A 252,737-nucleotide genomic window follows, 5' to 3' on the forward strand; every position below is an offset into this window, starting at 1 on the left:
TGTTCCTGGGAACTGGGAAAATTGGGAAGAATTATCTTAAATTTAGTAATCTACAGAGACACGGAACAAACAGACATATGATGCAAATGCAGTGAAGGAGAGTCTCGAAGGCTTTTTCACCTGTATAGGCAACGTACCTGCAGAAATTCGTATTGGTGTTGCTTCTAACTCTCCAGTAATGTGGGTCTTTACCAAATGCAATGCTCTTTGCTTATCTTATGTTACTTAACCGTTCTGCATCCAATTCAACTTCTAACAACAGCAGTGTTTAAAGACATTTTTACTTAGTTCCTTATAAAATCAATTCCTCCCTCAATTCAATTTGAGTAACTGCAGTGTCCTGCATCTGCACAAGCCAATATAGTTCAGTAGCAGCAGTTGCAGGTCTTTGTTTTTAAATCTACTTTTAAAAGCAACTCTGTTTTTACAAGTATGGCCAAAAGCTTCATAGATAAATTAGTTTTCTTCAGCCAATTATTCGCATTAATAATGTAAAAATACACAGCCATTCCATATTTTTAATAGTTGAGTCCTATTTTGGGTTGAAGAAAATGTTCGGTCTTTAGTCAGACTTGGTCACTTTTATAAGAAAGAAGTGAGACAAGAAGGAGAAGTTTTCCCATTCCTTCAATCATGCAAATATTACATCTGCCATTAGACAGTTGAAGACCTGCTGGTCTATCTGCCTTAGACCAGCAGGTAATAAAACCAATAACTTTTCTATTTCTATAAAAGAACAAAAAGAGTTAATGCAGGCCAACACTTTTCTTATCAAAGGTATCGTCTAGTTCATATGGAAAAATGATACAAAACTTTGTGTAGGAAATCACTATTGTATTCATGTATTCATTTTTAGATGTCTTTGTCCAGGCAAAGACATCTAAAAATAAAAAGTTTAAAAAAGACTGAAATAAAATAGGGTTGTATCTGTACAGATGTTTCTAAGAAGTGTTGGAATGTATAACATTTTGCCTTGAAACTCCAGTGTGCTTTCAGGTTCATAAAGCGGCTGCTGTGACAAAACGTTCTATCTTATTTTTACAAGCACAGTTAGATAACCTTAATAGACGTGGCAATTTATAAGTCAGTAAGTTTGAGCTTAAACGTGTAAAAGACCAAATAGGTTTCAACAGTGACAATGCTAGCAGCTGGAATATTTTACATTCAAGTTCTTTGTGGGTCTTCTACTGCCCTTATCAAATTTTCTTTAACTATTTATTCGTTCGCCTCTTTGACAATGTGCTGGAGTTCTGAGAATTGCCAGCAGACAGTGAATACAAGGAAAACAGATGAGACAGGGAGAAACTCTGAAGTGAAAACAGAGTGGGATTTTGAGCTACGACTTAGAAAGTAAGTAAGGAAAAAAATGGATGAGAAGAAAAAGATTCAAGTAGGCTATGAAAGAAATGGGAGAAGGAAAAAAAAAGGAAGTGCATGTGGAATGGCACAGCTTAAGAAATGATGTAAATGTATTTGCAATTCTGTATGTAGTGCTCCACGTTCTGACATTGGAGAGGGCATTTTAAAATGAAATAAAATGAGCAATACTAATACTGTGCTCCTATGGATTTCATATAGCAGATGAGTCCAATAACGCCACCATTTAGATTGTACTCCGTGCCTCTAAATTGCACCAATTTAGGCCTTTTTCTGTAAGCTGCAACATATTTTTGGCCACATAGTTAATAATAAAAAAACCTTCTTGGAAATATATTCTTTTATAGTTGGAAGGCATCACTCACTAACTTCGTCTCAGTTCAGTCCGTCAAATCATATCCCGTTAAATAAAAAAATATTGAATCTAAGTGCATTGTGGTTGTCTGTGATACATGAGACTCATGTATCTCTACTGCATCATATCATTGGCAGTTTTTCAAGATACGTATAATGACAATAATAAAGCAGATATCTGGTTGGCTACAGGCTCAACTGATAACTGATTGAACCAACACAACATGAAGACGTTATTCTTTGATGTTGTCTCTTCTTTTAGTGAAGTGAAAACATTTTGCACCACTCTTGTTGGATAGTTTCAGCGGAGAAGAATAATAGAATACTTTCTATAGCTGAAGGAAAAAGTTATTTGACCTTGATAGTTCAGTGCAGAATTAAGAGGACGGTTTCTAGGGCTGCAAAGTGGACGGATAAGGAGAAGGAAAGATGCAAATGCAAATGGAGCCAATCTCCTGCGACATATGGTACTGTATGGAGAAGGAGCTTCTTCAGAGCCGACCTTATCTGCAAAGTGCTCCTCCTTGGCTTGATTGAATAGCTAATCTCCTGTTCTGACAGCATGACAAGACTGAAAGTACATAAAGACACCGAGCCCAAGGAGATGGAGGGATCTGGTCGACCTGGGAACACTTGCAGGGCATTCAGCCTCAGGATACACGCAAGCAGCCAGCGAGAAGGAAAAGGAGATGAGGAGTCGGCTTATTAGTACTCAAAGAAATTAAATTATTGAAACAAATTGACAAAAGGCAAATGAAAACACATTTGAAATGCAATGTGGTTTCATATAGACTTAGTTTATTTTTAAAGATAAAATATAAGTTAATAATCATGATTGCTGGAGTCATTTGTCTGACACGTTTTCCCAAGGAGAATCACCTACAGTGTGTCTGAACTCTTTCTTACCCACCAGTGCCCGCCACTGATTTTCTCATTTAGACCTCCACAAGTAATTAGAGTTCATTATGAACATTCCTGACGCAATTATTTAGCTAATGAAATCTAATTAAAAACCCGCAGTCAGCGTCCCCCATTGTTTTTGCTCCTGTGAAACAGTGCTTCCAGCATTAATAGCGAGACCTTTAAACCACTTGAGGTGGGACTGAAAATAAAATTTAAAAAAACACTGTTACAATTAATAATTTCTGTTAATTTATTTATTTTTATTACAGATTCAGGCACAGGGAAGGATAATCCTGCTTCTTGGGGGTCTTTGTTGTGCATTTTGTTATGTTTTCCTGTTCCAGTGCACCTAAATAAAAAATGAAACAAAAAGAAAGTAGATTTCTCTCCACAGGCTGTCACCAGTTCTGCATGAGCCTCCTAATGACTAGTTACTCTGATGCAGAAGCATATGTAGGACAGCGGCCCAGGAGGACCAGAGCTGCTCACCACTGGTAGGACATGTGCGTTTTAGCAAAGCTGTTCTAAAACTCCAGAAGACAAGCTTCAAGTTTTGGCAGTCAGCACAAATGTCACAAATTCTTCATTTAATTTTTGAGGCTATCAATTTTTATTCATATATCATATTCAACACTCAAAGTGCAATTGCTTGTCATCAAGAACAGCATAGACAGCTGCCCAATAGAGCAGGCAAAGTTAAAATATACCTGATAGAACCAAAATCTAGATTAATCCTCAGGTTTTCACACCTCTGAGGAACGAGCAGGAGTCCTGTACCTCTTGTGCAAATGATATAACAGGTCACATATGTATTTAAAATGTTGACCTTGGAAAGCTGTGATTGTTAACAAAATTTGAAATTTACTAATCCCATTGGTTCTTGTGATGAGTCTTGCTGCAAACATTTGAGCCATTTGAAAACAATTGTAATTTCTGCTAAGACAGGAAACCATTGCAATAACCCAAATGAGAAGAAATAACAGCTTGCATCTACCGCCTCCAATTATTTGCTATAGTTTTTCTTACACAGTGTGTCCTTCATTTTGAAACACTTCTCAAGTGAAAGAACCAGTTTAGGACCAGTTGTTTCATGTAATTGCTTAGGGAAATGAAACAACACAACAGCTGAATCTAAATGGCTGATTTGTTGCCTGATATTTGAAGTCACACAGTTTGAAGCAACATTCAAGCACTTTTATGGGGGTAAAAGGGAGTACTAGAAAAAATCTCAGCTGGACAAATGAAATACAATGATTTCTCAAATACAATTGCAGCCAAACTGGAAAACAAATTGTAACATCAACAAAAGATACAAGCAAGGCTTTAGAACAGAATTACAACACCTTGTGATGACAATTAAATAGAACAAAGATTTTATTTTTTTTTCCAACATTGCAACATGCCAAATTAATCTCAAACAAGCAGGAAAGTTGGAAATGACTGTGACCAAAAGAGAAATAATTAAAAAAAAAAAGATAAATATGCAGGTTACAGTGGACTGCAGCATACTATAACGAGTATAAATATCATTGCCCCATTGTCACTGAACAGAATCTTTAAGAAGAATTGCTGGGGTGAGAGTCACAATGGAAGGAGGAGCCTGTCTTGTAGCTAATGGGTTGCCTGTTTGAACCTCAGCTCTGTATGTTTCAGGTGTGTCCTTTGCAATACACGTTACCGACATTACTTGCTAGTGGTAGTCACAGGTTCTTGTGACGCTGGCGCATAGCTTCCTCACTTCTGTGTCCTAGAGTGTCCCAGGGCAGCTGTGGCTACAAGAACCACCATTGAATTTCCATTTTAGGTTTTTAAAAGAAAAAGACAAAAAAAAAATAAAATATTTACAAAAACTAAATTGAAATGTTCTTTGATGTTGATTTGTGAAAAATGAAATTACAGACTTTTCAACATAGTTACATAAAAAGAGATCTGAAAAGAAAGTATTATTGAGTGATACTATTAGCATCACTCTGTCAATGCAATTACTGCATGTAAAAAAACCCCAGCTAAACTTGAACATTTTTGTTGTATTTCATTCAAAACCATTTAGGTGGTTCTTTGTAATTTGTAGTTATTAAGGATGCATGCAAGTTCTAAAGAGTCTTTGAAACTCCAGAGCAAACACTAGAAAAAGATTTTCAGAGCCAAGGGTATATAGATCATCTTTCAAATGACAAAACAGTTAAATAAGACCAGACTAGATGAATATCGAGGACTAGCTATGTTTACTATATAGCCCAAAGGAGAAATCGCTTCAAAGCATGACAAACCCAATTGTGATTCTCTCTGAGGATTTATGGGCCAACATATATCAAATGTACAAATTATCACAGCTTTCACAGAAGTATTCCCTCATGGGTTTGAATCCAAACATTTTTTTATTGGAAAAACACTGGTATATTGGAACCAGAGGCAATCAAGTGGTGTATCTACCATGGGGGACTTGTATAAAATGGGCAGTATAAGTCATGTGAAGATTCAAAGAGTCAATCAAAACTAGAGGGGAAACAACACTTCTGAAATTATTTCCAAATCATAAACCGTGTGAAAGAGTGAATCCAGATTTACTCAGAGAATATTTTCTTAGACTACCTGATACTACTACAAGAACATTTCACAACTTTCCATTTTTCATAAATTACCAAACTTTTAAGTGGTGATGACTCCACAAACACTAAACTGCAGTGACAGTTTTCTGTATTTTTAGAATTTAACTGAAGGTAAGTAACTTAGCAATCAAATTACTTAATTCTTCAGTACAGCTGACAGCCAACTCCATATGAGGTGGTTACATTTGAGGTGGTTACATTTGAGGTGGTTACATTTGTTAATAATCAGAACAAAGAGGAAGTATGCATGATAGAAACAGAATTGATCTTAAAACAAATATAAAAAGCCAATGGACTCTACAAAAAAGGATTTTGCCCTGACCTGGTTTCACATGAAGATTAAAGTTTCTGTCTGAAAGATAAGCTGTAAATAATTCAAAAAAGGACCAGATTGTGCAACATTTTTAATAAGGGATTGGGGTCAACAATATAAAAATGTGGATGTTACCTCTAACAAGGACAGTAAGTGACTAAATCAAATTGACTCACCAATAAAATGTAAAATTTAAGTGAAAAATACTTTTTTAAGGACATTTTCCATGCTTTTGAGATTGCTTTAAATATTGAACTTTTGAGATTCAAACAAATGAACCAAAAACTAGACGGGGTGACCCACATGCACATAACAATGCATGAGAACAATTTCATCCGAGGCTTTAGCTATTTCTCTTCCAGGTTCCTTATCGCTCTTCAAGAGATAAGAAACCTTGTGCTGCCGCATGTTTATTACCTCTGATTTGAGCTTATTTACATTCAAAAAAGGAAGCCGTACAAAACACACTGATCTGTGCAAATCTTTGTCTAGTCAAAGATTTGCACAGATCTTTGACTAGACAAAAATTATAAAATGAGTAACAATTCCCTGAAAGCCACATTAAAAGATCATTAAAAATAGTTCTAATAAACTGTTTGATGATGATATATAAGGTAAAGATGTTTCAATCATTTTCTTCTATACTGATTAAAAAAGAAACAAAACAAAAAAAAAAGCCTTTGACAATGAAGGTTTAAGGAAAAGTTGAAAAAATGCTTTTCATGACAGTGTAGTAAAGCAGCTTTTACTAGCTCTGGAAGAGCTTTAGTTTTAAGATTCCAGTGAGTGAATAATTATAGGCTCCTTCTGGGTTATTGCTTCCTTTGGAAATACAAAGCAAAGCTGTGCAACCTAAAACTGCTGCAAGGCTTGTAAATGATCAACTGAGTTCATGCAGATGATCTTTTCAGAAAGGTTCTTTGAAAAGATTTCAAAGATTCAGTTGCTGAACAGCAAAACAATTTAATGATAACAAATGTGGAAGATGTTATTTTATAAATTAACAAACTGTTATTTTCTCATCAAAATATACCTGGAGTGTTGCTTTGATTCTTCCGTGCATCTTTGAGAAATACATGCACGACTTTCCTGTGGGAACCATTCATGCTTGCATCTGAATGCTTGCTCTCACAAAGCACCTCCTATTTCCACAAAGCTCCTCAAGGTGTCAAATTGTGACATATGCGACATTTTTACCTTAACTGTAGGTAAGATACTTAGCTGAGGTATAAAATTGCACTATGTGCATGAAAAAAATACATATTACCACCCCTTTAAGGTTTTCTCAGAAGACATTTAAGTCTGCCCTTCTACAAGCAATAAAAGCCCACCATCCTCTCTATATTTATGTAAATGTCTTTTGATTAAATGCAACTCTCGCTGATTGTAGCCTGCCTTCAAGAAATAGTCCTTGACTGTTATTCTACTTCCATTAGTAAATGGCACAGTTAACAAGGCTGCCACCCCAGTCAAAAATGTCACATGAGACGTGTTCAGTAACGATAAATACCTGTCTTTGGTTCAGAAGTAATTGCGAAAGCTTGTCGATGATGGACTTTTCCCTGTTAAATAATAAACTCAACGTTTTGACAGATGTCCAGTTGGTTTCAAAGAAAATGTGCCCCTGCTGTATTGTGAAGCATGTGAAGTTTGATCCTATAGAGAGAATAGCGTGCATATATAAGAACCATTGATTTTTTTTAGATGGTCGCAGTCGATCAATAACTTGGTCATTTTTAATTAGGTGATGCATTCATAAAAGACATCAAATGACAGCTATCATAGGTCTTCAATGTTTAAGCAAATTGCTCTGTTGTAAGAATGCAAAAGTTAAGATCACTATAAACCTTAAATGTGACATATTTGTTTTACAATTGAGATTAAAAGAAACATACACAAACATTAAGGAATTATGTGTTCAGATGTTTTGTATATTACTGCGTACGTACCTTCTTATCTTTTGCTTATGGTACCAAAAACAATAACTTGTGTTATTCGGACTTGCCTCCTATTGTTATTATTTGCAAAGATTTTTTGACAATCTCTCGGCAACAATAAAAGTCTGTGGCTTATTTGACTGCTTGTCATCATTACGAATACAATAGGACGGTAGCATAATTTTACATTATACTATGTGACTCAGGGGGAACATGCCAAGCATAGACGGTTTTGTTTCGAAGCACTTTTAAAACAACACACCTTTATGGAAGATTTGAAACAAATACAAAAAGTACAAGCTGCTATCACATAAGTCTATGAAATAAATCTACTTCTTTAATTAAGTTCATCTGATAATGTTAACTGCAGGAATGAAATCTTGTAAAACCAAGATTGTGATGCATCACTATTAAGAGGTGTAAACCTTTAACAATTCATTCTCAACTAAATTTGTTGATAACCCAAATTTAAGATTTTTACAAAAAAAAAAAAGTTTGATTATTTCTTTATTGGAATAAAGTACCAACATTGCTCAAGTATCGGTTGTCATCTTACAAGCAGATTCATAATCTGTGCACATGTAAATTAATTGAGTCCCTCTGCTGCCCTAAATGTCAAAGCAGCAAATCTGTTGTTGTTGTTATTTCCTCTCTAGCAACACAGACATTGCTTTTCTGCCTCAATCATGTTTTTCTTTCTTCCGTTTTTTTTCTTCTTTAAAATAAGAGCCTTCGTCTGAATCCTCATCTCACTCCAGGCTCAAGTAAAAGACTTTGCAACCCTGCCGTCAATTTCAGTCACATCTCTTGAACTACACATGCCCGTTTAATGGAAAAGGGGCCTGCTGTCTAATGAATAAACTGACAGTAGAGATAGAGATAGGGGGTACATTTGATAATGAAGCACTGCATTAGACAGCTACAGGCATGGTGCACTTTAAAACAAGTGAAAGGAGTGTGAGAATCGGGGGGCAGAGGAGTGTAAAATGGAACATGACAAGACTGTTGGATCGCTTCTGATTCTCTCCAGCTGAGCTGTAGCTTGATCGCAGCACTGGGACTAATTTCCTGGCTGTTTTCAGGGAGTCTGCCTTTGTAGGCGGGCAGAGGTTTAAATGGAATAACTTTAACACATTTCCCGCCAGTCTCCAAGCTTGAGGATTGGGAATTTCACAATTTGACTAATTGCATTACTTAGAGGTGTATAATTGATGGACAACACAATAGCAAGAATACTATTTCTCCCCTCCCCAATCTTCAAATGAATTTCTGTAAAAAAAAAAAAAAGGCTTAGATTATGTTCCAGACAGCCAAGCAATATGGATGCAATACACTTAAATAAATACTTGTGTATCTACTCATCCATCTGGCCTAGCTATTCCACAGATGATGCCTTTTGCTGTCTAGTGACTCTAGACCAGCAATTAAAAAAAATAAATAAAAAAAAAAAAATATATATATATATATATATATATATATATATATATATATATATATATATATATATATATATATATATATATTAGTTTTTGTGATATTTCTAAAGGCTGCCAGCTCTCACTGAGCTTTGAGATGAGAGATGCTTCCCTTAAGCCTACAGGGAACTCTAAGACATTCACTAATGGATTATAATGAGTTTAATTTGCTCTAGGAAGAGTGATAAGGCTGTAAGAGCACTGAGCCATGTCTTAAACCCACATTTCAGCCATATTTAATACATGGTAAGAAAAGGAGAAGGAAAAAAGGCTTTAGACTGAAGTTAAAAAGGCCGGAAGAAATGACAAACACGAGCACATTATGAAAATCCGCTTGTGCTTTTCCTCTACCTGAAATATGTATTATCTGTGGTTGCACATCAATGCTGAGTGGGAGTCTTTTTTAGGTGCTGAATAGTTCATTTCTGAGAAGATGAATGAAGCTGGTCGTATCTTTGGATGAGTACAAACTTACTTTTTTGCAACCCTGAGGCTGTGCCGGGGCTTATTCACTACTTCAGGGTGGGATTCCAGATCTGCTGCAGACACAGATACACATAAAAATCATTACGTTAAATCATGTTTTTCACAAAGAAAAATTTTACAAGTTCAGAGAAAAATGTTCTATAAAAAGAGCTGTTAACAGACGAGTAAGTAAATCTGAATGGTATTAATTTGAAAATTATAGTTTGAAGACAGTTCCCTTGTTTAATCTTTAATCTTTAATCTTTATTAAGGACAGTGCACATTAATGAACAATCAATACTACTGTATAGACTGTAAATGAGCCAGATTCTAGCATAATTGCTAATTTCCATCTGTAGTCCTAGACAAGGAGACCCAAACAACAGAAAGACATTATAAACATACAATCAAGAATTAACAAACATTTAACAAACATTAAAAAATATTCACAATAAACACAGTAAAAAGTTAGTTAAATTGATGACATGTCTGGGAAGTTTTAATAAACTGTTTCAGGTGTTTTTTTAAAATGCTATAGGTGGAAAACTCTCTGATCCCAGCCAGCACAATGTTCCAGAAGTGACTCCCTCTGACTGACAGAACTGTTTGCCCAAATGTTGTTTTTCTGTAAGGAATCTCCACAATTAAGATAATTGTTAGGTAACCATGTACAATGCCTTGAAAAAGCATACATACCCCATAACAACATAGTTTGATGGATTTTTTTTTTTTAAATTTACTTTGAAAAACCAGTACTAGCTGTAGAATATTGTTAAGTACAAAAAACGGGATACATTTTCAATATTTTAGTAAAGATAATTGAGAAAAACAGCATGATTAGGTTCTAAAATACTGTTTTATCAGATGAGAACCACCTGCTAACTCACTAAAACATGTCCTCCCATCTAAGCTAATCACCATTATTGAATAAAAGCTACACCAAGTCCCATTTGCAGTTTGCTGCAACCTAAGTAGGGGACACAGCAAACTTGTGGAAGAAGGTGTTCTGGTCTAAAGAGACCAAAAATGAAAGATTTGGGTCCACATAGAAAATGCTATGTATGGCAGAAAAATAACACTGCACAGCACCCTGAAAATAACACCCAGATACCACCTCTCATGTTGGTATCATCAGGCTGAAGGAACAAAAAGTTATGTCAAAAAGGTTTTGTTAGGGCAATACTATTGTTTTTTTTATGTTGCACCTTGTCACTGACATGTCCAGTGGGATGAAGAAAAGCCTCTTTGAACTCAACTCTCAGATTTGCACTCTATTCATTTTAATCAGTCCTCTATCTTCAAGACTCATGTAATCAGAAGACACCGCCTCCTTTAACATTTTGACTAAAATGTATGCCTGTTGCTTCTACATTAGCACAATTTTGTACTAATGAGTTTTTTTTTACTTCGAAAATTGCTCTGTCAAATGTAACCATGATAAAACATAATTTAAGGAGAATTTAATCACCTCCGCCCACCTATGAAAACCTACAATGCGATAATTTTAAACGTTAACAGAGTCAGCAATCTGGTGGATTCATTTTGCTGATGTTATATGTGATATGTAGTTTACTCGAATGAACACATAAATGGCTGTCACTCCGCAGGATGTGTGTGTTTGTGTGAAGCCAGCTGGTTTCGAATGGCACTTTTGAGAGCTTTCATCATCAGGCTGTAATGGGGCCGAGCAAGTATGAGCTGTTATCTCTGCAGCTTCATGGGCTGTAATCCCTTTTCAATATTCTGTTTGGGTTGCGGAGCATGAGTAAATGTGGCAAACATGTAGAATGGTGAAAAACACCATTGTTTTACAGCAAAGATGTACAGCCGGTTCGTCGTTGTAGCTGCTAATTGAAGCATAAAATCAATAGAAGAAAATTACTTTATGGAGATAATTTTGCATTTTATCAGCAACTGATGAAGAAATATGCAGGTTAGATGTCGATATAACCTTGCAACCTAAACCACCCATTCTCTCAAAGGCACAATTATTTTCTTATTAAGTTTTATATTTACATGCACAGTCACACCTACAAACAAAACAGACACCCTAGCGCTGTCAACTTTGAAGTAGGCAAACACAATGTGCTTTTCTGGTATAATTAATATACCAATTAGGAAGAAAGAAAACTGGCTTCCCAAAGGCAGCTTTGCCCAGGCTCTGCTAATTAAATCAGGGAAACATGAGTGATATGAGTCCTGATCACATCTGACAGCCAGTTTCTCCATGCCAACAGCTGGAAAAGGTAGGTCCACTACAAGTGGATAGACGCAGGTAAACATGCAAAAGCAGGTACGACATGCAAAAGCAGGTACGACATGAACGTCTTGCAACGTTCTGGAAATCTAAATTCCATAGAAATAAAGAAATATGTAAAAATTCAAAAATATGTTGAATATAATAATAACATCCTCTAGGCAACATCTGAGCAGGAGCTGGAGGCTCACAGGAGATTTTTTTCTGTCTTCGATGTTTTATTTTGTGAATGCTTTTTAGTAAAACATGAAAAACAACCATACCATGAATGCATAAAACTCTCACCATCTACTCTGAAACTCTGCAAACTTTATATTCAATGCTATAATGAGCTGTTTGGGGTGGGGTGGGGGGGGGGTTAATTTCATAAACATTTGTGTCTGTTGGACAATTGTTTTTAGATGTTTATTTCCATCGACAATATTTTGTTTGTCTGTTCATTTTGAAAGACGGAACTAATGAACACAATTATTGACAAATCAGCAACAAGTCTACTCTCAGAAATAAAATGGAGCTTAGGCGTAAATTCAAGCTGGGAGACAGAACACAGCTGATCTACATCACAGCTGATCCTCTTCAATCACGTCACACCCTGCTGCAGCCAATCAGGATCGGCGCCCTCGCGCGTCCCAGCCAATCAACGTCAAGCGGTCCATTCAAGAAGACGAGCTTCCGGGGATCTGCCCGCTCGTCAGCTGTGCTTCGTCTTTGGTTTGCAGAGCACCGTAGATGTCCTTCCCTTCTTTCACCGCTCAGGTCCAGGAATCATCCCTTGGCCGCCGGCTGCACTTCGTTAATCTTCCAGTGGCTCCTCACAGATCCTACTGCCGCTCCTAGCCTTCCTTCGGCCTCCATCGGCGGCGTCGAAGCGGGACATCTTCCCTTTTCATGTCGTGGTCACATTCCGTCATCCGCCTGGTTCCCTGCTCCGGCTCACGATCGTTCAATTGCTGCGGCTCTCTGACGCTGCCCCGCAGTCGTGCGCAGGTTGTCCCCAAGACCTGCTTTGGTTCCTCCTGCTGTTTCTGCTGTCTCATCATGAACTGGCTCCATTACCTGGACGGTCTCCTCCTGTTCGTCGCCGGGCGTACGCTGCCTCCGGACCACTGCGCTCACTCCGTGTCTTGGCTCCCAGCCGGCTCTTCAGTCTCATCATACCATAACATCTCCCGCCCATCGAGGGCGTTGCCAGGTAAGACGTACCCGCTCCTGTCCGTTCATCAGCCGTTCGCTCAGCTCTCAGTCAGTGCACCAGCACTTCAATGCATGTTCATGTCGCCCCTGGGCGGGTCAATCTGTACGTCTCAGGGACAACCGAACGCTTAGTGCAGTCAGCGAGCTGGGTTCACCTCATCTCAGCCTAATCGGCTCTCAATTCAGCATTTCGTTCCGGCATTCCCCGCCCGGCCCCGAAGCCCTCGCCTCAGTTGCTGGCTTAGATCGCTTCATTCCGCCAGGAGCCCAGTCGCTCCTCGGCACACCCTGCCCTCTAATCCCAGAGGCCCTCAGGCTGTCTGCCACAGCTTCAGCTTATTTAAACAGGACGTGATTCTTTAAAGTCACGGACGAGTCCGGGTGTTAAGTCTGGTTCGATAAGGGTTTGTTTCTTTGTTGCTTCTTTATATTTAGGGGTTGTGCTGTCTGAGTATCTCGTTTAGCTCCCGTAATTCTGCCTATTTTTCATTTAAATACGCGTAGTTGGTCGATCTATTGTGCGGCTCTAGCTGGCCACCAGAGAGCGGCGCTTAAGGCAATACATGTTTTCTAAGGCGTCGGGTACGCATCTGCTATTCTACTTCCCGAATTCAGCGCGAACCGGTTTGTCTTAAACTCAAGTTGCCAACAACCTCTGGCGTTAAGAGCCCACGCTCATCGCTAAACAAGCATTTAGCATAATCGCCTAGTCCGAAAATTAATATAAGTCTCACCAGTATTTCAGTAGTTTTTGTATATTCGTGCAATTCGAATGTATTATGGGAATTTAAGTCTCAAGCTCATGATAACGCAGTTCATGGCTTTCTCATGGTCTCCTGCTACCATCTGCTGGACAAATTTAGAAGTGACGATCATGTCAATCAATTTATACCTTTCATTCATTTCCTCTTCTGCGTTCCCCGTAGAACTCGCTCAGCCTATGAAAGAAGCCAGGTCTTTGCTGCCTGTCACTACTCACGGCCATTACTCTCCCTGAGCTGATCCATCCTTCTTAGAACCAACGCTCGACTAAATGACACTATATCCCTTCCTGTGTTCAGCACGTAATGGCACAAAATCGCGTTTTGCCCTTCTACTACTTCCTCGTTTACGTCGTCCGGCAATCAGTCACCAAGTCCTGCTCAGTTATGAATCCGTCTCCCTTACTCCTCCAGCTCTCTCAGATACTTTAAGACGTCCAGTTCTCACCTTCATCACTCACCGTCTCGATGATTGTTGATCCAAACTTGTCACGTCCAGTTCTGCCTGTCGGAATTATTTTCTGTGTAGCGCTTCAGCGATCTAGCACATCATCTAGTCTCTCCTCGATCCTTAGTCAAGGTATCTCCGTTACAAAGGGTCGTCTTTCACCAAGCGCCCCATCATCCGCTTCCTTCCTAGCATCGTTCGAATTTCTTAGTCCGTTCCCAATCCTTCCCTGACCACTACAACCTCCTCATAAGCTTCCCAAACGAAAGGCACTACTATCTTTTCTGCACCCTCAGCCGGTTCAGCATAACCATTGTCCAAGTGTTCCTACAGCTTCTCTCTATCGCTCGGCCATCGGCCATCCCCAGCCTTCCATTTCATGTCGGACTGAACTTCAGCTGTGCGTGAAGCTCAGCGTTCTTATCCGCTACGTGAGTATCTTTCAAATGCCTGGCGATGGAGCACTGACAGTCTTTAACACATTCTTACCTAGAATCCGGCAGACCAGCGGCCTTCGGCCTTTAGTTAGCGCTGATGTAGCCGACTTGAACTCTGCGTTGTGTAATAAAAGGGACCAGCAGACGAGGACTCGGGATGTCTAGCAGGTTTATTCTGTTTTAAAACAAAAATAAATCAGTGCAGCAATCTGGGCTCCGACTTTCCCACATACAGCACACACCTCTCCCCAGCGCAGTTCGGCGCGAACTCACACAGAATTCCATCAGAGGTTCACTAACATTGTTTAACATCTAAACAATCAAAACAAAACAAACAAATCACCTGCCCAACAGTCGCCACTCCCACAGTTCAAATTGAATCAATAAAAAGATATATATGAAAACATATTAATTACATTACTCTAACATCCAGATAACACTTTGAAGAAACTCACATACCTGTTTTAAAACAAAAATAAATCAGTGCAGCAATCTGGGCTCCGACTTTCCCACATACAGCACACACCTTAAACGATCAAAAAAACAAAATTAACCAGGTTGCCTTGGTAAACTCAACAAATGTCGGAATGGTGGGAATCAGACACCCAATACAGTACTGCACCAACATATATAAATATATAATTAGCAAACATACTTTTCTTAGAATATCTGGAATGTTTTCATAAACAAACTGATGACGGCTCTGTGCACTCACCTCTCCCCAGCGCAGTTCGGCGCGAACTGAGGAGAGTAGCGCGAACACGCAGGATGTGACGCAAAAACAGGAAACAAGAAAATAAACAGGAAACAAGAAAATAAAAGCTTCTTTACCAAAATAAAATTACAACTCAAATCCAAGAAAAACAAATATACATAGATAATGAAAATGGATTTGGGATGAAATATAAACAATTTTTTTGCATACTTGCTACATCCACCCCCCTATATTTCACCAAAATCCAAGTCAGTCTAAATTTCACAATCCTTACACATGAATAAACTGACAAATTTGATAAAATTTTAGCACAGGGTTGCCATAACCAAGTATAGCATTCAGCTTGAGAGCCACCTACAAAACAGGTTACGAAGGAACATATGGTTGATCAGGCCTATGCCCTTCTCAGATCAATATGATGCCATTTACACCATACAATTCTGTGCCAGCTTTAACATAATCACAATACCAGATGTATATTTGAGGAAAACCATACTCCACTACAGTTACAATGCTGAACTGTCCATAAACAGGACTCGAAACAAATAAATTCACTCAAAACCATGTAAGAATGGACTGGGACTTTTGGCTCACAGAGTTTGCCAAATCCCTAAAATCAAAAGGTCTTTGAACCATAGACTCAATGAGTCTGTTCACCCTTTTGCTGACCCGACCCACCCGAGTCCTAACAACTTGGTCAGCATTCTCTGGAAGATGACACATGTCCATGGTAGCATCTGAATTCACAGGAAGAGCATCTGTGTCTGTAGAATGAACTTGACTCACTGTGTGCAACTCTTCTCCTGTCACATGACTATCAGCATGTTCATCTGAGGGTTCCATTACACTGTGAGGCATCACAAGACTCTGGTTGGGTGAGTCTGGTCTGACACCTCTCGATCCAGAGCAACCTTGCCCTCACAGTTTGTCAATTTACTCATCTCCCATTCATTATCTCCGACATCCAATCTCCTGCCTTCCAAAGCATCAAAGGAGTCCAACAGGCCCTGTGCATCCTCTGGGCTGTCAACAGCCATCTCATCCTGAGCTGTTCCCACAGGTAAGAAACTGATGTCCAATATCAGATTCCTGTGCACAATCTTTTTGTTACCTTGCTTGTCTTCCAACTTGTATGTGTGAGTTTGGAGATTTCTGTCAACAACTGTGTAAACTTTAGCATTCCACTTGTCGGATAGCTTTTTCTTCCCTCTTTCACCCTTGTTTGCTAGCAATACCCTAGCTCCTATATTCAAATGGGTACCTTTCACTTTTCTGTTGTACCCTTCTGCCTGTTTATCTTGTTCTTCCACAGCATGTGCTTGAGCGATCTTAGCTGCCTCATACAGATGTGACATGAGAGTTTTGGCATAAGTTTTATAATCAGTAGTCACTGGATCACATAACACTTGCTTGAAGATCACATCCACCGGGAGCCTTGGAACGCGACCAAACATGAGTTGGAATGGAGCAAATCCTGTAGTCTCATGAACAGTTGCATTATATGCAAAAGTCAGGGTTTGTATTTGTTCAGGCCATTTGTTCTTCTCTCTGAGTGGCAGTGATCTGAGCATGCTGCCAAGCGTGCGGTTGAACCTCTCGGTGCCCCCGTTCCCCATGGGGTGGTACGCAGTGGTGTGAGACTTCGATACTCCTGCCAGTCGAAGGAGTTCAGCAATGAGCTCACTTTCAAAGTTTGCTCCCTGATCAGAATGGATCCGTTCAGGAAATCCATACACACAAAATACATGGTCCCACAACTTTTTAGCAACCTGCTTCGCTGTCTGATTGGTGCATGGAAATGCATGAGCTAGCTTTGTGAAGTGATCGGTCAGGACAAGCACATCCACTGAGTTTTGCTTTTTATCCTCTGCGCTCCAGAAGTCTAAACACACCAACTCCATTGGGGCAAAGGTTCTTATACTTTTAAGAGGGGCTCGAGCACAAGGTTCTGGTGTTTTGGCAAGAATGCACCTCTGGCAACACTTGACATACTCTTTCACATCAGCATCCATCTTCGGCCAAAAAAATCTTTGTCTCGCCAGGTGAAGTGTCCGTGCCTGTCCTTGATGTCCAGCCATGTCATGGACGCCTTGCAAGGCTCTGTCCTTGAGGCTTTCAGGAAGAACAAACTGATGTCTCTTCTGTTTGCTGATGGGATCTCGAGTGACTCTATAGAGGATTCCATTCTGAATCTTGAGCCTCTCCCACTGTTTAATGATCACCATAGCTCCTATGCCAAACCCTGCTCTTTCACGTCTGGATGGACGCCTCTCTCGAATAATGAATGGCAAGGTCTTGGAACATCAGGATCGAGCTTTTGGGCATGTTGTAATTCATTCAAAGTGAACATAGGGAGAGAATCTTGTCCTGGTGTGCCCAAATCTTGGACAGACTGGATGAGCGCTACTGCGCGGGTCTCAGCAACCAAATCCCACTGGTCATGCATCTCCAGAACAGCCTTGACTGCATCACACTGGTAAAGTTGCGAACTACAATGAAGTTCTGGACTGACACAAGATAGTTCCTTCACTTTTGGTTCTGGACCTTTAGGTGAAAAGCATCTTGGATCCCATCTTGGCTAATACTATCAGCTTCCATAAGGAGACGAGAATAGCCCTCAGTGATGATCCTATGGCTGACAGTTGTTGCAAATGGATCCCTACTGAGAGCGTCAGCCACTGTGTTCTTGGACCCAGGTATGTGTTTCAGATCAAAAGAGAAGGGTGCCAGCTTTGCAACCCAACGCTGCTCACAAGCATCAAGCTTTGGCTTTGTCATGATGTAAGTGAGCGGGTTGTTATCAGTCCATACAGTGAATGTTTGACCTCTTAACCAATGACTGAACTTCTCACATATACTCCATTTCAAAGCCAAAAACTCAAGCCTGTGAGCTGGGTATTTCTTTGAGAATTACTCAACGTCTTGCTGGCAAATGCGATGGGGCGAGCCTTCTCTTCTCCAGCTGGTACTTGAGACAAGACAGCTCCAAGTCCATCCAGTGAAGCATCAATAGACAAAATCAGAGGCTGTGAGAAATCTGGGTGTGCAAGAATGACACAATTCAACAGCTTTTCTTTAAGACTAAAAAAAGCTGTTTCACATTCCTGTGTCCAGTCAGATGGTCTCAGTTTTCTGTAAGAACCTGCATTAGTTGTTGTTTTGGTTTTGCCCTTCCTCTTCTGTCCAGCGGTTAGAGCAAACAGTGGCTTGGCAACAGACGAACAGCTCGGAATGAAATGTTGGTAATAAAATACCATCCCAAGAAAGGACTTGATCCTCTTGACTGAAGGCGTGCATCCATCATCCTCCATCAAGTCAACGTTTGTCATTTTCGTAATGACTTCAACCTTTCCAGGGTCGACAGACACTCCATGGCCGTCTATGATGTGCCCCAGAAACTTCACTGATGATCTCATAAAGTGACATTTCTTGGGGCTCAGCTTGAGGTTGTACAGACGAAGGCGTTGGAACACAACCTCTAACCTCTCCAGAGACTCTTTTTCGCTCGAAGCAAATACAAGGAGATCGTCCAGGTAGCACAACAAACTGCTAAAGTTCAAATCCCCAAATATGCTGAGCATCATCCTCATGAAAGAGGCAGGACTGTTACACAGGCCTTGGGGCATTCTATTATATTCGTACAACCCCATTGGAGTTGTGAATGCCGTGTATTTCTTGTCCTCCTCCGCCATAGGAATGTTGTAAAATCCTGATGTCAAATCCATCGTGCTGAAGTAAGTATTGCCTCCAGCGCGGCTAAGCAGTCAGACTGATGCGGAAGTGGGTGTGCATCTTTGAATGTCCTTGCATTTAACCACCTGAAGTCTGTGCATATCCTCAGACTGCCATCCTTCTTCCAGACCAGCACAAGAGGAGAAGCATATTCACTCACTGATTTCTTTATGATCTCCTGTTTCCTCCATGTCAGATAAAACCTGACGCAGCTTGTGATAATGAGCTGGTGGGATACGGCGATATGGAAGACGAAATGGTCTATCATCAACAAGTCGGATACGATGTACAAAGCCTTCTGCCTTGCCACAATCCAGAGCATGCTTAGAAAAAACATCATTATATTTTTCAAGCAGCTCGACCAACTTTGTTTTCCCTGCCTCATCAGTGTGGCATAAGCCAATGTCGAGGTCACCGAGCCCAACCTGTTGCAGTCGCAGCTTCAGATCTGCGGGCCTCTCTTTGACATGTACCTTCTCTGGAGCAGCGGTTTCAACCTGGTTGATGCCTTGAAAGGTTTCAAAATCTTCAACCGCCAGGCAAGGGGACACATCTGCCAACTTGCAGTTTCTTTTCAACGTGGTGGGCTTGTCTGACAGGTTAGCGACTTTTAAAGGAACCCACCTATCTACCCATAAAGGAGTGATAATGCGAGCAACCATGATGTTGCGCGGCATTGACTTAGATGAGGTTGGTTCAGTAATTACAGTACTCCCTGGGGACATGGGGACATTATATGGTAGCTTACCCCACACCAGATGTTCAGTCCTTGCCAGTAGAGTAACAGACTGTTGTAATTTGACTGTGCCGATCTTCTCTGGAAATTCTTCACCTCTCCACCGAGAAGTACTTGCCATCATGTCGAGAAACTGCTCACATTCTGGGAGAAGACTGGGGCTGGACACTAGACGCCAATAGTCATCTGTGATCTTCAGCTGATGCATGAGAAATCTTATGACATTTGTGCCAATGATTAAATCGTCCCTTTGGCCTGGCACTACTAACACAGGGACAACACATGTCTCGCCATACAGTTTCATTTCCACTTCATACATACAGCGGGGTTTGCTGAGCGACCCACCACCAATGAGAACTATTTCTTGAGAGAGGGGAACAGGTTCTGAAAGTGAGTCCTGATTCAGCATCATTTGTTCCACCTTCTCACTCAATGACTGTGAGGGATGCTTGACTGGAACCAGAGTCAAGCATCCCCTTTAACTGAAACTTGTTATTTAAAGTCACAGGTGTATAAAACAGTTCATCAAATGGCTCGACTTGTTGTGTGTTTTGAGCTATTACCCTAGCACCAACTGGTGCTGCTGCACATGCCTTTTCATATTGCTGTTCAATGTCATTATTATTATTGAGGGTTTTTTCTTTTGAGCCCACACCACCCCTCATCCCATGCAGGCCAACTAGTTTAAATGCTGGGGGTCTTGAGACTGAAGGCCATGCTCACCTCTGGTAGATAAGCGGTTTGGACAGTCTCGCTTAATATGATTTGGTTCAAAGCATGCTAAACACAAATGTTTCTGTTTGCAGTGTGAGATGGTAGAATGATCTCGAGACTGACAAACCCTGCATGCTTTGTGGTGCACTTGGCTGGGTGAATTCTGTTTGCCTGCAACCTGACTGTTCTGTGAAAGTGCACGTTCAAAGAGACTGACTAAAGTTTTCATGCAACCGTCGTTGCAATGTGACGGGGCTGCGGCACCAGTCTCTCGGTGTGATGGATTGTCTCTTAAGTGGCTGGGTGGTGGTGATAATTGCTCAGGAACAGGAGCTTGAGCATGGGCAGTAGCTAGTTTAGGATATCTTGACCTGGAAAATGTCTGCTCTCTGGTTTCAATTTGGTAACGATCAACGTGTTCCTGAATTTCACCAGCCGTCCATTTGTCTGGTGCCTTGAACTTCAAGATGGCAGCAAGCGCTGGGTCTGGACAATGTTTCACAAACATCATAGTTGCTTCTTGGCAAGGGTTATCCAGATGCCGTCCTAATCTCTTTAAACCCTCTTCCGCTGCATCAACTGCCTTGTTCAAGCGTACCCAGTAATCTAGGGGTGTTTCTCTTGCTAGTGGCACAGTGTTATAAAAGTCGGCCATAGGCATACATGAAAGGGCACATCACTGAAATGTTGTCTAAGGATGCTGTAGACAATATCTGGTTTTTCCTGAGGCTTTAGTGAAGGGCTGCTTCGCAGTGTAATTCTCACAATGTCCTTAGCTTTTCCCATCAACTTAGAGAGAATCTCAGTGTACTGTTCGTTAGTGGGTGTGCCTCGTTTTCTGAAGTAGATTTTCATTAATTCTTCCCACTCGCCAACAGTGTATTTGTCAGAACCATCTCCCCTGAAAGTGGGGGGTTCTTTGACATCTGGCTGTAGTACTAACTTTGCCCCAGTCAAGTTGAGGTAAGTGGGTTCACTCTGTGATTGGCCCACACTGCTCTGAGATTGCAGACCCTTCACACTCCCTTCCCCACATTCACCCTTAAGACGGTCCATAATGGACTTTCCAACTTGTTGTGCAATGCTTGTAATAAGGTCACTTAATGGTGGATCAGCACTAACTGAATCGTCCGGAACTGCACCATCATACTCAACGCTAGAAGATACATTCTCAACTACACGCGTAGAACAAAAGGCTGGAGAGCCTGCATCATTACTGTTTCGAACTGGGTAAAAGGCGAAGCCTCAATCATTCTCCCTCTCCCCACAGAGAAGTTAACATGACTCAATGAACATTTATCCTCGTCTGCCTTATTTTTAACATAAGTCATTTTCTTTTCTTTTTTTTTTTTTTTAAATTTTCTTTTATTTTCTTTTTTCTTTTTTTTTTTTTTTTTTTTTTTACAATCGTTTACATAAATGCAAATATTTAAAATGTATATATATATTTTGTTGTTGTTGGTGGAGCAAAACACTATTCAACATCCAACTCTGTTATACTATTCAGTTTGTATAGATGTCTTAATGTAACAAGCAACCTCTGGTGACCAGCTGACGTTGATCCACTCTTCACGAACCACGTGATGAACTTGTCCGAAGCAGTGTGGATCCGGGTCACGGCACCACTGTAGCCGACTTGAACTCTGCGTTGTGTAATAAAAGGGACCAGCAGACGAGGACTCGGGATGTCTAGCAGGTTTATTCTGTTTTAAAACAAAAATAAATCAGTGCAGCAATCTGGGCTCCGACTTTCCCACATACAGCACACACCTTAAACGATCAAAAAAACAAAATTAACCAGGTTGCCTTGGTAAACTCAACAAATGTCGGAATGGTGGGAATCAGACACCCAATACAGTACTGCACCAACATAAAACAGTACAAAAACAATATATAAGATATATTAAATTAGCAAACATACTTTTCTTAGAATATCTGGAATGTTTTCATAAACAAACTGATGACGGCTCTGTGCACTCACCTCTCCCCAGCGCAGTTCGGCGCGAACTGAGGAGAGTAGCGCGAACACGCAGGATGTGACGCAAAAACAGGAAACAAGAAAATAAACAGGAAACAAGAAAATAAAAGCTTCTTTACCAAAATAAAATTACAACTCAAAATCCAAGAAAAACAAATATACATAGATAATGAAAATGGATTTGGGATGAAATATAAACAATTTTTTTGCATACTTGCTACACTGACACATCATTCACAGCTCAAAACGCGGCTTCCGCCCCTCGGCGGGCCCCCGCCGACGACGCGGCTCGCGCCCCTCGGAGGGCCCCCTCCAGCCCCTCCAGCCCCTCGGAGGGCCCCCTCCAACAACGCGGCTCGCGCCCCTCGGAGGGCCCCCGCAACAGCAGCGTGGTATTAAAAAAAAAAAAAAAAAAAAAAAAAAAAAAAGTATATTTTTCTACTTAAGTATTTCGAAGTACAGGGCATTTCAGATACTTTAAGACTTTTAACCAAGTAACATTTCAGTCAGTGACTCCGACTCTACAAAGTCACATTTTGGAGAGGTTCCTATTCTTTCACCAGAGTGTAGTACTTGTACAACATCGCCCCGCAATATCGCTGCACCTCATATTGCAGACAACAGGTCAGCTAGGTCGACCAAGCCCTCTTGCCTAAGCTTCGCCGTACCAACCACCTGCTCGGTGATCCTCAGCCAGGCGCTGTTAATTCTACCTCATACTCTGTCACCATGTCCAACGTCCTCGCCTTCATCACCCACTGTCAACCTTCGTCAGTCAAATCCCCTATATTCTCAGTCGTTCGCAGGAATCAATCTTCACGCAAAACTTTCGCAACCAAGCACAGCACCCAGTCTCCTTTCGAACCCAGCCGCGAAACTTCTACTCTTTGACCTCTAAGCATTCCACCAGGTATCCCAACCGCTGAAGCCTATCACTCTCCCTCTACCCATAAAGCTCATCACCGTGCTCCGAGCTTGTACTTTCTCCAACTACGTTAAAGCGCTCCTCTCCTGCGCTCCTCTCCAAGCATCCTATGGTTTCCTCAGGTCGGGCGAGTTCGCCTCAGCTTCTCCAGTCTTCAACCCTCCAAAAGATTTATCAATCTCCGATATCAAGTTTTTCCCCGACCATTGCACCCTCCTAATCACGCACTCCAAAATTAAAGGTCTTCGTACTTTTTCTATCGCACGCATAGACGGCCATCTTGCCCCTTCCGTGCCACACTCAAATTCGTGTGCAAAAGGCATCAAATCTATCAGGAAGCTAAACCCCAGTTTATAGCTCCCGTAGGCTTCCCCACGACCGCAGATTCGTTTATCCGCCACCTCCGCCCTATTTTACGAGAAGGCGGCCTTCTCCCCGATCATTATTCAGGAAATCCATTTAGAATAGGCGCTGCTACGTCCGCCCCAGCACAAGGCGTCCCCATCGCTTCCCTCCTCCAGCTTGGCCGCTGGTCATCTTCACTTCCTACATCAGACCCAATCTCGCAACTGTGCTCGAAGCCCAACGCTCCATGTCATCAGGTGAGCAGTCAGCATGACGATGTAGTTTTTTTTTTTGGGCCATTTTTAACCATTAAATTTCAAGGGGAACCGGCCAGACCAGAGATCCTCAGCCTTCAGCCCGGCAGCAACCGGTCCCCCCTCCGCTCCTCATAGCACATCATGCTCATCAGGCCTGTATACGTCTGTCAGTCCCTTGTGGCCCCCGCCAACGATGCGGCTCGTGCCTAGCTGCCCCCGCCAACGATGCGGCTCGTGCCTAGTGGCCCCCGCCAACGATGCGGCTCGTGCCTAGTGGCCCCCGCCAACGATGCGGCTCGCGCCTAACAAGTCTATCAGACTGCAGGCCCCCGCCAACGATGCGGCTCGCGCCTAGTGGCCCCCGCCAACGATGCGGCTCGCGCCTAGTGGCCCCCGCCAACGATGCGGCTCGCGCCTAGTGGCCCCCGCCAACGATGCGGCTCGCGCCTAGTGGCCCCCGCCAACGATGCGGCTCGCGCCTAACAAGTCTATCAGACTGCAGGCCCCCGCCAACGATGCGGCTCGCGCCTAGTGGCCCCCGCCAACGATGCGGCTCGCGCCTAGTGGCCCCCGCCAACGATGCGGCTCGCGCCTAGTGGCCCCCGCCAACGATGCGGCTCGTGCCTAGTGGCCCCCGCCAACGATGCGGCTCGCGCCTAACAAGTCTATCAGACTGCAGGCCCCCGCCAACGATGCGGCTCGCGCCTAGTGGCCCCCGCCAACGATGCGGCTCGCGCCTAGTGGCCCCCGCCAACGATGCGGCTCGCGCCTAGTGGCCCCCGCCAACGATGCGGCTCGCGCCTAGTGGCCCCCGCCAATGATGCGGTTCGTGCCTAGTGGCCCCGCCAACGATGCAGCTCGTGCCTAACAAGTCTATCAGACTGCAGGCCCCGCTTCAGAGCCTGCATACAGTCCGTCGGACTGCAGGCAGCTAGGCCTCGGCCGGCACCCTCTTTTTGGGGGGTAAGACTAGTGAGCTTCGCCGGACTCAGCATCTCCCCCCGGCGATCTACGCTCACTAGTCTTCCGCCGGTTCGAGCGCCAAAGATTTGTTCATTAAAATCCTCTAACTGCTTATTTTTCTCTGTGTGAGTTGATCCAGATTGAAATGGAGCTTAGGCGTAAATTCAAGCTGGGAGACAGAACACAGCTGATCTACATCACAGCTGATCCTCTTCAATCACGTCACACCCTGCTGCAGCCAATCAGGATCGGCGCCCTCGCGCGTCCCAGCCAATCAACGTCAAGCGGTCCATTCAAGAAGACGAGCTTCCGGGGATCTGCCCGCTCGTCAGCTGTGCTTCGCCCACCTCCTCCCCATCTCCACCTTCAGCCCGATGACCATTCTCCAGGCGCCCTACGCGCTCCTCCATCCAAGGCTCTGCTCCATCATCAGTATTCGGACCGGGGGGTAAGACTAGTGAGCTTCGCCGGACTCAGCATCTCCCCCCCGGCGATCTACGCTCACTAGTCTTCCGCCGATTCGAGCGCCAAAGATTTGTTCATTAAAATCCTCTAACTGCTTATTTTTCTCTGTGTGAGTTGATCCAGATTGAAATAACATCTCAGTCTGGGCTGGGTGGCCTGAGGTCAAGTTAAGCCAAGATTTAGAAACTGATAAGTGCAACTTATAATTTTTTTCAGTAATGTTAAAGAAAAAAAAAAAAAGAAAAAAATTAAATCAATATGGAGTTGCTGCTCAAACACTGAGTTAAAAAGAAAAAAAAAAAATCAATCACCTTGAAGTCCCAAATGTTGCTATATAAGCAACTGGCATTCTGATTAGATAGAACAAAACTTGATGTTTCAAAAATATGCTGGTTCATGTGTATAAACCAACTTAGATAGAAACGGCATTGTTTAACATTCACATTTAAACCATGGGACAATAGTCCATTCAAATAGAAAAGGCTAAATTACATATCAGTCCTAAGTGTGTGGTGCAGCTTTTATTAAGTCAGAAATTTTAGTAAGTAGAAGTGGTGCTACTTTGGTGCTAAGTTTTTTTATTTATTTATTTACCAATAAAAAAAAAAAGTAACGAGTACAAACACTATAAATAAAAAAAATAGCATTAAGTAAATGTGCTACCTCTTCTGAAACTGAGTTTATTATAACTTTGATTGGTTTGTAAAAGAAAAAGTTATGATTTGCTGCTGTAAATGCCAAGGCTTTCCTTTTTATCATAGCAATTTGAGGTTATTTTAAAGCAATCAGCAGTTCATTTAGAAAAAATCGTGGACAAAAGCCAAACTTTAATGCTTGTAGATGATTGTTCAATTTTGCATACCTCATTACCTTAAAAGCTAAATTTTTCCTCAAGTTTAGAAAATGCAGTGGCTCTAGGCCACTAATTGATACTAATGATTTGGTGTACTTGTTATCTTCTGCCTTACAATTTAGTCTGATTTAAATGTTTGTATTTTAAAATCGTAAAATTAAAGCAACCAAAAAACACTGCTTTTGAGTACTGCATTTGGGGAAAGAGAGAAAGAAAGTATGCATCTGGGTACTGGAATGACATTATCATCAATAAAATGGTTTTGAATTATATTGACATATTTTGAGGAAAAATGTCATAACATGAACTATGAAGTGACTTGATGAAGATGTCTTATTTGCTCTCATGGGTTTTCTACACAGATGTTTTCATTGTATGTTTAACCTGATACTTAACTTCATTAGCAGCTGGATGTTTATGTTGCCACATAAACATCAGAACATGTATTTTTTTAAATTTTATTTCTCAAAAGGTTTGACTCTTAATTAGATGTCACAACATAAGTGAATGTTTGTGAAAACACAAGAAGGAGTGACATTTCCAGAAAAAAGACTTCCTGATTAAAATGTTTCTTCTGCCAAATGAATATACATATTTTTTCTTCAGCTAACATAAGATGTTATAAAATGGTAGAACATATTGACTGGTTGAACAAATGATTGTGGGCTTTGCTGCAGGACTTTGGAGATGTCAAGGGAACCGAAGGCTGGAATAAACTAAGAAGTAACGACACAAGCGGCTGACCGAAGCGCATTTTAATAAACTGAGATGCTAATAAAACATTGCAGGCAATGTCATTGTTATGGTGAGGTGGAAGAGTAACTCCACCTGGTGTTACTCATTATTATTTACAAGGTAGCTTTTTCACTGCAGCACAGCTGGTTGCTACACCGAGTTAGAAAAGTGGCAGTTTACCTGAAGTACTGAAGCCCATGAGTTATAAATATCTAGTAATAACAAAAGTATAATGTTATGTTGTCGGTGTTTCACAAGGCTGTTCAAACAACTAAAAACCCTGGACTTATTGAGGACATTTTTTTTATGAGTATGAAGCTTTATTCAAGCTTGACCCATGTCTGTTGCAATGCTCTACAGGAATAATGATTTCAACTTCAAAGTCACCAAAGAGGAAAGCGTTTCAGAGTTGATATTCAGCATTTGCTTCAGATGATGCACCTGACATAATTTTTCCACAAACCGAAACTACAAAGGGGCTTTTTGAACTGGCTATTTATTAACATGTTTTTGGGGCCTTCTAGTGTGTTTTATTGTCCATTTAGAAATGAAGCAAAGGTGACTAAAATGCAAGACATAAACTCAGTAGAAAGAATAATAATAATAATAATAATAATAATAATAATAATAATAATAATAATAATATAATAATAATAATAACAAAAACAAGCTTCTGTGGATTTACTACATAATTAATTCTTTGAAATGAAAGGATGAAGAAATGTTCAATTCAAAACAGGAAGGCAGATTGTCCTCTGAAAGACTGCTAAGGGAACCAGACTAATAAGCTGACAAAATGACAGACAGATGGGCAGCAGGAAAAATAGGGTGGGGTGGAAATCCTGAAAGCATTACAGAGGAATTTAAAACTGAACATGGAAGATGAGGTGAGAAAACATAATTTGATAGAAATAATGTCTATAAGTAGTAATTATAACAGGGACTTATTTGTGACACTGAAAAGCTTTTTTTGTATCAATTTATTTTTGATTTAAGTTTAGAAAATCTTTAATGAGAAGTATTTCATTAGTCTTTTCAAATGAATGTGCTGCATGACAAAATAATAGAAGATGTGAGTGTTGCTGCCAACCTAATATCTGACAGTTTAATGTGCAACGTAACCTGCAACTAAAGACAAAAAAAAGGTGAGTCTTTGTGCTTTTGTTTGTCTTTCAGTGTACAAAATGACATATCATTTTGAAATATTACCCTCTTTGTTATTTTAATCAGCAGTCTTTTCTCAAATACCTAGAAAATGTTTGAAGCCATTTGGATAATTGACTGAATTTGACTGGATTATTCAATTAACTAGGAGCAATTTGGAATATATCTAATTAACTTGGAGTATGTCCGTATGTTGAATTGCCTTTTTTTTTTCCATAAAGTTCTTTGAAATTACATTTGGTGTGAATGGCATTTACTCTACAAATAAGCCAAACCAAATTGAACTATTATGTTCGTGTTTTTATTTGGTCAGATTAAAACAATAGCAGAAAGGTTGGTTTTCATAAAGAAAAAAAAAAAAAAAAAAACAGGAGAACATGACGCAACTCCTCCCACATCGGACAGCCGTCCACTTTTTTGATCGTTGGATTGAATCTGGTTGACCCAGTTTGAATGGAAGTGCAAACTCTGCTGCAAGATTGATTCTCAGGACCCAAATCTTGGAAATATTTCAGCCTGAAGAAGAAGTCAGTCACACAGATTCAGCTGGGACTGATCACACTAATGGATGAATATTTGTTTTGCAAAGCAAGTTATGTTAAGTTGTTTATTTCCAGTCTTTGAAGTTTGCTGTGCTTTTCTGCTCTTTCAAACACAAGGACCTCCCTGGCGACCACATCTTGGGTAAAATAGATCTCCTCGGCTGTTATGTTTGAAAGTGACCCTCATGGGTTGAGAGGAACTGTGCTGTCCTCTGTGTCAAGATGTTGCTCTCAAGCAGAGAGGAGGTTGAGAAGGGAGCCATGTATCCATTAGGACGCCATGAACAACTGATGCTGAAGTATACTCTTTCCTCTCCTGTGCTGAGTGGCTGCTGGTGTGAATGTTTGTTACATTAGAAACCTTAAATATCCCTGTTACATTTTCTATCCTTACAACATGTCAGTCTCGCTCGGAAGGTATAAATCCAGCTTTAGGTGACGTTAAATTCATTAATGAAATGTCATTTGATTTTGATAGCCTGTCACATACAGTAGGTTCAGGAATGGACTTTAAAGGAAGAGTTGCACCAAATGCTACTGACATGTTTTTTGCTTGGGGTAAAAAGAAACATAAAAAAAAAAAAAAATGACATACTTGAACTCAAGTATTCCTCTTTAGAGTATAGTAACAATGTGGCTAACACAATGTTACCTCTAATCTGACCTCAGGGTCATGGTTTCTACCCGATAAGCAAGTGCCTTTACATTCATACCTACTGTCGAGAGCATAATTCATGCTGAAACAATTATTTCACTTTGACGGACAAGGCTTGCAGAAAAAAAAAAAAAGTATTTCATTAGCTGGCTGAAAAAAAAAAAAAAAAAAAAAATCTAATACATACATACCCTTCATAATCACAGATGTTAAGTTCTAATTAGGGGCAACTATAATTATTACAAATTGTTTACATGTCCTGAATTTACTTTTAATTAACGGCAGACCCAAGTAGTTATTCAATTGCATGTTTCTTATATTGCACTATTAATTTGTCATGCAATTGGATGCTTTTATGTTTTATTATTGGTTTATGAGACTCCGAAAATCACAAGATAACTGGAAAACATTTTCCAAAATGTCTGAACAAATGTGGGTTTTGAACTGTGCTGCAGAAATAAAGTTGATGGAGTGACTGATTGAGAAGTGAAATAAAACCTAGCAAAGTTAAAAGTAAAGTATGAGGATGAATCAAATTTATATTGCCCGATCCTTTAAAGATGACTGTTATGTATTGAGTTCATACCATAATGCTGTATAGTCATTGATGACTGTACAGCTCCAAGTTAATTAAATATATTTCAAATTGGTCCTAGTTAATTGAATAATCCAGTCAAATTCAGTCAATTATCCAAATGGCTTATCTCACAGATAAAAAGATTGATCAGTGAGATAAAGTTTATTTTTTGACGACACTTGTTTGCAGACATTAGTTAGCTTTTGGCAGAAACAAAAAGAATAATCTTTTTTTTTTGTTGTTGTTCAACAACATGACCTTCTGGACCAAAATTGAGCTTTAGCTCAAGGTTATAACAACGCTTGTTTTTTTTTCTGTTTGAAATTTCTAATTACAAGCATGGTCAGCCTTTACAGTTGCAAAGAAGGATCTATTTGAGTTTGCTTACACAAACTGCACTTCCAGGATTCTCTAAAGCGAGATTCCACTTTGATAAATTTGATTATTCACGAGTACAATAGCTCACAGGTAACAATTCTTCTCTGCAGAACTGACCTTTGTGGAAACAGAGCTTGAAGTTTCAAAACAAAATGAAAAAAAAAAAACATTACTGTCGGTTGCTGGATAAATCAACTATTGTTGAATGATTTCTAAAGAAAATTATTTGGTAAAACTGAACAATTTTTAGAGCTTTACTTAATTTTAATCTTTTGTATTTGTTCCTCCTCTTATGATTTTAAAATTATTTATAATGCAGACACAGGTGAAATCATTCAGCAGAATGCGCCAGAAATGTGTGCAGTACAATGAGTCTTGTAGAACCCAATGTCCATATGAGAAATGAAATGGCAAAGAAAAATGCAAAACTAAGTGCTAACCTATTATACAAATGGAGTTAGGCATCAAAATTTATGCTGAAATATCAGGAGCTGTTCTATTTTTTTTTTCTGCAAGGCAAGTGGGCTCAGTATTATTATTTTTTTTTCTGAAGAGAATAATTCATTCAAGTTGAAGAGTTTACAGCTTAGGCAACTTTCTCCTGGAAACACATGAAATCATCGAAATGTTTCTTGCCTTCACTCTACATTTCCGGCCCAAGCTTTTTCCAAACATGAAAATGCTAACATTTATCAATATTAATATGCACATTAAGCAATGTGACTGCGTGATCAAAGTCTGTTACTAAATGAATGTTTGGGAAATTCTTGAATCGGGTCACAGTTAAGGTCACCGTAAATATAACCTCATGTGTACATTTTGGTACGATAAGACAATGTAATCTAGCCAGGTGGACCATGGAGGTTCAACTCAAGTGAATTGTGACCTTTACAAGTTGAGATTTATGATGACAAATAGCATAATGTTGTTATGTTTGCCATTTTCATTCTGGTCTCCTTCAAACTCCATTTTCATTTCTGTTGCTTGCTACTTGCCTGGCATTCTTGGTAACAGCACCATTAGTACCAATGCATTTCCTTTACTTGCTCTGACATACACTTTAGAAAAACAACAACTCCACAAAAGTGTTGTGCCTCAGGTAACCACTTCCACTTGCTTTCGTTCTCTCGCCAGAGAAAGACAACTCAACTGTGTCAGGTCTAAGATCTTCCTGTCCTTGGTATTGTTTTTCTGAAGGATGATGGTGGGAGAAAAGTTTTTTTTCTTCTTCTTCTTTGCTTACACCCCCTTACAGCTACCTTTGCTCCCATCCGTCATGCTCACATACCTTCCAACACCTTTGTTGGATCTGCCCTGAGTTTGAATTTGAAATAAGTCTGAGCCTGGAGAGAGGCTCAGGCTATAATGTGTCCATAATTTGGAAAGCTTGCCTCTCGGAGAGTGCTCTAGCATACAGATGAAAAAATTCATTACCTCAGTGTAATAAACTACACTGTGGATGGTTTTTACTTCTTTAGGAAAATATACTTTTATCCTTTTTTTTCTTTTTTATAAAATCATTTAACACAAGCAAGAGTGAAATTGTGGGTAACACTTTATTTGAGGTGTTGTGAATAAGACTGTCATGATACCATCATGAACATGGCGTAGCACATGTCATGAACATGAGGACGTCTTCATGAATATTTGACAAAAGTATTCATAAATGTCAGAAATTTGTTATGAAAGTATTACTAATTTAAATTTTAAAATTATGTAGCTTTATGTTATTAAAGCTAAAGTACATCTTGTTTAAGGCAACGAGTACTAATGTCCTACACATTTCAACATACATGCACATATTTTGCAATTTTCCCCTAGTGTCATTTTATTTATTTGGTTTTTTCAGTCTAAAAAAGCCTAAAAAAAAAAAACAGCATTGGTTTTTCTCCCAGCCAGTATAAAAACATGTAGTTGGTATTTACAGTTTAAGCCCTGTCTTGTTTGTGTATGCCGAGTATTTTCTGGGAAAGTATATTGTATTTGATACACTGGAAACCATCATGAGCCCTTACACAGAGGCAAGCAATATAGTGTCTCACTGGCAGAACACCCACATTAGGTTACTTTAGTTACATTCTGCTAATGGGATGAACAACACGATCATGGAGAAGCATCAAGTTCACAGAATTACTGCTGACAGCATCCTGTGAGGGCTTTGGGTGGTACCTGCGAGAAAATAAATAAATAAATAACGCTCTAAAGTTCTTCGACAAAATGAGATCAGGAGAGAGAGAGAAAAAGAAAGGTGCTGAAAAGCAGCCAAGACAGGGCACAATAAGTATAGAAAGTCTTAAAAGTTTAAGTAGTTAAACATATTTTCCTAATGAAGAAATAGTTAATAACTACTGGAAGCATTGGATATAAAAATGGATCTGTTCAGCGTTCCATCAAAACAATTCTGTCCTATTGCAGAACGATTTTGCTTCCCTCCTCAAACGCTTTGCTTTTATTTTTCAAAGGTTCTCCATGAGGCTGCTTTTTACCTGTCGCCATTGTCCCAACTGTTACTGAAATGATCGGTTTTCTCTTGAAATTGCACTGAGAAAATCACACCAACTTAAAATTTTTTGGGAATGATTAGTTTGACCAATATGGCTTCCCATTGGATATTATTTCTTTGACTGCCTACTGCAGTAGTGGGTGAAAAAGAATTCAGATCTGTCAGGTCTTTTGTGTCAAAAAATATTGTTCAAATTTATTGTTCAGGAACAGCAGCTGATTGTTCACATTTCCAGTTATCTGAGGTAAATAAATGTGTGAAAATCAGAAAACGAAAAAGGAGAAAGTGGGTTCAGTGCAAAGAACGACATTGCATTAAATACTGTATTTATTTTGTTCTGCTTTTGAAATGGGAAATTATTCAAAGCACATGAGATAATTTCCACTAATAATTTAAGATGTCATACTACAATACAAATCCAAAAGTGCAGTCATTGAAATTCCGATAAACAAAATGATGTACCGAGTATCGAGACAAAGCTTGGAGTAGTGAGTGTAAAATCTCAAAATTTACCATGGTTCTTTCATGTTTTGTAGCTGCGATAGGCTAAAGTACAAGCAGGTTGGAGGCTTTAATAAGCTTTAGGAAGAATTTAATATATATGTAAAAAAAACAAAAAAATAAACAGAAATGTATAGTTTTTCTCCGAATGTGCTATAAACATTGGCACTATTACACTGGAGAAAGTGGAACAAAAGAACTCAGGAATGAAAGGCAAACAAGGAGCGCAAATATTGAGGCAACTGTGGAGAACGATGTTGAAACCAGGTGAGATTAATCATGGGGAATGTGGAACAGCCATACATTTGAGTTCCAATGAGAGGGAGAAAAGCTTATAACTTATTGCAAGTGCAGTCTAAATTTCTGCAATAAGTATTCAAATATTTAGAGACTTTATGATAAAAAAAAAGCTGTATTCCTGTGCAGCAAGAAAATGAGTAGGGGCAAAAAGCGTAGAAATAAAGAAGACAGTTGTGACAGACCACCTTGACGAGTGTGAGTTGTGTGTTGAAGAGGGAAGGGAAAAAAGAACCTCAGCTGACGTTTGAGACAGTTTAGGTGTGGGAAGTGTGGTTGATGAGGTGCCATGGGCCCAAATTCATGTCATATCACACAGCTCGATGTCCATCTAAACACCTTCAGACTGTGACCTTTACTTTCATGGTGCCTTTCTGGAGAAAGACTGAATAGAGTGCTCAGACAACTTGGATTGAAAAACAAGAATCGTTTTTAACGTATTCAGCTAAGGCCACGACAAATATTGCGCTTGCTGTTTGAAACGCTGTGGCACACAGTACGTAGGTATCCACACACTTGAACAGAAGGCGCTCAAAGGCTTTAACAAGGTAGCACGGTGTGCTAGTGCAGAACATCACACCTCCGTCTTTACCCAACTGAACTGAGCCAGGGAAATGAAATCAGCAGGCTGGGATGTGGGCTGTCTGTAATCAGGTTTCACCACCCTTCCCCATTGACTGCTGGGTCAAGATCATATAAGTGTGCTGCTGTGTCTGCCCTCCGTCCTGCCTCCCACTTGCCCCTTCCTCTCCCTTTCAGTTTTCTCCAGTTTGCCACTGGGCTGTCATGGCTTAAACGGACCGACGAAGGCTTTTAATTCAGTTTTGGCATCAATTAGGGGTGGAATAGGAGGCATTTCTACCTCTGTGAATGTTCAAACAACTAAAGCCAATATTACTTTGTGATAATTGCATCGTGACATTAACGATGCCTTTACATCATGCATCCATGATGGCTCTTTGAAAAGCACGCAGAGTGACATTTACAATGAGTGGGTGATATTCCCTGACAGAGGCTATTGTATTTTATTCTTATAGGAATCACCCAAAGCTTTTATTGGATAAAGCACTTGCCAACAATAAAAACAATTTTAGGCTATGTGTGAAGATATATACCTATTGAGGTGCTGCGTGTTTGCAGAACTGGACAGAGCACATGGTATGACATGGAGTCAGAATGTAATGAGCCTTGATGAAACTTAATAGCAGTATTGTGAGATTGGGAGCGCTCCATTTCACTGTGATGGAAGAGGCTGTCTCTTAAAGATCCATTTGTGTCTTACCAAGGTCAGCATTTTGCCTTTAATGAGAGTAATCTCATGGCGGTGCAGTAAATACTGAAGCTGCCATCTGTACTCAAATATACATGAACATTAATATTGGAGCTGTGACACAGAATGGACACAAACAAATGGGGAGCATGCAGCATTGTGATTCTCTGTTTTTATGTAAAGACTCCTGACTTCCAAATAAAATGACAATCAACCTTTAGTTCACAGTGAGTCATTTTAAATCAGATGGAAGCTCTTTCTGTTTCGGATTTCATCTTTACAGAATTTGAGAAAACCTTTACGAATAACTGCATTTTAAGCTAATGATGAAAAAAAAAAAATAATAAAATAAAAAAGCATGAACAGCCAAGATATGAAGGACAATTATGAACTTTCACAAGTCTAGCTCATGTTTGAGTGTAAATTTCAGATGCAAATATACATCTTTAGTCACCCCATCTTTCAGGAGGGAGAAAGATTCAGCTGAATCTAAAAACAAAAGAATGAAAGGATTAAAAAAGAGAACAAAAAAAGTATGAATGCATGAACGGAATATCAGAAATAATTAAGAAACTAAAACGAAAAGACCTAAACAATGACACTGAGCAAAGAAATTCAGTTTTATGGCAAATTAAAACTTTAAAAAAAAGCATCAGAAGTGAGAAAAATAACAAAAAAAAGTATTTGGCAAATAAAAGAAGTAAATATTATTTTAATATTCTTAACTAACCTATAAAAAGAGGACACATTTAGTCTGATTTAAGGTCAGCAAGACTGCCACTGTATACAGTGTCAAGTCTTTTTTCTTTTAACTGTATTTAAAAATATTTACTGTATAAATGCATAAAAAGTACATTACAACTGAGTCATATTCACACATTTTAGTTAATTCAGTTCATCTATTTATTTATTTTATTCTCCTGGGTGTCTTTACCGTTACCAGAAGGGAGTAGTGCATCATCCCAAAGAGGCTCGGTGACATTAGTGGCTGTTATGTCAGTGATGCTGGAACATAATTTCAACATTTTATGTGCAACAACCACAAAATGGACATAAATCACAGTCTTCTGTGAGACGTCGTTGATTTATTCCATCTTGGAGTCTCTCAGACAAAGAATAATCAGCTTAGTCAAACAACCCTATATTTTCCGGAGAGAACTTTAATGATTCTTCACTTGTGAAAAATCAATCCACCGCAGACAGGAAAGCTGGATTTCATCTAATGATCTAACATGAATTTAGAAAAGATTACCTGCATATTTCATAAAAATAGTCCAATGTGTAAAAAATGTTTCCTCACTTCATAAGTAAGTACATTAACAAAGAGAAATGAAGAAGTATGTATTTATTTTTTCATTTTTTTTTTTGCATTTAGAAATGCCTAAGTGTAAATGTGAACAAGTCTTCCTGTGGGAGTTTTAACTTATTTACAGATTCAGAATGGGTGGATTCTAAGCTTTCTGATCAAGGAAAGAGTAATAATGACAAACAAAGAAAAAATAAAACAGCTTCCAAAAGTTTTGGAAAAGTTCAAATGCTATGAATAGCACATTGGTTTTTATTCAGTGATTTTGCCCTCACCCAGATGCTATATTAGTTACTGTTTAGTACTGGCAGAATTGACCTGGGAGGCAAAGAAGCACATTTGCCACCAGTGGGATGTCCTTGAATGAAGGTGATAAACCAAAAACGTTTTCCAGTGGAACACTCAGTAGCCAACAGCTTATTTTGTGTTTTTGCTGTGCATGTATTTAAAATTATGTTAGAAGAAAACAACAGAAGAAAGAATATTAGTGGTGCAATCGCTTTTAAGAGCAGTGTGTGTGAAATTAGGCAAGCTATTGTTCTATCTCCAAACTAAATACGTTTTTATGCTTGTTGGATAAGCATATCATGTGATGTACGTACATGCAGACAATGAAGGTGTGGCCTGAGGAGATCGACATACCATACGGATGCTTGCATAATTCTTAGACAGCTTCTATTCTTCTGGGAAATTAGCCAAAAACAAAAATAAAAAGATTCAAAGAAATCCCTGAGTCATAAAATGTTTTGTTGCAGAAAAAGAAGAAAAATAAAGTGTTGCATAAAATCAAGTGAGAAAAAGACTCTAACTACCAAATATTTCAGAATAGCCACTCACGGAGCTCACAGGAACCCATTATGCACCAGTGCCGTCATTTTCTGGAGCTGCAACCTAAGTGGAATAAGCAGAAATATGAGGTGTTTGGTCTTCAGAGGAGAGGCAATACTAAGAAAAGACTGAAACATGACCACTGAACGACAAGGTATACAAGTTAAAACCTGGCAGGAAATAATGGCATATTTCCCTTCGTCCTCTGACCTAAGCTTTGTTGGAAGCTTGTGGGACCATCTTAAATGAGAGATTAAAAGCAGAAAAAAAAAAACAACAACAAAACAACAGCACACTTGTTCGGACAGCTTCTGGTAGGCGGTGGCTGCTGCTGCACCAAATGTTGACCCTCAGCAGATGAAGAAACTGGTGGACTCAGAAAATGTGAGGCTTGTGATTGTCATTTAAAAAAAAAATGCGACTGACTTGACTACCGCTTTTTTGATGTCTAAAATTTTGCCTGCAATGGTTTTTTTTTGTTTGTTTTTGGGGGTTCGCTTTCACTTCCACAAACCAAAAAAAACAAGCAACATTTGATTGAGTTGCATGACTCCACACAAACAATTAACCTATAATTTAACCCCCAAAAGATATTTTAATTAAAAAAAAAAATCCCAAACATCACATTTACTTTCATAAATATTCAAGGTTTATTACACTCTGAATTAGCTGAGAGCACTATGGTTATTCAAAAAGAACCCCAATCCTCGAAAATACTACTTCCCTGATCAATTTACACACATTGGACTCTGAAAACGCAATAGTTTAAGTCATAGGTGAGAAGATACAGGTGTGTAAAACTGAATTAAAGCTATGTTTTAGAACACCATACCAAAACTGCTGCAAAGCCACTTAAAAAAAAAAAAAAAAAAAAAAAAAAAACATCAGTTCTCACTCCTCCCTGACTGCTTTCCTGTCACCTCAAGCGCCATCAGGACCTGCTGTGACAAACTGACACACGAGGCGTCTGCAAGCTGTCTTCAAGCCAGACAGCTATGTCATCTTATCCTGATCTGGCACAGCATTCCGGAAAGCAGAGGATTAAACCTACTGTTAACTTCTTGTGCAGAAAACACCCTCAACAACCTCGCCGCACGATGATCCAGATTTTGACAGCTAACGTTTGCTTACATAGAGGTATAGTTTCCACAGCATCGGTGACGTTGCCAGATCGTTACTGGCTTGCCTGGCTAATGAACCTCAACACAACAAGGGAGCATTATCACCGAGATTATAGCTGCCTACATGATAAATGACAAAGCACAACTATAGGTCGATGCAATTACATTTTATTGATCCGATAATGAGCCAAATAATACTTTGCAGAGGCCATACCAAAGATTGAATTAAGTTGCACAGTCAATCATCCTTTGGATCTATTCATTTTCATAAAACTGCGGCTGATATATTTGGGCCAACCCAGTGGTGTCTTACAAAAAAAAAAAAAAAAAAAAAAAAAGGAACATGATTTTAAATAGAAAATCAAAGTGCATATGGAAACTTAATTGCTTTACCGCTTTCTGGTTCTTTGATGTCTCAGCTTCTCCACAGACTGTGAAAACCTCCCCAGCGACTGCCACAGACCACTGCACAGTACCATAATATTACAGCTGCCACAACTCGCCTCTCTGCTAAAATTTTAAAACTCTTCTCAGCATCACCCAATAAGGCAAATCTCTCGGCTCTTCGCGTCGCTATATTATTCAACGGCTTAATATCCGCCAGTGTGTTTTTGATATTAAGGACATTCTTGATTGCATGAATAAAATATGAATTAAATGAGGAATCGTAAAATAATTAAAATCTAATGAGGTTCCCACATACAATCCTTGATTCTCTACTGTTTTGTGACAACTACTTCACATTGTGAGAACTCTGCTGGGAGTCGTCCAAAAATGTTATTCCTTAACTAACTATAACTTAAGACATGGCTTGTGTGGGAGGACGTTCCCCAGAGGGATCGAGGCCATGGTCAGTCACTTCTTTGCTTCTCTCCTTTATGCTTCCTACCTTCCTTAGATGGCCTCCACAGATATTATAATATTTTTAAAACACAACATTAACTTAAAGAAATGACCTCAGCCTTTTACTTCCCCTTTCATTTGCGGTGATTTCTCCAGGTTGGCTACGTCTCGTTCTCAGGAGTGTTTGAACATTTCTTCTGAGTTATGATTAGACTACGATTTTTGCAGTATCACCTGGATTTGAATATCTTATACATCTTGTTTTTATCTTTATTGTAGTAAGTGTAAAAAAGAAAGCATATTTTGTATCTGGTCATAGCCTCATTCCACCAGCTCATGTTAGTTTGTATCTATCTCTGTGTCTAGTTCAGTTCGCTCTGTGTTATTTATTCACCTTCTCTCAGTCTCCCTGTTTTTCTCTCCCTCTGGCTGTTCCACATTCCCCTGATTAAGCTCACCCAGATCCTTGGTGCACAAGGTTTTCTGGTTTTCATTACTCATTACTGCTTCCTTGCCTTACACTGCCCATGCTTCATGTCCCCGTTCTTCGAATTCTAAGTCTGTATTTTCTCCAGTTTGGATCTGCTGTTAAATCTGTTTTACTGCACTATGTGGCTCCCAAGCTACTGTCAACTCCCACACTCCTGCCAGCAATTTGGTCCGACTTCAACCCCGCAGCACATGACGAAATGACCTTGTGACGCCCCTGGTGTTGAAGTCTCTACCTTCTCTTTTGCACTGGAGAGAAAGTGACACATTTAGAGATGAGCATCAGCACCAAGTTTCTCACACTTCAGTTTTTTTTAGTCACTCTAACTCAACGCCTTAGCTTAATTCTGCTAATCAGTGTGCGCTTTTTTTTTCTTCTCCAGTGTGTTTCTCCCAGTCCCATGTTTATAATACAAAATACTTATTGCTTGAGGTGAAATTTTTTCAAGTAAATATTTTAATTACTTGGATTTTCTGTCATGAAATGGCCTTTAAAGCCACTTTTGCTGAAATCATAGCAGGTCTATCAACTATCCAATACACACAGAAAGTAAAACAAACAACAAAACTTGTGCAGGTCAGGCAACATGACACTTGTTTGTCAACGTAATTATGAACATTACCAATGATTTGGTGATAACAAGAGGTTCATTTTTACAACAAAAAGTAAGACAATAGATCTAAACCAGAATCACACTGCAATTACAGACAACATGCATTTCTAAACACTTGGAATCATCTTACACCGTTTTACCAACTTGTTTTGGTAAAAACAAGCACAGTTGACATTTAAATACAGAAGCTCATTTAAGACTTGACACCACGCCGTGTCTCAAAGCTTCTTCGCTTTGCTCAAAAACTGCATTTCACTTTTAAAATAACTGACACGTCCTAAGTACGGTGTTCTGGCTACATATTATAGAACAGTATGACAACTTTGTATGATTATTATTTTATGTAATTGCATTGCAGTTCTGTTTAACCTCAGGGACAATGTTATCAGCAAAGCATGAGCATCCCAAACAATGCTGGTGGGTCTGAAAATCTTTCAAGCTGGCAATAGTCATCTGAAAACCTCGACCCAGGCTTTTCAAAGTGTGAGAGAGTTAACTTCCCTCAGAGAGCAGCTAGACAGCTGTGCTTCATCTGCCTTGTCACTTACGGTGCCAAAACTAAGAAAAAATTTTTGCTGTGACTGAAATTTATGTAGCCTTTTGTGAAAAAAAAAAAAAAAGAAAATAAAAAGACAAAAAAGGAAACTAAGTAAGAAAGAAATATAAACTCCTGGATCTCTATAGAGAATGCTGTGACAGTAGAAAATATTCAGGTCAAGCCAAGGAAAAATATCAACTCAAAATAATAGTCATAGTTTATGTTTTTCGTCTCACTCTGCAGCTTTAAGTCTCTGAATTGGTAAAATTGATGATAGTTTTACCAAATATGTTGAAATCAGCTTTTTATAAATGTACCTACACTTGATGACAATAATGATAATATTAATAACAAGAAGAAGAATGAAATAAATCTTGCAAGCTCAAAAGCTGTCTACGAACAGAAGATGAAGTAAGTGTGATTTCATCTTTTTACTCCTGGATCAGATGAATGTCTGAAATTAAATTAAAGAACTTTCTGCATGGATCACTTGCAAAAAAATAAATAAATAAATAAAATCACTGTTATTGCTGCCTGTGATTTATTTACAAGATGATGATGAGCTCCCTTTCATTTAGGGCTTTTGATCATTCAAACTTTTCAACCAAAAAGACGTTAAAGCAAAGTTTAATCTCGTTAGAAAAACCTTTGACAGATTTTTTAAAGCATTCCTTTTTTATCTTAATGAAACCTCCAAGCCTTTAAAAGTGATACAGTGTGCTGTGGTGCTGCCTTAGTAAAACAATTTTTATTAATGTAGAACATCAGACTGTCTGGGATGTGACAAGAAGAGAAGAAAAAGGAGCGACACACACAACCATACTATGTGAGGCTTTAATCACATCCATCAGCACCCTTAGGGCTAACGATGCATCGGAATGTATCTATGTCTATATGTATAATGTAGTCAAAAGCACATTTTTAGATGGCATTCCGCCATCTTTGGGGGATTAATCAAAGACCCAAACACAGACAACCATTGAGTTGAGAAGTTCGGTAAAGTGAAAGAAAGTTCCACAAAACTTGGAAGGAACTTGGCGTACAAGCTGAGCTACAAGGAACCACAGAGTAGAGAACAGGAGAATCCAGTAAGAGATGACTGAGAATAAGAGGCTGAAATACTGAGGAGCTTGATTACCTGACAATACCTGACAATTACTCTCACAGCTACAACAGGTTGCAGCTGTGAGAGGAGGTTGACCAAGTAGGGTGAGTGAAGAAGACGAATGAACATGAGGAGCTGAGGAGGAAATTAAAAACACACAAAGGGAGAAGGCTTAAACCAATCCAAGGAAATCCACAAATAAAGTACAATAATAAACTCAAATGCACAAAGAATAAAAATGTCAGGATAAATATGAATACCCTCATGAATCTTAAGTCCAAGCATAATCTGAGAATGTTGCAATGATGACCTGAGTGATTTAAAAAACAAAAAAAATCTAGCAAAATCTGCATAGCAAAAGCTAGGCTACACCTACTTCTGGATTTTTTGTGCACATACAAAGAAAACAGATTTTTGAAAGGAAGTAGGAGAGTATCTAGTGCAGCTTTATTATTTGTTTTGTTTTTTGTAAGATTTGTTTTTCCACCGTCACAATTTTGAATCCCATGGAGGATTTGTGGCCCAGGTGTTTGTTCAGTGTTTTTCTATTCTCTCTGTTGCTAAAGTCATATGCCAATAAAAAAATAAATAACTTGGGACACTGGGAGAGCAAAATCCTCCTTTTCATCTGTCGTTCAGTCCCTTGACTTTGCAACCCTAAGGATTCTTTGGTTTGTATTGTGCATTTTCCCTCCTACTCCCTCTTATACAAGTACACATCCACCCATTTCTCAACCCCACTTTAAAGGACTTTTGTTGTTTTCAAAACCCTGCTGAAACCGGAGAGCTGGAATAATTTATGTTCCAACTGGGATGTATTTGGGTGTAACACTTCCTCAGGCTGCTCGCCATCCAACAGCCCACCTTTGAGTTCCAAAGAGTTTCCCCAGCATTAGTCCAGAGAGCGAGAGAACAGCAAGTCCAATTCCAGATAAACTTTTCTTTGTGGTGCTGCAGTTTCTGATGAAGTTGTGTTGTTTTTCTCAAAACTACTTTTTTAAAGTGCTCCAAAAGCAATGAGAAGGGATTTCATTTGCTTAGCCACCTGCGACAAATTCATCTTTATTAATTAATTACTTGTCAGACTTTGGTCTTATTTAGCTAAGTGGGAAAGAAGACAAAAATAAAATAAAATAAAAATAAAAAATAAAAACTGTTAAGTAGTTCTCATCTTAAAATGGTCTGTGCCATATTCAGCTCAGTCTACTCCATTTCCCCCCCTCATCGAATCGCTTTTGTGCAATAGATCAGGGGAGTCATTATGAAAAGTCACTTCTGACTGAATAATTAATTTTTAGCACATTTCCTCAGATTTTATCAGTGTTCTGAAAAATAAGTGGATGTGATGCATTTCAAATGTGGCTGACCAAGCCAATCAATTAATGAAATCTCCCAGTTTCATTGATGAAAAAGTTAATCCTTGTACATGCTTGGCAGCAGTTTGGTCCCCCAGAAGAGAATATTATATTATTCCCACTGACCAATTGCAGAACTTTGCAACATTTTTTTTTTTTATTCGAAAGAGATTTGTTTCAGTTTGTAGTTTGCAAATGTATTTATTTTGCTCATATATCATCAAAACTTTCAAAGAAAAAGTCTGGAATTTCATCTAAGTACTTTTTTTTTTTAAAAATATGTTTGTATTTTCAGATTTAATTTTCTGCCCCACTGTCTAGCGGCTGTTTCCGTCCATCTAAACATTTATCTTTGCATTCATGCAGAATGAAAATCAGATTTTCTAATGTGTAAACAGAAAATTTGACTATCAAGTTATGTCCAGAATCTGTGGGGTCTGCATATATGTTAGTTGTTCATTTTTTTTGGCCTTCAGACATCAACAGCTCCTTCATCCATGTCTGGTTTTTGCCTATCCCTAACTCTCGATACACCTGTGTGGAAAAGTGACATTTTGACATGGCAAATGTTGCCATGTCAAAATAAAATGTCATGGAAACATTTTCCTGTCAAGCCTGGAAAGATTCCACATTGCCAACATTGGCCTGTGTTGCTTGCAAAGCAGTTTGGTGAACCTTTTAGTGTAGAGCAGAAAAAGCAAGCATTTGAAGACATGCTAAAGAAACAGGAAACTGAAGAGCAGAGAAATGTTAATTCAGGTTATAAAACTTGCTGGATGTAGAATAATTGCATATACAGAATAACTTTTTGGCCTGCATATATCAATGCTTCTAGATGCCTGTGATCAAGAAAGGGATTGTAAAAGTTTAATATGTCTTATTATTTTTTGTGTACAGGTTGGGTTCAGACCACAACTGCCAAAATAAGGAAGAAAAACAACATAACATTTTTGTTAAATTAACAAATTGGCCTAATTTGATCATCACAACTTTACTTTTATCCTCCCACCTCACAAATAAAAGTCACTCAGTGGGACAAAAACAGTGCTGGGAAAGTTTCTTGTCTGCAGTTGAGTTGATGTGTGGGTTGACCAATCAAATGTTGTGTTTGTTTTCTTCAGTGAGACGCATACATGATTTAAATTTGCAAAATAGATAAACAAAAATAAACAACTTAATTAGAGGTATTCATATAACTCAGATTTGATTCAACTACAAATATGTGCACCAATGAGGTGGATATATTCCCTCTGTTAATGACAGTGAGTTGCAGTCGCAGCACAGAGTTTGACAGTAAATATGAGCTGATTTTCCTTTCAGATAATCTAAGATACATTTTGCAGATAAAATATAAGAAAAAGTTTAGTTTCACAGCAAATATGTTGTTGCTGACTGACTTGCGAAGCGCGGTTTTGGGTTACTTTACTCTTTAGCACCTATTCAGCACCTGTCAGAGGCCCTGTCACCATGTAACAGCGCAGACAAAAGTCAGTACTGCAGCGTCACAAACATCACACCTGCCATTTTATTGCAGGACAAAGATTTACCACAAAGCTCAACAGTTTTTTTTTTCTTTTTTTGTTGTTATTTTCATGGAAAAATATATATATATCTGGGAAAGGCCTCTGGTCTCCAAATTTTTCTTTGGTTTGTATCCATGTATTTGCTATGTACAAAAAGAGAAGAAAAGATTTTTTTAATATAAAAATCTCCATCAAAAAGCAATAGAAGAATGATGAAACACTAAAATTTACAGGCATCACCAATATACCGTCTTCTCCAGGTATGATGCATTCGGAGAAAAATAAAGAATGCTCAAACGGTTTGATGATCGTTTTCTCAAAGGGGGAAAAAACAAAAACATTTTTATAGATAAATGGTGTGGGCTGTCAGCCCACTTTGAGTAGATAGTTTTGACAAGAAAAAAAAAAGGCTTTGATTGTTTGCAGCAGAAAACATTACAAACAATGTAACAAAGTCCTGTGGGTTTCTCCACTCTCAGACAAAACGAGGTTTGCTTTGCCATGGAGCTTTTAAATCTCCGATCCATAAACAGATTTATAACCTGGAACAAAATGATTACTGGGAACTTAAAATGCCATATTAAATTATTTTAATGGAAGTGAACTGTCAAGTAATTTTTTTCCCCCAAATTATGACTAAAAAAGTGCCTCCATGTGAATGGAGGTGAACTGAAAAGCCACCCTTTCCTCTCTTGTTGCGCGGGTCATGCTGCAGTCTTACTAATAATACAAGGAAACAAATATGTTTGGAAATGCAGCTGACAGATTACGTAGACGTGAAATCCATAGGTGGGGAGCAGCTGGAGTCTTCAGGAAAGCTCAAAGTCCCCTGACAATCACAAGCCCTCAGAGAGGTTTGGAACAATTTCAGAAAATAATATATTTTTAGTAGATTTTGTTTCCTTCGGTTTGTGTTGCTATCTTAAAGAAAAGTGTTCTCGGCAGATCAAACTGTTGTCTACAGAAGAACACAAGCTTGTCCAATCAATCCTCAGAGAGAAGTGATTGGATATGAACTACAGGTATTTCAAAAAAGAGAACTGTATCTCCAATCAGAAGTATTATGTCTTTTCTAGCTTTGATTGTGTTTCAACCACTCTGATGTCCTCATAAACTGGAGACTAACTTATTTATTTATTTTATTTTTTTGTGAACTATTGCTGTTTAATCTTTACCACTACAATTTTTAGCCCAATGAAGCTCACAATTTTCCAGTTGTGGAAAAGTATGGAGCCCCTTAAAGGACGTGGAGGATTGTTTTTTTTTTTTACGTTCTCTTGCAATAATGTACTGATCAGTTCATGCAGCATAATTGAATACTGTAAGCCTTTCTTACGGTGGCCATCACATCTTATGCCTTTAAATATGGTTTCCGTAAGGCTTTTCCATGTATGTTAATATCTCGTTGTGAAATATGTGAAGCTTTACATCTTTTTCTTCAGGATAGAAATGCACCACAACCTATGATATGAACAGAAACTTTCTGTAAATAGGATTTTCAATCACTTTTTCAAAGCACCAGAGTTAACGAAAGAGCATTGAGGCTCTTTAAATGTCTATCTATTTGACATTTGAAATTGACATTTGTGACTGTATACAAAATAGACCAACAAGTATCGCAGTGAGCATATTGAAAGGAAATGTAAGAGAGTTCACTAATGTGCCATCCCTCGCTAATTTCCCATTGTCAATACTTCCAAGAAATAGCTTTTAGCAAACAAGTGATTTGTGGTGTGTTCATAATAGCAGATGAAGCACAATCCAAGAGAGATATTCTCGAGTTAAGAAATCCTTAGTCATACAACAGGCCTTAATGGTGGACGTGAATCATGCAGCCAGGTGGGGGCTGAACATTTGTAGCAAAGCAAAGAGGTGGCAGATGTTTGGTGGTCTGCCAGAGGAGGCTGGGCGCTCTGCCTGTGGCGGCTGATTGACACCAGAGTATAATGGTGAACCCGCCTGTCTTGAGAATCCCTGCTGTGGGATTGATGGAGGTCGGATTGAAGGAGCTGCATTATTCTGGTACGGCAGACCCGGATTTATTTAGTTTTTATTTTTTGGAAAATATTGTTGATCTAGGACCAATTTTAAAGTAAATGGCCAAAGGTGCATTTCCTTCCAATGACGGTACAGTTATAACAAAAGCAAAAATGCCAAGCCACAATGAAATCTGACTTCCCAGTGCAGTGAAGTTTTCAAAAAGCTTGTGCAGAAAAGTGTTTCTCTAGAGGTCAGAGAGGCTACTGGTGGTGGATGGCTAGCGAGATGGCAAAGTGCAGGCTGTTCCAGAGTGGTTTCCTGGCTTTAGCAAACAATATGCAGGGAGAACAGCTTTTGATAGAGTCCATTGTGCATTTTAAAGCAATTTCCTACAGTGGAACATCTTTTTTTTTTTTTTTACAAGAAAACCAGTTTGATGGTGAAAGCATTCCTGCTGTGACTAGTTCAGCGTTCTGAATTTGAGTCAGAATATGACTGATTATCCAGGAACTATTAAGGACATGTGCACAGATGCTGAAACAAGCATTGACGAGAGTAACATTCATCCGCAGGATTTAAACGATTATGAATCTATTCATTTTCATAATTGATGTTGTTGATTTGATGGATTTCTACTCATATTTGCCACTTGTACAGACCATATTTGGCTGTTATTGCCTCAATTATCTGAGACATCAGCAGATCAGATATAAAGCTGGCATGCAAATCGAATGTCCTATTCATCAAACGCTCTGGAAAATGCAAAACTAAGCAGAGGACACCATTTTGTGACTAGTGCAGAACTAAATCAGGTGCTGGGTTTAGTTACATCAAACAGCTACATGCACTGAAATAAATACACAATATTTAATTTAAATTAGCTCAGTCAGGGCATCCAGAAAGTTGGATTGAGACTTCTAGGCTACTTCTCACGTAAGACACAAACATAATGATCTTAAATTAAATATGTAGAAAGAGAAAATCTGTTTTTAAATTACCAGCCAGACACAGTTCATTTTGTTTAAACAAAATTATCCCTCAGTGAAAATCTCTCGTTGTCGCCGTCACACAGCCACATTGGAAACTTACCTGCTGGCATAATTCAAGGACTATGTGTAGATCTAAATGGGTTAAATCTATGAATTAACCCACTTGGCATTCACTAGCTGTCTCAAATTCAATTTTCTCTCTCTCATACTCTTCGACAGAGTAGGTAAATTTAATCTCATGGATATAAATAGTAATTTCTCTCTGACAAAATAAGTCAGGCATACATACTCACACACACACACACACACACACACACACACACACACACACACACACACACCCCCCCCACACACACACACACACACACACACACACACACAAGCTAAACTGATAAAGGTGACACATCTTTATACATGTTTTAATTTATTAATTATTACAGCAGTTGTTAAACAAAGAGCATGAAGCCGATTCTTAAATTCCCCACATACATAATAGTGTCTTTATAATTTTGTCCTAATTTGATATTATTAAATATTGTTTAGATTTTGATTTTCAGTAGATGCCTGAACAGGAACAAGTTTTATGATTTCTCTCTTAAGTCATGTGGACTCGAATGAGAAAAGAAAAGTAAGTTTTTTGTTTGTTGGTTTTTTTTTTATTATTTGATATCTTCCATGCTCTCTCTAAATTATTAATCAGGCTGTATGTGGTAAAACCTCTGGCTCTGCTTTATGATAATTTTGGCAGAAGCCAACAAGAAAATAAATATAAGTATTTATATATATACATAAGTCTGATCACATCACTTAGACATATAAAGAAACATTTGGTGGTCATGCTTAAGAAGTCCTTGTCACTACAGTAAGAGTGAATAATTCAAAATCCCAGTTAAAGGAAGCAACAAGAAGGAAAGCTACCCTGCCTTTAAAATACCTACACTCATCCTAACTTTTGACTATGTACATACTTTTTATCCTTTATATTTGCTTTGTTGGTCAAATAAAATTAAGCACCATCGTTGAAGAAGCTCTGAAACAATGTCAGATTGTAAAACAGTTTCATCTAATACAATGCATCGTGTATTTTGTGCATATTAAATGTTTTGTTTTGTACTCCTTTCTATAAATTATGTTGCTCATGAATAATTTGTAAAAGCGTCAAAAAAAGGGTGAAACATCCAAGGGGCTGAATAGTTATCATAGGCACTGTGAGTGCAGTTTTTCAATAAGGAATCTGACAAAGATACTGTAGAACAATTCCACAAATGTTCTCCTACCTGTTCTTGTCAGGTACAGACGGACTCTCAGCAGGACCGGTACCCATCAGTTCATCTGTCCCCTAAATGGCACAGATGCGCTTTGATCAAAAGGCTTGACAGATGGGAATTCCCTAGGAACATTTGAGGCGATGTGAAGTGGATTTATTTATTTTTGGTTGTTATTAATTTATATCAAATTAAGAAGGGCTTAACAATGTGAAGAATTTAATAAATGTAATAATATTATCTTAGTGTAGTTTTTATTTGCACTCTTCAAATGACATTGTGTGGCAAATTTTAATGCAGCAGTCACGTGTTTTGCAAAGCTTACAGTCCTTTGTCACAGAGAAAGAAACAGCAGCTCTTGCAGGTTCTTCAAAATGCTCAAACATAAGCATCATTATATTCTCAAAATTGGAAGTAAAAGGTCTTGCCTTCCAAAAGTATTTATATCCTTGAATACTAGAGTCTTTGATGTGTTTTACAACAAATCTATGTTATCAAGACATGGTCGTCCACAAAAATTGGCTGAGTCACTTTGTAGGGAGAGAATTAATCAGAGAAACAATGAAAGGAAGCCATAAAATCTCAACAGGAGTTTCGTTTGAAGAGTCTGTGGATGCAACACCTTACGGTTAGGTACTGATCAGCCCTGGCCTTTATGGAAGAGGGGCAGGAGGAAAATAATTGTTTAAACAATGCCATAAGAAGTCCAACTTAAACTTTGTCTCTCACCACATAGAGGAGATGAAAAGAGATGGTGCTAAATACAGAGCAATGAAAAGCCTGGAAGCTTTAGATCCTGCAGTAAAACTTGATACCGGGTTGCAGGGTCACCTTCCAGGAAGACGAAATACACCTTAAACCAGAGCTACATTATTACATGAACATATTTAGGTAATTGGAATTTCTAAAATAATTTTAAGTTAAAAAAAATAATAAAAATGTGATGCTCTTCCAAAATATTATTTCCTCTTTACTTGTTATGTGTTGATTGTTGGGCTTTCATATTTTCTTCAGGTCACCCAAAATGCTTTTGATGCGAAACCCTTCAATGGAATTAGTGGAACATTTGAAATGTGATTTATTTGTGTATCCATTTCTCCTTCTTCTGTTCAGGGTCATAGGTTTATTATTATTTTTTATTTTTTCACCTATATTTTGAGTTAACTTTAAATGTAGCTCTGTTTTTAATTCTCTGCAAATTCACATGTAAACATAAACCTTAAACTTTTGGTCAAACACTGTTTATTTTTGTGGAATTACAACATTTGAGCACCATGATAATTAGATGTTGGCACATGCGAAGTTTACGCAGCTTCTTTTAAATCTTTTACAACACTTTTTTGTTGTTCCTCTCGGCATAAGGAGGAAGAAAGCGTCCGCTCGATTCTCGCCTGCTGCTGTGACAGTCGTGTGACACTATCTTCATCAAAAAAATACTTTTTACGTCGAGCCTGTGACCCACTTCTTCTGTGAATGTATTTTTATCAGGCAATTAAAGCTGATTTGTGGTGTTATTCTGCTCACAACATGTATACCAAAGCTGGAGTTGTGTCTACACATGGTAACCCAATTATTACTCAATAAAGAATTTAAACAAACGCCTATTTCTTATCTGTAATACACAGCAGCTAAAAATTGAATAATATCCATTATAAAATAAATTTGCTCCAACTGTTTGTACTGAACACACATGCCTCAATCTCCGAATCACTTGGAACAATTAAAAAATACATATTTACCTACAACCTGCCCAGTTCAAATGAAAATCAAAGAAATGTATAATTTGTTGGGGCCCTGGTCTTGGAAGGAGTCTTGCAGTCTCTCTCTCGTCATGCAGATTTGAGTCTGGCAACACACCCAGAAAGTTGGCTGCCTGGGAACCCTGCACTTCCTCCATCCCATCCATTCATTTTCTTACACCTTTGTCCCCCGTGGGGTCGGGAGGTGCTGGTGCGTATCTCCAGCTAACGTTCCAGGCGAGAGGCAGGGTCAACCTGGACAGGTCGCCAGTCTGTCTCTGGGCCCCTGCACTTCTTGTGAAAGCCTATTTGACCAGCAGTTTAACGCCAGACCAATCAGCAGCTGATGAGACAAACCTGAACCTTAAAAACAGCTTCAGCCTGATTGTACAGCTGGGCCTTTGTTGCAGCTGTCTTTGCTTTTGACTTTGTGTGTTAGTTGTGCTGTAGCTTGAACAACCTGTGACATTGTTATACATTTCTATTATCTGAACCAGTAGTGAGTTGTAGTTTGGGTGGAACTTCTCCCTTGTGTTTTGTTCATCACTTCTCTAGTAGTGGTTGTATTTGGCCCACTTTGCAGAGAAAGCTTTGTCTGGTTTCTGTTGTTTGTCGATTTCCTGTCATCAATTCTTGGTTTCTGTGAAGGAATTATTTATTTTTTTGTAATAAACCTTTTTAATTTCTTGCAAGTTTTAATGTTGAGTTGGATTGCAATAGAAATGCAAAAAAAAAAAAAAACTGGCCACAATAAGCTGGTTGCAAAAGTGCAAACATCCTTAATCTAAGGGTGTTATCAGACCTGATAGTACAGTAGACATTGTTTGACTGGAGACCATAAAATGACTGTGTTTATACACCCTGTAAAGCAAAATAAATCAATTTAGAGGACATGTTTTCCATTTTTCGAGATATCTTATCACTTTGCTTTTTGTGCCACGGGTCACAAATAGCTAAGTTACCCCTTAGCTATCTGTCAGATTAATCTTCAAACTCTACCTATTGCAAAGCTACAATTTGTTTTGTATTTAATACACGTTGACAAAAATATCAGTTCCAACTGGAGAAAAGTAACTACCTACATCTTTACTCCCAGAGAGTACTGCATACTTTTGATTTTTTTGTTTTCACTCGGTATTACAGCAGTTCATTTGGTTCTACTAAAGGTCAGTCTTCCTGACTAGTTTCTGTTTCCCATTCTCCACAGGAAAAACAAAAAAAAGTGAAAAGTAAAAAACATATCTTGTAGGTCCAGTCCAAACAGATCAGTGCACCTTTGAAGCATTAGGCATTATTTAATTCAAGCAGGTTTTTAAAAAACTAAAACAAAATAAAAAAATATATATATACATATTCTTTTTGTTTCAAGAGAAGCCATTTTAAAGATCTCCCTTAAGCCTGCAGCAGGATTTATTTTTTCTCACATCATCGCTTTATCAACTAAACCGATGCCAGACACCCTGGCTTGTTTTTTGGAGCAAGTCCCTCATGTTGATCATGCAAACCTAAATCAAAGCTTCTGAGAACAACACCTGAACAGCACAATGGATTGAGCCTCAACTGCAACAAATGACAGGGAGCAAAAAAAAAAAAAAAAAAAAAGATAAAGCTGTATCAGATTGCCAGCACACAAGATCCACACCCTGCTGGTGAAGCTCTAATTCTGCTGTTACTGCTGCAAAAGCCATTATTCAGGGAATGATAAGACTGCAAGAAAAGTTGATATAGTGGTGTTCTCCGGCAAACAGGGATATGAACTGGGTAAGCCCGGAAGTCTCATTTCACCTTTTGGAACAGGAGCTGATAATATATATTGTTTATATAAAGAAATACAGATAGAATAGATCCGGCAGAGCTGCTTCCTTCTGTTCTCTTACCCCGTGTGAAGGATTGTCTTACAATCTCCTTGTTTTTCCTATCGTCTAATTAGGAAGAGTGAGCAAACACTATGGCTAGTTCAGTCCATAACAATTCAAATCCAAAGGGGAGAACAAGTTTTTCTTTTAAAGAATTTTACAGACGTTATATTTAATCTCTATGCAAAGGATTAAGTAAAGTCTAAGGATTATCCTCACCCTGATTAATTCAAGTAAATCTAATATCAGGATCTCACGATAGGCACACCAGCTCCATAAATCCGGTAACCATAAGCGCCGACATCACCTTTTCAAGGCATGTACGCAAAAGCCTGCCAAGACTCTGCACCATCTACAACAGAGACATGTTAGTCTTTTTGAAAAACAACTTTGCTATTAACATAAAACTGTTGTCACTGGGATTTTGGTATTGTTTGATGACAAAAAAAAAAAAAAAACTTGATAAGAACACCATCCTTGTTGAGTCAGGTCCAAGCAAGGAATAACGTTGAAGAAATTCAAAGGGAAAACATGGAAAACCTTTTAAATAAAATTTCTGAGGTTCATTAAAAACTGGGGTTTGTCAGGACTTCATCACATCGCAAGGATCTAAAATATCAAACTAAGAAATAGACACTAAAAACTGCTACTAACGTTGCTGTAAATAGTTTTTCTTATCTTGTAATTAGTGCTATCTGTTATTGGGAAATCATGTGATTGATATAAAAATTTTCTAAAATATTGGTAACATCTCAAAATCTTTTAAACTTGGTGATTAAAATCTATATCACTTATAAGCATAAAGCATAGAGAAAATTCATAATATATTACTGGACTGCCAAGCTTTAAAGGCCAGCATCTCAAACACTCAGACATAACCAATATTGCAATCCAGCTGTTGTTTGTGGTTGTGACATTGCTGACACTGTAATTGAAATGACAACTATGACTTAATATACTGTGCAGCTCAACTTGCCTTAAATGTTAACATTTTCAAAACTCTGAGACATGCAGTCTAAATCCTCAAGAAATTAAAAGCCATTCATAGGAACATCAGGTCTTGTCTCTTCTAGCTTTTAGTGTGTCTGTACTAAGATGAAAGCTGGACTTGTGCTTCAGGATTGGGCAATTTTTTTAACATTGCTTAAAAAACGTTTTCCTTCATTTTTGTGGCAAGGCAAAAGCGGAAATTATTGCAAAAACATATGTTAACTTATTTTTCTTTATTGCGTAGCATTTTCTCTTGTTCTAATTTTGAAGAGTTGCTGAGAGAAAGAGGCACCTGTATCACATCATCATCCACCTGTGTATCCATCCAATTTATTTTGATGTGTCATTTTGAAAGAGTTGGAACGGGAAGCTATAGCTTGCAAAAGGATCTGCTATGGATGAAAATAAAGCATCTTTTCATCCGTCTGAAGAGGCACAGCAGTTGCTGTTTAACCACAAGCGGATCTAAAACACATGAAATTACCAAAAAGCACATTGGTCATCGCTTCATCCCTGCACTCGTGGCATTTGCAGTAATTCATCTGGGATGACTTTTAGTGCTTGATTTGATTGCTTTCTGGATTAGTTCTGTCTGCGATTTCAGTTGCTAGCAGCGTTTGTCCCTTCGTTATCTGTTTCCTTGAACAGATCTGCGCAGATTGGACTCAGCCTTAATCTGAGAAGTCCAAATTGCTAAGGCAGCTGCTGTCCAACCAAGAGGTTGGCACCCGCATTGTGCTGTAATGACCATGACAGCTGGCATGGCACGGACTTGCGTTGCAGGGTTGAAGACTGGCGCTGCCATTTTGTAGCACCACTCTGGGTGGCGAAGTTTTAGTTAAATCTCTCCTTATGCTCATTCTGTTTTTCTCACACAGAGATTGAAAGCCACAGTTTTATTAATAATATTTACTTAGAAATTCTTTCTAAATCTATGCGACAAGCATGGGATAAAATACAACATGATTCTCTTTTTGTGTTTCCCCATCACAGACTCCCTCTTGGGGTTTGCTGCAGCAGATGCTCATGTGGCTAAAATCTGGATGGATTACATGATCTAACAGATGCTTCTTCTGTTTCTACAGTCTTTGCCAAATGAAACAGAATACAAATTCACATGAGTGCACATACTCAACAGCATTTATATAGCCAAAAAGTTTTAAAAACTTCTGTGTTCAGAAGAAGATGTTCATAACACTGTTCAGGAAATTTATGCTATTATTTAAGGAGATTGGATATTCATAAACTTTGTATAATTCTCTCTGAGAGCAAATTGCTAAATCATTCCACCAAGCCATCATTAGAGCCCTCTGTTGATACAACTTCTTTTTTTTTTTTTTTTTTTTTTTTTTTTTTTAGTGTCACATCCAGCCAAATGTGGCAAAAACACAACATTCATCCTGAACTTTATTATGAGAAGTCTCTATGTGTGTCCATTGTTTCCATACATTCCAATATAATTTCACAGTGTGTGTTCATTGTAAAACAATATAGTTAAGGTTTGCGTAAACTTTTTCCCAACAAGCCTTAGCTGCCGTTTCCCTTTATACCTTTTTGCCTTATTGTTACTCCCTTCAACCATTTTTGATAATTACTGGCCACTGCAAACTGGGAACACTCTATTAGTCTATAAGAGCTGCAGTTTTGGAGATGCGCTAGACATCACAATTTGGCCTCTATTAAACTCTTTCAAGCTTAGCCTTTTTTTCTGAGGATGAAATGTTCACTCTCTGGCTAACGTATCCCCCCATTAAAAGATGAGAAAAGGCAGTGATCTCTCAGTGATCATATAGTTATGCATAGTTACTGTAGATGAGAGAAATTATATTATCTCTTGTTTGTCTTGTAATCAAGCTTGACTGATGCTTGCTCTATGATGTTCGATATTAGCATAACAAACAATAAATTAAACTTTCTAGTTGCAATAATATATGTCATTCATGATGATATGGAAGAGATTACTGTAGATTTCTTTCTTTGGTGTAAAACACATAATTTAATTAGAAAAATAGCGATGTTTAATAATCTAAAATTATATAAAAAGTATATATTTCCCTATGCTCTCCAAGTCTCAAAACAATTAACTTGGAGACCATTGCATAAGTCATGAGTCTGTGCACACAAAATGCTATTTGTGTGGCTGGTCTACAATATACCATTGTTTGGGGGAAGTCATTTGCAACAGATGGCTGGGTGTAATTCCACACGGCAGGAATGAGAGTGGCAAAAATACAATGCAGAAGCAGATACAAGGAAACTAAAGTGATGCTTGTAGCTGTGACACTTGTGTGCAGACTTGAATTTATGGTACGTGTCTGTGTCTCCAGTACATGAAATTAATTGGAACAGGAAGTTGTTTAGTTTGGCAGTAATTTAGATATTCAGGTGTCATGGTTGGTTGAGGATAGAATGTAATTGCGCACATGTATAGTTCCAGCTCCCACAGTGCAAGTACATTTCCAACATGTAATCATGTCCAGCATGCAACCTGTAAATGGCCTGGGCTAAATTTGGCTTCAAGGATCGTGTTTCTTGTTGGAGCCAAAAATGACCATATTTGTCCAGGAGGATGGAAGTAGAGACATGATTACAGGCTGTCCAGTTTTATGCGCATAGCCTCCAGAAATTTCACTTCGATGAACAGTAAAAATGACAATCAACATATCAACAAGTAATATATTGAAATCAGATCTCTATTCCTGCATACTCTTTGTAGCATCCTGGTCAGAAGGATGCCAGCTGACCAAACATCTAGTGCTAGTAAACATCAAGCTTTATTCATTAATATTGCCATTGGAGGTTGTCAAAAACAAAGCCACAGAAGTTGCTTAATTACATGTTAAGCGTGAATTTGTGTGAGAAGCAAATAATCCAAGTTGCTTAATACAAACTTTGATTTTTACATAAATGATTAATTATTTTTTGGTGAATACTTTCATCTTCTTGGTGTTGGATCTTGTTTCTTTCTCAGCTCCAATGTCAGAACAGCCGTGTATCTGGAAATTGTCTTGCACTTTATGCTTCTTTCTGCTGACAGGATAAATGAAGATGTTGATTTAACTTTCCAGTTGGATTCAACCCCTGCCCACACTGCCAACAGTACTAATATGTGCTTTAATGACCAATATATTAATATGCTTGACTGGCCAGTACTAGCCTAGCCTAAACCCCATGGAAAATCCATAGACTATTGCAAGTCTACCAGTTGTTTGACATTTCATATATTGATGTATTAATACACATGTATTATTGGTTACTATTTCCTTATTAAACTTATATCGCAAGTCAAATCAGATGTGATTCATAATTGATTAAGGACATTGTGTTACAGTGGTTCATTTTGCTCGTCACACAATTCAACATCCCCAAAACAAACACAAACACTAATCAGATAGATGAAAAGATTCTGTGTTTCACCCAGTAAGGTACTTAACCATGGCTCTTTGTTAATAATCTGTTGTATTGTTGAGTCAAATTATTGCATATAAGGAAAAAACAAAGATGTGGTCGATGCAGTACAAAGAAGGCTAGAAAAATAGGGAAGTAAGAAAAACAGACAAGATTTCATTGAGGTATAGCAACCTCAATGAGGACATAGATTTGTTTGAACAACTGTTTGAGTCTCAGTCTGCTTTGAAACTCAAACAGTTGTTTGAGTCTCAGACACTTACACTAGTAAATGTCTGTTTGCTTTCAGTATTTTGCAATATGTTTTTGTTGGACATATGACATATGTTCAGTGTGTGTCAAAGGGACAAAAAAACAAACACAACAAAAGTGTGTCATGATTCCCAACTTTTTTTGTCCTGTAAAGTCCTGTCTGGTTTTTCATCACAATGTGGTTTCTTGAAAGCCAATTGTCCAAAAATGCTGATTGTATTAAAGCTACACCATCAAAGATGCAGCTGTGGGCCCACTTTCTGAATAATGAGTCATCCTTCAGTGAGCTATGGGGCAATGAAAGACTGATGCTATTGCTAAGTCACTGAATGATTCCAGGAGAGACATTTCATGAATTCCAACCCACTTAAAGCAGATGTGGAATGAAAATTGTTTATTTTTACTGTATCTTGGTAATGAGACATTTTCTCGTTTTTTGAGAATGGGTTTTTGTGACGCTGACCCATGACTTCCCCAAGTTAAATTGCTATTGATGTTTAGCCCTCCTCCACCACTTTCTACAGTAAAACACTAAATGCATCTCCCACCACTTGCTCACTAAGCGCACATAATTGATTTCCTTTGTCAGCCCGTCATGTTTAATTGTCTGATTTAAGAACTATTAATCTCCTGCTTGCTTGCAGCAGCTACACTTACTTCAAATGTAATTAACTAAACACACTGTTACTGTATGAAAATCATTAACATGTGGCAGAGGATTTTCTGTTTTTGGTTCGCACTTAGTCTTTGAGATGCTGATGGTGCTGTTGTGTAACCATACAGCAGGCTAACAGGAAAAGTTGGAGGACTAGCAACGAGTGGAATGATAGACATCAAACTGACTATTAGAAAAATAGGAGTTTAGCAAGTCGTTCAAACCAATAGGCCTGTCAACCATTTGTGATTGTGATCAGCAAATGATAAACTGCCTTTCCTTATCTCTTCTTTGTCCCAGATCATAACACCAGTTTGCAGATGACACCATAGTCATTTGGTCTGATCCAGGACATTGCACCTGGAACTTAACCTAATCAAGCCAGTGGAGATTACAGTTGGACTTCCAGAGAACCCTCCACGCAACAACACTGTGTCTACTGTGGGTTACTTCCTGTTTCTGGAAACCACTCCATCTCCACTCCACTCCTGACATGGTCCTACACACTGTTTGGAAAAAGGTCCAGCAGTGACTGTCCTTTCCACTGCAATTCAAAGAAGTACAACCTTCCAAAAGAGCTGGCGATCATCTTCTGTACTGCCATTATTCATAAATCATCTGGGATGCAAGTTCAGAAAGAGCATTTAACATCTCAGTAGATCCCGCACAATCTGGACACAAAGTGTTTAAACTTTACTTTCAAGTTAAGGTGACAGAGCACTGTTTGCAAAGATCCGCTGTCACTGAGACAGTCTTGACTCACAGGCTGTTTCTCTGATGACCACATTGGCCATATTGACTCACAGCCAGAGTAGTCAGCCACTGTACTGTGAAACAAAATAGGCTTTTTTGCAGTGTCAAAACCATCCTTCATTTTTTCTTTCTTTACGAAAAAAAAAATGTTTTTCTTTATAGCATTTACCCTAAAATGTATTTATTCTTTCTCTGTGTGCTGTTAGTGCCTAAAACCTAAAGACAATTTTCTTATTTGTGCACACAATCTTAACCATCTTTTTTCACTCTGCCAATAACTTCTCACTTTTTCCACTGAATCTTATATATATACGGCCATACAAATTATTCAAAGTGGTGAAGGCTTCTTCAATGTTTTTGTTGGCGTTGGCCAGTTTGCCAGGAAGCATTTGTCTGCTGCTTCAATCAACAAGGCAGATCAAGAACTACTTGCTTTTTAAATCAAAATACTTATCTCTAAGACAGATAGCAAGTTAAAAACACATTTGTGTCTGAGGCGCATAATAGCTTTCACTTTCCTAACCAGATGAAGTCAAATGATAGCAGCAACCAAATACCCCTCAAGAGAATGACTTCGCTTGTAAGAGAAATATCTTGGTGCTAATATTGTAAAGTCCCCTGGTACAACATCTATTTGCACTGTTTCTCATCTCTTATTTGACACTGGTAACTATTGCTTCTTTACCTTCAAGTGTTCATTGCTTTTCTGTCTGCATCCATTTTATTTCATTGCAAATTGTATGTATTTCATACAAATGTCTTTCCTAAAAGACAGATCAATGTAGGCAGCGTAAGCCGGCTCTTCATTCCCCTTTGGAGGTTCAATCAGGTGTGACTCATGGTGAATGGGCTTGGAGGACGAATGGAATTCAGTGTGAGCCATCACGCTGACAAGCTTGTCATGTTCTTCCTCTATAATTGTCTTTCCATTTTTCAGCGGGTCAGGAGAGATGCAGCTGAATTGTGTAGTGTTGCATTTATGTCTTCCCATCATCAAAGGAAGGCTCTGGGAAGACTCCTACCCCCCCTCCCAATCATGCCTTAATAATAAAAATAAAACTCCCTATGAGAAAATAATTACGCTTTCCCCGATGCTGATGTTTTTTGTCAGTAATCATGTTCACTTGAATTATTGTTGGGACCAGAATAAAGCTGTCTGTGAGCCCATCACTGTTTTTGTTGTTCTTTAGCAAGCAGCTTTTTTGGTCATTTTAAAAATCCGAGGACAAGCTGTCAGCACATTGTTGGCATATAATTATCACATGTGGTAAGGTAACTGTTGTTTGTTAGCACTTAGTTGTTGATTTTGTTGGTCCTCACTGTAAATCAAACATTTTATTCATAATTTCATGCAAAAGTATTCAGATCACTTTTAAGTGACTTTTATATTTTTACTAATTTCCTCAGTTTGTGAATTTCCATCGATGAGCTGAAGAACCCAAACTTCATGCTTTTAAAGGCTTAATCCTATCCATTTCTCAACTCTCATCACATTTACGTTGATTGGAGACCGAAATCTAAATTTTGTTGTCTACTGGATTATTTACCGCTACACAAAAAAGGCAACACAAATCACACAGGACAAACAATGATTAATGCAAATGTCATTTTAGAATGACCAGTTAGAATAACATGCATATTGTTGGACTTGGGAGAATGCCAGATTACTTGGTTCTCTAAGAGAACATGCATTTATTCATCCACAAACACATCAACAAAATCCAGGACCCTCCTGGCAGAAAACACGACTGGTAACAGCACTGCCACTGTTTACTTACGGAAAATTTACAAAACAAAACAAAACAAACAAACAAAACATGTCACTTGCTCCAAATGTGCAAAAAAATAAAGAGCTCTTTGTAAAGACAGACCACTTGTATGAAGCATATATTATACTCTGATAAATGTTTTGCATGTGTGTTGGGCTCGAAGTTGGAAAATTTAGGATGTCATTTTAATTGAATTAACATCTTATACTTAGGCTGAAAATTCAAAGCATTATCTTGAGGTTTTGATTGCCACCTATTGGTCAAAATATTATTTCCTGAAATTCACAATAAGAAAGGTACGTTCTCAAGCCATGTGAGGCAGCACCAAGCCTGTATTTGCGAAGGTGAGAAAAACACAGCTTCTGTGTAATGTAGAGCGTAATGTTATTGGCTAATTTCTTCAACATTTGCATAACAATAGTACATTTTATATCATTGAGGCACCACTAATTTACACCAATCCTGGCATAATCTTTTTTTTAATTTCTTCCTCCAGAAATATGCCTCTGCCTGGTTTAGTTGTTGGATCACATTAGATATGGTAAAAATCTGGTAGGACTGGAACCATAGGAGTCTTTCTTTGTATGCAAAAGAAATGGAAAATTCACACAATAGTGTGATGGAGGTATGACACACAGTTTAAAATCCAGTGCGCATTATTCAGGAGTCAGGAATTTATTAAATAGTTTACAATTTTAGAATGCTTTCACCAATTATCCGGTGTGTGTGTAATAGTATTCACACAGGGATCATGTGGTGTAAAGAATTAACACATTTCACATATTTTTTGTCCAGTTGTCGTTCTCACACTCTTATCTCACTCTGATGCAACATTCCTCCATAAGAATTCATTTTGTTAAGCTGAACTTAAAATGTTATCATATGTACATTTTATTATATGTACATTTTTGCGCCTTATCCAGTCAGCAGGTTTATCTAAAACAGGCCGCCAATCTTACTGAGGGAGAAAAGCCTGAACATCCTTCAAAGCTGAGAACAGCCATTCTTGTGTAAAACCTTGGTAGTGAGCAGCTTTGTGGACCATGTTAAACTCCACGGTTGGAAAACCTTGTCAACAAACAGGCTTTACCCAGTTTGTGTTACAGTGTGAGGGAAGTAAAGCACATCTGTTGGAAAGTTGCTAAGTAACGTGTGGAAATGCCTTTTGGCTCATTTTGATGCAAAGTAATTTCATTTGCTGTGATATATATTGAAAATTAAGCTTCTTCTACTTCAGAGTGACGGTGCTGCTACTGGTTCTGATTATCATAAGACCAAACATAATGAATTTCTAATAATTTCAGGCGTTGTTTATAATAAAGAGATAGTAGACAATAAATAGTTGTCCAATGAAAAATTATTTAGGAAGGAAATTTTGGTTACATAGAATACAGAGATTATCCATAATACAGAATGTTGGTATGTATTGGTCAGCTTGTCCACAATGGTTTGAAAGCAGCTTGACTGACAGCTGTTGATGTTTTGGATATGCAGATTAAAAAGTTCAAAAACATTAAAATAATTCAAAAAAAGAAATGAGCTTGCCAGTAGAAGACAGATGAAAGACAAAATGTAAGACAGTGGTGACATAAAATTTGCTAAGCTTATATACATGATCTTCTGTTTTATAATTTGAAATAGCCTAGACATGTTGTCATTGATCACCAGATAAGGCTAAACAGATTTGTTTAGCAGGCAGCTTTTACATGTGATACATGTCACACTGGTGTGCCACTACTGAAACATGTATGCAAATGTTTAAATATCATAGCAGTGGTTGGGGGGGCAAAAGCATAGCGATGAGTTTTAATTCTCAGAAAGCCAGTTGATCTCTAAAAAGTAAAAATAATGCAACACATGCTGATGAAAACACTGTATTCCCTGTCTTGGATCTCATTAGACATGCACCGTTCAAAATGGGGCATCATTAACAGGATTTTATGGAACAAGAAACACAGCTTCATTTCCTTACACTTAGACCTTGCCAGCACACGTTTTTCAATATGCGTACATTGCGAGAAATGAAAAACAATGCGACATAGGCTTAAATGACAGCACCTTCCAGCTCTCTACATATAACATTTCCAATCCAAAGCAATAATTGCAATCTTTTTATTATTATTATTATTATTATTATTATTATTATTATTGTTATTATTATTATTATTATTATTATTATTATTATTATTATTATTATTATTATTATTATTATTATTATATTTTTTACCTTTATTGGTGTTATATAAAATCAAAGCTCTTCTCAACTTTAGCACTGTCACTTGTCATAACTGATTCTAATAAAAGTTCTTCCACTTAAAGAGCAGGCTGCAGTTACCTTTTTTGTTCATAAACAATAGAAGAGGCTATTTTGGACTGCTGAGCAGGGACTCAGAAGTGATTTAATGAAAAGGTCAATAACTGATTACGGTAACCATCTCCCCACTGTCCACCCAGTGGGTGGCTGCAACCTCTTTCTATTCCTCTCACCTTTCACAGTCCTCCTTTTATTCTTGGCTCTCTAAAGTGACTCCTCATCCTCTCTCTCTCCCTCTCTCAGTCGGCTCTGCCAGCCTCAAGCTCGTTCAGATGTTGCCCCCCACTTACTTTGCCATGGAGGATGTTTATATGACGGCTTGTGATCTCATGATGAAATGAATCCTAAATGTCTTCACTCTTTGGATGCCTAGCATGATTCTCTTTGACTTTCAGTCAGTCTCTCGTGGCTTTGTGGAAATTTTGCTGCTTTGGTGGGATAATAATCTCTCACAGCTGTGCATCATCAGTAAAATTATTACCTCTGAAATCTGAACTGAAGACAGATGCTGTTTAGAATTGAAAATGCCTCCTAAATTTCAGATGCATATTGTCGTTGTCAGACTGTATTTTGAGCTGCTGCATCACAGAGCACTGAAGGCATCATGATGAGGTAGTTTTTACTTTGCTTTTTGATTAAGAAATATCAAACAAGGACAAATACTATTGCTTAAAACTACAATAGTTGTGCACTGTTAAAATAAACATAAAATACAACAGTAATTTTTTTATCACAGCATTCCAGCATGGTGGTGTTTATAAACATGGAGGTTTACCTGAAATATGGGTAAAAGCTTTATCCATAGATTTGTAGGCCTCATCAAGTTTCTTTAAATTATTTTTTTTTTCCTCAAAAAGCCTGTTATGTTCAAATGAAAATCATAAATAAAATTTAAATATAGCTACCAGCAATTATAAACTCAAACCAAACTCAACAAATCTCAAAATGAGTATAAACATTTTCTGATGTGCCACGGCGTACAATAATATGAATCACAACATCGTGATTATTTTGCTTAACAAAACGAATACACTGAAATCAGGAGACACTCAAATATAAACTGTAAAAAAAAAAAAAAAATAGTGAAGCTACAATGTTCACATCCTCTGTTAACTTTTTTTTTCATGAAAAAGTAAAATTACTTTCATGTTACCTTTCCCTTTTCCCTCAGCTTCTATTTTGAAGTTACCTGAGGTTGTGAATAAAAATTGTAATATGAAATGGGACAACCCTTCAAAGTTGATTGACGGTGCTAGAACATTCCTCCTGGGTCTGATTGATTGCTTCTCACTGAGTGGTGTATTTCTGCAGATGGCAGCAGGACCACAGAGAGAAGCCCAAGAAGCTTGATTGTTTTAAACATATTTTTTGCCTCATGCTATATACCATTATGACATTTTGACCAAATATGTAAAAAAACACATTTTTGGTAGAACAAATTGCCTTCTGCAGCCACTTAGAACATAATAATAAAATATTAGAGATATGATACTATTTTCTAAAATGAAACAGGGACCCAAAGTTTCCCTTTGGTGACCAATGATCTTGCGATCACTTATTATTGTGCATTATCTTATGATAATACAGAGAAGTGGTGAAAAGCTAGAAAAGAAAGTAACCCCAAAGTAATCAGTATTATCCCACTGAGAAACACAATACCACTATTTTAATGTTTTGTTTGAAATGTTATCAAATGCTTTACACTTTAAACTGTCAAGTCTAATAAAAATAAATTCAGAACATCGATGGAAATTATTCTGAAATTATTTGCTTTAGCAGATCATCACCCTTTATTTGCAGTATTCTTCCCAACATATCCAGTTGCAGGGCTCTACCATTTTGCCTGCCATCTGAATCTCAAAAAGGAATTTCGAGACCCTTTCCCTCTGGAGCGAACATGCAAAATGTAGCCATATTTCTAGCTGGTAGGGGCCAGGAGTGAAATGAGTTTCACTGAAAGGGAGTACCTTTTGTTTTGAGCAACAAAATCCCATGACTGCCATGCTTTTCCATCATTGGGGTGCTGTTATCTGTAATAGGTTTGATGCGGTATGTAATAAATCTTACATGGGTGATCAAAGTAATTGTCAAATGAATGCCAGAGGCAAAACTATCTGAGCAAAATGATCCATTGTAATGAGATGATTAATGACATCCACTTCATGTGTTATTGATTTTAATGCTACGGCTGGTGTTCAACTTTAAAGGAGACTAAAAACTGCACACTAAACTGGTTAACATCCTGCTCTCCAAGCAGGCAAATTTAGATTTATTATTGATTTTAGTGGTCACCGTGAGCTATATGAGATTGCTTCATTAGAGGACAAGTCACATCTTGCACCAGAATACAGCCAAGGCAGCATTAAAAAGGATTAACTCCAAACACTTTTCCGTCCACCTAATGCAAACTTTACCCTAAATGCATGTTCATGTCCGCGTGGCTGGGAGCACAGCAGGTCAGACTGGGGTCATCGACATTTGTCTTAGATATTGATCAAAATGTACCTTGAGGAAACAAGAGGTCAGGAGGTTGACAAATCAAAGACAAATACTACAAGCCACGAAAAACCAGAAAACCAACATAACTGCACGGTTTTCCTCAAACCCCGGCTCCAGGATCTGTTGCCCTGCGTAAATTACGGCAAAGTTTCCAATGTGACATGGGCTCGGAAACTAATTAGGTCTCTGCCTGAGGGCATCAGTGGATGTATGACTGTGTTACCATTTAGAAGTGTTTCTGAGGCTGGGGGCAAATACACAACGAGCACATGCACATGAACACTGACGCAGACAGAAAAACACCAAAGTTTTCCACTTTTAAAATGCATAATGCATGTTGCACTGTATTTTTATATTGAAGGAGGGTAATTCAGTGGCAATCCTGCTTTTTTTTATCTGTGTGATTTTTATTTTGTTTTCCACAGGTGCAGGTATTATTTTACAGAAGAGCAGCTATTTATGCAGGGACAGAAATAATTCACATTTTACAGTACTCCGTTTCTGTTTGTTTGTGTTACTCTACTGAATGTGCAGCAACAAACATAAATTAAAAAATACTGGCATTTTTCAAAATGTACTAACTGAACAAGTAATTATTTTGATGTTACTAGAAATTTAAAGGGTTTCACAAATGCCAATTCAGAGCATTATGACCGTATCGGTGTGACATATTGTATTAATTTTGTAATGACAACCTACTCTTTTTGAAAACTATAAGTTACCTTATCGTGTATATGAAAAAAAGAACTCTTCTGCTGAGAAAATAAAACATACAATTGGAAAAAGGTAGATTTTTCACGTGTAGATCCTACATTACTAACAAAAAAGTTACATTTGTGCAATATGTTACAAGTGACTCAACAGATTTTGTCACTAGCTCAAAATAACACATTGATTGGAATTTAACAGCATAAAAAAAGCATATCTAATAATAGAAGATTGCTCTCCTTTGTTGATTATGTGAGTGTTGTTGGTTGCATGACAATTGCTGATGATCCCTGCCTCACCACCTCACACCACAACTCATGATACATATAGTCAAGGAAACTTTTATTCTTTTAATTTCAAGTATAAATCAAGTCATTTGATCAAATATCTACTTTATTAAGGTTAATTTGGTTGGTAAATTGTGCTTGTTTCAAATTCCTGTTTACTCATGAACATAAATTTATCACAGATATTTACACTGGAAGTTGTGGGAGGCTGAGGTTTAGTTAAGATAATCTGGGCAGAGATCTGATAAAAAAAATGCAAGAGGAAAAAATAAGTAGTAGCAAATCTACTGAGTCATTGCAATTTGTTTTTCTCCAAGGTAAACAAAATGCATAAATAAAAAAAAAAAAGTCCTTACTCGTGAGACTTTTTTTAAAAATTCTTTTCTAATCCCGTCAGATCACCTTCAGGATCCAATTACTAAACAAATATATGTGTCGCTACATCACACAACATAATTTAACTTGCATTAAGAAGTTTGTCCCGGATGTATTTGACAAGGACAACGATAACAAAACTGCAATGTGTAGGACACTTGAAAGCCGGATCTCCGGAGTCCCACCATGTCACAGCTGGAGATGCTGTGGTATTTTCATTATACCACGGGAGAGTGAGGCAGGTGGCTTGGATAAGTCAACCCTCACATTTGTCTCAAGGTCTGCACTCCTCCGAGTCTCACCGTGTTAATAACTTTGACCTTTTTCAGAGGAGCTCTAAGCTTTTAAGTGAAATACCTTCTGATTACTTGGTAACAAGTCAGCTCTTTAACTACTACTACTACTACTCGACAAACAATATGCTTGAGACATAGCTCAAAAAATTAAGAAACATAAAAAAATGTGATTATTTTGGTCACTTATGTCAGAAAGAGAACCGTATATATTATGTAGAGACAAGAAAACTATTTCAAGCCTTTATTTCTTGTCATTTTGATGACTATGGATTACAGATGGTGAAAACCCAATAGTCTGTAGGTCAGAAAATGACAATGTTCTGAAAAGGTTAACTACTTGAAACTCAGCAAATTAAGCTGAAATGCCAGCAAATGATTCCTGAGTCTTAGAATGGTCTATAAGTCTGCATTAATTACTTACACAATCATGGGGAAGATTGTTGTCTGGACAGATGCCCACAAGACAGTCACTGGCGTCCTCCACAGGGGGGTTAAGCATACTAATGGAAAGGTGAATGGAAGGAAAAAGTGTAGCAGAAAATGTATATGAACAACAGAGATAGCCACAGCCTTGGAAGTGTAGTCAAGTAAAACCAGGAGTGGACTAAGGCTGGAGTCAGCACATCAAGAGACACTATGCACAAATGAATCCGACACACGGGACACAAATGTTGCTCTTCTCATGTGAAGTCACTCTTGAATCAACTTTAGAAGTGGAAGAAAAGAAAAGGACTAACTGGAGTCTTGCTTAGTGGTTTAAGGTTTGCATTTTATTGATCCCTGAGTCTGGAGGCACAGAATCCATGTTGCTTGAAGTTCAGCGAAAATTTCCAGAGTCTGATGTAGGACCACTGTGTTTTCTGAAGTTATCAGTTTCAATTCATGCTCTCCTCTGCTGACAACCTTACTGGAAATGCTGAATCCTTTCCCAGCAGGACTGGGAACCTACCTAAATTGTTAAATGTACCAAAACCTTGTTTAATGACTAAGGGTTTGTTATTGTTGATTGGCTAACAAACTCAAGTGACATAACCTCAACAGATATGTTATTGTCAAGAGGACGATGAGATACAGATGAGAAAATATGAGATTTTGCCAGGTGACACTGTTTTAGTCTGTTAGATCTGAAGCTCAGTGCATGTGATTGGTTTTGAAACAAATATTGGACTGTTTTGAATTACACACTCTGCACATTGATTGAGGCTCCTTGTGTTGTTTCAGAAAAATATCAGGTTTTATGATTTTTTTTGTAGAAAATTATATTTCTTATAAAATTTCAATCTCTCATTTGATATAGTTTTTCTCACAAATATACTATTATATTGCCGTTGTCTATAAACCATAATGAAATAAAAAAAAAAGAGAAATTAGAAATTAATACTGGAAATGTTCCGCTCTTATGAATCTCTATTGTACCTACACACAGGATTTAACATTCTGAAATGATTATTGAAATACATTTTATTTTCAACTAGACTCCGCAGAGTCTAGTTTATTGACAGGCACTTGTACTCTAGAATTTTTTTTTTCTTTTTTTTCGCTCAATTGAGAATGTTCATAAAGTGAAATGAGTCATTCAAAGGGAGAAAAATAATCAAAATCAAAGCCACAGTGAGACTCTAAAACTGTGTCTCTCATCACAAAGCCCTGATTGTTTTCAGACGTCTGTATTTTCACAAATAACCATAGTTACCAATATTCAGGCGGACAGTGCGCAGACACAATTAATGTAAACAGAACACAGGCCAATTCAGAAAAAGTGAAAATGGTTGAAATACAGGAAATACAAGAATTCCTCCTGCAGTGTCTTCTAAAAAATTTGAATTATTTTAGGGTTTTTTTTGTTTTGTTTTAATCTAAATTTCCCAATGTCAAGGTCAAATTAGTCCTTTGCAGCGTCCATCATCCTTTCCTTTCATGTGGGCTCTGAGGTTGACAATGTGTCCATTAACTACTTGCTCAGCCATAAATATTTACATTCTTTGACATCAAAGCATTTTTGCTTTCTCTGGCTGCATGCTTATTGTAGCTTGATGAAATCTACATTCGTGTATCATAAATGTTTGATGCCATCAGACAGCATTTTCCTTTTATCTCACAATCAAACAAGAGGCCAAGGAAGCATGTGTTGATTCAACGTACAGTACAGTGTAAGAGTTCAAACAGTATCAACCCGCTGGCATTCATCTGTTCAGAGCATGTAGCATGCACATTGTGTGAATGCGTGTCTGTGTGTGTGTGTGTGTGTGTGTGTTCTTTACTCCATTTTGTCTTAGACAGTAGCTCTTTCTGAGTGTGATTAGATGCAAGTAGAACTCATCAATCCACAGAGATAAGACAGCTGCCTTGGAGCTGTGGATTACAGCCAAATGAATCAGTCTGTTGGGGGGGAAAAAACAGCACAGAGTAAGTCTGCCCACTACCCAACTACCGCTTCGTCCGTGTCTCTGCTGCCAGCTGGAATGAGTCATTTGATATTGATGCTTGCGTTCCCCCCAGCTGAATGCTGTGGACAGCCACCTGACCGAGATGGTCACATAATTCAGTGGCGGTTTGATCAACTATATATGGCACACCTTTGCCCCGTTCCATATTTATCACTCGGTAAATCACCCCCAATGAAATGAATGCTTATTCGACCATTTCGCTGTCATCCATTTAAATCTAAGGCCATAGTGCCAATGGAAATGAGCGAGAGTCAAAAGTTTCATGAAAAAGGCTGGACTGCAGTTCACCTGAATTTGTTTTATTGCCTGTGTGGTTGGTACGGTGTTGAATATTTTATTTATCTGGTTTCTGCTTTGTTCTCATTTCAGAGTTTCCTAGAGACAAACTATGTGAAAACACACAGTAGCAATATTTCTGCAATGCTCATCATCATCATCTATGGCGATTATATTTTTCAACATCAGTTTCCGCAAACTATTAAATCTACAAAGTTAAAATTACAATAAATGAATGCATCAATACGTTGTGCCTGATGTGTAAAATTTTTGTTTTTTCTTCACTGTGTTGCTGTGTAAATTTACTATTTTTGCTATGCAATGACTGTGTGTGGACTGATGAAGACTTCCTCTTAGTAGTGTGCTGAAGCCTTTAAATAAGGAAAGTTGAGACTTTGATTTTACAAAAAATAATCACTTAATCACACGGGGGCACTTATAGGAAATAATCTATAGGTACCCCTGAAACTATTATGTAATCGGTAATTATGAGATGGAAAAAAAAAATAAATCACAATCCCGTTTTACATTATTGTTTTACAATGAGCAGCGAACCAGGAAAAGCACAACATGTAATATATTGGAACCATTCAGCTGATTACAGAATGAAAGGGGTTAATGACAGGTGAAAAAGAGTTTTCTGTTACAATACGGACGTATAAATTTACAAATTCTTCATAATGCATTCTTTTAAATTCATTAAACAATAATGTCAATACTTCCAGTTGCAACTTCCACAGTGACTCAGTGCACTTGCATATTAAACACTGGTAAACACTTGAGTTTGACGACTGTGATTAAATATAATGTGACCAGTGATGTATTCTTTAAATAAATGAAAAAAGGATTAAAGACAATTAAAGTTCTACAAAAACAATGCAGTTCTGTCTACAGGTAACATTTCACCTCCGCAGAGTCCTCCTGGTCTGCTCTTTATAGGACACAACAATTGCTGACTCCACGGCTTATTAGGACCCTACTTACTGATGCAAATTTTATTAGCTGCAGGCCTTTGTATTTGTACTCATTAGCTTAGCACCTACCAGTCTACAATCTCATTATGTTCTTGGAGTGACTCACTTTTCAGATGTTCAATGTGCACTGCACAGGATTTTGTTGAGTTTTCCTCACTTTAGTTGCGTTGTTTCTTTCCGAGATGTTTTGTCTGAAGCCATTTCTCCTGCCAAGCTTTCACAAGCACGTTTTTCCCAGATAACCCCGCCCTTACACCTAATTCACCCATCGTCATATCCTGATCCCTTAAAAACCTTTGAACTCATATCTTTGTGGCACGGTCTTTGCTGGTGAAGAAGTTCAATTTCTCAGAAAACAAAACAAAACAACAAATTTATGAATGAAATGATAATTGGAATCATAAAGTAATGTGGTTTCTATTTCTGCTTCTTGCTTTGTGTTGTGTTTGGAATATTTTCCATCTTCAAGAATTATGCCTACATGTCTCAGAGCTGCTAAGTAAGAATTTTATTTTTATGTCCTCAAACATTTGTGTTTGAGGACATAATTGTGATCTGATTGTGTTAGTAGCATTTGTGATGCCAGATGTTTCTTTTTATCTGTGACTGAAGATGCTTCTCTTCAAACCTTGATTACAAAAAGGACATAGTGTATTTAATTCAAAATAAAATTCAAAATTTTTCCTGTTTTCTATGTCCGTTTAATGTCCTTCAGTGCCAGCAGATAAAAGAAGTAGGTCTGAAAAACGCTGTTTTTCTGCACACGGTTTTCATATTTATCAAAATTATTATTTTGCATAAAATAGTGCACTGGATTCACAGTGAGTTCTTTTTAGTTTGTCTCCTTATGGTATAATTTATTATGGCTTGTTGATTCAAACTGATTGAAAACATTATTATATATCTATTTTTTTTTAGTTTTTTCAAAAGCTGTGTCCTCCGTTATCTCAGATTTGAAACCTGTATTCGGTTCAGCATACAGTAAACGGTGGAAACTGTTACACTAAATTCAACAGGAAACCAGGTGTACCACCCTCATCAAGATTCGGTGTATTAACATCTTAGTGATATTCAGACAAAAAAAAAAAAAGAAAAATTCCAGACCATTATAAAGATCTTAGTGGTTTGCCTTTCTAATACTCTGTGTGGAAATACTACATAGTTTAATGTTGTCTAAATCCTTCATTATTGTGCTTGTGGTGGATTTTCTTTTCACACTTTCTTTAAATTTGCACTACAACTTCTTTTGATTTTGTAGTAATACTTTGTTTCTATGTTGTTTTTAAACTTTTTTAGTTAATATGACAGACTCTTTCACATTTCTCGTTAAATATATTCTAAATTCAGTTCCTGAAATTCACCCGAGGAAACAGTTTTGATTGTGACTAAAAATTGGTTGGCTTTTATATGGCTAAATGTATGTATGTGATTCCAGTTGGGTGCAATCACCTAAGAATAACATGCAATTTTAATCAAGGCCATAATGTCTGACTATGTGTATATAAAAGGCAGGCTGTTTTAGATGCACAATTCAGGGGCCTGATGAATAAAAGTGTCTGCAGTTTTCACACTAAAACTTGGCGTACGGAAACCTGTAGAAAAGTGCGACGTGCAACATAAAGCCGTGAGTGGCACACACCAATTACACTTTTTCTTTATAAATCCTAATTTGCAGAAAATAGAGCGCAGCTCCTGGTCCGTCCTAAGGATTTTCAAAGTGAAAGATCCTCCAGACTCATATGATACATAACACGAAAATATTTAATTATGTCTAAAAGACTGCCTGACTTGACAGAGAAAATAAACATTACAGCTGCACAAATGTGTTTCATTTTGTTCCCATGATCTCTGTACAATCTTGAAAAGCCTGTGAATATATATATATATATATATATATATATATATATATATATATATATTATATATATATATATATATATATATATATATATATATATATATATATATATATATATATATATATATATATATATATATTTTTTTTTTTTTTAATGTATTTTGTACCAGATTAGGATAACCATGTACGATAATCATGCAGATTAGTTTTGGAAACTGGTTTTCCAGACTTTTTACTTGCACTTTTCAGCAGATAAAACCCTAACATTTCTTCAGAAATTACCTGGTTTTACTTTGATTTGAATTCAGATGTATGTTTAATTTGCCACATCACATCTTGACTGCAATGTTTTACCCATCAGTGTTTTAGTTTTTATCTCACTGATTGAATGTAATTCAAAAACAAAACAGTAGACAATTCAATATATATTTGAACTCTGGACTAATTGAAACCAAGGTCTGAACTAACTTCGGTTAAAATTAACTGAATTTTATGTTTTGCATGCTTTACAAAACAAGAGAACAAAGATAACATTAAAAGATGTTAAATAATTAGAGGATACTTGACTTCATGTGTGATTAATCTAACAGAGATTTTAAAATGGATCGGTCCATCTAAGGTCTGCTCACAAATTAATTATGGAATGACTGACTCCAACTGTGTACTCTAAAAATCAGGAGCTAATTCAAAAATTCACCAGTTTTGTGAAATCTACAAAAAACTATGTTTAAGTAGGGTCTTTTCTTCCCACTAAAGGTACTTTTTGTTTAAAATGTCTCTATAGTAAGAATAGACATTCAGTGACACATACGTCAAACAAACCTGGCCAATAAAGTTCATTCCTATTCTTTGTCTGACTAAATAGTAATGTTTTGTTCCTAAATGTAACAAAACTATTTGTGTGAACCAGTGTTTGCATTGTTGTGTGCTCTCTGCAGTGTACTTTGTGCCTCATGCATTGAGGGCATTTTGTGCAGAGGGAGTTGTGACAGGTGCTACTGCACTTCCAAGTGCCCTTTGATCTCCACCTGAAACCAATAATATCATCAATTTCCTCCAGCTGAAAGAGAAACTCAGTGTCGGATTTTCTTTGTTGACATTTATAGAATAATAATAAATTACTCTTTATAGCTTTTGATGTCGTGCATATTACTGATTTAATTTTCATGAATCAATAAAATTGCAGTAGATTTTGTTACTGCAATATTTACACAAAGAATAGTTTTCATACTAACATTTCTTTTCCTGTATCAAGACATTTTGACAATGGTATTTAGGTAAATACAGTCATTGTAGCTTTTTTGTATGAAGCCACAAAGGAGAGATTTATACACAGAAATGAAAACAGGCATGAGAAAGCATTGGTGACATCATTATTATTACCCTTAGTGACAGGTGTCATTTTCCTCCCTTGAAGTCTTTCCGTCAGTGGGATGTTATGGGTCACAGCCTATGGTTCATTCATCTGTAGATCTCCCCTTGCTCAAAGTGTCTCTCCTTATCCCCATCCATCCATCCTGATTACACCTCTAATGGTTCCTCTTCACAGCAGCCACCTACTGTAATGGAATTATGCTTCAATGAACAGCAGAGTCTCTCCTTTTCTCTCCCTTTCTGCTCCCTCACCCATCTTGAAACACCCCTCCTCACAAACACACACACTTGTATTTTTTTTTTTTTTTGTTTTCAATTACTGAAATAATTTAACATTATTAGAGTACAGGGGGGGGAAAGGATGGAGGCATTACTGACAGATTTTCTAATTTAGAATATTTAGAAAATATGAACTTTAGTCAGACAGGCTAAGAGAACAAACACCAGGTAGTGGCTACTTACGTACATTCACATTCTTGTGTAACACACCATTTTTTTCTGCTTCAACCTCTGTTAATATATGATTTTATAGCTCTTATTTAAAGTTATTCATTGACTGTAACCTTCTTCACTCCCTTGTGTCTCTGCATTTCACTGTCTTTTTTTCTTATTTTGTGCATAGTGTTGCCTCTAGCTCTCCATGGGGAAAATCAGCCCCCCATTGTATAACCCCACCAACCTTATCAGTGACAGGAGAAAGATGAATAAGGGATCAAAAGGGCCTTTTCTCCCTCCTCTCATTCTGTCAGGTCATATTTACTCGGTGTCCCAGTGGTTCTGCGCAATGCCACACACACCAATTACACATGACAGCCTTTTTCATTTCTGTGAATTGCTTAATTCAGTTGTATTGATATTGAAATCTTGCTACCAAACCTGATGACGGGAGACACCGCGGCCATACGGATGAGGCCCACAATGGTTCTGACTCCGTCTTACAATAGGTCACCGACAAAATCCACGGATTTGGACTTTTTGCACTCAAACAAGTGGAGATGGCATCAGGAAAAAATAATCATTGAGATCACATTTTACATACTCTACCTTGCAAAGGTATTGAGCCCTTTAACTTGGTCACATTTTTTAACACAACTGTTTTCTTAAAGGTTTCGTTATGCAAAACTAAATCTGGCCAAAAGTCCCAGACTTCTGCGGTGTTCACTCACTCACCCATTACAATGTTTTAGAACCTTGGCTGTGGTCTTGAGGATTGGCAGGAACCCACCACTTAATGAGTAAGGCCTACCACGGCTCCTGCCAGGCGATAATCTTCTCTTGGCATAACCGAATCAAGCATAGAAATTTTCTTATCAGGAAAGAACAGCACACATCCCCTCCTAAACAGCAAACAGACCCCCGACTTAATTGATTTTCACCGTCCCAAGGCAGCTCCTCTCGTGCATCAGACTATTTTATTTACTGGACTGCCCGTTTGGATGCAAGCTCGTCTTCTAACTTGTCTCCTCGTCTGTTTGATTTGTTGATGTGATTTAGGCCATTGCATATATCATTTACATAGCTGATGTTTTTTGCAGTCACTGAAAGTTTTTTGTTTGATCACATGTTGATTACACTAACAGGGGCTTTATAACGCTCCCTCAATAATCTACATAGGAATTCTAATTACGCAGCATTAGAATTAAATCTTTTTAGAATTAGAGGATTTTCATGGGTTTAGTAGTAGAAAGCTGTAGTAAATATATATCAAGTCAAAATTTCCATTGTATTATATATATATATATATATATATATATATATATATATATATATATATATATATATATATATACATACAGCATATATATAGGCACATTCTGTTTTGATTAAAGGCCCCATATGTTTTCATATCCACAAACAAGCTAGTGGCATAACTGTACCAAGAGATTTGACTTCTTCTCCTGGTGGAAATGGTAGCGTTCATAAAAATAAGTAGTTTTTTCACAGGCATGTTTAAAGTACATTCCATACATGTCCAGTTAAGCTGGGGTTCTGATCTGCCCACTATATTTATTTCAAAGCCAGTTTTGATTTGTGTTTGGGATTATTATCCCTGTAGTATACACAGTCATGCCCATGTCTCCACCAGCTCAGTGAAATTACAGATATTTCTTTTCACTTTTTCCAATACCGCGGTCAGCAAAAGAGAGACTTAGGATTCTACTACCACTACCATACTGAAATGTTGGTACAACTTTCTCAGCTGCAAAAGCGTAACCTTTGCTCCCTCAAACATACTTTTTTATTCTTGTGAAAAAAATAGCTAAATCTTGTTAGTTTGATGATAAGTATTTTCTGTAAAATTTACTAAAGTTTGAATATTTTAGGCCGGCCTGATGCTCTCTCAATTTAAGGCCTCTCACTTTTCTTTCTTGTAAAAGAAAGGTTTCAGACATTTTGGGTCTGAAACTTTTAAGCATTTGGGTGTTTCAACCACAAATAAATCTCCAAAAAATACATAAACATTTCTTCAGAATGAATGAAACAGGCTCATATTGCACTTCTAGCAAGTGGTTGAGTTGCAACATGCTTAGGAACGTTAATCGAGCATTATCAAGAGAGTAATTATAAATATGAGAGTGAATTAAGTTTGACCATGTGAGCGTTAGAGAACAATTCCAGTTGTTTCAAACATGTGCATTCAAATCTTGTTTATGTAACTCCATGAAGTTTCATGCTATATATTTTTCCCACCGTTTTATTGATGGAACTGTTTGTAAGACAATTTTATGCACAATTTAGGAAGAAAATCCAAATAATGTACACATTTTTTGAATTATTACCACAGTTTTTCAGGAATGTGTTTAATATACAGCGGTTTTCTCATATATAAAGTTGTTTATTTATTTTTTTCATTTGGAGCAGTGCAAATCGAGTGTGCATATAGAATAAATTATGTCTAAAAGAAAAATGAGCATCCTATTGTAAAAAGATACAACTATTAGCAAGAGTCAGCCGGTGTAGCCATGTAACACGAGCTCCGGCGCAGCCTCTGGTTAAGCCGGCCTCATTTGTCTTGGACAGAGAAAAATGAAGTGGCCACCTGCTCACTGCTCCTGAAGCTCTGTCTCTGCAGCCAGTTCTCTCCTTGGTACGACAGGATGCTGACAAAGAACTGCAGTTCTGCTGTTAACCTTTACCTTTGAACATCATTCTGCACACTGCTCTCCACCAAACAGCGCTGCTAGAGGAAATTGCCTCACTCCTGACGACGAGAGCAGTAATGACTGTCTATCTGCCAGATGCACAGAGCGATTCTTTTGTGATATTTGGTGCACTTAAACACTTTTTATTGCATTAAAGGTAGCAGGTTGGCAGAATTCAACATGAATATTGCCGGGTAACACATGCTTAATGGAGAATGGACGAGGGGATAACTTCTAGTTAGCAATTCTGTAGTAATAAACTGATGATCCGATTCATTACGCAGATGTAGAACAATCAGAGTTGGAGTTTCTGACTGAAAACAAAAATGCTATTAGACAGCAGATAAAAACATTATTTAAGGAGTTAATGATTGGTTAATAAGAATTTGAGATTACTGACTTCTTTCCCCTACAAAGGCTTTTGTACTCAATTAGCAAGGACTTATTTATTTCTATTTATTACCAAATACTGACCCAGTTTTTTTACAACAGTGACAGATACCTTTTTACTTATCCTGTACTGTGTTATATTCTAAAGTTTGGATTTTTCTCAAGTAAAATGGACCATCGCATAAAGTTGCATCCACAGAGGCACCGTTTAATAACACTTGTCCGATGAAAATTTCTTATCCATTCTGAAAAATAACTCCCTTTATGAACTGTTTGGATATTCGTGCCACAAAGTGTTGGCCTCACATCGGATGACTTTTTTATATATATTATTCTCTCTATTTCTACATCAGATGTTTCTTGATGCAGGCAATATTGATTATATTATGCATTCCCGAGCAGTTGTCTTGTTCCCACACTTTTGAGTCTATTCTTATGTGATAGTGCATATGAGTTCTTCTAGTCTGATAGAGTTTAATTGTGAGCTGTCAAAGTCACTTTCTGTGATGCCTCTCTTTGCTTCATGCTTTGACTGCACTAATAAAAACGGTTAACACAGTAGCAGAGGACGGACTATTGCTGCCTTTTTATTGTTACAAATTAGTGTGGACCAAGAAGGCCGCCTGGACACTACTTGGAGTTATGTTAGAAAACAAAAAGAAAGGAGAACCAACAACATAAAAAGCTTACAAACTTAAGATTTGAAACTCAACAGAACATTTGTAAACTGTGGCACATCAATTTTATAATAGCTCTGATTCACAATTAAAAAAAAGTATACTATTAAACTATGATTTGTCTCTCACTCTAATTTTGGAATAGGCATTTAAAAACACAAATGCACTGCTCTCGTTCAAAATGTAACACTTGTCTGTGTTTATAAAGTTCGCATAAGTTTTATGATTTTCAATCATTTCTACTTTTAAACATTTAAATCAGTTAATTTTGAAGTCATACTTCGCAATACAGTCACTTTGAGTATAAAAAAACTTTGGTTTTATCTTGAGATACTTTTTGCCTTTTTACTGTACATCAGGGGGCATTCTGGCTGTTTTATGTTTTATTTTTCCCCTTAGTCATTTCCCATAAAGTCCACTTTGGAACAAATTATGTTTATGCAATCTGACACTGTTTGAGCTTGAACTTGGAGTTCACATTTAATTTCTTCAGAAGTTGTTCTGAAGAAACAACTTCGTTGGTCATAGTTTACAATATCTTTCCCTCTGAATGTTTTCATCAGTCTTCCTCTTATCCTTCGCTTCCTGTGGTCCGTCTTCAGAGTGGTACGCATCCTGTCGCCAAACACAGCGCCAAACAATAATGTCCAAGAGGCATGTATGTACCGCATGAACAGGTGTTAAACAGGGAAGATGTTTACTTGATGAAAACGCAATCGGCGCCTACTTCACTTCCTGAAATTACAGGTTTTTAATGTCGTTCCAGTGATCAAAACAAATCTCGAGATTATCCCTGAATACTGTATTAGAAAATTGGACTTGCACATAAAAGTCATATGATGTTTTTAGAACATCTTTGCTCTAATAAGTCAGGTCAGCTCAAGCTAACTGATTAGTAATTCCCTTGGCTTCTGTCTTATTCCGAACAAATTCCTGAATACATTTACTTTATCCTTAGACAATAATTACCTGGAGTTTTACGCACAAATAACTCCCTGTTAGCCATCAGAGCCAATACGAAATCAACTCAATGCATTTTCCAAATGTTCAGAGGTCTTTAGTGGCCCATTTGGTTAATTTAACTTCAGGCGAGTGAGTGTATAATTTAGATAATTGTTCCTTCATTACTCTGCAGTGAATGTACTTGCCACTGCTGCTAGCCTGGACTTGAAGATTTGTTTCCTGAAAATTGTTCTCCAGGTTGTTTAATTTCCCCTCCCCGTGTGTCAGAATGACAGGATATCATAATAATTTGGCAGTAGAGGAGCTCTGTCAGCCGAATGAAGTGCCTGAGAAAAAAGAAAAGAAAACTAAAACCATGCAATGCTGATCAAAAGTTTGACTAGACTTACTGCACACTCTGGGGAATAAGCACTGTCCACTGCGAAATTAATGACGTATTGATTTCCAGCAGCTGATCATTTAGCTACCAGAAAGGCATCTCAGTCATGCTGTGGGTTGGTTGGAGGGAAAATTGATAAGTAGTTTTGCAGACTCACAGGAAGCATTTCTGTTTCCTTTTGTGTTTAAGGAATACACTGTCAAATACAAACAGGAGTCATCATGTCTCTTAGAATGCCTCTAATGAATCTGCAGTACTATCATAAATGAGCAGGAGTCTGACTACAGAGATACAGTGCGCAGCTTGTTGTACAAAGCCATCTGGTGCACAGTGTGAGAGAAAGAGAGAGAACAGAGGTCAAACATGAGGCAACTGATCAGCTAAAAAGTTGATTCCTGTGTCTGAAAGATCAGTGGCGTGTGATGCTTTCATTTGTAAGTTTTAGGATGTGGGTGTTTCATACAACATCAGCTAAAATGCTGGCCAATTTTTTGATTTATCATCTATCATTGTTATGTGATCTATTGTAAATGCCACCCCAACTCAGTGATTTGTGTTTCCATTTGGGGTAAAAGAAAATTAACAAATCTATGGGGGGTGGAAAGTTACAACAACACATTTGAAAAAGAAAACATAAACGACGAGCTTAGTGGTAAATCAGTACCTCGCAGAACCAAAGCCAAACGTAATTGTGGTTCAAACATTTCCATTAAATGGAGCCGAAAGCTAAATGAGCTCAGATTTTCAACAGCTATATTCCAATTATGAAAATTGGCCTGATTCTAGTGTTATGAAAATAATTCAGAATGAAAATTCCAGCCAGGGACACATGAATGTTGTTTGATTGAGTAAATCCACCCCAAAAAAATAAATAAATAAATAAAAAATGAATGAACAGATTGTGGAGAAGAAAATTTCAAGGAAAGAAGCTGTGCAGGTGGTAACGCAGATGGACTATGTTGTTTCTGAAATTCCCTTTATTCTCTTTTAGCAACTCGAATACAGTGATTAGGCAATTCTATTGGCCTAATCACTTAACTTAGCTGCAAATATTGCAGCTATGTTAGCTGCAATATTTGTGATTTGTTTTCAACTGTTAGAATTATATTAGTTGTATACACTGGATTCCTTTATACTATATTCGTACTTACCCCAATGATAAAATAAGGAACATTATTGGGTCTTACATATCTTCTAGCATTCTCTGGATGTAATTGCCTGTATATGACTAAGGGAAATTATGTACAGGGTCTCTATGCCACTCTGAAATAAGTTGCTCAGTTTAAACTGCTTTTCTTTATCCTCATTTTGAAAATAATCCAATACTTGAGCACATGGGTTGTGTTTAAATGACAACTATGAGTCCAATCTCATTCTGTCCATCATGAAAATAATCTTTATGGGGATTCCACTGAAAAGATAGGTGACAATCTTTGCATGGTTAGTAAGGGATGGCCACTCTTTGTAATAATTTATCTCTGCTGAAAAAATTTCTGGAATGAACATGGTCCCTGTCCAAATTCAGACTAAGGAAAGAATGACATTTCAATTCCAACCATCTGTCATACCAACATAGACATATAAATAAATTAATACTAACACCTCCAGATAAGTACATTAAAAAAAAAATCAAATTTCAAACCACAATTTTAAATGATAAGTTAAAAATGCTCCTCCTTACCATTTTTGGAAAATAAAGTTGGGAGAGGACAAAACCTCTGTTGCTAGAGCAGCGAAAGATGCTGAACGTTAAAAAGTATTGTGAATTTAAACAGACTGATCAGTATCTTCCACTGTTACTAATAGAGTGCCAGAGAAAGATAAATCCATGTCAAGCAGAAAAATATGTTCAGGCTCTCCAAACAGGCATAGACAATCTGCTATGTTTTCTCTTGACATGAATATTAAGTATGAACATAAGGCACATCCACTTTAGCAGCAACAGTTTAGCTCTTAACTGGATGGTAAAGATCTGTGTCAAGTGAATTTGTCTGATCACTACTTTCACTCAGTGTACAAGAAACAACAAAAGCAATTGTTCTCAGCTATTGCTTAATTTGTGGTCATAAAGGACACAATTACGGATCATGCTGAAAATACTTTCGCCGCTCAAGGACATGCAATTATTTTGTTTTCCATTATTTTACTTCTGTAAAAAATAAAACAAAAAACAAATCAATAAAAACACTTATGCATTTCTATACATAAAGACACAAATAAAAAGGAATTTATCTGCTAAGCTCCTGCAAAACATTCATTTAAACTCACATGTTAACCAACATTACCACAAATAACAATCTGGGCTGCAAGGAGACTGCTACTTTTACAGCGACTCATTCAACTGCTCAGTCAGCTCAATCTTCTAGGTTTTGTTGCTTGTACACCCACTCATGTCTCCAGATAACAGCATTAACATCCTCTTAAATACTCCCTCTCTGTCTCCAAAAAATATATATATATCCTTGTGGTGTGCAAGCTGTAGGTGCCTCACTGCTTACTTTTCATGAGAAATCCATTATCCTGCTGTAGATATAACTGAGTTCCCTTCCTTCTGTTATGCTGCTTATGGTGGTGAACCTTAGCTGAGTTTCTAACTATCTTTGTTTTTCCTGTCATGATTTTTATTTATTTTTTCTTCTAAACCAGAGCATTGACTGTTTACTGTATGTACGTCTTTGCTCCAGATTACACAAATAACCAAAATAGTATAGCACTGAGGGATTTAAACTATTTTAGAAGCTGGTCAATACCAGACCCTTTTTAAAGTCTGGTATTTTTAAGTCTGACTGCATGAAGCAGGTAGACTGATAAAGGACATGTTAGGTATTTTTAAGGTGAAGCCCTAAAATGAACACATTGTGTGTTCTATGTGACAAATTTAAAAATGTACCTTTTAGGGATTTCTTGTTTTCATCATTGACAAAGTGAAATGTATTGAAGCTTGTACTTAAAGGGGCAGTATTATTTAAAATCCACTTTTGAGTTTTACATCATGTTATAATGTTATTTCCTCATCAAAAACATTTATGGAGTATTGCTTTGATTCTTTCATGCATATTTAATAAATCTTTTTACCTCATGCGGTAATCATTCAGCTGTGCAAAACTGTGGTTTCCAAGTTTCCGCCTCACAAAGTTCCCGCCTCCCCATACACCACTCAGCTCCTTTAGACTAGCCAGCAGTAATTAGCAAACACCTGGTGCTGAGCTCATTACATTTCTCAATTTAATGCTGGTAAAAACTTTATTAAACAGTTAATAGAAGAGCACTGTTATGATGACTTCCTGAAGGCAGAGTTTCAGAAAGAGTAAGAGTTTTTAAAGAGACAGAGGTCTAATTTCAAGTTGTTATATTACAAAATCACATTTCCTTTTAGTCATAGCAGATATACATAGGAATTTAATAACAACTGAAGGTAACATAGTTACTTGATTGTGTTATGAAATGACATTAAGTGCTTGGAAATGTATACTACTTTCACTTTAATAAACAAAAATGGGAAAAATTACAAGCTACAATGACAGCTAATGTATTTGCAAGGTACTGTAAGCGTGATTGTGTTACAGTATGATTTATTTTCTGTTTTTTCAGATGCTTTGCCTCTTGATCAGTATCATCTTGTAAAACCCTAAGCCCTTTACTGCAATTTCTGCCTAATTCAATTACAATCAATCAACCACATTGCAGTTAAAAACAGCACCATGGTAACAACTTGCTCTGTTTTTACGTGAGATAATAAAATTAACCAAGTCTAACCATTTTCCCCCCCAGATTTAGCATGTTATCTCTGCTCAGAGACACGGTTGGACAAAGAGCAAACATTTACAGAATCCTGTCAGTTTAGCCAAGTCTAAATTATTCAGACGGCTGATCTTCTTTGTTGACATTTGTAGTGTGCAGTGGGAATTCAAGATAGATGCGAGCCCTGACATATTAAGAAGAGCCAAAGCTTTTCAGAGAGCAGATCCTTTCACCTTCTGGCCTACTCCCCAACTGAGTAATTTACAGAATTTGTACAGGGATTGATTTCTTTTTCACAAGCCGGAGATGAAAGTGCTGGAGCTTCTTTCATCCACAGCCACTCAACCCACACAACCCTCTTCCATCAAGGTTCTGTTTTACCTTCCTTTTTTTGCCAGGATTGGCTTCAGTGGGTTGACATTCTGCCCTGCTCTATCTCCCATCTTCTTCAATAGCTGCAACATTTCAAGCTGCAAGACAGAGGTATTAGGATTATTATATATCATTTTCATTCTTCTTTTTGGTTCGGGCTCTTTAGTTTCACTTGAAAGTGCCCCGATACAGCTTGGGTAAAGTAGAAGAATTTCATCACCTTTTCTTTGGTATTTTCACAGACATTAGTACATATTGCCACAGGAGAGACTCTCTCTCACGCTCCAACAGATCCATTTCCAAAGCCATGGGGTCACACTGTGCAGTCTCTTAAACTTCCCGTAATTATTCCTAAACTTTTAAATATAGATGACAAGCTGCTGATGCAAATTCTGTGCACATTAGCTTTTTTCTTTGATCTAGAAAGGGAACAGGTATGCTATGCAGAATAGTTTGTGCATGTTTACGGGCGATGCAGTCAATGCAGAGATCAACTGTGTCATTCCTTGAAGATGTTTTCAACCAGAATACACACAAAGGGTTGAAAAAAGTCCAGGAACAAACAGGCTTTATGACTTGTTTTTTTTTGTTTGTTTGTTTTTTGTTTTTTGGCTTATGCATGTCATTTTATGGCAATTACATGCACCTCTCCAATTCATTCATTGCAACTTTTTGAACAATAATCTTTGATTCTTTGTTTGGATAACTTTTATTAGCACATACCCCTGGCTCAGTGTATCTGGGTTTATCTGTCTCTCTAAAACATGGAGTCATTGATGAATTGTTGCTGCCAATGACGTAGCAATAGCAATACTTTTTGTTTTTGTTCCTTTAAGAAGTACCCCAGTGTTGGTGCATCTGGTTTAGCTGCATTCCATTAAATTTAAATTGTAATTACATTTGAATATTTGTTTTCAAATGAAGTACAGCGACCTTGACGTTCAAACAGAATTAGATTCATTAAAATACATAAAAGATCTTGGTTGAATTTAACAGGTTTCTCCGCTGCAAAGGGGTCTCACTTTTTGATTCCGAGAACCATCATGTAATTGAGTAGATCTGCCTTCACCTTGTGCTGGATAAGTCATTAGTATCTATATTAAAGAAAATATTTTGGGGAAAAAAACTTTCTACATCAAAAAGGCAATTACTTAGGTTTAATCAAGCATGTGACAACAGTGGAGAAAAAAAATAACAAAACTTTGCTTTAACTCTGGGAAACCACAGAGGAAAATAAACTTCATAAGAGCAGCCGCACTCTGCCTCAAAAGTTAGAGGAAGTCAGATCACCAGAGCAAAATGAAGAACTCACTGTTGTACTAAACTCAATATACCATTTTTGTTATTATTACAGGTAAACCTTCATCTGTATGATCGTGTATTTCAATCCCTCTTTCCACAGTCTACTGTATCTTCATGGCATAATATATGCAGCATCAGGTTTGAGTGGGTGGTGTGCGTTTAAAAGTTCACCATTAGAAAAATCAGATTTATTGGACTCTAACTTCCCCTTCGGATGGATGGCAATCTCAAGAGAGATCGGAGTCTTAAATATAGAGGTGCTCCTTTTTTACTGAAGACCAACCTTCAGCTCAGACTTATTGACATGCCTCGTTTGAAGTATTAGCTTAGGTTTCTTTCCACCCTTACATGGTTTAATTCAATTTCGAAATGCAACTGAAACCCAAGCTGAGAGTAACGCTACGACGAGAAGTGTATACAATGTTTTTTTATATCCAGCAATATAATAAGATTAAATGGACTGATTTGAATTGTCAGATTTGGCATCCTGGTCAGAAGAAGGAATACTCGGCTTAACAATGCAGTGACTTGTAAAAATATGTATGACTTTTAAACCTTTTCACATTTTATAAATTTTTGCAACCACAAACATGAATGTATTTCATTGGGAATTTGTGTAATTTGCAAAAATAGTAAAACATCCGTAAACATGCTGCTCAAAGAAAACAATAGATGTTTGTGTTTCTTTCTTTTTGCCAATAAAAGACACTCATGTTGGCCGCGCATTTGGATTCAGCCTCCTTGAATTGTCTGGAACCCTCTGGCTGCTTTGCCATCTTTGTGGTTTTGGATAAATCTGAGCTTAGACAAAAATGTGCCTGTAGACAAAATGCATGTCTTGACTGCAGTTTACACTTCTCAATGCAATACAGTAATTGTATTGAAATGTATATACTTGATAGATACATTAGATTATGAAACTCTGTATAAAATATGTTTATATTATTGATGTTGATGTATATTCTAATCTTATCTGTCATCTTTTCATTTGCTGTGTGTAAGCAAAAAATTGAGTTGCTGCAATAAATTCATATTCTAATCATATTCTAATTGATTGGATATGGCCATATTCTTGGAATGAACCCATGTCATTGTAGACTGGGCTGTTTGACTTATTAGGTCTCTGGCAACATCTCAAAATCTTCCTTACTCTTCCTGTTCTTAGCTCCATCCATATTTCAATCTCTCTTTTCCTTAACTCCAGCCAGGTTCTGTATATCTTTTTTTTTTTTTTTTATTGCATTAGTGGCCATTATTCAACAGTAGCTCAACAGGAGGAAGGAAATTATTTACAGTAAATGAGCTCGGGCTGGGAATTGATCCAAGGACAACTGCATTGAAGACCATAACCTCAGTATATGATGCACCAGGACACTGAGCCCTGTGGCACCCCGCTTCCCTATGTCTAAAGGGGAGAAGAGCATCTCCATAGCATAATGCTGCCACCACTGTCTTTTACAGTGGACAAATTCAGGGTGTTCTGAAGTTAGTTTTTCTGGCTACCATTCATAGAGCCAGATTTCTGTAGGGTACAACTAAATATTGTCTTGACAATAAATTCTTCCAACTGTGTTGTGAACACCTAAGAGTTACTTTGAACCTTTTAGATGTTTCTCTAATTAAAGCTCTTCTGACGCTGACTTTATTTAAGATTATCCAAATAAAGCGAAGTTCATGCAAAAATTTTCTGATTTTTTAAAATCTGCAAATCCTGAATGTAACAATTGTTTAGGTGTTACATCCCAAAAAGACAAAAGAAAAAAAAAATACCTATGAGAGGATTTTGTAAGGAAATATAAGATAGTAAAATAGTTTTTTTTGTTGTTTTTTGTTGTTTTTTTTTACTTCATTTTAATCTGCTACCTACTTTGAAGTATTCATTGGACCTAAATCACTGAGATAGATAATTCTCATGCTGTATAGATTATTACTGAATATGAATTTTGCAGAATAGTCCCTGACCTACTCTTTACATGTTGCATGTGTTAAGTTTTGTATGTAATAAATAGAGAACACTAAGGGGGCATTAGAAAATGCATTATCTGGCAAAGATTGAGGCGTTGTCACAGCATCAGATTTTTAAAACTTACATTCGCTAACTGTCTCACACCTACTTGGACCTCGCTTTTATGACGCGTGTCTTTCCAAGACTCCTCCAAAAAGAGGTGCTTCTAAAAGCGAGGGTTAATCGGAGCGTCACATACTTGCAGAGGTGCCTGGAAGTGCAGCCCAAGGGAGGCCTGAGGATAATTACAAACGATTTGACAAACACTGGCTGGCGGCTCACTGAGACATTCTGATGGTAAGCCAATGGGTAAACAGAGCGCGAATGAGACGGAGGCTGCAAAACACGGAGACATGAGTTACACAACATTAAACATCCGACTGGAAACATGGATTGAAAGAAATAGGAACACTTTGCTCACTGAAGAGGATGGGAGCCATGAAGCAACAAGAAGCCAAATCACAGCTGAGAATAACTATCCTCTGAATACTGTAAAGCACCACAGTTAAAATGCATCTTGGATATCGTAATTAAGACGGGTAAAGGAGACATTTTCTGGCCATAAATGCCCCATATTTTCAAGCTCATAATCATTATAATCTCTTTTGTGATCATCATCAGCACCAGCACTTGTGTAATTTTATTCCCAGATTCGAGCATAATTACCCTCATTAGTAAATGTCACTGCAATCTGCAACCAGAGTCAGTGACTCAGTGGACCTTAAGTACTCCGGAATGTGTGCTCGCAAGTGTGAGTCTGTGTGCTACATGTGATAAGACAGCTTTACCCCACGGGGTTGATTTTTTTTTTCTTCTAAAGGGGCAGAGCACAGCAAAGAGCCTGGCAGAGAACCCGATGCATCAGGAACCTGAATCATGTCCCACACCTTTTGCTAACCCTGGGCTAAATTAAGGGATGAACAAAGCAGATGGGAAGACTTGCAGCCCTGTCTCTGACTTTGCACTTCAGAGGTGTGAGAGCTTTCACTCCTCCTTTGGAGATTCTTGAGAAAGACCATCATAATACATTAATAGTGCAGGAGAATCCTCAATCAGCCTGCAGCGCCTTTGTTTGTATCCCTTATTGATTTTTTTTTGTTTGTTTTGTTTTTCTTACAGAAGTCGTTTGATGAGAGTGCATGGACTGCACTCCATTTACTCCGACTCAATGTATATTTAGGTAAACTCTCGTACGTGTGGATGTACATTTTGTGTATGGACTTTCTTGGCTTGGGCTACATCCATCAATGAATATATAGTTGCTATTTTTCTTGTTTTTTTGCTCGTTTCACTCAGGCACTACCAGTTCCAAATACAATGCCATTCAGAAGGGATTTATTTCGTGTATTTGAGAAAAAAACATAACAAACACAAAAGCTTCCAATACATTAAAGAAGTAGTCGTGTTGGATGGCTCTGCAACAAGCTGAAGGTAAGGTAAGCTTGTGTTAGGGTCCGTGCGCTACAACAAAATTTTCTTCTGGTTTTCAACTATAGTTGTTATTATGACTAAAGAGCAGGAGCAACTGTTAAGGAGATTTATAACTGACCAGGAGATAATTCACAAAATGCATGAAACGAAGGATTAGAAAAAAAGCACTGTTAGTAGAACAAGGCTTATAGATGACCAAAACTTTTGATCCTTGGCTGAATTATTTATAGCTGCAAGTATATGTCCAACCAAACAACATAGCAATAGGTCTGAAGACGACAGATAACATTATATTTCCATGATCTACCACACATAAAGAAACACAATACCTTTTTTGTTTTATTTTGCTTGGCAATGTAATTTAGAAATTATCTGAATTATTTCTTAGTGTTTCTGATGATTGCTTTATTTTTTCTTATGAGGCTTTTTAACTTACGAAGCAGCAAAACCCTCAACATCCTTTTTACTTCACAGCTGAGCTGGAGTTCTCAGATTTGGAAGCTTGCTCTTTTTGTAAGAATGGTCATCATGGCCAAATATTAAAAGTTTTAATTTAATTAAATGACACATTTGTCCTGAAGACCCTTGTCTCTGCTTCTGTAAACTAGAATCTGGCTTTTTTGTTGATTTTTGATTATAGGCTTCATTATCTCAGCCCATATCAGTACAGAATGAGAATCCTATCAGTTTTAGCTGGAATCTTAACATGATTTTTATTTATGTATTTATTTATTTATTTATTTTTTTGCTTTTCTTATGGGCAAGCAAATTTAGCAACACATATGTTAATCATTCTGACACTGAACCCATTCACTTCCTGTACTTTATGTTAACTGGACATTTCACTGATATTTGAGATAAAACCAAAAGCCTAAAGCATTTCCTAGTGGAAATGGTCAGCACAACTGCCACTAGTTGTCCAGTACAGCAGTTGGTTACTGTGGAGAGTGATTGCAGGCTGGTGGGCAAACATTGCCAGCCAAATAGTTGCACTGATTTATGGCCAGACCCTCCTGGCCAAGCCCCACTGGTTTGGGCTTCGAGATGTGACAGGTTCTGCTCCCCTGCTAAGTGCTCCTTAATTTCCAGTTCCAGGAGGAAGACACCATGTCAAAGATATAATCTAGAAAAGAAATGCGGTTTCAGTATTTTTAGAACATATTGCAACAAGCTCAAGGTTAAAAAAAAACAAAACAATTGCTTGGAGATTTTCATAGCTCCATAATAGGTCTGACTATCAATAATTACATTCAATTGCCTGCAGAATTTCAGGTTTTATGCACAAAATTGTCTGTAAATTCAACACAGCAGAAAGAGCTTGGCAACGTGGGACATTTAGTGAACGCAACTTTATCCTCTGGAAAGCTGCTTCAGAAATCTGGAAGTAATAATTTTCTGTTTATTCACTCCTGAAAAACACAAGCAACTTATAAACAGTTCTGAAAAGCTATTTATATCATTAGTATAAGTACATTTGCTCTTCCTTATTATCTATGACAATTTGTTTTTATACAAGTGAAATTTCCTTTTACTAAAATCATTAACATTTCTTAAACCCTAGTGATCACGGTTTGTTTTTATGTTTAATAGAATTCAGTATGTGGTAAATCAGGAAATTAATTTTTTTTTCCTGTTAATGACAGTCCTGTCTGGAATACTGATGCTAATAGCTTGAGATAATTCATAAATCAAATTATTACATGCAGAATCAGGATCACATACATTAAAAACAGTGGTCCAAGCTTTGTTTGCACCAAGCTATAGCAGATTTCTTTCATTCAGCACCTTACAACTAATCTCACAATGGAGAGGTGCAGATTTACTACCAAAGAAAACTATCAACTCTGCTATCCAAGTGCATTCCCACATCAGCATGGCATCAAACCTCTGTCCAATCAGACAACACTTTGCATAGAGCTCCATTGAAATAGTTTGAGTAACGTCTGGTGTTGAGTTCATCAGGCACAAGCCTTTCTATTAAGAAAATGAAGCAGTTTTGTCATGAAATTGGCTCAATAAGCACCAGTTTTGGCACCTCGCATGAAGCCTGTCAGACCTTTAAAGAGTTTTTCCACTGGCAATTTGAGCAAAAACCACTTAATATCTGGTTCAAGTCAACTCCAAGTCCAACTTGGGGTAGACCCCTGGTCTGAGCAGCAGCAGCAGCTGGAGTGAATTCTCTCCTGACCTGCATTGGGCAGATGACCACAGCTGCAAGCCACACTCAACAATGACAACCTTGAAATTCTGGCTCAGATTAACCAAAATAAACCCAAATATTTAATTTTGTCTAAAAAAAATTTAGTAATTTGACTCCAGTGCGCCCCCTAGGTTATTCCATCAGCTATATCTCCTCACTACATTAGTTGATCTCCACCAGATTTTTGGTGCAGCATCAGATAGCATTGCCGAACTCATTGTTGCATATCAGCTGGTGAATGGCGAGAGCGTCTGTAATGGCTGGCGGGCGGCATCACTAGAGCTCCCGCGGTCGCCAGGAGGCCGGAGCAGGCCTGAGCTGCAAGGGCCATTTGAGCTGCTTGCGGATTTAATTCATTTTACAATTTCCTCTAATAATAAATTTGTTCTTCAGAAGGAACCAAAGTTTAATGATCAGAGTGTCAGGTTAGATTTATTTTATTTATTTATTTATTTTTTTCCAAACGCATTGGTGTTTGCTGTTATTGGTGTTTGAACAGGTTGTTTGTGAGTGCAAAGTGGCATTACTGTTTGCACAACACCTGGTTCAAAGTATTGAACCATCTTAAAGAAAATTAACTTTTTATTAAAACTTTCTTTGTCTGTAAATTATGTAAAACTAAATCGAATGCAAAGCATTTGATTTACCCATGTCATGTAAAGCTGCCATGTGAGTAGCTTCATAAATAAAAATAAATGCATTGTTCTTGCTTTGGCTGTTACAGAACAAAAAAATGGTGCATGCCTAAAAAACAACAACAGATAAATAAATAAAAAGCATACAAACAGAACAATCTTTTGATATTCAGACCAATTAAAGACAGGAGAAAGGCGGCATTGTGTGCACTTACCAAAGAGATAAACAGCTCTTCCTGGGAGACTTCTCCTTTTTCTCTGACTGTCTCTGGTTGGTCAGGTTTCAGTGACATTCAAAGAGAAAAAAACTGAGCACAACCACAAACACACACACACACGCACACATGCATGCACACATTTGCAAGTGCACACCTTATCGGACAAAGACATGGCCACCAGCTGGTGTGACCAAGGTCACAACGACTAGCTCTGTGTTGTGTATGGCAGTCACTCCGTTAAGCTAGTACCCTTGATATTGAAGTTGTGGCTCATTCATCACGAGAAATCAGTATATTATCTTGATGTTTTGTTCAGGGAAGATTCAATGTCTCCCCAGTTTGTCAGTAAAAGTGCGCCGTTTGCACATTTCTTTTGTCATCTTCCTAGAAAACTAACCCTGGGGTCAAAAAAAAGCACACTTGCTTTTTACTGCCTCTTGTCCTCAAGTCAATACTATGTGCCTGCTAGTACATGTGGTGTACAACGTAACTATTCAAAACTGCTCATGAATAGCAAAAGAGGAAATGGTGTGTCACCATACTGTTTTAAAAAGTTTGGAACGCATAGCAGAAAACTTGTCAAATTCACACATTTTGTGACACAAGATGTTTAATATGAGCTTTCTATTATAGCTCCATTATAATACTGAATGTGCACAGACAAGGAAAGCAAAACTATAAGTGACTGAAGTAAGGGAATGTGTGAAGCGTGCATCAAGAAGAAAAATACATTTACTGAAAGCTTATAGAGTAATGGTGTAGAAGCTCCGGTTACTCATTAACAATCATGCACATATCAAACGATGCTGTCTAACTTCGGAGTGCGTAATACGGCTTTACTGAATCTAGTAAAAAAGAAAAAATACAATTTCACATCAAAGATTCAAAAAGATTCAAAAAGATTCCAGAATCACATCAACTTTAAAGGTAGTAGGTCGTTTGCACATTTCTAAAGTTTAACTGCTAAAATAGTTTTTAAGGGGTTTTTTATGTTATTTTCTTTTTGCAAAATAAGTTGCCTCACTGTGCCTTCAGTAAGCTACAGAACACAGTCTACATTTACCGTATGCCAAGGAAAAACTGTTTAAGCTCATTTCATCTTACCTCCTTTTGCATATCTAATTGCTCTGTTTCTTGCTAAGGAACATAATTACAATCCAGAATTTATTTGTGGCTGTAAAATTTACATTTTAAATAAATATCCCAGCTGGAATTTGTCACAGGTGAGAAACTTTTGAGAGCAATACATTGTGATGTTTCTTTTCTCTTCACTCCATTTATTGTTTTAAGGCTAACTTCGGAAAAGTAAAAAAGGTTATGTTCTTTGCTTTTATGTGGCATACATAAAGCAACCTTTGCAACACACAGTAGTTTCATTAACTCACCATGGAGTGAGTAGTCATATGAACTCACTTGAAGGTTTTTTTTTTTTAATATGGGGAGAACCTAATTAATTAAAATTTTAATTCCTACTTTGCTGCAAAAGAGTTCGGAGAACACTTTTTCAGATTATGAAAACTAAATATGTACATTTTTGAAAGCTTAGGAGGCTCTTTCTTGATGATGGGAAAAAGGGCAACTTTTAGGAAACTTTTCGTATGACTGAGCATTTTGAAAAATGTACTATCCGCTACATTTCTGGTGGCAAATTTGTACTATTGATATTCACTGAGTGCTTTTATTAGATTACACCTTCCCTGTAACAAGTTGGACCTCCTTATGCCATACTTTGTGGCATAGTTTCAATAAAATGCTGAAACCGTTCCTCCGAGATGTTGGTTCATTTCAAGTAAACAACCCCTACCATACTACACCACATACTGTTGATTGTGTACAAGATGGATCCAACCTTTCACATCGATTCAAAAATCTAACTCAACCATGTAAATGTATCGGCTGAAATCCAGACCCTCAAGACAAAAACTGCTGCATGCCATTCTACTACGCCATCTGACATCAACAGTTCTCTTCTACAGAAACTGCAACATATATTTTAGCTTTTACTTTTTATTTCTCTCTTTAAAACTTGGGAAATGTTATGTATGAAGATCCCAGTGGATCAACTATTTCTGAAAAAAAAACTAGCTTGCGTAGCATCAACAACCATCAAATGTCAAAGTCTTAAAGTAAATAAGGTATTGGTGGTTTTGACAGAGTGGGAAGACACCCACGTCTTGCTAGAAAATAAAATAAAAAGCAAAATTATCTCAGCTTATGTTCTAGTGTAAACTGCTCTTATACTTTAAATTTTATAAAATACAGTGGTGCAGTAGTGATACATGATATCACCATTATAGAAAGTTTACTCTGAATCCTCAAGCAACTTGAATTATGTGCCTCTCCACTTTTCTTCCAGGCTCTCTTCCAGGCTCTGGCGCCTTGATTCGTAATTGAAATGCAAAGCATTCACCTGAAAAGATGACTCCATGGCCCATTCCTTTTTATCACTGGTCCAGGTAAGACGTTTGTGACACTGTTCCTGGTTTAGAAGTCGCTAAACTGAGGAATTGTTCTGGCCCGTCTCCTGGATATAGTCCGTACCTTTCATGCATAGTATGGGCTTTGCTTCACAATACTTTGTTTTAGGCCCTTATTCCTAGCACACTTTATTTTCTGCTCTGCTTTCTACTGACATGCCTGGATTCAGCAGTATGCAGTCTTTTATGGCTCACAACTTGTAAGTATCCATTACATGTTCAGGCTAAAATCGCTATAACTCTATTTTTCTTTATTAGGGTCAAGTAATGTTTGATTTTCTGAAAAATTATTTTTGAAAATCTGTAAAATATTTTTCCAAAAGACGATCAGAGATAAATGCTTGAATTTCAACATTTATATCAGTATAATCTGTATAAGGTCCATGTTATGTTTAAAGGTATTAAGATGCATTTGCATAAGGAAGCAGTTTATAGTGGCAGTGTGACATAATTGAGGCAGACTTATGTTTTAGTATTTTCCCCCCATGAGGGGTCCATTAAACCTTCCGCTTTCAGAAGACTTTTCAGATCGATCGTCTGCTACGGTGACGGCTCCTCCACCCAACAAAGTCCGAATCTCGACACAAATCCCACAAAAAACTTTTTTTTTTTCCCCATCACTATCCGTGGTTTACACTTTACGCATAGATTTCTCATAATCTTGCTGCTGCGGTGGAATAGGAGGGTCCACGGTGCGGATCGGTGCGGTGTGGAGTGGAAGAGAAGGCGGTGAGTCAGTGGTACAGCAATCGAGGGCAGGGCGGTACAAGGGAAGAAAACGCAGCCTTGGAGCGCGCCGCGCATACGGAAGGGAGCCGCTAACTGACAGCCGGAGAGGAACGAAGCGCCCCGCTCGGCTCACTGGCGGAGAGGAGCAGGCTAATCTTTCCCCCTCACACCCGTCTTGTCAAAGGCTTCTCTGTGATCCAACTGGCGCAAATGGGCTACGGGAGCCTCTATCCACCAGCGGGTTTGGCATAAAAGCTTTTGCGACGCGTAAACAAGTAGGAGAAGGGGGGAAAGAGGACACAGCTGCTCTACGACTTCAATCCAAATTCACTTCAAATAAACGCACTCCAACTTGGTCAGCCTTCTTCACTCTCTTCTTAAGAAGTGGACGGACACAATCTGTACATATATATTTTGGAGTAGAAAAAGAAAAGATACTGTGCTCCTACTCTTGGGATCTTTTGTAGGTTTCTTCGTTTATTTCCATGCAATCTTGGTGCATATGGGAAGCAAGTAAAACAAAAAACGATTGCAGCCTTCAAATAAAGCACGTGTGTTACCCTATTGAGATGGAATTATGAACGGACGCTGAGGAAACTCCGGGGAGGAATTTAAATCTCATTTTGGTGCGCAATTTGTGCGGCTGAAGAACTTGCAATCCTTATTAGTATTTTCGTATTTTTTTTTTCTTTTTCCCATGGAGTAGGCTTGAATACCAGCTATTGACTTTGACAGGTACATATTAATGTGAAATAAATAAATAAAAAATACAATAAAGTGGGTTTATTCTCTGACGCCCGGAAAGAAGAAAGACGGATCTGATGCGCACCTTCTCCGTGGGATGGTAAATGACCGATGGGGAATCATGAATAGCTCTTCTGAACTCGAAGATGGAACTCGGCATAAAAACCAGGTGTGTATGAATGTATCTATGTTTGCGCCTCCCTGACGCTGTGCCGTGTTTCCGAGGAGTGGTGCATATGCTTGGTGCAATGTTACCACGCTGGATTTGGTGGTGGATTTGCCTCACGGGCGAATCTCTGCACTGTGGAGACGTTATTGCAGGACATAGCTGCAGATGAGCTTCTGTTCTTGTCACACAAGCCTCCCGCTTATCATGCAATCATAAATCCTGTTTAGCGGGAATGTTACGTTTTCATAGAAGCTGGTACATTTTGGAAGTAGTAAGAAAAAGAAAAAGAAAAAAAAAAAACATCACTGTGGGCGATAACTGTTTGCGCATCTTTGCTGCGTCTTCGGCATGCCTCTTCTTCATGTAGAGCTCAGGGCTGTACGCATGTACCCTGGTGTCTGGAAATCCTCCGAAACTTGGGATACGGACGCCTTCTTGCTTTTAACACCCCTCCCGAGCCGTTTAGGCTGTCTCCCCGCTCGGATGAATTGAGACAGGAGCGGACGTGCGTTGTGTTACAGTCAGGCAAGCTCACTTTGGGGAATAGTCAATGTGTTTTCACAAGGTCAGTGGAGGGTTATTGACAGCCCATAAGGGAGAGGAGCTCCCTTGGAGCGCGGAATCGGATTTCGGGGCACTATTAGAGCTCGCCTCCTCTGCCAACCCAGGGCGGCAAAAAAAAAAAAAAAAAAAAAAAAAAAAATCACCGTGAGCCTATTTGTCCTCCCCTAATTAGAATGAAGACAGGTTGTTATGCTTGATAAATGCATTAAAATGAGGAGATCATTTTCTACACCCTTCCGAGTTTGGAAATGAACTTTTAATTGTTATCGCACATGGGACAAAAAAAATAGGAATAAGGCATTTTGAACGTTTTGGGAGCCAAAAATCGCACAGCTAAATCACATCTCAAAACATGTTTAAAGCTCATATGCAGTGAGGGAAACCTGCCAATGGCACATATCCTCTAGGTTGAGCCAGCCTGAGGCACACGCAAACTACACCGCTGCTTTCAGCGCGTAGACCAGCAGGGGGGCCCCAAGGTATGTTGAACTGTCACACTGTTATCTATTTAAGTAGATCCTGTGTACTGTTGCTGTTAACTTGAATGGCAACCTTAAATGGTATTACTTAGAATTCACACATTTTACTCAAGATCAATTTAAAATATCTTAATACAGAATTTTGATTGGGATCTTCTACCAGGCCCCTTAAGTTTTACACACAAAGACACAGTTGGGACTACTGATTTGACACATACTAGGAGGATTAGCTACAGAGGCTATAGCTAAAGAAGCTGGGTCTCATGGTCTTTAATGGAAAGTTGAGTGGAAGTAAAATAAATGGACAAATAATGTGTTGCATCACTGTGTATGTCCTGAATATATGATATTCAGTTTTTGAATTGAATTAAAATAATTATTCAGTGGTATTGTTTTTGACATACTGGCATGCACCGGTCGGTCTCAAAATGTTTTCTGTAGAGATGCACCCATCTTGGAAAGCTTTGATTAGCAGACTACATTTTTTTTTTTTTTTTTTACATTTTTGACTTCTTTTTAAGAACTCAAAAATATAGTATTCTAGACCACCTAATCAGAGTAATTAGTATTTATATTAGAGGAAAAGAGAGAGAGGTTGTAGTAAAACTGAATGTTACTATTTTAAAACAGATAAAATTATGAATTTTATATTTTAGGATGTTTTTAGCATCTTTTTAGCACAATTATTATAATTTGCTCAGTGAGCAGTGCTACACTGCAAGTTCTGAAGATGTTCCTTAACAAATGCAAACCCTTATCCTAACTCTAAAGGAGTTAAAATGATAGAAATTAGTACCAATGACAGAAATTTGTTGTTAAATTAGCTAACTTTCAGTCTTCACTCTGTATCAACTTCCAGAGCGAAGAATGTTATGATCTTGTAATACTTCCAGGTGGTGCATTTCCTGATGGGTGGGAGTTCAATTTTTGACAGGTAAGGGGTTAAGCCATGATAATCTCATTTTGCTTTGGTGCTGTGGTTGGAGCATATGGATCATAGGCGAGTAGAGGAGTCGTGATTACTAGAAACAGTGAAAACAAGGATTCGTTTGCCAAACGTCACAGTTGTCAGACTTTCATGCAACCCCTTTTTATTTGCTACAAACAACCCATCGCTAAAACAAAACAAAAACAAACAAACGATAAAAAAAACATGAATACAGACCTGGGCTTAAGACATAATGAATGGAAAATAATATGTGACGAGTAACGTGTCATTTTTCTATCTGTGCTTAGTAGTGACTCATTGATACTTGCTGGGAAGGTTAGAGAATGACAAGACAACAAATACCTCCCATAAGCTTAATGCTCGCTACGACAGACAGCATCAGGAGGGACGTAGGATGAGACGAGAGGCTCACAATGCTCCTCTATATCCTTTTCCTCCTCCCCACGTCAATCTGTCTTCTTCCCCTTCTGTTATTTTTGCCATCACACAGAGGCGCACGCAAAACTCTTTCACTGCCAACATGTACGTGTGTGATCCCCTCGCCGTCTCTGTAATCTCTTTATCTCTAAGCTCATTCTTCAGACAGTCATTTAAGAAGGAGTGGGGAGTGGTCAGGTAGCGGAGATCTCGCAGAGGTAAGATGACTGAATATGGCGAGATTTTTCATGTCAGGCTGCATCCTGAATGTGTAAGGCCTCAGTTTGTGTTTTGTAAGAGGAGGATGGCAAATGTAGTAGTATTGAGATTTAAATACAATCAGCCTTGAAATCTAATTTGCTGTATGAAACTTAACACACATTTTCCGATATGCTCTTACCTTAATGTATTATAAGTGAACTCCAGGGCAAAACATCCATATTAAGGAATATTGATGGAAAAAGAAACAAGGTTTGCTTTTGCTTTCGTTGCACCACTAAAATATGAACTGTGTGATTATACTGTAACACTGGATGATGGGTTACTGTTTTGTATGTGTTTACGAGGGCTCCTCTTTAAAGACACCAGCATGGGAGTTGATGGCTTGAACAGTTTAATTTGTTTCACACGCAGTGTATGTGGCTCTACACCATGTTTATCTGTGTGATTTCTCCTATTTACTGAACATGGCTTGTGCTTTCAGACACACAGCCAGTATAACTGAGAAGGCAGTGAAGCCCAGTGGGGTTGCCCCTCTCGGACTGGAGGCAATCAATATCTCTCTGAGATCACCAAAGTTTCCAGAGCAGTGAAAGGACTCTGTAGAGAGAGAGTTGGAGAGAAAAAAACAAAAACAAAACACAGATAGCAGCTGTGCCTCGGCCACTCATAAAACCCAGAAATCACCTTTTTTAAAAAACTTTTTGCTGTCCAAGCTTCCCTGGTAGAACCCTGGACCAACACGAACAGATCAATATGTTGGAAAACCACCAAATGCTTAGCTGATTGAGTTTATTGGGACTCCTGTTAAAGACGTTTGAAAAGTTTTCAAATTCCCCTTGGATGGAGTTGATAAAATCTCAGTTACATTTTCAAAATAGAAAAAGAACTGTTTAATTTCAATATATTGAGTGAAAAACAAAACAACAACAACAACAATCACCAGTGCTACAATTTTTTTCCCCCCTTCTGTCAATTTCTGCAACTGTCTGCCAATGAAACACAACTTGGTCTTCTCTGAAAACGTTGAGGCGAGTCACATCGGAATAGAGTTGGAGCCATTGCTGGAGAAGTCACCATTGTCTGCTTCCACTATCACTTTGCGTTTGCATTTTATAACAGTAGGCAAATTTAAATAATGCTTTCATTCCATGAGCTACATCATTAACATGCACACACAATCAGTTTAAAAGTCCTGACATGAAATAAGAGGTTGAAGTCCACCCACCATTGACAAATGTAAGTAGTAGATGGATGGAGGGAGAGGTGGTTTCATTTATCCCCAGAGGAAAATTGGTCTGCAGGCTGGTGATCAGGTGTTTGCATGATAAGGCGGCTACATACAAACACCAACATTATACAGTAGCATTAACAGCAAAGTAGTTTGATCCCTCAGTAATTTATGCCATTTTTTTTTTTTTTTAAAAAAAGATACCCTGCTACTTGAGAATACAGGCTAATAGGCTACAAGACAAATGTAGAGGAAGTGTGATGCACAAATCAAAGACAGCTGCTGATGCTGCTGCTGCACAGAGTGTGGTTGCACACAGAGGGGAGTATCATATCATCCTTCATTGTCCGTCTGTGTGGGAACGATGTTGATCAGCAGAATCTGATAACATGCTGTGAAAGATGTGCAACAGGTTTGCTTGTATTTAAAGCACAAAGTATATTTGAACAGGCTGGCTGCATCAGAATCCCAACACAGAGAACCATTCTTCAGGGGAAATCTGCAATGCTGCAAGGTGTAGGCCATGCCCCATTTTTTCTGCTGCCTGATCTGAAAGCACATAAGACCTGTGATCTCATATGATCAGCTGGTATGATGTGGCAGGACAAACTTATCTGTATCGGTGTTTTACTGATCGACCACTTAGGATCATAGTACTGCAATAAATATTCTGGAAGTTACAATCTTAACATGTGTCACTTTATTCTGACTATTCTTCTATTAAAGTTCAATGTGAGTTGACGATTTTCTTAAATGAGAGGACAGGCGAGGTTGGACCTTTAGTCGCCTAATCACATGTTTACATTTCTGTTTAACAGAGCAGATTTTAAAAAAATGTGAAGAAAAAAAAATTCTATACAAATGTTAAAATAAAGGGATTTATAGAGATCTTAATTTACAGACCGGGAATTTTTGCTAAAAACAATTTTTTCTCAAATTTGAAATTGCAATTTTTACATTTTTCACAGAAACAGTGAGCAGTAGTGAGAAAAGAGGATTGTTTTTACGCTTCTTTGCAGGGCTGCAAATAAATGTCTGACTCTGTAAAATGAAAGATTTACCTCCGGAAGATGAGAAACAAAGCTATTATAAGCACACAACCCTTTGCTATCGCAAGTGTATCAGAAGGAGACTCTGCAGTGACCCAATTAGAAATGATATCAGGGTCGGATGTCCCTGCCAGGATTTATCTGTCTGCAGTAACTCAGTTAAACACACACCCACATGTGGTGGCACAGACCATTCGCACTTCGACAATGTCATAAAGTGCCGTTTTGTTGGGACCTTTGCCATCACAAATCATCACAGAGGGAGGTCTTTAGTGTCAACTGTCAACATGATGGATTACTGCTGTAAAGCTGTGTGTTTTTTATCCAAAACTCAATCCTTTTAGCACATTAGTCAACGAGTTATATGGGCTAAATGTATTTTAACAGTGTCTAAAGACTGGTAATGGAGGAAAAGAGAAACAAAGACATAAATTAATTGCAATAACACTCTATGATCTATTCTTGAGCCTTCGAATCCAGAGAACTCAGGAAATATTGCCTTCTACTCCCCAGCCTCTGGATTGAAAACCCTCTTAAGGTTTGAAGCAAGTTTTTAACCAAAAACATTATAATGCAGCCAGATTTCTTTAACTTTAAACTATTTGAGGCAGTGTGCTTTAAACCACTTCAAAATAGGCCTGGTCATGTTATCTTGGAAGCAAACACCAAACAAATACTATTGGTGACATAAACTGTGATGAGCTTTATAAACTCCACCACAATTTAAATACGAAAAAGTTCACAAGAGCCTTAAGGTTTATTGATAAAACTGCAGATTAACAAAACCAAGGTTTGGGTAAATCTCAGCTGCTTTTTAGGTTTGACTGAAGAGTTTGACATATTGTGGAAAATGAATGTAAAATCTGCTTAAGACAACAGAGCTCAAGAGTGAAATAACAAACCGCTTGAGAGCCCAGAATCCTTTGACAGTTCCAATTTAAAGCTTTTGTGTAAAACAGGAAAAAAAAAAAACCTTGACAGCTCTGCTCAGCAGCTGTCACTTAGTCACATTTGACAAACACATCAGAAGTTGGCGTGGCCGTTTACCTAGTATATGCGACCGAAAAACTGCTCACCATATCTACTATCTATCTCTCTATCCGTCTGTCTGTCTATATCTCTCCACCTATTTATCTCCCTATCTTTTATTATGGAAGCTTATATGATGCCTTGAAAATGTGTCCATATCTCAAAATGTTGTCACACGTCAACCACAATAAGGAATAATTACACACTGGAAATTAAATAAAAAAATAAAAAACAACTTTACAACTGTAAATGTAAAACGTCTTTGAGGCGTTTGAGATTAACCTCTTTACTGTCATATCTCTCAAAAATCCATTATTGAAAGCCTACGTTTCCCACAAGCCATGAAGGGGTCACAATCATTTTGGGTGGGGGGTTTAGGAGGTATAAATGCACTCCTCACTTTTCCAATTTATTCTTGTTAAAACATGTTGAAATAATGCAAAAAAATGAAAAATTTTTTTTTGACTGTTCATAATTATGCAGTACTTTGTTTTCGTCACATAAAATCCTATTGGAATACATTGAAATTAGTTACTTTGGCCTGATAAAGTTTGAACAAATCAGAGGTCTGAATTATTTTACAGGGCACTAATGCTGATTTTTTTTAAAAATTTAAAGCTCCTTCAAGAATCTAAACAAGGTCAATTTTGAAAAAAAAGAACGTGATTTTATTGCTCTTAATAGATGAGTTAATTAGAGTCAGCAAATGACAGCCGAGATCAGAAAAGATGGATTTTTATTATACATAAGTACCTCTTTTTTAAACTACCCTTCCGGTTTATGAAATCAAAAGATGCCAGCTTAAGCTGCCACTTGCCACAGCTTGTTAAAAAGCCTTGTGAAAATTACAGTTAATGAGATAGCATGTGCAAAGTGAAAATTGCCACCTTTATATTATAATTTTGATTAATTGTCCACTCTTCTGACTTGTAGAGTAATGATATGACATTTAGATTTGTACAAAGCACATTTCATAAGCTTCTGTTTGGGAGGAAGGATTTTTAACACTGGAAGGTTGTCACGGCGCAATGCGTGTATCAGATGTCTGCAATCTGTTTTTTTTTTTTCTTTTTCTCTCTATTTTTTGAGGGTGCCCTTGTCAAACTAATGCACTTGGCAATCCGGCCAGAGGTGAAAGAGGATGTGGACTGTAGCAAAAACAGTCCACATTCTCTTTTAGGATGTGGACTAAAACACAAAGAGACTGGTTCACTGAGTCTGTGATTTCCCTTTGGGGGGAGGGGTCATGCCATGGCAGCAGTGCAGCCTTTAACAAACTCAGCATCAATCTTCACTGCCCTGTTCTGGGTGGCATCAAGAAAACGTATGATAGGACATTTTCAACCTTTACGTGGGCTTCGTTCTTTTGTCCTTCTCACTTTTCATTTATGTGTGTGTGGACTTTCATGCTCCGTCAAAGCCCATGACAAGAAACTGACAAATGTTCTGAAAAAAAGAGCACACCGAATAAACTTTAGTGTTTATATTTTCTGCATGTGTATCTGTTTATGTATACTGGTGGGCTGTGTATTTTCAATTGCCACAACAAAACTTAATGCTTCAGTTATAGTATGAGTTGATGAGTACATGTGGATCAAAATGTATCTAAATATCACAAAGGAAAAGTTTATATAAAAAAGTTTAGGGTGATTTTTCTACAGCTAAACATGGTAGTGGGTCACTTTTGATCCACAAGGATACACAAGGGTTAATAATGAAATGATTGGTCAGGAAACAGTTTTTCTTACATAATTAAGCTTTTAGACAGAAAATATTTAGTGTGCAAATCTGTCATCACATTTTCATTTGACAAGCAAGTTAAGCTAAGCATTTTTTCATCAGAATTTGTCATATTAATAAAATATTGTCATTAAGACATTTAAGCTGAACCTAGCACTTTTGCAGCAATGCACATTTGAAACATTAATCGATTGTTATGAGTCTTTATTGCACTTACCAATGTATCTTATAACCACATTTTTGTAATTTATTGACCCTCTACATCAGGTGCCCAAACTTTTTTGAGACCAAGACCTAATTTTCCTCTCACCAGCCGGCTGAGATCTACCTCATGACACGAAGACAAATAAATTGTAAATTAAACCCTATCGACTCATTTTATATGTGAATATACATCAGTTATAGCAGAAATATTAAAGTGATAGAAAACTTAATGCAGTTTCTTCCTCAGTGAGATTCTGACACTGGGAGCAGGTTACTGGTTTCTCAATCAGAAACTGGTTACAAACCTGAGGCCAGCTGGTGTCAGTCAGTTGTGGTAGATCTGAAATTTGGTTTGATGACGTCAATATGAGAAACTACAGTGTGATAGGAGGAACCAAATACCACTGTAAAGGTAAAGGCAAATCTCCTGAAGTTGAGATATAATTATTTTAATTTCACATAAATATCACGGTAGACGCCATTTGTTTGTTAAAACTTAATCAAATATATTTGTATTAGGCTATTCGGTGTTTGTTGTGAGTGACGTACAAGCCGAGCAGAGATTACGTCAAAAACATTCAGTCGATCACGATATCAGGTTTCCAGGCTTGATATTTATTTCTCGATTATTAATGAGCCTCCCCTGAACATCGCGGTGGCTGATTAGCTAATTTAAACTCCTGTCGGTCTTTGAGTCGCCTTTTTATTTGTTAATGGATCTGGAGCGCATTGACTTGCGCAACACCTTGTTCAAACAGTGATTTCGGAGAATATTAATTTGTTAAAATGAGTACACATAAAGTTTTTGTCACCAACTGTATGTGTAACGTGATTCGTGTGCTGAGGAGCAATCAGAAATTGCAGAAAACAGATTCGAGGTGAGGCATGCAGTTCTCTTGCCTCATGGCAGGGGGCGCTCATGATCCTCGACATTGTGACTCCACAATTGCAGAATAAGATACAGTAAGAGCGAGCCAGCCTTACAGTCCAAAGCAGCCATATATGTATAGTTTTCTCCTCTTACCACAGCAATCACGTAATAATGATGACGAAACAACCATTAAGCCTTAAACCATACGACTGCAACCGACTGAATGTTCAGCTGTCAGTGTGGGAAATATTTGAGTGTTTTTGTTTGTTTCATTGTTGTGGAGCACAGCACGAAATTAATAACATGAGAACCACACACACACACACACACACACACACACACACACCCACACACACATATATATAAATTCCCTTCTCACCCACCGCGGGTGGTTCTTATCCTCTGAGCTCGGGTCCTGTACCAGAGGCCTGGGAGCTATATATATATATATATATATATATATATATATATATATATATATATATATATATATATATATATATATATATATATATATATATATATATATATGTACATAGACATAAATAAACAGCAGGAAAATAATGAAAGAAATTCCACTAATTTCATGCATACTATAATTATTCTGACAAAAAGTGGCTAGTCATGTGACTACAGTGACAATATTACCTGTAAAGAGACAAAATGCTCAGAAAAACTAAGGTAATCAACACACCTGTGAAAGGTGAGTAATCCCTTGAGAGAAAAACAACAGCGCATTTAGAAAAAAAAAAATCTTATTGAACCAGAACCATCTGAGTTTGCAGGGAAAAGCAGGATGACACTGAGACAGAGAGAGAGGAGGAGAGAAACAATGAGCAGCGACCCAGAGACAAAAAAAAAGAATGTGATTACTTGGTAGAGATGATTAGAAAAACTATTAAAGTGACCAACTAATGTATTACAGATCATATTCTTGAAATACTTTGATTTTAAAAGTCTCGACTCAGTGTCAACTGTGTGTCAACTACAATTGTGTAAGTCCTTCAAACTTCAAAGTAAATATTTTATGTGGTCTAAATAGCATTCCGTATGCTTTGAAAAATCAGTTTAAATTGTGGTTTCCAGAATTCATTTTATAGAGTTTCAAGAGAAGAATTCACTCACTCCAAGGTTTCACTTTATTTTTTTGTCTTTTAATAAAATCCCAGATGTTTTCTGCAGCACTTCAGCTGTTTAGTTTCTTAAATCTTTTTTTCTGCAGCTGTCCTGCTGGAGTGAGAGCAGAATTAAGGCCTTTCCAAGGCATATTAACAGCATCTTGGATTGGTGGAAAATCTCATTGATGACACCAACACATATGTGTAAGCATTATACAGTGCGGCCGTATTCATTCCCAGCAAATACGTTATGATTGTATTGCATCATTTTGCCTTGCAGCTTGTCTACAATTAAATTTTTGTAAAACCAGCAGGACACACAGCTCAGACCACAAAATAAATAAATAAATAAAGGATTCTAAGTTACGTAGCTCATCACATAGTGTATACTATTATCATATTTTATAATAAATCATGAAGCTTAATTTTGTATCTACTTGTGGGACTATATTTGTTTGGAGGTTGTCCTGGGCTCTTTGTTTGCCATTTGTGTTATATTTTTCTTCAATTTGATGTCAAACATCCTCCCTGCAGTCACAGCCAGGGATTTTGACTACAGTCCAGTGGACATTGAACTTCTAAATAATATGTACAAGTGTAGTCTTCAAGCAATAAGTTGCTAGGAGATGTTCAACATGCTTGTCTGTCATTTTTTTCTTCCAATGTCCCGGGACAAGTCTCTTTCGCTTCCTGTTGTCCATGTTCATTGTCACCATGTTACCAAACAGCACATTGACTCCTTGTCACCCTTTTAAAAAACAAAAGTTCGAGGACAATTGTAATGCTATTAAGACTAAGACACCCCTTAGTTTAACTTTTTTTTTTTTTTCTAATGCCACCATTATTATTTTGTCCGGGTTTGTTTTATTGGTCTTTTAAAAATGATTATCTAATTTTAATTGTTTTGTTTGTTTTTTTTCCGGTAAAGTTTAATGTATTACTTTTCTCAGGTTCAAGTTGTTTCAGTGACCATTATGGGGTTTTCGACCATTAACAGAGGGGTACCAACAATTCTGCAAGTGATTTGTCCTGCAGTTTCATCTCCTTGTGTTTTGCAACAGTGAACTGAGCCAGTTCATGAGGTAGTAGTTAGTGCTGCTTTTATATTCATCAAGGATGAAAAATAATAATTCTGGTCATGTTACTGATTTTTCTTTGGGGCTTTTGTTGTATATCAAAACTGATTTTAATTGGCATTGCAATTAGTGAGCACTATAATCAATTTCAAAGCCTTTACATTACCCTGTGTTGCCTATTGTCTTTTGGGAATGCCTTCACTAAAACAATTTTAATTGCATCTTGATTTTTTTTTTTTATTATTCAGTTTATCTTTTCATTGCCAGCTTCTTTCACACACACATACCACGAACCACAGTCATAGGTGAGAAGTGTTGTTTTATGTTTTATCTTTAGTGAATAGTGTGATGGTTAACAGAAGAGTGGGCCTGTTGTTAGAAATGAAGATATGAACATGTGAGAGGAGTCTGTGTGTTGGTGGAGCATAGCAGTAATGAGCCATTACTGTCAAGTTGTTACATAAGTAAGCTTTTTCATAGAAAGTCATTTAGCACCTTAATGGAGCAGCATGCTCTTTTGTGTAGGACTGTTATGCAGAGAGATCCATTTTGTGAAACATGAATATGCTGCGGTCCTGTGACTTTACAAGGCTCTAGTCTGAAGGTTATACATGACAGCAGCTGTCCACTGCGCCTGTGGCCTCGCTCATCCTCTATCTGCCTTTGTTATCTGACCCACGCACTCTTTCAATGTCTTTTTCTCATTTTCTCCCTTTCTGTCTGTCGCTGACATGAAGGAACTGAACATTTCAATATCAGATGTCTTACACTGCAAGGTGGCTAGAAGGCCGTGAAAGAAGCAGCAGAGGCAACGAAGGACAACAACAAGAAAGGAAGAGGGCTTGGTGAAAGCGGAACAGTTTTGAAAACACAGATTCGAACCGGTTTGGGGAAATAAAGAAAAACCAAGGTGAAGCTGAGAAGACTGGAGGACACCCGGGTGTTAGTTTTGCTGTTGACTATTGTTGTGTGCATGCTGCACAAAAAGGCGTCAGCCTCTCACTGAAGCTACTCAATCCTAAAATAACATCTGAATCCAAAATATGTTGCTGCAAGCACAGTGCTAATGTCAGCATTCACAGTTTGAAAGAAGAATGACCAAGGATTTCTGAAACTCTCAAAGTAGAATGGGTATTATAGCAATATGCATCAATCTGATAGGCGAATAACATAAATAATCGATTGGAAACAAAAAACATATACATTTATTGATGAGGTCATATGTCGATTTATTAAACAAGTTGGCAGGGGAAAAAAAGGGGTTTTGAATTGAAAACGTTCCTTAATTTGCCAATATATAGTTTTCTATTACATATAATTTGGAAATAATTAGTTGCGCAACTTGATTGAAAATACTAATCGAGTCCCGCCACTAAACAAGACATCAAAGTCTGTCTTGCAAAAGGCTGTATAGTGGCCGTCAGCTTATGATCTTTTTTTAATATAAGAAAATATGTAGTTCTTGAGTTGAGCTGTTTTGTTGACTGAGACCACACGTACATAGCTGTAAGGCAGTCTGAAACCTTTGGGGGTCCATGGAAAATCTTATTTCTAGCTTGTGCATGCGCAAAAGGAATGAATACCTGTCCTAATTCTCTTTCAGGTCATAGATGTGCATGGAATACTCAACAATATAAAATCGAGTGACTTTATCAAAGCAATTTGTGTTTTTGATATGTAATGAGAGAGGGTTGAGGATAGTTAGTTATAAAGAGCTTGTATTAAGCTGCAAAGCAGGAGAGAGAGGAATTTATGAAGCAGAGGAGAGAACATAAGAGAACAATGCCAGCAGCGAGATCTTCTTCTCAAAGTGGCAAAACAGGCTTCCCTTCGGGCTGGCTTACAGTACACTTTTCTTTTATCAACAATGAAGATCAAACACTCCTAAATTGTTTGCAACATTTGAGTAACCTAGAAAAAAATTATGTTGACAGAGTGATGAACAAGTTAGTTTTTGACACTGAAAGTTTTTTTTCAGCTCCCTAACTCCTTATGACATGAAAGCTTTCACCTTTTCATCAACTTACAGTCATGCTAAACTATGAAAGTATGAGGAACTTCTCAGACCTGACCTGAGAGAACAGAAACATGCTAAAACATAGTTTTCAAATAAAAAAAATATATACATTTATGAAAACTAATAGGTCACTTTGGGAATAAAGTCATCTTAGAATTAGGTAAGCATAAGAACTGGATAGCAAATTAAACCTGGGCTGGGTTATTTTTGAATCAAAGAACGTTTAAAATGTAGAAATGTGTTGCTAAATCTCAGTCCGAAAATGTTAAATCTTATCCAGTTTTGTTCTCGTGAAACCTGTATTCCGTATTTCCAATTGAACCGAACATATCATTCTGGTTCATCACAATGCAAGTCTGTGCAGCACCTGTAAGCTTGGAGCTTTTTGCTGTCATTCACATTGAACTGCACAGTAGATCTTTATGCTGAAAGAGAACCCATTTCATTTTCTCTGTTCTTGCAGTTAAGAACAGATATCCTATCAGAATGTAGTCTTTAAATTGATCCATTTTTTCCCCTCGAATAGTAAGTGCAGTCTGTGCCATCTCAGATGGAGACATTGATAGTGGTGCTATATAAGCAGTTCAGAGACACTTTTACTTAAAGATCAGTAGACCCGATAGAACATGTTCCATTATTCACCAAGAATTGGCGGCTGGCAAGCAACATATTTCTCCAAGTATTTTAATTCTAGGTAAGACTAAAAGGTAAATGAAACAGGATTATTTGACAGTTAAGGAAGAGTTTTACCTTCTTTGCCTGACTTTTAAGGAACAGCACAAGGAGTTATCCAGTAAGATCCTCCAGGCTTCTCAGACTTCATTAGGACCACTCATGCTCTTATTTCCATCTTACTGGTTAAATAAAAATAAAGAAAAGGAAGGCTTGACATGACAAGGTTAGACATTGCTACTTCTACTGTTGAACCACTTAGATGTTTTCAGTCCTCAGGATGCTGCCATCCTCTCTATAGAATGTTCTGTATTTGAACCCAGAAATCCTTAAACAATTGGATTATAGAAATGACAGTCATGTCTAAGAAAAAAAAAAAAAAGACAAAATTATTTCCCATTTCATTCTCCCAGAAAATAAAAATGATGTAGTAGCAAGTCTGTTTTGCAGCTACTAGGGCTTAAACCACCTCTTCATTTCAGGAAGGATGATCCCATTTCACAGAGTGTGTCATACAATGTTAATCTCTCAAGGTTTCAGGCTCCTAATTATTCACAAAAATACATGTTGAAGAAGAAATTTATATTAATTATTAATTAATTTACAGTCTCTTGGTTAAAGGTACGCCAAGTCCTCATGCAAGGATTTTAAGAGTTTAGAATTTGATTCAGAAATGGTGATTGTTGTTGCTATTCCAGATATGTTCAAATTTAGCTCCATGAAGTCTTTTTCGGTCATGGCACAATTTTTCTGTGCAACACGTAATTTCTTTGTTGCAAATCAGTAATTTTTGGTTGAGAAGTGCATGAAATGTGCATCAATGAATGATATCAAGCTGAAACTTGGGGAATTCGTCAAGTGTTTATACTTCAAAATGGAATCACAGAAAATTCATTTTCCATCCCACTGGACTCTATTCAGAATGTTTCACTTTCCAAGATCCCTCTGCCATGGTTATTTTTCTTACAATTGGTTCTGCTTAAGGATGACAAGCGGCATCCTCTGTTGGATGGAAGCCGCATTGCAACACTATATGAGCTGTTATTAGTTTATAAAATGGAACTAATTTTATTCTGATTAATGTTATTTGCAAACATTCCTTAGACAAATCATTAAAACATTTAATGGCTACAACAGTAAGAAAATTAAGCATCTCATGTGGAAATGTTTGTCTCTATGCAGATCTATGACTGATATTTTAGAGTAGGAAACAACTGCAATCATTTAAATTGTAAACGTTGAGTATTTTGATAGCTTTGGGAGAGAACACAAAAATTATGAAACAAAGCTCTTCAAAATAATCACTCAGGATCATGTTGCCATGGGGCGACATGTGGTGCAGTGGTCGGAGTTGGCGCCCTGCTGCCAACTCCTCGGCTGTTTTGCTGTATTTCTTTCCCCCTTCACTCTGTCCGTTTCCTGTGAGAGTATTGTCAAATAAAAGCCCCTAAAGCCAAAAAAACTATATATTTATAAAACTTTAAAAATCTCAGTTTTCCGATTTGCTGTTATCTCACCTGTTTAAAAGGGTACAAAAATGTATTGTAAATCACTGTTTGAAACAGACAAGAAGGGCGCAGATTGAAGCAAAAAAGCGATCCTGGAGATGAGGTGGAATGTTGGAATGAGGAATAGGAGAGCGAGATTGCATGTGCAGGTGTGTGCAGGCATGTGCCGGCGTGTGCGCGCGGAGCACTTTGTCGTCTTGATGGACAACTAGCCAAGCCCATTCCACTTACAGATGGAACTCTATCTGCACATCTGCAGTGAGGAGTGTCCAATTTCCTTCTGCTGATTTCAATCAACAGTTAAAGACCTCTGTTCATGTAAAGCCAGAGCCTTTGTCAAATAGAGACGTGGCTTTGGTGAAATTGCTGTTAAGAGACCGTACTTTCCACAGGATGAAACGGGGGGACATTTTCTATTCGTTCCTTTGGCACTTTGATTTATCAACACTTAGAAATCAAATGTAAAATAATTTTAAAAAAGACCCATACATCATGCAGTTTCCTTTTGGAAGGGGTGTTGCATCTGAAAAAAAAAAAATGCAGATTGAAATATGAATAGTGGGAATCGATTGCATCTCTAAAACATAGTCCATAATTTATGACAAACGAAAAAGATTGATCAAGCATGCACTGTCCTCTGACCATCAGATCTTACGGCTGTAAAATATAATGTGACATGAGGGAGAAAGATGATGATGAAGTCTGAGCTCAACATAAACCAATTAAAAATACTATCCCAGTGAAAACTGCTGGAATACGGAGAATGCCTGGCAGCAAGCCTCGGCTGACTTTAAAAAAGTGACGCTAATGTGAGGCATATGTTTCTCTATTGCATAGGGGCTCTTTGTGTTTAACTGCCAACGCCTGTGTGATTGAGCTGCTCTGCTTCCCAACTGTCTCTTTCTTTTAGCTTATGCAAAGTCAGAGCATAAACTGACTTCCAATCGGAGCCAAAATGATCCTTTCATAAAGTACTGCCACTGAGTATGTCTCTGAGCCAACATAGTGACATCATAGGGACCACACCCCATTTCACACCTTAATAGATTGAGTAGATTATCCCCACATAGTTGATTACATATTTCCAAAATATTACACTGATTCTCCCATCAAATTGTAACAATACAATCAATCAAAAATTCGTACAAAATTTGCTCTACAGCTAATCAAAACAGTCATTTTAATTTCTTTGTTTGTCTTTGTTTTATACTTCCAGTCAAATTCAGCGGCATGAAAGTTGCAACTCTGTTTTCTGCTTCTGCCAAGAAAATCCCACACTCAAAAGTTGGACTTAATGTTACAATCACATTGTTGCTTTATCTATTGCTAACCTGTGCAGACACTCTTTCTGCACTGATGAGGATTCACTCCCTTCAGCATGTTAAGTTAAATGCTTGAAGCGCCAACATCAGAAAGGCAGTGTGACCCTCGTATTGATTAATTCAGCTAATAATGCTCCCTCAGGAGGATGTTCAAACTATCTCTTTATCAATCATAATGGGTAAAGATCATATTCCCAACTCCAACATCTCTCTGCCCAGCTGTCTAAGCATGCGGCCAAACAGAGCTTTCAAGTGGAGCGTCAAAAGCAAATGAGGTGGATCAGCGTTGCTTGTCAATCATTGATGGTGTCGTTTGGTCATGTTGCTGTGTAATATTGTCTCTGCTTCACAGATGTTGAACGGTTGGCATGTCATGACAGTCATGAGACTTTTAGACGGCAACAGTCTTCGGTCAGAGGCCTCTTCTGATACGTTGCAATCCTTGCTGATATGAGAGATCCTTCCCACCCACAACATCACCATACACGATTATAAGTATCTTAGTAACTGACCCAAGTATCTTCAGGTTCCCTTTAGGGAAGTATTTTTTAGTTACATTTAATTAAACGGTTTGGCCACTTAAACACACTTATAGGTAGATAAAGATTTGACGTATCTTCAGATGCAATCTGACGACTTTACTCAGGTAACTTTGTCCTCTGAAACAGTGCTGACTCAGATGATTTCGTTCCCTGACCTCACTTACACTGATGATACATGCTGCAGCAACAATCCAACAGTAAGTCAAAGGGTGGTGCCATACAGAGAGCACATATATATTCTTTTCCTGTTTTTAGGAGAGAAAGTTTTAGGAGGCGTGCTGTTTTCCCATCTGGATACTTTATCTCTGAGACCACAAGAAATTAAAAAAACAATATTGATTTTCTTGTGAGAAATCAATTTATTCCCTTTTAGCAGTTTTCTTTTTCTTTTTCTCTTTCGTGAGTTTACAAGCCACCACATTATCAAGCCAGAGCATTTTTTTTTTTTTTTTTTGTGGGGAGGGCAACAAAACTAACTCAAATGATTCAGGTCACTTAAATGATTGTGACTCGAATGCATGCAATGAACAGAGTTCACTCCAGAGAGTTGAGCGTAAGCACTCTTAGTTGAGTCAGTTCCGCATTTGAGTGTAATGCTCGTTTCTGAAAACTGTCTGGAACTTTAAGTGAAAAACATCCAGAAATGTATATTTATTATAGGTGTAATAAATAAATCAAATGATTTCCATGGGGATGTTTGATTTCCTTAATCAAAATTTGGCGGATTTGTAATGGATTGCTCAGCCATCTGAACATCCTAACCTGCCCCCTAAAAACAAACAAAAAAATACATCAAAAAAGAAGTAATGTCAACTCAGAAATAGTACCTAACAACAAAGCACCATTTCTGCTTTATGACTTGGTTCCAACTCATGTTTTCACTTCACTGATGTGACTGATTGATCAGCAGAACAAGGAAAAAATTACTTAAAAGATGTCAGATGAAAAGCATAAAATCCAACATTAATTTTAATGGGGAAAACTAATGGGGAAATTGTACACAAACAATAAATGAATAAATTTAAAAAATGACTCCATGCATAAAATAGATTCTAAACTAGATAGACAAGTTATGGCGGCGGCATGAAATGCTGAGATGTATTTATTGCTGCCAACCTATTAAACAGTCATGACAAACTCATGGCTAATATATTAACAGACATATCTACCGACATCTATTATTCATTCATCATCAAAAATTCAATCTGGCAGATTGTGTGCCATTATTCAGATCTGCTGAGGGGAAGTGGCACATTTGAATAAATGAGGGTTTTAGGCCTCACTCCCATGGCATCTTGTTATTCCAGAGCCCTTCTCCTTAAATGCTTCAAGCTCTGAATTGGTCTCAAAATGTAGAAAAAAAATGATTGTTGCAGGCAAAAAAAGGAAACCCCCTTAGCAGGCTCTCATAGCAGGAGCTACTATATCTAAGAAAAGAGACAATTAAACATTTCTAGGTCATTTTCTTTTAAAAAAAAAAAGGCATCACACTCAGAGCTGCTTCAAGTAGGATTTAAAACAGAAGTAAAGAAAAAAAAGTGTATTCTTGAGCCTTGTTTCAGACGATATCTCTAAACTTGTTTCCATTTCTTCAGAGAGGTAGCTTATTTTTGCAAGGCATTTGATTTGTCTTCTTCCCTTTAACAGAAACTGTGCACCTTTCTAGAGATGCAAAAATCTGGGACATGATTACACCAAATTATTCATGCATGCAAGGTGCCGGATTGTGTGCTTTTGTGCAATTTTCAAAAACGAACAAGTTAGGCCTAGCTGAAAGGCGCATGAACACTTCTATTCCAGCAGTCACAAAAACAGAGCTGTAAAGCGAAAAAACTGCTCCGAAGAATAATCTTACTTTCAGCGGTCGGTTTCTCCTTTGCACAGAGTTTAGACAAAAGGGGCAGAACATCACCTAAACTGTCATTAGTGCAGAGTGTTCCTGGTCTGCAATAGTCAGTATCAGGACAAGTCTGTTAATTGAACAGATTGAGTATTTGCTCAGAGGGATATTACTTTATTTTTATGTGAACCAACCAATAAATGCCTCTCTGTTGCACAATTTCCCCCTCTATCTTATCTCTGAGTTCCTCTCAGGTTGTCACTTTACACACTGTCTTTACACTGTCTTTATGGATGGCAACTCATGAAAGGAATGCATCCGTGCAAGCATTTTTGGGAGGGTGAGGACCAGTTCTGAAACATCCCCATTTTGTGTAGCGGTTCATATGCAGCACGCGTGACGCTCAAACAGGAAGAGAAGCAGAGTCTCGAAGCAGATGTGAAATTTGTGCACATCTGTCTCATAGCCTGTGATTGAAAATGTTTTGAAATGGACCTTGTGCAAAAACTATGGTTTCAATGAGGCCTATTCTACACTTTTTTATTAGCATTTAAATAAAGCACATGCATGATTATAGTGAAGTGTTTGCACAGCAATTTGTATCAGCGTTCATACCTTTATAGTTAGTAGCATGAATAAATGTAATGAACACCCTAAATGCCATTTGATCAAAGTGAAAGATAAATAGTAAATTTTTCATATTTGGGGCAGTCAGTATCTGTGTTCAAAATGAATGTAAAACGTACTATTTACATTTCCGTTTGATCAAAAAAAAAATTATTTCAGAAGAGTTGCGAATGAGGAATTATACAAGAAGTCTCAGATTTTATTTTTATTATAGTTTGCCATTGTAATATCAATATACACATGCATATTTATAAGGATGATCTTCAGACATAATGTCTGACCCATCTTGATGGACCACCCGGAACATATTTCCGTTCTAGTCCAGCCCTGGTCCATATTTATCAAAAGTGATCAAGGGAAGCAACAGTGGTAAACTGATGACATCGGCTGTCAGGGTTCATTGATCCAACCTACTGTAGGTAATTTTGCTGAAGACATTAATGGTGGTCATGCTAAAAAATATCACAGTACTCTGAAAGGGTCTGGTGGATGTGTGCTCCTTACTTAAATAAAACAGGACACCAGAGTGCTCTGTGAAAAGAAAGTAAGCAGACTGAGTCACTGTGATACTTTGGGCAACCGTCTGGTGGGATACCCTGAGTCCTGCCAGTCATGTAAATGTTACATTGACATGTATAACCCATGAAGGTTCTGCTGCTGAACGGTCTTTCTTTTAAAGCATAAATGATAGGACCAAATCCTAAAGTAGATTGTTCAGAAAGAAGTATGAGTTTAGGGTCAATTGCACTCTGGCTATGCTAAGACCAAAAGGATCCAAAGTACAAGAGCATTACCCCTGACTTGAATCTGATTTGGATTTTGTAGCATAATTTAGGCAATTTAAGTTTGGAAACTCTTCAATCCAGCTGAGTTAAAACAATTCAGCATGAAGGAAGGGGTTTGAATTATAGCATAGCAATGCAAAATAACATTTGGCAGGTATTTGAAACATTACAGTGTAACCATAAGACAAAAACTGCAAATTTGTAAAGTGGCATATACTTATTTATGAGTGTCAGTTTGAGTATTCCTCTGTTTCTAGTTACAATGTTACTTTTCATTGAAAGGTAACATTTTCAATGAAAATGCATGGTGTACTCAGTGTACACCATGCACACTGAGTAATTTTATCTCACAGTCTGTTGTTTACCTTTAAATGAGGATAAAATGTTCTTCATTTTATAATGTTTGCTTGAGTTCTTTTTGCCTTAATGATTTGACAGTCCTGACAAATCCTCACTTAGTTTGCAGCAACATAACTCAAAGTCTGTGAGTTGGCACTGAGATTGGTTCTTTCTACTCCACTTGTTTGCAGTGGAAGAAAGTTGTTATATTTCATCCATCTTTCGGGTACACACCGCTTACAGTGACTCGCTTGGCACATGGCTGTTTTAACAATGAGTTCACATTGGTCCTCAGAATCACTGGCGTCAAGCGGCAGGCTCGCTTAACTCTGGAATTGACTTTTAAACAAAAGTAGGTGAAATAGGCCGAACCATCATGTGTGATTTAACTTGAACTGAAAATATTTATTATTTTAAGAAAGTGGAAACCCACAGGGCATGAAATAAGAAAGGGGAAAGGACAAATCCAAAATAATTTAAACCTGTAGAATCCTTATAAATATTTTCTGGCCAAAACAAAGATGGACTAAGAATAAAACAAATTTAGCAATGTATTCATGTACCCAAAGTGAACCATAAAAATAAAGATAAAATAAAAAAACTACCATATATCGTGTATGTGTTCACCATTTGGACATCGACATGAAGATAAGATCACATGATTGGTCGTCCTGATGTGTAACAAACTAGACTTTTTTTGTTCTATGGTTTTTAAATTAGGGCCACGATCCAGTGTGTTCTATTAGACACAGCTGAGAATTCAATCCACAATATTAAATGCAGCCGGAGAAATTGCTGAGAGTCCTGTTGACAAGTGGGGGGTCTTTCTTTCCTCGCTGAGTTAACCAGGCGGAAATTATGACGTTGCCTCTGCACCCAGTAATAATGATAATGAGAGTTCACAGTGGGAAGTCTAGGAAAAAAAATAAAATTAACACAAAGTTTAGCTCTCGGAGAAGAATGGCAATTTGTTAAAATCTCAAAAGGTCAACTAATCAAATCAGTGAATCAATGAGTAGTATTCTGGTCAGCTCAATGTGTTTACCATTTGACTGCCACTTTTTTGTAAATCTTACTGATCAGTTATGAAGAGATTAAAAAATAAAGATCATGAGAGATTTCATTTGCCAAATATTGTTCAGGATTTGGAGGATTTGGAACAGAAGCAGGGGCAGAATCAGAAATTGCCACAAAATGGATGATAAATCTGGAAAAATGTTCATCAGCAGCAATCTCGTTCATGCAGCACCCGTCCTTAATCTTCTCCTCATTTTAAAGTTATTTTCATTTCCCTGCCGCCTCCCTCGCTTTGGGAATTGAATGTGGCAGCCTCCACACAGGCTTCTGTAACATGCTAACACAAGAAATCAATCAGACTCGCAGCATTCCAATGGCGCCCACTGCTGACATTGATTTATAACAAATGTGGTAAAGATGAAGAGAGAAAGTCTTTATGGTAGCTTGATGGCTTGGTCAAACGGGAGAGGACTTATGAGAGCAGGATGAGGCGATGATGACTTGATGAATTCGGACAGGGGGACTTGGATTTTTATGCGCCGACCTCTGATGACATTGTCCACTTTCAGGTCAACACCCTGTCAGTCAGTCACCAGCAAGGAAATGATGATATTTATTTATTTATTTATTTATTTATTTATTTATTTATTTATTTATTTATTTATTTATTTATTTATTTTATGTGATGTGTTTGGCATATATGACAGCTGTTGCCTGACTGCACTGGGATGGGTAATGAACGAATATGTAGTTCATAACTTGCACCAGTTTCACTTAAAAATGTATTTGATTGAAATAGATTAAGATTAAGATTGCAGCTGCATGATTGATAATAAATAAGCCATTTGAGAGAAATCTGTTATACTTAATATTTCATGCTCATATAAAGTGAGTGTCTTGCCCTTAATTAAGCGTTAGTCAATCACACTTGGACATGTTTGGGTGCATCTTTCTACCAGCTCTGCATATCTAAAGACTAAAGTGATGCTTTTAGTGCTGCCATAGAGTCAAGACCTTTAAAACAATAGAAAAAGAGACAAAACTGACTATTTTACCTTTTTCGTACTGCATGCTTGAAATATAAATGTATAACTTCCAAGCTGGAAGAATCAATAGGAATGTTCAGTGGAGTCAAAAGGTCTAGCAGGAACACAGTTTTCTCATCTAGGTTATCTCAAAACCCAATATGGCTCCTGTGTTTAAAAAAATGTGCCGATAGCCCAGAACCAGCTGTAAAGTAACAATTCATCTCAACTTGAATTTTTGCGTCATTCAGTATTTGAAGCAAAGATTGTTGACTACTCATTTTTCTTACAGCAGAATTGATAACTGTCTTGTGAAAACTCGGCAGCAAAATTTCTTAAAAGTAACAAAAGGGCAGTCCAAGAACCTCTAGTGGTACTTATTCCACCTCTAAGTTTCACTGGTGGTGTGTTGGAGGGTACATGCAGTTATTTTTCAACAAAGATAAATTTTCGTAGTAAAATACTCTGAGACCCGTGGTTGCAAAGCGACACAAAATGAAAAGATCAAGACGTATAAATATTTTTTGCAAGGCATCGAGAGAGTACCTGGAAGGATACTTTGCGATCCCATTTTGTTTGCTATTGCAAGTACTTTGGGGTTTAATACTTATTTATCCGTTCTGTAAAAGAAGACTAAAACAGAGGGGCAAGCAGATTAAGTGCTCAGCAACAGCTTGGACACACATTTGGAGGCACCAGAGGGAGTTGAAGTAGACAAGGATTGAAGTGGATTACTGACACAGGACAGCAGCAATGTTGGAAGAATGAAATCACCCGTACTTTACGCTGCGCCGCTTTCATAAAAGACACACATGAGGAGAAAGCGTATGTTTGCTTGTGGCCATATGCAGATACGCTGAGTGGCTGTGGGTGTCTCTCTGCGGGGGCTGAAAAGCCGGTGGAAGGGGTTGAAGTGGAGATTAGAGTGATAATGTACATCTGTAATCCCGAGCGCTTTAAGAGGGCAAAGTGTCAAAAACTTCCTTCATCCGCTGGACCGGATGCCGCAGAGATCAGTCATTGCCATGGCAACTGATTATTTCGAGTAATCATCCCTGCCATATGTGCCCAGTTCATAATTAGAAGTTGACTGTAAGCAAGACCACAGGTCAAACTGTGATCAGAGGACTGAAAGTGGGTGCAAACGAGAGAGTTCCCCACACCTCCACCCAGCATCCGCTGCTTTTCTTAGAGAATCGTTCACCTTGCTTGTCTCATCTGTTGCAGCAGAGATTCACAGAAACAGCTGGCCTTTAGCGGCATATGCAGAATTTCTTCAAGATCTGATCCTATCATGTTTATTGCAAGGAGCTTGCTCTAAATGTCATTGCGCACTGAGCACATTGAGCTTTCGGTGGCCCTCTTTACCCCCCTCCTTCCCAATAATAGATCTACAAAATGAAAATCTGGAAGCGAATAAAATAGATTTATGATTTCAATCAGACTGATAAGCCTCTTGAATCGCCCTTTTAGCAGAATACAGAGAAAAGGAAATGACTAGATGAGGGGAGTTTGCAAATGTGAGCTGGGGGATGTCGGGGATGAGGGAGCCTCGGGGAGAGAGAAAGAGAGAGAGGGAGAGAGAAACTTTTGTGGTTTGTTTCCAAGCCTAGTGTTTCCATTAGTTCAGACACTTTAACTCCTCACTACAGTCCTCCCTTTACGAGTCATATGGAGAATGATTCATTTCCCAAAAGCCACATTCACACGTGTGTGCGGGGAATAGCAACGAAAAGGTGCAAAGTGGTTTATCCATTATAGTCAGTTGTCTAGTTTGTCACTTTAGCGCATGGGAGAAAAGTCATTTGTAGAGAGATTCTTCTGTGTTGTTTACCTGTGAGGCAAAAATGCAGATATCAATGCTTATTACTGTAGAAAGGTTTAAATACTATCTCAATACCGTGAAGTAAAGTGTTTCTTCTTAGCTGCTCATCTTTTATGAAGTCACCACTGGGTGTTGAGAATAAACAAAGTAAATCACATTTTTAATGCAAATGTTTGCCTGAATCAGTGATTAGAAATATAATTTCAATTTCAATGATGGATTATGTAGAGAACACTGGAATGCCTTGGCTTTGCTTTCGCGCGATGGGTCCTATATAATCAGAGAATCCTATTCAAGGTTGTTTTTTTTTGTTATAAACCAACAGAATTGCAATTTATATATGGAGGAATTTTTCTGCCATAATCCAAGAGCACACATTTTCAGGATGAAAGCAAGATTTCATGTCTTTTGTTCTCAAATTTTGTCATACTTTTGCTTACATTTTCATTTTGAAAGCAGCACTTGTATACATTTCTTCTCAAAATTTGTAATGCTTGTATTCAAAACTGCAACAGACTGGCGACCTGTCCAGGCTGAACCCCGCTTCTCGCCTGGAACATTAGCTGGAAATAGGCATCAGCACCTCCTGACCCATTTAGGGACAAGGGTGTAAGATGGATGGATGGATGGATGGATGGATGGATGGATGGATGGATGGATGGATGGATGGATGGATGGATGGATGGATGGATGGATGGATGGATGGATGTGCTCGAAACTTCTCCTCGCGCTCACACTTAGTCTGCTCTACTCTCTATCAAGATATACCAGTAGGGGGCACGAAGCCCCAAAAGAAATGTATTAGCCTTGACAGACTGAAGCCAATTTGAGATTTTTCTCATTTCTTTGTAAATTTCATATCAGAAGGTTTGAAGATTTCTGTAGGAATGTGAAACATTGCTGTCGCTTGTAACTTTTACAGTTCTCCCAAAAGCTCTGATTCATCACTGCAGGCTGTCAGACTGCCTGATGATGCAGAATGACAAACCTGTTCTCTAATCAAATTTGTCACATCGTGCGAGGCAGGATCACAAGGTGCAGTAGCGGCCGACACATTTAGGAAAGAGCCTGCATGCGTGCAGACAAGCCACTTTGGCTTAAACACCAATTAAGCCTTGTGCTCGGGTTATATCTGCAGTCTATTAGATTGTCACCCATCACTATTAGCTGGCACTTGAAGCCCTCCGGCATTTTGGAAAAATAATTACATTCTCCCTGCGTCATAATTACCACTTTGAAAGTGGCTTTTTCAAACACTAACAAAGCAGGCACTCACTCCTCCGTCTCCCCATTCCGCTCGCCCTGAAGCTCCGCTGTTCTCATCACGTCTGTTGTCTCCCCAGACACTAATGAAGTGGTTTAATCTCGTAACTCCAGAGGATTTGTCAGCAGAGGAGTGCATTAATTAAGCTCTTATGTGTTGTCGTTTTGAAGTTTTCCCATTTTGACAGACGACCGAACATTTAAACATGTTTGCCATTGTCACTCTTTGACTGCGTTTTCTGGGACAGTGTGTTGATGCAGTTCATCAAAAAGACACTGAAACAGTAATATTGTTTTACAAAGGCCCGATTTTCAAATTTTTCTTTCTTAACATTTGCGACTCTACTTGCCTCTAAAACAACATGCTTTAATTTTGTAATAAAATTACAGTTTATTTGTAATTGTGTCTTGTATTTTATGTTTATGTTGTTCTGTCAGTGTATATATATATATATATATATATATATATATATATATATATATATTTTATTATTATTATTATTTTTTTTTCTAACTCAAGCTAACCTTGTTTGGTTTATCTCTGTGGTGATTTTGCCTGGATTTCATTCTTCTAGTGTTGATTTGGTTAACTTTTAGTGGCAGCTTTAGTTTTTTGTTAAGTAATTTTTTTCCAGTAATTGCCAGTTGTGGCATTTATTCAAAGAAGTCTTAGAAAGCAAGCTGCTTATTTATCCAGCTTCTGAGTGCCAGGATGTCTTCGCTGTCAGAAATAAATGTAGGCCTATTTTACATGAGCACTCGCCTCAGTTAAAGCTTTTAAAGTCCTTTTCTCACTCGGACAATAGCGTTGAAAAGTAGTTACTTTGATGTAGCTTTTTCAAAATGTCCCACTGTATTTATCTCTGTTAGTTGGGAAGGAAAGGAGATTTTGGTCTGTTTGAAGTTTGAAAGCATTTCATAATGGTACTCTAAAGCATGAGGGACTTTTTTAATCTTTACATATGGTGGGCAAATGTGACGGCTGTGTATGTCTTGTTAAAGGTTTTTTTTTTTTTTTTGCAATCACAAATGATTAAATTCACAGTCAAGGACAAAGACAGCTACAGAATAATGCTAAATTTAGAAGGTACATAAATTGCATCCTCCATTACAGTTTCTCTTTTTTTGTCTCCTTCTCTTATGTTCCTGTCAAAATCTGAACTCTTCCTGAAGACCAGAGTCTTATAGGATCTTTCAGCTTTTGTGGTTAAAATATCAGCTTGGGATTTCATTTATCTTTTTTATTATTGATTTCGAACATGATAGAAGTATAAAATCATGCATTGAAAAAACATATTATTGTACCACAATAATCTTAACATGCTCGAAAGGGAGAAGAAAGAAGTAAGAAACTTATAAACTTTCAGGTTTATTCAAAACAGACATACATAATGCCTTTTAAATATATATATATATATATATATATATATATATTATATATATATATATATATATATATATAAGAATGTGTGATGTTAAAAAAAATTGTTAAACCAAATTGTTTTTTTTTTCTTGAACAATTTTATTGATAACTATCTTTCTTTGCGACTGAAACTGATTCTCTCACCATGTTATGCAATTACATTAGCATGTTAGCGTGACTGATACTAGCACTTGACAAAGCAGCAATCTAACCCCCACACAAAATTTCAAGAGGCCCCTTCATAATGCATGCATATTTCAGTTCTGCACTGAGTGCCATCCTCACTGATCAGTGTCGAAAAGAGTGTCAAACAGCTTTTTTGTTTTATTTGCCTTTCTTTTATTTTTATGAAGGTCCAATTCAGAAAATAACTGCTTTTGTGATTTTTGAATATAACATTGTGCCCCTTTATAGAAGTCGTGCTTCATCTTTATTGCTGATGCTTGAACATATTCGCATTTCATCACATTACAACAATAGACTTCAATATATTTTACTAGGATTTAACATGTTAGGCCAACAAAAAACTAGTGCATTATTGTGAAATGCATGGAAAATAACTTGTTTTAAAATATTTTACAAGTGGAAACTGGAAAAGATTTTCATGCATTGAGCCTGAAGTTTCATTAGCTTTTCAGGCCCTGTTATAAGAAGAAAGAAACTTCATGCTTATGCCACTCAGGTGGTTCACATGATTTTCACAGCACATGGAATTTTGCAAAACAGACAGACATAATGCCTTTTAAATTATGTCTGTCTGTTAAAAGGAATGGCAAGTTGTCAATAAAGATGAATCGTGGGTTTTATCACATCAGAGCAGCATGTTCCACATATTTTCCTTCCTCTGCTTGGCTTATGCCATGCTTGAAATATGCTGCCTTTATTAATCTTGTTCAACAATAGATTTGTTGTTGCCAGTCTGGTAAAGGCCAGAGAGAACCTCTGTTCTCTACAGAGGCCATATTGGCTTCTTTGATTATTGTTGTTATTGCCCATCATGTCAATTTTGTTTAGGTGGCCAGCTTTGTCTTGCTGACTTCTTTTTTCCCATTTTCAGATAATAGACTCAAAAACTGTAATGCAACGTGGTTACAATAGTTAGAATCCATTTACAAATGTAACTTCTGAAGGCAATTGATTCCACTTTCTTGTGTTAAGGGTTATTTTTGGAAAGGTGAGTGAGTACAACAATGACACAATACTTTGTGTTGTTCAAACACACAATTCCAACAAAATTCATTGACGTTTGAGGTCGTAACCTGACAAAACCAAGAAAAGTTAATGGGGTTTGAATATTTTTGCCACAACGTGACTGACTCTGAATCCCACTTATCTCAATTTTTCTCATGCTGTCTAAGCAGTAAATGGACTTAATTCATATGGTGCTTTTGTACTCTTTGCAGACCACTTAAAGCACTTTACTCTACAGCCACATTCACTCAGTCGCACTCACAAACACGCAAACATTCACACACCAATACGCAGATCAGCAGGCAATTTGCGCGGAGGCACACTGACATGAGACGGAAGAGGATGATGGGATCAGTCTCACAAGCCCCTACCCTTGATTGCAAGGCAACTATTCTTCCCAATGATCCACAGTCGCCCAAGCGTGTTATAGAAATGAGGGATGCACATGGCTCTGATCCAATTAAGGGAACTTTGCAATATAAAAGTTGAGTTCAATTAAACCGATGGCCTCTGATGACCGACATCTTCCAAAGTACAACTTCCATTTGGCAAGTGAACACGCAGCACTTGTCACCTAATAGCACTCAACAAAGAATTGCTTTCCTCACATGAACTCGCACACCCAGAAATTTGCAGTTTTTTTTCCTTCATTGAACCCTTGCACTCAACACTGTCTCAACTTACAGGTGCAAAGAGCGAGTGGAGTAAAGGAGCAAATGGGATGGTTGTCTTGCACCATCTGCAACAAAAATCTGATCCCTTTGCTCAAGCTCTTGTCAAGATTTAGGGTTCACCTGCATGCAAGTGCAGTCACAGACCCACGAAATGAGATCGATGGAGAAAGAGTGATAAAAAGAGACATCTTCACATGCACGCACGTATGAAAGAACTCCCTGAAGTGCTACTTGAGCCTGCAGTCGTGATTCATTCTGCAGGGTAGCTGTAGCGTGAAGCGAAGACACCAGTATCTATAACACGCATGTATTATTTATGAGTGGCGGTGTGGCGCAGCACACAGAGCTGTGTGCAAAAGGTATACATTAAGGGGAGGAGGCTCCTTATTTCTGCCTGTTAGAGGAAGTGTCTGACTTCTTATTACATTGCTGCAGTTTTGCTAAAATAGCAAAGCTGTGGGGCGGAGATCCATCTCGCCTTTTAATGGTTTGTCTTTTTGAGAGTGTGTCATTTCATGCCAAGGTTTGTGCAAGCCCCAGCGCTCCTACTTGCAATCACAGCTGTAAGTGGCCTGCAATTTAAAAAAAAAAAAAAAGAGAAATTGAAGTGGGACTGGAATGGAGACAGACAGACATGTGGCGGTGCAAAGTTGAAAATGCAAGGAGTCCTTGATGAGAGCCATTCTGATTATTCCTGACAGGAGCGAATAGCATTATAATTACCTACTCGCTGTTTCATGGAAGAATGAGTTTTGCTTCAAAACAGATACATGCCTCCCAGTCCTCAGTTGTGTGTTTTGAAAATGAATCAGCAAGGTGGCCATTTTGACTCTTCTAGGACCCTCACAGTGCAATAAGGATGTTTTTTCCTCTCATTGAAGGAGTCGTTTCTGCATTTTTAATCTCCATTAGTCTCCAGCCCTGTTGAATAACTATCCAGCTTGGGTGCTCTGATGCTCTTGAGTCTAATGTTTTTGACATTTTACGCAGCCATATCAAAATCTTTTATAGCAAACCTGCATCTTGTGGATAAATTTTTGATTTCAAGTCAGGACAAGTCAAGTTTATTTGTATAACCAAATAACACAGCTGGGAGACATTCAAGAAGACAGGAGAAACAACTCCTTAAAAAAAAAAGAGTAAGAAAAGCTCACAGTTCTTAGAGAGACTTAATGTCCGAAAGTCTTTTACTTTTATCATTTAACACGTCATGTTGGAAAAATGTGGGGAAAAGATAACAGTAGCATAAAAAATACCCACATTTATTTACCAGTTTATCAAGTAGCTGCAATTTCCATCCAACCTATTTGTCCACAAACGAGGCTGTTTGTAGAAAGATGTGGTGCTCTTTCTGTGACTGCTTTGTAAAAGGAAAATGGAGGTTAGAGGAAGTGAGAGAGAACGGCGGGTAAGGGCGTGAAGTACACTGAAGAGAGACGGGTGTTCCCATGTGGTCTGCGTCACGTGCAAATACGAACGTCTTGTGGCCACACATTGACTGTTCAGCTTCTGATGAAGTACTGAAGAACCTTAAGTTTTCCTCTAATAGCCAGCATTCAGTTTTACAAAGAGACTAAAAGAAAGATTACCAATCTATTAACCTCACCAATGAAAACAACCAGAGTGATACAACTTGTGACAATACCATCTAAGAATGGATTATTATTTTAAACTTTATTGTGAAAAAAGACACTTTAATGTCTCAGTTTATCTTTGTGCGCTGCAAAGCAGACTGGAAAAGATTTGAAGGATCTGGAATAGATACATAATAGGACTGGAATAGATTCCAAGGATCATTTAGTCTAGAGATTGAAACATAAGTCATTATGAGAAACACTTTTAATAAACTAAAAATCAATTCTGGATAAATTGGTGGCCCCACAAATTTCAATCAAATCAAATAACGAGGTAGTAAATACAGATTCTCACCCTTGCTGGGCCTGTGGATTTTGTTCAATAGACATTGAATAGATGTTCAGTTGGTTACATACATTATACCATTTTGATTAAAATAAGTGAATAAGAAAAGAGATTTCCAGAAATATGTATTTTTATCAATATGTGGTTAAAGAAGAGCATTGCCACTTGGTCATCTTTATGTTTTTTTTTTGTTGTTGTTGTTGTTTTTTTTTTTTCCTAAAACAGCCTGGCATCATCTATTTTCTGGGAAAAGATGAGAAGCACTCCACAGTCATGCAAAAATAAAACCCCTCATTTAAAGCATGAGTTGTATTCCAAGAAGCCATTCTGGCTTCCAAATGATTAACTTAATAGAAGGAGCTGCAATAAGATGTTTTTTGCATTCTGGTGTGTATGTACATCTCAGGGACAGAGGGTTACAGTCTCTGGCCCTGCAAGAGCTCCAAGGACGAGCAGTGAAGGGTAGAACGGGTGATTTGTCTCAGGATTGAACATCCGCCTCCCCTTGGTCGCTCACAGCCCTTTCCGCTCCCTTATCTTATTTTTGTCTTAGTTTGAAGGTGAGGGGCATTTCTCAGTGCTGGCTTGCATACGTTTTTCCAGCTAATAGCATTTAAAGGAATTTACAGACTCGATTTGGTGCGGGTTCTTGTATACTTTGGCAGTCATTTAAACAAATGCCTGAACTCTTTCTTTTTTTGTTTAGTATTTTTGCTGCTTACCGGCATGAGTCTAAACATAAAATCATAAATAAAAAAATCATAAATAAAATAAATAAACATAAAATCCCATACTCACAAAACTGTTGGCTCTGAGATTAAAACTAAAACTGTGTGAAGCCAATGAATGCATTTCATTAAAATCTACTTTTCTGAACTCGAAGGCTGCTTTAGCTGTGTATCGAGATGTTTTATTTGTCTAGAGTCTAGAAAATAATGGTTATAAGCTTTATCTCCCGCTTCATGGTTCTCCTGTGTGCTGTTAACCAATACTTATGTTCCTTGTGTTGTTTTTTGATCATTAGCAGTATTATTATTCTGCTAGTGGCCATGCATTACCAAAAAAGTGTCAAGCTTTCACTTTTGCCATGCAAGCAACAGACCCTTTATATTGTTTTACTCTTTTAAAAGATCCAGACAAATGCAATTCTATATCCAACAGAGAATAGACTTGACCTTACATAATTTAGTTATGTAAGTTCAGTTTAGTTATTCCCAAGTTTCCAAATCGCAGTTAAAATAACAACATAATTTTGAATTGTTTACAACTCCTATTGATTCGATTGTTGAATGAGTTTATTTAAGCAGAGGTTTCACATTGGGAACTGCTGAAAGTATTAAGTCACTGCAATAAAGCCTATTATACACTGTAGTGGGCAACAGGAACATTATTATAAGATTAAAACTTGATCACTAATTATAATGTCAAAGATGAACTAAGTGAATATAAACTGCTGTTGTTTTAAATTCCAATTTAAAGCAACTTCCCCACCATGTTAAAATATGCATTAAATGTGATTAACAACAGTTGATGGTAAAGCAGAGATCAATTTAATGCACCACCTTTCACTTTCAGTCATGTACAGTCAAACAAAAAAAAAAGCTACAAGAAAAACAAGGCAAGTTTTTCTTGCTTTAGGTCTAAAGACACTATAGAATAGACGTTATTAACATGTATTGGTCTACAAAAAGTTATAAATCTACCTTTAAGGCTTTGGGACTCCTGTAAACTACAGTGAGAGTCATTATTCACACAGGGAGAAAATATGAAATGATGGAAAACCCGAGTGGCTGGCCTACCAAAATTATTCCATGAAAAACAACTGCTGACCAAAAAGAACAAAACGTCCTCCATCTCCAATTTGTTATGAAACATTTTCTATGATTACAGAGTCTGTTGGGAAATGTTTCTGACTGACGAGACACAACTAGAACAAGCTTTGTGTCCCATTCGATCTGGTGTAAAACGAAAACAGCATTTCACAAAAGATCCTCGTAGCAGGAGTCAAATATGATGGTGGTGGCGGCCTTGTGATTGTCTGGGCATAATTTCCTCCTCTAGGACCTGGATGACTCAGCATAATTAATGGAACTATAAATTGTGCTCTCTACCAGGAAGGAAGAAGAGGGAGATTATCCAGCCATCAGCTCATGATTTTAAGCTAAGCACATATGGGTAATGAGGCAGAACAATTATCTGAAGCACAACAAGAAGTCCACCTCTGGACTGTTCAAATAACAAACAAAAATATTGGAGTGGCCTACTCACATACAAATGTTGTGTAAACTGCTCATGCTCAAAAAACCCTCCAATGTAGCTAAATTAAAGCAATTTTGCAAAGAAAATTGGACCAAAATTCCTCCACAGCAGTGTCATTGTCAATTACTGCACATGCACAAGCCTAGTTGCTGCTGCCAAGGATGGCACAATCAGGGGAGAATTACTTTTTCACCCAAGGCCAAATTTAGTTGGGTATTTTGTTTTCCTTCCATATATAATGCTTAATGCTTTGGAAACATCAATTTATTTTTTCATAGCTGGCTAAACAACAATTTGTCCAATATTTTGCAGGGTTATGTGGCTGTACCTGTTGAAAAAGGATGAAGAAGTGTTGTGTCATTTACTAAATCTTAATATTGTATTTTCAAAATGACATGCTACTTTCCCGTGTCATTAGTGATTATGGTCAATAAGTGAATAAGATTTCTGATGACCTTACCAAAGTTTTCTTATCGATTTTGGAGGAATTCTCCCAGATTTGAAATTCAGTTATTTTGCCTGAACATCAGCAAATTGTGCAGTGTGACATTAATAATAATAATAATAATAATAATAATAATAATAATAATAATAATAATAATAATAATAATAATAATAATAATAATAATAATAATAATAAACATTATGCATAGTGGACAAAAGGAAAAGTGTCTGATGTGACAGTGGGGAAGTTATGAGGGAGAGGTAAATTGCCGTAATTGTTTTTATGTTACTTTAATGGGCGGTTGGAGATGGAAACACTATTAAATGCTTGTGATAGATTTTGTCAAGAAATTTTTTTTATTTTTATTTTTTCCTTTTATGTGAACAGATGCTCATGAACTGGTAATCCTTATTTTCGAGGAATGCCTCACTGTTGTTCTGTTAGAAATTAATTTCACCTGTGTTGTACATTCTGGTTTCAGGTTGCTTGTTGAGGGTCTAGTCAACATCTCGTCTCCCACCAAACAGCATGGTGTGTCCTAATCTGCTTTGTGATCCCATTTTTGTATCTCCTGTCTTCTCTCTCTTTTCACCATTCTGTCAGTTTGAGTCCTCCCATTTAGCATCCTGCGAGTCCCGTTAAATGATTAGTAAGCCCACAAGTGAATATATGCAAAGCCTCTTCCACTCCATCAGCGGCTTAGTGAGGAGAGAGCTTAAACACACCTTGCTAAATCCCTGTCACACACATTTCTGTAAAGGTGCTCTGTAAAGTGAGCTAATATGGCAAATACAGCATTTTTAGCTTCCTAACTGCCATATTCTGAGACGATGTTGGTATTCTTGTCTGAAACACTTGAAACTTTAGATTTTTTTTTGTCCAAGAACACAGTCCCATCCTTCCAGGTGACTGCATCAGATATTATTTCTGATGGTTCAACTAATCAAAGTGTCCCATTGAGTTTCAAATCCTCTTTGCTGGTGGGGTTTCCGGAGTCAGATTAGGACAAGACAAATGTCATCCCAACACCAAGAGCACTCTGTAAGACACCATACAGATATGGGTCCTTTGCTTGCGGTGTTTGTGTGTATGTATCTGTACAAGCTGCAAAGAAGCCCCGGTGTGAGCATCAGCAGACACGGGGATAAGAAAATAAAGCTCTGATACATGTTGCTCTGTGTTATGGGCAGAGAAAGTGTCAAGAACCTCAGTGTGTTTCAGCTGTAGCGCGAAACCTTTGTTCTTAGTGTTTAACTTCCACTGCCAGTGAGTGTGTGCTCTCAATGTGGAGTAAAGCACATAGTGAGAGCAAACTTTGTGTCGACGTCTTTGCATAAAATACTGAACATGATTCTGCTTTAACTGAGAAGCTCTGCAATCTAATCTAGTCAGTGTAGCCAAATCACTGTGGTGTCTCTGTTTGCAGTGCTGCACCATAGCTCCTCTGTGTATTGCAAACACAGACAGCTGCAACGTTTTTTAGCAGAGCAAATTTAGATTTCTATTGCTGACCCCAAGGCTGCTTCTTAGAATGCAGTGCACCTCCCCCACTAACAACCACATTCACTTTAGTTTTTTTTTTTTTTAACTCTCTCTCTTCCGTCTTATTATACTTATTTGCACTTGCTCGATGTATTAAACATTGGAAGGAAATGCTTAGAGCAAATTAATTAATTACATGCAAAACTAAAATCTGTCAAAAACAAATATGGATTTACAGAGAAAAAAAATGAAAATTTTGGGTCAACATGAGTTCATGTAAAGATGCAGATTTACATGAACAGATTTATTTTTTATTTTTTTTTCTAAACTTGGAAATGTCCACTGGAGATGTTACAGCACTCCTGTAAATTAGGTTGAGTTACAGTCCGTTTAGGACTTAGATTTGATCATGCCATTGTGTTCATGCCATCATGAACAAAATATCCATTCATCCATCCATCCGTCCATCTAAGCTTATCTGGGATTAGGCACGTTCAAGAAATCCAGACGTCAAACTCTTTATCTTTTATTACAAGATTTCAAATATGTATAGCCCCTCCAGCAAGTTCTGGTTCTGCCACGGGGGTCCCAATCGACCGTGCACAAAAAATATGCAGCAGTAAGTTCTGTTTTTTTTTTTTTTCACACATTTAGTTACATATATATTTCAATGGAGTTCAAATTTTTTTCAATAAACCAAAATACGCAAAAGCCAATTATTGTGAAGTCAACGGAAAGTCATACATTTCCTTTTTTTGTGTGAATAGATAGGAATATGAATAGTGTGATTCATGTGTTTTATTGAACCTCCATGAATCAATACGTTTAAATCTTTCTTCATTGGAATAAGGTCTGAACTTCATCTTGGCCATTCCATCATGCATAGAGCCTGTAATGGATTTTTGTTTTTCCATCTATTCATTTGATGGATCTATCCATTAAGTCTGACCCTTCCATCTTTTAATTGTGCCCTGTCTGAATAAAAGTAACTGTACAACATAATACTGACACCACTTTGTCTGCTGTGTTCAGGGTGATGTGCAGTTTGTTTTCTGCTATCTAGAACATTTTACTTGTAGGCCAGAAAGTTCAGTTTTGGTCTCATCTGACCAGAGCACATTACTCCACTTTTGCATTGTTCCTTAAATATTTTGTGACAGATTTCAAATCAGACTGCTTATGGTTTTCTGTCAACATCTATCTCCTTGTTGGTCATACATTAGGCCACGTGTATCGTACAGAATTAGTAGATATTTTGAGAAGAAATGAATGTTGTTGAGGAGTATGTACACATTGACGGTTACCTGAACAACAGACTGAAACAGAGATGCAACAGTGAAGCTGGAGAGGCTGCCAGTCTACCTTTGAGCAACATAGAATAATACAAACATGCACATACATGCACTCATAACTAAGGGCAATTCAGCGAGACAGATTAATGTAACGGTCACGGTTTTTGTGTACCCAAGGATAATCTATGCATGCATAGGGATTTCATGCAAAGCCAATACAGAAAGACCCTAAGCTGTGATTTGAATCTTCTTGATGCATGGCAACATTGCCACCAACTGTGTCACTGTGCAGCCCATATGTTGCCTTATTTGATCAAATCCTATTAAAAAAAACAATTAACTTCTGTGGTTGTGTCTAACAAAATGGGAAAAATTCAAGTAGTGTAAAAACTTCTGTAAAGCCCTTTATAGCAACTTCGATGGCTTATTCATTTATCTTAAAAGTATAACGTACATAAAGGGAAGACCGATGCACTACTTGATCCTTATTCATTACATGACCTCAAAAAGTGAGAGTTTTATCTTAGTTGAAAGTGTTTTGGACCATAACTACGTGAGATAAGAAAAGCTTATTCAGGTGCGCTGTAAAGAAATTCATCACGGATGCAACCTTACAGTAAGCACTGCCATGCATTTTTCTGTGCTCCTATTTGCCTACAAAGTAATAATTACAAGAGATATCCCATGAAGAAAAAATCTGCCTTGTTAGTCAAATGGAAATTTTGATGTAACAGAATAGATACCTGCTGAGGGGATGACCAGACTGAAAGTATCAAGGTTTTTCTCTCATTGATTTGTCTTGTATTTCTGCTTTGTTCTGCTCATGAGGGTCAGGATGAGAGGCGTGCTACATACACTCAACAGGTTGCCACTCCATTATCATGCCAGCACAGAGAAACACAAGACTAACGACCATGTCTATCCATGCTTGCGCATACTGTCAGTGTAGGATCTGCTACTAATTTTACATTTCTGTTGTACTGGATCAGAGTACCTGGAGAAAACCCACACATGCTCAAAGAGAACATGAGGCATCAGGAAAGCTCCTCACAATGCAATTAGATGTAGTCTAGCAGTTAGCATAGTTTTATCAACCTTCACCGTGTGATTCAAAAGAGGGGTGGAGGGTGTTACATAGTAGTGTTAGTTATTCAGACAATCTCATCCTCTTTTTTTTGGACAAAATGAAGAGCAGCTCCTGATAGCATGCTTGAAATGCTTTGACTTCTAATTAGCACACTGTATTGGCTGGAGCGATGATGCTTGTCATATTTCATAACAGATCATTCCATTTGTTTCTTCCCACCTAGACTGTTATACAGACTGTAGCTTACTACTGCCATCATGGATGGCTTTTATCCTCTTCAAATGGAACATGTCCAGCTTTCAATGCAGACAAATGTATCTACTTTGGCTGCTTATTCTGTTCTTGGTGTCATATTTGTTCACGCTGTCATCTAATGTGCATATAATTATTTGCCATTGTATCCATATTGCTTACACTTTTGCATGTTACTTTTGTGTTTTATTGCACATTTTATGTGATAAATGGGCACGGAAAGGAACATATGGTTTCCCAATTTTTCTTGCAAAGAAAAATGTGCAATATATTCCAAGCTCCCAATGCAATATTTTTCTTTGTTGAAAACCAAAAAGCATATTCACAGCTTGATGCTGCCACTCTCTCTTTTACAATTTATATAGTATGTTTAGAGTGATATGCAGTTCTAGTTTTTTTTGTTTGTTTCTTTTTGCCACACAATTTTTTTTTTTATCTTACCATTTTATTATTTGCAACATGTTTGCTGTTCCACTTACATATCATGGAAAATTAACAGCAGAATTTTAAATTTGCATTGGCTTTATTTTTTCATAATTTATGTTCTCCTTAGAACGGCAAGTTGTCAATAGCTCCTCCTGTCTTAGTTGTCAATCTATGTAGCGCCTCCATAGTTAGTAATGATAATTTTCTGAGAATTACTTTTACTAACATTCAGTGAGAAAATTTAAAGATGTTGAGATAATTACTGTATTTACACTGAGATGGATAAAATAACACCTGAATTCAGTCACTTGCCACTGAGAGCAAACACTGAAATGCTTTTAATATAGTAAAATACCAAATAAAGTTCAAGGGGTCTAGGTTAATATTATGTCAAATATTAGCATATAAACAAGTTCATTGTACCAAGCTAAAGAACAAATTTCAGTGCAAACATTCCTTTTACTTTTAATGCACTGAATTTGTCAACTTGTGTATGTGTGTGTGTGTGTATACTCTTCAGTGTCGGTGTTTTTGTCGTAGGCTAATTGAGCAATTCGGTTGTGGGAGCAGTAGTGTTTAAGGTCATGGATCAGCCTGCTCCCATGGCTCTGTCAGAAAGATGCTGCTTTCATAATTACTCTGCTTTTATCTGTAGCGCAGCTAAAATGACTTCCAGACAAATGCACACGGAAAGCACAAACAAGCTCGAATACTGAAGAGTGAAATATTTAGATATTGCAAACTAACGCCCACGTTCAGCTGCATGCGTGAACAATTGCTTGCACACTAACACTTCCCCAACAATTTAAAGTCCTTTAATTTTATAGATGAGGCATTTTTGAAACCTCTTTCATGAACAATTGAATTCAGTCATGCGTGATGAGAATGCCTGTTGGGTCTTTCTGCCTGCACATATTCGTGTGTAGGCGACTGCATTTTATCAGACCGAGCAGCTTTTATCGCCGAACAACAATTTTAGATTAGATGTGATTGCTTGGTTCACATAACACATGCAACACTTTCATTTCTCAGCTATTTCAATGCTGATCCAAAACCAGCGGCCCAGTCTGGATATTTGCACAGGCACGCATATGTCCCTTTCAGTATCTGTGTGTGCATGTGTGCACGCACGCTTGCATGTTTGTGTGCATGTGCTTGCATGCTTGACTGCACATGTAACTTGAACAAACGCCAACACTGGTGGCCCTGTCTGTTTGTTTCACGCAGACGTTCTGTGAATGTGTGCCCAGCTCCTCTCAACTCAAACATCGTTGGTCAGACTCAGAAACCGCCAGGGAGACTCCGGCCAAGGTAAGGCCCAGTCTTCACGTTGCATAAAGTACTGGTTGGAAGGCTACATGAATATTGCACACAGTTTGGGCTGAGACTCATAATTGTGGCATGATAAATCAAGTTTCTGAAATAGCTCTTTGTTAAAGAAAATACCCTTGTTACAAAAGGTGAATGACCTGCAGTGGTGAGGACGGCGCAATCGACACACAAACCTTTTTGTCCAGTTCAGTGTCTTGATTGATTATAAAACTACCTTTAAAGGCTCAAGGTATTGCAGCATTCTTACCCTTGATGAGTGACTTTTAGTGAGTGTTTTTCAGTCTGACTTCACAAAACATAACTAAAGAACTTACAGGGCATAATATATTATGTCCCATAAGTTCTTAGAGATAAACCAAACATGGTTTTAAAAGAAAAGCATATTGTTTGAGAAGCTTTAATGAGAAAATATTTGATATATTTTAAAAGGGAAAGATTAACATAGAAAAGAAACATCAAGTAATATCCTTGTATTCAAACTGATAAAATGCAGCATGATGTGGAATGAATCCCTTCATTGTTCCATGTGTTCTTCTTTATTGTTGGTATGTATTCCTCCCCTTTCCTGTCAGTAAAAAAGGAGGCACTCAATGAAAAGTGACTGGCTCAGGTGCAGGGGAGATTAGCTATCACTGACAATTGGTTCTCATCACAATCCGCTTCCTGGCTGCATGCCGGCAGTGTGAAGGATTATTTCATATTACACTTTACATTTTGTCAGTGAGCAGCGGCGGTGACGTGACCTCAGGTTGAGTACTCAGATATATACAGGCATTAGATGGATAAGGCCCTGCAGATTTCCTGAACTCGGTGATGTGATGAGAGGAAGAAAAAGGGATTTGATTATATGAGAGATTTGGTGACAAATGTGTGTTGAATGCAAATGTAAAAGTGTAACTTAAAATGCAGGCGCATGAAAACTGGAGGAAAAGCTCCCTTTTACAAGTTTAATGTTTGAATATGTTTAACTTCCTTCACAGTTTGAAGAAAATCTGCATATTTTTCTGAGTAGTTTGTTTTTTGGTTTTGTGTATTTGAGCAAAATTTTGTGTCTTCCCAAAGTTTTCACACTGAGAACCTTTTTCCATTTTCCCAATATTTCCAGTTACATCATTGTATAGCCAATCTTATTTAAAGCAACTCACAGTCTGCTTAAATGTGTCTAGTTGTCACTGCTGAAAAAAGTACAGATTATTTAGCTGTGAAAGGAATTGATGTGTTACCACTTTATTATTTAACCATCTTTTTCTAAGTTTTGTATTAGTCACAAAAACAATTCATGCTGCCAGTTTCACTTAACGTTTCGAGCATTCTTCATGCAGAGGTGAGTGAAGTATGTGGATGGCTTAGCCTTAGTTATAACTGAGTCATTCCTACTCTAGTTGAGTCACAGTTGTATTGTTTCTGAATTACTGGTGGGGATGTGTGAAATACACGTGTGAGAAATGTGATGCTGAAATTTTTAAAATGCCAAATAAACCAAAGCCAGCTACCTGACATATATTGTCGTCAAATAATTTTTGTCACATTGTCAAATCTTCAGTATGGTGATGGTGGTGTTATTTTTCTGTCCAATGATGTCTTCCTATGTCATTGAAGTTTAAAGGACAAATACACAATGATGTGACAGAGATAATTTAGACAGATAAAAAAAAGTATTCACTTTGTGGCTAAAACATGAAAAATAAGGGTCAATCTTTCTTTAAGGTAGATTAGAAAAACAAATTGTTGAAAGCTTATTTTGTGCATGTCTCATCCAACAAAGGTCTGCCAGTTCTCATATGTGATGGGACTAGACATTTCCATTGAGATTAATTCTCTCTGATTCTCCTTTTCCAAAAACTGTCCATCAGAATTCCCCTGCTATCCCCACAAATCCCTCTGAGACCAGAGGAAATCTGAAAGTCAACTACTAATTACAGACCGACCTAATGCAGCAAGAAACATTTTTAAAAAGTATGAAAGAAAATTCTGTGTTAAGAGCTTTCCGGCATCACAGTGTCTGTCATTACTGAGCAGCTCTGAAGAAGAATTTACACACCAGGTATTCTGTGGGGACATAAAGCTTCCTGCTGGTGCATGTTAATTTTCATTGACGATCAAACTGATAAGGCAGCAGAAAAATTGTGTACTTTTTGTGCTTCTTCCACTTTGTTGTTTGACTTCATGTCAATCTGCCTCACAAAAAAACAAAAAAAAAAACACACAATGGACTAGTCAATGGCTTCAAACTGCTGCATCATGATACCTTTACTCTGAGACCAGTTTCCAACCAATTCGTTTGTTACCATTTTGGATATCATGTAAATTTATTATGAATGAATAATTAATGAGCTTAGTTTCTTTTCAAAGAGTTTTCACCCATAAAAGTCATCCCTGAAGTCATATTTGAAAGCTTCCTATTATGCGTTTTAATTACATTTTACTGATGTGTGACCTCCAGCAGCATTGCAGCACCCTGACATAATCCATCTCGGTAAATACCTCATAAAATAACCAAAGTATTTTCAAGCAGGGTTTCTCTGCAAAGAGAGAATGTGAGATGAAGTTAGAGTCAGAGATTCAGTATTGGGTGGATGGCTGGGTCAACAAAACTTTGGGTTTGAAGACACGGGTGCACTGTTTGGTGTAATTAGAAGTGTGTGGTGCAGCGTGTGGTCCAAGATACAGTGTAGCACAGAAGATGAAATCAAAAAGAGGAGGAGATAACAGAGAAAAGTTGCTTAGAGTAAAATTGAGGCTATGTTTTTGCTGAAAGCAAAAGCACTGAAAATGCAGGGTGATAAACTAACCTGGAACCGACATGAAAAAAAAAGGTGAAACAAGGAGGACAAAAAAGTTAAGACACCACTGAAAAGGAGACAGAGCAAACTTGGAGATGATGCAGGGATGGTGCCATTTCATTGACTTCAAAGGTCAAAGGTGAATTCTTGGATTCACATCTTGCCAGAAGTGTAAGAAAGATTTCTGGCAGAAAATATTGCAATTAAAAGGGTATATTTTGGAGCCACTTCCTCAATGTGGGGGTCAGATGAACCGAGCTCACCACAAATTCTAAATTAAGGCATAAGACATATGATTTTTTATTTGACATTATGTTTCCCGAACATAACAAAATTGCAGTGGTTCTGTCAGTGATAAATTAGATTCACTGTGGGAAAAAAATGCAGTATAATAAGTCATTGCTGAACAGTAGGTTTCATGATTCAATATTCTAAACATGAAGATGTCAGCATTGCAAGCCTCTTTCTGTTAGGACACCTAAGACGTTTATCTTTTTTCATGTTAGTCAGTATACTGTTAATGAATATTCAGTGATGGGTTCCACTAATGTCTTGGCCTGCTGGCAATAGAGCTTTGGGAAACTGTTTTAATGTCATATTGCTGTCGTTCTGCAGAATGTTCCCATTATGCGCATAATATATACTGTGGCTATGCTGATACACGTACAAATATTTAAAATCTCGGAGCTGCTGCGGGTTTAAAATGCATGCTGAAATTTTTAATGATGCCACAGTTCACATGTAACGTGAGATCTGAACAAAGGATGATATGTTCAACTAATTCCCACTGTAAGATAATTTGTTGCCGTTTGAAAAAGCGTTGGTTTATTTTTCTGTTTTTTTTTTTGTTTTTTTTTGTTCAATGTTTGTATCTGCTGATGGGTTCTGACACAAGTGTTTGGCAGGGAGTGCATGTTCTGATTGTGCTTGTACATAAAACACCAGACATTGAAATTGAGTGGGCAATCCTGGTGCTTCGGTGCAGTACAGGGTTTGATTTATTTGCATGTCTTAAATATCATTAGCTAAGAGTAACATAACTAGCTTCTCTCACTGTCAAAAAGATTAAATATAATTTACCATTCTGTTAGAAATTTACATAACCCCAGCATGAATATCCTAGTATAATAAAACTTTTAAGGACAAGTTTCAAATGTTCCACATCCATTCTGAAATATTTTTCACCAATCTGTGATAATTTAAACAAGATTTAGGTACACAAGTTTATTGGATTTTTTTTTCTCTTATTGAGAACCAAAGCTGTGTACACAGGCTGAAATTATATACATACATGTCCACCAGCATTTAGATAAATGCAGCTCACAAGCATCTGGTTCATTGGAAAATGGTGGAATACTGTGAGTTTGTGGAAAGGCACTTTTACCTTATGCTTTTGCATCAGATCTAATGCCTATCCAATCCAATGTAGACGGGTTTGCTGCGGCATAGATGTGCCAGGAAAAGACAAAACAACCATAAAAACACACCAAGGTCCACAAGCACGGATCCCCAAGCTGCTCCGTCTGTACTCACTGCCATTATCGATGACTGTTGGTTTGACTGTAATGCTTTGGTAAAGTTTTGGTAAACCCAAAGGAAATATTGCTACATGAAGAGTAAAGAAAGCATTTCCCCCACATTAATTTGAGCTTTTATGGTTATTAAATGGGAAAGATCTGAAAAAAAAAAAAAAAGCTTAGCCAATACTAGTGTTTATCAAAGAAGAATAAATACTTTTTGTCTCCACCATGGTGTCTTGCAAATTTTGTTCTAATGGATTTAGACTTTTCTGGAAAAGGTATGTTTGGCTCATTTAACCTGCGACTGCAGCTTTTTGTTTATTTTGCAAAGTGGGCTAGAATCCATATCCTTGCACTTTGCGCTCATTTTTTCAACTGTACAGAAAATTTAGATTTTCCTTTTTTTCATGGTGTTCTCATATTTTGTTTCTTCCCTTTGGCAATAAAATCTTGCTTGTGCCACCGGCTGTAAAACTAGTCGAAAGCATGATCTAGTGTATACTCCTTTGGGCTTTAAAGTAGGACACGGCTGTTTTTTTATTAGAGTCTCCGTCTGAAGTCATGTCTGCCACCACAGCTGTTTCAACAGTCGTCTTCAAAAAAAAAAAAAATCTGAAATGCAATTACCTTGTTAATTTATTATTTATTTTATTAATTTTTTTATTTGAGAACTGCAAAAAGGGAATTCAAATGGCTTGTTTCTGCTGTTGAGTATTGTGAAGAATCATATAATTTAACAGATATTTCAAAATATTTTTGTTAAATTTTTCTGAACATCTGAAAGCAGCTTTCTCTAAATGTTTTTATTATTTTTATTTTTCCCCCAGATTACATGACCTCCACTAATCCTGCTACCCGCTCTTTTCTTGATGCTTTTATTCAGGACACAATTTTTCAGAAAATGTTTTTTGCTCAAATGTCGAAAAGATTTTCTCACCCATAATTCTTCCAAGTGATTTTGGCCTGTTTTACTGTGATAAAATAAATATTGAAATATCTCGTTAAAATACTTATGTAAAATAGTCCTAATTATTTTTTTATGCGTTTTATGAGTTGACATTTGAACAAATCACACTCAGAAGGGTATCGCACATGATTAACTTTCTCCAAACCCAATCTTTTACAACCAGTGTGGGTGTTGAATAAATCCCTTTGCTTACTGATGGAGCATTATGCTTGTTCAGACTACATTACCCCCTTTTGGTGCAACATACAGGCTACGTGGTTTGGTCTAAGGAGAACTTTAAAATGGACTTGAGTTGTTAGGAAAACACCCCCACATGTCATGGGTATTTACATTTTTTTATGGTCCATGCCCATAGACTGTGTGTAAACAAAGTTTAGCAGGAACTTCCCCTGCTGAGGATAATTGATTTTCTTAACTTTAAAGGAATCATAAAGCTCTTCCATAAAGCAGACCGTTAGTCCTCTATTAGCTGGGGTTCAGTGTGCTTTCTTAGTCGATTTGCATATTAACGTAGTCGCTCTCATGCTCTCGTAAAAACAGAAAACAAACATGCTTGCATGCATCAGCCCACATATTTTCATATGGGACATCCTCTGGTGTGGAAAAAAAAACTGAAAAAAGACCAATTTCTATTTCATTATGAGGAATTTGTGGGGGAATTGTACATTGTTTATCATGTGTAATGGGCTCTTGTGCTAGTCTGCCCTCTGTTCCTATTTCTCCTGATGTGGGTGAACAATTTAACTGTGACTTTATTCTGCGCCTTATAATTTATTTAATGCCGGCTTTGTTTACAGTTTGGCTTTTCTCAGACAAGGATTCTGCGATTTGGTTGTGCAGCTACAACCTTCCTGAGTCTCATTTTCACATAGGCCTTAATAAAGGGTTTCCATTTTATGGTAACCCGCAAAAGAGATTTTTGTGTATTTTTCGCGATTGGGTGCATTTGTAAAAAATAAAAATGATCTTCCTCTTCTCAATTATCTAGTACCTGAACTTAAGTTTCAGTATAGCAGAGGTCAGTGTTGGTTGGTTTGTCAGAAGAATAAATAAATCATTGAGGGTTGTGGTTTTAATCCGACAAAAACAGAAAATTATCAGCTTTGGCATTTTGTCTCACATCTGAAAACTTGGATTCTTACCAGAGCAATGTTTCCAATGTCTTAAACCATCATGAATTTTCCATTTGCACTTCATAAGAGCAAATTTGATGGCATGTGATGCATTCTCGGCAAAAAACATATCTGAAAAGCTGTTAAACTCTTGTTGAGGCCACAACAAAAGCAGTAGTTGAAGGACTCAACATTATTTCGCCAGACAAATGCAACATTTTTTAGCTTTATGAAACTCAGAAGTTTGGAATTTGATTTATTCTGACTGAGCATCTTTGCAATGGTGAATGAATGTCATCTTTTTTTTTTTTAAAGAGGCTTTTCTCATGATGTAATATTTTTGTGTTGTCCTAACAAATTATTTTCTTCTCTCTCCTTCTTCCAGAGGATGAGCTGCAGCTACCTGCTCTGCACCATCCTTCTCTTCGTGGCCGTTCTGTTGGCCGTCACCGTAACTGGCACCATCCTTTTCATGAACCACTACCAGGCCCCGCCCATGTCGGACGGCCTACCCCATATTTCCACCAATCAGGATGAAGCAAACGCCCTGGTCACCGTGGAGAGGGGCGACGGCTCTCGCATCAACATCTTCATCGACCCCAACTGTCCCGACTATAACAGCAACTTCATGCGGCTGGAGGGTGTGCAGACCTCACTGCTCCACTCGCTGACTGACCACGACTCTGACCTGAAGTCGGTCAAAGGTCAGGACAGGGCCCTGCTGGTCAGTCTGGCTGAGGAGGTGGCCAAGCTTTCAGCCCATGCTGGACAACTGAAGATGGACTACGAGTCTCTGCGCCGGGGGCAGAGCAGTCTTGGTCAGGACCTGAATACTCTACAGACAGAACAAGGACGCCTCATACAGGTAGGACACCTATAGACCAGAGAAGGAAACACTCTTTAGATTCAACTTAGATCCCTGAGCTAAAGAGTTGAGACACTTTTTAGACTCCTGGCCTAAGACTAGAGCCATGTTTAGATTGACATTCTGTGCCGTGATTCACTGCTACTCATGTTTGTCTGGGAAAGGATGCGCTTGATTATAAAATAGTTTAGTTGGTATTTTATGGGCTGTCAATGCGCATAGATTTAATGAGAAAATTGTCATTTAACTCAGTAGCCACTTAAGATATGACTGTGAATTAGGGTGAAAAACTTGAGTTGGCATGGTCTTGGCCATCAAAACTTTGAGACTTTTCTGGAACCTGGAAAAATGACTTGGAAACATCTTTGCTATACCCACACAAATCAAAATACATGCAATACATGCAAATACATCAAAATATATGCACAATATTACATCATGCATGTACTTTGTACTAATATCCCAAAACGAAGAACATATATCATTTTTTTTAAAACTCAGTTGAACTAGATAATAAAACTGAAAAGCAACTGTTAAAGCAGCAATTTATCTGGAACTACTTCATGCCCAGCAGTTTAACTTTACTTACGTCAGCATTAAATTTGAATCATTTGAGAAATGAACACAAGAAAAGCAAACAATGCATTTGACAAAGGATGCTTTAACAGTTTTCTTAACCATTTTTGAAGAGGTGTTGGACAAACTAAGCTCTGAAGAAAACCAAAAGCTCTTTGAACAGAAGAATATCTATTGAGTAGATAAGATGTAATAGCATTCGAAACATTAAAAGCTGAAGACTAGTTTACTCTTAAGCAGAATATCAGCTTAGTTTTCCGAGTAAAACTAATGGGTTGTGAATAAGACTGTTATGACACCATCATAAACATGATGTAACACCTGTCAAGAAATTATGATCTTTACATTTTTAAAGATGGACACCAGCTCCGCCAATGACCCTGCAAGGATATGTGAGAATGAACAGATAATGTTAAGTCCAGCAATCCATATTTATTTTTACTTTATCTTCCCACACACTGCAGGGAAAATAGTGCCATTTCCTTCACGGATACTTAAATTTTGTTTTTGAGGTTAAGTCACAGACCAACACTTTAAAGATCGTCATTTGAGAAAAATATGTTTTTTTTTTAGAAATAAACTATGTAAGACATTTTTTGTTTGTTTGTTTTTTACTTTTTTGCAACCCTTGTCCTTTCTGGTGAATTCTGATAAAAAAAAATTTAAAATACAAAAATAATAATAAAACACAAAAAAACACAAGTTAGCACTAACCATTCACAGCTCAATTCGATTCTTTAAGTAATATTCAGAGGAGCTCTGAGGTGCGGGATGTAAAATGCTTATCGATGCATATTGATTGTGAGGCTACTTTAAGATGTGTGGAAGCCTATTGCTCTGGAGCATTTTCTGTGGGTATATTTGTGTTCCTTTCTCCCTTCTGCAAGCTCAAAACATGATCGTTCCCTGAGTCAATGCCAACTTGAGCGTGTCCGTTTCGTTTTACACCGCGATTGCCCAGCTGCAACGAAATTAAAGCACAAATAGAGCTTATGTTTCTCCAGGCTCATGTTCCTCTTAATGTAACTCTCCCGGCCTTGCATTCGAAGGGGAAATCGCTGGGGAAGAAATGTCCATCATGTTTGAAGAAAAACCTGCAACTCGCACATTAATTCGATAAGATAACATAATGCTTCCCGAGATGGATGCAGCCATAATTAAAGCCCCTTTAGTTTTGCACTGTCCAGACTGATTTATTGATGACACATATCCTGAATATCTGTGGTGATTTTTCATGCTACATGCTCCTTTAATCCTGTCAGGTCAGCTAAGGCCTGCGCTCCATCATAAATAGATAGAATGGCGTAGGTGGCACCTTGCTGCCAGCCATGCATCTGAAGCAATTGAATTCATTTGCCAATCGTTTCTTAAAGCCAGAGTCCCATCGCTTTTTAATCAATTCATGTAGAAAAGCTTAAAGGTTGGTTTGTTGGCAAACAAGTGTTTGGAGACTGAGCGGTAAAAGCAGTGAGCTGCTTTTAATTTGTGGAATGGTGTAGGTGGCACGGGGCAGTGGGCAGGGCGTGTCGAGGTGGTACCAGCAGCAGCTTACACACTCCAGGTGATTGATTTGCTCTGTGGAAGCAAGGCATGTGGTGCACACATCCGCTATTTCAGCTTGACACCATGGTGTGACTGTGTGATCTATGGGATACCTGTGGCCAGGAGTTCTGATTTATAAGATGGCACACTGCTGAATGTGCTATGCACTGCAGCCCTCTTTCTTACAGAAAAAAAAACTAAACAAAAAAAACTCACCCTGCCTTACAGGGATAAGCCCGTCCACATCCCCCTGAGGTGGGGTGTAGGAGAATCTGATTGCAGTGGGTTTGGGGGAAATGTGATTTTATTGTTTAAAAAAAGACATACTCATCTTTCATTTGAAGAGAAGTGTGCTGACATATTTGCGAATGGATAAATCACTCTGATGATAAAACTATTCCAGCTGAGGCTTGGATCACAGAGTGATATACAAGGGCATCCATGTTTTTTAAAGACCAGTTGGTAATTTTGTTTACTTCATAAAGTTAAACCATAATAATGTAAAATATCTCTTCCTTTTGTTTTAAAGGAAGAAAAGGACTTTTGCGACTTTACAACTTAACCTACCAAATTGTGATTACAAAATTTCAATCCATAAATACTTGAGCTTTTATTGGTGAAGACTGTTTGAAATTGTGTTTTAAATAATTTCAAACATTATTTAAAATGTTTTAAATAAATAATATAACAATTGAATAATTGAATAACAATGCAGAATTTAGCTTTAATTGATTTTAAAGTTCAATTAACAGCTTGAGCTTTAAAATCAAAGTTCAAGCTGTTAATTGTTTTACTTCAGGTGTGTCAAGTTTGTCACCCAAGTGTGTGATATTGTGTAAAATACAGAACTAACAGCCTTGACTGTGAATGCAGCACTTAAAGTGATATGTGTGTGTTCTGCTCGACAAAAACTTCTGAAGTGAACTCTAATCACATTTACACCCATTGAAAGCTTTTTTAAAAAATAGATTTAAGAAACATGACCTAAATCTCTTCAAATAGTGAATAAATAAATCCCTACATTTTTCTTTAAATATGATTATTTCTTTGTGTCATTTATAAACTCAAAAGGTCCATTTAAGTCTGGTACAAACATGTATCATGGCTAATCCAATTGGTTCTAAAAATTGGCAGCAAAATTATTATTATATATGGTCAGAGTAACGTATAATATTAGCTCAGAAATATTTTTATTAATTTAAAATAGCCATAGTCAGCAAAAAATACCCGTCAATTTCTGGTTCACTATTGTGACGACTCATGCAACATATAAGATTGGAGTGAGCTACTGAGCTAAACACAGGTTAATAGAGTAACATTATCAATTTATTCCGTCAAATTTACAAACATGAAAGATTCAGCAGTTCTCATCGAAAGGATTAGAAAAATATCAAGACTTAGTGGACGTGTACATATATAGAGTAACATCTATTGAAATTATAATACAATCCATTACAAATTAATATAACAGGAACTACAAATCTTAATATTCCCACCACTATTTCAGTTTATATTTTAGTTTTTTTTTATTATTATTATTATTGTTTGTTTCTAATTGTCTTGTCAAGTTTATATATTGTGTTCTTTGTTTTACTAGACAAATGAGCATAAATGTGACCCAGACAAGTTATCTGTGTTCTAATCTCAGTTCTTTGCTTCTCAAATTTTGCTGCAATTATGACCGGATTATAACGCCACTCAATTTCTGCCCATTGTGCGGTACTCTGTATGCACTGAGAAAGATTTTTTCTCTCAGATGTCGAAGTTAACACAAAAACTGCTCTACATCAAAAATAACCCTCCGAATGGTATCTAGGACTGAATCGTACCTCCTTCATTCCAGTATGCACACACTCACTCTCTACGAAATGGGGATGCATCAAAATGCATACTTGAAAGTCATGGGATTTGTTCCAAAAATGTAAAATGCATTTTTGACATCAAAATACAAAGAAAACAGGAAACACTGTGACAACAGTTTTGGCATCCACCAAAGAACCACTTAGTTTTCTAAGGTAAGTCTGTTTTTAACAGCTCTGTGATCACATCCTCTGCCCAAACAATGCTAAAATTTATTTTAAAAAGAGGAGGAAACTGAGGTCTAAACTCGCCGAGAACCAACTTCTCATTCTTTCATGACGTGCAGCGATGCACACAGTCTGACTGCAAAATCACTTTCGCGGAGGCAAAGGCCGCAAGGAGGAGCATGAGTTACTGATTTCCTTGAACTACAGGTCACAGTTTAAACTGAATGATGTGCCTGAGGATTATTAATGTTTTAAACAAGTGGCACTTGCAACCCCTGCTAAGGATCTGGGGGCAAACTGCTGGTAAGCGAGAAAACCATATTGCCTCGAGACACTCATTCTTCCAGGCCCAAGTCCTCTGTGCGCTTGTGAAAGTAAAATTGTGCTTGCTGCAAGGTCTCAGCCAAGGATATGATACAAACAACTTCAAAAGCTCAGTAAGAAAAAGGAAAAAAAAATGTGGGTAATAAGAAAACTCAAATTTGTAAACATGAATTTGTGACTTCAAAGATTCAGCAGCTTTTGTCCAAAGGAAAATAAATATCAAGACTTAGTGGAAGAGTAACATCCATTGAAATTATAGTACAATCCATTACAAAGTAATGTAAAAGGAATTACAAATCTTAATATTCCCACCACTATTATATGCTCAGTTTCTATTTTAGGTAAATGGTTTTTATTATTCTTTGTTTGTTGTCAAATTTATTTCATTTTTTCTTTGTTTTACTTTTTTCTTTCTATTTACAATTGCCATCAGGCATTTCCTTTCTTTATTTCCCAGTATGAAATATGATGACTTGCAGGTTTCTTGATAGCTGATGCTTTGTTTTTATCTGCATTTTGTCCCCAAGGTCCTCTGGGTACTCTGACTTTCTCCCGCAGTCCAAAAACATAATTAACTGGCCGCTCTAAATTGTCCTTATCAGTGAAAGTGTCCATGCGTGGCTGTTTGATGGATGGATGAATAGATATGATGTGCTTTTGAATAGTGTTTTGCCCAATATTACACTGAGACCTTTTTAATCAAAGCAAGAAACCTAACACATGACGATTTACAATCCTGCAAATCCCTATACTGAAAACATATCCTTTTCTTCAGATGGTGTTCAGCTCACAGCCTGAAAGACAGGTGTAAAAGTGCAGAGGATATATCACTGTTAATGGGAACCACAGCTCTGGGTAATAACCTGCAGGCAAAGTTTTGTGTGAGTCTTGAAAAAAAAAGTGAGTCCTGTGCCAAGGGGCAGAGGCTGGGACATTTGTTTTCCACTGAATTACAGAACATACTTGAAGATTTCCTGATTAGCATCTTAAAGTGCTGGCAGAACAATTCCAATCATTCAAGGTCTCAGATCTGACATGTACTGTCAGATAGTACAGTTGTGTGCTTATGTGTGGGTGGTGGACGGCAGAACATTGGCTCCACATACAAACCAACTCAAACACAAAGCAGCTATGTCCAATTATGGGAGGAGCAAATTAAAAGATCAAATTGCAGTCGAAAAATTTCAGAGTCAAATTTAAATGTAAAATTTAAAGCATTCTAATGAAGGGGATTAATATGTAGGGTAATTGCTGTCTCTCTTCTTCTCTAAAGCCCTTTTTAATCTGCGTCCGTGTTGTAACGTGTTTGAAATTTAGCACTGGTTGCTTTTCTTCTCTCTTTGCTCTTATGTCTGACCACGCCCACAGCCAATCAGTGAACAGGAGATAAGCTTGCCTCACCCATGCAGGTTAAGCTGGCCCTACCAGAAACCAGGAACCGAAAAAGCAGTTACCAGCTAGGAAAAAATGAGTACATTATGTACTCGCTCATAATGCAAGCTGAGTACAGTGGAGCCAAGTCCATTAGAAAAGAGGTAATAATAGATCAGTGATGCAGAAAGATTGACAAAGTCCCATATAAAATATTTTATAAAATCTATCCTAATAAGGTGTAAAATAATTCTATATTGCAGAAAGAATTTGACATAAATTGTTATGTGATCGTAACCTTAAACTGTTCTCCAGTAGTTTGGCTACTGTCCTTTTGTTAATGTTTTTTGGCAAAATCTACGCGACTTCATCCACAACATAAAGCACAATTTATGCTTATAGGCGCAGTTGCCTTACTTGGTCTCGCTGGTAAAAGCATGCCTAACAATTCTGAGTTTCTCATAAATCCTTGATTGCTAAAAAGCTAAATATTGTATCCATTGTTCCACATACCCTGAAAGGAAGCCATGCTTTGCTGCATTTTACAACAAAGTGTGAAGCGGTCAGGATGAGGATCAGTGTCTCCAAATCAGAGGCCACAGACTTGAGCCAGAAAAAGAGTAGAGTAGAGAGAGAGGAGTTTGAGTATCTCAGGATCTTGTTCACGAATCAGGGAAAAATTGACAGCTCACAGCCTGAAGACAGGTGTAAAAGTGCAGAGTGAAGCGGGCGCTGTACTGGTCTGTCGTGGTGGACAGAGCTGTGTCAAAAAGTGAAGCTCTCGATGTACCAGTCGATCTACGTTCCTACCCTCATTTACGGTCATGAGCTTTGGGTCATGACCAAAAGAACGAGGTCATGGATACAAGTGGCCGAAATGAGTTGGAAGCGTTCTCTGAGCTTCCAACCCATTAGAGCACAGGTGTTTAACTCCAGTCCTGGAGGGCCACCGCCCTGCAGCTTCTAGATGTGCCTCTGCTGCACAACACCTGAATAGAATAATTAGGTCATTAGCAAGGCTCTGGAGATCTTATCTGCACAAGGAGGAGGTAATTAAGCCATTTCATTCCAGTGTTTTGTACCTGTGGCACATCTAAAAACTGAAGGACAGCGGCCCTTGAGGAACGAAGTTTGACACCCCTGGTGAAGCACATCCAGAATCACCACGGATTTCTTGTTTGTTTCTCTGATTGATGCTCTTTCCCCATGTCTATCACCCATAGACATGGGAAACGTGATATGTGGTGTTGCTTTGGAGATCTGATAAATCACAAAACAATGTCATGGGCAGGTGGACTATCATGCTCTACTTTGTGTTGGCACAAAACATCCAAAGGAGTATTACCAAGCCTGTGATTATGTGGCAACGTGTTAAAAAGCTCAAAAAGTGTTTAAGAATTTAGAACATGCTGTGCTCATTTGCTCTTTTTCTGTTTTTGGCTTCAGCATATTATATTTGTGCTTTGGCATTTGTGGATTTCCATAAAAAAAAAAAAAAAAAAAAAGAGTTTATTTTTCCATTGTACTGAAACCTTCCTGGCACTCTACTAAGTGTCCTAAATAAGAGGGCAGAACATTGGCTCTGCTGAAATATGTGTGAGACGGATCAACTCAAGTCAGCTTTATTTCATTATTAATGCTTTACTACAACTATTGGACTCTGCAATTCTGCCAAACTCAAATCTATGCACGGACAGACTAATCAAATGTCTGTTCAAAGATCAGGCACTTTGTGTGATATGAATCCAGTTCACTATTAAAAACATTCACATTATGTATGAAGGTTATGTTCATCATCAAGGGTAATCTTTTATTCATAGTTTCTTTGCTTCAGAGACCTTGATGTACAGTACAAGACTGTTGAATCTAATGGCTATAGCAAACTCAGTAGAGTTTGACCTAACATTGTTTGACCACTTTAATTCGTCAGGTGCTTATCGGTAGTTGAATTGCTGTTACTTAACAGGCAGTTACGCCGATTGAGAACAAGCACGCTCTTTTTTTTCTGCTAACCCAGAATCAACAAATAATAGGTTTTACAAATCAGTACGGTGAAGCAGGGTTTTGACTCCTATCTCAAAGCAACAGGCTGCCTGACTACGGAGAACTTTTTGTGATGCAGATTTCTCAGCGTTATCTCACAGAGAGCATAAATCAAACAGATAATGGGTCAAATGTGAGAATAAAGAAATCTCAGAATACGTTGTTTATTCAACAAATAGTGCCACCTTCAATATTTCTCACACTAAGAAATTCAGTTTTAGATCATCAACTGAATTTTAATAGCACCAGTAATCTGGATAAACTCACGAAGCTGTTTACTAATAAGAAATTAATATGTTGAGAAAAAACTGGAAAAGTGATGGAACCCTCCAGGTGTGGCTGGACCATGGAAAGGACTTGGAAAAAGACATAAACGACTCATCCAGGGGGACACAAAGGAACCAATAAAAACTTCTAACACCATTGTAGATATCACTTGCCTCAATTATGACACTGTTCATGATTCAGTAATAAGAGCTTGAAAGAAAAAAAAAACAAAAACAAGAAGTGGCATGCTCTGAGAGTTTTGAGGTGAAAACAAGCACTGGTCAAAACTTAACACAATGTTCTGCTTCACATTTTACAGAAAGAAAAGTACTTTGATCCCTAAGGTTTTTGGGGAAAATATTCTGTGGACTGACAAAACAAAAGTGAAACTTTTCAGTGGATCTACCATAAGTCTAACATAGCACGTCATAAATAGAACATCATGCATGGTGGTAGTGTGATTGCCTGAGGCTGATTTGCTGCTTCAGGACTTGGATGACTTGCTGAGATTAATATTTACAAGATTTTAAGGCTTCTTTTTTATTTATTTATTTTTTCCAGTTCTGTTGGTTTGAGCCAAGGAAATGCCTGAATTAGTCACTGAAAGTACTCTCTCCATGGCAATTCAAAATGCCTGATAGACATTTGGAATAAGTTGGGGAGGGTTTGTTATTAAGTAGTACCATAATTACCAAACACCCACTTGAAAAAATATGTGGCTCTAGAGTTAGCTTACTCCTGTGGTTGCTGAATATTACACTATTTCTTGGAAAACAATTGTTTCATAAATTGCACTACTCCAGGATTTTTGCCTTGTACTATTCCACTGGTTCAACAAGGATCCAGTCAGATTTGGCCACAGATAAAAGGTACTATATGTAATAATAGCATATAATATGAATATTTTGTGACTCTTAGATGCACCTCCAAATGCACCTCCTGCTGCTCCAGGGATGAGTTTTGTTCCCAAGGGATTTTTTTCTGTTCCTTTTTTTGTTCCATTGCTTGATGATCTTGGATTGTGTCATGTGTGCTGTGAGCAGAATGTCAGCTGGGTTGTGCTTAACTGCAGTGTCCCTGTTTCTCCTATTTACTGTCCCAGGATATATCTCTGACTTTGATTTTATCAGGCATTAAAGCATTTTCTAGTCTCACAATGACAGACTACTCAGCATAACAGCACAACTAATGTCTTTTTATGTTTTGTTTTTTTTAACTCTAAATGTGAAAGAGCTCCATAGTCCATTAGACTGATAAAAGAACAAACCTACCGAGACTCTCTGCCCTGATCTCCAGATGACCCTGTATATTTAAAAAGCCCTGCTTTGTTTTTCTTGTCGCTTTCTCCTGATGACTCCATTGAAAAAAAAAAAAAAACATGTTTATCAGCAAATCACTCATTAGTTTGATTTATTAACCTGCCCTTGATTTCTACTGGGGGCGTTGTACATACTTGGTGTTCGGGTGCACTGAAAAATTACCATGTCTGGAGCTCCCCTTACTCAGTCTGATTATTCTGAAGATCAGATTAAATCAGAGAGACATCTGTATAATATTCTGAAGCACTTATTTATTTATTTGCCTGGCTTATCTTTGTCAGGAATTTTCTGTCCCTGATAAAAACTCAAAAAGTGAATAAACTCAATGCCGCCTTCAGTAAAATTACACTTTCATTAAATTTCATACAAATTATGATTGTTTAGCAATAACTTTGCTGCTCTTACTTTCAGAAAGTCATTCCAATGTTTCTGAAATAACATGGTTTCATTGCTTATAATGAAATTCTTGCAACTGCTAATGTTTTCATGCTAAGCTAACATTAGCATGTTTGACTTCTCATGACATTTCAGAATGTCCCAGTTATATGCGGAGAAAACCTGCCTTATAAACGTAGCGCCTTGAAGGAAACATCATGAAATGCAATGAAAAGTGTTTGAGCTCCTCTTTTTGTGACCAGCAGTCAGTACAGACTCTTTCATAGTATTTTTATTTTATTTATTTTTTTATAGAATTAAAACAGCATTCTTACACTGAAGAAAAGGCTTGAGTTTAATACTAGTTATTTAAAAACACCTTGATCAGATTGCTGGTAAATGCATTTTGAACTTCACTACCTACTTGCAAGTCTTATCTATAGGTATGTATATGACATACTTAAAATAGTGAAATACACTGCAAATTTTGAGTAAGGCATTTATGGACATGCACAACACACACACACCGTCATTGTCTGCTACGCCTGCTGTAGTGAAACAAGATTCAGTCGTAATTTATTGCCATCTGTTTGCAGTTTGGTTTCAGATAACCTTGGCACAACTTGTATTGTATTTGTATTGTTCTTGTAACTGTTATGGACTGGATAAAAGTCACACAAACTAGGTAATTTATGGCCACTCCTGTTCTCCGATTTGTCAGCGAGAAACCAAGAGTAAATGGAAACATCAGCGAAATCTTTTCAGTGATAACAAAATTAACAAATCATTCAGTTTCATTTGCAAATAAGAATAAAAAAGACAAGGCTAGTGGTCATGAGGGAAGATTTATGTATTTGTGTAAGGGAGCATAAAAATACATTTTTCACGCAGCTCTTCGGATGCCAAATTATTATGTTGATTGTTCAAAGAAGGTTCAAAGATGAAACATGTTTCACACTGCGTTTATGACCAGCTGTGGTACATTTAGAGAGAAAAAGTCACATTTTTTGTGCAGGGTAGAACGGTGGCTTTGATCTAAGATTTTCTTTTGTTAAATCCACCATATAAGTATTTCCGTAGGGTTTTCAGCTGCTGTTGTCTCAGCATCAACACCCTCTTAAAGTTCTAAGTCGTTCCTGGTTAAATAAAACATAAATATGCACTATTCAACATGAAAAGATTGTAATTTTGTCATCTTCAAGCTGAGCATGTGATTAGATCATGTTCAGGATTTTCAAATCATCTTTTTATGCAACAGCTGCGCAAAAAAGCACCTAAATTGGCCCCCATTTAAACCCTGACACAAAACAAGGCTCCATGTGTTAAGTACTGTGGCGTAACTGATTTTCTAAGCCAGTGCAAAGGCTGTCTAATGAGATCTAATTACATAATGATCCTAATTGATGTGTCTGTCAAGGCTAAGCAATCGAGGCTAGAGACACGTCTCCTGCTTTGAAAGGAGACACGCAAGCAGAACGTCGATACATGCTTAACAAACAACAACTGGAGAAATAGTGTGAGAAAGCCACATTCAAAAGTGTCTTCCCCATGAATCCTGCCTTGTTGCCGAGCAGAACAGTTTCGGTTCTGTAATGTATGCAGGCATGTGCCTGTAGCTTTCTTTGCACCTGCATTGGGGCATGTACACAAACGTGCCTTGTTTGAAGCTCTGTGTGGGTTTAACTCACACTATTCCAGTGTGATATTCTCTCAGCGTAGTTCGCTGTGCCTCGGCTTTGTGTTGCATAGATATTGAGGCCAAGGAATGGCCACGGGGGTTTACATCTAATGCAGTTTTAACACCTGAGTATAGCTGCGCCTATGGGGCGTATGACTTTGAACAGCGCAGGTTTTTGTTTGTGTGTGTTTTTGAGGGGAGTATGTTTGCATGAGACAGAGAAAAAGAAGGATGACGAAAGTTTTTTTTTTTTTTTTGAAGGGGGTTGTTTGTACTGGGTGTGTGAGTGAGATGAAGGGCAAAGAGGAAAAAAAAATGTTTTTCTACTCTGATAAATACATAGAGTTTTAGAAACAACTTGGCTATCCGTAGACTCCAACAGGAATGAAATTAAAACAAAAAAACATGACCTTAACTTTAATGACCAGCTCAGAGAAAGGCTGTGACCAGGGTATATTAGAGAGGTTACCCTGCTCTTTGCTAGTCTTAGCACACACATTCATCAACAACCTTCCCACAGGGCTTTTAGTGCTTCACTATATTCACCAGATTGCGTTATGGAATAAGGTTCCACGTGTCGTTGCTACACACTGCAGCCATCGCATCTGTGTGCCTGTGAAAGTCCTGAAAGAATTATGCTGCTTGTCCTAACACATTGGTATAGTCAGGTGCACAGGATGACAACTTTTCCAGCGGGACTGAGGTAAATTTAGAATCCCAGCTTTGGATATGTTTCCCTCTGTTTTTGAAAAGAAAGGAAAAAGAATACTCAGCTGCAACATTCTGCAGTAAATACGCTGCTCCACTAGGAGGCAATAATGACATAAATGCCATCAAAACATACAAAAGAAGAAGACCTATTTCTGCTAAAGCAGTTGTAGGTCATTTCCCCTCATACAGTTTCTCCTTTAAGCTTAAATGTTAAGCTTAATAGAGTCAAAAGCAGACATATGTGAAAGTATCCCTCATTAAACTGAGGATGTGCAATAATGACAGAAGATTTATGTTTTTCAATATACCGCTGTTAGTGTAGAGGGGGCTTTAAAATTAATGGCTGACTTCAAACTCTTTGCTTTAACACACTTGATTCAAATCACCTAATTATGCTGTCAGGATGCCTTCAAGGTCAGTGGGAAACCTGTTTATCACCTATCAGTTTAAATTAGGCATGTGGATGTAACACATCTAAAATGGTTACATCCACATAACTGGAACTGTGGTAAATGGCATCATGCATTTAGCTATCTTGTACAGGTCACCCCAGTACTTTCACCCCACTCCCACCAACAGCATATTTTACATTGCTGAATTACTTTTTATTATGACAGTGCCACAGCTAACATTTTTTGCTAGCATCTCTGCATATTAAAAAGATATGATGCTCTTTGTCATGAAATGGTGGTGGTGAGGTGGTGAGGCAGACGCTGGAGACCCAGGTAGGTGTATGGTGAGTAATTTAATGAAAATAAGTCCAACAAAACACAGAGTCAATAAACAATAGTCCGCGGCCAGGCAGCACGGCTGAGCAGAAGCCAGGGATCACAACGGTAGCAACTGGTCTTAAGGGCGGCACAAAAAAAAACGACAATCTGACAAACAACGACAAGGACCCGACGAGGAACAAAGGACACAGGAGGGACTAAATACACTGAGGGCAATCAGGGGAACAAGACACACCTGGGAACAATCAAGGGGAAGACAGGACAACGAGGAGACTCAGGACACAGAAACTCGGAATTAAAACACAGAAAAACACAGAACCTGACAGTACCCCCCCCTTAAAGGGCGGCTACCAGACGCCCAAAAACAAAATTCAAAACCCAAAAACCAGGGTGGGCGGAGGAGGGCCAGAGTCCAGAAAACAAAAAACTACCCTCAAAAGGGAGCGGAATCCGGCGGAGCAGGAGCCGGAGCGGAATCCGGCGGAGCAGGAGCAGGAGCCGGAGCGGAATCCGGCGGAGCAGGAGCCGGAGCGGGATCCGGCGGAGCAGGAGCCGGAGCGGGATCCGGCGGAGCAGGAGCAGGAGCCGGAGCGGGATCCGGCGGAGCAGGAGCAGGAGCCGGAGCGGAGTCCGGCCGAGCAGGAGCCGAAGCCGGAGCGGAGTCCGGCCGAGCAGGAGCCGAAGCCGGAGCGGAGTCCGGCCGAGCAGGAGCCGAAGCCGGAGCGGAGTCCGGCCGAGCAGGAGCCGTAGCCGGAGCGGAGTCCGGCCGAGCAGGAGCCGAAGCCGGAGCGGAGTCCGGCCGAGCAGGAGCCGAAGCCGGAGCGGAGTCCGGCCGAGCAGGAGCCGAAGCCGGAGCGGAGTCCGGCCGAGCAGGAGCCGAAGCCGGAGCGGAGTCCGGCGGAGCAGGAACGGCAGCCGGAGCGGGGTCCGGCGGAAGCCGGAGCGGAGTCCGGCCGAGCAGGAGCCGAAGCCGGAGCGGAGTCTGGCCGAGCAGGAGCCGAAGCCGGAGCGGAGTCTGGCCGAGCAGGAGCCGAAGCCGGAGCGGAGTCCGGCCGAGCAGGAACGGCAGCCGGAGCGGGGTCCGGCGGAGCAGGAACGGCAGCCGGAGCGGGGTCCGGCGGAGCAGGAACGGCAGCCGGAGCGGGGTCCGGCGGAGCAGGAACGGCAGCCGGAGCGGGGTCCGGCGGAGCAGGAACGGCAGCCGGAGCGGGGTCCGGCGGAGCAGGAACGGCAGCCGGAGCGGGGTCCGGCGGAGCAGGAACGGCAGCCGAAGCGGGGTCCGGCGGAGCAGGAACGGCAGCCGGAGCGGGGTCCGGCGGAGCAGGAACGGCAGCCGGAGCGGGGTCCGGCGGAGCAGGAACGGCAGCCGGAGCGGGGTCCGGCGGAGCAGGAACGGCAGCCGGAGCGGGGTCCGGCGGAGCAGGAACGGCAGCCGGAGCGGGGTCCGGCGGAGCAGGAACGGCAGCCGGAGCGGGGTCCGGCGGAGCAGGAACGGCAGCCGGAGCGGGGTCCGGGGGAGCAGGAACGGCAGCCGGAGCGGGGTCCGGGGGAGCAGGAACGGCAGCCGGAGCGGGGTCCGGGGGAGCAGGAACGGCAGCCGGAGCGGGGTCCGGGGGAGCAGGAACGGCAGCCGGAGCGGGGTCCGGGGGAGCAGGAACGGCAGCCGGAGCGGGGTCCGGGGGAGCAGGAACGGCAGCCGGAGCGGGGTCCGGGGGAGCAGGAACGGCAGCCGGAGCGGGGTCCGGGGGAGCAGGAACGGCAGCCGGAGCGGGGTCCGGGGGAGCAGGAACGGCAGCCGGAGCGGGGTCCGGGGGAGCAGGAACGGCAGCCGGAGCGGGGTCCGGCGAAGCGGCACGAGGAGCTGAGGATGGAGCTGGGGATGGGCTGCCGGAGCGGATGTCTGGCCTGGGAGGCAGAGGTTTAGCATCCCAGGCCGCAAAGGCTGTCCGGCGTATCTCCTCTGCCTCCCGCTGCAGCTCCACCAGCGCGGGGTGCGGGAGACGAGGAACCCAATAGTCCAATAGCAGGCCCAGGCGTATCGCGAACCCTGGCCGTCTCAGGGCGAACGTGGACGTGCTCTTTGACTCCTCATACTCCTGGATAGTACGGAGTAGCTCCTCTAAACCCTCTGGGTCCATGCTGAATTCAGCTAGCCTCACCTTATTCTTGGTCGGGTCCTTCTGTCATGAAATGGTGGTGGTGAGGTGGTGAGGCAGACGCTGGAGACCCAGGTAGGTGTATGGTGAGTAATTTAATGAAAATAAGTCCAACAAAACACAGAGTCAATAAACAATAGTCCGCGGCCAGGCAGCACGGCTGAGCAGAAGCCAGGGATCACAACGGTAGCAACTGGTCTTAAGGGCGGCACAAAAAAACAACGACAATCTGACAAACAACGACAAGGACCCGACGAGGAACAAAGGACACAGGAGGGACTAAATACACTGAGGGCAATCAGGGGAACAAGACACACCTGGGAACAATCAAGGGGAAGACAGGACAACGAGGAGACTCAGGACACAGAAACTCGGAATTAAAACACAGAAAAACACAGAACCTGACACTCTTAGCTGATTTAAAAAAACTATCTTTAGTAGAGTACAGGTGTTTAGGTTGACTTTGTTACGCTTTCCAAAAAAATAAAACTGAATATTTTTTTTAAAAGGAGAATCAATCTGCACTCTAAATGAAAAAAAAAAGATTCTGTGTGATTTTGAATTAATTTGATCATGTTCGAAAAGAGCTTTTTGATTTTGCCACATTGATGAAATAATTTATAGTGTGCCAAATTTCAACACCCATTTGTTAATCACCTATCAGTTTATTCTCACTGTCTTCAAAGAGTTGTCGATAACTATTTGGAACAATTTTATTTCATTTCGGCAACAGATAAATAGGTTAGGCTAATATTTGCTTTTTTTTTCTTTTCAACTGCTTTTTGTTTACTGTGGAATAGAGCTAGGACTCTTGCTCAGGAAGCATTGACCTTGAAAACAGCCGGGGAGTCTGCATAATTTACAATATAATCAGATAAAAGCTATTTTACTACTTTTGTTTAAAGAAAGCAGTGATTTTGGGTTATAACAATGCTCTTACTAAACAGCTCCACTAGCTTAAGCGGAAAATAAATGCTTGGTGCAAGTGTTGCCGAAAGTGAAAATGCAACAAGATATTCTATCATTTCATTGGTCTCAGCTGTTCAAATCGAGCTGTTTGTATGCTGTATAATAAAAAAAAGCAGCAAATGTTGTCCATCTTGAAGGTAATGAAACTGTTGTCCCATCTGCTGCGAAGGGAACTTGGTGTTATTTCTTCATTAGTAAGTGTGTTTTCTCCCATCCCACTTTCATTGTGCTGCAGCTGCTGTCGGACAGCCAGATCAACATGGTGAAGGTGGTGAACTCCGTCAGCGATGCTCTCAATGCCATGCAGAAGGAAAACGTGGGACTGAAGGCTCGGGTCAAGGCCGATCTACAAAGAGCACCGGTTCGAGGCGCTCGACTCAAGGGCTGTTCCAATGGTAAGAAAAACCAGTCAGTGTTTACCTTTATGCATGTTTTTCTTGCAGGATCGAAATTCATAGTGTGCAGATTTCTATGCTGTTCCATCGTCCTTCTGTATTTCTGTAAATTATGCATCACAGACAACCTAGATGTTGACATTTCACCTTCCTTCCCTGCTCCGTGTCATGATTTTCCCTTGACCTATTATTCTTCAGAGTTTTTTTCCAGTGCAATGTGTTTGTTATCCATCATGCGGCATATTCATTCAATAGAGCCTCTCCGGGCAAGGTGCGGGCTCCTTTCTGTGGGCCATATCTCTTGCACATTATTCACATGGCGATAAGACTGTGGAATTTTTCACTTTACATGAGAGATGACTTATGTGTCCGCAGAGAACGCCCTGAGGCACCGTCCCATCGGAAGCCTTTTAACCAGGCATACCCGGTGGCATCCCCCTGCTGAATTTGTCTGTCACTGATAGCCAAGTAGCACTGCTGAGCTCCTGTTGAGAATACAACGTGCAATCACAGGCAACACTTTCAACTGGTTTTCTCATTGAAGGGAGGATTTAAGGATAAAGTAGATATTTAGTAAACATGGGACACAAAGGCTTCTGTTTGCCTTCTTTATGCTATATAACTTATCAGTATGTTTCTGATGTTTCCCTAAGCACCTTACATATTAATTAAAACAGAGACTAGCATATCAGTACAGTTGTGAGATCCTCGCAGTGGCTACTTGTTGCTCAAAGAATAGAATTTAAAATGTTATTGATTCATAAAGCACTTTTTAATGAAGCCCAATTTACATTTCTGATTTTCTTCAACGCTGCAAACCACTGAGACCTTTAAGATCATCTGAATCAAACTTGTTCATCATTCCAAGAGTTTGAACAAAACATGGCAAAGAAACTGTAAGATTGTGTGCACCAATGTTCTGGACTAAGCTTCCTGTTCACTGTAAAACAAGATTAAAAAGCTTTTAATTTGCTTGAAATTGGCTTTAAAAACATGTTTGAAAACCTGGCTGAAAGGTGCAACGTAGATAAAGTTCCTTCTCTAGTCTTACTATGTGGATGTGAACACACCCTCCAAGGGCGTTGTAGCAACACAAGCACCCATATTCACTCCATTTTTGGTTCAGTTCAACAACAATTTTCATTTAAATGGACAGAAAAGAATGGAAAGAAAAATAACTTCTTACCATTTGTTTTTCTGATTATGATCATTCTTTTTTTCTGGTCGTTATCTGACTTTTCTTCACACGCTGCTTTCGGTGCCACTCTGTTACTCAGAGATTCATTGATTCACAGTATGCACAATTAGCAGAAATCCAAGGTCACAAAAATCTGAACCGCTAGAGAAGACTAAACATGCAGTGTCAGAAAAAGGAAAATGAAAAATCTCCTTCAGACAAATCAATAAACAATTTGGTTTCTGTTTGTTTTGTCAAGATGCAAGAAATGGCACTTTTTCCTTATATTGGTTAAATGTTTTATTTTAAATATGCTGTAGGAGCCGTAGTTTGATGCTTGTTAAAAACATCGCAGCGTTTTACGAACAGAGGGGATTAGTTCAGTTTTCGTCCCTTGTTTAATTTTTAGGAATGGCAGCGGCTGCAGCAAAGGTGCAATAAAGCTGATGAACAGATGGAGAACAAAATGAGACAAAAACATCTATACTCTGCTTTTTCTGCGTCTGCGTCATCCTACAAGCCGACCCATTGCCATGACAACTGACAGACAACAGCTCAAGCAGCAGATAGAGCTGAGATGCTTTCAATCCCATCAGGGGAATCAACACCGAAAGATAAAACATTTCCCACACCAAAAAAAAACATGATGCCGTCAGGATTGATGTCTATATTGTCATTATTAATACCTGAACACAGCAGCGGTTGATTAACTGATTTAAACACCTGCTCTACTGATGACTTGGCGTATGGGTTGCACTGTTTACGCCACAACAATTTCTGGTGAAAATGGAAGAGTTTTGTTGTGTTTGTAGTGTACATGTACATGAAACCACCGAATGTTTTCTCTGACAACAGCACAGACTGAAAACGGGTTCCAGAGTGCAATGGTCGTGAAACGTACCGGTGTACGTTTTCTTGTAAACGGAATAAATGGATATTTTCTGCCAGGGAATCCCTAGCTCATGCATTGTATGACGCAAAACTTAGCTGCTTTCTGCAAACCCCAGAAGAAGAAGATGAAACTACTGACAACGCTGGTGTTACTACAATTCGTGTTTCCCCATCAGATACGGTTTCCTCAGTGTCTCTTCATCACTCCGCACTGCCCAGGTGGCAAAATACAGGTGTGCTTGTTAAGCGCTCTTATCTAGACAACTACGGACACAGTGAAACCTCAGACATGTTTCAGCAAAGTTATCCCACTTTTTTCCAACTGCGCCCTAATCAGACACATAGTGCATGTTTTCTCCCAGTATCTGGGGGAACGGCACCTGATGGGGAAACGCAAATCGTCATGCTCTTTTTCTTAAAAACGCATTCAACGCTGTAAATCACTAAGTCCTTTAGTTTTAAAGGACTTAGCACCAACTAGTGGCATGGTGAGAGCATTACACGTTTTCGATGTGTACCCTGACTGTGTAAACAAAGATTGTAATTAGAATGTCTTCATGTTAATGTGTTAACAGAAACAATACTGACATTTCATTTTCGTTGAATCAGTCAATAGCAGACCAGCAACAGTAAGGCTAGCACAGCTATCTCACTGCTCACATTTTCAATATTTTCTCTAAAATGAAACTTTTTCCTCACCTGTTAAATGTAAAACCCTTGAACCTTGTTATCTACAGCTGTCATAGGGTTGAATTAGCTAAACACTGGGTCATTTTTCAGATTCTTTGCATGATTATAGTATTCTCCTGACCACCGATATTCCTGACTCAAAGGACAGCAAATGGCGCATGTGTGGCCCACGATAAGTCGCAATGTCTAATCCAGTTATCCATTCACATATATAAATGCTACTCCCTCGTGCTCTGTTCTTCCTGCCACTCAGCCATAGGTCTCAAGTTACATTGTGTTGCATTCAGTGTTGTAGGAAAAAAGATATTCATGCGCTTAATGTCCGTTTGCCATAACTATTCATTGAATTCATAAATAGTTATGAATTCAATAAATAGTTGAATGGGGGTGGCAACTGCCACCGCATGCCAGCCCAGTAGCTCCGCCCCTGAGTTCAAACACTGGCTGAATCTTAATTAACAACACTTGTTCTTTGAAAACCCTTTAGAAGACAAAAAAGTGGCAACAAAAGAATTATAAGGCACATAAATTTAAGTCAAACGATATAAAGAAATAAATCTAGTTGCAGAGATATGTTTGATCCTGTACTTTAAAAAAATGCCAATCATAAGTTGAAATGCTTTTTTTTTTTTTTATCAGACACAAATCTTTATATGAAAACCTAACAGAGTTGATGTTCAACGCCATTTGAAACGCTGCTGATGGTACTGAAAATTGGTACTCTCAGGGAACGCATTTGTTGCAAAGTTCTTGCTTTTTGATCTCAGTGAAAAATTCTGATCTAACAACATTTTCTGAGGCAATTAGTAAACAATTAGTTGAAACAAAAGATAATTTAAACTAGCTATAAATTATAATCCACTGGTTGAAGGAATTATTCATCAGAACTAATCGGAGTTTTTTACAGTGAAATAATTTATTCAAGCTTCCTCATTAGTGCATTGTCTTGTGGCTGTAAATGAAAAATATCAGCAACACAGATGATTATATATATATATATATATATATATATATATATATATATATATATATATATATATATATATATATATATATATATATATATATATATATATATAATATTTTTTGTTTATTTTTATTTTTATTTTTTTTGTCTTCCAACAACAATTTCTCTTTTTCTTCCCCAGATTTCAGATGATGCAACCGTACAATCAGAGCAGAAAACCTACAAAAAGAGTAATATATATATATATATATATATATATATATATATATATATATATATATATATATATATATATATTATTCACTGGCATTTATAACTGGACATAGTGTAGGATTGTTATGTAACATAAAGTCAGTCTATAGTGTAAGACTGTGGTGGCTATTACATCAGTCCTGCTGTGGCTGCTGCAGAGTGGCTGAAACACTGCTCCATTTCTTATAATTATTTTCAACAGAGATTCTTAGAGTTCAGCCAAATGACAGCCAGGCTTATCAGTAATTTCCTGAAAAGTGCTACAGATGAAACTAAAAGAAGCTTTTTATCATAATTTTATCTATTCCTGGTGTTCTGGATTTTTCAGAAAATATTGATAGCACTCAGAGCATTAGTTATTGTTTTTTTTTTTTTTGTTTTGTTTTGTTTTATTTTGTTTGTTTTTTTTTTTACTTCTATTATCATGGTTTTGGAAATCCTAATGAATATATTAATTTCTTTTTACAAGCTCAAAATACAAGCATATCTGTGTTTCTAATTTCTGCTGGTGGAATAATAAAAAAAAAATAAATAAAAAAGTAACAATACAAACAGTGTGATGTCAAAAAATGGGAGTTTGGAATAATTACATCTGTTTTGCTTTGTTCTAAAGTTATTTTTGCTGTTTGTGTTTGGAAGAAACACACTTATTTCATTATGGGAGTAAGACTCTAAGTAAAACTAAACTAAAAAGTAAAACTCTGACAGCCAGTATAAACTTTCCTCAAGATTTCAGCACCATGGACAGAGCATCTGAGGCCAGAAACATGTAAACAAACGTTTTTTTTTTTTTTAAGTCTACAATTTTACAGACAATTTTACAGACATCCCCTGTCTTGAACACCAATCTAATATTATTTCATGACACAACTGTGTATTATTGGAAATTTATATTCCTATTTATAACTCTTAAAAAGATGCGAGAAAGGTCTCATTTCTCGTTTTTCTATTTAAATGTCAAAATGTATTCGTGTGGGATTGAAGTAAAAACACAGGACACCTCAGTATGATGATATTTGTAGACATTTTATATCAAATCTCCAAAAGCAAAATTGTTTTCTTGTGGAAGGTTGCTGTCACTGCTATCACCATGGTTTGTCCAGAATCTTCTTCCACCAAGATCCACAGCCACTCCTAACCCAAATAGGTTTCTTGGTCTCAGCATTGTAAAATCAGGACCATTGTAAAATAATTGTAAAATAAGGTTAAAGCCTTATTGTGTCAAAAATGTGCTAGTTTAATACTGTTTCACTTCCATTTGAACAGATGTGGGAAGACCTGTCGCCAACTGTTTCCAAATAAATTACAGATCCAAATTCCAGATGTAAGCTATGAACTGACCTACTTTGATGCATTGAAGAGTTACAACTCCAGGATATTTTTATATTCACAATACACAGGTGGCAACTCTTGTGCTTTCCCTACTGTCCACCCTCTGTTAGAAAAATTGGGGCTGTTATTTTGCAGATGTTTATGCTCATTGTGGAACTCTGACTCCTTAAAATGGTTTGACCTCCTGCTGGATTTGAAGGGGAGTGGGGACACACGTGCGATTCATCATTAGTGAAGCATTCCCTGACTCCATCTGCTGTTCTGTCATCATCTTGGTAATAATTTACTCAACCTTTATCAAGCTGCAAATGTTACAAGTGTTAAGACAAAGCAGCTTAGAATTAGGATGAAATATATTTACATTGGCTTGGAAAAATTTTCATAGCATGATCTTTCTTCCAAATTTCTACAAAGGTCAGCACAAAGTATTGCATAATTATAATGTGGAAAGAAAATTATGGGTTTCAAGGTTTTTAAGAATGTGTTTTAATCCTATTTTGCTGCAATTACAACTGCAGATTTTTGATGTGTGTCTACCAACTTTGCATATCTGAAGACAAAAAAATTCAGGTTTATTGAGATTGGATGGAAAGGATTTGTAAATAGCAACTCTCATAACTTGATAGATTCTTAATTGACCCTCAAACTTTCCTATTGTTGATTTGATTTGATGTAAACAATTAAATTGTAACTGTTTGTAGGTTTGGGAGTTTTTCTATTCACTGATGTTTAACCTTCTCCCTATTCTCAAATAACAAGTTTCTTAAAATATTGTCTTATAGTAGTCCAGGTAGCTATCTAGCTATTCTGACTAGCGTCTTTATTTATCCCTTCTGAAGAAATGCAGTTGTCTTGCCACCATTAAGTTTTATTATGGTTGCACCTTAAAGTATTTAGTTGGACAGATTTTTTTCAGAGGTATTTTGCAACATCATGCTGCCATGCCCATGTTTCATCAAAGCCATGATGTGCAGGGTTTTACTTTCACAAAGGCCTGAAATTACAAATTTAGTCTCCCGTGAACATACTGCATTTTAGTCCCTTGCAAATCTGATCAGCTTTTTTGTCTCAGCTGCTACATTTCAACTAGGTTACTTCTGAAAAAAAATTGTTATCCTAAATTTTATCTAGAAGTAAAGGGTTTTATGTTCCCTCCAAATCAAAATAATTCACTACTTTGTTTTTGCACAACAAAATAAGTCCAAAAGAGATGCAATAAAGCAATGTTCTACCTTAAAAAGTATCACAGAATTCAAGGAGTATGGGGAATTGGTTTTGCAGGGCTGTGTATGCATTGGTCCTGAACATTTTGCAGTTTTTTTCACCTTCTTCTCCTCAGAGCTTCTGATGAGACAATCTAAAGCTAAGCAGCCAGCAGAAACAAAGTAGTTGTGGAGCATATTCTTGACATTTTAACAGATTTGAACACTGGGCTAAGAGCAAACAATCTAAGCAAAGAAAACTACAAAATATTGTTCTGCTCACAACCCATCATGAATGACGAACAGTATTTATTTCCCCTCTGACTTTCAATGCTTATTAGATATGCAGCATATTCCTGTTTGTTATTTTTCTATGTTGAAGATAACACTCACCAGACAGCACATTTTTATTTCTAACTGTGAGCATACAGAGTGCGTGCAGCAAATTTAAAGAACTTACTTGCCATCGGTTGACACACCAATGAATATTTTTGTCTGTTCATCTTCATCTGAGCCTGTCAATATTTCAAGGTGTCCCTCTTTTCACTGTTTCTGTTAGATTCTCTTCAGAACATATTGGTTTGTCAAAGCCGTGTGAATTCAGACCTGATAGCAGATAGATCCAGCTGTGCAGCTGGATGAACCTGCAACAGGGGTCCTACTTTTCATCTGATGTATAGGCTGATAATGGAGTGCTGCTGCAGAGGGGAGCAGAAATGTTGGATTATGTTAAATATTAAGTATGTTAAGTATTATTAAATGAGGAGGAAGAAGAGGGATTGTATAATTTCCAGACACATAGTGCCATTTTACAGCACAATCGGTTGTTACCTTCAGTTGTTCTAAAACATGTTGCATATATCAAACATAACCTAAAAGAAATGTAACTTTGGAATTTGAAGCCTTGAAATTGTCCTAATTTTTTTGGGTCTTACTCTTTCTGACGCTCTGCCTTCTGCAAGTAATCACAACAGTGCATTGGGAAGTGGAAAATTTCATATTGATCCAATCAGTCACAAGTAAACACAGCCAATACCAATTCTGATACCTATGCTTTTTTTCATGAAATGTCTTTATCATTGAATAAATTGGTGATTTGACATCAGTTAGTTGATTACACAGGTCAACAGCCAAAATGTTATGGAGCATTTTTCAACTGTTTGAGGATTTTTTTGACATGCTGAAGCCAAAAAATCACATTATTTTTGCACATCCAAGTCAAACTTTTAAACTATGAGCATCAAAATGCACCAGTTGTTCTCAGACATGAAACGGTTTCCTGAGAATCAGGGTTTAATGAGTGATGAGGAGAGACTCCATCAGGACGATCAGAAGAGATGGAGAATTTTGCACAATGAGGAAGCAGTGTTCAGTTTACATGGACTTCCCCTTATCAGTGTTTATTATTCAACTTACAGAAATCCACGTTTGCAATATTAGAAAAAAAGTTATTTCTCTGAAAACCTAATGTCACAAACTTGTAATAAATTTAGTCGAATGATTGGATTTCTCTAAAATCAATAACCTGACCAGAATGAGAAAAAATGGATGTCATTTTACAGCAAAGTTGTTCTAATTCAGTTGAAAACACAGACAACTTCCCAAAAATATTTTTTGTAACCCAGTGTTATGATAAAATACAGGACAAACTTATTTGTGAAATTTTGTTTAATTATCAAACGACTTTGTAACACAATGTAGCAGAAAAGAAAACTAATCCTCTTTTACTTTCTGCTATTAATATTAAGTTGAAGTGTTTATGGGGGAATTAAAAATAATGTATTTTGAAAAGAAAGCAGACTTGCTGAGTACAAACATGACAAAAGGTAAGAAATCTGGCTTTTCTATTAAAATGTAAGCTCTTAATATTTGGGATTTTAATTCCTGCATATCCTCTGCCATTAAATCTGTGAGCAAATTCCAGCTACTTCCTAGACATGTAGGATCAAAACTGCAAACAAAAGCATTGATCTCATCATGGTATTGATCCAAAACCATTACTCACCTCAGTATCGATAGTATTGATATTTAGATCAATACGCCCAGTCCTGCTGAATGGCTGCCAGCAGAGATTCAAGGATTTCTCAAACATGCGTAAAATAACCGAAGGAAAACTCCAGGCATGTTTTTGATGGGAGAATAACCTTATAGGATGAAATAAGGCTCAGAAAAGCAGATTTTCTCAATACCTCTCACATTAACCAAAGGAAATGTCATGAAATGCAGGGCATATCTAATGGTTATAACTAATGTAGCACTGTGTACAGATTTACAGCTGAAAATAGTCCTAAAATCTATTGAATCCAATGTTTTAATGTTCATGTTGAAAGCAAGGTTCAGTTGACTTAAGAGGCTTTGAAGCCTCTTTAGAAAATAGATTTCAGTAAAGCGAATGTTCTAAATATCACAGATTGGATTTTCAGTCATTTGTATCATTTATTTATGGTAGAGGACAAGGACTATCACAAACACTATGCTGTACCTCAAGCCCAAAGTACACTTCTAAAAACACACTTCTCAGTCTTAGCATTTGACCCCTGACAAGTGTGTTAAATAACACTAATAGTCTCTTCTTAATGACAGTTGTTAGAAGTTGGGGTTGACGAGGTGGCAAAATAACTTTGTGTCCCCAGAGTTGATGTGCAACAAGCAGGAGAAATGGGGAGATGGCTGGAGAACTGGGTCAGAGTGGTGTCAAAACGTGAGCTCATGAGGGGGTTCCTCATCTGCTGTGGTTCAAGGAATGAACATTGCTTAACCTGCAAGAAGACTAGAGCTCACTGTTGCCTGTAGGGAGCAAACGCTGCCCTTCAGTACCGAGATCAAACTGGCAAGTAACTACAACTCTGATTGCTGTAGAAGTCAATACTGGAGATAGTTAAACACAGTTTGTTGTATTTGCTGCTTTGGCCCAGATTAACTTATGCTGTAAAACAACATTTGGCATCTAAGTAGTGGAAGAAAGTGCTTACCTGAGTAACACATGACACCAGGATGCACCATAGGAAAAGTCTCTTTGTGGTGATAAATATGTGCTACAAAGCAAAATTAGCTTGGAAATAGTGTTTTGCATGAAATCAATGAGTCGTAGGTGCTTAATTCTCAAATCAATCAAGTGTCTGGAGGAAGTACTCGACAGCAAAAAGTCCAAACAAGTGAGGCTTCACTTCCCAGCTCCAGCACTGAGCCGACCATCTTGGTTGCTATGCGTTTCTTCTGATGGCTTGTCCTCCTCTAAGTTAAAAGAGGAGCTGTGCATGATCAGGATGTTTTAGCAACACATTCAGGACTAACATGATGCACATTTGACCCTGAGGTTATAAGAATATGCCTAATCAGTGTATTATTATCATCATTTTCATTTTGGAAACATATTTCAGTCCAGATATAAAGCAAACCTTCAAAGGAAAATGCTAAAATACCTTTTTTTTTTTTTTTTTTTTTTTATTATAAGGTGGAGGTCAAGATGTTTTCGGCAAATGTGAAAAGGGGTCTCTGTGTTCTTTTTAACAAGCAGAGGTTGTACCTTGAATCTCTCAAAGGGATGTCATTTTTTCTCCCCCAGTCTCTTTCTTTTTTTGTAGAATCATGAACACTGACCTTAAACAAATCTAGTGAGGCATGCAGTGCTTCAGCTTTTTTGTTTGAGGTTCTTTTATGACGTCGTGGATGAGTTGTTGCTCTTTTAGAGAAATTTTGGGAAGTCAGGCCACACCTCAGCAGGTTCACCACCGGTCTGTTTTTTCTCTAGTTGTGGATAATCGCTCTCTCTTCGATTCACTGAAGTCGGAAAGCCTTAGAAAGGGTTGAATATCATACATGGTATTTTCTTTACATCTGTTACTGTATTATCTTTTTAATTGGGGCAGAATGTGTTGATTTCTGAGATTTCAACTCCACGCTGTCACACGTCACTGTTGGGTGGTTTCTCAATTCCACAGATCTAGCAGCAATCAGGCCTGGGCATGGCTGCATAAACTGAGCAGAAAGAAATGTAGGTAATGAAGCATTTAAGTGTGAATAAAAGAGGAAATATTCATAGCACTGCAAGTCTATGTGGATAAACCGAAAGCAAGTCTTCAGAATTGTTCAGCATTCAACCTAAACAAACCAAGTGGCATTGTGTACTAAATTCAGAAAACTGGTGAAGAAACATCTTTTTATTACTTTTGGCGACACAAACGTAGTAAATGAACCCAAATGTGTTCAACAATTAATACATTGACAGTTTTTCCAATTCTCTAAGTTAAAAGGTAAAAGTTCCTTTGTGCTGATTGTAATGCAAGGGTGGTGGAGTGTTAATTATCTTAATTGGATGCATCTGTGAAGGAGTGGATATTCACCATAGTCACTGAGCTCCTGTGCTCTCTGAACCCTTTAGATTACATTTACTTATGCTAATTTGGTTAATTAGAAACTGTAATGACAAATCCGGGCATGTTTGTGCATTGATATTCCAACCATTTTGATTCCAGCCATCTTCCTTTAAATAGCCCTCGTTTTGTAGTCAAGGTTGAATTTTCCAAGCCACATTCAACCTGTGGTATTAATCTGATTATGGTTGTCCTGATAAGAATGTCCTTTTTGCTCTAAGGATTATTAAAGTTAAAAGTCCATGTTTGAATTTTCACATCCTTCGTTTTCTTTTTTTTTTTTTTTTTTGATGCCCTGTGGAATTCAGCTTCCTGGGATGAAAAACGAGGAGTGGGAGATGTTGCGGCTTATGTGTGACGATGATGAAAGCTGGAACTTATTAGCAAAGGCTGACACTGAGAAGCAGAAAAGCTTCATGGGATACAAACATTTCATACCATGTAAGAGGGAACTCGTACGGCCTTTTTAAGAACTCTCCTAGATGTTTTAAATTCAAGATTTTGACCCTGTGAAGTCTGCATGCATAATCTATACCACTGCTCCCATCAGAGGGTTCCTTTTTTTTTTTTTTTTTTTTTTTTTTGCTTCCTTGGGAATAGACTCAGTATTCCCTTGGTTACAGGGGTTTTTCAGTTTTTCAGCCACAAACAAGGATGCCTCTGTCTCTCTCATCTCCGGCATAGGAGCTCTGTCTGTCTCTGTTACATCTTCTCTCCAGGATTCTCGTCTTAAATTTTGCAGTTTATAAAGTTTCTTTAAACCTTCAGACTCTCTTCTGTCACTCAAACATATGGATTTTCTGTTTCTTTCTTTCTCCTTTTTTCTGTTTCGTACAGCCCATATTATCTCAAGTTTCACCCATTCTGCTGCTTTCTTCTCTGGGTTTCTGCATACCTGTTCCACTTTTGTGCCTTTTTAATACACTATTGTGTATTTATTTGCTCCTTGGTATGGTACCACTTGTTGTGGACAGCAACTTGAAACAGATAATTTTAAGGCACTCACTTAATATCTGGATAGATGTTCATAAGCTTTTACAACCTTTAGAAATCAAAACAATGCATGCAGTGCTTGTAAAATGCATAATTTCACATTTTTTACTTGATGCATTGCAGTCAAAAAGGTTATGAATGTTATTAGGATTCTGTGCAACGAGGTAGCAAAAAATGAAGTGAAAAAGCTGTTTTTCTTAAATAAGGAAAACAAATCTAAAACATTTTCTTTTCATTCCCCTTCAAACTATCTCCAAATAAATAAAATCTGCTGCCTTTGGAGGTCCTCTAATAAGTACATTGAACTGTGTGTATCGTATTATCAGTATAAATACAGCTACTCCAAGACAATTTCCTTGAAAACATTATTGAACAAACCGAAGAACACAAAGGAAGAAACAAATACTGAATAGCATAATTAATGCATTATGCTAACAGGGAATCATTTCAGCTGCAGCATCCCACTGTGGGGAGGTTTTTATTCAGAAGGAAAAAGGTAGCTGGTAAGAGTTGGTTGTAACTGTGATGGAGTTAAATCAGGGCAACCTTGGGGAGAAAAAACAAACAATAGATGCTGCAAAAGACTTGAAGCCTTGCCAGAATAAACAATCTAAACATGCAACAGGAGCTACATTGTAATGGTTTGGATCGAAGTATGATGACTTGTTAAAATGACCCAAAGTTCAGACCTGAAGCACCTTGAGAATATTTGGCAATACATAATAATTGGCTTTTCACACTCTTTCCAATATGACATTTGTCTGATTCAAAGATGGTTTTATGAATACGTGTCCCATGGATATGAAACTAAACGAATACCACACTTTCTATATCTTTCATGTGTTATTATCTTTACAATCAACCCCTACTTTGTTTTGGCCTCTGACCAAAACTCCCCAGAAAATATGTAAATTTTTCTGACTTTGAAGTGAAAAAAGTCTGAAGAATGCACGCATTATAATGATTTTGTGCAATGCAGATTCTTGTGCAATTGTTGCTATCCGTTTAAATAAATTGATTAATCGAACATGAACTGAAAATGCCACAATGTCTGTCTTTAAATGGACATCGGAGTGAGACAAGTGCACTCCTTCCTCCTTAAAAATCCATACATGGTTTGATTTATTTAATGCGTCCTTCCTCTCACCCCTTCCAAGGCTCTCGCCCCCGCGACTGCGGCGATCTGTATGCCAATGGTCAGAGAGAGGACGGCATCTACTCCGTGTTTCCCGTTCACCACCCTACGGGCTTCCAGGTCTACTGCGACATGACCACGGACGGAGGAGGCTGGACGGTGAGTCAGACCTGATCTGGAGAAAAACACGCAAAACACAAAGCTCTTAAGCTTTTTTTTGTTTGTTTGTTTTGTTTTTTGTGCGTACATTTCTGCTCAGTCGATACATTTCCTCTATGGTGATAATCAAGATGAAAGCAGAAAAATGCAATAGACCTGCAGGCCCTTTGAACCCATACACTCTCATAAGTTATACAGAATGTATCAGGCATCTAAAGTAAAAAAAAAAAAAAAGAAGGACTCACCAAAGCTGAACCCATCTGCACACATCAATTTCATTCACTCATCCAGCACTTAATGTTATATACATTTTTTTTTTCTAGCAACTACTGTAATTACAGATGTACTGCCTCGAGATTCTCATGTATTAAACATTTCATCAAAGCTTCATGTAACAGAATAACAAGGAGATATCAGCACCGAGCTTCAAGTGCACCTTTTTAAAATATTTCTAGGAAATTTTTGTTGTATAGAAGGTACTTTTTTTTTCATGTGACTGCTGAAAGAAATATGAAACAGGAGTTGCCGGACGAAGAAAGCTATTACAAGAGCATTGATGGACATGACATGTTCAGCCATTAGAGGTTAAAAAAAAACAAAAAACGGTGCCATCATAGTGGAAGGGGGGATTTAAAGATCAGCTTTAATGTAAATTTCCTGCTGACGATGAGATGCCTCTTCAGATACAAGTGTAGTGCAGTTTAGGAGCGACAACATGCACAGCTGGCACATTTGAATAAAGCTTCTGTGTAAAACAATTTATCATTCTGCTTCAAAGGCACAAAAATAAACTGTTTCCAATATAGGTGACAGATTTCCGACTTGCTCCTGTTTTCTGCACCTTTCTTTCCCAAGTATGTCTGAAAAGGCTTTGTAATCCTTAAAGGTAGACACATAAATTTAGAGCTCTTCCAAGCAACCATAAGTAGTTATTTTTCTCACTCAAACATCTCTCAGTTGACTGGACCTACTCAAGTAAACAATCCCATTTGATTTGGACAGACTTCTGGAAGTGCTGCATCTTCTGGGAGAGAGAGAGGAAGAGAGAGATGGCGAGGTGAACAAACACTGACACGCAGCTGTTTGAAGCTATATTGGGAATTGTAGTTCAAATGTATTTTTCTTAGTACACTTGAGCTCTTTCCAGTTAGACATTTACTACTTTTTTTGGTTCTGAGGCGTACCGAAGCTGCCTTCAGGAAGCACAGAGAAGGTCCTATTACAGAGCAGGGATTTTAAAAAAAATTTTATACATATATATTTTATTATTTTTGTAATGTAAATCCATCACAACTTTTCATTTTACCCTTTCACAGGCTGTGATGCAACTTTTAAAAAAAGAATAAAGAGGCAAACTTTGAAATACATTCAAAACTTTTTACAATGTAATTTTCATTTCTGTAAGTGGCGAGCGAAGTGATGCAAGGTTTTTGAAGAGTGTTTCACCTGGTCGAGGGAATAAATACTTGTCAGAATTTAGTTTCAAACTCAACAGAGTGACATTTTGATAGCTGTTTCTGTGGTCCAGTTTTATTTGTATTTTTTCTCTCTTTTTTTTTTTTTTTTTTTTTTTTTGCTTCTACATAATATAGTACCAGGTACATATTTTCTTGGTAAACATTTATTTAAAAGAACGAAACTACAAATAAGTTCCCATTTTTATCCCTGTACCTTCAACTCACACTGAACCTTTTAGGGAAAAAAAACAACCTTTAATTTGAGAGCATTCATTCAGTATAGAAAAAAAAAGAAAAGTGTACTTTGCTCTTTGCACTAATTCAAGTTTCTTTACCAATTTATTACATTCTTTTTTTCCTAAGATGTAGACAAAACATGATAAAGACTATTTATTTTATCCATTATCCACTAGACTAGACAAGAACTAATGTTTATCTCAATATATTTCCAAACCTGTTGGAAAGAGTGTCACCTTAAAGACACCCTGTCTCCATAACCATTAAGCAGTTTGGACATTAATGTCAGAAATCATTTGTTAGAGTGAAGCATCTTATTTCTCACCATCACAGAAGTGAGTAAGAACAGATTGTACTGGAACTTTAGCTGAATTTAGATGATCCAGATTGAAATTTGTGGCAACAAATATATTGGATGCTCACCGTAAAGGATTTCTATATGTGTGACATTTTATCTTGCTTTGTCATTTTGTTGACTTTGGAACTGTTTTATGTTTTTAAAGCCCCATCTGGAGATTAGCACTGCAAACTAGCTAAGGCTAAAAGCAAGAATTTGGAGACTAAAATAAAAGATTTAATCAAAAGGTTATTTTAATGTATACAAGTCTAAAATGCCTGCTTATTTTCATCCAAGGACATTTCCAAACCTTTAAGAAGTGATGATTACCCTTTAATTGGAAAAATCCCAATTTATTCTAAGCATTAGGAGTTAAACTGTTATCATTTTCACAGTATTTGCCAAGTCAAGGCTGCAAAGTGAAATAAATAACAAAATTTCTTCAAAAGGTAATTCACCGTGGACTTCTCTTCCTAATCCTCATGACAGTGAGCTGCGTGTTGATACCCGTGCATGCTTGTGAATCTGTCACCCAGTTTGTGTGCGAGGCAAGGTCAAACCCCTTCCCTCCGCTCCCCTTTCCTCATCAAATGAAGTAAATCTGTCAGAATGACAGAGTTCTAAGCAGCGCATGATGGAGCAGAGCGACGTCCAAGCCCGTCAGGGGCTGGACGTGTTTGCATGCGTCCATCTATGCGTGAATTACTGTTTGCATCAAAGCGACGGCAGCCCCGCAATCTAAAAAACCTGAGCTGTTCTTAGTTAGCGGGGTACTGTCCGGGCCGCCCGATAAAAAAAATTAAATAAATAAATTAAAAAAAAAGGATATTCACAGCTGCTCAGATTGAGGCGATAACAAGCAGCTACTGATCCTGCCTGCAGTGTTGAGCTGCTTGTGATAATCTCTGAGCCTCATTAGGAGATCAGCATTGTGTAGTCCAACAGGAGCAGGTAGCAGGATTCTCAGGGAGCTGAGTGGCTTACTGTCTGCTGAGCTTAAATAAGGAATGAGCCATATGCTGCCACCTCATTAGCATGGTTTGACATACTGTTGCAGACAGACTGAAAGATGAGCAGGTTACTTAGAAGAAAAAAGGGGGAGGGGACAGATGAGCCATTTGAGGAGGGAGAAAGTGCGAGCAGGACATAAAAGACACAACGGAGGAGCATGAATGTCATTTTTCTTACTCCCCGTAAAGGCATACTTCAGAAATGGCCTGTAATAAAATCTTTCTTTTCTGCTGTATTGGCAGTAAAGATGGGGGCTCTCAGGGAGCCTTGAAGATAATGGAGTTATCTCAAGTGGCTCTAGATTTTGATACCAATCAGTACAATTACACCATCAGTCAATTATGACTTTTCAAAATAGGTGTCTTTTTTTCTAATGCATGGCGCCTCCGACGCCAGCCGGGTGCATAGCGCCAAGCAGATCTGGTTTCTTCTTCACATGAAAGATTTATCCTGCGTTGTGAGAAGCTCAGTGAAAATAAAAAAATAAAAAAATCCCCCAAAAAAGTCAAACCTAAAGCAGTCATAAAAAAAAAGGCAAAATGATCAAAGGCAATGTTTTCCATAATGCCACGTTAGAATCAAAATCAAGCTGGTTAAACTAGCCTAGGACAGCCACCCACAGACAGTCACTGCTTCAAACTTCCAGAGTGAGGGATTATCCTCTGGATTCATGTAAGCATAAAACTATTCAGTGAATAATGAAGCCTTCGGGGTATATTTGTCGCCCCAGCCATTCATACGATAAATTACTCATTACCAGATTTCTTTACAGAGTTGCCTCATCAGTTTTTAATAAAATGCCTCAAATAATTGAAAAAAGAGAAGTGCTTCCCACAGGGATCAGAAAAAGCAGATAACTGTTCACTGTACTTATCTGATTTATTCAAAGATTAAGAGAAGAAGAAGGAGAGGGGGAAAAAAAGACATCCTAAACGAATGTAGTATTTTCGGGCTTGAGCAGATCTAAAGAACAACTGAGGAATACTTGAGCTGAACATGTGGGCTGAATCTCTCCGGGTCAAAAGGGACCTCGAGAGAAAGAGAGAGAAAGAGAGAGAGAGAAAAAAATCACTGATTGTGAGTATTAACACAGAAGGGAAATCACTCAAAACACATTTGAAGCTGTAATCTGAAGAGACAGAGCAAGGAACTGAACCAGCCAGAGGCCATATCCATCAAGTAATGCTTCTTGCTGTACTTTTGGATTTGGCTGCTCTGTGCTGAACTTGCTGGTGTCTCTCTGGAGTTTGTGTTTCAGTTTATATGGTGATAATCAAAAGTAAGTTTCGTGATTATTTATTTCGTTTTTTTTTTTTTTTAAGTATTAGGAGCATAGTCTTTGTTCAGACGAGGTAAATATCACCTGTTTAAATCAGATTTAGGCACACTTTACATGATCCGAGTTTCAATTTGTTTGTCCTAAAAGATAAGTTATGTTAAAAAGTAAAACCTATGGAGTCAAAATATGTATAAAAATCACACACAGAAGTACATATCAAAACATTTGCATCTTGCACAGAAGAGTAATATTTCTTGTTTTTTCTGTTTATTTCAGTTTCTTGCCACTTTCTTGTAATGAATCTCTACTGATTCTGTGTGTGATGAACAAGGATTCATTACACATATAGTGAAATATTTTTACACTTTTATTTCTTTTCTATTTCTTCATTTTGGTGTTTTAAAGATTGTGGCTTACAGGCACAAATTTTAATTACATTAGATTAGTCAAAAATGGATGCCTTAAGCACAGGCTTCTAAAAAGTATGTACATTTCTGCCATCTAGTGAAGGATGTCAATTTAAGTTTTCGGAGATGTAATTATGTAGTCTTTCCCATGATTGTGTCATTTTACAATAATGAACCTTTTCACATTATTCAAATTTTCCAAGATCCTGAATTTTGTTTTTTTGTTGCTTGCTGGGCTTGGTGCTGCACCTGGATATATTGTGCTCGAAGATGCATTTCTTTTTAAAACTGTTGTTGTTGCCTTGTCTACGTTGACAAAAACTGATCAGTTTAACCAGAGAGCCTTCATATCCCAAAATGAGTCATAGATGAGAAAATCTAAATTCTTCCTCCTTGGAAGGGAATATAAAGAAATACTGGGTGACTCACAAGGTTTTGCACATTTAATGGGATTCTGAATGCCTGTGCGTATAATAAAAATATAGACAGACAAAGTGACTTGTCTCAGAAGTTTAGCTGGAGAAGAATATTTTAGCATTACAATGTTCCAAAGCACACCATCACAATAGCAAGTAATCCAGTTCATGTGACCCTGTAGTTCACTATTCATTTTCCAGTAAAATGGAACATACAGTGATATTTTTCTAACATTTCCTATGCTTGAAAGTATATCTTTGACTAACTAATTTCAATGGAAACTCCAGATCTTTGAAAAAGAACAGCACATTGCTACTTTATACCCAGGCTCCCATGGTTAAAAAAAAAAATCCAGTAAGTGATACAGATTTGCAAGGGAATGAATGTCACTTTTGGAGCTCAGATTAGAAGACACTCAGCCTCCTTGTCTTCATCCTGGTCCCTTAACTTCAGCTTCAAATCCCAGTCCTATTGCTGTCTCTCAAAAAAAAAAAAAATCGAAGCGCAAATTGTTTCTGATTTTACTTTTGCTTTGCACTTGAGCAAAGAATTGCTAAAAAAGAAAAAAAAAACTTTACATAATTGATTTTTTCTTTCATATTTCTCTCATTTTTATCTGAATGTAAGACGTGGTAATGCAATGATTCTGATTTGCCTTTATCATCACCGTATTTTGATCTTCAGTTGCCTTGTTGATAAGCTAATACAAATAAATATCTAAATAACTGAACGTCAAAGTAGGTTTAGCTGAATCAAATCAATGTTTAAGGGTATCAAAAACAATTTGAGGTTTTTGCATTTCTTTCTATTTTTTTCATCCAAGTAAAACCTTTTTTTATACCTGAATTGAAGTTTTATACCTGAATTGAAGTTAAGAAATTGAAAAATTCTCATATTTTGAAATCCACTGTATATAATCAAAATGAAATAATTAGAACAATAAATTATATACAAAAAAAGTTTCTTAACCCAAAGTGCAGGTCTTGTTAGTGGTGGTTGGCTTGCCTTTTGTGATTCAGAAAAATAACCACAAAAGGCTACAAAAAAAAGTGTGTTTATATTAAATTTGAAGTAGTTTCAGTCAATAAGTACATGATTCCCATATGCAGTAGCAAACTCCATTTTTATTTTATTTATTTATTGGTTAGATTGTTTTTAACAAATAGGTTGCATCTTTCTACCAAATCTGCAATGTTGTTGTTTTTTTTCACATATTATTATTATCATTACAAAACATAATGCAAATAAGTTCAATTGAACATCCGACTAGTGGTTTAGTGTTTTTTTTTTCCTTCACACTACTAGAAAACAATATCACTGAGTACAGCTTCGTAGCATTGTGGTACCATATAAATACTTTATCAAATCCTATAAAAAAGTGAACTATGATAACTGAAACAGTTTTCTAGGAGCAAATGCTGCTGAATCCTGGCACTAATCCACTTATTAGAAGATAACAATTTTTAAACAAGTGAGAAAGGACAAAAAAAGGAAAGAAAAAAAACATCATTATGGATTGGTGGGAATGGTTGTCGGAGGAAATTGCTCGATATTTCTTCGACGCAGTAACTCAGGCTCTGGAGAGCTGGTCGGTCCATCGAGGTAGAATCAAGGATGGCAGAAAGGACATAAAAGAAAAGAGATGTCATTACTGTGCCTCACACCCCTCGGCTCACGAGAGCACACGCCGCACATTTTGCCTGCAGGCGTTAGCATTAGTCAGAGTTTAAAAGCATATTTCAGCAGAGCAGTTGAATACAAATTGTCTGTGTACACACAGACAATAAAATGTATTCATTTGTGTTTACAGTTAATCCAGTTGGACAGTTAATCCTAAAAGCTGTACACACTCAACCTCTTACCATCTAGTGCTTTTGGGTGACTGTCCTGTCATGTTTTAGTAAAGAGATTTCCAGAAGCCATTTGAATAAAGCCTCTTGGGTCAGAGCGGTATCTTCTATTATTACTATTTTATTTGTTAAAAGGAAGGGACTAAAAATGACCACAGCGTTATTAATAATAAATGAGTGCAGATATATCAGAGTGTAGTGCGGGTCTGCATTATCAAATAGTGCTTTTATCAGAAGCACAGCAATCACTCACAGACAAAAAAAAAAAAAGATTCCCATTCAGCTAAGAACTGAAATGTAAAAGTTTTAGATTGAATGTACGATTGTGTGCATGTTCTGTTCCTCCTGCAGTGCCTTTTGAGTGTTTCAAAGAGTGTCCTATAGGCTTTCCTCTATCTCTACGCTTCATAGGGCTTCAATATTTCATCTGCTTGTTTATTCGATTGGAAATAAAGCAAATCCAGGGTAGATGTTTGTGCAGTCTAGTCCTATGGCTACGTATTATTTTTCAAAAATAGAGTGGTTAATTTCAGAGTAGAATATCTTCTCAGTTCAAAGCATACTACCATTCACCATGATCACATTCATCACAGGCGTTTACTCTGATATTCATGTCATTATTATATTCATACATTTTTTTTATAAGGATGCACACACTTTTTTTTTTTTTTTTTACACTCCAGAATTGGCTTAGAGAGAAAGGATAGTGGGACGGGAGGAGAGCAGGAGCTTTCTGCTGCATTATCACTCCCAGTGTCAGGCGTGTTCTTTTGGATATTAGTGCCATTAGAGCCGTGTGCAGGTTATGTGAGGAAAGGTTAGAGATCTGTAAAAGGCCTGCTGTGGCAACATGCAGCTATTTTATGGTTTTTCCCCATCTGCTATATGGCCAGACTCACAAATAGACCTGCAAGTTTCAGGGATTCTGCTTGGTGCCAAAAGCAGATGGAACATAGATTGGAGAACCCTTAAAAAGACAAACTTATCCAGGGAGCCATTGGACTGCAGTATGTTTTTCTAAAACTATTTTTGGGAATACACCGTGTGCATCTCTCCAAATGCCAAACCTCCACCCATACAAGGCTACACCATCCATCCCTTTATTTTACATTACTTCTCAACTTAAGGTGAATAGCAATTTTTTATGAAAGCATTTGAACTTGGAAAAGGTCTCTGTTACATCCTATTTCTAATTAAAAAAATCTAATTTGTAAAAAATTCTAGAAGTGCTTTAACATTTTGAGCAACTTAGAACAAGTAGAGCATGAATTCCAAAACACTTATATTTCTAATCCTGAGATTGTGTTACAAGAATTTCAGTAAACCTGCAGGATGCCATACATTGTTTAATTTAAATTGAACAGGAAATCAGCATTAGGACGGATCTACTCATTGGTCTTTGGTGTGGGCACATTTTTTCCCTGCCACGTCTGTGCCTGTGCTGAGATCTAGGTGAGCTAATCCAATTTATTTTATTCCACGAACTTTACGAGGCAACTGGATTTTTTTTTTTTCATTTTGTTTATTTTATTTTGTTTTAGTAATCAGATTTGCTGAAAGCCAGTAAAAAAATAAAGTTAAATAAATGCAGAATGTATTCTCCCTTGTTACGGTGTGCGTGTGTGTGCGACAATCAAGAGAAAAATTGTTTTCGTATTGTGTTTCTCTCTCTGTTGTCTGCTGCGGCGTTTGGACCACATCTGTTTTGGTGATTGGATTATTAAAGTGCTTCCTGACAGATGTTCGCAGTCTTGTTTGAAGATAGCATTTGTGCCTGGTGCTCTGAATTTATGAGTGCCTTCATCACCTGCTGTCGCATTTGTTACCATATCGTCAATACCGTCAACAACATTATCAAGTTGCTCTGCTGTCCTCATTGATCCATCTTCATGTCCATCCCAGTTTCAGCTGCCAGAAGCCATGCTTAATTTTTTGCTTCATTTTTAGACAGTTTTTATTGTTGTGAATTATTATTTTTTTTCCCATCCATGTGGATCATATTTAATGGTTTTTGCATGCAGAATATTAAATACTAAACATTAGAGTATTAAAGTCTTTCAGAAATGTTTGATCCAACATTTTAAAAAAGTTAAATTGGCCAACCTTTTGCCATATTAAGGCCAAAACTGTTTATGAAACACATTTTTACTGAGATTTTATGCAAAGTAGTGCATTGTGTGAAATAGAAAGAAAGACATTCATAGTTGTATACATACAAAAGTGAACCTTGAAGGTATTCCTAGATGTTGCCACTTTAGTAGTTGAACGTTTTCCCCATTCTTTGTAACATAGCTAAATCTCACTTTAGTCATGTTGGTGAAAATTTTTTAAACTTTGCCATAGATTCTCTATCGGATCTGTTAAATATGTTGGATTTTGACTAAGCCATTGAAATTAATTGTAAGGGGAATATTTGCCTTACATGTTTTCTTTCAGGATTGCCTTTTTTGTAGTTTCCTGCATTTTGAGGCCATGATGCTGCCAAGAGCATAATGTTATAGTTGATGGATTGTTTAAGGCAATCTGCAGTTTTCCTTTTCCACCTCCCAAATCATGTCGCACACAAAGAGTGAAATTTTGAGAGTTTTATAACTTACTCCTGAATATAAAAACATTGTGAAAGCCATGTACCTTTTTTGAATTGTTTTTTCTTTAATTATGATCAACTTGATTTGTTGGATTATCATCTAAAATCCATGTAAACGTTTGAGTTGTAATGTAAGATTCTTGCAAGGACATAGACACTTAGGAGGCATAACACAACATGAAACTTACAAGTAATTAACTAGCAATGGAATAAAAGGGAGAGAAATGAATGCAAGAAAAATCAAGGTGATTTGACTATTTACTCTGGGTTTTTGTATCCTCTAGCCTATTTTGTTAATCATGGTAAATAAAATAGAATATTGATTTATTTCAAATATGTTTTGCATGTAAAACTTTCATTACATATTTTTTTTTTATTTGGTTGTGTCATCTTTATGTCGTCGTATGAATATTTTACATTGTTAAACTGCTGCACAAAAGCAAGTCTCATGGCACTTACGTTTTCCTCATTTTCTGTATGGGCGGAGGTTTGTAATCATATAAAGATTTTATTGTAGCCACCACAGACTATCATCGGGTGACATCTGTTGCCAATGCGCCAAACATACGAACATGGTGTGCTCACAGTGCGTAAATGCCAGGAGCTAACAAGCTATTGGCACGCTTCCTGTTTTCCACGCAGTGACGTGCCAGATTGTAAATCTCCCAGAATCAGCTTTGGAGTGCTGGTGTTGATTCTTTCCTGTGTACTTCTCTGTCGTTTCGGGTGTCCGTCTGTGCAGGCTGCAGGCTCCCCGTAGTTGACAGAAAGCCTGCTGAAGAGCTTAAAGCTGCTTGTTAAGTAGCCTTCATCTACTGCAGAGATTACAGGCAGCTTAATGTGATCATGCCAGTGCAAGCGCCCCTTGAGAAAGCGTTGGGCAAGATGGTCGTTAAGGACTGCGGATTGGCTTGTTAACGCCTGCTGGTCATTACTGTTTCTGCTGAAATGGTTTACTTGAAACTCAGACTGATCATGCAAAACACAGTGCTGTGTATGTTCAGAACATTCTACACACTTCTTTCAGTAATCAGAGTTGATTTGACAAAGGAGGAATCATAAAAGAGAGATTTGTTTTATTTTTTTTTTACTGTCCAGTACTTTATGCTTGTGAGGGTGCCTTGCAAATATAATTATTTAAAGTAATCTGAATGGTCCTGCTGCAGATGTGCTGGTGTAAATTATTCTCAAGAGATGGAAAACTAGTTCTCAGATTTGGTCTGTTTTTCAATATCTGACTTTCTAACATGTTATATGCTGTCACTGATTTTAGCCAGTCCTGCTTTTCTGTAAACAACAATTTCTTTTTTCTTTTTTTCTTTTCTGTTTATCTATTTTTGGGATAAATTGGAATTTGAGTCATCTTAGGATGTTTATACTAGAAGAACGTCTTTCCTCTCTTTGCCTTTCTGAGCACTCAGTGCTGAGGAAAAGCATTTCCCCAGATATTTTTTTCAGTTTTCTTCTTTTTTCTAAGATCATCAAGCAAATTGTAACATAGTAAATAAAATAAATTTCATTTGTGGAGCAAAAAAGGGTATTCAAACCAAACTGTTCTCATCTGAAAAGGTAATTGCTGCCTTTTTCTAACCATGAAATAACTGTGATTCACCATGTTTTTTTTTTTTTTTTTTTTTTTTTTTTTTACAGAGTTTACTTCCCCTCATTGCTTAACATTCTAAATTGGTGATCATAACTAGCATGGAAAGAATTACTGACAGCAGCTTGTGTGTGTTTGCCTTGCTCAGTGAGGATAGACTGAATTTCTAAAGGACTGTCAGGATTTCCTATTCCAACATGTTCTTTCATAGAGATTAGACACTTTTAAAGGATAAACCAGGACACAACTTATGTAATGTCATCAGATTGTTCTTATCTTTTGAAGTTTCACATTCTGTTTGATTTGAATAAAGAGCTGGCAGGCCTCTGTGGAAAATACTTTTCTTTTTAGAGGAGTCTTAAATCTTACTCAACCTACTCTTTTTCCCCACATTAACAACTTCACATTGAATAGTGTGCTGCCACCGTCATCTGTCAACACCAATATATGGTGCATTCAGCATAAATAGTCTATAATAAAGTATATTCATAAGGCAAAGATTGAACTTTTAGTTTTCAACTCTTAGATATTCAGTAAATTTAATAAATATTCAATCTCAATTTGTAACTCATATTTTTTTTTGAAAATCATTCTCTTTAGTCTGCTATATTTGATGAACTTCTGTGCACAGGTTTCATCATATTATATATGAAGCATCTCCTCTTAATAACAAGTTTCACATGACTGTAGTTCTGTTTTGTTTACCACAAAAGACAAAAGCTCAAATTGTACTTTAAGTCAAAAAACATCTTTAGAACTCAGAAAATATGTGAAAAGAACAGGCATTAGAGGGACAATTTTCAACTTACATAACAAGTAAACATGTTAGCAAGAGCAGCTATTCCACTGCAGCGTTTCTCCTAATCAACAGAAACCATCTGTGAACAGTTTAAAAGTGATGCAGAGCCACACACGTCATTATACTGCTAAAACATAAAAAAAAGGCTCTGCTGTTGATACAAAAGGGTGCGTTTATGCCTTAACGATGAAATCTCACAATATTGTGGGCTTCAAAAATGTAATTTTCCTCACCCTGACGTGTCATCACTGGAAACATGGAAGGTTGCGCCAAGCTAATTTCTAAAACGGTTGCCGTGGTAAGATGGGCTATTTGTAATTTTGGATTAAGTTTCTGCTTGTGAAAGGATTTGGGTACCCGAGGAACTGTGAGAAAGAAGGGGATTAAGTCAAAAGTGTAATATATGGCTAACAGATGAAAGGTTTAAGAGCTTCAAAATGAGAGCAAATCACCACCATCCTTGAGTTCTTCCTAATATTGACTGTACTAATGTCAAACACAGGGACATACATCGCAATAAAAACAGATAAGTGAACTAGAATAAGGATTCTTTAAGCGTCACATGTTTACATGTCCCATGAGAACAAAGATATATTTAGTCGTGATTCCAGTAGCTGTTGATATTGACTGTCGTGTTTGCACAACATGAACGCAGACCCGTCTTCAACTATGGATTTTTTTCCTGGCTCAGTTTTGGGAAGTTGTACTTTAGGCAGTGTTTGCAAGTCCTTACTCAGCACTTAACCGAGCCACTCTGTCACAGCAACAGATCTGACTGGGCTGTATGTGCATGTCTGAAACATTGCCTGGCCTGCAGAAATAGCTTGTGACCTTCTCTAAAACTCCTTTGATGTGAAGTAGAGCCCTCCCCAGCCAGACATTGTGTGTAAGGAATTGTCAGTCGGGATGTTAAGTAGCTTCTCTGTGGAAACGACGTTCCTGTATCCATGTATAAGAGGTCTGGTGAGATGCCATGGCAGCCAAGGCTCAATAAAACAAAGGCAATCTTAGCCACTGCAAGCACAGCAGCCATAAAAGTGCAAGCATGCAAATTTTCAGACAAACACTTGAACTGCATGACAGACTTTGTGTTCCCTTAACGGTGTAATTGACAATTTGGTGGTGCTGACAACTCTCTGTGCAACTGTGTGGATCAGATTTTGAAGCAAGTTCTCTACAAACAATTGTGATCCAAAAGAGAGCATAGCAGGTAATCAAATGTATCTCTGAAGGCTGACAGTAAAAGGGAAAATGCAAAGCAATACAAATGAAAGATGGGTAGAGGAGTCAGTTTCAGCCAGAGGTTAAAGTTTCTGTGAGCAGCTGGCTGGGTGAACTGTGAGGTGCTGCATGTGATGTTGGATAGTATAAATGATGTTGGATAGTATAAATCAAAAAGATGAATAGTTCAGACGGACTGTACCTGATAAGACAATTGGATGTATAGGGATTTACAGCACAAGACCTGGCATTCCCCTACTAGTATTTCCACCTACACTGCATTCAGCAAAAAACAAACAAACAAAAAAAACAAACAAAAACAGAGCAGTGTACAGAATTAAAACAACCCCCTTAACTGTCTATATGCATCCTAATAGCTTATGCATACCCTCTGCACAGTACTTATCAACTCTAGCTTAAAAACACAAGCCACTGCATTTAGCACAATTGCTTTATCACACAAAGACACACACACCCACACCTGCACAATTAAAAGTAAAAGAGACTTTCGCAGTAATGTCAGAATGTCTTTTATTGAAACAAGTTTTTAGTTTGGGAGGTCCTCCAAAGTCTGATTTCAATTTGATTTAAGGGGTATGAGTCCCTACAAGCAGATCAAAACAGCATGAAGATGGATACATTATTTTAAAAGACATGAAACACATTGAATGCATTTAAAGGATAATTTGAAGTACCCCTCACCCCATTCCCACCTACCCCACCCAAAAAAAGAAACTGTAATTGCTTAAGTCATGCACAAAGACTGTACATAGCCAGAGAGTCTTTCTAAAGAAATATGTTATCAAGAATAATGAGGTAAACAGAAGAGAAGTTGCACACAGTGCAATATCCTCTATATACTAGCAATATATTCACAGAGTGAGTAGTTGGTCACAATTGTATATTTTTTTGAATATACAATTTGCTCCATTGGTATATTCTCATTTTGGACATATTTATCCAGGAGTCAATTTATGTCAGTATTAACATGTTGGAGCAGTATGAACTGAGGTTATTGCAAACTATTCAGCTTTGATTACTGGCGTGCCTATGGAACAGATGCATTAAAAAAATATTTTTTTTAAGTCCAGTTTGTCCTCTCTAATATGAATTTGGTGAACGTTTCCTAACTCTGTAAACGCACGAGCTGTGGGTATTCACATTGTCCAAAATATTCATGCGAGGTTAATGTATTACTGAAAATTGACTTTAGGAGTAAATCTTTGCAAGTATGGTGGTTTGTCCTCTCTCTATTGCCCTGTGATGAATGGGAACAGGGTGTACCCCACCTCTCACGGATTGATTTCCGGAGATATGTATCGGTCCTCTCTGCAATCCTGCAAGTATAAGCACGCATAGAGATAGATGGATATTAAATATCTTATTTTCTTTTTTTTTTGTCAGGTTTTATTTGCTCTAGTGGCCATGAGAGTGGCCAGACAGGAAAGTGGGTTGTGAGAGAGAGGGAAGACATGCGGCAAAGGTCATTGGGCCGGGACTTGAGCCAGTGATGGCCGCGTTTACGGGTTGCCTGCGGTATGCTTGCAGCACCCGACGGCCCGGATATATTTATTTTGTACAGAATATTCAACATAAGAAATCTGCTTGTAACCGCCATGGATTATTTTTTTAAATTAATAAGGTATTATATTTATCCCACCGGAAACATAAATATGCAATCAAAATCTAAAATGAAAAGTAGAAATGGGTCAATGCCAATTAAAATCAAGTTTTTAATTAATTTAACTGGGATTGGTACCTGTTTGTACAAACCAAAAGTTTGTTTTTAACGACGTTAGCTTAAAAGCAAGAAAAAAATATTTAGTTCTGAAATGTACTCAAGTCAAATGAAGCTCAGGTAGAGACATCCATATGGTGATTATCAATCTAGAGCTAACATGAAAAGAGGGTTTCTAATCTTTAATAGGACATGTCCAATAAACATCCATGAGTATTGAATCATACGCATCTTTTTACAAAAGATTTCAAATATTTTAGCACACCTGAAATAAGGCAAAATTCAGTGAAAAGTTACTTTTGAGCTAAATACAAGAGCTTGTTTTTAGTCAATAATTCTTAAATAGAGATTTGATTTTTTTTTTTTTTTTTACTTACAAGGATTTTATATTTATAATTGTGAGGGAAAAAAATATGCCAGTGGAGCAAATACTTGATCTATTGATAATCAACAATAATTGATTAAGATATTTATAAAGAAGCTGGACATAATACTTACAAACATTCTGTTTTTTGCAGCCTCTCTATGGTATCAATTACTTAAAAAAAAAAGTGAACTTGAAAGCTAATTTTACTCCATTTTCTGGCATATGGTGTTGAAATCATTACAAGGCATTCATATCTACCACGCCTAACGTTACCATGACAACCAGTCATTTGTACACACTGGGGTAATTCAGAGGGAAAAATATTAATCATTTTCTCAAATGATCCTCACTTGCTTGTTGAGATAAAGATTATTTATGACACTCAAATCCCAGAGCTCATTTCTAGGCTGAGTATCCAGTCCAATGCAAGGACTTTTATTTTATGTCTAATTTGCAGATTTGACTCCTCATCTGCATTTTTGTCCAATACACGCTGTCATATCGAGGTATTTTCCTCTTGCAATATAATCCAGGATCATCTTCCGAAAGTGTTCTATGACATTATTTCCTTTTATATGTTCACTGACACATTATATGATTTTGCCTCTTAAACTTGATACTTTGAGAACCAGAGGTGGAGAGAGAAATAGTTGCAGACGTATTGAAAGAAAATGTCATTTTAACTATAAAATAGTTTTCTCTTCTGTCAGCTCAGACAGAGGACATTTCGCAGGAGGGTGAAATGGAAGCAGGTAGTAAGATAGAAAGGGCCATTGCTTGAAGGCAGAAAAGTTGCCTCATTGTTTTTAGGAAAGTCTTATTTTCTGCTTAGATAATCATGTGTAGAAAAAACAAAAACAAAAAAAAAAAAAACTTGACACAATAAATCTGTGAAAAGGAACAGGTGGGCTAGACATTATGTCTGCTTGCTAGCCTTTGGTGGCCTCATGAGATTTCCACAACAAAGGAATGGCGGATTGACATCACTGCAGCCATTCCACTGCAAACCTTATTAGTGGGGGCTGAATAATAGCATTTGATTGCAATTTAAAGAACAAAACGCTAGTGGTTGTAAACAACCTTTTTGTAAGCCTTTCAACTTTTGATTTCACCTCCTCTTTCAGATTAAACTCTTTGTTGCACCTTATTTAAGTGAGGATAACTATGTTAGAATGAGCATTTATAGTTTTGCAGCAAACAGTAAATGCTCAATAAAGCACAGTCACTTCAATGCAACAGCAGGAGCGATGTCCTTCAGGTTATATTCTCGCAGTAAAGAGAAATGTGACTGGGCAGTCGGTGTGCTACACTGAGGCACATGGTTTTGTTTGTTGTTTTATTGGTGGTACATGAATTTTGTAAGCCAAGTGACTATTCTTTACAGGTCATTAAAACCTGGTTTTACCCCAATGCATGAACCACTGCTATTTTAACAAAGCCCTGTGGCATCTTCGAGGGTTGCACAAGGTTTCCTTTGTTGTCTATAATCTTAAAATTCAACTGCAGCAATATAACACACCAGGACCAAACTGTCTTGTAGTTTTCAGGAGTTTTAACTGCGAACAACAACAAGAACAATAATCCTGACAGACTGGATGGTAACGTTATTGCACCTTGAATTCACCACGTTATTTGAAGTCCGCTGAGAGAGATAGTTTTTTTTTTTTCACGTCCTCTTACTTTCTTTTTGTTATGTTGGACAAGATTAAGCCAGAGCCTGCCTGTGGTTTCTATCAGAGATTTAGACAAACGTATCATAAGCACGAATGTAATATTAATTTCAGGCTTTTAATTATGCATATGAGCTATTCTCTTCTCTTGGTGGCCTCCTACAAGATAGAACCACAAAAACGAGATTGAGTGTACATGAATAGATTTATTGCAAACTTTTTCCAGCAGGACTTAATAAAATTATAAACACAGAGTCAGGAAGAGGGGAGGACTAAATTGTTTTGTCTCAATCACAAGAAGAAAGGTGAGAAAGCACAAAACAATTCTGATTGCAACCATTAGTACTGTGTACTCTGAAAGAGGTGGATCTACTTCCTCAAAAGTTTTTGAAGTTACCGCCAATCCAACAGCTACACCATCGAGCAATACAGTTGTGTTGGCAAAACAGGCAAATAATCCCACATAGCCATAAAATGGTTTCTGCATTGAAACATTTGGATAAATATATATCTGGAGTTGCTCTGATTTTAATCCCATTGAAAATGTATAAATTGTTCTGGAAAATTGTTGGTTAGTTGGTTGGTTCCCGTTCCAGAAAAAAACAAAGGGGTTGTAGTTTGTGGAGTTTAACGTGTATGTAGACTATATTACCAAATATATTTGATCACCCATCCAATTTAGGTATTCAGTCACTTCAATCACAGTATTTTTTTTTTAAGTCTGCACATCGTCATCCACACTACTTCCAGAAACACGGGATGCATCTTCCTCAGAAGTCCAGCAAATTGAAGTTAGGCAACATGCTGGGATGTCGCCTGTGTATCCCCATTTCTTCCAATTCCAACATTTGTAATGACAGGGTGAAAATAAAGGATAGAAGACAATAATTTTTTAATGAAATAAAAAGAATATAAAATTCACATTCCTTTTATGTTGACAAAAAAAAGCTACATGTATGAAGATGATGTGGATTAATGATGATTAACATATTTCAGAAAAAGACTGTTACGTGGGATAAGGGGGTAATGTGGATAATTGCTGTTGCTCAGCTGGATTTCTTTGTCGGTGCAGATGTTGAAAGGAAAAATGTCTGTCTGTGCCATCTGGTGCTTTTTGGAATGTTAGGGGATTATTCATGGTGAAGATGCGCTGTCTCAAGGAATTTCGTTTGCTTTTAAAACATTTGCATACCCCTCTAATCGTAGCTTCCCAGTTATATTCATATATTTTCCTCTTGAGGAACATGTTTCTCATTTCCTTTCATCAGCTTGTCACGTCAGCAGTTTTGGTTGATATTTTAATAGGAGAGGCCGATGCATGTGCACAGGGTAAAGCAAAATCCGCTATTTGCCTGTAATTGCATTTTTTTTTTTTTTTTGCCTCCTACTGAAGTATTTGTGTGTGTCTGCGTGTTCAGAATCATTGTTTTATGAATATAATCTCTGTTCTGGGATCTCAAAAGTATGCAGATTCTATGGCAATTTGTTTCAAAGTCAGTCAAGATTTAATGGATTCCCTTTATTAGCTTCCAACAAATTGCCTTTTTAGCGGAGAGAGCGTTTGCATTATTCATTAGCGAAAGAGCAAGCATTTATGAGTTCATTTAGTTTAGTTCTACTTGAGCTTAGCGACGATCAGTGGGACAGAGAATGACTCATCATAAAGGATGATGAAGCGCTCTGTGTGAGATGAAAAACCATCTGACCTCTTTGTCTCTCGTCTTGCTGTCTCGATCATTTAGGTGATTCAGCGCAGGGAGGACGGCTCGGTTAACTTCTTCAGGGGATGGGAGTCATACCGTGAAGGGTTTGGCAAAATCACTGGAGAACACTGGCTAGGTAAGTGAATCATTTAGTGTTCTTTGGCACCGGGTGAGAAAACGCATATGTGCAATGGGGCTTGTAAATTCTAGCGAGGTGAAATCACAAAAAGTCGGATTAGGTTGGATGCACAGCACCTTCGGCTGCGGCGTTATAGTGACAGACAGCAGAAGCGCAGCACTCTACCTCAGAGAGAGAGAGAAGAAAGTAAGTTAGTAGAACAAGACAGAATAATACCCAACATAAAACAATTAGTTGATATAGAATATTTCCTTGAAATTCTTGTCACCAAGAATTTCATTGTGCCTTTAAGACTGTATCAACAAGAAAAAAAAAACACTTTAGGAACAGCTTGGATAAGCATGACACCTATTAAATACAAGATGTCTGTACGACAACAAATTTATGCCTTCTTGTTTTTTTTGTTTTTTTTCTTCTTCCTTTTTTTATATGCCAAATGCACCTCAGAATGATTTCCTAATTTAGTGTTACAAACATTTCAGTCATTAATTATTTTGCTGGCACCACATTACATTTGTCCTGAAATTTGACAAGGAGAAACTGCCAACAGACGAATGTCTTCAGCTGTAAAATTGAGCTTTTCCAAAGCCAAATTCTCCAGCTTCTCACTACTCAATAAATAGTTTATTATTATTATTGTTGTTTTTTTCAAAGACGGGACTTGTGCTCATCATTGTCCTTTTTTGAATCAGGTTTGTACTCAGTGGGAATGGGCCTTATGTAACTCAGCACTTGTAGATACTTCATAAAAGCAGCTACTGGACCTTAGTTCAAGACAGTTCAGCACAAGCTTCATTATTTTGTGTTGCACTGTTTTGTATGTTCTGGACATGTGAATTGAATCAGACTTTCATATTACAAATTACATGCACTGTGCATAGTCTCATTATCAAATATATGCATGACATCTGAGAAGGGCATAATAATAACAGCTTTAAAGACATGTAATATCTTTAAAACAATTCATGCAGCTCAAGATTGCAGTCTGATTTGAAATTGTAGAGATCAGAATTTTATTTAAAACATCATTTAATTTGATATGAGGATGAAAATGAAAAGAATAGCAAACTAGGCTTGCACCAGTTTTTGTTTTCAAAATCTATAAGTACATTTTATTTGACATACTCAACGACATGTATGAAGCCCTCCTTCATACATGCAAAGCAAGAATACATACAAACAAATACAACATGAAGTTATCATTAATGCACTACTGGACATTGTAAACATTTTTTGGAAGTCTAATATGTTTATGGATTCACTCAAAATACTTAAGTTAGTTTGTGTCATCACTATGTGGGGTCAATGCAGAGACAACGGCGTTCAGAAATGCAAGTCCCTGGTAAAATGAAAATTTTTGTGATGGAGAAAATTGTGATAAATAATGTGGTTGCAGACTTATTTATGCTTTGGGGCTGCTCTTGTTAGATTTTGCTGAAGCGTGTGTCAAAGTGGATGAAGTTATAAAAAATTAGAAACGGCTTTACTTGTCTGCAAGAAAACAGAAGAGGAATTTCATTCTTCAGCATTATAGTGAGTCCAAGTATACATACGGATCATTGAAACAATTACTTATTGATCGGAAATATAGCATTTCTTGTTGAAATGTTTATTTTAAAATGACAGTAGTTAGATCTTCCGATGCATTTTAAAATTTGTACTGGGATTGTTTCTATTTTAGTATTTTAAAAGAAAAGCTTATTGCACACAATCAGCAAACATCAGAAGTTCCAGTGTCAGAGACCAATCAAATTAGCTGCATCTCATCACCACATTGCTAATTATCACTTTACTAATGCATTGGTTAACTGTCCACTGCAGTTAACTAAAAGTACTGAAGCAATCTTAATGATTTCAGAGGAGAATCTCTTGGATGTTAATCACACCAACTCTTGGAGTCCTGATCCCAGAATCTGTGGACTGCCCACTCACCACATGCCACACATACTGTGACTGCTGCATAATTCATGGCTGGCTGAAACAGTGAAGCTGCTATGGCGATAGCAAGTTGAAGCTGATGAAGTGCCTTCCTGTCATGACTCACTTTAAACAAACTTCCAGAAAAGCTATTTATCTCATGGGATATAGAAAGCTTCCTACTATGCAAGATAAATATTCAAGGAGCATTCACAGGAAAAAAAAAAAAAAAAGTCATGTGTCAGTAATCCACTGCTCCATTCAGAGACAATTTCATATCTTTTTACACAAAACTGCCAATCTAAAAAGTAGCCACAGATCAGCATTGATGCTTCAGTGGAGCAGTAATGAGCGACTTTATCACCAACTTCCTTCCGTCTTCATCTCTGTAGTTCGCTCAAGTTCACACTGGCAGAATAATTAGAGCTTGAAAAAGCCTATTTCAGGACGAACACACAGCTGGTCATGGTCAAGGTCATGGACATACCACAGTATCACTGAGGTTCTCTCCCATTAGCACTGTAGTTTAAAATTCTCCTTCATACATGCAAAATATTATTTTAGCATCAATCCATGGATCTTAATAAGTGTCAATTGGCAGCTTGGTTGTCATGTTGTTGTTGTTTTTTTATTTTTGTGTGTGTAATTTATGTATCATTCACTTGTCACTTTAGAACAAGAAGAAAAATTGGAAGTCGTAAAATACGGGGTGGGTTTGAAATTGAGATATTGTTATTTTTTAGAGATGAATAGGTAAATATAGATGATACTAATGCACTCTAAGAATCTGTTTATTATCTCACTGTTTAGTAAAGCTACTAACATGTCACCTATTTGCGACATGTTAACAGATAGGTGATAATACAATTATAAAATCAGAAAAGACAACTAAGCTCAAATGCATTCTAAACCCCAAATATATTCCTGTTTGATTTAAACACACTTTTATACAACAAAGGACATTCAGTTTTTGTGTTTTGTGTGGCGGGCCTGCAAATACAGTGATTGCTTTTCAGCCAAATAAAGTTCTACCTAAATCACTCCTCATCAGCAAATCAACCAAAATGGGTGCTTTAAAAGGTCATAAATTACATAACCAGACAATGAAATATGTATCCATGTACAGGGTAGGACCAGCCATACAGAAATAAAGTCCAATTTTTGTTTTCCTTTGTGAATTAGTACAACACTCTTTGGTGTAGAAGTTTTTAGAGGTAGTAAAATCCTCTAGAAATGAAACTCTAAGAAAACACATTTAGTAACCCAACAATTTAAATAATATTTGTACCTTAAAAAAAACAAAACACACCTGTAGACCTCAGTGAAATTTCAACCTGATTCTTAGAAATGGTTTTGTTCTTGCTATGTACATAAAGCAAACTCCAGATTCTTACTGTAATCTCATTCTGCAAAGTGTTACCTACAGCACCTGCAAAATGCATCCTTGGTAGATGTCGGACCACCACAGTCCTACATCCACCAGTACCATCCAGTAAGTTTATAGCGATTGCAGAGTTGATATGAATTAATGAAGATCTAGGACTCTGTGCTGTTCTGAGGGCTATTACAATATGCAGTGCATAATAAAAAACATGTTTAAAGTGCCAGCTCGCTGTCCCTGTGGTGTAGAAACTCGGTAGGAATGCGGAAGGCTCTGGGTTTAGCAGACTGAATTTAAATGAGCCAGCAGGCTACTTTCAACCTTTCAGAGTACCCTTGCTCATTCAGGGTGTGCTGTTGTCTCGTCACCCCCATCATCGATTACCCTGTGGGCAAAAATGAAAAATGGATTTATGTTTGCCTGTAGTCTGGGCAGAAATTTGTTGCTGTTAACTTCCTCCTGACCAAAATTGGCCACTTTTGTCATCAACTGTTTCTGAAGGACAGCACATTTCTCATGACATTATTATCCTGTTTACTCTGATTCTCATTGGATCTAGTGAATTACTAAGATACAGACACGTAATACCATTCGTGATGGGAGAAACATTAAAACCAAACGCAAAAGAAAAAAGAAAAACAACAATACGTCTGCCCTTCAGCTGACTACGTCAAAGCGCTCAACTACTTTATGCGTTTAGTGATTCATTGAAAAGGACAAATTTCCTCTCCTCCGAGATCAGAAAAGATCGCCTAGTTCTTTTGCTCAAATGTGAAAGTCATTTCTGTTTTCACAGCAGTTCCAAGGCAGAGGCGAGGAGGCCAAAGAAGCACTGGATTAAACTGTTATTAGTCCATTAAATGGAAATCAATTCTTATTACAGCATGGTTGTTACTCAGACAGTGTCATAGTCTGCTTTTCTGGTCGAGACCCCTGCCCTCGCAAAGAATGCTGAAGAGAGCCACGGGTGACGCTTTTTTTTTTTTTTTCTGCCTCCCACGTGAGCGGTGGAAAACTGTCAAACTCAAACACGCTGGAGGAATCGAAAGATGTAGTGTGTTTGAAACTCAGCTAAAAATCTGTTCCTAAATCCCAGAAAAGAATATAAACCAGAAACCGCGAGAAGAAAAGTACATACTGATCACATCGTTTCTGAGTTTTCCTCTATCATTTCATCACAAACTTGTCATTTGTCTGCTGTTATTGACTCTGAATATGTAAGAATTTTGTTTTTACATTTTTTTTATTTTACTTTTATGTTTATTTGTATGTTATCTTTGTATTCATGCAAAAACTTGTATGCTTAAATGCATTTTTTTCCTTCAAAACATATTCACAATAATTATTTTTGCAATACTGTTGAAGCGAGACAGAAAGACGAATGATACATGCATGCTGCATAGATAAATACAAAAACACAATTCATGCTCCTGACTGAAGAAAACATCTGACACTCTAAAGTGGAACACATCATTTCTATTGTTGTTAAACAGCCATTTTTGCAAGGCTGCAGTTGGCTTCACGATGTGTAATATGGGTTTAAATTAGTCTGATTTAATCCCAGGGAGGGTAACCTAGATTTCCAGGTGTCCTGCTAGAGTAGCAGAATTGGTTTGAGGTGGAAGCTGCACCTAGGTATTGCAGTAAATAGACATTTTCTTTGTGAGTTGTATGTTTTTTTTTTCTTTCTTCAAATCTTGCTGTGTTTCTGTCATACGTTTTTTTTTTTTGTTTTGTTTTGTTTTTTATGGTGTTTCATCCTTTGCAAGGACATTCTTTATCAAGTGCCTCGTTCACCACTTTTCTAACAAAAAGACAAAAAACAAAGCCATGTTTTTTGTAGAGACTCATTAATCCTGCTAAAGGTGAATCAAACTTTGTATTTCTACTAAATTTAAGGGGTAACACTATATATTACATCCCCACTTTGCTGAGGTTGATTGCCTTTTTACCTTATAGTTAGAGAAATTCTGCCATAAATTACTATTGTTTCACTTCTTTGAGCCATATTCAGTTTTGTGAGCTCAAGAACCAGATTCGATACTATCCTTCACTATGTTTTTCTTTTTTCTTATTTGTTTTTTGTATCACCCAGAAAAGCCCGTTGTAAAAGCATTTTGGCATTCTACAGTGGAAAACTTGGATGCTATTTAATAAATCAATATAAATTAGCATATAATTGTGTGGCAGAGGACAACTCTGTCACTGCTGCAGCTGAAATTCTTTGGGGAAGTCTATCAAATTTTCACATGATGAACCTAAAATGTTAGTGTATTCTTCTGTATGTGGTGGCTCAGACTCAGACAGACTGGATGAATTTAGTTGATGCAGATTCTAAATGTTCTTTGAGTGGCCAACATTTGACCATTAAAGCCCAGTGATGTGTTCAGGGTCATATCAGATTCCTGTTTTTTCAGTCCATCTCTCCATCACCTTCAGCATCTTCACTGCATTGTTCTACTACCATTGTGTGTATAATGCTGTCCTTGCCAGGTACCTTAGGTAGTGAGCCGTGTATTGGTAATTTATTTTTTTTTTTAATTTAAGCTGAGCAGTGGTCTGTGAGATTTTCAGAATTTAACATATTGTTTCAGAACGTGACCCCTCTTTAGCCTTTTCCACGACGTTGTCCGCTGTTTCTTTATCTTCATGAAGCTGTCTGCCCACTAATTATTTCCAAAGTACTGTAAATTATTTTTATGCAAACTCAAAATTGTATCTACCACTTTAATTCCCCTGTTCTTAGAAGTATATGATGTTTCCATTTTGCGTTCCTGATTTCAGATATTTTCAAGAACAACCTCTGATTCCTGAAAGAGAACACCTAAACTAATCTTACATGTGCTGAAACTGGGAATGTTTGCAGATGTCTGCATTTCAATTGTGGAGTGAACTGTGGACATTTCTAGTAGTATGTTTCATAAGTGCATTGATGTTTTTTGCTCCTCAGAGCCATCAGAGTTAGGCATTATAACAAACAAAACAGATACCCTTTTACATCTAAAGCTCCGTCAGTGAGTATGAACACACCTGATTAAGGTTGACGCTACTCGGTAGATACACTTATCTCGCAAAGTGTGTTTACTCTATTATGCCTTCTCGACTTTATATTTTAATATATTTTACATTATAGGAGACGGATGTGCCTTTCTGACACGGAAAGTAGGAGCGTTGAAGTTATGATATGATATAAAAGCTGTTGCTCTCAGTTTCAAGCTGTTTCCTTTAGCCTTTTTATTTACCTAAGAAGATGTTCACATTAAATCTGGTTGTGTTTATATGCCTGGGCAGTTTGGGGTGCTTGGCTAGCCAGACACAGAGGATGGAATCAGAAAACACAAACCATGCTCTCATTATTTACTCAGCAGAATAAACCTCCGCCAGTTTCTGCATGAATCCTCGCCATATTCTAAGTATACTAAAATGGACTGCATTGTCAAAGTATTGAAGGAAGCAAAGCGCTTTGTCTTCAGTTCAGCACCTCATCAGCCCTACTCTTTCAGCCCCAAGACTATTTTAGGAATAAGGTTGCTTTATAGTCAAAAAAGAGAGAACTTCATCATGCGAATCCTTAATATCCAAAGATGGAGATGAATAACAATAAATCCAGCCACACTGGAAGGGAAATAGCTCAAAAAGAAAAACAGAAATCATACCTATCGCTGGCCCCTAGCCACTCCCTGTGCAGGCTCCAATTTCAGCTGCCTTCCCCCTGACTCTTCAGCACAAAAAGCCCTAGGCCTGCAGTGACAAAGTGGCTGCTGACTTCACACAGATCTTCAGTTGAGTGAAATTCTGTTTTGCTTCAAATTGTCCTTGATAGCCCTGAAATGAAAATCTGAGGAGAAAAAGAAGTGGCGAGGAACTTTTTTTTTTTTTCTTGGATACTGATTTAAATTCTGTGATCATTTAAAAGCAGTATGCGGTGGATTTGTGTGGAGAGTTTTGAATTGATAAAGAGGGAGGCAAAAAACGCTAGAGGTGTCATTGCAGCTTTGTCTTTTTGGTTTATGTACAAAATATGTGGCATGCAATCCTTAAAGTGAAACATGGTGGTGCTAGGATCGTGGTATGAGACATTTTCTTCAACAGAGACAGAGAAGCTGGTCAAAATGGGGCAGACGTTCAACTTCTGGCAAAATACACCCAAGACTGTAACAAGCCTATCCCTGTATTACAATAGTCCAGTAGAAGAAAATTTAATTCAAAATCAGTCTGTTTGTGCTTTACATCTAATTTGACTGAATTTGAGCAGTTTTGTAAACAAAAAAAGTTCATTCTTAGATTCTGCTGCTGCCAAATCTGGTTCGGCAAACTATAGTCACAAATGTGTTTAAAACCAAACATAATTTAATTTCCACTTTACGAGAGTGCACTACTTTGAAGTGATCAATCAAATACATTCCCAATGAGATACATTTAGGTTTGTGTTTGTAATTTAACATAAAAAAAAATAAGGATATTAATATTTTTGACAGGCAGAGTGGATTTTTTTTGTTGTACATTCCCCAAAAATGCAACAATCTATGGCAGCCAAATAAAATAAAATGGAATAGAAATACCTTTTATTGTCCAGTGGACAGCAATATGTGGAAAAAGTCCAACGAGTATCAAAAAAGGATATTGGACCTCTGATAACAATGAGATCCGCACTGATGTTGTTAGCAACACTTATTGTCATTAAATACAGAATCAAAGCGAAACCAGATAATAGAGAGATGAGAGCTGGAGATGAAACCTGCAGAGTCTGTCATGCCTTCGGCTTGACGATAAAAAGAAAAATTGCAGATTACAGTTTCATCTCAGCAGGTGAGTTTGTCTGTTTTGTTTAGCTTCATTTTAAAGTGAGCCAAGTATTTCATGTCATGTCAGTTTCTTGTTCCTTATGCATAATGAAGATCTACAACGCACAAATTAGAAGCTGCGGTATTTATAATTCAATGCTTCAAAAATGATCGACGCCAACAGCAAGGCTGCATGCAGAGATCCGTGACCTTCCTCAGCTCACACGCAAGACTTCTGCTTTGAATCGGGAACTTCCATTAATTCTTCTAGCTTTTTTTTCTAAATGATCCCAAATAGGGGAACACAAGTCTATGCACAGCACAGACTAAAAATAAATGAAGTGTAATCACTTAAAGCTTTGTAAAGAGGACGAGCAGAACCTGGTTCTTTTTGTGCCGCTTCTGGAAGGTCATCCTTAATTATTAGTGTAGATTTTAACTTTTTCAGGCTGTGGTAAACCCTGTGTGCTTAAGTAGGACAGCAGGACTTGCTTTTCAGTTGCTCAGACATATAACCTTTCCTCAATGACCTTCTCTTCCCGCTGACTGCGCTGGCATTTTTCTCAAGTGGTTTTAAGACAATTGTAAGTTTCATCAGTGTCCAGGTTCTGCTGATTTCCCCAGAATGTAAATGCTGAGAACATTGTATCAACTTTGGATGCATGATAGTGAGGAGCTGTTTCACTTCCAGTAGCACTGGACCTCTTCTGTAGGTTTCTATATTGCTTTCTCTATTATTCAGTTTGTGGATGGGAGAATAGAGGAGGAATACCTCCAAATTCATCAATTTGCTCAAATCCACAGGTGGATTATGGTAACTTGGACACAATTTGGTGGGTAAACAGAACAATGATTGTGAGGAATAAAGTTTATTTCCATTGCAAAACTTCCAGTAAGATGAAAGAAAACTGCTGTTCATTCACACCAAAGTGCCAAGACTAGTAAGTGAGATGTTACAGGAAACACATAATTTATCTTAGTAGCACATGTCCTAAATCATACTTTCTGGCAAATAATTCAGATTAACTGATGGAAGGGGACCAATATCACACTCCCACACTGTCCTTCTGCTGTATTTGCAAGATCTAATCTCTACTGATGAAGTATACACCACATGATAGTTCCCTTTTTCTGAGAATAATTTAATCCCTTTTCCCACATCACAGTAATGTTTTCACTGGAAAGCTCACTGCAAGATCTCACAGGGGCAAAACGACGACACATGTGGCCATTTGGATTGTTTTAATCTTAAAAAACGCTGCGAACGTAGTTACTCATCTGTTTAATAGGCCAGTTGTAGGAAACATGAGCTGAAAATTTAATTCCCTTTAAAAAATTAAAACAAAGCAAAAAGAAAACAGCTGCAGCTTGAGGCAGCTGGAGCAAAAAGTGAAGTGAACTGCTATGGGCTTCATCCCATTTATTTTCCCCCCCAGCTTTTGTCATTTTCAATAGCAAGAGTTCCAAATCAGACAAAGAAAAGCTTTTCCCCAGAGCAGAAGTGATTGTCGAGTGTTACAATAACATGCCAGAAACTGCTTAGAAATTACAGCTTTACATATCTTTTTTTTTTTTTTTTAATGTAGACTTGGTTTTAGACACAGGAGCAGAAAGAGATGTCAGACATCTGTTCATTCGTGTACCTTAACTCCTTTTGTTCTGGAGCCTTGATATGATCTTTGAAAGCTTGCATGCATGGATATTCCTGGTAGATTTGTGATTTATGTATGGCATGTTTACATTTGTTGTGGTAGGACATAACAGGCTTTTCAATGACATGCCACCAAAAGAACCTGATGGACTGTAGATTAATGGAGACCTGATGACACTAAGATTCCACTGTTGGCTTTAGCTCTCCACCTGTAATCTATAAATCTCTTTTTACTTCCACTGTTATGCTTATCTATCTTTGTGGTGACAAGATAAACACAGAGCCTCATCTGTTTTACTGACATTTTTGGTCTGTCATAAGGCAAAAATAAATCATTTCCAAGTGCAGGTTTAAGTACAAAGTGACAGTCAGTTAAACATGTTTTTGTTTTTTGTTTTTTTTAACTAGAAGTAAAATTTTGAAATGCCTCAACTTGAATCTGAGAGATAATCTATGGATGAATCTATAGATTAGGATGTTGATAAGGAGGCTTATCAACCTCAGAGTCCTGGAGCTCATCAGCATAGATACAACTTCAAAATAAGTAGGATTAATTGGCGTGATTCCCACAAACATTTTTCCAATAATTATTGAGAATTGCACTTGACGTTTTGCATGCAGTTATAGAAATGAAAGGATTTTATTTGATTTTAAGATTTTGAGAAATGTATGTGTCATTTGCTTGCATGAACTTTATTTTAAATCAAAATTTTCCATGGATGGTAATCTAGTCCTTAGAAGTGCATAGATGCAAGTTAAAGAAGTGCTTACACATAAATTATGTTTATTTCAAGGGAATTATCAGGAACAATTGGGCCATGTAGGATTTTAAAAAAATAAATCTAATTACTCAAATTAAAGTTTGGGTTTATGCAAAACATGCAATGTAAAATATACTGCTGTGAATAAGTAAATAATCCTAGGTAATGTTTGACTTTTTGAACAGATTTTTTTCTGTAGCTCCACCTCAGAATCAAGCACATAAAAATCACCTACAAAACAACTGAAGAAATGACATCTTCTCAATAATTTTGCAGCATCCAACATCTTGTCGAGTTGTAAACAGCTTGCATCCTGTCTGACCTTTCAGCACCACAAAAAATAAAATCACGCCTTAACTATTCCCTAATGATTAATATTCTGCTGGGATGATTCCCTGCAGTGCACATGAGAGACTAGTACAGCAAGGCTTTGCCGCACTGCCTTGAAACGCTCGTGTATCCGTCAAGTACTTTATTGCGGTCTAATATGCCTCAGCCAACCGTCTCATAAAAGAAACACAGCCGTCACTTAGAGAGAACACAGAAATATACGACCTTTTCTTCTTCTTTTCGCCTGTCTGTCACCAAAATTGCACCGAATTTTGCTCAGCATTACAGCATTAACCACTTTACATGCTGCTCACCTTTAACAATACGAGTGGTGTAATTGAACTCTGAGCTCACCCTGAGATTTCTAAGCTTGTGTGATTATAGGGAGATGAGCCACAAAAGAACAGGCCATTTTCAGTGATTGTATAGAGGTGTGCATCTATGAGAGCATTGGCGAAGAAAGACAGAAAACATGCAGTTGGATGCTTATAATTTAGATGCTTGGTTGTTTGCATCAGTGACGGCCGCCTCGCTTCAAGAGGTCAGACTGGGAAGAATGAGGACATGAAGCAGGTAGACCTGTTTACTAAAAGGTACTGGAGCTGCACAAAGCAACAATAATGGGAAACGGAAAACTAGACCAACAATCTGACACACACATTCACTTGGTGATTAGCAATCACACTATGCAATCACTGAGAACGCCATTAGCCTACATTTTTTCCTTCCTTTATGTTTTTCTCTTTGTTATTTTCCTCTTAAACCTTTTTCTGATGTCGGACTTTTCTTTGCTGGTTCTGTGAAAAAGCACAGGGTCTGTGGCAATTAGCTCCCAGGCGGTGGAGCTACTCGGCGCTCAGGGAAGCAGAGGCGCCACACACAGCAGGGGAGCCCATTCATCTTCAGATTGGCTAGAACAAGTTGTCCACAAACACACACCAAAAACAGCTATGCCACGGGACTGAGGCTATAGATGCAGTGGATCCAGAAAGTCTTTAAAGAGAGTGCTCGCCCTTTTTTGCTGTGCAATAGTTTTAGTAACCAGCATTGATAACAACAGCTTCTCTGCTATGATGAACTGATTCAGACATCCTGTGAATTTAATGTGATCATCAGTTAAACCAGCCTGCTATAGGATTTTGAAAAAAGTTAAGAAAAAGTGTTGCAACAGTCAACAACAACTCCCTACCACATCTATTGAAACACTTCAGTTATGATGACTCCAATAGCACATCTGCTGTCTCATTAATTCAGCTCATAGTTATCTCAGCTCCTAAAATGTGATGGTGGTCTCTTAAAACGTACGGTCACTATGACACAGCAGAATACTATGAACTCCACCCCTTTTGGCTCCGGTTTTTGCTCCAGTTTCTGTGTAAACATTTTGCAACAGTAAAGCATCAAATGCGACATTAGTTTTAAGGGTTGACAGTGAAGACAAACCAATACAAACCCTTTTATGACCCCAGTCACCTCGTGTTTGTAAAGGATGGCAATGGAGCATTCCTTTGGTGCTCAGAAGTCTGACTTTTTCAGTTCCGATGTTCAGTTCGTTCAACATGTACACCCACTGAATGGGAAAATTGTAGCTCACAAAGCCACACTGATATCATCATATCATCCAATACGGCAGAAGAAGGCCAACACAAACTAATAATTTGGCCATCTGATGGTTGAAAATCCATGGGACACATAGAGCTATGAAATATTTGTCTCTTTTGTGTCATGACACAATCACCATCTCCAATCTTCAACTTTGGTTACAAATCTAGCAGCATTTTTTTATTGTTCCTTGTAAGTCTTGAACAAAAGATTATTGCCTTCTGATTGATCTTAGGCAATAAAACGAATGAAAATGTTTATCTAGAACAATGGCGATTTTATTTTTTTGTTTTTGTTTTTCAGTAACCTCATTGTCTTTTTCTTCTATCAGAAAAAAAAATGGCTGCCTCATTACCATGGAGTGGTGCCAGCATCACATTGTGTGATTGCCATTTTTCAGCAGAGACAGGAAAGCCAGTCAGAGTTCACGGACAGATGGATGGAGCTAAATATAGGGCAGGCCTTGGGATAAAAAAAAAGAAAAAAAAAAGATTTACTGCTGGTTCACCCATCCAACAGATAGCACAACATACAGGAAGTACCATCATAAAATAGCTTTGAGAGTATTCATTCATATTTGTTAGAATGGCCTAGTCAATTTCCAGACTCCCAGTTTAGAATCTGTTGAAGACTTTGACATTCATGGATCCATCCCATCATAGCGGCTCGACTTATTCAACACAACAGATCAAAATGAGAGACTATGTTATCTTCAGAAATCATATCTGAAGATAACTTCTACGGCCAACATTGTGATTTCTTTAATGTGTGCCATAATCATAAGTTACATCTCATCATTACTAGAAGCTGCATACTCCTCAAATAAAACTAGATATATTCGCTGCATCAACAAATTACACGAGAGGAAGTTTTTGGTTGAGAGGTTTTGAAAAAATAAAAAATAAAAATATTCCAAAGCAGCTATAAAATACAGCCCTGTCCACATCTTTACCCTATGCATTATTCCACCTCTTTTTCCCTTCTTCCTTTCCCTCAAACACCCATACAAAAAGACATCCTTGCACACATTTATCCTCCACAGCCTGGCTCCAGCACGGAGCGGCATTCTGAATCCCGTATTTATATTCCTGTCACCCACCGGGCAATCTAAAGAGGCCTATGTCTACAAAGAGAGCACAAACCAAAGAACATCACAATTTCTATGAGGATGATGGCTCATTTTGCCTGTCTTTCTTGATGTTTTTTTCTTCTTTTTTTTCATTTTGTTTGTCTGCGGGCATTTCATTTTCATACAAGTGAAGAAAGCCAAAGCGAAGCTGCCACACAGCAAGGAATGAAAAGGCCCAGAGTTTAAATAAACATTTGATCAAACACATTGAAACCATTCACAAGGCTAAACCTTTTCTCCACCTCTACTTTGTGGGAAGCCAAAGACCAAAATGGAAAAGGAAAGCCAAAAGCAGCAGCCCTTTTTGCATCTATGTGTAAGTTTGCTTTGAAAAGAGGAGTGAAAACTGCATGTAAAATAATTGCAGCAGATGTGACTTGACCTTATATCTTCCATAGCGGCGTCTTCTCTTCGCTTCAGGGAGAGTGAGTATTTCTGATAGTGGCCAGGTTAAGGGTCACTACCTCTTATCATTCACAGGTTAGTGGACAGAAGAGGATGGATTGCTGATCGACTGCACTCTGGGAGATTCATTACTCCCCTATTCAATAGATAGGTGAGGCCTCTGCCTCATTTAAAGGCGAGGCATTCGACTGCAGAGCTTGCCAATTTCCATGCTCGTACAGTTTGTGAAGGGATATTATAGACTGAAACATTAGGAGTGTTAGTCAAGGGAAAAAAAAATGTTTAAAGTAGGAAGAGATAATGAGGACAGGAAAATTGACGAGTTGCATGGAAAACGAAAACGCTGACTGATACGGTGCTTGTGTTCATGCAGGAAAATGTTCAGAGAAGCTGTGAGTGAGAAATGGATACACTCATGCCCCTGAGTGCTTCTATGTTTTTGAACGTGTGTGTATTTTATTGGGATTTTAGTGAAATAATTTTTTTTTAAATTGTGTACATGTTATAAAGCGTAAAAACAATGTGCTTTAACTTATTTTTCACGAGGAAGATTTTTCTTCTTGATTGCTTTTTTAAGAAAACCGAAAAGTGTGGAGTGTGTTTGTGTCCAGTCAGTTTGTGGGAATTGGAGCTGTCTTTTCAGCAGCTCAGCACTTGTGAGGAATAAACTTTTGCTCCTTTTTTGTTACAAAGTAGCTTAAGATCGAACTCAAATATCCCTTGATATTAACATCGTGGCATTGGCTGGTTTTATTTAGGCCATTGTCTGCTGGAAGTCCTATGAAGCCTCTCGCAGGATTTATTTCCCAGTGACCTTGAATTTAGCTCCATTTATCTTCCCTTCAACTCTGATTGTCTGAAACCTAAAAAACAAACAAACAAAAATAAAAAAACGAGCAACAACAACAAAAAAATTCCTCAGCAAGGTACTTCCAGCACCATTTTTTCTCCATAGAATGGTCCGCATAGGTTGATGTGCAGTGTTGAGACACATTGAACACCCTGGACTGGTACAATGTCCATCTTTATAAGTGGAAATATTACCCCTTTATTCATGATGAAAGAATGAAAATAAAATCCTGAGGATAAACAACATGAATGCATTCTGTTAAGTAAAACTATTAATTTATCCTGACAGCCCAAACTCTGTTTATGTCCTATTTCCCAATCTTGCATAAATGAAGACGCATTATATGCATGTATAACAATGTCAAGTCTGCTCGGGCTGCTACCTTGTAGGACAGTGGACTATTTACAGAAAGGTCTCCTCAGTCTACCTCTGAACCCTGTTAGAGGTAATAAATAGCCTCATTATTCCACCAGGCGGGCTTTCACTATCCATCCGCATGTGTTGCCTGCATTGTTTCAAAAAAAAAAAAAAAAAACGGCTATCACATTGCTGCGAAAAGACTTCCTTGTCTCTGCTTTACAGTTCGCTCCTGTGAAAACGACTCAATATATATTTATTTTTCCTGTCTTATATAAACTGCCATTTGTCTATTGAGACAGATTATCTTTTCTGTCTGCAGAGGCAAATATTAAAGTCAGAATGGTATAGAAATTGTTATTCAATTCTCCTGCTACCTGTGAGAGACAAATCCTTAGTTTATATATATATATATATATATAATATATAATATATATATATATATATATATATATATATATATATATATATATATATATATATAATTTTAAAAAAAAATTCCCTTCTCACCCACCGGGTGGTTCTTATCCTCTGAGCTCGGGTCCTCTACCAGAGGCCTGGGAGCTTGAGGGTCCTGCAGTACTTGGCTGTGCCAAGGACTGCAATTTCTGGACTGAGATGTCTGATGTTGTTCCTGGGATCTGTTGTAGCCACTGCTCCAGTTTGGGGTTACTGCCCCGAGGCCCCGATGACCACAGGCACCACTGTGGTCTTCACCTTCCAGGCCCTCTCCAGTTCTTCCCCGAGGCCCTGGTATTTCCAGTTTCTCGTGCTCCTTTTTTCTGATGTTGCAATCAGGGTATCTGATTACTGCAAGGCATAGCTGTTTATCGCACGGATTTTGTTCTTGCCATTGAGCTGGCTTCTCAGGACTTGCCTTATTCGTTGGAGGTATTTAGCTGTGGCTCCTTTCCTTGTGACCTCATCGAGGTTGCCATTTGCTTGGTATACTAGGTACTTGTAACTGTCCTCTATATCTGCTATTGTTCCTTCTGGGAGTGAGACCTTCTGTGTGGATCACCTTCCCCCTCTTTGTGACCAGCCGACCACATTTCTCTAGTCCGAATGACATCCCAATGTCCGTGCTGTAGATCCTGGTGGTGTGGATCAGTGAGTCGATGTCTCGCTCACACTTGGCGTACAGCTTGATGTCATCCATGTAGAGTAGGTGACTGATATTGGCCCCATTTTTGAGTCTGTATCCGTAGCCAGTCTTGTTGATAACTTGGCTGAGGGGGTTCAGGCCTATGCAGAACAGTAGCGGGGACAGAGCATCTCCTTGGTATATGCCACATTTGATGGACACTTGTGCAAGTGGTTTGCAGTTGGCTTCAAGGGTGGTTTTCCACAGCCTCATCGAGTTTGCAATGAAGGCTCTCAGAGTCCTGTTGATGTTATACATCTCTAAGCATTCAATGATCCAAGTATGCGGCATTGAGTCATAGGCTTTCTTGTAATCAATCCAAGCCATGCACAGGTTGGTGTGTCGGGTTTTGCAGTCTCGGGCAACTGTGCGGTCTACGAGGAGTTGGTGTTTGGCTCCTCTGCTATTTACACCGATACCCTTCTGTGCCATGCTCATGTGTTTATCCATGTGTTTGCTTATCTTGGCCGCTATGATGCCTGACATGAGCTTCCAGGTTGTGGAGAGGCAGGTTATTGGTCGGTAGTTGGGTGGGACTGGACCCTTTGATGGATTTGGTGTTCTCTTAGGTATAACCTCTTCCTTTGTGTTTGAATCTTAAGGTTGTCAATATCTTCACTGCTTTTGTTTCTTTCTGTGCTTGACATTGTTTTAAACAACATATGATGAGGTATGTAGTTTCTGAGTTGTTTTCATGATTTTTGTATTTGTTTTCAATCTCTTAGGTTTAGGCCTTGCAACTTATGTATTATTTCTTTCCTTTATCCATTGTTTTTCTCCATGTAGTGCAGATGTTTTGATTTGGTTTCTAACTCTAATCCACACCTGAGTCACCTTTCTAGCCTAAATCAGACTTGCATTTCCCTGAAAACTCCCTAAAGAAAAAAAAAACATCCAGCTATTCTTAAGTCTCCACTGAAGCCTCAACCTCATGAAGCACTCCACACCCTTTCCCCAAAGTGCTCCCCCTGACTAGTGGTAGCAGCAAAATACAAACACCTGGTGGAACGATGAGCTACCTGAGCTTCTCCTACAAACTACTTCTCAGTCCAACACTCGTAATAATTATTTTAAATTTCATAATGAGAAGCATTGTAAACATGCTGGCAAAATGTCAGAAAGAGTAGGAACTTCCTAAAGAGACTGATGCCACTTTCAAGGCATCAAGTTACAAAGTCAAATTCATCTTATGTAATATATTGCAAGCATGACAAACAATTATCTAGCACCAAGATAATTCATAAACTTCATAACTCTACATACCCTCAGGGGTACTTTGTCCACTGTCTCCACAAAACCATTTTAATCTTATCTCACAATTATTATAATTCTCCACAATTGCCTATTTTGATCCGTCCATGAGTGTCTTCACGGAACCCATTGTTCTGCAAAGGGTTATTTATTTTTGGAAATTATGCATAAAAACTCTGCGTTAGGCAAATTGTGAGTACATAACGGAGCTTGCATAACATGACATTTCTTAACTCATAATAACATGGAAGGGTAATCATATATATTTTGTAACCTTTACTTTCATATCTTACTCTATCTTTTATGCTTAATTCAAAACCACAAGTATGATGTTTCCCTCTAAAATGAGAGAGGGAAAAAAAACATTAAAACAGCAAGGACATCATGTTACTTCAAATTTAGAAATGTTTACTTTATCCCAGAGGGATACCAAATGTGTCAGCAGCCCTCTGCCCTGTTGTGAAGTAGCAAATGAAATTTGTCCCTTACTCCCTGGGACTTTTCCACTGCTTGTTTTATGTTTACTACTGCCTTTATCCATACCATGAAAGGTGCATCTGTTCATATAGATTTTGTACCTGATTTTCCTGGTAAAAGTCCAAAGAGACTTCATGTGTTTACAATGAACATGTTAATGGATGGTTAATAGACAGATAAAACTGCTAGACTGTATTTGTTTTAATATGGTGACTTTTAGATGTAAGCTGTAAAACCAAAGATGGGCACGGCCCTTTCATTGTCTTTTTCTTCTGGACGTCTAGCACCTGACTCTTATTAGGCCTTTCTTAGTAATGCATGCACTCCTTGGGTGCTCATCACACACACACTCACATGCACCCTCTCTTCCTCCTTCCTTTCTAGCCTACAGATCCCCCCCTTCCAACCCAAACATAATTATAATCCAGGAAAATTTCTTCATGAGTCAGTACAATTCAGGCAATTTGCAAACACTGTATTTAATTTCTTTCCACGACACAGGGCACAATTTTAAGAATGTTTAGCGACTGCGTTTCACACAAATGCTGCCATAATATTGAGCTGCAGACGAAAGGGGCTATTCTGAGCTGTCATTACACGGGTCCGCCTCTCTTTTCTTAAAAACATTAGGAGAAAAAAGGTAAAATTTGTAAAAAAGGGGAGACACTGTGCATTAGATATGTGTTTGCTGCATTAGATAAATGATGTCTGTTTGAGGTCACTGACTAATGGGGTTGTGTGGGTGCTACATATTCTCCCCTTTGTAGCTTTCTGTGTTATCTCTGAATGGACCCGCATTTGTATCTTTCAGACAAGATGTCCCTTTACAAATCTGTTTTGTTGCTCTCACTCTCTAAAAAACTTTGTCCTTTACTGATAATTCGACATTCACACACTTTACATACAGATACTTTATAAAGGATGCATTTGCCACCCTGGAAAATTATGCATACCCATTGAACTTTATTCATTTTTTTTAAATATATTGGAAGCAAAAGACTTCAATGTTTTTTTATTGAGACTCTATGTGAAAAACTCAAATTTACAGAATATGAATATTTGATTATTCAAGTTTGATTTGCAAACCACTATGCTCTATATTTCCCCCCCGTACCGTAATTAAATTGAACATTTTTCTTACTGGATTAGGAGATTTGTTCCACTTTAGCACCTGACATTTCATTTGCCTTAATTGCTCATCATAGGTTAATTGATGTCCCAGTGCAAGCCAAAGTGTGCAAAAGGAACTGGCTTTTATTGGTCGGGGTCCCAAGCTGTCTTAGAACACAGGAATATACTATCTAACACCATATCCCACATGACAAAGACAGATTTAAACTGCAATCCCCTGTAATCTATTATTGAAGGCGTGTGCAAGTGTTTTCAGTTTAAGCTCTTCCAATACTCCATTCATATTCCTTCAATTATTCATGAGTGTGATTCCTTCTCTGTGTGTCTGACACACTGATGTTGGTTACAGGGATGGTTCTGATATAAATGGTGCGCTGGTCAAGCCACAAAGAGCCTCTTCTCCAGCCCTCTTGTGAAAAATACTAATGTCAAACTATTTGAAAGAATGAAAGAAAAATCATGTTTGACAAAAAAAAAAAATAAAAAATCTGTGTAGTTTTGATCCAGTCATGAAGTATAGGTTTAATCTCTCTAAGGTGGCAGAAAAACAACCCTTTATGAGTCATCACAAAGAAATCAAAATGTTAAAGAATCTAAATCTTTGGTTTTGGGGCGGACTAATTGTCGTAGTCTGCTCGACTATGACAATTAGTCGCATTTTTCCAAACAGTTCCATTTTGTTTGGGATGATCCAAACCAGAAGTTCAGTAACTTTAACCACATGCAAACTGTGCTCAAGGCAAAAGCAGACAATATTTGCTAATCCGTTTCACCGCCTCTTAGAAACCTGGCACCCTGAGTCATCTGACTCTTATTTAAGACCACTACCTGTTGACTCTCCTGGATATGGTTATCCATCCCACTTTTGGGACAACCAATCATTCTTCTTTTCCTTTAGGACGGTGTGTTGCCCTCCTAAAGGAGGGCTCCTATATGCAGATGTACCCTGTTATTCTCAGAATCTGCACAGAATCTGCATGAGGTGAATATAGTTGTGATTTACATTGATTGTCTTTGTAATTTCAATGTATGATGATGCGTGTAACATGTGGTCCTCTCCACTAAACCCAGACATTGGCTGCCCTGTAGGTCTGTTTCTCCACCTGTCTTCACGTGCCGGCAGCAGAGTCTTGTCTGCTGCACACGAGGCATTTTAAAAGGGAGAGGGGATTTGATCTTCCAGGAGATGTAAAAACTTTATGAGCAGAATCTGCTCATAAAGGAATGTTGAATGAGCACAGATGGGATGATTGAAAATTTCATTGAGGAATGATGGAATAGATTTACATGTAACAGTGGCAGAAAAGTCATTAGACCCAGGCGCCAGGCACCCTGCCTCTGCTTTAAAATCCCCTTCTATTTTGTTTCATGCAATAATTTATTTCAGTTTGTCCTGTTTTTCTTAAGAGCTCTTAATTTGAAAAGGCAAGACACCTTTAAATTAAGTTGCCTTGCACACATGGCATATACTGTAGATAGATAGATAGATAGATAGATAGATAGATAGATAGATAGATAGATAGATAGATAGATAGATAGATAGATAGATAGATAGATAGATAGATAGATAGATAGATAGATAGATAGATAGATAGATAGATAGATAGATAGATAGATAGATAGATAGATAGATAGATAGATAGATAGATAGATAGATAGATAGATAGATAGATAGATAGATAGATAGATAGATAGATAGATAGATAGATAGATAGATAGATAGATAGATAGATAGATAGATAGATAGATAGATAGATAGATAGATAGATAGATAGATAGATAGATAGATAGATAGATAGATAGATAGATAGATAGATAGATAGATAGATAGATAGATAGATAGATAGATAGATAGATAGATAGATAGATAGATAGATAGATAGATAGATAGATAGATAGATAGATAGATAGATAGATAGATAGATAGATAGATAGATAGATAGATAGATAGATAGATAGATAGATAGATGATAGATAGATAGATAGATAGATAGATAGATAGATAGATAGATAGATAGATAGATAGATAGATAGATAGATAGATAGATAGATAGATAGATAGATAGATAGATAGATAGATAGATAGATAGATAGATAGATATTTTCTCACACTGATTTAAACAAACACCTGATATCTAAGTGGAACATTTTACTAGATATTTACAACCCTTTGAAAATCTTGTCATTGACTTTTTCTCATTATTAACTTATGAGTTCAGACGTGGCGACGGCATGCACATCGATGAGTCATCGAAAGCTATTAAAGAGCAGTTTTTTTCATCTTTCTAAAGGGTGACATTTTCAGCTTTTCTAATTAGTTACGCCATTATGATTTCTCTTCGCCAAAATCTTTCTGTTGTCTGCGTCGGTATTTGAAGAAAACCACCGCTGCTTTTTAAAAACCCAGAGAATTTGAATCATGCGCTGCGCTTGTAATTAGCAGTGAAGGTTTAGTAACCTCATTAAGAGCAAAAAAAGGCTGTAGTTGTGTGGCCTTGTTGGACACGCTCCCTCTTGGACCCTGTATTGCTTTGACCCAGGAATGAGACAGCGCCCCAGCAGGGCCACCACTCGGCTCAGGACAACTCATAATGGTGCTTTGCTTTTATAATCAAAGACTTCCTGGCATTTCGGTGTCCTACTCCATGCTCATTATGCTTTGCCCCTGTGTCAACTCCCACTTCCTGCATTGCCAGTGTCTCTCTTTTTTTTTTTCCTAATATGCTTTCGCTGTGTAGTTAGGTTTATTCTCTCCTACAGTTTTAATGCACTTCATACTTTTCCCTACTGCTATAAGATCAGCTGAAGAAATGTAAGACATTTAATACATTCCTCTTTATGACTCAATGGTAGCGGTTTGGGGGTTTTGAGGAGGTTGTTACTTCAACTGAATCTTGTTCCATCGTTCACACAATCTTCTGGGACATCCAGAAGTCGATTTATTTGAAGAACGAAACAATTCATATAATCCTGCTTTGTCACAAAAGAGAATAACAATAGAGTTGCTCCGGTCATTTTTAACGATTTTTTTCTCTAATGTTCTATATGTTATATCTCATCATATTCATTTAATATAAATCCAGTTGGGCCCAATGCCTGAAGCTGCAGTTGACGTTTTTTATATTTTTTAACCTGTTTTAGTCATATATGCATTGCAGCTGTTAAGGTGTACGTTATCTTATTTATGCCCATGCATGCATATGCATAGGCCGCTCTTTATACAGAACCAAAGATAATTCACACAGAAAATAACAAGGAAAAGTCCACCGCCAATAATACTTTTATGTTAATGTGCTGAAAACAGAAGAAGCAATTCCAGTGAGGAGCAAAGGCAGACTCAAGGCAGACTTCTCGTTGGTGGCTATGACAGTGATTTTAACGCTGCATCTCCTCTCCACTTGATGCTGCTCAGACAAGATCACATATTACCTTCCATTTTCAGAAAATATTTTACACAGAAAGATTAAAGGTGTTGCACTTGCTCCTATAGCTCCATTCCTTGTGGAACCAATTTATGTTCTATATATTTTTGAAAACAAATATATTTTTTTTATCATAAAGGCAAAAATAAATCTGTTATTTTAGTGCCTTATTAATAAAATCTAGCATGCAAACAATTTTGTGCTTTGTGCTAACATGTTACTTAGCTATACTGGTCTTAGTTTGACAGCATTACAGGATTAAAAACTACATTATACAATGTCAGCAGAGTTCAGTTAAATTACTCTTTTGTGTGCTAGCAATAACAGTATTAACGTTTCGGTTTTCTATGTGTCCTCCCTGCTTTTGGGTCGATGACATGGGAGAGTGCAAGCAGAAAGAAACCAAATTTTGATAATATTGCAAGACAAATTATGAAGAACTTTCATCCGACCAAACTTTTTCTGTGAGGAATACAGCTGAAGAAAACAATGAGCAAGAGTCTGAGTCGCAGGGGAGGACAGCCTTGTTTCTTTGAGTTAAAGTTTGAATCTCATGCCCTCGATTAGAGATCAGTCTTTCATCTCAAGAAGTTGGAAGACATGATGCCACAGAAAAATGTCACTCCCACATCACATTTCTGCATAAATTAAATGCTGAAACTTACTAAATTTGACATCTGGATCCAAGGTGGCTTAAACTGAAAGATGATAATAAGGAACCTCACATTGGCCACTAATAATCAGAAACAGAGCATTAAAATTAGCAGCTAAGATGAGCCAAACATGACAAAAATAAATAAATCTAAATTGGGACAGAGACTTAACTTGGTCTTTCAAAACAGGAGGGCAACAACAGGGCTATGACACTATGACAGATCTCAAAAATGTCCTTTCATTTCCTCATGTCTAGACTCTGTAACATGTTAACAAGCCATGATGAAAACTAATGATCTTCACAACTTAAATTACAAAGCTATAATCTTTATATTTCCATTTGATGCTTTGTGTGATTACCAATCAGTGGAATTTTCTTCTTAGATTGCTTCTGTTTAATCATCCCCAACTCCTTGTTCTGTTGGCTAGAAATTAACCAGTGAAATTGAGCTCAATGGGACAAAAACAACAGAGCACTGAAGGGAGATGAAAATCTAGCAGAACTGTGTAGGAAGGCAACGACCATGTATAAAAGTTGTATGAAATGAACATAGTAAGTTGCAAGGAAGTGAGTTCTTTTTAATTATTGTTTTGGGGCTTTCTGAAAAGACTGAACTAGTTATTATCCCTGCTAAACATTATTTTTTTCCATTATTTTCTCCAAAGAGTTTTTGCGGCACTAGTGTTTTTTGGATCAGAAGTCTTTTTCTGTATCGGATTCTGTCATTTTATTGGCTTTCAGTTAGCTTTCTTTGCTGTTTTCTGTGCAAAACATACAATCCATATGTATATTTAGAGATTTCCATATGTTGTCCATCAGGCTATAAAGTTGTTTCAAACACTTGACACCAGAAGATTCTTCCTCTAGGAACCATTAATATCTGTGTAATTTTATGATAATATCCAAATATATCCTGTTCTGGTTAAACCATCTTCTCAATGGTTTGCTAATTAAACTGTGCATTGTGTTTTCCATTTTAGCTGCTTTAGATAACAGTTTTGATCATGTTGCATTCTCTGTATGTTTTTTCTGACAATTATTGGCACAGGTATAGTTTCGGGAGGATTTTCTACAGGTCCGTCTCAGCTCACGAACCTCATTTTTGATGGATTATATTACCTATGTAGCACTGCGTCTATCGAAGCGTCTTGACAAATATGTGTAATTTATTGCTGCCTTCTAAGATGATTGTGTTTTTGGGCTCAAAGCTTGAACCGTTGTATCCATGTAAATGCTGCACGCTCAAACGGATCTTTATTCCGGCACGTCGCAGCTTTGCCTGCTAGCCGAGGCTCCTCAGCTCATTTTGTTTTTACCTGAGAGCGCCTCTAAATATTAATGTGGTCCTCTCTCTGAATTACAGCCTTGAAGGCCTGGCAGGTCTGGCAGCATTTGTCTACCTGCCCCCACCTTCCTTCCTCCTCCCTGCCATCTCTCACTTCGCCACTCCAGGCTCAGTCTTTCCATCCCGAAGGTTAATTTCTGATTATATCAGATGTGATGGTTTGTTGGAGCACATTCTTCTCTCTCATGGTTTCACAAGTCTAATCCCACCTCTTGAGCAAAATCCCCCTCTTTTATTTTGCCCAGCGCAAGGCATCTGGGAATGTTTAGCTTCACAAAGGCATGGGGGTTAAAAGCAGAGCTGAAATGTAACATTGACATCTATCTGAGCTGTCTGCCATCAGATAAATGGCTCTTTCTTGACAGCCTGAAATCAGCATGACTTTGGAGTTTTAAATTTCTCCACTACTCTCCCCTCCTTATCGCTGGAATGGATCTAGTCTGAGTGGGATAAACAAGCCTGCTGACGCAGCCGAGGCAGGGACCCGAACAGCAGGATTTCTGTTTGCTGTTTTTGAACATTTAAAATGTGCCAGCATGATCAAATTCAGCCTACTTAGACACGCTCTGCCCTTGAAATGCTCTTGAAAGAATACTAATGGAGAGATGTGCAACTGAAGTGGCATAGGAAATCAAAGCCGAACGCGCTGATTAAACAGACAAACTGAGGCAAAAAAAATTAATAAATGAAAAAAAAAACAAAAAAAAAACACAATGACAAAAGGAAACAAGACACTGTGCAACTACTTCCTGTGGCTGTCCACTCACGGCATGAGCGACACCATTCACTCAGACATGTATTTGGTAAACAGATGATCCAAACTCTGCATGCAGTGCGATTATCAATCATCACAGTCAGCAACAGTCAAATGTGAGTCATAGCACACATTTCGACAATCTTCAGTCTGCAGTTATGTCTGCTTGAATCTTTTCTGAAGAAAGCGTAATGTTCAATGTACGACATATAATTGCAGGAACCGACATATGAAATTGTAGAGTGAATTGAAACAGTATTTTCCCTGTTGCACCTATTGTGGCTCCTATTCTATGTTGAGTTTCACAACTTTGTCTTGAATTGTGTCCTCAAAGGAACTGACAAGTTCCTCAAAGGAATTGACAATAAGGAAAATTAATAATGAAAATGAATAATACAGAAACACATGAACATCACACAACACATAGATTAAAGTTGTCTTATGAGGACTACCGAGACATCACTAGAGTCCATGTAAAAGCATGACAAAGCTAAAGTAGTAAACATGCAAACAGATGAGCTATGATGGGAATAAAAATAGCATGCAAAAAATATGTCACAAATATGTCTAAAGGGTAATCAATATGCATTCCAATATCTAAAATGTAATGTTTATGTATGTATAATGTCTATACAATTTAAACTGATCTATGTTCCTCCTCTGAAGAAAGAAAAACAAAATACAAATGATTTGAGACAAATAAATTATCATTTCTGCACTGAAAGCGCACCACCATTCAAATGTCTCATGGATGACAGAATTCCCTACCGTATCATGATTGGCTCAGACTTCCATTCTGCACTACAACATGAGAAAAATAACAGTGGTCACCTGCAGCCCTTGGAGCCTGAAAATGCTCAAAACCTACTGTACTTGTTGAACTTTGTACTATTATCCTATATAGAAACACCATGTTGCACACTTGATCGTTTTTATTTTTATTTTTTTCAAATAAAAATAAAATGTCCATTAGAGGATATTAGCGACAAATTATATGATAACAAAGGAACTTATCACATAAGTTATAAATACAGTTATTAAGAAGCTTAAAGCAGGCTTAGATTCTGAAAAAACATGACATGAAGAACAGCATTTGGAGATGTAGAGAGTTTGTCATAGGGACTAAAATCGACCACTTTGTGTAACATTAAGAATGTTATAAATAGTGAAGAATAGTGCATATCACCCTAATAAATCGCTCGGAAGATGGATGGAGCCAAATGCAGAGCATTTCTGGAAGAACTGTTAGAGACTGCAAAAGACTTGAAGTGGAGGTTGACCGAACAGCAGGGCAAGAACTCCAAAAATAAGCCAGAACTATAAGGGAATGTCTGAGATCAAACCCTTTTCACATCTTAATCCAATCTCACTGAGTTTTAGCTATTTTGTAAAATAAAAATGCCAAAACATTGAATCGCTGGTGGTCGCCAAAGACCTGCAGCTTTGACTGCAGCAAAATCAGGGGGAGTCAGAAAAATACAAATGCAAGCAATCATGTTGAAAAATGATGCACTTCCTTTAGTGGCCTATGTAATCTGAATCAAAAACATTGAGGCCTGAGCTTCTTATATGAGATGTGCACAAGTTTGAGGGGTATGGACTCTTTTGACGGAAATAGTTAATTTGTGTATGTTACTAACTAAAATAGAGAAGCCATAGGGCATATCCATAATACATAATGCCTATCTGTGCCGTTTTGATGCTCCGGTGGTTGCCACTACTTGTTTGATCTGAGCTGGAAAACTGTTTAAGAGAAAATGGCATTTGTTTTAATTGCAGCTACATCTCCATGCATCACTGTGACCTGACAATTAGCTTTACATCTTCCATGTTCCACCAGCCCCTGCCTGTCCTCATCCATTAAAATTATACATCCGCTCATTAATAATAGTCATGATGGAAATAAGCAACAGGGCGGGCAAGGAGGACCTCAAAACAGCCTTTGAAGAGAGCTTTAAATCAAGCTCAGTTGCACTCGTTGAGATAAACAAACATTTAATTAAAAATCTTCGAGCTACATTAGAAGCAACATGAGCAAACGTGTCGCCTCTCTCTCATGGCGCACTGTGAGCTCAAGCGCTGCCGGAGAGGCAGCGAGAGACAAAAGCGACCGGTACTCATTCATATGAAATGAGTACTGGGATATATCTGGTGCTACGGAGAAGGAAGTGACAGCTGGTGTAGAGATTGCAGCAACTCGGCTGACAGAAAAAAAAAAAAAAAAAAGACGACACGTGGGGCAGTCACAGACGCGTTACCGCGGTCTCACCATGGATCCCTTTGCAAACATGTAAAAGTGTTCGCTTAAATTCACAGTTTCTGATAGCTACAGGCATGGTTGTGGTTTTTCACATTTAATACAAAATGAGTCGGAAAGTTGTGGATAAAAACTCAAGAAAATCGAGGACCAACCAACGCTGTGAATGATTTGGAGGTTCACTCGCGATCTAAACTGAGTAAGAAGCACTTTGAGCGTCTCCTTTATCGCATCTCTATCATATCAAGTAGAGGTTTGGTGATCTGAGCAGGTTTACTAGTTTCTCGATGCATATTCCACTGAGAGGAGATCCCCATGTATATCCAGAACCCCCTCCACCTGTTACTGCAAGAATGGGAGAATAAATGGATTAAATTTTGCTTAGAAAAGGAATGTATACATTTTTACATAGTTATTCAGGTAGGGAACTTCAATAAAAACTTCCTAAATGTTATTTTCATATCCAAAGGCCTGCTGACATTCTGTGTAAAGAAAAACATTGTCAGGCCTCACGGAAAGTAAACCAGTCACTTCCCTTTGAGTGAGCATATAGACTGAAAGCTTAAAAGCTGTTTTTTAAACTCGGACAAAACCAGAGGAAGCTTTGGGCCGTGTTACTAAAGAGAAAAGTTTCTAGAAAGAAGAGAGGAACAGAGAGAAACCACACGTCTTTTTTAAAACTCCAGGTGTTTCAGGGCAAAATAATTGTGTTACGGGGCAAAAACATGCTTAGTAAACCAACATCAAGGATCAGGAGAGGACATTAAAATCCGTGTGTCAATCCTAAAACATATTTGACTCCTGACACATCAAGACAAAAATAAAAAATAAAAAAACACGTCAGGACGTTTAACACTGCTGGGAATCAGAATTTGTGATCTTATTTTGATTATGGAAGTTTAAAAAAATGAGCTAACATGACAGCCATTTTATAAAATAATGTAGACAACAATCCAGATTTTTTTTTTTTTTAAAGAAACACAACAAATTATTTCTATTTAAAACTATTTCAGTGTGCCTTAAACTGCCCCTAATACAGAACGGGAAAAAAATAAATAAAAAATTCAGGGCACAAAATACATGTATTTTGTGGTGGATTAACATTTAATTATACCTTGCACGAGAGCTCTACCATAATAACTTTCTCTCTTCCATCTCACTCTATCACTTAATAGCTCCATTGGGCTGCCACAAAAGAAGCAACGCTTTCAACTGCTGAGTGCTTTTGTGGTCCTTTTTACCATAGCTTTGTACGTTTAGCGGCTCCAATTAAATACGACCCATGACACTGAAATAATTTTAAAAGAATGCCCAAACTCGGTTGAGCTGCGTCCCGTTTCTCCTGGGGTTTTAGTGCTGTCATTTCTCTGCTAGGAGTCAAAGAGAATAATTATCTTTCTCTTTTCACACCGTCAGCCTAAACACCATTCATCAGATCTACAGGGCCGCATCCCTACCTCTGCAGAACTCGTGTCAAACCTCCGCCGTCGATGTCAGTGTGAGGCGGGACTCATTAATGCCACTGGATTTAATTTAGGGAGTGGGAAATGCTGGAGGTCTAAAATATGCAGATCGGTGAGCTATCCATAAACCCGAAAGATTCGGAGGCAACAATATGTATTAATAATATATTGCGAAAAAAAAAAATGTCTGCCTTCAAAGATGAGGCAAGTGTTTCCTGGAAGCAATAACGAGGGCGCTGCTGGCAGGGCAGCACGAACATTCAGAAGATCATCTCACCAAAAGCTGGAGTCGGCCTGGGGGACGACACCCTGTGTTCACAGCTAAACTTATTGTGCTGAGAGTATTCAGACTTGAAGTACTTTTGAATATTGTGAAGTCAGCCGGTTGTGCATGTCTTCTATGTGTTGGAAGGAGGATAATGTGCATGAGTGCAACTAAAGGAGAGAATGCGTGCAGGCCTGTCATCCCTTTTGTGCTTCTTAAAATGCACAACAGGACTGGGACCGTAGCAGGCCCTATTAGAGGCCACATATTACTTTATCTATAGTCTTAGGATTTGCCGTTCGGGGCAAAAAGGAAGAAGGGATCCAGGATTTGCACTTTTTCCAGCTCTGTGTGTTTGCAAAAGGATCCTCATGAGCCCTCCTCTTCAAAGCCTTTCAGTGTTAACCAGTCTGTTTCTTCCTTTCTATCTCTAAAAATCAGTCCAAACCAAAGTCCCGCTCAGGGCTTCCCTACCTGCCTGTCTGCCCTACTGGCTCTCTGGAGCGTTTTCAAAAATGTTGGAAAATGTTAAAAGATGAGAGTGGGAAATGTATCTATATTTTTTTTATTTTAATATGGTTTCTGTTGGAGGACAAACATGACACAAACATTCTTAATGTTTTCCAATGCTATAAAAATGTGTAGAATAAATATTACATTTCAGTATCAATGAGTATTTGCATCCTAGCCTGTTGGACGTTTCTTCCACCTTAATCTCGTGAATTGCAGAGTCTTCATGGAGTTAATTATATTTTAATCAAAAAACGATGATCAACAAACAAAGCAACATTTTCAATTCAAAAACCCTTTTTGCTGCAGAGTTATTCAATAAATTGATATATGAATTCAACAAATATTTGTTTATAATCTGGTTATTTAACCGTCAAATTGGTTAAATAACCAATTTTTTAACCAATTATGTAAATTATTAAAGTTGAATGGGCTATTATACGCATTCAACTTTCAAGTAATTCTGATCAGTCATGGAGTTTCTTAAAAAACAGAATCCTTCCCCAATTGCAAAGCCGACATTACAAATGTAATTGCTGCAACATGTTTTGAATTTATGTTTCAAAATTAAATTCCTATAGTCCTACACCAGTTCCCAACCTTATCCCTGCTGAGGGAGAAAAAAGCATGTGCAAATGCATTATTTTTTTCATATATTAAAAGTCAAATCGCGTTTTTATAACAAGAAATAGTCACAAATTACCCTTCCCTCGCATAGTGACAGCCCCCTTTTGGATAAGAAAGCAGCAAAGGCAATGTGCTGTAAACTCTGTTGTAAATCCCAGTGTTGGCCACTGGAGACTGTGAGGTGGGAGGAATGTGTTATTTAAACACATCTGTCTTTCTGTCTCAGTAACCTTAAACAGACGTGTCAAAATATGATGATGAAAACACAAAATCTGCATTCTTTTAAGGAGCTCAGTTCTTCCTTTTGTGTTCAGCATGTTTTGCAACAACATATAAAACTGCAGAAAGAATGACATAAAACATTTTCCTATAGTGAAAAATGCTTTATTGAAGGAAATATATACCTTTGATGGGCCAGCAAGTGATGGCATTGACATTTTAAAAGAAAATCCTGAGCATAGTGACAACGTCTAGGCTAAATATACTCCCAGAACAATTGCAACTTGTTTCTTCTTTAACAAAGTTTATGATTTCCTTTGCATCATTAACTTCAGCTTACATTCTAAATTTATTTCTCACAGAGCTGGTGAAAGGCAATTAAAAACCACATGAAATGCTCAATGTGCAAATCACGAGTTTCTGTCAGCGTTTTAAGTGATCTATAGATATCCAACGTAGGAAACAGTTTTTTTTTTTTTTTTTTATATTCCCACTTTGAATAAAAAAAACTTCTTTGTGCCAATTTATTTATTTATTTTCTGTGGATAAGAGTTGTAAGGAGAGCATAAAATCACAGTTCAGCAAAATAATATAAAATATGTGTGCTGGCTTTGATAAGGCCTTAGCAGGATGTGTTGGTTCAATAGCACTGAGTAACCCAAGTGCTTTGGAGCTTTAGGTCAACAAAAGCTAGACATTCTTCTAGATTTTCTGCTACAAAGTAGCATCTATTCTTCAGTCAAGAGGCCAACACCATCACACTACTATCAGCAGGTTTTACTTGTCAGCATTGTGTTCGTTCGTCTTTAACGCTGCTAGTTTTACAGCAAATATAACAAGATACACACTTTCCCAATAACTTATCAAACAAAGAATTTGTTTGATGTTCTGAAACATTTAAGTTTGAGAATAAATCAAAATGGAGAGAAAGGCCTTGACAATAAACAAGGGCTTGATGGATTATAACTTCAAGCTCCTAGTGTTTTTAAAAGTGATCAAAGTTACAAATCTTTTATTTGTAGTTTTCTCAGAAAACTATAACCGCAAGATAAAAATGCAACGTCATAAAACTAACAGAGAGAAAAAAGTAAAAATGAAAAGAACAAACAGCAATACAGGCTCAAGACATGCATATGTGGCAGACACATACCGCAGAGAATAGACGTAGTTCCACGTTGACAACTTTCAGACTGTTTTCAGTTGAAAGACAATGTCTCCTTTCTCTTCCACTACACAATTATAAGCTTTTGTTGGTATATTGATCACAGTTCTTGCAAAAACACTGAAAATAGTGGTTTTAAAGTGACAGAATTGTGAAAAAAATTGAGGATACTGTAATATTTTGCTTAAATTGATCATCATAACTTAACGTGAACTTTAAGTGAAATGTAAACTTTCCAAACACAGTCGCAAACAGACGTGCCTGTGTCGGGTGTGTGACTGTTAATCGCAACAAATGCTTTTCCACTTTTGTCCCAACCACATGTCACATTTGGCTCAGAGAGCTCAGCACACACCTGCCTGTGTTTTTTTTTACCCGCATTCTTATCTTTCGATGACGAGAGGAGAGCCGGCGATAGCAAGCCTTTTGTATTCCCCAAGAGGAAGCTCTTCAGCAGACCCTCGATCAGGACGTGGCGGACACCCTCCGTCCCCCCATGTCCCCCCGCAGTGGGTGAGGGTCACAGCAGCTGTCCTTGTGGGTGTATTGGAGCAGCCCCGACGTCTCCTAACTCCCCCTTTATCGACAATCTCTGTGGAGTAAAAACAGCTTGACAGGAAGATTAAGCAGGAGTAGAGGGGGTATGACAAACGAGGGAGGGGTTGGGTTACAGTAGTAAGGGATGGCGAGGAGGAGGAGATGGAAGAGCACTGCTCCTTTCCCCCTCTAATGCTGGAACAGTCTCTGGAGCTGCCCCCCAGCAACAGAGGGAGAAAAGCATGATGAATAATTAACTTGGAGAAATGTCACAAATGGCAAAGAGGAGTGTAATCTTTCCTCTGTTGGGTTTAGGGATCACCTTTTTTTTTTCTTTTTGCATTCTTTCTCTTCATGCCCTGGAGTTCTGTCGAGTCTGAGCTCAGACCTCCGAACCGTCCCGTAAAAGCATCCGATACATCACCCCCACTCACACACTTTTTAAATAAAAGCAAATAAAACATTAATATTTGGACCTTTTAGCACTAAAGCATAGGCATCCCACAAAGATGTATTTATTTTTTCTTTCTTTTTCTTCATGAAGTCATTGATGTCAGTCTCATTAGCTGGAAAACCGCATTTAAAGTGCAGGAATCCCTGTTGGTAATGGTTTAATCAATGCCAGGAAGGCTTGCACTGTGTTTCCCCTCTTCGTCTCGAAGCAAGAGTGCCCTCTCGGAACGAATAAAAGATCAAAATAACAAATTACTCTCTTCAAGTTCTAAACAGGCTAACTTTGTCCTCCTTCCTCTCAACCTCAGAGCTGCGAAAATGAGTTATGGATTGCTGTGACCTAGTTTAAGGAGCTAATTACGTATATATATCATTTGTTTTGCAATTTTTTATTTTTTTATGTTTTTCTAAATCTATTTCCGAAGAGACCAATATCTCGGGTCCCATGAGTAGCCGTGCTCCAATTTTGGTGTCGGTCTGCTTTTCACATGCAGCACAGAAGACGCACTGGTGTCCTCTGTCCATCTGATATTCAGAATAATGATCATGATGAGGATAATTGTAGGATTTCAGATTTAGTGCTATTTTTAACTGTGAAGACATAGTAGCCTTTAGCTCACGCTGTTGCGAGTACAAATGAAATTATAAAAATTAGATACTTTGAAGTGCTAAGAAAAGGCATTGACCTTCTGAAAGATCTCCTCTGTTTCCATTTCTTGTGGCCGTGAGTGTTCCTGTTCCTCAAATCGATCTTATCAGAGATAAATTTAGTAAAGTAAAAAGACAAAAAAGGCTTTTAAATAATAATATCCACAGTAAGGGCCATTATTCCCACATGGAGAAAATGTGGAAGAGAGGTGAAGCTTCTTAGGCGTGGCATGCCCTCTGAAATTACATCAACAGTGCATCAGTGTCTCATCTCTGAACAGCATCTAAAGTGATATTTGACCATGTGAAACTTCTGAGGGGATGTTTACCTGTGACAAAACAGAAACTAAGGTTTTCTAAGCAAAAACAAAAAACATTGCTGATCTCCTTTGCTTTTGGACAAACAATTCTGTGGTTTGACGAGGCAAAAGCTGAGCTTTTTTAATGGCGTGCTTTCTATTTACATCTGTCATAACCAACCGAATCCAGGAACGTGTTAGCAGCCAGACATGACGGTGGCAGTGTGATGGGGTGGGCTGCATTGTTTCTTCAGGACCCATTGAACAGTTGAAATCACAAATTATGCTATTTACCAGGAAATCCTCAAGATTTGATGCATTGTTCAAAAACACAGCTGGACGATTATCCAAGCCATACCTCTGGGGGTAAACTTTTTAAAGTGCAGACTTGAACCTTCGATCCGTTTAATCCTGAAAAGTACACAGAGCGGCCAAATTTAAAAGAGGAGTGAGCAGACATACTTCCATAGGAATATAGCCACCATCCCCACCAAGGTGACGAAACCCGTTAGGATTCTATTTTTACTCATTGGCCCAGGTTTATTTGGAGAAGCTTTTCTCTCAATAACTAAAATTTACATTTCTGTGACAAATTTATTTTGTATTTACTGATTTTACCTTTGTCCGTTAGATCTAAAAAAAAAAAAAAAGGCTAATGAAACTCATAAGGTAGATACTGCATAAGACGGAAAAAAGCAAAATTTTTTGCTCATCACATTGCAACCAGGCTAATGAGATTCCTTATCTGCAAATGCATTGATTCTTTAAAATGACGACTGGTTGTGTTGTTTATCTTCCTTTCAGAAGACGTTAATTATGCCTCCTTTGTGTGTTGGCAAAAGGCAGACGTTCATCTTTACAACACTAAGGTTGGGACCTTAATGATGTACATAGTTAAACCCATTATGATGCCAAGCATTCAGAAAAGCTGAAACATGTAGACGGTGCTCGATTACTATTTCGGTGCACATCAAGGTAACAAAGAATAATGTGCAGTACTAAACTATGCATCCACACATTAACAACTTCTTCATATTTCTCAAAAGATGATGGTGATCAACATTTTTTCTTACTTTCTGAAAGCTTTTTTGTTTATTTGTTTTGTTAGGGTAATGGCTTTTGTTTGTCTTTTTTTCTGTACAGACACAGCCACCATGAAAAGTCAAAAATAACGGCAGTTCTTCATTACCGGTGGCCAGTTTAATACCGTCCAGGTCAAGTGATTGACAAAGCTGTTTATTTTTTCAAAGACTCTTGTTCAAACTTCTGTCTTATCATAATTTAAAAGCAGTGAAGTATTTGTTGTTTGCTAGCTAACATAAATACACTTAAACACCAAATTAATTCATTACATTCTGTTTTAATGTTTGCTATTTGTTTTATGCATTGGTTTGATCTTTAATAAAATATAAAATAACAAAAGGAGCGCACTAGATAACAGATCTGTTTCAAAATGGTCTTCAAGATCACATAGGTGTTGATTTGTGACCTCAGATGTGTTGAAAGTCTCAACTTTAGTGACAATTGAAAAACTGAGTCAAACTGATTAAATAAGCCTGACTTAAAGTCCAAAATAAGAATGACTCAATACATTTGCAAAGTTGTGCCAAAGTAATTGTCCCTGCTTTATTTATTTATTTATTTATTTATTTATTTATTTATTTATTTATTTATTTATTTATTTATTTATTTATTCATTCATTCAAATATTTAATCACCCAGAAATGCTTTATATCTCATGAGATGTTTTCATTTCAGTATTTGAAACAACACATTGTTTCCAGTATTTAACTTTTGGCTGGGTCAATTTGGATCTTTGTCAATTTATACCCACATTTTACGACTGACAAATGTTTATTTTTATGTTATCCCAACCAAACTACATTCACAAGCTTTCATATTCTCATGAATAAAAGATTTTGGATAAACATTTTTCACTTGGTGCTTCAGCACGTTGATGAATTATAAAGATAAAATAACAATAAAAACTGAAATTGCCTGCATAATTTTGTTTCTGTTTACTGTACAATGCTGTCCTCCCAAATGTGATATAATTCATAGAAGTGGCTGAAAATCTTTTTTTTTATTATCATCAAGTCCCTGTTTTATTTCTTCCAAGTATAAATAAGAGTCATTAAAGTAAAAATAAACATTTTAAACAGTTTCTTCCTCCTTCGGGAAGACAGTGTGCAATTATTTACCTCTTTGGGTTGTTTATTTCCAAACTGCAGGAATCATTGCTATATATAATTTAAATTAGAATCAAGTTTCTGAAAATTAATTATTGCTGTCAGATTTTTGTTTACCATTAATAATGCGCTGTGGGCTGCAAACAATAAATCAACATAAACAACAACATGAAACTTGTCAGGAAAATATATATATGTATAGGTGAAACATGATTACTCAGCTAAAAAATGTATATTAATTTTACTGAGCTTTTAAGTAATATTAAATCAGTGCAGAAAGAGAGCAACAGGGAGTCCCCTATGGAGCAATCAGCATGTTAATACTGCAGCAAAACACCTTAAAATCCTCACTTGCATTAGAGCTAATTTCAAATATGCTAACAATAGCATTTAATTAGCGCACACTTACACCTGAGCATTAAGACTTTTAGCAGCAAAGTCTCTGTTGTTATTTCTCTTGTCTTCCTTTTTAATTATTCTGAATTGGCGTCTCGCTGAGATTCTCTGGGGCTTTAATTAGGAACTGAATTAAAGTTGTGTAAATACAGTTGGAACGCTGGAGAGTCTTTAAATAGAGCCGTGTTGCATCTGCAATTTCAGCTTCCCTTTTTTCTGGAAGAGAAAACATTCAAAGTCTTTTGAAGTTTGTCAAATCGCTGCGGGCTTCCTTTCCCCGAGGTGATCCCGCAGATTGATACCGTTATTTTTCTCTCCAACGTCGTCTGCGACACCAAAACTATTTCTGTAAATGGCACTTTTTTTGTTTGTTTTGTTTTGTTTTGTTTTTTTTTTTGTTTTGTTTTTGTTTCTCTGAAGCTGTGTGAAAATGTGTAAAATTTTGTTTGCACTCCTGCGTCTCTTCTTTTCCGTGCGTTGATATACTTTTACAAAGAAAGGAACTTGGAAGCGTCACGCATAAACTCACCGTGGATGTGTTTAACGCCTGATCCTCCTCCTATGATTGTCTGATTTGCTTTGAAAACCAAGAGCATGAGATTCGCCTCCCATTGGGCTGGATAAAATCCAAACTAAGTGCCTCGGCCCAGACTGCAGGCTTCTGCCTCGGAATAATAATGGGCTCTTTCAGATGTGTTTGTCATCAAATTAGCCCTCCACTTCAGACAAGGTGCTCTCAGAGAGCAGTTCTCGACAGTGATGGAATTCAAATTAGACCGAGACCGTTTGAGCTTTGTAAGCTTCAAAAAAAGAGAGAGAGAGAGAAAGAGAGAGAGAGAGAGAGAGAGAGAGAGAGAGAGAGAGAGAATGAGTTTAATTTGCAGAGGTGAGGCACACTGTAAGAGGTAAAAAAAAATAAAACAAAATCACAGCATTCGAGTTCATTGCAGCGCTTTCCGTCCCGCGTAGCAGCTGCTCTTACAGCCATCTATAACTAAAGTTGAAGCTTTCCAAGATTACTGTCAAGTAATTTTCTCCTGATCAAACGCTTATATTGAGTATCTGCAAAAGTACATTACAGCCAGTCTCTTTAGCACATCCTGGAAACCTGATTCATTGTTAGTCTTCCTGCTTTGAATTTTTGTCTTCAAGACACCCAGGTAGAGTTCTTCCTGCCTCTCTCTGCTTGACACGTTATTCCTCTTTGATACCTTTGATCAACCCAGGAGGGGAAAAGCTTCCTTGAGAAGAACCATCACTCCAGCACAGCAGGGGGCCACCTTGAGCAGGAGGGAGCGCAGGATGGAAGGGATGGAAATTCCTCTTTTCTTCCCCTCTGGCACAGTCTGTCTTGCCAGCACACGTCCTCTGAAAGGTTCAGCAGTAATTGAAAGAGTAATTTGGGACTCAAAATAATTCACATGAAAGTGATGGGTATAAACAACTATTTTACCCTGTGTAAAATATCAATGTTCGGTGCTGAGAAATGATATTTGCCAGTAACAAATTAACAATAAATACTTCTGAACATTTTGATCCCAAAAATGTTGGAAAGAAAAATACCCTTTGGTATGTGTGCAATAAGGAATACAAAGTGCACTTTGTATTGCCTTCTTGATGAAACTGTGCTATATTAATAAAATTACCTTTCCCTTTTACCTGTGTGACCTGCCTCTCACCAAGTGTCCTCTGGAGACAGCCACCAGCTTCCCTTCTGAAACTGCGCAGACGAATGGATGAACATTTCAGTTGAAATAATTTTATTTTCACATTGGGAGCATCACTGCTGAAGATACATGGCCTAATAAAACACTGAAGTGAGGAAGATCAGTCATCTTGCTGCATTGTGTTGGATCGCAAAATCACAGGACTGTAAACACACCGGCAATTTTTAAAACATTTCCTTGTCGACAAAATTTGACGTCAAAGGTTTGAAAATTGCTTTGACCAAGATAGAATATTGATTTTAAGTCTGTGAGGTGGGTTCAGTGCTTATGTTGGAATTATTATTTTTTTTAAGTATATTGAAATTAGTATTGGAGTAAAATGGGCAGATTTTTTATTATTATTGGCTGCACATATTAAAACAAGCAAACACCAAAACGGGTTAAACTTACTACTGAAATGGTTGAATCTTGAAGGCATTCGTATATAAACCATAGATTCGTCTGACAGAACATGCGCTGAAGGAGTTAAACCTTAAACTCAGAACCCATGCATCCCACTGAATGATGAATTTTGTTTAAAAAAAAAATCTCCAGCTTCTTTCCAAGCAGCCGTGTGAGTGCATCACTTTTAAAAGGACTCTCTAATCTTGTTTCCGAAAGAAACCCAACACATACAGAGGAAGGCTCTAAATGGGCAAAAATATATATCTTATTTCCAGAAAATATACGGCGGTGAGGCAGAGGACTGAAATAGCTTCAGATTGTCTGTTGAGAACAAGCAGGATACTTTGTAATGGATTGTTTTTGTCTGGGTGTCATTCTATTTTTTTTTTTCTTTTCTCCCCTGCAGGATTGAAGCAGATTCATGCTCTGTCCATCCAGGGGAACTATGAGCTGCGCATCGACTTAGAGGACTTTGAAAATAGCACAGCGTACGCCCATTACGGCACCTTCGGCGTGGGTCTCTTCTCGGTGGACCCTGATGATGATGGATACCCTTTGACGGTTGGAGACTATTCTGGCAACGCAGGTATGTACCGCACATAGGTTCTCATCTTCTTGTGAGATGTGCTGTGCTTTTGCCATGACTAGACTCTTCAAACTCAAGCATTGTTGCTAAAACCAGAAGCAGGCGACACCTACAACCGGCTCCTCCTCCTTTCTACCTTCAGCTGTTATAGCAGTGCAGTATTTTTACAGCGCAGGAGGCGGGTCCACCGCTTAAGGAGTGCAGTTTCTTACACACACACACGCACACACACACACACCAACACAGAGAACTAGAGAGAGGGAGAGGCACAGAAAGTGGTGTTGTCTCCGCTCCCTAACCATCAGATCCAAGCCAGCTACCTGTCACCTTGATTAAATTACTGGCAATTAATTGCACAGCTTGACCTGCAGCGTAAACAAAAACCTGCCACTGAAATGAAGAAGCAATTTAAGGGACCTGTGGGGAGCACCGCTTCGAGAACACTGAGAGAACAGGGACAAATATGAGAGATGCAGAAGGGAGGAGTTGTGTTGGAAGGAAAAGCCAGAGGAAGCAGGTGTACCAGAAGATGAGCTGGGCTAAATAAAAACCCGGATAGTTCTGCCTACAGTGTCTTGCAAAACCGGCACTCCCAATAAAATAAAACCCCAATAAAATGAAACACATTTTATTGGGATTTTATCTAATGGATAGCTGTGAAGTTGAAGAAATTTATACCTTGTTTTTAAAAATTATTTCCAAATAAACCTATGAGCATTTTTGTTCCGTCCAACTTCATGCTGAACCTAGCATAACATCCATAAACTTTACTGATTACCTGTATAACTCACCTAATGTTTTGGCTTTGATTCAAATATACCTCTCCATCTGAGATCAGTAAATAAAAAAAATTTTGATTGTGGAAAGTAATGCCCAGTCCTTCCTACAGAGTTTGGACTTTCACAAAGCAACTAAAGACATTCTTACTTCTACAATGACTTTTTGTTAAACCTGAGCTGTTACGACATGCATTCTTTTTTTTTTTTTTTTTTTTTTTTTTGTGTGTTTCACATTTGTTTGATTTACCCTTCTTTTAATTTGTGACCACTGTCTGTAAAGAATAAACTTTTGCCTATTTGCTTCAGTATTCTCAAAAGTCGTGTTTGAATGCAGTCCATTTAAGCGAATCCATGCTCCCCAGAGACCACGTTAGCTTCCCTCCAGGTTTTGTTGCTATTCTTATTAGGACCATTTGCTGCTGTTGTCCTTCTCTGCCTTCTCCCCGATCAGCCAACAGGTGCTCATTTGCACCGTGAGCAGCTGGATCGTAATGGGCATCAGAGGAGGCTGCCGGCCCCCTCAAACCACCAAGGTGACACCCGGTGCCTTGTAAATGAGCCTTTATGTGCCTCTGTTGTTTTTCCTCCTCTCTCTGCGCCCTCTGGACATCAACCTGTTGTTGACACCATGGGGGGCTCTCCCATCTCCCCTTTGCTCCTTTGTTCACCAACTATTTTCCTGCTAACACCAAAACGGATGGAAAACATGAATATGAGGCGTGTCGTCAGGTTATTTTTTCCATCTTAGAGGGTTACCATAGTAATGCCAATTGGGGAGGGTGAGCGGGGCGGAACAAGAGAGACGGTGGAGGAGTTTCACAATTAAGCGCTGTTTGATGCCCTCTCTGGCTGTTAGTGATCACCCGATGGCTGGTAAACAGCCTTTCATTCGGCTCGCAGCTTTGTCCTTCTTTTCACTTTCTGGCCCCCGATGTGAAATCAGCTTTGAAAATAAAGGGGAGAAAAGAGATGAACGGAGCAGCATGGGGGGAGTTCATTGCACATTAAGAGCTCTTTGAACATCCATTTGCAAAAAGAAATCAAGAAAATTCGGAGTTACTGCTGCATCTCTGAGGACGTTTCTCTCATTTTACTTGTAAGTCTTTAAAAGCAGGGGCTTTTCAGAGCGGTTATCATCGTTGAGAAATTGCCAGAGAGAAATCTTTACGTGGTGGGACAATGTTTCCAGCTCAGCAATTTGATTGTGGGGATCAGACTTAGCATCCAGACCATGATTAAGGGCACTTGGCTGTGCCGCATCCCTGCAGTGGTCTTACATCACTGTCATATTCACAATCGTGGGCTGGAGAAAAGCGGACCCTCTCATTGATTATGCTTTTAAAGCTTTTTGTACCAACAGAAGGAGGGGGGGAATGAAAGATGCCCAGCAGAATGAAATCAAGATATGACATTATGCCTCTGTTAAAACATTTACATCGAAAAATAAACATTAAAGCCTCTCCGAGTGCCACATATCCAGATGAAACCATCAAGAAAGCGTGTGTTATTAAAAGCCATAAAGGTCACAAAAGAAAGTTTGATGAATTGGCTGCCAAGTGGCCTGACCTCCCGCTTCAGATAATGAGAAGAAAATATTCTTCAGAACACTGGAGCTCTATTTTTATTTCTGTTATTCTGCTTAACCTAAAGGGCAATTTATTATTTTTCCTGTTTAAAATAACTGTGAATATATGCAATCAGAATGAGATCAAACAAAAATAGTTTTTTACACATAACTTGTTTTCTATATAGGCATTGTGCTAACTTTCCCACAATTAGTCACATCACAACTCTAGACTTACTGGGCTTTTATGTGATGCACCAACTCAAAGATTGTAAAGTGAAAAAGGGTTAAGGTTGGGGTTAGGTTGGGGTTTTGTTAAATCGCTGTGCACTTCAATTCAAATGGATTATTTAGCGAGCCAAAGAAAGGAAACTGTCCTCTTATTTCCGCTTGTAAATGAGACGGCAAAGAAGAAGCTCACTGCCTTATCTGCTGCATCAACTTTGCAGCTTTTTGTGAAAAAGCCTCAACATCAAAATGTTGAGGAAAAACAAAACCCAGAATTGCCCAAGAATTGGAACCAAGTGTGACAATACCTTTTATTATTCAAACTGGCAAAAGTACATTACTCACTGAGACCAAAATGTAACATTTTAGCACACATGCATTATGCTTCTTTGCTTTAGAAAGCTAGGCAGAGGTGAAAGGAAATGGACGATTGTTAAATACAGGATGATGCAAATAAAAATGAGTGTTGAAGGATCCAACGGATTTGAAACTGGGATGGAGGTCACTCCTCCAACACAACATACAGCTACTTGAAAAATGGAAGAGCTTAGACGAGTTTGAAATGGCCTAGTCAAAGCACAGACTTGAATTTTTAACAGCAATCTCTGGAAACACTTACAAATTGCTTTTTATAGTTTGACCAAGCTACTTTTCTTAAGATGTTGGAATGTGCAAAGCTGATAGACATATCCATCCTTCCACTTTCCCCATTAAGGCTACTTTGCATTTGCGTACCAAACAACATCTGAATAGATTGACGTTTGTGATACTAACGTTACAAAATGTCAACAATCAAAACCTTCTGCTTGTTTTTAAGGTGACTCTCTTCTGAAGCACAATGGCATGAAGTTCACCACCAAAGACAGGGACAACGACCACTCTGAGAACAACTGTGCCTCGTTCTACCATGGCGCCTGGTGGTACCGGAACTGCCACACCTCCAACCTCAACGGCCAGTACCTCCGCGGCCAGCACACCTCCTACGCAGACGGCATCGAGTGGTCCTCCTGGACCGGCTGGCAGTATTCCCTCAAGTTCTCTGAGATGAAGATCCGTCCCACCCGTGACCCCGATAATAAATAAAACTCATAAAAAGGAGGGAGAGGAGAAGACGAGATGTTTTTGGATCATTCAGAAGAAATATATAAATATATATATAAAAAAAAAAACATGGTTTTTGACAGATTGAATTATGTGTCTTCACATTGTTTATTATTTAAGTTTAGTTGACTGCAGTTGGCGCCATAGCTTCCTCCTTTCCCCCCCTCATCTCTGTTACTGCCATGATGCTTTCTTTATGGAAGATTCTAACCACGATCCCCGCAATTTTGATATTTTACCTTATAAAACAGCAAAGTCGAGCCTTGAGCCCACAATCTACTTTGCTGTCTTTCCTCAGTTCAAACCCCTCTGCAGTATCATCATATTCTCTTGACTCTGACTCCCCATCCTCAGCCCAAAACTTTCGGAGCTATCGTTGGAGAGCGTTCTATCGCATATAAGGGAACAAAACCAGCCCCTTCCCAAAATGCAGGCAGAAGATGCAAATTCTTGGGTTTCATCTGCTTGAAGGGAAAGCTCACCGGTGCACTTTGATACATTTACATCCCTTATCTGTGTGAATGAGACCCAGCAGGGTCGTGGCAATGAGCGGCGCTTCCTCAAATAATGAGGGAGAAAAAAAAAAGACAGAGAAGAGGAGGAAACGAGCTCACAGGAGTTAAATTGGCTGAAGGAAAAAGGGGGACAGAGTGCATCAAAGGGGACGAAAGGCAAGCGAGAAAAGCACAAGAAGGCGCAAAAAGAATAAAAAATGAGGAGACAAAGAAAAGAGACAACGGAGGATCTCGTTCGTCTGACGTGGGCCATTAGGGAGCATATTGGGCACTTTGTCTGATCTGCCTGCCAGCTGAGTACCGGCCAACCGATGCAACATCGCAGATGGAAACACAGCACTTTTTGTGTGCGTGCGTGTACGCGTGTTTGCACGACTCTGGCTGAAAGACAAACAGACAAAGCTCTCTCTAAGACTCAGTTTCCTGTCAGGAAGTCAGAGGAGTGACTTGACTGAGCACATTGTGAAGCACATGCATGGCTGGCACACCTTCGCTCCGTCCACATACGTGTCAGAATTAAGAGAAGAAAGGTCGCGTCAGATCGGGTTTCTAAAGAAATGGAGCGATTCCACATTCCCAACTCATCAGACTGTCCTCTCTTTTCCAGGTGTTCAATATGAGATTTCTTTCCAAATTTGTTTTTAGCGTGTAGCTCGTTTTCTGCTGTCATGCAAACGTAGAAAAAAAATGATTATCAGGGGGAAGAAAAATCTTTTCTAATTGGCTTTTTTTTTTGGTGTTCAAGTTCTGCAGTTTCTCATGGAAAAAATCAAAATTGCCTCAAGCTAGAATGGAAAACCATAGATGGGGGAAAGAAATACAAAGCCATCATATTGGTGAAAAATTGTGCAATCGTTGCCCCATTATTTTTATTTTCCTTTAAGCACTGTCAATCCTGTTGAAGCTTTTTTTTTTTTTTTTTGGAGAAAGCTTTAAGATATCTGTAGATTCTACTGTACAGCGTGTATGACTTTCAGAGCATGTGAAACATTTCTTACTATGCGAAAACACGAGAGAGCACATGGACTTTAGAAAACCTACCTGTGACAAAGAAAGAACTTTTCCTCCTTCTCCCCATGGTTGGCGTTGGGGACTACTGATCTGAGCACAAGGAAAGATGAGGATTGTGATTATCCCTCAAGCACATGCTTTTTTTGTTTCTTCTTCTTCTTCTTTTATGAAAGAACAATGCAAGGCACGTTTTGATATTTGGGGACATTAGCGGCCTCGCGGGACATGTGCGACCTTCTACGTTTTCTGGATTGTCTTCTTTTGGACAGCAAGACTGGATTGCAAAAGTCTTTGAATGTGCGCTGAGTTTCATGTGTAGCACCAAGCAATGTTGCGCTGAATACCTCTGACGCTGGACCAGCTGTGAGTGTCTCCGGACCCCCCGTGCTTTCTGCGGCAACCTCGGCTGCGCGCGGCACGCAAAAAGCTGCCCAGTCACGACTCGGTGGACAGCCGGCCCCTTTCTTCTTCATCAAAAGTACAGACACTGATGTTATGAAAAAAAGAAATAAATACTGGAGAAAAAAAAAAAAAAAAAAAACAGATGTTACTATGGCACAGAGTTTGAGGACTGATTTTAAGTTTGTAAAATAAGACGTATAAAGAGAGGGAACTGGACTGCGAGTGTGAATGTACACAAATATTTGCGCGCGTGTGTGTGTGAATGTTTGTTTCTCTTCTTGACAGAGCATGTGCGTTTGCGTGCATCTGTTGTGTGTCTGTGCGTACACATGAACAAGAGCGTCTAAATGAATTTGAATATCCTTGGAAAGTAGATTTTCTTTCAGTTGTACAATTTTGACAGAAAAAAAAAACTTTTATAGATTTGATTACCACAGAGTGATATAATGGTGTTTGTGTAAATTTTGACAAAAATGGCTGATGGCTAATGAACACCCACAATTCAATTTATCATTAAACTACAATTTTACATAAGACTAATAAGAATATGCCCATACTTTTAAGTCAATTAAAAGTATGTCCATATTGTACAGTCATATTCAAAAAGTTAAAATATGATTAAAAAGTATATTTCTGTAACTCGATCCAGTGATTTGAACACATTATTACATAATTACACTTAAAGTGACTTTTACTTTTAATTCGACAAATATTATTGACATGCATATTATTATAATTGTATGTGCAGTTAATACATGGTCCTTTTGCATGAATTACTGCGTCAATGCAGCGTGTCATGCAATTGAGCATTCTGTGGTTCTGTTGGGGTTTTAAACAAGCCAAGGTTCCTTTAATCTCAGCCTTTAACATGTCTGCATTGTCAGCTTATTGTGTCTTATCTTCTTCTTGGCGACACTCCATGAATCCAGATGAGTGTGCACAGTGACGCCATTGTAATTAAAGGAGCTGTCGGTCCTTCTGATGGCATTAGCAGGTGCGTTAAGCAGGTATAGGTAATTGAACGTGAAAAGGATTAGAAAATTATTACATGAAATTATTACCAACCAAAGGCCAACAGCCAATTTAAAGAAAGGAGAGGGTTTGTTTACTTCCTTCTTCTGTATTTAAAGATTATTGGTGGTGTGCTCAGAGCAAATTGGTGCACTTTTTCCTTTCTCACAACTTTCTCTTAATCTGACTGAATACAACTATATGAACAGACTGTTTAAAAAAATAAAAATGAAAATCACCATTTATATTTTGTGCTCCTTGTGGAGGATGACTTTACTGTCTGCTCAGCAACTATAAATTCAGCAGTCTTTAACATTATTGAGTAGGCGATGACATTATACATAATTTAAAAAAAAAAAGATTATTAGTCCTATGTAATATTCCATTTCAATTTACCAAAATTAGCAGAAATGTCTGACATTTCATTGAATCATTGAAATGTATCCCTCTGTGTAATGAATCTATGAGAGTTTTGCTTTTCAAATTGATTCGCTGAAACAAATCAACTTTTCAATTATTATTCTGATTCACCACGTTGCACCTGTAGGCACATGCTTTGGTTTACACATGACGACGTGCATGAGCCCGACCAGAGACGGGAGCGGGAGGTGGAGGATGTCCCAGCGTGGAGTAATGTGACGCTTCTGTCTGACTAGCCTCCCTCTGCTGTTTGTGTTGATAACAGAGAGATTTACATGATTATATTGACCTATTAGTTATTGTGATTGTGAACACCACCTACTGGTTGCCGTGCTGAACTGCGCCTGTACCTTTGAACCCACACCCAACTCCCCTGTGAACCCGCTCCCCGACTTGTTGTGCACACTGAATATGTTACTGCTATGTTCCCCCTTGTTATTTACATGTGCAGACAGCTATTATTTGCCACACCCTGATCTGTTTTTGTTGTGCGAATGCCTTTATAGTCACTTTCCCTCTCCGCGAGCTGCTGCTGCAGCTTGCTAAGTCTCCAATGGAAGAGGAGATGAAAGAGTGAAATCAGAAGCTCCAATCAATCCACGTTATCCTGCTCACTACAGAGCATCAATGCCCTCCCCCTGGTGCCCAAACCTTCCATATTTCTTAGTGTGTTTCTACTTAATTGCCTTAGCCTCTGCTGCCAGCCCCACCGTCCCACCCCATCTCCTAAATTTTCTGTTTTTTTCCTCCCGCCCTCTCTAATGCTGTGTTTTTTCTGCCGTGCCCGCCTCCGTTATCCAGCAACTCTCCCTCCATCCTCCGTTTCCTTCATTCCCAGCGCAGAACTAACTGTTTTCTCTTTCTGTTATTTTTTTGGTGACGTAAAATAGATTGTTTTTGCTGAATCTTGATACTGTGTTTTAATGTTCTTGTCGACATTTAATAAACATTCACATTTTATAATTGGGGAACATCATGTGTTTTCTTTTCAGTCTCTCTTCATGTCTGTGCCTATTTGAATGCATTTGGGTTTGATTTATTTTCATTTTTCTTTTATTTAGCGAGCTAGCACATTTAAATAAAATATTTTTCAAATCAAAAAAGTCTGGATGGGAAGTTTTGGCGTAATAAACTTTAACTAGAGTTATTTAATCTTCTTAAAACCTAAGAAGAATATCTCTTTAACTCTTTATTGTTCAGCTGAACCATTAAAACTTTCCAATAATGTGCTTAGAACGTGGTTTTGTTTTGTTGATCTACCTGTGTGAGACCGTTATCAAGATTAATCTGTAGTTATTCAGGAGAAATGATTAACTTCCATTTAGTTATCTCTTAAATCATGTGCCTCCGTAATAGCTCTATAAATCTAATTTCTCCCAGCTGGTGTGTAGCAGCATTTTTCGCCTTTTTTTGAAGCAAGACCTAGGGATTTTATCACAAAGTCATTGTAATTTAAAAAAGGTAATCCTTTTTCGTTTCTATGATGTATGAGTATATATTGCACAAAATAAATTATGTGATCTGTATGTTCTAAAGTTATGTAAATCTTACTTTAAGTGTACGGATTTGCATTAGAGAGGCTAAAATGTCAGTGTTTATTTAAATAGATCATGGCAGAAATGGAAAAATTGTATTTACCAAAACAAAGTACACTTTTGTTACTTGCTAATAAAGTAGATAGCAGTCAGGTCCTCCGAATTAAACCAAATTCTGATGATAAATTGATTATTTGCAACCTTAAGGATCTCTATAAAGTCAAAATGCTGGACTAGGAAGAAAAAAGTTTTGGATTTAACGCAGTACACAAGGAATAAAATGCATTTGTATGCATTTTTAAAGAATATGGTGGTCCATCAATGTCTGGACTTTAAAGCATAAAGCTTTCAAACTATTTTGAGTTTGTCATTCTGCCATGACGAAGATTGTTAACCAGATGAAGCCATTTAATGGAAGCTTTCATCTTTTTATGAATGAAAACACCATCAAATTTACCATAAAATCACCCATTGCAAAGCATCAAAATTGCAAACAAAGAGTTCTGGCTCATAACCTATAGATCTGACTCAGTATCTTTAACATCAAGTCAGACAATTGGAAACCAAAATGCGTAAATTATGGATTGCTGAAGATTGAACACAGCATACTATCTGTCTAGAATGGTGTTGAAAGGCTGATGATATTGCATGTGTTGGGTTCATAGTCAAAGGACATGGGCATCTTGTTAATCACAGTCAAAAAATAAATTAAAAAAATGATTCCACAAGTTTGGAGTGGAAGGAAACGGTACGGGCATCGACTGCTATCAGAGAACCACAAGACTTCTGGTATAACGTTATATGCATAAGCGCAAAGTAGAGATCCTCTCCCATAATGCATGACACAGCATGACCACAGCAGCATGTCAGACTGAAAAAATAATAAAGAATACGACTCTGAGTTAGTGGTACTAAAAACGGTTCTACAAACTGCTAATCATGGGATGCTTTTAGTTTCTTGTTTATTAAATAACAAAAGTGTATAATTTATCTAAGTCTTCACATTTGAGACTGTATTCAAGATACACTGAGGAATGTGTGTTTTAAACATCCCACAACAACTTCATCAAATCAGCTAATGAAACAGATTATTGGTCATGTCATTTGTATATGCTTATGCATTTCATAAATTGACATCACTCATAGTTGCTGCTTAGGAGTATAAGATTTTAAGAGATACCATTAACTGCTATTAATTAAAATGTGCAGGAAGACGTCATACGTCCTGTAATGCATTTTATGAGTCAAAGAGACAGACTCAGTGGCAAAAGTAACTGTGAGACACAGTTGGTATTGTGTAAGGTAAAATAAAATAGCTTACATTAAATACATCACACATAGAAAATATAAGAAATGTGACTAGTGACATGTAGAACCTTATTTGTACAATGTGGTTTGGTACATTTTTCACTGAAACAAGCAGAATATTTTCTAAACCAAATTAGCTTTCACATCGACATACTTTGAAGGATGTCTTACATAAACACATATGTTTGTGTCCTAACTCCATATATTTTTGCTGTGAAAGCATGGGCACATATTTAATAAATATACATTAGTTTTTTGTTCAAGAAGGATTTTTTTTTTCTCTTTTCCACCAGTGGCTATGGGGTTGGCAATGAGTGACATAAATGAAATGCCATAATTCCACAGCTGTTTAGTTTTCAGTTCCAGCTTGACTGATTTTATTACTTTTACTGCCTCGGTTAACTCTATTTATTGCTTTTTGTGCGTTTTGTTTTTCAAACCTTCACCCTTCCTCACTGATGCATTATATAGCTGCTTCGGAGTGCTGTTTGGAGTAAAGCTTCACACACTTTAGACAAGAAGCTCTCCTGTAATTATCTTTCGAAAAGTAAATACGAAATGCGATTAATGTGGCGGTGAACATCAGATCATCGCTAATGTTTGACATCCCTCAACTCATGTTTTGAAAGTCCTCCGCCACAATGCGACCTGTCACGGATAACATTTGAAGTCTGCTCGGGGTTGAAAGCAAACCTGCTAAGCTGCATCCACTAATTGTCTTGAAGGAGTGTGAGTCATGGCTGGTCGGGTGTGTTTGCATGTGCGTGTGAGTGCGTTGCAGGAGTCATGCCAGCCATGTGATCTAGCTCTTAATTCAGAGTTCAAAAGATGGCAACCGATGGTAATGATTGAATCCGTATCTCTTGAGAGCCACTAGACGCCCAAGGCATTCCAGTCAAACCTTGACACTCTGCTTTCTGCCAGTGCAGTCTATTCATTCCTTCCAAGTGTACTGAATTGGCAGCCAAAACGGTGTTTAGTTATTTTCAGAGCTATGCTAAGTCGTCTAAAATTGCATTAAACTCCTCACACACAAATGCACTGTGGGGTGGATGGGGTAAAGTTGAGCCGTTTTCCATATTTAAGATCACTACATCAAGGCAACTTTAGCTTGGTCACTAACTTACATGTCTGCATTTATTTCAGGATGCTGTGCAGTCAGAACAAGTGTAAACATAATTGGGTTGTTTTTAGCATGTCCAAACAAACATTGTCTAATGTATCAACTTATTCCATGTATTTAGGTATATTCCTAAATTCTCTCTTTCTCCCTTAACAAACCCAATCCATCCTCCACCTAACTCAACTTCACCCCTCGTTCACCTCCTCCTATCCCCGAAACAAGTCAATTTTTTTTTTTTTGTTGTAAACAATTCCTCGTATTTAACATTTTTGTTGTTTCACATTACTGCTAAGCAGGTGTTTAGTTAAAAAAAAAATAGAACGAAAGAATGCTTTTTAGTGCACTTGGAAACACTGGAAACAAAGTGCTAAAACTGAATCCTTGGCAAGTTGAGATTCCAAGGCGCGCCAGTGGCTCAGCTTACCCCAAAGCTACCATTTCAACTTGATTTGTGCTCACAGCTAAAATTCAACACTTTTATCTTTGTTTTATGGCCTCATGTTCTAACTCAGCACCACCGATACATAAAACACATTTATAAATATTTATCGTGGTCTACACACAATTCTTATGAAACTTACAGTAGACTAAACTCACTGTTAAGAGTAGAAAACGTGTTTTGTTTTATTAGTTTTTTTTTTTTTTTAAATACAATTCTAAATTTCACCAATGTGGTTTTTGCTTTCACAGACTTCAAAATGATGCCTCCTTCTGTTTGGTGGGTCAAAGCGCGGTTGAAGCAGGTGGATCCGTGGTTGTTGGGCCTTTTGTAGGAGCTCTTGCATGGTGATTGGCTGGAGCAGAGCGACAGCCTGGTGGGCTACATTTCTGATTAACATTAGGCTACTTCTCAGCTATGAAGGTGTTTTGTTCACCTTATTTCTTTGGTTTATGCAGACATACCACTGTTCAACAGGACCAAACATTAATGTATTGTTTGTTCACTTCACAGATCTGAATTTTATATCCTCTTTGGTTCGTTTATTTAGTTGTGAGTCAACTGGAGGAGAGTTTACTTTTGCTTCTGGTTAGTGTTTAAAATCTTGGGAGTTGTGGTAAGCAGCTCCTCAGCATTTAGTAAGTTCTTTATTACATCTCTCCGTCTGGTCTCATTAAGTCATTAAGGTTTTTGAAAGAGTTTGAAGCTTTTTGACCTGATGTCTCCCCCATTGTTGATACTTTGTCTCCCTGTCATTCCCAGGCAGTGTAGACTATGCTGTTTTAAACTCTTAAACTTCTTTCTGTACCAAGAAACATTTTTTGGTTTTTGATATTTTTCATGTCATTTTTTTTTTTTTAATCGAACAAGCCGTGGATCTCATTTCTATATCACTTTACCTTATTTCTAATGCAGACAGATAGTATTAGCAGTGCAGGAGTAAAAGGAGAGGTGGATAAGAGTTGGCAAATGTATCCATGCGAGAGCTTTTACAGTTGGTTGGACGTAGGTTTGGTTTGATTGTTTTTCATTATATTGCTCCACCTTATGTTGGATACTTTTATCTCATTTCCTCTATGTTCTGCTATCCTAAAAGTACATTTAGTCCAAAAACTTAGTCAAGTAAATCTGCTACCCACTTCAGAGTTTGAGACGTTCTATTGGTGGATGTTGAAATATTTCAGGTGCAACACTATTTTGTTGTGCATTCAAACTCACCCAGGAAGAGGTCAACAAAGTTGATAAATCTTGCAACGAGTCAGCTGGTTTGAAACAGTAAAGTGAGCAAAAGTATGATTTTTACTGCCGTGAAAGAGCCCATACATTTATACCACTGACAGCATCAACCTTCAATATAAACACATACATACGTGCATGCACACACTGAGTATCTGTTATTGGGGGAGCAGGAGGACACAAATACGTTCTTTTTATTCTATAGGGCTTCGCAGGGAGTTGAAATTGACTTCACATGGTTGAAACTCAGACTTCTACCCCCTTAACACTTGTGTTGTAAATCTCTCACACTTAAGTAGCTTCTGAAAATGAATACCTTGTACTAGTTAAAACCCCAGACACTATAGCATATCTAATTTAACCTGCCTCAGATTTACAGACATGTGGAAATGTTTAGTCACATTCCGTCCAGAGTTGTGCTACCCTAATAATTTAAAATATTTTTTTTACATATTTTCTTGTGCTATGCATTATACTGTATTTTCTTCTTACTGTAACTTCTAGTGTTTACCAAAGTTCGGCTGAAACCGAGCCAGAAAAGAAAGGAGAAATGATGTGCAAAAGGAACATAAATCAATGCCCCCATTAATGTTTATAGTGCAAAATAAACAAGAGCGAACATGTACTGTGCGAACCAGGCCTTTACATCATCATTTCTAATAAATTCTGCATGGACATGAGCACTGCTTTTGTTTTATCTCTATTTTGGAAAAGTTTTTTTTTTTCTTTTTTAAATATAAGTGTGTGTCTCCAAAAACCTCTATGGACAGAAGCTCCAATACAACAGAAATAACTTTCCTTTGCCAAATATCCTTGATAGTGTCAACGAGACATTAACACCACAATCTAGTCACAGAGCCGTGTTGGTGAGTAGGTGTGAAGTGGTGTGAGTAGCACTTTATTGCAATGCAGTAGTCATTTTCAGGTAACACCAATGCTTTTCACATTATTTAGGCAAAAGAAATGAAGCTCTTTATCTGTGGTGGCAGAAGAGACAGCCACCACAGAAAGTGAATAATTTCATTAAAAAAGGGTCAACAAAAGTAGAATTCAGTAAGGGACGACTGGAAATAGGAGGCTTAAGTAGTGGGGAGCAGATTTCTGACAAGATGATGGTGAACAGGCTGAAGAGGAGGAGATAAATAAACCAAAGAGGTGAATGCTTGACACAATCTAAAGGAAATGTACATTGAAAATACAAGAATAAACTAAGAGTTAAACACAAGGAATAAACTAAAACTCTCAGCAGAATAATAAATAAATACATAAATACTTAAAATGTCATTTGGAAGAAACGCCCAAGCAACCAATGATCATGACAAATTTGTTTTTCTTGCAACATCACAAAAATCCTAAAAACTCAAGTAATGCCAAAGCGTTGGAGCATTAGCACATTTGTGAAGATCCAAAAGACAAACACTAGATGTTGATGTACACTTTGATGCGCATCCTTTGCTTTCAAAACTTTGAGCTGTGGTTCCTGATTGGTTGTTCAGTCCTCACATGTGTGGATCATCCCTACGGTTTAGGTGAGGCAACAAACATGCATCAAAAGCTTTGCCCCCCAACTTAAAAGCATGAAACATTATGTTTTTTGTTGTTTTTGTTTTTTAGTTTTTCAAATTGCACAATTAATTGTGAGTTTATGATATATGTTGTGAGGATTTACTTGACATACTTCACTCCTCATTTCAGTGTGGCCCATAAAGAACCCAAGTATGACCAGAAAGGCACTAAGTGTTTTCTATTTTGCCATGTGTGCAATGTGTGTTTGTAACATGAGTCTAAAGGACTTCAATGAAATTTTATGGAACATCACATTTACTTATCTTTGACATTTGAGTTGCTTATGAAAAATAATTACTTTTGCATTGCTGTCTTGTATTTATTTATTTATTTATTTATTTTCAGCTGAATTTCTGGGAAAGGCAATTTATTGCTCCAGGCGGTCCCAGAAAGATCAAATAATCCTACAAATTTAGTTTTTGGTTGAGATTTGCTTTCAGTTTTAAGCTTCCAGCATGTCGAGGTGAGTAGAGTACATAGATAACATTGTGTGATATTTAGTAATATTATTCAAAGGGTTTTGCTGCAACATCTGAGTGGCAGAATTGTTTTTTTGTTTTTTATTTTTTATTTTTTACCATTGCTGCATGTAGAATATTTACTATAAAAGCTGTATTGCTATGAACAGCTCAGTGCTGTTGGGTTAAATTGATTAAAACACAAATGTTTGTGCATTTCAACATCAAGATTATAGAGATGACTGCATATAGAGGTACCTATATACATGCAGGTTGTTTCACATTGTTGCTTATTTATCTTTAGCTGTTGTTGGCTTTCCTATTTGCTAAATTAGCATTCCCAACATGCATCCCTTTTTAACATGTCAGCCGAGTAACCAGCCAGATTACTGCAGAACCATGAAAACCAAATAAACACATGCTCACCTGACTAAAATTGTATTTGTTCTGGTAGAGTACACACGTGACGGTTTTTTGCTCTTCTCTGTGCTAATGACAACAGAAACCCGTCTCCATCACCCGTTATTAAAAGGAGACACGGCTAACAGTCGTCTGTGCTCTGTCTGTTGCTGCTGCACATATTCTGATGCAAGGCAAAGCTTTACCTTCACACCCCAGACCTTTAATCTGATAAGGACCATCCACTGGCTCTGAAGCAGATAATGCAGCGCTATTGCTGCCCTGGCTTCACTTCATGAACACCCATGGGGGATTTGCATTACAGCCTGCTTACATCTTCACATCTCTTAAAAGGCAGAAGATGGCTTATTGCAAAGCCATGAATGTCAAATGGAAAACTATAAGGCTCTGTTGCTGTGATAGGTGTTATCTTTAATTTGTTTCCGTTTGAATTTAATGCATAATGTTGTGTGCAGTCTTTAGTCAATGGCAGTATGAAACCCACACTGTAAATGTTCACAACCAGAACTAATCATTCTGTTGATCATATGGCATAGACCTCCGCCGTAATATTGAAAGTGAAATATGCCGCTCTACACAATTACTGGCAGCCCTGGTGAACACCTGGGAAAATTAATTCATCTTTGTATTCTTTAACACTGGTGGCAAGATAAATATGGTGTCTCATCCAGTTGTCACAGTTTCAGCTATTTTAATTATTGTTTATTTGAGTAGTCTTTCTTCCTGCAATTTCTTAAATATCAACATATATTTGCATAATATGATCACCTTGTGTTCCCACCTTATCCCGGCTGAAAAATGGCATAGACACATCGCTGTGTAATTCACACTCAATTTATACCTCAAGATGTGCTTTTTATTTGGTAGTAGAAACTTTGTAAGACACTGATCAAATTAAAAATGTATTCATTTTGAAAAGTTTCTGTCATTTATTTTACAGGAATTATTAAAGGTGCAAGATAGTTGTGGCAGCAGAAAGCAATTATTTCTAAAGGTTATTTATTCTCCCTGGTTAATGAAAAAATGCACATTTATTGTAAGGCCTTTTATGCGTCTTCACAAGGTTTGCCACTCCTCATTCCTCCATTCTTTTCAAAACTGTTATACATTTTTTTGATAACTGAGCTTTGCATAATTTTCTACAGAGCCAAAGAATGGAAACAATTTGTAGAGAAATTCATACTGGGTTACAACTTATAACAACTTATGTTTTTTAGTTTTTTACTTTGACAGAAGTATTAAGTTTTGCTTAAAATAATTTGCTAGGTTAATACATTTTCATTTGATTGCAAAGCAGTGGATGACAGAAAAAGTGGCTGCTTAAGATAAATTTAGTCTCCATCTGAAATTAAAACTTTGAAGTAGAGAAGATATAAAGCACTTTATCTGTTTTATTTCAAATTTAAAGACCAGTGTATTTTGCTAAGTAAGATGCAAACATAATCAAGCTAATTACTCTTACAAATGCAAGCAAAGAACAATGTTTTTAACTAGATTTCACACTTACAGACACAACAGCAAACTCCCTACTGCAGTAATTTATGTGTAAAAAGACTGAATGATTTAAAATACATTGTTGCTTCTGCTTTTGCCAGCACAACCATTTATATACCAGGCAGACATTTTGGATTTTGAGATTTATTGAGAAACCTCTGATTTTCCCTATGAAGTTTTTGACCTCTAGGAACTTTCCACTCCATTCTTCCAACTCTTGGAAGCGTTTCCTTTAAATAAAATTCAAAATATATTTTTAAACCAATCATGTAACGCATATTAATAGAGAAGGTTTTAGCTCTGCAACTACTTCTCCCCCTTTTGAAGCTTAAGATGTATGAAAACAAGCTGAATAGTCTTGTTTTCAAAAAGTCTATGCAGAGGTAGTCTATTCTAAATTCAAGTCAGAACTTTTCTTCAAAAACCGACATTTTAATTTTAGGACATTAGTCAAAGCATTATGTATCTTTAGCGCTGTTTGTTTATTTTTTGTTTGTTATAAAATCATGCTCAGGTCTTGACCTTCCATAATGTATACAAAAGAGGAACACGGTGGAGAAAATTTGAGAAAACTCATTACGTCTAAACGCATCTTTGTTCTCATATTTCCTTCTGGATGTTTTCCTTTATTGTCTTCGAAGAACGACTCCTCCAGCTTTTTCAAATACGATTACCGCTATTGTGATGGCAAAAGTTTTATTTTCCTAGCAGCAGGGTGCATCCATTTACCGCAGAGCACTTTTAGCCTTGAATAACCGCTGAACGATAATTATGCCAGTTCTCCTCATTTTCTTCATGTGTGATCTGTAACTGATTTCCAAAACAGTTCATAATGATCATTCAGTAGCTGCTGTGCCTTTTAAACAGAACATGCTGGGTCTGTATTTTCTGAAAAATAAAATCAGCTTTTTAGCCATAAAGCACATAAAAAATTCAGGAGGGGTGCAGGAGGTGTGTGTCTGTTGGTGTGTGTGTGTGTACCTGTAAGGTTTTTGCTAGAGTCCAAAAAAGTTTCCAAAACTTGTGCATGAAATCAAAAAGTTTTAGCCAAAAACCCTGAAGAGTGCATTTATTAACTGAGAGAGGACATCACTCTGATTCCGCCTGTATTTTCATTTATTTACTATTCCATGAACACAGCATGACAAGCAGTGAGACGCGCTAGCTCCACCAATGTGTGTACTTGCCTGAAAATTGTTAGTGGTTCGTTGTCGCATTTCTAAGTTAGAGGTTGTTAATGTTCATATTTTTCGGATTGTTTGGATTTTCAGCTCTAATCCATGACAGCATGGGACTTGGCCCAATAGCACAAGAACATAAAGGAGATTCAAAGCACAGCTAAAGAAGAGAAGTAACTGACAAATCAGCATTTTTGTGCAATAATGTCTGGACTAATGCATCGGAGCACTGTTTTTGACAACTTGTTGGATGTATGCCACGAAGAAAAAAGCCAATTCTGAAAAAAAGTCTGTCAATATATGCAAGATGTCCCTAATGATATGAGCAATATTCAAAGGTAAACTTAACTTTATCTGCAGTTTTTCCTCTCTCTCCCTGCAGTTGTTCTGTGTTTAACCATGTCTGAACATCAGGAAAAGCCATAAAGGGAGCTGCAGCTTCCATTAACTGTATGCACTCTGTCTTTCTTTTTCTAAACTTGTCCTAGGCTAATGCTATTATGTCTTGACAACTTGTAGAGACAACATTATTACTTTGTCTAAAATGCCACTCTACTAAAAAATGTTCCTAAAATAACAGCTTATAACAGCTAAAACTGTGTCAATCTGAAAGTTGCAGACACATTTGTCCAGATTCCTGATGATGTTGTCAAAACAAAACGATCAGTCACTTTCATATTGCATGAGTCACACATTTTGGACAAATTTCCATATCTGATGAACTAGCAATAAATGATCTTCTTGTGTTACTGTGGAATCAGGACCTTTCATCGTACCACAACCTTTCAAAGTGAGAGGAATAATTTCCATGTGTGTGTCTGAGCAAAGGCAGAAAGTTGCTGGAATGATCAGCTGAAGCAGCAGTCGCTCCCTGCTTCTCTTCACACCCTTGATATTCTGCAGTCGGTTGTGATCAGCTTTCAAGTGCTCACGTTTGTAAATGTACTTGAGATCTGAAGTTTCTTTATTCTCTGCAGTACTTTGGCGAAGCCCCCCGACATGTCAAGACCATAATTAGAATGATAATGCGGGGAGAAAACATGAGTAAGTTGACGAAATACTGAAGCAACAGTGTGTTTTCCTGGTTTAGAGTGGTGTTACCTAGTAAGAAAATCTTTCTTTTAAAATCAGAATCAGAAAAGCATGACCCTCCAGTTTTTGATCTGACTGGCTATTTTCCAATTCTTGACAGCATTTTAGCAGCACCGTCAGTTTTGAAAAGGGGGGATTGGAGCCCCTGTCAATTTCAAAAAACATTGTTGTAGTTCTATATAGACTCAACAGCATATTTTATCACAAAGGGTAACCCAAAACATGCATTTCAGAAAGCATGTTTTGGGTTATTCATTTCACATTTAGACTTGTTTCAGAAAATTGTATCTTTTTTGTTTTATTATTTATTTTAGACTTGCTGGCTTTTATGCTAATCAAATTTTAAGATCTAGTTTAGTCCTGAGTGACATGAAAGTTTCCCAATCTTTAATTGCAGAACTAAACTATCTCTTGAAACTTTTAAATATGCAATAGACATGCACTTAGACAGTCACAAACATATGGTCATGTGAAAGAAATAAGTTTTTTCAACAACAAGAAAGGTCACATGTTGATGCCTAGTCTTTATTTTTATTATCTTGAAAAGAAATACATTTACTTATAGGTAAAAAGTAAAATTTTATTGTATTTTATATATTAAAAATGTGTGTTCAAACTGAATAAATAATGATAATAATAATAATTGTAGAGTTGCTTTAACACCAATGGACAATATCTTTGCTGTAATGCAAATGGTATTGAACTCTATAAGGTGAAATTTATATGTATGTGTGTGTGTAATTTTCCATTAGACACTAAAGCGTAACCTCCACTTTTAATTTCAAAAACATATTTTCATTTTAAGTGTTTTTTCTTTTTGCAAAAATGTTTGTCTTGTGTGTCCTTGCAGCTTAAAGGAGCAAACCATCCCTGACCCAGTTGCTGAACATCCAACTGAACCTTTTCAATAGAAGAGGTTGAGACAGCGTGTCCCTGACAATCAGGCATGTAGCTGGAGCTGGAAACCTTTTGTGACGGTCCAGCTTTGGCAGCCGCCGTGACGATCCCTCGCACTCCCACCAAGGGCAACACTGTGAGACGGGGGTGGAGGGAAATCGTAGTCATTCATTTAAAAGGAGAGTTCAGACTTGAAAAGTGACTGAGGAGAGCAGATGGATGCAGGAAGAAAGAGCTGAGCATTTTTAAAGGAAGTCGTGATCATGAGTAGAGTTTGGTTTACTACAGGTAAAAAAAAAAAAAAAAGATGTCACAGCATTTCAGTGAACATGAATTCTGGGATTTCCAACAGAAATCTGGAGCAAAGAAATGAAAACAGTTGCAATTTCTTAAGACCAATGCCATTATTGTAAACTCAAAGATGGTAACCAAAGGCCAAGCTAAACAATTCCTGATGTTTTTTTTCAATTGCTGCAGCTGAAACAAGGACTCCTAGTTATTTCTTGTGAAATTAGCTTGCTTCACACTCTGTCATGGTAACAAGTACAATTAGATCACAGCACAGAATCTCTGCTGCTGAAGTTTTACAAATAACCCCTGGATGCAGATTTTGAAGTATTTATTAACCGCCTGCATCATACGCATGTGCTGATAAAACAACTCAAATCCCAACTCAGAGGTTCCTCAGGGCTGAGTTCCCAAACCCCTTCCAATTATTTCATGAATTCCCCTTCATCTCACTTGCTGTCCTGGAATGTAATTTCACTGCTACACATATAACCAAATAAAAACAGCTCCACACTATATTGTATGTAAACTGCTGTAGCTGTCACTGAAAATGCCACATTCTCACTGAAAATGCCACATTCTCACATGAACATGTCAGACCACAGTTGGAAACATAACTAATAAGCAACATGACACAACACTGCACCAAAAAGGTACGTTTAAATATTTTAAAAATAGATTCTACCACTTTTAATCAATTTAGAACAAGTTCCCATGGTTTCTCACATTGGCTGTTGTAGGTTCTTCGTTCTTCACCTGATGTTTCAATAGAATTTAAATACTGTTAAGAGTTGATAATAAACCTCATGAGACTCTAATGCTGATGGTAAATTCCTTCCACTGCTTAAGGACTGCAATAGAGGCTAATCAGATTTCAGAGCTAATTAAAATCATTACTTGAGATGCAGCGCTGCTAATTGTTTCACAATTTGCACTGCTCCAATAAAGGTTTTGTATTCCATTACATGACTTATGTTCCTGAATCATTTGCAGAGACTAATTTGGTCCACAGCAGTTGAGTCGGCTACATATTTCTGTCCATTCTGTAAGAAGTTCCCATGCTCCATCCATGCTCTGCGTGTTCATGCAGAGATGCATTTCCGTGTCTTGAGTCAGGGTAATGCGGTACACGTGAAAGCATCAGAGGACACATGATAGTGTCTCTAGGTTTCCTCCAAGCCCCCTTCCATTCTGTGGCATGTGACATAATGTGACGTTATTGTGCATCAGACTAATTCATGGTGCTGGCAGGTGGAAGGTCCCGTTGGGGACTAGTGGGAGCTGAGGATCCAATTTTCTGTCTGACAGACACAGGAAAGAAAAGCTAGCGACTTGCTTATTACTGGTGACATCTCACAAATATGGAGCACTGGCTAATAGCCAAACACACATCATGAGAGCTTCTGATTGAAGGATGCTGGTGGGAAAAGTGTGAGGTTTCAGTCAACAGGCTTTTATTCAAATTTCACAAAGGGCTCTCAGTTAAATTCGTATTTAAGACACGACCTCATCCTGTGCAGCCAGACAAACAAAAACCAACAGTGCCAACACATGCAAACATGGGCACAAATTGAGGTAGGACTTGATAGAAGAATAGTCAGGTTATTTGACAAAAACTCGAAAAACAGCAAACTGCCCTTAATCTGTGGCAAAAACATAAAATGTGCAGCGATTTGTTGGAGAAAAAAGTTAAGGAAAGAAATCGGACTGTCCGCATCCACACACTGTACATGATGGCATGAGGATGAAAAATGTGCTACCAGAAGTTATTGATCCAACTTGGAATTTCATCGTTAAATGTCTCCATGTTTTCTTAAAGAAAACAACATGGACACTTTGGGGCCCTTAGTAATAAAAAAAACACCACTTCAACATCTGCCTATTGTTCCTGACAATGACCATGATTAACTGTTTTGGCAATAGCTATGAAAATATTAAATTGTGTCCAAAAACTGAAAAGAGTTACACTTGAAGGAAGAGCAATAAGATTATTTTCCTAACTAATACAGAGGGATTTTGCCTGCATTTGATGCTGTTATAAAAGCAAATAGCAGTTACTATATTTAACATTAAAAGGAAAAAAAAAACAACATCACAAAGCTGATGAGCTAATTGGCTCACAGCACAGCTCCTGCTCTTAAACAGATGTGTTTTTTTTTTAGATGATTGGGTGTCACTGGTACTATGTGTGCAGTAAATTTAAGTCAATAGAGTATGGAAATGAGTGGAAAAAGCAGAGTCTCAGTTTTCTTTTCTATTTCAGCTGCAAATCAATTCGGCTTAGAAAAATAACAACTGAGTTTAGAAGTACCGCTAACCCATATGGCTCATGTGATTTATTCTCTGAGGTGCATCAGAAAGGAACATGACATTACTTATTGGATTGATAGTGGTGATCACTTCTGTCTTTCCTTCTGGTACTACAACCACCTTTGATTTGCATCTTTAGAATGTCACAAATGTCGACACTTTTGGCTCTAGCACATAGAAACGCAGCATCACAAATGTCTCTCAGTGGTTATGATCTTACGCTTCAGTTTTGTTAAAACAATATGTTACTGGTGTGTATTTTTAATTTGTTGTGTGATCACAGTTTCTTGCAAAACATTGTTTTCCAGTGTTTTTCTTCCCTGACTCGATTCCAGCAGGTGTGCAGTAGATGTTTACACCTTGGTCAAGATAAGCGGACACAAAAAAAGAGAAGAAAGTATGAAAGTACAGCTCTGATTTAAAAAATGAAGAACAATACTAAAAACAAAATGTACTCGGAGGTATTGGTGAGGATGACTACAGTGAAATAAAGTCAGACTATACTGACACAAGCCCAATCCTAACATTCTGTGAAAAAAAGGTAAAAAAATTCTCATCTGAAGGGAAATATTTCAGCCCAGCCATTTGGATGTGGTCAAAAATAATAATGTAGTGACAATCAAACTAATAATAATGATAATAAAAAACATTTAAAAACAGTTTTGGGATCAACTGCACTTGTCCGGGTCTCTCAAGGCTCTCTGACAAAGCCGGTTTTTGTTGTGATTGTACTTTCTAGCTATTTAATCACATTATTTTTACCTCTAATTCTGCTATTAAATGGATAGAAATATGTTGTAGTTTGATAAATCAATCTTTTACAACAGGAGTTCTCAGAAGTCTTTATTATTTGCTCTTTTATGAAT

At 37.9% G+C, this 252,737-nt stretch overlaps 1 protein-coding gene across 2 annotated transcripts; it reads left to right on the plus strand.

The window, feature by feature from the left end:
- Nucleotides 1-94,219: 94,219 nt before the first annotated feature.
- Nucleotides 94,220-237,498, plus strand: fibcd1b (fibrinogen C domain containing 1b). 2 transcript variants are annotated; one of them, XM_055052509.1, is made up of 8 exons: nucleotides 94,220-95,196; nucleotides 134,603-134,686; nucleotides 141,475-141,954; nucleotides 158,279-158,438; nucleotides 171,473-171,609; nucleotides 190,329-190,425; nucleotides 229,317-229,496; nucleotides 232,885-237,498. In XM_055052509.1, the coding sequence occupies exons 1-8, from the start codon at nucleotides 95,125-95,127 to the stop codon at nucleotides 233,148-233,150; spliced, it is 1,476 nt and encodes a 491-aa protein (XP_054908484.1). In that variant the 5' UTR covers nucleotides 94,220-95,124; the 3' UTR covers nucleotides 233,151-237,498. The 2 variants fall into 2 exon arrangements, with proteins under 2 accessions (XP_054908484.1, XP_054908485.1); XM_055052510.1 differs by lacking the exon at nucleotides 134,603-134,686.
- Nucleotides 237,499-252,737: the final 15,239 nt, after the last annotated feature.

This window comes from Poeciliopsis prolifica, unplaced genomic scaffold, assembly GCF_027474105.1.
Source record: "Poeciliopsis prolifica strain line A6 unplaced genomic scaffold, Auburn_PproV2 SCAFFOLD035, whole genome shotgun sequence".
In the NCBI taxonomy this organism is placed as follows: domain Eukaryota; kingdom Metazoa; phylum Chordata; class Actinopteri; order Cyprinodontiformes; family Poeciliidae; genus Poeciliopsis; species Poeciliopsis prolifica.

Excerpts from the sequence above, each read along its gene's own strand:
- fibcd1b (XM_055052509.1), top strand. The coding sequence starts at position 95,125 with ATGGTAAATGACCGATGGGGAATCATGAATAGCTCTTCTGAACTCGAA. Across the intron at positions 134,687-141,474 it reads CCAGGGAGACTCCGGCCAAG|AGGATGAGCTGCAGCTACCT; the intron begins GTAAGGCCCAGT and ends TCCTTCTTCCAG. Across the intron at positions 171,610-190,328 it reads CGGACGGAGGAGGCTGGACG|GTGATTCAGCGCAGGGAGGA; the intron begins GTGAGTCAGACC and ends TCGATCATTTAG.